This window comes from Grampus griseus (assembly GCF_964374135.1).
Source record: "Grampus griseus genome assembly, chromosome: 6".
Taxonomy (NCBI): domain Eukaryota; kingdom Metazoa; phylum Chordata; class Mammalia; order Artiodactyla; family Delphinidae; genus Grampus; species Grampus griseus.
In genome coordinates this window covers 102351682-102640039 of record NC_139000.1, presented here as the reverse complement: position 1 = coordinate 102640039, position 288358 = coordinate 102351682, and the positions used below count along the sequence as shown (strand labels likewise).

At 43.7% G+C, this 288358-nt stretch overlaps 1 protein-coding gene across 1 annotated transcript; it reads left to right on the top strand.

Annotated features, from left to right (window-relative positions):
• The first annotated feature begins 62174 nt into the window (after nucleotides 1-62174).
• Nucleotides 62175-256467, top strand: EBF2 (EBF transcription factor 2). The gene is made up of 16 exons (XM_082655718.1): nucleotides 62175-62700; nucleotides 65133-65289; nucleotides 66344-66407; nucleotides 66680-66735; nucleotides 67254-67327; nucleotides 73416-73484; nucleotides 197555-197636; nucleotides 212878-212995; nucleotides 214519-214649; nucleotides 215574-215700; nucleotides 235445-235533; nucleotides 237088-237153; nucleotides 237237-237414; nucleotides 239756-239941; nucleotides 247907-248074; nucleotides 253595-256467. The coding sequence occupies exons 1-16, from the start codon at nucleotides 62570-62572 to the stop codon at nucleotides 253624-253626; spliced, it is 1728 nt and encodes a 575-aa protein (XP_082511844.1). The 5' UTR covers nucleotides 62175-62569; the 3' UTR covers nucleotides 253627-256467.
• The last annotated feature ends 31891 nt before the right edge of the window (nucleotides 256468-288358 follow it).

The window sequence follows — 288358 nt, the reverse complement described above, 5'->3', positions numbered from 1 at the left end:
TCTATATTGCCTATTATAGTCACGATATCACTGGCCCGTGGATAAAGATGGTCCCCTCTGCTGCTCCCTCAGTGAAACAGGGAGCATAACTCCTGCTCTGTGAGTCTTCCGGAGCCTCAAACTGGTTCATGGGTGTGAAGTTATTTCAATAGTTTGAAAGAAAGAACAAGTCTTGCTACTTTTTAAAGGACCTGCTGAAGAACTTTGGACACTGTGCTCTCAAGAAGAATGACTTTTCTAGAGACTCACTCAGAGGACTTACCAGCAGGTGCATGAACCCCTTGTTGAGGGCACTGGGGTTTGGGGTGAGAGGACCTGGATTCAAGACCCGGTTCTGCCATATTCCAGGCACGTGACTTGGGCCTCACACTTCCTCATCTGTAGAATGGGAATAACAATAACGTCTCTTACAAAGGCCTGTTGTGAAGATCAAATGAGGTGAGTGAAAGTGTAAAGAAAAAAAAAGGCATTTGCCATAATTATTATTATAATTATTAATATCTATGTTATATATATTATTTATATCTATATAAATTATAGATATTATAATTATTATATCTATGTACCTAATGATTACAAAGGTATTCATTAGGTACATAGATATAATAATTATTATATCTAATAATTAGATATAATTATTAGATTATTATATCTAATAATTATTATATATGATTATATATATATATATGATTTTATTAATTACAATGGAGCATGGGCTAGGGTTAAAAGGGCACGGAATTGCTTCCCTGGTGGTGCAGTGGTTGAGAGTCCGCCTGCCGATGCAGGGGACGCGGGTTCGGCCCCGGTCCGGGAAGATCCCACATGCCGCGGAGCGGCTGGGCCCGTGAGCCATGGCCGCTGAGCCTGCGCGTCTGGAGCCTGTGCTCCGCAACGGGAGAGGCCACAACAGTGAGAGGCCCGCGTACCGCAAAAACAAGCAAACAAACAAGCAAGAAAGGGCACGGAAGACTGGCCTTGCACGCAAAGGTCTTGCGCACAGACAGAAAACTGTGGCCGCCGGTGCTCACTGATAGGCGAGCCCCACCCAGTAAGCGCTGGGGTTGGGGGGGCGACAGGGAGAAGGTTGAAGTTAAGGGTTCACATCAGTTCCTCCGTGGGGGAGGAACTGACATCAGAGGGCTCTTCAGGCTCCCTGTAAAGGGGTGGTAGGGGTAACAATAGAGACATTCAGTCCTGCCTCTCTGCCCCAGATCCCAAACTAGATCTAGGGGCGGAGCCTCCGCAGGCAAACACGCCAGCTTCGAGTCCGGGAAAGAAGTCGGCTCCATAAGCAGCTGTCAATCAACCACAGTCATCCCAGCTCTAGGGTCTCCAAGCATCTTGGGAGAAGGCGCTGCTTCCCAAGTCTTTACACCCTTGAGATGGTATCACGCATCAGGGGAGGGGGGTGGGCTCAGACCACCTCCGTCACTCAGATCCCGCGGTGGGAGAAATCCGGGAGAAGAGGGCTCTGGCGATGTGGTCCTCCGCCCGGCGGAAAAGTGGGGGGCCCTCTGCGTGGCCGAAGTCCGAGCCAACGGCAGGGAGGGGAGATGGAGTTTGGCAGCAACCGCCCTTGGTGGTCTGCCCGGGGAGACTCAGAACGAGCAGATTTGGGTCTCTGCGACAGCACCCCAGCCTTGCTTCAATGGCCCTTGACTTCCCTAGCTTCTTGCCACACAGCCTGAGCTTGTTTTTCTCGCCTGTAATAAAGAGGTTGTTAAAACGACATGAAAAATCTAGTCTCGAACTTGCTAATTATTCAATAAATAGTAGCTGTCATCGGCGTGGTCACAGTCAGCAGCACTGCCGCATCATCCGTGGGTGGCTGAGTCAGACCCGCCGGACCCCGGGCGGGACCTCGACTCTTTCCAGGCGCTTTCGCTCCCCGGCCTGGGAAGGAGCTGCAAACGTCCTGCTGCCCAGGCAACGAGGAGCCCGCGCGCAGAACCGGGAGCAGACCTTGCACGCATCCTTCTTCCCCTCGCTCCTCACGCTCCAGGTTGGTGCATCAAACACCTGGATTTCTACTGGCTTCCATGCGATCGTTCTAGTGCCCACGAGGACCGCAGGCGCTGGCTGAACTCCAACCCAGACAACCTACCTGGCTCTTACTCCCCGCATCTCAGTGGTTCTATTGGGACCACAGAGGGGCTATTGTGATGTGGTGGGAGCATTTTTATTGCAACAAAAATGGCATTTAGTGAGGTTGCCAGTGATGGCAGACACCCTGCAAAGTGTGGAACAGTCCTGAATAACAAAGAACTGTGTGGCATGACTTTCAGATGTCCCTCGGGACATCCATGTAAGTGAAAGACCATTTATTATTTTATCTGAGCTGGGATCTAACCCAGTTTATGTATAAACAAAACGCTTTTTTTTTGCAAGATTTTTAAAAAATTGTGGTAAAAAATACAGAACGTAAAATTTTACCATTTTAACCATCTTTAAGGGCACAATTAAGTGGCATTGAGTACATCTGCAATGTTGTGCAACGTCACTGCAATATAATTCCAAACCTTTTCATTAACCCAAACAGAAGCTCTCTACACATTAAGCAATATTTCCCTCTTTTCCCAGCCCTTAATAACCTCTAATCTACTTTCTGTCTCTGTGAATTTGTCTATTCTAGGGACCTCATATAGGTGGAATCATACAATATCTGTTCTTTTTTTCATCAAAAACTTTGCCAAGGGTTGTTCACCACATGGGAAAATTACTATCACTGGAGACTAGGCCATGCATAGTATCTGAATCATCAATAAAAGTTATATGCATCTGTCTGCGTTTGTAACATTGAACATGGCTGCAAGCATTTGACACTTTAATATGCTTTCTAGTGTGATTATGTCCAAACATTCATGTATTGAAATACATTTTATTTTATTTTATTTTGCATTCCTTTTTATTCCCAAGTTGAAGCATTATGGTTTTTTAAAAATTATGTATCGGTAGCTTAAATAAGCTGTTAATATCATTTTAGGTTGGTGACGGGGTCATTACAAAATATTTATTACTAAATGGGGCTTTGGGCCCAGTGGGGCTGAGAATCAGAGACTTATCCCCTACAGTTCCTGACAAATGACCAGGCATGAGGGAACGTATCCCCAGAAGTGAGGTGCTGTTGACCAACCTTGAATATGACCTGTGTTTACAACCTTACACAGCCAGCCCCACCCCTCAGATAGGAAATCCTCAAACCACTGAACCGATTGTCTCTTTGGTCACCACTGCCTGACTGTTGAGGTCTGACCAGTGCAGACCATAGGGATTTTTGCTCCTGTCCTCAGTGTTGGCCATTGTAATTACTGTTGTTCTTAGCCTTAATGATGGGCATAGGCAGCCTAAACAAATTGAGATCAGATTATTTCTCAGCAATTACCTAAAAGTGAAGCTGTATTTTCAGCATTCAACAAAATGATTGATTCCAGCACAAGTCCTGCGCATCTCATGTGTTGACTGAGAATCAGTATTGACGCTGCAAAGAACAAAACGCTTTATTTGGGGTCTTAAGAATTGCAATTTGTGGGAGTTTCCTGGTGGCTTAGTGTTTGGGATTCGGCGCTGTCACTGCTGTGGCCTGGGTTCGATCCTGGGGGGGAATCTCACAAGCTGTGCGGCAAGCCCAAAACTTTAAAAAGAGAAAAAAATAAAAGAATTGCAATTCAGGGGACACAGATTTGGGTAAAACTGAAAAAGTGTGCTGAGGAAGAGAAAGAGTCAGGGGCTTATAAAAGCAAAGCCTTGAGGCTGTACTCTGACAAAAGAAAGGAAATACAGTGGTTGCCCGTAAGGGATAGGATGCCATGAGCTCTTTTAGGGTAAGGGCCCAGTAAGTATCTCGAGTTTCTGGCAGATGTTCTGGATGTCTTCACTAGGACAATAAGTGGTCAAAAGGTCAGATTCCATCCAGATTGAGACGCGCATAAGTCACGTTTCCTCAGCAGCCTTCCAGCTCCATTTTAGAGGGCACTCTTAGCAATAGTGACTCCATTTTGATTTTCCTTCCACACATGAAAGGGAATTTGGGGTCACAATGTATTCATATTCTTGTGTCAGACTGACCTGCATCTGGTTGGGAGCATTCAGATATCAGATTTCGTTTCAATAAAATGGCCAGAAGTATTACAGATACTGTCTCCTAACCAACTGCCCCTTTATTATTCACACTTCCTTAGATCAGCCCCAAAGTCTTTCTTGAGAGTGTGTAATCTCACAAGATATTAAATGGGCTCAAATTTGGTTACTAAAATCAGTTATAAAAATTTATACTTTTATAAATATATATATATGTGTGTCTTCTGTTTTCGGGACAGAAGAATTTTCATCTGACTTGCCAGGCAATGCCTTAGACAAAAAGTTAAGAAATATATATATATATATATATATATATATATACTTATATATATTCTATTATTATAATGTATTTTATATATATATATATATATAAGATTTTTGGAAAAAAATCATAATTTAAAATGTCAGAAAAGTAAAGAGCTCAATGTCAGGACCCCATATGCCTGAAAGCTTGGCCAAGCCCCAAGGAGTCATTATACATATATAATGTGAAACAGCCTTGGAGTTTGTCTGCTGTTGCACTTCGAATGAAAAGGACATAATGTGACCCATGGAAGATGCAGTCCTTACATTTCCTCCCTATGCCAGTATTCCGTCGCTCAACTGCTTTCTAGCTCTGTGCATGGAGCTGATGCCAGCACAGATGAGTAAGATCTTTGGCCTCAAGGAGTCTGAAGTCTCACATGATGACTGACGAGCAAACAAAATATGGCAATGCAGTGCGATGGATGTTTCTCAGAACTGTGGACCCTGGAGTGGTCACACTGACTCAGAAAATGAGGTCTGGGGAATTCTCTGGCGGTCCAGTGGTTAGGACTCTGTGTTTTCATTGCCAAGGGCCTGGGTTTGACCCCTGGTCAGGGAACTAAGATCCCCGTGGGCAAAAAAAAAAAAAAAAAAAAAGAAAGAAAGAAAGAAAGAAAAGGTGGTCTGGGAAGGCTACTGGGAGCAGAGGGCATAGGGCAGTTCACACACACACACACACACACACCGTCAAACTACTCAAGTTCTTTAGTGAGTGCCTGGTTGAAATGCCCCATTAGGCCCCCTCTGTGTCATAATCATTAAAGAGATGGTTTGAGGCAGAGAATTGTCAAGGCCTGAGCCCCTGTTGTGAACAGACCTAAGCCAATTTGGCTGCCTGCAATTACGAGGTCTTTTTGTAGATATTGGAATCCTCAAAAGTCTAGAGACTGTCATACAGACTGAAGTAAGTCAGAAAGAGAAAAACAAATATCGTATATTAACGCATATATGTGGAACCTAGAAAAATGGTACAGATGAACCAGTTTGCAGGGCAGAAATTGAGACACAGATGTAGAGAACAAACATATGGACACCAAGGGGGGAAAGCCACGGGGGGCGGTGGTGGTGCTGTGATGAATTGGGAGATTGGGGTTGACATGTATACACTGATGTGTATAAAATTGATGACTAATAAGAACCTGTTGTATAAAAAAATAAATTAAATTAAATTAAAAAATTTTTTTAAATAAATTTAGTAAATAGATTGAGAAAAAAAGAATTCCTCTCTCTCTCACTCTTTTTTTTTAAATTTATTTTTATAATGGGGTATAGCTGATTTTCAGTGCTGTGTTTCTTGCTGCTCTACATCCAGTTTATGCACTTACAGAGAGACATCAATAAATTCTAAAAAAAAAAAAAAAAGTTATAGGTAAGTTAGGGCTACCAATGTAATCCTTTTGTAGGAAACATACCAGCAGCAACAATATAAAATCTTCATTTGATACTGCCTTGACAACTGTTACAGATGGAATTGTGCCCCCTCCCATTCATAAGTTGAAGCCTTGACCCCCAATGTGACTGTGTTTAGAGATGGGGCCTTTATTTTTTTATTTTTATAAATTTATTAATTTATTCATTTTTGGCTGTGTTGGGTCTTTGTTGCTGCGCGCGGGCTTTCTCTAGTTGTGGTGAGCAGGGGCTACTCTTCATTGAGCTGCACGGGCTTCTCGTTGCGGTGGTTTCTCTTGTTGCGGAGCATGGGCTCTAGGCATGCGGGCTTCAGTGGCTGTGGCGCACGGGCTTAGTTGCTCCGCATGGGCTTAGTTGCTCCGCGGCATGTGGGATCTTCCCGGACCAGGGCTCAAACCTGTGTCCCCTGCATTGGCAGGCGGATTCTTAACCACTGTGCCACCAGCGAAGTCCCGATGGGACATTTAAATATGTGATTAAGTTAAAATGAAGTCATTAGGGTGGGCCCTAATCCAATAGGACTGGTGCTTTTATAAGAAGAGGAGGTTGAGACAGGCATAAGTGCACACAGAGGGAAGACCATGTGAGGACACAGGGAGAAGGTAACCATCTGCAAGCCAAGGAGAGAGGACCCAGGAAAGACCAACCCTGCTCACGTCTTAGACTTGCAGCCTCCAGAATCGTGAGAAAAGAAATGTGTGTTCTTTAAGCCATCCAGACTGGGGAATTTTGTTATGGCAGCCTGAGCAAACTAATACAACAGCTGAGTTCAAAGTGTTCTGCTAGGGTATCATATAATTTTTTTAAAAAGACTAAAAACGTTTACAAAAGATTTTAACTTAGCCAAGGTAATAGGAATAATATTTTGAAATATTAAACTGACACGTTTTTCATACCCCTGTAAATCATGTCTCCCCACGGCCTTCCACCATGGATGTTAATCTGTAAATGGCAGGACAGGTGAGGGTGGGTCGTGCCTGGAATAAAAAGGCCATTGATGAACTTTGACTTTCAAAAGCTGACTTTGTTGATTCCATATTGAAATTATAGTTTTGAAAGCCAGGCTTTATGGAGAGAGAAAATGTTTATTTTCTGAATTTTAAAAGCTCTCTTTATATTTGGGGGGTTAGAGCTGGCATTTTGACACATACGCCTTAGGTAGAGAACTTGGGTTATTTCATAAGGGAGATGCTGACCAGACAGGAAGTCAGGAGAGAAAATAATCAGACACTTGTGTCCTGGCTTCTTCCCCTGAAGCGGGACCACGTTCTACATGTCCAGGTGGCTTGGGAAATCTCAGAGCAGTGGCTTTGTTCCTCACTTTCCAGGTACAGATGAGGGAAATGTCAAGTCCCAGAGAACTGCTACCTCTAACATGATGCCATCCACGTGGTGAGTCAGAAAGGGCTGAGTGAAAGGTCTACACAGAGAGCACAGAGAAAGGTCCACCCTGCAAGGGCTTCTAGGCTCCTGTGTGGTAGAGAAGGGTCTAGATGGTCCTGTGTGCTCCTAGCGGAGGATGTAGAAGGTAGCTGAGTTGACAGCCATAGACAATATGTAATGCATGAGCATGGCTGAGTTCCAATAAAATGTTATTTATAGACATCAAAATCTGAAGTTTTCTCAAAATCTGACTTTTATATAATTGGCACATGTCACAAAATATCCATCTTCTTTTAGTTTCTTTCTCCCAGCCATCTAATATAAAAACTATTTTTAACCTACAGGTTGTACAAAAACAGTCAGTGGGCTGGATTTGGCCTGTAGTTTGCCAATCCCTGGGTTAATAAATAATGGCAAATACTTAATATACAAACAAATGCACTTTACTACATCCCTAATTTTTCAAAAATAAGATGGTTGTTTTTTTGGGGTGGGGAGGGGATGCAAAAATCTGTTATCACTTTGGTCTAAGCCAGGGTATTTGATTAAAAGAAATAAATCAGATGTTGTTGGATTCGTTTATTCTTTTTTCTTTAAAGTCGGTTTCTGCCAATAGTGATGTTAGAAAATGCTATTTTGATGAGGAAATAATGAGATCATTTGAGTTATCACTGACACATGATGTCCGTGAGAGCAATCTTTACCAGCTGCCAGGTCTGGAGGGTGTGAAAAGAGGAAAAAGGATTCGTTTCTTTAATGTTATTTAACTCCTTATGCCGCTGTTTGTAGCATGAACAGCACGTGTGCATGCATGTGTGTGTGCCTGTGTGTGTGTGCCTCTGTGTGTGTGTGTAAGAGAGAGAGAGAAAGAGAGATGGGAGAGGGAGAGAGGGAGGGAAGAAGAGGTGTGGGGGAGAGTAGGGGAGTCTTTCCTTTCCTACAGGCACTGATCCAATCTTTGCTTTGCATCAGTTCCTCACTGTGCAATCTGCCGACCACCATTAGTTATTACTCATGCTTGGCCTGTAGATGCCTCCACCAGAAGTAACACTGGCTGCTGGGGTCAGTCATTAGAGACAAGGTTGACAGTAATATAGCTCCAGAGTTCCAAGATATTACAGAGACAACAACTGGCGCCCATCCACCTGCAACCACCAGGAAGGGAGAGGGGAGCAGAGCAGATCAAGAAGGGACAGGAAAATGACACTGGCTAGGAGCGCTGACCCAGTTCTAACTTTCCTCTGAAATACAGTCATCCCTTGATATCTAAAACTCACTCTTTCCTGAAAATGTGTTGAATGACAATTTTTTAGAGAGTGGTAGCCTTATTTTTTTAAGTGGGAAAAATAATAATGCTTCCCTGGTCACCTAAAACCTCAACTACTTTTTTTCTGAAAAGAAAAAAAAACACAAAAAAACCCACCATGATACTCTTAAGCATAAAAACCCACTAAGAATTTTTGAAAACAAAATAAAGCATTTTAAAGCCTCAATTACATAACAGTTCATGAATTCATTATTAGGTCTCTATGTGGAACATATATTTACAATATCTCTGAGCCATATCAGTTACAATTATGTTTTCCCTCTACACCATGCAGTGGACATGTACAGCACTGTGAGTCTATAATGAAATAACAAGTCAACAGCATTAAAGTTACTGTCTACACTGGACCCAGATTGTTAGTGCCCCCAGGTGCCCTGGGGACCCTAACGTGGAAATCATGTAGGGCTTCATCCCTAGGCCAGGGTGGGGAAGAGGATAGCTCTCTATACCCTGTAACCTGGGCTCAGGGTTACTGAGTGTGCTCACAGGTCCAGGCATGTCAATTTCTTGCAGTAGAGTTCAGAGTTTGATAGTGGATTTTCGGTGACTATGTTTTCAAAAAGTAGCATATTTTCTGATTAGTGCAAGTTCCGACAAAGATATCTGTATCTTCATAGACACAGAAAAAGACCAAAACTTGCCAATCATCATCAGTTCATACTGATAATCAACCCAATATCTGAATTTGGAAAGAGGGTCTACTAAGATCAGGGCCGAGGGAATCATGTTGAAAGTAAATTGATGAGCAGGTTGCTCAGCCTGCTGCCAGCTTGAAATAAGGGCATGTGCCTCTTTAGTCCTCATCCTGGATCAAAAACTCAAGACTCGAACCAACCAGTGAATGGTGAAGCCATCTCTCTAAGGCTGTTCCTGGAAGTAGCCTGTTCCTGCAGCACAAGGACCATTCCAATCCCTTGATCTTCACCGGATATCACTACAGTTCAGAACACATCCATACCATGACTGCCACTCCCAGAGACGAACAGGAAAAGAGAGAGACAGACAGACAGAGACAGAGGAGACAGAGACAGAGAGACAGAGAGTTGATGCTGGGGAAGAACATGCCTTGCATCTTGGTGCATCCTAGAAAGAACAATCAATCAGTCCCCTCAAGGAAATACCATCGGCAAAGTGAGGGACAGGAAGTCCTGGAGGCAGGTCTCCAGGATTATATCCTTTCAGGTATTTCAACGGATAATTAAATCAAAGTAATAGGCAGTGGAGGTGGGTAAGGATTCCATTTAAGTCCAGCAAAGACAGAGTAGATGATGACTTCCAAGATAATAGAAATTGGGTCAGGAGCCATGTCCGTCATGCTAATATCCAGCTGATGGTCTGAGAAATCCTTGTTACGTGAAATAATAGATTTCCTTACGGTGTAAGTTGAATTGACTCAGGATTTTTGGTTAATTGCCATCAACGATAGCTTAAGATCAGGAAGGTAATCAGAGCAACATGAAAAGCTTCATTTGAAGCTGCAAAGGATAGAGCTGATACAGTGGATAAGCTAAATCAATGACATGAGAAACAAAATCTGAAAAGTTCTAGAGAAACAGAAAGAAAAAGACAAGTGTGAGGGATTATTAAGATAATCAAAATGGATGATAGAGTTTAGAGATCCAACCCACGGTTTACTAGGGCTCTTTAAGAAACAATAACTCAAACAGAAGCAATGATCAAGGATGAAATGGAGACAATCTTTTTGAAAAAAGCCATTGTGTGTACATAGAAAAGAATCATCATATTTCAAAGTGAGGCTCTGAAAACAGCATCTCACTTCCTGGAAAAATTTAGAATGACAAGGATAAAGAAAAATATCTTCTACATTAATTTGGGCTTCAAAACTGGTGTCCTAAAAGGGAACAAAACCAGACTGTCCACAGACTTTTCTTTTGCAAAAGTGAATGTCAGAAAAAACATAAAGTATCAGCAACTCTAGCATTCTTTTGAGAACTTCTTATGTAGTAAAGTTTGTTTGTGTGAGAAATTAACACAAAAACATTCTTTGCCATGTAGAGCTCACGAAATATATCCATGCATTCTTCTTGAGAAAAATTGCTTCATATCGCCAACTTAAAGGTAAACCAAAATTAAGAACTCAAGCATGGCTAAGTCATCCTAAAACAAACAAACGAAAGACCCCAAAAACACCAGGTAAAGAAACTTCTTGGTTTGCGCTCAGACTCAGGAATCTACATGGACTGCATGCTTTCAGGGGAATCTGCAGCCTGAGAATAAAACTCAGCATGCCAGGTCTTCACTCAGCTGCTCCTCCTCTGCTTCAAAAATTCTTTCCCAGGAAATGAGGTCCCTGCTTCCTATCTTCCTACCCATGGTTAACCTGTTGGGCTTTGTTATTATTGTTATGACTACTGAATAACCAATACTGATATATTCTAGCTAAGAAAGGCTTTATTTTACATATTTGGAACTCTGAGCTAAGATAATTAGGGGAAAAAATATTTTATTTTTATCCTCTAGGGAGGGCTGCATAGACTAAGATAATAGACATTTTCATAGTTTTGGAACTCAAGTCATGATTTCCTGCATCTAAAAAGCTTGTATTACAAGAGTTATTAATTTTTATTTTAATTAATTTGATTAATTTATTATAGTTAAAGACTTTTGAAGACTTTATTTATTTTTTTTTGAAGACTTTATTTTTTTAGAGCAGTTTTGGCTTCATAGTAAAATTGAGAAGATACAGAGATGTCCCGTAGACCCTCTGCCTCCACACACTCCCCCTCCCCCACCAGATGGTACTTTTGTTACAACCGATGGTACATTTGTAACAGCTGATGAACCTATGCTGACATATTATAATCACTCAGAGTCCACAGTTTACAGTAAAGTTCACTCTTGGTATTGCACATTCTGTGGGTTTGGACAAATGTATAATGACACATGTCCACATTATAGTATCATAAGAATAGTTTGTTTAATAATATGCATTTAAGTTTCCTCCATTTTTTTCATGGCTTGATAGCTAATTTCTTTTTAGCACTGAATAATATTCTGTTGTCTGGATGTACCATAGTTTCTTTACCCATTTACCTACTGAAGGACATCTTGATTGCTTCCAAGTTTAGACAGTTGTGAATAAAGCTGTGACAAACATTTGCCTGCAGGTTTTTGTGTGGACATGAGTTTTCAGCTCTTTTGGGTAAATACCAAGGAGCACAATTTCTGGATTGCATGGTAAGAGTATGTGCAGCTTTATAAGAAACTGCCAAACTGTCTTCCAAAGTGGCTGTACCATTTTGCATTCCTACCAGCAACAAATGAGAGTTCCTGTTGCTCCACATCCTCTCCAGCATTTGGTGTTGTCAGTGTTTTGGATGTTGGCCATTCTAATAGTTGTGCAATTGTATCTCACTGTTGTTCTAGTTTGCATTTCCCTATGGCATATGACGTGGAACATCTTTTCATATGCTTATTTGCCATCTGTATATCTTCAGTGGTGAAATGTCTGTTAAGGTCTTTGACCCATTTTTTTAATCAGGTTGTTTGTTTTCTTATTGTTGAGTTTTGAGAGTTCTTTGTATAGTTTGGATAACAACTATACAAAAAGTAGAAAAGTAGAAAAGTATAAAAGTCCTTTATCAGGTGTGTCTTTTGCAGTATTTTCTCCCAGTCTATGGCTTGTCTTTTCATTTTCTTGACATTGTCTTTTTTTTTTTAATACGCATTCTTATTTATTTATTTATTTATTTATATTTTTGGCTGTGTTGGGTCTTTGTTTCTGTGCTCGGGCTTTCTCTAGTTGTGGCGAGCAGGGGCTACTCTTTGTTGCGGTGTTCGAGCTTCTCATTGCGGTGTCTTCTCTTGTTGTGGAGCATGGGCTTTATGTACACAGGCTTCAGTAGTTGTGGCGCACGAACTCAGTAGTTGTGGCTCGTGGGCTCTAGAGTGCGGCTCAGTAGTTGTGGTGCGTGGGCTTAGTTGCTCCGCGGCATGTGCGATCTTCCTGGACCAGGGCTCGAACCCGTGTCCCCTGCATTGGCAGGCGATTCTTAACCCCTGCGCCACCAGGGAAGCCCCTTGACATTGTCTTTTGCAGAATGGAAAATTTTAATTCAGTCCAGCTTATTGCCTTTTTTCTTTCATGGTCATGTCTTTTGTGTCATATCCAGAGAGTCATCTCCAAATGCAAGGTCATTGAGATTTTCCCCTATCTTCTAGGAGTTTTATAATTTTGCATTTTATATTTCTGTGATCTATTGATATTTTTGAGTGAACTTTTGTGAAGGGTGTTATGTATCTAGATTCTTTTTTTTTTTTTGCATGTGGATGTCCAGTTATTCCAGCACCATTTGTTGAAAAGACTATCTTTGCTCCATTGTATTGCCTTTGCTTCTTTGTCAAAGATCAGTTAACCATATTTATGTGGATCTATTTCTGGACTATTCCATACCATTGATCTACTTGTCTATTCTTTTGCCAATCTAAATTATTTTTATTTTAGTTTTGATAAAGTAATATGCCACCTGGTGGTCATGACATATTCCCTTTCTTCTTAATATTGCTAACATATTAAGTGACCATACTATTATGGTATCATAGACTGCTGGAGTCCAGAGGCATAAAGTATTTATTTACTTCTCAGTGGAGTCCATTCTTCCCAGGCATCTAAATGCTCATTCTCCCTCCGTGTCCTCTGTTGTCTCCTGCAGTGTCCTCACTGACCCCTCTGCCATCTTCTCAGCACCCCAGCTCCCTTCTGGGGTAGAAGTGGAGGCAGCATCAGTCCCTCAACTTTAGTATGTTTCAGGAGGCACATCAAGCCTTTTAGATTCTTTAGCATGACCCGTCCTTGAGACAATGAACTTTTTCCTGCCAGTACTAACCTCTTTTCCCTGCAAACCTCAGATGTGTTGAGGCTGCCAGAGTCTTTGGCAAAGACTTGCTTCTAGGGCTTCCCTGGTGGCACAGTGGTTAAGAATCCACCTGCCAATGCAGGGGACATGGGTTTGAGCCCTGGTCCGGGAAGATCCCACATGACACGGAGCAACTAAGCCTGTGTGCCAGAACTACTGAGCCTGTGCTCTGGAGCCCACGAGCCACAACTACTGAGCCCACTAGCCACAACTACTGAAGTCCGCGCACCTAGAGCCCGTGTTCCGCAACAAGAGAAGCCACTGCAATGAGAAGCTCGCGCACTGCAACGAAGATTAGCCCCTGCTCGCCACAACTAGAGAAAGCCCGTGCGCAGCAACGAAGACCCAACACAGCCAAAGATAAATAAATAAATAAATTTATTAAAGAAAAAAAAAAAGAAGGAAGAGGCAAGGACCTGATGGGAAATTTTTTCCTGGTGGTGAAATTATGGAAACTTTTTTTTTCCCTTTGCCTTTTTGAATCTTTTCAATGTTTATGATGAAATAAAAATTATTAAAGAAATGTAACAAAGGAGCTTAGTTATCCATAGAAGAAATAGTCTATAAAGATGGATGAGGAGTTCTAGCGTCACCAGAGCCGACTTAACCAGATTCTGCCTCAGGAAAGCCTGTCAAGTCACCTGGGGGGAGGGGGCAGGGAAGATAAACTTCCATCTCAAACTTCGGTCCTGATGGAGGCTGCAGAGCTTCCACCAATGGCTCTGGTTTTTGACCTTGAGTGGACCCGCTGATTGAGGGCACAACGTCCCAGGGAAAGCAGAACCCCAGATGATGTGCCCAGCCAGCACCTCTGATACTACTCCCGATTCCCAAAAGTGACACTGCAAAGGGTGATTCCCAGCCCACTCTCCCCACCGTGACCCGACACTGGGCAGGCACTGTGTTCCCGCCTCTGTCATCATCAGGTGATGCAGACTTGGGGAGCTTCCAGAGGTGAGAGTAAGTGGGCATGTGATTTGAGAGTAAACAAGAAACCCAGATGTCCAGTGACCGAAGAAAGGATAAAGAACGCATGGTATATACATACAATGGGACATTATTCAGCCTTATAAAGGAAGGAAGTTCTGCTACAACATGGATGGACCTGGAAGACCTCTCTCTGCTTAGTTAGTGTCAGTGGCCAGACTTCTCACTTGGTGGCTCAGGGTTCTCAAGCAAGGGTCCCAAGAGACAAGAAGTGGAAGTTGCCAGTCTCTCGTGGCCTGGAAACTGGCCCAGCATCAATGCTGCCAGCTTCTATCGGTCCAGGCAGTCACGGAGCCCAGCCAGATCCAGAGGATTCAGCTGGATCCACAGATTCCACCTCTCAATGGGAACAGAGGCAAAGGATATGTGGCCTTCTTTAGTTGGCCCCTGTCCACAAAGCTCTTCCCCAGATGGCCACCTGCTTGCTTTTCATGACTCCGACCTCAACTCAAATGTCATTCATTCCCTGACTATGTGGGCAATCAGTGAGGCACAGTGGCCACCCCTCCCTCTCCTGCTGTCCGCCTGCCCTTTATCTTCTTTGATTGTCCTCATAGCTCTTATCACCATTTGAAATTAATTTGCATATTTCTCTTTCCCCCCTAAAATCTAAGCAGCATGCAAGCTGGGACCGTCTTGTTCACCATTTTCTCTCAGTGATTTGGCACACAGTAGGCACGCAAAAGTATCTGTTGAATGAATGAGTGGTTACAGAACTGGCAGAGGGATGGGTTGATCTGGACGTCTGGCCAGCGACACTTTCCACCGAGCACTGCAATGCCCTGGTGTTCAATTAAGACTAGCGTCCCCACCCCAGTGTCGCCCCCAGCAAGGGGTGGAGCCCTCACCTGCCACGGCTGTGAGCCCTGCCGAGGTCAAGGGGACAGCCACATCAAGGGGGACATGGAGCTGGCAGGAGCTGAGCTACAAAGTTTGGGAAGGTATTTCTCTACACCCCATACCACCAAGATCAAGTCCAAGCAATCAGTCTAGGTCAAAGTTAGGCAGGTAAGGGGAAGGGTGTTAGGGAGATGAACAGAGGAAGGTCTGAATGCAAAGGAACAGGGTATAATACTACTAATCTAAGAAATCATCTCTAATTTAAGAATTAATTGAACATATTGAAACAGCAGAGGCTATGCAGGCAGAAACCAGCCGCAAACCGCACGCTAAATGGGTCGGACACTGGTGCTGTTCGTGGTGCTGAGCACAAAGATCCCAGAGATTGGGCTGCTGACCCTCCTGCCCTCGACAAGGACCACTGAGTGCCCAGCAACTGCCCCCAGGAGGCGCCCCTGCTGCCCTTGCTTCTCTGCCTCTCTCACTCGTTTCGAAGTCTGGAATGGGTTCCTCCTATTGGCCAACTTGGGTCACGTGCCCACGCCTCGCGGCAAGGGAGTACTTGGTATTTTCAGCTGGACCTTTGCCTCTCCCCTTGACACATATGGTTGGAATTCCTGAAAGGAAAGCGTTTAGACTCTGTGCAATCACATCAATGGTGAAATGGCAGAGACAGTGTGAAGAAGCCACTGCAAAGCCTGGTCATTGTAAGAATTCCTTCCAGAACATTGGAAAGTGTACCAGGACCGTGACCACCCAAGCCTGGACTCCACGTTAGGATTTGGTGGAAGAGACCATTGGATAGAACAAAGCTGGCTATGGCTGACGGGGATGTCGGCAAGATTCCTCCTGGACACCAGCCCCTTGAAGGGGGGTTGGTGAACCCCAGAGAGCCCAGACAAAGGACCGTAGTGTGCTCAAAAAAGGTGCTGCCTGGACTTTTTTTTTTTTTTTTTTTTTTTTTTTTTGCGGTACGCGGGCCTCTCACTGTTGTGGCCTCTCCCGTTGCGGAGCACAGGCTCCAGACGCGCAGGCTCAGCGGCCACGGCTCACGGGCCCAGCCGCTCGGTGGTATGTGGGATCTTCCCGGACCGGGGCACGAACCCGCGTCCCCTGCATCGGCAGGCGGACTCTCAACCACTGCGCCACCAGGGAAGCCCCAGCTGCCTGGACTTTTCAAGTCTACAATTCCAGATCCCACTGGGGCTCTGGGAAGGATGAGACTTATATTAGTTATATTAGAGACTTATATTAGATCCCTTGCTTGCATGTTGAAGTCACCTGGAGAGCTTCACTGTATACTGATGCCTAGGTCCCACCCCAGAAATCCAGATTTCATAGGTCTGGAGTGATGTATTCACCATTTTAAAGTGAACAGTTCAGTGGTGTTTAGTACATTCATTATGCAACCATTACCTCTATTTTGTTGCAGAATATTTTTGTCATCTCAAAAGGAAACCCCGTACCCATCAAACATTCACTCCCTATTTTCCCCAACCCCCTTTCCCTGCCCCTGGGAATCACCAATCTTCTTTCAGTCTCTATGGAGTTACCTATTTTGGATATTTCATATAAATGCAATCATTCAATATGTGACATTTTGTGTCTGTTATCTTTCATGTAGCCTAATGTTTTTGAGATCCATCTGTGTTGTCCCAGGTATCAATACTTCATTCCTTTTTATGGCTGAATAATACTCCATCATATGACTATACCACATTTTGTTTATCCATTCGTCAGTTGATTGGCATTTAAAAATTTTTTTATTATAGTTGCTTTATGATGTTGTGTTAGTTTCTACTGTACAGCAAAGTGAACCAGCTATAAATATACATGTATCCCCTCTTTTTTGGATTTCCTTCCCATTTAGGTCACCACAGAGCACTGAGTAGAGTTCCCTGTGCTGTTCAGTAGGTTCTCATTAGTTATCTATTTTATACATAGTATCAATAGTGTATATATGTCAATCCCAATCTCCCACTTCCTCCCACCCCCTGCCTTCCCCCCATGGTATCCATACCTTTGTTCTCTATGTCTGTGTCTCTGTTTCTGCTTTGTAAATAAGGTCGTCTGTACCGACGTTTTCAGATTCCACATATATGCGTTAATATACGACATTTGTTTTTCTCTTTCTGACTTACTTCACTCTGTATGACAGTCTCTAGGTCCAAGTTGATGGGCATTTGGGTTGTTGCCACTTTTTGGCTATTGTGAATGATGCTGCTATGAACATTTGTGTACAAATTCTTTTTCTAGTATCTGTTTTCAAATCTTTTGGTCATATACCTAGGAGTGAAACTGCTAGGTCATATAGTAAATTTACCTTTAACTTTCTGAGGACCTGCCAAACTGTTTTTCTATAGCAGCTGTACTATATTACAATCCTAACAGCAATGTTCCACTTTCTCTACATCTTTACCAAAAGTTGTTATTTCCACCCCCTTTTAAATTATAGCATCTTAGTGGGTATAAATTGGTTTCTCCTGGTGCTTTTGATTTGCATTAGCCCTAATAACTAACACTGGTGAACATCTTTTCATGTTCTTTTTTTTTTTTTTTTCTTTTTATGTTCTTGTTGGCCATTTGTATATCCTGTTCATTCAAGTCCTACGTCCATTTTTTTAATTGAACGGCCTATTTTATTGTTGTTGTTGTTGTTGAGTTGTAAGAGTTCTTTATATATTCTAGATACTAGACCCTTCTCAGATATATGATTTAGCGAACATTTTCTCCCATTCCATAGGCGGTCTTTTCACTTTCTTTGATGTACAAAATGTTAAAATTTAAAGTCCAATTTATCTACTTTTTCTTTCATTGCCTTTGCTTTTGGTGCCATATCTAAGAATCCGTTGCCAAATCCAAGGTCTTGATGATTTACCCCTGTTTTCTTCTTCGGTTCCCCCCCGCCTTACATTTAGGTCTTTGATCCATTTTGAGTTAAGTTTTGTATATGCTGATGGGCAGGCATTGGAATTTTTTAAAGCATCTGTAATGATTCTAATGGCAGTCAAGTTTGAGAATCACTGCTCTAAATAGCTGAGGGGGAAGAACTGGAGGATACTTATCTATATATATTTGAAGAAGACCTGATAGAATTGGGCTGAAAAGGCAGGAGCTGGTACTCTCTGAACTGGTCATTTTGTTTTGGATAGAATCCAGTTTTATTACGCAAGCCTTGGGGAGATATTTTAAGAAGAGATATTTTAAGAAGTTGGAGAGATATTTTAAGAAGTTGGGGGGGCTTCCCTAGTGGCTCAGTGGTTAAGAATCCATCTGCCAATGCAGGGGACACGGCTTCAAGCCCTGGGCTGGGAAGATCCCACATGCGGCGGAGCAACTGAGCCCGTGTGCCACAACTACTGAGGCCCTGGCGCCTAGGGAGCGTGCTCCACAACGAGAGAAGCCACCACAATGAGAAGCCCGCGCACTGCAATGAAGACCCAATACAGCCAAAAATAAAAACAAATAAATAAATAAATTTATTAAATAATTTTTTGAAAAGTCAGGAGAACTCACTGCTCTCACTGTCACTGCCTAGGGGACTCCTCCGAGGGTAGTGGAGCTTCACTGGGTTGGTTTCAGAACTGAACCTGCAGAGGAGGGCAGTGGCTCCAGCTGTGGGGAGAGGCAGATGCTAGGGAGAAATAACACGTGTTCTGAAATGTGGTCTGGGGTTGGTTGGCAGGTAGACAATGGGCAACTAGCAAATCTTCCTATGCCTCTGTTTCCCAGTGGGAATATTGAACCTAGAACCCTGTTTCTGGCACTCAGGAGTGAGTTACCTGCTACCCAGCATGCTCAGGTATTGAATTGTTTTGTATTATCAGGTACCCTGCGTACGCTGATTGTGACTCACATGGAGTTACTAGCTTTTGAAGCATTAAAATAACATTTGAATACACATAATTTCATTGTTCTTTAATGATTCAGAAGGAACCATGGCATCTTACAGTGTCTTAAATCCTGTCTCCAAGCCTGTTAAGGGACCACGTGCTTCAGAATCACTTAGTGTGCTTGTTAAAAATGCAGATTTCTGGGCCCTAATCCAGACCAGTGAGTCTGAGTCGCTGGCATTTAGAGACCAGATATTTGGATTTTAAAACACACCGTCATGTTTAGAAGCGTAGCTCTTAGGTGCACTACTTGAGAACCACTGCTTTACTTCCATCAATATGAACATTAACATTTACTGTATGGAAGCTACAGAAAGTAGGAGATTGAGTCTAAACTCTTTTGGTTCTCTGACATATATTGGACATAATTTCCCTCAGTAAAAAGCTATTGTAAACTTTAACTTGTTATTTGCATATTTGCCTAAAAACAGGGAGTGTAAATTTCAATTATATAATATCCTAAAAAAGTACATAGTTATCTACCTGAAAATAAATTTATATATTTATTCTGAAAAGGTACCAAAATAGTTTTGCTGGAATGATTTAGTATCTTCAAGAGCTTTTCCTTCTTTCCTGTTTTTAGTAGAGTGATTTGTCCTCGTGGGATTCCATATATCTCTAATGTCAATAATAGGTATCATTTTATTCTCTCTCCGTTTTATTTTCTGGCACCTCCATGATAGGCAGCTTATTTCCCCACTAGGTGGCGCTCTCTAGCCAATGCACTAGGCGGAATTGCCATTAAGAGTGCCACGCGTCTGAAAAAATACAGCTCTATCAATTGCACTTATTTATTATTCTGAGGATTTTTTTAATCCTCAGAAGTGACTACGGAATTGGAAAGAATCTAGACTTCTTGATTGTTTTAAGGAAAACCATTTATTTGGATATAACCCTCGTGCTATCATAAATTCAATGAGGTCCAGAACAAAGATGCTGGAACATGGTGGCAAGACTGCAGAGGTGGAAGGGAGCTGGCAGTGACGATGCTCCGTTTCTTCAGGTACAGGTTATTGCTTGGGTAGGAGCCTCGACCGCATTGTAGAGACACTTCCACCAAACACAGACATGCGGTATAATGTACAATGTCCCAGATGCATGGGTAGCTCAGGCTTGATTCCGCTAAGAATCAAAACTTGAATGCCCAGTCCGGTGGGTGGTGTATGACAGCAGGGATTCTAGATATCAGGCAACCATGCGGCTTCAGCTAGAGAAATACATGTGCATTCATGATATTAACTGCCACCTCCCCACCCCCAAGGGCTGGGGAAGACAAGAAATAGTGAGCTTTGGCACCCAGGGGAATTTGATAGCTAACAGAGGCAATGGGAACACAGCCAACCAGGCTACGTTCAGTGCAGGATACGGGCCCTGGGGGCAAACGAGGTGAAAGGCATGGGAGCTGGGAATTGAGGCAGAGACTCAGGCAAATGGGCCAAGCAGATGTCATGTTTCAGAATCGCCGTGGGTCACAGTATCCATCATCATACTTTTCTTTACAGGATCTCCTAGCCAGAAACCCGGGGACACATTGCACTCAATGGCTGGGTATACCCCTTGCAAGCAGTAGTGCTAGGTGCTTAGGAAAGGATTACTCTGAAAGAGAACATCAACAAATCAAGGCTTCACAGGGTTGCAAAATGCCATCCTGAATTGTGCCCAAACCAATATGGCTTTAGGAAAGGGAGATTTTTAAAGTTTAAGAGAGCTCCCTGGTCTCGTTTGACGTCTGTATATATATCTGAAATGAACACCCTCCAGCAAGGGAGTCAGGGAAATGTAGTTTTCAGCATTCTGGTCTCTGGTACAGGAGGGCACGGAGGAGGTGATATCCATGCTGGGTGAGTGAGGGCTCCATGTCTGCCCCATTTAGACATCTTTGCCTGATCTACTCATAATATGCTCTGGTTCTTTGATTAATATCATTCAGCCTTTGCCATATTTGTTGTAAATTAATTTCCCAGTTTGCTACTTGCCTTTTAGGGTTTTTGAAAAGTCGAACATTGAGTTTTCTTACTGGAATTTTTTTTTTTTTGCGGTACGCGGGCCTCTCACTGTTGTGGCCTCTCCTGTTGTGGAGCACAGGATCCGGACGCGCAGGCTCAGCGGCCATGGCTTACGGGCCCAGCCGCTCCGCGGCATGTGGGATCTTCCCGGACTGGGGCATGAACCCGTGTCCCCTGCATTGGCAGGCAGACTCTCAACCACTGTGCCACCAGGGAAGCCCCTGGAATTTTTTTACTTATTTTTATGCAGAACGTCCCTTCCCACTCAGAAATCAGATACAGACAGTTCCCGACTTACGATGGTTCAACTTAGGATTTTTTGCCTTTACGATGGTGCAAAAGTGATACGTATTCAGTAGAAACCGAACTTCAAATTTTGACTTTTCATCTTTTTTCAGGCTAGTGACATGCAGTACAGTACTCTTTTTTTCTTTTTAATTTAAAAAAATTAATTTTTAGTGACGTATAGTTGCTTTACCAGTACTCTCTTCTGATGCTGGGCAGTGGCAGCGAGCTGAGGCTCCCAGTCAGCCACGTGATCAGAAGGGCCAGCAACTGATACACTTACAACCATTCTGTACCCAGACAAACATTATGTTTTGCACTTTCAGTATAAAATTCAATACATTACATGAGATAGTCAGCACTTTATTATAAAATAGGCCTTGGGTTAGATCATTTTGCCCAACTGTAGGCTAAAGTAAGTGTTCTGAGTGGGTTTAAGGTAGGCTGGGCTAAGCTGTGATGTTTGGTAAGTTAGGGGTATTAAATGCATTTTTGACCTATGATGTTTTCAACTGACAATGGGTTTATCAGGACATAAGCCCATCATAAGTTGAGGAAGATCTGTATTCATTTATATCTTTTTTCTTTCCTCCCTGTCTCCCTCCCTTCTCCTCCCACCTCTCTCATTTTAAAACCTTTAACTCTTTAATTCTTCTAGAATTGGTTTTGGTTCATGATATGAGAAAATAATTTATATTTACATTCCTTTCACTAACCAAACATCTTAGTGACTTCTACTGAATAACTGAAATTCTTAAAACGTGAAGCGTTTTTCCAAGGACGGCAGATTCTGGGTTTCTAGCCCGTGGCTCTTGGCAACTGGTGCTCTCAGATTAAACAGAGCATTCAGAGGTTAGTTTCAGTATTTCAAAAGCCCTATGAGAAATCAGTTTATCCTTTAGAAAAATAGTTTACCCATGATAAAACTCAAACATTAACTATGTTTTCACTTTTTTTTTTGGCCGCACTGCACGGTTTGCAGGATCTCAGTTTGCGGCCAGGGATTGAACCTGGGCCACGGCAGTGAAAACCTGGAATCCCAACCACTAGGCCACCAGGGAACTCCCTGTTTTCACTTTTGATTCGAATTTTATCAACTCAATTCAGTATAACTGAGCAAACATTTACGGAGCACCTGCTGTGTACCAGGTTCTATGCAAGGCCTTGGATGCCTCATGGCAGTGACGTGTGTTGTCTCATGGAAAGACAAATAGAAAATAACCAATAATTGAAGTTGTATGAATAGATGCTTCCAAAGCGTGAGGTCTATGGAGGAAAATAATAACGTGAGAAAATGTTACAACGTTTCTTAACGTCATGGATCGTGTCTATTTATTTTTGTATACCCAGCACCCAGCCCAGTGCCTGACACCTGGCAAGCACTCCAGTGATTGATTGAATAATGTTGAATTGAAAAGAAATTCCAGATGCTGAAAAGACCATGAACCACAGCACTACATACTCCCTTTCTCTAGTTTGTAGTTTTTAAGCCCTTTTGGGAAGCAGTGAATCACAATGTTGTATATTGGAGCATATTTTTATAGAGACAAATTTTTTTTAATCAAACTCTGAGAAGATTCTATAACTGCCCCCTTCCAATTAAGAGACGTTGTTCTTACCAAAATATACTCTTGTGAATAGGATTTTGAAAAAAAAATCCTTATTTTATTCATGAAATCATTCCTTAAGACCTAGATTTCAGGGAGGCAGTGGGTATATTTTTTAAAGAGGGAAATAAATATCACTCGGTTGCTTGAGGACCTTGAAAAAGTGCTTCTCCCTTCCCAAGTGCTTCGGAGGTTCTGGGTACAAAAAGAAGCCCAGATGGAGGATAAGTGCTAATAAAATGCGCCAAATTGATTGACCAGCTGGAAGCATCACCTACTCTCCTGTGTTCCGAGTGACTTAACCGTACGCTGTATTAACTGCCCTGTAGGCTGGATGTGTCCAGGAAACTTCCCTCCGAGGTCACACACCTCCGTGAGAACAGTCCCGGCAGTGACCCAGCTGCTGCAGTGGATGCTTGAGTCTCTGGAAAAGATCAAGCGAGGTACACATCAGGCCTGACTTGAAAAGTCGACCGCATCACAATGCTGCAGCCCATCACGCTGCATTACTAATCTGTACACACACACACACACACACACACACACACACACACACAGGCTTGCCTGGTGACTGCTGTATCAGGACCCATGGGGACCTCCTATGAAAAACAAACAAATAGAAAATCCAGGAATCAGAACTCATAATCGAAGTTTTGAGGAAAGGCAAGTCAAGTAATCTATGATATGCAGCTGCATCTTCGAAATAAAGAGAAGAAATACCGGAATAGGTTTTTCCTGTTAAAATCAGTTTTTACCCCAAAGGCCTAGGGAAACTTTGAGAGACTGAACAAGCCATCTGGCGTTCAGTGCGGGGCTAGACTCAGTACTGAAGAGAATGTGGGGAAAGTCCACTAGATGGCGCCCCAGTCCAGGCAAATCGTCCCCGGATTTGGGGAAGGAGTCCGAGTTCGATATTAATGGCAATATCCTGGAGGCACATTAACACAAGGCCTATTGATTCTTTACCTAGATAATGCAGTTTCTACTAGAAATACCTTCTCTCTGCCACCCCACACTCAGCCTTTTTTTTTTTTTTTAACGGGGAGCCAAAAAGAAATAGTGATGTTCCGTCATTTACTTAACTGTGTTCCTAAAAAGATGTGTGTAAACTCATTAATTGCATTACACACGTAGGGAAATGATTCTTAAATTATTGGCAGTGGTTCCCACTATTGGCAGTACATTAGCTGTGTACTAGAAAAGCCTGGATTTGGAGTTGGAAGACTCAGTTTGGGGACCTGGATCTTCCAGAGGTGTGACATTCACCAGAGCAGGGGGTCTCAGTGTCCTCACTGAGGGTGACAACACTTACCTTACTAGTTATTAAAAAACCAAGAGTGACAACAAAGAATTCCTTTATTCGCTGGTAATGCAGGATGAAATATATACTGGTGAATCCAGACGTGGAATTATTTTAAAATATTCTGAGGGAAAGAAAGGGGAAGAGATGAAATACTAGCAAAGTTTTGAAGAAAAGCGAGGGTTCATTATGTTATTGGGCCTACTCTTGTGTATGTTGAAACTGTTCCGTAATAAAGGATTAAAACAAAGTCTTCCAGTACAAGGCTGGTATAAGGATGCAGTGAGAGGCTATAAGTGCAAACAATTGTAAATTGCTGGTTATCTTTTCAAGACTTCCATGTCTAGAAATGAGGGGTTTGGAGCAGCTGAACCATAAAGCTCCTTTCACCATCCATTTTTATGAATGTCTAAAGCCAGACTAGCTTGTAAGTGGTGCACATCTGGGAACAGATGTCTCGTCTGTCAGGCCTCAGTGCTCCTAGGAGAGGACTTCCTTCGCCACCCCATCTAAACCCTGGCCCTATGACCTCACTCTCATTCTTTATTTTTTTTAAAATTTATATTTATTTATTCATTTTTTTGGCTGAACCACACGGCATGTGGGATCTTAGTTCCCCGACCAGGGATTGAACCCATGCCCCCTGCAGTGGAAGCGTGGAGTCCTAACCACTGGACTGCCAGGGAAGTCCCCCTCTCATTCTTTTTTTTTTCTTTTTTAAATTTTATTTACTTATTTTTGTCTGTGTTGGGTCTTCGTTGCTGCATGCAGCCTTTCTCTAGTTGCAGTGAGTGGGGGCTACTCTTCTTTGCGGTGAGTGGGCTTCTCATTGCAGTAGCTTCTCTTATTGTGGAGCACGGGCTCTAGGCGCACAAGCTTCAGTAGTTGCGGCACGTGGGCTCAGTAGTTGTGGCTCACAGGCTCTAGAGCACAGGCTCAGTAGTTGTGGCACACAAGCTTAGTTGCTCCACAGCATGTGGGATCAACCTGGGCCAGGGATCGAACCCATGTCCCCTGCATTAGCAGGCAGATTCTTAACCACTGCGCCACTGGGGAAGCCCCCCTCTCATTCTTATATTTATTTATTTTCATAGTGCTTATCAGCACCAGTGTTTTGGGCTGACTGTCCCTCCAACCCCACTCCAATTCGTATGTTGAAGCCCCAACCCCTCAATGTGACCATATTTGGAGATAGGGCCTTTGCAGAAGTACTTAAGGTTAAATGAGATCATACGAGAGGGGCCCTAATCCAATAGGACCAATGGACTGATGTCCTTATAAAAAGAGGAAGAGACACCAGGGATGTGTGTGCACAGAGGAAAGGCCATGTAAGGACAGAGCCAGAAGGTGGCCGTCTGCAAGCAAAGAAGAGAGGCCTCAGGAGAAGCCAAACCTGCCAACACCTTGATATTGGACTTCCAGCCTCCAGAACTGTGAGAAAATAAATTTCTGTTGCTTAATCCACACAGTCTGTGGTATTTTGTTTCAGCAGCCTTAGCAGACTCATATAACCAGAAATAACCTTTCTTGTTTATTTTGACATTTCTAATCTGACTCCCCAACCAGGATGTAAATTGCGTGGGACTGTGCCTGGCACACTATAGAGCACCAAGAAGCATGCTAAATGCACACGAGAATGAACTTTTAAATACATCAAAGGAACTCACTCTATACTTATTTACTTCGTAGAGAAAAGTCTCTTTGACAAGTTAGACTTGTCCCCCAGAACGGAATTTTTAAAATGTAGAATAGAAAGTTTTAAATCAGAAGGCATGTGCAGTGGAGGAGGGGCGGAGTCACTAAAATACGTTGCTAGCCATCATCCTCTATCAGACACTCCTTGGTCATGAGCACCTCGGGCCTCTTAAAAAGTTTAGCCAGGCTTTAAGGAACCAGAGTGTTCTTTATCCGAGGATGATAGCAGGTTGCAGAAACACACCCTAGCCATGATCAAACCCTCCTATCCTGTTTGTTCTGACCTACTCTATCATTTCCCAAGAATTTATATCATCATCAGAATAAAAAATACACAAACAAGATAATCTTGTTCACATGATACTGCCCAGATATTGGAGGAGGGAGTTCCCTTAGACTCCAGAAGGGTCTCCTCCAAAGAAAACGACCATTAATCAGAAACATGTGTCATTGTCATAAAATAAAATAATGCTTAGTGTGTTATTGATTTATTTATGTCTGCACCCTGTTTCTTTCTTTCTTTTTTTTTTTTTTTGCGGTACGCAGGACTCTCACTGTTGTGGCCTCTCCCGTTGCGGAGCACAGGCTCCGGACGCACAGGCTCAGCAGCCATGGCTCACAGGCCCAGCCGCTCCGCGGCATGTGGGATCTTCCCAGACCGGAGCACGAACCCATGTCCCCTGCATCGGCAGGCAGACTCTCAACCACTACGCCACCAGGGAAGCCCCTGCACCCTGTTTCTTTAAAATAAACTTTTAATTTTGCATTCATTTGAGATTTACAGTAAAGCTGCAAAGACAGTAGAGAGTTTCCATATACCCCTCACCCAGCTTCCCCTAATGTTGCCATCTACGTGATGGTATGTGAGCAGACAAGAGTGGAAGGGTTCAATAGTTGGCAGGAAATGAGTTAAAGAACTACCAGTGTCAGTGGGAGCAAAGGCAGGCACCGGGGTGCTGGCTTTTCTTCACCTGTACTTGGCAGCAGGAAAGCAGATGAAGTGAATCGGCCTGGGCTTCCCTGGGTTGGAAGTCATCGAAAAAGGAGGCGTGAGTGAGTTCACGGTATGAGAGATGCTTTAGAAGCTACAAGAAGGAGGACGGCACGTTCACGGTGGTGAAGAGACGAGAGGCCGCGTGTCTGTGCTGCACCACCTGCAGCATGTGTATCCGCAGCATCACTGGATGGTATTCTCCATCCCAGGCTCTGACATGGCAAAGAGGTGCAGGACGCCAGCACGTCTGACCCTCGGACCCTGGCCGTGGCAGGAACAGCGTGGTCGTGGGGGTGAACTTGGGGGAGGATGACAGGGGAAGGTGGCAGATGCAGGGCTGAGACAAGAGGACGGTCTACAGAACGCAGGTGAGCCACCCTTCTGGGGGAATCTCAGAACAATTTGGGTCTCAGATGGTCTGGAATTCCCAGTGAGGTTGAACACCGAGAACACAGTCTTTAAAGATTCCTTTCGCAACTATTTTTCCTGCCATGCTGGTGGGCCTGAGAAATACAGTTGTAACTACTTTGTAGAACTGGTGTAAGAACTTAATGTGATAATACAGGTAAAGCATTCGAGGGGTATCTGGTGGGTGCTCTAATGAACATCAGTTCCCCTTGCCCAAGCACTCAGCGTCATGCTAGGTCTTGCAGAGAAACAAAACACTTGGGCTCTGCTTGCAAGGAGCTTACATTGTCGTTGGGAAGAGAAAGCAAAGGTTTGACACACGGGCCTGCCCCCCACCGCAATCCCTACCCTACCCACCCATGGCAGGGAAAGCTGTGTCGTATTCAACTGTCCAACTGTATAAACAGCCCCTGTGGACACAGTTATATCACAGTCATATACCAAACCAGGGAAGACGAAGACATGGAAGTGGACACAACAGGAATTCAGTGGAGAGGATGAAAAGAACTCTAATTCTCAACGGCTTTAGAAGAGATTCCATTTGAGATGGGCCTTGAAATAGGAAGGTGGGATGTAGAAAACTAAAGCATGTGATGGTGTGTGTTCCCGGCTGGAAAAATAGAATTGGTCCAGAAACAGTTGGTTTCAATGCATCTGGAATGTATTTAATAATCATAGTGATAATAATACTAACGATACTGACGATAGACATGTCCTGAGCGTTTCCAGGGTATCAGACATTGTGTATAATCTCACCTCGTAGCAATCTTAGGGGGTAAATCATTAGGATTCTTTTGGCTGCAAGTCAGAGAAAGCTGACTCAAATCAGCTGAAAAATAAGGCATTTTCCTGGCTCATGTAACTGGATATTTGGAAGTAGGGTGGGTTGTGGGCAGGGTTTCATCACAGCTCTGGTTTCATTTCTCATTTCTCAGTGCACCTCCCAGGACTGCCCTCACCATGCATCAGCTTCAATCTCCCTCCTGACTGCATCTTACTTCCTCTACAATCCTGGGGAAGAGTGGGGGGGGGGGATCCATGGCTTTCTCCCAGAAGCCAAGAAGCTTCTTTTCTAGAAGCCGCAGCAACTTTTTCCATGTCTTGTTGGTATCAGTCTTGGCTCTTCTTAATTAGTCGCTGGCAGTGGTGATGGAACCAGTACTAGCTTAGAGCAGTAGTCCTCACACTAGCTACATCAGAATCCCCGGGATGGCTTGTTAAAACAGAATGCTGGGCTCCACCCCCAGAATGCCTGACGCTGCACATCTGGGATGGCATTCCTAACAGATTCCCAGGTGATGCTCTTGCTGGTGGTCCTGTAACTATACCTGAGACCTGCTGAGTCAGACTCATCTCCTGGGATAGAGATGGTAAGAAGTCAATCAAAATGCCTTCCACGGACCATCACCATCTCCGTGGTACATACAAGGAAACTGAGGCTGAGAGATTTCAAGCATCCAACATCACATTCCCAGAAGGTGGCTGGGCTGGATTCAAACAAAAGCAGTCTGACGAGAAAACCCGTGTGCTTCACCACAAAGCAGGAGGCTGTTCTGACTGTAGAAGACTGCAGCAGAAGGGCACAAGAGGGGCCAGACAGGCTGTAATTATGTTCTGGAGGTTCTTAAAAGCCAGACAAAGGAGCTTAACTTGAAACTGTGGGCACTAGGGAGCCATCATAAGTTCTTGAGGGAGAGTGTTTCATGAGATTGGTCTGGAGGTAAAGCTTTTATTGTTTATGCAATTCAATGAATAGCTCTGTTGAAAGTTGTTTTTTGTTCCCGAATTACATGAAAGTTGATTTTATTCCCTATTTTATTTAAAGTCAGTGGAGATCTCACTCAAAAGTGAAAAGTTTCTCCTCCGTAGGAGTTCAGATTCTCAATCACAAGCAACAGAATCTGGCTCTGACTGCTTTAAGCAGAAAGGGAACTTCCTAGAAAGCATATCAGGCAGCTCACAGAATCACAGGGAGGACAGGAGGACCAGAGTCTGAGGCTAAGCTGTCAGGAACCATGTCCCAAACCATGCTGTGGAAACTGGAAACCTCCATCGCCGAGCTGAGCGACGGGTACCGCTGTGTGCTTCATGCTGTGCTCTGGGCCAGGAGCACAGACTCGCTCAAGTGGCCTCTGCTGATAGCCACACTCCCTCTTCCTCTCCAGGAACATGGTGTGGCTGTTCTTGCCGTGCTGCCACCAGCACCAAAGGAAGAGGGTACCCCTATGTCCCCGGCGCCTGCCTCACCTGCTCCAGACCCAGAGTCCAGGGGCCGAGCATCCATTGGCCAAGTCCCATGCCTGGCCCAGCAGCAAGGGAGGCCAGGAGTGGAGGGAGGAGGACCTCTGCGGCTTCCACTGGGGAAACCAAACTGTCTCCCATTCAGACTCCCAAGAAGGTGTTATGGGCTGAATTGTGTCCCCCCTGCCACCAATTCCTATGTTGAAGCTCTAACCCCCAGAACCTCAGAGTGTGATTGTTTTTGCAGACAGAACCTTTAGAGAGATGACTAAGTTAAATGAGGCTGTTGGGATGGGCCCTAGTCCAGTCTGACCAGTGTCCTTATGAGAAGAGAAAACTTGGATACAGAGAGACACCAGGTACATGTGCACGGGGGGACGACCATGTGAGGACACAGAAGGTGGCCATCTACAAACCAAGGAGAGAGGCCTCTGGTGAAACCAACCCTGTCAACACCTTAATCTTAGACTTCCAGCCTCCAGAACCGTGAGACAATAAATGTCTGTGGTTTAAGCTACTGCGGCCTATGATATTTCGTTTCGGCAGGCTGAGCCAACTAACACAGAGAGAAGGGCCTGACAGGGAAAGGGACAAAATGCTGGGGAACTAAAGCGGATGACAGACGTGCCCTGTGCTCATCCCGCCCCAACCTGCCTGAGGCTGGTGGGTGTCACTCACAAGAGCGGGTAAAGATTTTGTGGAGAAAAGGGAACCCTCCTACACTGTAGTTGGGAATGTAAATTGGTGCAGCCACTATGCAGAACAGTATGGAGGTCCCTGAAAAATCTAAAACTAGAGTTGCCATATGATCCAGCAATCCCACTCCTGGGCATATATCCAGAGAAAACTATAATTCAAAAGGATACATGCACCCCAATGTTCATAGCAGCACTGTTTACAACAGCCAAGACATGGAATCAACCTAAATGTCCATCGACAGATGAATGGCTAAAGAAGATGTGGTATATATATATATACAATGGAGTATTACTCAGCCATAAAAAAGAATGAAATGATGCCATTTGCAGCAACATGGATGGACCTAGAGATTATCATACTAAGTGAAGTAAGCCAGACAGAGAAAGACAAATATCATATGATATTGCTTATATGTGGAATCTAAAAAAAGTGATACCAATGAACTTATGGACAAAGTAGAAATAGATCCACAGACCTAGAAAACAAATTTATGTTTACCAAAGGGGGAAGAGGGGGGAGTAAATTAGGAGTTTGGGATTAACATATGCACACGACTAGATATAAAATAGATAACCAACAAGGACCTACTGTATAGCACAGGGAACTCTACTCAATATTTTGTGATGACCTATGAGGGAAAAGAATCTGAAAAAGAATATACATATATATATGACTGAATCACTTTGCTGCACACCTGAAACTAACACAACATTGTAAATCAACTATACTTCAATTAAAAAAAAAACAGTGGGTAGGGCTTCCCTGGTGGCACACTGGTTGAGAGTCCGCCTGCCGATGCAGGGGACACGGGTTCGTGCCCCGGTCCAGGAAGATCCCACATGCTGCGGAGCGGCTGGGCCTGTGAGCCATGGCCGCTGAGCCTGCGCATCCGGAGCCTGTGCTCCGCAACGGGAGAGGCCACAACAGTGAGAGGCCCGTGTACCGCAAAAGAAAAAAAAAGAGTGGGTAAAGATTTGCTGAAGGGGGGATCTTTGGGAAGAAAGCCCAGGAAGATGAGGACAGAGTTTCACGTAGGAGGACACGGAAGGCTCCCTGCAGATGACCTTTCCATCCACATTGAGGAGCTGGGGCGTCCGGGGTCTGTATATTCTCGGGAACCTCCAACACCAGCAGGACCAAGTTGGATCTGTCAAACCTGCGAGCCTCTGGCAGCCGGAATTCACAAGCTCAGTAGCGCACACCAAGCGTCTGGGCTCCGTCCCAGGACGCACCGTTACCAGCACGTGGGCTGATCTGCCCTCTGTAAAGCTCCTTGGGAGAGCCAGGCATAAACACATGCTTTGGCCCAGGGGACCTACTTTCTGCGCTGAGGTTTGTGGCCTTTGGTTTTCGTGTTTTCCCAGTTTGCACGTCTGTCATCTCCTCCTTGCCTTCTTCTTTCATTTCCTTTTTACAAGTGGGTACCGGGCTCTTGTTTATGTCCAGCCTCATGCTAAGTGCTGGGGGGGTTGAAGGAGAGGCAGAGGGCAGCCTATGCCACCGCCCCCACCCCTCGCTGTGAAGGCCAGTGATGCAGCGGTGAGATGTGAGCGTTTCAGTCTCAGAAGAAAAATCAAGACAGACTATAATCCAGTTGCTTTCTGCTCTGCCTTTGGGATCTAGCTGATGGCGCCAGAATGTCCTGTAGCTATTGAAGTTCTTTAGAAGCTGTAGCCTAGCTACATTTAGGCGACTGGAATACATTACCCAGCTAGCGGAACAAAGGGAAGGTGGGAGCTGGGGGTGGGTGGTGAGGCAGTGTCACGCAGCAATGAAGATTTTGGACGCTACCCCTGCGTCCATCTCTGAAGGTCCTGAGGTCTGCGTTCCAGGACCTTCAGCTTGAACTCCCTAGAATCCTGCATCACAAATCCTTGTGTCTTAGCCCAATAAACAGTCTGGGGCTGATGGTCCTACTTCTGCCCCAACATGCTGTGTGACCTTGAGTGAAGCATTTGCCCTCTCTGGGTCTGTTTCCCTCTCTGTAAAATGGGGTTAATGGCATTGACCTATCCCAGAGAGTTTGCACAAGAGGCATCGCTAATAAAGCTTGTCATGAAAGTCTTTCTTTCTCCAAGGTTTAGGGGTCTAGAAAGGAGAGGGTCTGGAGGCTGTGGATGCAGCCCAGGGAAGGCAGGGGCTGCTTGCAGAGTGGAGGTTGGCTCTACGGGTGACACAACAGAGAACGGAGTCCTCTGACGTCAGCCGGCCCAGAGGCCCCGCGTGGAGGGGCCAGGCAGCTCCGGCCTTTGAGGTCTGGCCCTCGCCGTCGACCTGCTCAGGCCATCTGCAGCAACTCACAGAAGTGACATCAGCTTCTTACACTTTGTCAAGTTCAAGAGTCTTTCCAACAGCGCTCAGATGGAAGTTGCACGCAAGTCACAAAATAAAGTCAAACTTGGCTGGGAGTTTGTTTTTGTACAGAGAACAATGGTCAGAGAAAGAGTGCTGTGTTCTGCCCTGTTTAGATGGAGAGGACCGCAGCTCCCCTGGAGGGCTGGCCTGTCCCAGAACTGTGTGTGCACGTGTAAGTGCATGCATGTGTATATATATGTGTGTGGGTGTGTTGTATATGTGTGGTGTCTGTGTACTGGTGTGTGCATGGACACATGCCCGTGTGCCCTTGTGTCTGTGTGTACATGCACGTATGTGTAGATGTATGTGCACGTGTGCATTGTATTGCACATGCATGTACACGGATGTGTGTATGCCTATATGCACAGCTTCCAGCACATGTGTACACACGTGCGCTCACATGCATGCGAGCATGTATGAATGTGCACGGGCATGCGTGCATGTGCCTGTGTATGTGTGCACACGTGTGTGTATGTATACATGGATGAGTTTATGTGTACAGGTGTGCATATACATTACGCACATGCATACAGGTGTTAACACATAGCCATATATGTGCACGTGCACTTGGGCATCGCCGGAGGGCACGTCCATGTTCACATGCTTTATGCCTTAACAAGGTTGTGTCCAAGTCAAACGAGCTACCATGCTCGTGTCCAGCAGACGTGTCGCCAATGTTGAGGGCTGGCGGTGGGCGATAGCATGTGTGCCCTGGGGTAGAGGTGAAGGGGGGCTGTCATATGTGGGTCAGAGCCCTGTGGTCATTTCCCTGGAAGGTTACTGAGCCAGACTTTGCATGCTCATAAGCCAAAAATTGTCCAAGTCACGCAGTTTTTTTATGCTTAAAATCTCAGAGATGCGGACTTCCCTGGTGGCATAGTGGTTAAGACTCTGCTTGCCAGTGCAGGGGACATGGGTTCGAGCCCTGGTCCGGGAAGAACCCACATGCCGCGGATCCCACTAAGCCCGTGCGCCACAACTACTGAGACTGCGTGCTGCAACTACTGAAGCCTGCACGCCTAGAGCCCGTGCTCTGCAACAAGAGAAGCCACCACACTGAGAAGCCTGTGCACCGCAACGAAGGGTAGCTCCCGCTGACCACAACTAGAGAAAAGCCCGTGCATAGCAATGAAGACCCAACCCAGCCCCCCCCGCAAAAAAGAGAGAATAAAACAAGAAAAAAATAAATAAAATGGGGATGCTTAAGGAATTCCCCGGGGATCCAGTGGTTAGGACTCCGTGCTTTCACTGCTGAAGGCCCGGGTTCAATCCCTGGTCGGGGAGCTATGATCCCACAAGCCGCACAGCGTGGCCAAAAAATAAAATAAAATAAAATGGGGATGCTCATAGTAATGGCCTCTTAGGATTGCTATAAAAATTAAATGAGATATTGTCAAGCTTTCCAGCCTGTGTACTGTGCCAGTGTACAGTTTGCTGTGAGATACTGAAGCCCCCCAGGGGAGCAGAGGGTCTCCCATTAGGTCATGAGCAGTGCCAGAGGGCTGGCAATATAATGATGTGTCCCAGCATGCAAAGAAAATGAAGGGTCTCCTGTTAAAAAATTATTAGGGTCCCGGCATCTCCACCAAAAACAAAAATTATTAAGAATTTCAAGATGGTGATAGCAGAGCATTAAATCAAGTGTGCAGTCCTTCAAGCACATGGCCCTGGGTGGTGGCACTGGCTGCCTGGTCTCAAAGCTGGTCCTGCCTGTAGGTATTGAGCATGATGAGTGACACTGAGCATAAGTGACACGAGCACCTGCTCCACTGCAATGTGCCGAGGATAGTCACATGATCCGAACCCCCTGAGATCCAAATCGATGGCAGCAGACATCCACTGAATGCTCCTCCCCCCACCACTGGCAAGGGGCCCTCAGGGCCGTGGTGGTGCTCCAATGAGATGATGGAGAGGTGGCTTGGCGGGGGACACAGGTACTCCTGGTGTGCCCAGCTTCACGTGAGGGCCGGAATCTCAGTCTTTACCAAAATGAGATGCTTCTGGATCTCCGTGGCTGATGTGTCCCTATTCAGCACCATCTAAACAGAGTGATTGCACTCACAAGGCACGTACCGCCTACAAATTCAAATCTCATCAGGATTTTGAAATATTTGCTATTGAAAACGTTTGACTGGGTTCAAAGTATGTCAATGTTATATATGTCAATGAACTATAGATTCTTTAAATATCATTTCAACTGTTGTACATTTTTGAATGGTTGGGAAAAGGGTTGAACATCTTTGTGACGTATTTGTGTGAACAAAATTTCTCTTCAATGGTGAACATCAAGAATTCAAGAGATCACCTTTAAAAAGTTTGGGTCAGGAATTGTGCATAGCCATTTCAAGCATAGATATTAAAAAATACGGTCAGTCCTGGTGGGCTGAGCCCTGCTTCTGCTGGACTTCTTTGGGCTGGGCTGTTTCATCATCTTGTGTCCTAAAAACAAACAAAACGTTTTCTTAGATGGTTTTGAAAATTATTCAATAAACAACTTAATACTCTAAAAAAAAAAAAATACGGTCAGGGAAACAGGCTCAAATTTCTCATGACACATTTGGAAGTTGGATACAAAATCAACACTTAATTTCTGGCCTTCTACTTTGCATTTTATCTTTTATCTTAATTATAAAATGTAAATTGAGTGTAATGGATTGTTTCAGATGGTCTGCTGGAGGGGTGTAGCTTATCCCGGTGTACCCCCCCCCCCCGATTGCCATATCTGCACAATCATTTTCTTTGAGTGCCACGTTGTGTAACTGTTCGGAAACACCAGGCATCACATGTTAAGAGCTTCCTGGCACATAGCGAGCAGTCCATAATATTAGTTACGTCGTTAATGTATTATTGTCATCATCCTTATACAGATACCAAGGGTAAAGCTCTGAGCTAGTTATCAAACATTGTGAGTGGGAAGCATGCTTCTGTTATAAACTACCTGATGACTCTAAATGAGTCCGTTTATCTTTTTAATGTCTGCTTAAATGCAGATAATATTACCTGCGCATCCTGCCCGATGTGCAACGTTATGAGCCTCAGATGAGAAACAACATCCAAAATTGCTGAAAACTAGGAACTGTTTTGCTGGTCCTGTTATTTTTCTTCTTCTAACTCCGTGCTCTCCCGCCACAAGCGGCTATTTAAATGTAAATTAATTAAAATGAAACATCATTGAAAATCCAGTTTCTCAGCCATGCTAGCAACACTTCCACCTGTGGCTGGTGGCTCCCATGTTGGACCACACCGCTAAACTACTCGTTACCCCGTAATGCAAATGCTCACCCTCTTTCTTCTGCTTCTTGTCCCACATGTGGATCAGGTAGGGAAGATTTTAAGTTTTTTAAAATAGATTAAAATAAACTTAAACTTTTAAAACTTAAAATAAGATTTTAGGTTTTTTAAATAGAGTTCTAATCCATAACAGGTATAAAATATTAAAAATGCTGAGCTCTGCTCTCTTTGGTGTGGGAAGATACCATTTCTAATGGGATATGGACCTTGATGGTTTGCTTGACCTCTCTGCAGGCTCTTGCCCAGACCCTTGGGCATTTTCAGATGGCTGGAAGGGTTGGGGTGTCATAGGAAATAATGAAGGGAGGCTTCCCAGGTGGCGCAGTGGTTGAGAGTCCGCCTGCCGATGCAGGGGACGCAGGTTCGTGCCCCGGTCCGGGAAGATCCCACATGCCGCGGAGCGGCTGGGCCCATGAGCCATGGCCGCTGAGCCTGTGCATCCGGAGCCTGTGCTCCGCAACGGGAGAGGCCACAACAGTGAGAGGCCCGCGTACCGCAAAGAAATCATGAAGGGAAAGAAAGCTAACAGGTGCAACATGGGTTAAATCCACATGTCTTTGAGAGTGTGTTATGCTTACCATCCTGACTGCCACTGTGATCTTTATCAAGTGTAATCATCAAACTTTTAATCAATTAATTTTTAAATTATTATTTTTGTATTACATGTTTTTCTCCCAGTTTTGAGATATAATTGACATACAGCACTGAATAAGTTTAAGGTATAATGATCTGATTTACGTATATCGTGAAAGTGATTATCGCGATAAGTTTAGTGAACTGTCCATCATCTCATACAGGTACCAAATTAAAGAAACAGACACATTTTTTTTTCTTGTGATGAGGACTCTTCGGATTTACCCTCTTAACAGCTTTAATGTATAACGTACAACAGTGATAATTATATTTATCATGCTGCACATTACATCCTTAGTACTTATTTATCTTATAACTGGAAGTTCGTATCTTTCGACTGCCTCCATCTGATCCCCCCCGCCGCCCCCTCGAACTTTTCATTTAAATCACTACGGAGGACCTTCTGATTCTTTCATACTTGTTAAATAAACCTCGAGAGGCAGCAGCCTGAAACCATGGCCACAGCCACCCCATTACCCACACCTATGACGGGGCATCTGTTGCTCAAACCATAGGGGAGGACGGGTTTGCTGAAGGTTCTGAACGCAGTGTGGTTGGCCGGTGAATTTCAGGAGTCTGCTGGAGCCATTACTGTGGCTATAAGGACATGTTGGTGAAAAATATAGGACTAGTACTGCGTAGTGTTTCAATTGTGGTTAAACTACTACATCCATGCCACTTCTCGATTTCATCTAGGACGTAAAATTGTGAGCCAGGGTTTATTTGCGTGGCTGCCATCAGGGGAATCTTCTCTCTGATCCTTTCTGGACGAAAAGAGTATTTCTTTTGGCTGTTGGTGATTATTTAGTCAAGTCAGCTGGGGTACTTTGAGGAAATGTTGGCTTTCTTCGTTACCTTTGGAAAAGGCTCAAAATAGATTGGTATACTCTGTGAACTCCCATTGACCACATTTTCCTTTTATTTACAAAGAGGAGTTGCAAGGACAAAACTGATTCAGTGCAGTTAACCACGTAACTAACATCATGGCGTGAGCAATATTTGTTATAGACAGAGATCCTACATGTAAGGCTTTTAAAGGCTTATAAATGTTGAGAAATAAAAAACTGAATTGGGTATATCTTTTCTTTTTCTTTTCCATTATAGTTTATCACAGGATATTGAATACAGTTCCCTGTGCTATACAGTAGGACCTTGTTGTTTATCCATCCCATACACAATAGTTTGCATCTGCTAATCCCAAACTCCCAATCCCAAGTATACTTGGGTATATCTTTTAGACACCAAATATACCTTTAGTGAATAACCGGTTTAGAAAACCCACCAATTGTCCTCTTACCTTCCTATCTGACATCTGTCAGGAAAGGATAGACATTTTAACATAAACCCCGGCAGCCACCGTTTCCTAACACATTTCTGACCCATTGTTGGTCTATAGAATTCCTGCTCTTAAAAAAAGTCCAACTTTCTAAGCCTTGTTCTGCTAGTTGCTTGGCTTTGACATACCCAGTTTTTCATTTGCTAAAAGGGAATAGTCCTCCTTCCTGTTACTTATAGGGATGTTGTAAAGTCAAATATGGGAATAATAGATGAGAAGTCGCTCTGAAAACATTAGAAGATGCAACACAAATACAACTTGAGTTTGTTCTCAGTTTTCTGGGCTTTGTACTATCACCCATTCTGCTTAGCCATTTAACAAATAGAAACCTAAGAAGGGGTTCGTTCTGCTCCTTGAACAGGGCTATGCACTTTACATGGGAAAAAATTGGGAGAAGGTGGAAAGGGAAGTCGCTGAGGTGGAGCAGGGTGTCTTTGCCATCCTCCCAGATGAAGGGCTCCCAGTGGGTCTCACCTTCATAGAACCACTGCCTCCAAATGTCACTGACTCAAAGCTCCTGCCGGGGCAGCAGAAGGATGTGGCGTGTGTGCAGACTCCACTCTGCAGGGCTGTCTGAGGACCTGGTTCTCCAAGCTTCAGGGCTCCTTGAGACAGATCAGTTTCTCCCTCCCAACCAGTTCTACTGTCTTTGCTCCTTCACAGGTTTTGGTTCTGAGAGCAACTCCCCAATAGAACTCTTGCTCATGAATCTTAGAGTCTCATGGTCTGTTACTCTGAGAACCCAGCCCATAACAGTTGGCAGTGGGAGCGGTCCCAGGAAGCAGTCCTTGAAAAATCACCAGCTGGCAGGCTGGCAGTGAGGGCCACAGCACTGGGGGCAGGTGAGTATGGAGAGGCACTGTCATGTTGCAGTTGTGCACTTGCTAAAACTTTTACTGGTAACGAAATATAAGAAAATGGTGGGAGAAAATGATAGTGGTGGGAGAAAATGATAGTGGTGGGTGAAATAACTCAGGCCTTTGAGATGAGCCAGTGTCTTATTCTGCTCAGGCTGCTATCACACAGTACCATAGGGTGGGTGACTTAAACAGCAGACATTTATTTATCACAGCTCTGGAGGCTGGAATGTCCAAGATCAAGGTGCTGGCAAATTCGTTTCTTGGTGGGCCCTGTTCCTGGTGTGCAGATGGCTGCCTTTTGCTGTGTCCTCAACACGGCAGAGGAGAGTACTCCTGGGTCTCTTCTTACAAGGGCACTAATCCCATCATGGGGGCTCTACCCTCATGACCTCATCTAAACCCAAGTACTTCCCAAAGGCCTCATCCTCAAATACCATCATGCTGGGGGAGGGGGAGGGAGGGGGTTAGGGCTTCAATGTATAAATTTAGGGGGGAGGGACACAGACATTCAGTCCAATAACAACCAGGGTAATAGTAATTATAAGTTTTACAAAATTGGATCACTATTGCTGGGTGCAATGGATGCCTCACCGTGTGGAATCCAGAGGCCTCCCTGGCAGCATGTAAAGAGACACTCATATTCTGTAGATCAAAGACAGAAAAGACCAAGGAACAGCCTGGCACTGAATTATGAGTTCCATAGCTCCAGATGTCAAGGGTCCTGATCAGGAAGAATGGGACCCTGAGAGATTGGATGGTGCCATCTACACTTGAACGTCTGAATTCCCAGAGGCCCTTGAACATCCTGAGCCTAGAGAAGCAGCCACTCCTTCCTGTTAAAGGCTGGCACCTTCCATCTGCCTGAAGACAATGCACAGGTCTCAATCCTTCCAGGAAGCATACACCCCTCTCAGGACCTAACCCCACCTCCGCTTCCAGCCATCAGGCCAATAAGTAAGGTCAGGTCCCAACATAACCCGGTCGGGGAAGTGCTGGGCCCGCTAAGAGAGGAACTGGACTGTGCCCCGAAGGAGCTGCAGGACCCGGGTACCATGTGCTAGCAAGAGCCAGGAGAGTTTATATGAGGATGGGTTCTGAGGACACTGGATCAAGGTGGGTGGGACACAAAGTAGGGTAGAGTTTGTGGATTTGAAGGCACACAGCAGTATTTAGTACCTTGGCAAGGACCCAGGGACCCTGGGACTCTGGGATCATGGGAGATACCACTAACACACTTAGGATGGTTTGGGGCAGTTGTGGAAGACAGAATCAAAAGCTTCAGTGAAGAGGGCATGCCACGTAAGGCTGGAAAACTCACCAGCCCACCATGTGCCCCAGGAGGACCTGGAAAGCATGCTGTTCATCAAAGCAATGAGAAATGAGCTGGCTGAGCTGGCGAGAGGGGTGTCAGCATCACTGAGACTTTCTACTGGTCAGGGAAAATGGCAGGAGTTGCTGTTAGGTGACTGGGCTTCCGTAGCAATGGGGAGGAAAAGATCCTTCAGTAGTAGAGGCCAACTGGGGCACTTAGCCATCAGAGGTACATGGAAGCAAAATCACAGTGGCAGCCAGGGGACCCGACCCGGGGGGAACGACAGAGATAACGAAGAGAACATGGAGTTATGTCAATGAGGGCCAAAGGGGGCCCCTGCATATTGCCACCAAGTTGTTCACTTCTTCATAACATGCTGAGACCAATAGCTCAAAAGCCCACGAGAGTCAAGCTCAAATTTTTAAATTTAAAGCATCCAATTGCTTTAAATATAGCCCCAATAGATTTTTAGCTACTTAGAGCCTGCTTGGCATGCCCTGCAAAACATATGTACCCCACATCTGCTAGCCATAGAGAAGACGAATCCTGGGGCTATACAACACTGGGGGCCACAGCTGCCCTTTGGAGCTCTCCTGACCCAGAGACTCCCTGCCGTGCTACTGAGTGACGTCCCCCAGACACCTAAGCCCCCTCTGGTTCCCTTCTCCCCTGTGAGTTCTCTTGCCTTCCTCCCCTCAGGATGGTGTCCCCCGGCTCTGGAAGGTCTCCTGCTGTGAGGGGCACACACCCACCCCACCCCACCCCCGCCTATCCAAGCACTGCCAACTTGGGTATCACTCAGTCTGTAGAATAAATAGGAAGCAAGGAAGGGTGGTCAGGAGGTTGAGGGCAGCCATCCGGATAAAGGTCATGATCCCATGTCCCGTTTCCAGACCTGAGCAGTTTTCAGACCTGGAACTCCTGAATGAAGTAGAGGAAGGGAACTCAGAAGAATGGGCCCTACCACACCGTGGCAAGTCTGTAATCATTGCCAATGTCCTTCTCCAAAGGGATCTAGGGCCATTTATTTCAGTATTTGTTCCCTGGGGAAAGGTGACAATTCAGACATTAGGGAGGATTGTTGGACACATATTCCAAGTTGACATTGATACCTGGGCACCCAAAGTGTCATCATGCCCCCACCCTGTTAGAGAGAGGGCATAAGGGAGCCTGGTAATGTATGGAGCTCTGTCCTGGGTCGTTGGACCCATTGGAGTGGGAATGAAGAATGAAGATCTCTGTTACAGGCTAACACACACCAGACAGCATCTACCAGGAAGGAGGTACTTAACAACCAAGCAAACATAATGACTCAGTCAGTTGTCATCAGCCAACCTCTGACACTACAATGCTGAGACAAGGATCACACGAACAGCACAGCCATGGTGGCAGAAATGCAGGGGCCCAACTATATGAGGGTCCACTCACAAAGCCTGACCACTGCCACTGCCCAATGTCCAGCCTGCCAGCAATAGACCAATGCTGAGCCTCTGGATAGACACCTACCACTTGGTGTAAAGTGACCTGTGATTCATCTTGACTAAGATGGACACGTAATTGGGATGTGGGTTTGCCTTTCCTGCTTGTAGTGCTGAAGCCAACACAACTCTGTTTACACAGTATTGCTCCACCAACATGGGATCCTGCGAAACAACCCATCAGACCAGGGGACCCACTTTCTAACGAGGGAGGGGGCGCAGTGGGCACATGAGCAGGGGACCAATTGGCCCAGTCATATATTTCACCACCCAGAAACTGCCGCCCTGATAGAATAATTGATGTGTCAGCTTCCAGATGATATCTTATGAAGATGGGGTACCACTTTCCAGGATTTAGCATACTCCCTTAACGGATGCTATTATGTGGTACTGTGTTCCCAATAGACAGAACCCAGAAGGCTGAGAAACATGGTAGGGAAGTAGAAGTAGCCCCGTTTTCTTCATTCTTGGTGACCCACTTAGGGAACTTAGGCTTCTTTTCCTTGACACTGTAAGTGCCTAGAGGTCCTGGTCTCCAGAAGGGGAATACTTTCACCACAGAACTTTAAACTTTAAGCTGTGGCTATTGCTTGGCCATTTGGGGCTCCTTGTGCTAAGAGACCAGCAGCCGAATAAAGGGGTCACCATCCTGCCTGTGGTAGTTGACCCTGATCACTGGCAGAAGGGGGATTGCTGTTACACAAGGGGAGCAGGGAGGGATGTGTTTGGCTCACAAGTGATCCAATGGGGGAATCTCTTGGTACCCAATTCTGATGGCAAACGGAAACATCCAACAGCCACAGCCTGAGAGAGGTATGGTCACTGGAGACTCAAACTTCTCATGGATGAGGGTTTAAGTCACCCTGACCAGCTGGAAGTGCTATTTGAGAGCAAGGGGAATCTAGAATTGGGTAGTAGAGGAAGATGATGAGTATCAGCTGTGGCTGTGGGTCCAGCTGCAGCTTGTTTGACTGAATCCCCTCTGAACTTCCCAGATGGGGGTGAACTTACTCTCTGAAGGAGGCGATTGAGTAGCACCAGGGGTAGACAGCAGTGGCCACCGTAGTGAGCTACCCAGACCCTGCTTTAGGCCCTAGCACACCCTAGCAGTTGGGCATGTTGGCTGGTGAAGAGCCACAGCTACATCCCTGGGAGGGAATTGACCTTTATGCAAGAAAGCTGTCTCTCCCAAGGTCATACCACCTTCCCATGGTTAGCATATATCCCTTAACCAGATGACGCTGGAGTAAAAAGGCACAGGTTCCTTGCCTTGATCTGGGATATCTCTGAAGGGCCATCTCAGCTTCAAAGTTCCCTGTGGCTCATCAAGGTTAACTTCTCCCTCTGCCCAATCTTACTTCTCTCACTCCCCCTCATTCACTGTTGACAAGAGCATTCTTCAATCACTTTCCTACATCCCAGTCTCCATCTCAAAGTTGGTTTCCCAGCACATTATTTTCTCTCTCATTCTTCTACCCTTCTCTTTTTCCTCTTTCTTTCTCCTCTTTCTTCCCCATTTCTGCTATGCGTAGAGTGACCATATATCCCTGTTTGCTGGGAAGAGTCTTATTTTACTCCTGGTAATCTGGTGACTCATCTGGTCAGTGTCCCCTTTAATTCTCAAAAGGGTCCTGATTTAGACTGTACGTTATATGATCAGAATTCACTGAATTCATCTCTTCTTCATCATACACATATTCTTTACACTTATATTTTACTAGGTGCTGGGAATATAGACATGAGTAAGAGATTCCAGTCCTCTGAGCCCAGCCTCCAAATTCCTATTGAAATTGCCAAAAGAATATTGTAATAAAAAGACACATTATAGCTGGAAACCAGAGAAAGGTGTCATTCTCATATTATAAACTTCAAGGAATTTCTCCAAGACATATTACAGGTGAGACCGGATTGAGGGAAGGGTCTGCCACGACAGGTGTTTCCTATGCATTCCTTTCACTCATTTTCTTCAGATGAAAAATTACCCGGGGACGGTAGAAGTCACCCCACCAGTGTGCCCTAAATCAGAGCAGCAGGGGACTGGAGGTGACATGGGGGACCTCCCAATTCTATCTGTGCCCCAGAGCCATGCACTGGGCATAGCAAGATTCTCAGGGGAGGGGACCTCTTCAGCACTCATAACAGTCATCTGTTTGGGGCTGTATCCTAAACATGGTGTGGGCACCTCAGGAGGGCAGAGGGGCCCCTAAATTAAAGGTCGCTGCCCCAGTTAACATGGTTCATCATAACAAACATGAAAACAAAACTCTCAGACATAAGAATGAGGTTATTTACTACAGCGGCCTCCAGCTACAGCTGCCTTCCTATTCTCCATAGACCACTGGAGCTTAAATTGAGAAAAGTAAAAATGTACAATTGTTCTAAGAGTTTCTCTTCTTTCTTCACTGAGTCCTGGAGGAGCTGAACAAAGTCCACACAAGACACCATCTCGACTCCTGTTATCTGAAAGCATAACAAAAATAGCTGAAATGTATCATTATGACATCTTACAGGTGGGAAAACTGAAGCTCAGAAATGTGAGGCAGCTTGCCTAGGTCCTTAACTCGACACCCCTTTGTCGGAAGAGCAGTCACTGGCTACGTAAGGCCTTCAGACATTTAAAGAGAATGTGTAGTTAAAGAGAGAGGGAAAGAAGAGAGAGAGAGAAATCTGATGAACCAGTGTAGAATCACTGGAGAAATGACACTTTTAAATGACTGTCATCCACAATGAGAGTAGAGAATGTACTGGAAGCTAACACTTAATGTCAACATTGTGTGAAATGATTCTAAACAACCCTTGGGGATTATTATCAAACAGGACTGTAATAGAGGCAGTGATATCACTGCAAAAATGATAATATTCACATATAATTTCCAGAAAAATTACTCAAAGAAATACTTTGGTCAACTGGGAAATGTACCTAAATGAAGAGTTGAAGACTGTATCAGCTGTTCTCCTTGTGCAGGGGCCATGCTAATTTTCTCTGTATCATTGCAATTTTAGTATATGTGCTGCCAAAGCGAACACTGTACCAACTGTCGTTAAAGCAACTTTTCTGAAAAAAATTATTACAAGTTATTTAAGTAGTTATTACAAGTAGCAAAGTTGTATACCAAATTTGCCACGAGGGGATAGCGTCCTGAGCTAGTCACTTCAAAGGCTTTTCTCTTGGCAGGAAAACTGATAGAAAATGGACGGTGGTATAATAATAATAATAATGGTGGTGCCAGTTAATATTATCAGATTCCTCTCAAGACGCACAACTTCTCAGAAGGTGCTCATGATCTCAGTAAAGGCTATCCAAAAGTTGCTCAAGAATGCTAATTATTTCCCAGAAGGAATTGTAATTACATCACATTCATAAAAGAAGTTCTGTCCCAAACCTGATTTGGGACAATTTTCTTTCTTACCATGTTACAATGTAACCATCACATTTTTGTGGCTCACTTAAGGGAGAAAACAAAATCTAGACCACATTGCAAGTTAAACTCAAGAGAGATTATAGAATGGAGGCACGGACTGAGAAAATACAAGAAATGTTTAACAAAGATCTAGAAGAACTAAAGAACAAACAAACAGAGATGAACAACACAATAACTGAAATGAAAAATACACTAGAAGGAATCAATAACAGAATAACTGAGGCAGAAGAACGAATAAGTGAGCTGGAAGACAAAATGGTGGAAATAACTGCTGAGGAGCAGAATAAAGAAAAAAGAATGAAAAGAATTGAAGACAATCTCAGAGACCTCTGGAACAACACTAAATGCACCAACATTTGAATTATACGGGTCCCAGAAGAAGAAGAAAAAAGAAAGGGTCTGAGAAAATATTTGAAGAGATTATAGTCAAAAACTTCTCTAACATGGGAAAGGAAATAGTCACCCAAATCCAGGAAGCACAGAGAGTCGCATACAGGATAAACCCTAGGAAAAACACACCAAGACACATATTAATCAAACTAACAAAAATTAAATTCAAAGAAAAAATATTAAAAGCAGCAAGGGAAAAACAAAAAATAACATGCAAAGGAATCCCCATAAGGTTACCAGCTGATTTTTCAGCAGAAACTCTGCAGGCCAGGAAGGAGTGGCAGGATATACTTAAAATGGTGAAAGAGAAAAACCTAAAACCAAGATTACTCTACCTAGCAAGCATCTCATTCAGATTTGACGGAGAAATGAAAAGCTTTACAGACAAGCAAAAGCTAAGAGAATTCAGCACCACCAAACCAGCTTTACAACAAATGCTAAAGAAAATTCTCTAGGTGGAAACACAAGAGAAGAAAAGGACCCACAAAAACAAACCCAAAGCAATTAAGAAAATGGTAAGAGGAACATACATATCGATAATAATCTTGAATGTAAATGGATTAAATGGCCCAACCAAAAGACACAGACTGGCTGAATGGATACAAAAACAAGACCCATATATATGCTGTCTACAAGAGACCCACTTCAGACCTAGGGACACATACAGACTGAAAGTGAAGGGATGGAAAAAGATACTCCATGCAAATGGAAATCAAAAGAAAGCCGGAGTAGCAATACTTCTATCAGATATAATAGACCTTAAAGACTGTTACAAGAGATAAGGAAAGACACTACATAATGATCAAGGGATCAATCCAAGAAGAAGATATAACAATTATAAATATTTATGCATGCAACATAGGAGCACCTCAATACATAAGGCAAATTGCTAACGACCATGAAAGGAGATATCAACAGTAACACAATAATAGTAGGGGATTTTAACACCCCACTTGCACCAATGGACAGATCATCCAAACAGAAAATTTATAAGGAAACACAAGCTTTAAATGACACAATAGACCAGATAGATTTAATTGATATTTATAGGACATTCCACCCAAAAGTGGCAGAATGTATTTTCTTCTCAAGTGCACATGGAACAATCTCCAGGATAGATCACATCTTGGGTCACAAACCAAGCCTCGGAAAATTTAAGTCGTATCAAACATCTTTTCTGACCACATCACTATGAGATTGGAAATCAATTACAGGAAAAAAACTGTATAAAACACAAATACATCGAGGCTAAACAGTGTGCTACTAAATAACCAAGAGATCACTGAAGAAATCAAAGAATAAATAAAAAAATACATTGAAACAAATGACAATGAAAACACGACAACTCAAAACCTATGGGATGCAGCAAAAACAGTTTTAGAGGGAAGTTTATAGCAATTCAATCTCACCTCACAAAACAAGAAAAATCTCAAATAAACAATCTAACCCTACACTTAAAACAACTAGAGAAAGAAGAACAAAGAAAACCTGAAGTCCGTAGAAGGAAAGAAATCATAAAGATCAGAGCAGATATAAATGAAATAGAAATGAAGAAAACAATAGCAAAGATCAATAAAACTAAAAGCTGGTTCTTTGAGAAGATGAACAAAATTGATAAACCCTTAGCCAGACTCATCAAGAAAAAAAGGCAGAGGATGCAAATCAATAAACTTAGAAATGAAAAAGGAGAAATCACAACTGACACCGCAGAAATACAAATGATTAAAAGAGACTACTACAGGGCTCCCCTGGTGGCGCAGTGGTTGAGAGTCCGCCTGCCGATGCAGGGGACACGGGTTCGTGCCCCGGTCCGGGAAGATCCCACATGCCGCGGAGCGGCTGGGCCCGTGAGCCATGGCTGCTGAGCCTGCGCGTCCGGAGCCTGTGCTCCGCAACGGGAGAGGCCACAACAGTGAGAGGCCCGCATACCGCAAAAAAAAAAAACAAAACAAAACAAAAAAGAGACTACTACAAACAACTATATGCCAATAAAATGGACAACCACAAAGAAATGAACAAATTCTCGGAAAGGTACAATTTTCCAAGACTGAACCAGGAAGAATTAGAAAATATAAACAGACCTATCACAAGTAATGAAATTGAAACTATAATTTAAAATCTTCCAACAAACAGAAGTCCAGGACAAGATGGCTTCACAGGTGAATTCTATCAAACATTTAGAGAATAGCTAACATCGATCTTTCTCAAACTCTTCCAAAAAATTGCGGAGGGAGAAACACTCCCAAATTCATTCTATGAAGTGACCATCACCCTGATACCAAAACTAGAAAAAGATATCACAAAAAAAGAAAATTATAGACCAATATCACTGATGAACAAAGATGCAAAAATCCTCAACAAAATACTAGCAAACAGAATCCAACAACACATTAAAAGGATCATACACCATGATCAAGTAGGATTTATCCCAGGGATGCAAGGATTCTTCAATATATGCAAATCAATCAATGTGATACACCACATTAACCAATTAAGAAATAAAAATCATATGATCATCTCAATAGATGCAGAAAAAGCTTTTGACAATATTCAACACCCATTTATGATAAAAACTCTCCAGAAAATGGGCATAGAGGGAACCTACCTCAACATAATAAAGGCCATATATGACAAACCTACAGCAAACATCATACTCAATGGTGAAAAACTGAAAGCATTTCCACTAAGATCAGGAACAAGACAAGGATGTCCACTCTCACCACTCTTATTCAACATAGTTTTGGAAATCCTAGCCACAGCAATCAGAGAAGAAAAAGAAATACAAATTGGAAAAGATGAAGTAAAACTGTCACTGTTTGAAGATGACATGATACTATACATAGAAAATCCTAAAGATGCCAGAAAACTACTAGAACTAATCAATGAATTTGGTAAGTTTACAGGATACAAAATTAATGCACAGAAGTCTCTGGCATTTGTATACAGCAACAACAAACTATCAGAAAGAGAAATTAAGGAAACAACCCCATTTACCATTACAACAAAAAGAATAAAATACCTAGGAATAAACCTGCCTAAGGAGGCAAAAGACTTGTACTCAGAAAACTATAAAACACTGATGAAAGAAATCAAAGATGACATAAACAGATGGAGAAATATATCATGTTCTTGGATTGGAAGAATCAATATTGTGAAAATGACTACCCCAAAGCAATCTACAGATTCAATGCAATCCCTATCAAAGTACCAATGGCATTCTTCACAGAATTAGAACAAAAATTTTTACAATTTGTATGGAAACACAAAAGACCCCGAATAGCCACAGCAATCTTGAGAAAGAAAAATGGAGTTGGAGGAATCATGCTCCCCAACTTTAAACTATACCACAAAGCTACAGTAATCAAGACAATATGGTACTGGCACAAAAACATAAATATAGATCAATGGTACAGGAGAGAATGCCTAGAGATAAACCCAGGCACATATGGTCACTAATTTACAACAAAGGATGAACGAACATACAATGGAGAAAAGACAGTCTCTTCAATAAGTGGTGCTGGGAAAACTGGACAGCTACATGTAAAAGAATGAAATTAGAACACTACTTAACACCATACACAAAATAAACTCCAAATGGATTAAAGACCTAAATGTAAAATCAGACACTATAAAACTCTTAGAGGGAAACATAGGAAAAACACTCTTAGACATAAACCACAGCAAGATCTTTTTTGACCCACCTCCTAGAGTAATGGAAATAATAACAAAAATAAACAAATGGGACTTAAAAGCTTTTGCACAGCAAAGGAAACCATAAATAAGACACAAAGACAGCCTTCAGAATGGGAGAAAATATTTGCAAATGAAACAACAGAGAAAGGATTAATCTCCAAAATATACAAACAGCTCTTGGAGCTCAATATAAACAAAAAACAAACGATCCAGTTAAAAAATGGGCGGAAGACCTAAATAGACATTTAACCAAGGAAGACATACAGATGGCCAAGATGCACATGAAAAGGTGCTCAACATCACTCATTATTAGAGAAATTCCAATCAAAACTACAATGAGGTATCACCTCACACCAGTTAGAATGGGCATCATCAGAAAATCTACAAACAACAAATGCTGGAGAGGGTGTGGAGAAAAGGGAACCCTCTTGCACGGTTGGTGGGAATGTAAATTGATACAGCCCCTATGGAGAACAGTATGGAGCTTCCTTAAAAAACTAAAAATAGAACTACCATATGACCCAGCAATCCCACTACTGGGCATATACCCTGAAAAAGCATAATTCAAAAAGAGACATGTACCACATTGTTCATGGCAGCATTATTTACAATAGCCAAGACTTGGAACCAACCTAAATGTCCATTGACAGATGAATGGATAAAGAAGGTGTGGCATATATATACAATGGAATATTACTCAGCCATAAAAAGAAACGAAATTGACTTATTTGTAGTGAGGTGGATGGACCTAGAGATTGTCAGACAGAATGAAGTAAGTCAGAAAGAGAAAAACAAATATCGTATGCTAACACATGTATATGGAATCTAAAAAAAAAAAATGGTACTGATGAACCTAGTGGCAGGGCAGGAATAAAGATGTAGACATAGAGAATGGACTTGAGGACACAGGGTGGGAGGGGGAAGCTGGGGTGAAGTGAGAGTAGCATCGACATATATACACTACTGAATGTAAAACAGTTAGCTAGTGGGAAGCAGCAGCATAGCACAGGGAGATCAGCTCGGTGCTTTGCGATGACCTAGAGGGATGGGATAGGGAGGATGGGAGGGAGGCTCAAGAGGGAGGGGATATGGGGACATATGTATGCATATGGCTGATTCACTTTGGTGTACAACAGAAACTAACACAGTATTGTGAAGCAATCATACTCCAATAAAGATCTATTAAAAAAAAAGATAATGCATACAAAAAAACATTGTGCAATAATAAAAGATTTGTTAAAGGTACAGAGCAAAACAATATGTATATTATAAGCTCATTATTTTAAAGTAAACTATTATGTTTACATACAAAAAGGTATGGAGAACAAACTATTATGTATATAATACATGTTTGTTTTTTTTTAAAAAGAGAGATTAAAACACATGAATAGGAAAGCTAAAACTCTAATCAAAAGTGTAGTGGTATTTCTTTGTGATCTCAAGGTACAGAAGGACCTTAAATAAGACCCCAAAGCACAAAATGGATAGATTTGACTCTATAAAAATGAAGCATTTCTATTCAAAAAAGGACAATAGTGACAATAAGGACAAATGACAGATTCAGAAATAATATTTGTAACATCTAAAACTGACGATGGATTAACATCTCAACAAACAAGGTACTCCTGTAAATCATCAACATTAACAGTAGCAGCAGCAAGAAGTATTAGCAACAACAATCACCAAGGCTGAGAATCCAGTGGGAAAATGAGCAACTGGAGGGGGCCCAGATGGTTGAAAAGTATCTGAGGAGATGCTCACCACCACCAGCAATCAAAGAAATGCATATTAAAACAACAGTGAGATGTAACTTTATGTCCATCAGACTGGCCAAAATTAGAAAATCAGATAATACCAAGTTTTTGGTGTGCCGTTGATGTAAGCTGGGATAGTCATGAGGAATAAAAACAAACCAGAATACAAAATTCAAATATGCAAGTGGAAATGAGAAAAAAATTATTTCAGATATAGAAAATGAAAATTATCAGAAAACTAGGTACAGCTCTATGGTTATACATTTTAAAATACAAATGATTTTTTATTTTCTATGAAAATTAAAATTACTCAAATATATTAACTGAGAGAAACTTGAATAAATTAATAACCATCAAATAAATTATATAACTTATCAAAAGCTCCATGCCTTATGGGCAAGTACTGTTAGTTTAGAAATATATAGATTCTATGCTATTTAAAGTAATACTGAACATAAGAAAGAACAGAGATTATTTTTACGTAGCTGAGTTTTACAAAACCTGACATGCAAGAACTTTAAACTGTTCCAAACATCATAAGCAGAAGGGGAATTAATACAGGACATTTTGGAGCTTGCAAAATCACTGGAAGATTTGGAGAGGCAGACTCTAAGCAGGGCCTTAAGAATGTCTCACAGAACCCCAAAGCAGTTAACCTCCAGGACAGGAAGGCATAGGAAGTGGGAATAAATGATGGGTGTCAAGCAATCAAATACATCACACACAGGCAAAGATAAAATTAACAAGGAAAAAAATTGCAGATCAACTGCTATCTTCCCTATTGGAATATAAATTCCACAAGGGTGTGGACTTGGCATTCCTTACCATGGTGTCTCCAGCAAGGCGAGTGTTTGATAAATTTGTAATGAATGAATAAATGATTGACCCTGTTGGGTTTATTATAGAAATACAAGGACAAGCCAACATTAGTAAATGTATTAATATAAGTAGTCACAATAATAGAAAGAAGAGAAAAGTTTTATGATAGTCCTACAAAGTGCTAAAAAGGTATTTGATATAGTTCAACATATATTTGTGATTGAAACTCTTAGTAACCTAAAAGAAATACTTATTTTATAATATATGACACAATACTTAATTTAATAATGACATATTACAAAAATACCTGTAATAGTCAGGTACAAGACAAGGTTTCTCTCCAATACTTCTACCATTTGCCATTGTATTTGAGGACCTAGCCAATGCAACAAGACAAGTAAAATAAATCAGGTATATTTACCAGAAGGAAAGAGACCATGAATAGGTGATATAATTGTCTATTTGGAAAGTCTACTGAATCAGTTAAAAAACTAAACAACTTATAAGGAGTAAGTAAGATGACTGATTGCATAATAAATAAACAACTTCCTTAGATTTCAACACTAATCAGTTAGGAATTACAAATATATAAATATCTGTATTCAAAGATTACCTAGGAATAATTTGAACAAATTTTTTGCTAGACCTATATGAAGAATACTATCAAGTTGCACTGTAGGACATAAAGAAAAACAATAAACTGAGGAGCATGTGGTTTTCCTATTTTCTAAATATCTCATACATTTCCAGTTTCAGTTTAAAAATCTCAATGTTTATTAAAAAATATAGTGACATTTCACATTTTAGGGGAACTGATAGATTATGTAATAAGTGCTATTGGTACAACTAACAATTTGGTGACAGAATTTTGATTTCCACCTCATAACATAACCAAAATAAATTCCAGATGGCATGTAGTTGATATATAAATAGCAAAGATGTTTTGAATAAAATAATGAGTGAATTAAATATTTAAATGTATCTATAACTAAACTTCTATTTAAATTAGTCTTCTAAGACTTTGGTGCTTACTGTTGAAAGTGGAACCAAGACCACAACAAACAAATCTACTTACTGAGGGAAAAAATTTTAATGCAAAAAGAAATCATAAGGAAATATGTTAATATTTAAGTTATTTTAGAATGGGGAAGGATTACCTGAGAATGACACAAAAGGAGGATATTATAATGGAAAAGATGGGTGGATTTAACTACATATGATTTAAAGACACTTTTTTATGGTGGGCTCTATTGATTGCCTAATCCCACTGCCATTTTCAATCCCCAGCTCTGAGGCCTATCACATAGAGGATGGAAAAGTGGGTATTTGCTTTTTCAGCTACCTATCTGACTATGGATATCCATTAACTTAATTATAGCAAAGGAGACATAAGGGATGTTTCAGGAAAAGCTTTTACTTAGTTATACAAAGGGACAGAATCTTCTGGTACCTCTGTTCCTCTTGTTTCCTGCCTTGAATTTGTGCTATGGTGTCTGCAGCTACATCAACAATCTCACCACCATGAGACACTGATGAACCTAGAGGCAGGGCAGGAATAGAGATGCAGATGAAGAGAATGGCCTTGTGGACACAGAGGGGGATGGGGAGGGTGGGACAAATTGAGAGAGTAGCGTTGACATATATACACTACCATGTGTAAAATAGATAGCTAGTGGGAAGCTGCTGTATAACACAGGGAGATCAGCTCAGTGCTTTGTGACCACCTAGAGGGGTGGGAAGGGGAGGGTGAGAGGGAGGCTCAAGAGGGAGGGGATATAGGTATACCTACAGCGGATTCACTTTGTTGTATGGCAGAAACTAACACAACATTGTAAAGCAATTATAATCCAATCAAGATGTAAAAAAACAAAAAACTCAGCATGCAAAGGACAAAGGGATGAAGAGCAAAAGAACCAGGTAGTTAATGGCATTAGTGAGTGGTACCCCTAACTTGGGGCCATCTACCCCCAGACTTCTTGTTATGTCAGATAATTAAGTGTCTTTATCATTTAAACCACTGTTATTTTGTTACTTAGAGATTAAAAAATTTTAAATACATCTATATCTGCCACCAAAAACTTACCATAAATAAAATGAAGGGCAAACAAAGATTGGGGAAATATTTGTAACATATATGATAAATTAAAACGTAATATCCTAATAAAATAAGAACTTGCAACTCCCCCAAAATGTACAATGGCCAAAAAAAAAAACAAAACAAAAAGAAGAAGAATGAAAAACAATTTCTCCTTACTGGAAATTCATAAAATACAAATAAATTTCAAATAAAAATATCAGGGCTTCCCTGGTGGCGCAGTGGTTACGAATCAGCCTGCCAATGCAGTGGACACCAGTTCAAGCGCTGGTCTGGGAAGATCCCACATGCTGCGGAGCAACTAAGCCCAGGCACCACAACTATTAACGCTGAGCTCTAGAGCCTGCAAGCCAAAACTACTGAGCTCACACGTCACAACTACTGAAGCCTGTGTGCCTAGAGCCTGTGCTCTGCAACAAGAGAGGTCACCGCAATGAGAATCGTGCACACCTCAGTGAAGAGTAGGCCCCGCTCGCCGCAACTAGAGAAAGCCCGCGTGCAGCAACGAAGACCCAACACAGCCAAAAATAAATAAATTAAATTAATTAATTAAAAAAAATTTAAATATCAAAAGACATTTCCAATCCAACAAATTGACAAAATTTTAAAACAAGAAAATAACTTCCAAGATTGAGGAAAATTGAGGGTGGGGGCAGGGAGAGAGTAAATATTGTCTTTCCAGAGGACAATTTATCAATCTGTAACAAGGCTTAAGAAAAATGCATAGCCCTTGATTTTGCAAGTTTACTTCTAAGACTTTATCTCAAGGAAGGAATTATAGTATGTGAAAAGCAACAACTACAAAGATGTTCATCACAGTGTTATTTATAATGGTGAAAAATTAGAAATAACTTAAATATTCAACAATAGCAATTGGTTAAACAATTTATAGTGTCTCTTTTCTGGATAATGAAATAGAATGCCAATATTAAACGTTACTGTAGGAAAATATTCAGTGGTATGGAAAAATATGCTATGTTAAGTGAACAGAAAAGTTACAAATCAGCATATAGAAATAAGCAAGAAAGGTTGAGAGAAAACCCACTCAAATATTAACAACCGTTTTTTGTTAGTGTCATTAGGGGTGGTTATGTCTTCTGTTGTTGTTTTGTTTGTTTCCATACATATTTTTCTGCATTGAACATGCAGTGCTTTTGCCTAAAAGTTGCAATTAAAAAGGGGCTTCTAGGAGGCTTTAGTCCTATGGAATATAAAATTTCGGAACCTCTCTCTTTCCCCGGGCCCCCAGCCTCCTTTTCTGCCACCTCCAGGCTCACTGCGTCTGGTTTCTTTCGCCCCTTGGTTTCCCTGCCCAGCTTCGCGGAACGCCGATTCTGGAAAGCGCTGCTCCGGGAGTTCAGCTCTGCGGACACGGAGACCGCACGCAGTGCCTGGAGAGCCGCGTGCCCCGCGGAGGGCGCAGCGCGGGGAGGAGCTCCCGGTTCCCCTGTGACCCACCAATCAACTGGTGCTTGCCGCATCAACGGGAGGACCTTTCCAGAACGCCTCGCGAGTTTCTTCAATTCTCTGGGGGTTTCCGCGATCCCAGCACGCCTGCCCACCTGCAGCGGCTCCAGAGCCAACCGCGCTCGCATTCTGGGTGCGATCAGTCCACTGCGGCGGGAAAAGGCAGCGCTGGGCCCCCATCGCAGACTCCTAGGAAGTCCCAGACCCTCCCCGGGAAAGCACCTCCATCGGGTGCCTTCCATGCCCTCTGTGGGCACCAAATAGGTTCCAAAGCACTTGCCTAGAGAAATTCCATGTTAAAAAAAAAAAAAAAATACTGAGCTCACACTGCGGGAACCAGCCCTTGCAGGCCAAGGAGCTAAGACAAGCAAGTCAGAATTCCTGCTCAAGGAGCTCACAGGCGGGGTGGCGTGGGGTGGGGTGGTGGGAGGAAACCATCCCCATAGGGGACTCACAGGACCTAGTGACGTACAATAAGCCACCATCATCAACACCAAGCTCATTTTACAGAAGCAGATGGTGAAGGGAAACCGGCGTTTATTGTACACCTACTACGTGCCAGATATTTTCATCGAAGCTGTCTTCTTGTCCATAAGGCAAGTGAAGCCCTGGGGGAATAAATATCCCCATTTTACCAATCAGGAAACTGTGGCTCAAAGGAATAACACCCCCATTTTACCCATTAGGAAACTGAGGCTCCGACAAGTCAGATCAAATGCCCAAGACCTCATCAGTAAATGAGTGGCTCTAACCTGGGTCTGAGGACACCAAAGCCGGAAGGGTTTCTACTTCACTCTGCCTCGCCCTGTAGGAACCACGGGTGCGCTCCAACTTGCCCGGCGTCAGAGCTGCAGAAAGTGCGGCAGTTGTGTTTTACGGCCTTTAGTCCAGCGCCTCCTATAGGGCGCGACCGGCATTGCCCAAAATACTGTTCGAAGCGCTTCCGGGCCCTCGAGACTGTTCCCGCGCGGGACACCTCAAGCACCGCGACCCCTGCCTGGTCTCCTCCGAGAAGCCAGAGTAAGTGGAATTTCTGTCGCCCCTTCGAGAGTGGGACGGAGCCACACAGCCCGGCGTGCTAGCTGTTTTCCCAGCTGGTTCTGAGGTTTCCTGACCCTGGACCCTCCCACCCTGAAAAGCTTGTCCGGCTCCCTGGAGGTGCGGAGGTGGGTTCCCATCAGCCAGAAATGGAATTTCTAGGCCTTGGGCCGTGTTTGAGGAGATCCCAGAGCTAGAAGTCCAGTTTACACCGTTAAGGACAACGTGTAAGCATGCCTTTTACTCAAGTGCCTTTTCCCGATTTTCTCTCTTGTCGCCAAGGTGTGTGGTGTGCGTCGAGAGGTGACGGTGGAGTCTGTGTGCTGGAGGAGGAGGTAGCCTGGTGCCCAATGGAATGATATTCTAGCTGGTGCTATATCTGTAGCTGTACCCACTCCCGCCTCCCCCCACATAATCCAGGAGGGGGAGTTGGGAAGGCAAGTGTATTATGGAGAAGAAAGTTGGATCTGGAAGCCAAGACTGTTTCTGGGGCTTGGAGGAAGAGGCAACCTGTGCAAGGGAGGGTGGGACCCTATTGTCACCCCTCCCCTAGCCAAGGAGGGTGTCCTTGGGGTGGGGGGCACGATGCCCCTGCGCGCAGAGCGCGGGGCCGCGGAGCGCGCGTGTACGTGCGTGTACGTGCGAAATGTGGCGCCGCCGGCCGCGGCGGAGTGTACGCTCGGCAAAAATGTGAATAATCAACACATCGTTCACACCTCCGCAGCGAGCGGGGAGGGAGCTGGCGGGTCTCGAGGGCTTTCCCTTGCCGGCTGGCCGGGCGGGGGGGGGCGGCGACCACTAGGAAAAGAGGGGGGCACTTCGGAGGAGCTCCTCAGTTATCTTCCCCTCAACTGAGCCGAGAAACCGAAAAACGGCGGGGAGGAGTCACATGGAACTTTTTCTGTTTAAAGGCCTTAAATTGCTCGCCATTGTGTTGCCTTGGAAGTGGGACACCGGCAGGGGTCTTTGTTCCCTACTTATCAACTGAGATGCTACTTGTCATGTCCCATCCTCATTTCATTCAACTGTAAAATGGGGGCAAATAGGTCTCAGTTCAAGTGTGGCTGTCAAGTTTAAGGGTGAGAAAGTGCGTGGCACTGCCTGGATCCCAGGCAGTGTTGGGTAAACGTCCTGCCTCCGTTCGTTTGTGCCTTCCTCTCAGCCCTATTCTGCGTGGACACTTGCTCGATTGGGCCTCTTAGTGAGGGTCAATTCGCCCCTGGATCGCTGCGCCTTAACACCGCGGTGACGGAGATGCCACCGCCTTGGTGTGCAGCTTCCTGGAAGGGACTGCAACCGGCCGGTTTACCCCAGCACAGCCCAAACCCGGGGCTTGACGAGCACGCCACCCAACGCACCCAGGAAATCAGGTCCCCAGGTGCGCGTGGAGGCCGCACCAACACTGCTCTCCCTACGGATCACCTGTCCCCCAACACACACACACACCGCGGGCTCTGCTCCGATGTCCACGCTCCGAACGCCCAAACGCGGCCGCCGCTCCAAACGTTTGTTCTCTTGACCTTCCCGCATCTCTGCCTCGGCTCCCTCGCTCTCTCGGCATTCCCGGAACAAGGAAATGGGAGGGATGGGTATTTCTGAGGGGGGAGAGGGAGCGGGAGAGAAAAGAAGAGGAAGAAAAAGAGGAGAGAGAGGAGGAAGAGATATTCTGGAGTTGTCGGTTGTTAGGATAGAACCAACTCTGGCTCCCTCAGTCCATTTTGACCGGCCTGGGTGGCACATCGTGGGTCTAGAAAGTGTTTTTCGACGCCTCCGTATTTCTGTAGCTCTTCAGTATGTAAAATCCCCTTCAGTATGTAAAAGCAAATCAGGAAGAGGATCTAAATTCTTACTAAATTGTCCTAAAAGGGCTCTGTTCGGTATGGATGGTGGAGTCCTTGTGAAATATTTGTAGTACATTTGTGGATACCGTAGTTTCTCCGCCCCCCTCCACCGTCCCCGGAAATTCTCATTTATGGAGCATTCAAGTCCAATTTCAGTAAGACATTTGGAATGGAGTTAGTGGCTTTGGATATTTCACTGATGTAAAGTTGAAATTTGAAGTGGGAGGGAGGAGAGTTGGATATTTAAAAAGATTATTTCACGAAGCACTGTGAGCTAAATATTCGTCAGGGTTCTGAGATGGTGACAAAACTGTTTCTACTCGGACAAATAAAAATCAAAGGTGCCAACTAAAACAAACAAATTTGAAAATTCACGTCCGATGAGACTGCTACTTACTTCATTTATCAAACCCAGACCGACTGTCCCTGTGGATCTCATTCCCTGGGTACTAGTCAGGCTCTGTCCGTCGGGTTGCTTAGACCCAGGCGCCGCGTGTGTGTCTGGGGCTGGGGGTGGAGGTCGGGCTGTGGGAGGGAAGCGTTCTCACACCTCCGATTTCACCTCAGGGCCATGCTGGACGAGAACTAGGCCCAGAGAGCAATTTTCTAAGAAAAAGCTCGAACCTCTGACCCGGAGGAGAGACGCGGCGCCCAGGAGACTGGACCGAGAGACTGGGGAAAGGGGCCTTACAGCCAATCGGGAGGAAATTGAACATAGCGCACCGAGATGCAGATGTGAAACATGAACGGGGGAAAATACCCGGGGGTTCATTGGGAAGAGCGAACAAAGGAGGGGACCGGGTAAAAGACGGAATAACACCACCCCTGCCTCGGTTTTATGTAACTAGATGGTCAGGAAGCATTTTAATAATGTTCATCTCGGATTTTCTCGACCCCGGCCAGGGGCGGAACGAAGCTGGCGGGCCGGAGCCCGGGAGGCGCGCGCGGGCGCCTCACCCCCGCCGGGCCGGGCTTTCCCCGGGCCGCAGCTGCGCCTGTCGGGCCCCCGTGCGGCTCAGGGCGGGTTTTGTGTGGCGTGTTCGAAAAGGTTTGTTGGGGGGTCGCTGGAGGCGAGAGAGAGGCGAGAGACTCTCCAGGCGCAGCCACCGCCGCTCACTCCGTCGCTAAACCGCGTTCCTCCAAGGCGCGCGTGGCTGACTGTGCGCCCACCCCTCCCGAATACCCACACGAAGCTAATTAAACCCAACTCGGGGGGCAGAGACGCTCCCTGCTCTGCCAAGGCCGAAGCGCCGCCTTGCGGGGCCCAAGGCTGCTCCCCCATTCCTGGCCCCCTCCACCGCCCTCCCGGTGCTAGCCAGGGAACTCCGTCCCAGCCTGGAGGGAACTTCGGCGTCCGCGGCTCGAAGCCCACAGGGCCCGCGGCATCTTGGCGGCCGTTCGCCCCGATCGCCCAGTGCGGTAGTCGAGCCAGCGAGAAGCAGTGCGGCTCCCCGCTACACCCAGGTCATAGTTACGGGGCCACGGTGTTTTAAACTGCCACCCGACAGAGCACCACGGCCTCTGAACTCCTCTCTGGGAGGTGGGGTGCGGTGGGTCTGGTCTAGGGCGGGCAGCAGGGACCCGGGAGAAAGAACCCATTCATTCGCTTCCTGAGGGGCATAAGTTTGGGTAGCAGCTGTTGCGGGAGAGGAGAGTCAGTGTCCTCGACCCCGGGTCTGCCCTTTAACCCCAGCCAACACGGGCCCGAGGGGAAGACGGTCCGGGCCAGGCCCGGGCCCACGGCTGCCTCGCGGCCCCTCGGGGCTGCGCCCCGTACCTCTCCTGGTACGAGATGCTGCAGGTCAGAGGCCCCCTGAAAAACAAAAATCGTCGGGCTCCTCGACACGTCTTGAGGGGTTCACGGGCTGTTCAACACTCTCCACCAAGGAGCCCATTGGCTCCGCCGGGCACAGCCCGAGGATGAGGATGGGGGTAGGTGGTTACTTGAGGTTCAGAGAGATTTACAAAGAGAGTGGGGCCGGGGTAGAAGGCTCCGGGCGGTTAGTTTTTGCAGGGACTGAAATTACCGGTAAAATCTGCATACAATAGAGAATTGCCTAGCTGAAACAAGGTAGTAAGTTTCATCCTACCAATTTTTCTCCCACCCTCCTTCTTCCTTCTTTGGACAACTATTTTACTTGGCTTTTACAACAGTCGCGTTCCATATTCTTATGCCCAGTTGCCCTTATGGCTCCCTCTGCCCCTCTTGTCCAATGAGGCCAATCCAGAGCCCTGGAGTCGGGGTGCCACAGTCTACACAACCCAGAGGCGGGGACTTCACGGTCTCTACGCCCTCTACCCCCACCATCAACCTCCCCAATCCCAGGATCCGGGTTTGTGTAAAGAGGGTCAGGGCACCCTCTCCTCCTCCCCATCGGTTTTCAAGAGAATCTCCGCAGTAAAGACATGCGCTTCCTGAGCGCTATCCGTCCCCGCAGTCAGGTCGCGGTTTGCCCCAGGGGTAGAGTGTAGGCGCGGATCCGTCCCTTTCTCAGGAGGGCGGCATTTCTGAAAGTGCGAGCTTCCTGTCCGCCCAGGCAAACGAGTTGCAAGGCGCTGTGTCCTCTAGCGGCAAATTCTCGCAGTTCATTTGTGAGCGCTCACCTACACACCTATGGGATCTGGTCGGGAGTCAATTCACACTCAAATTTGAGTCCTAAGTGGGGGGGAAGTCTCCTCAATGAAATCCAGGCTTTCGCCAAGGCCCTCTCGGTAATGAGGCCGGGAGGCTCGGGCACAGTCGCTCGAACTGCGGAACAGCTGATTTGTCTCCTCCACGGCAGATGGTCTTTGAGCACAGATTTGCATTCATTGTCTTCAAATCTGTTTTCGCGCTGGTGTTCTAGATTTCAGTAGCAGATCTATGCGCAGATCAGAATACAAAAGGAGAAGCAAGAAAATAACACCCAGCCAGGAGGAGTTTTAATAGGCACTGCGAGCTGCCCGGCGTAGTTAAAAAGCCGCCTAGAGTTTCAGCTGTTTAGCGGAGCTGCAGCCGTCTCCCGGCCATCATCAGCCCGCGGCCAGCACCGCGGCGACCGCGCGCCTTGGGCAAAGTTTCCGCGACTCCCCCGCTGCCTCCCAGCAGCTCCTCTGCTGGCTCCCCCGGGTTTCGGGAACTGGGCGGGGGGTAGGGGTACTGGGGACAGGAGGGGGCTCCCGGGACAAGGCAGGGCAGCTCTAGCACTCAGCCTGCCACGATCTGTCAGCAACCTCTCATCTGCACGGGTGCAACTCCCGCTCGCGTCCGCCCGGGCGTATTTTCCTTAGCTCTTTGACCGTTTCCCCCGACACTCTGTTTATTTGAATAGCACTTGAGCCTTGTTCGTCCCCACCCCCGCCTTCATTCATATATCCTTGTCTCTCAACTTGTAAACCGCACACAAAACCTGAGTGTCACCAAGTAACTCCAGGAGACTTGGGAGAGCCGTCCAGGGAAACTGGGCTGCTCTCGGGAACGTTTGCACCAAACATAAGTACATGCGGTCACACTCCGCTTCTTCACAAACCTGCACGCAGAACCCAAGCCCCGGGAATGAATACGCCTCCCGCAGGCTACAAAAATCTGCATTTAGAGGCAGGATCCATGGAAGCCTCCCGCTCCCGCGACCAGACTGAGCCGGCGCGTACCAGCCGGCAGGGCCGGGCTACCCCGCTTCAGTGCAGGATTTGCAGGCCCTCATCTCACGCACGCACATGGGGTTCGGGCTAGGACCCAGGGCCCGCAGCTTTCTGTCCCCTTTCACCTCCCGGACTCCAGGCAACGCCGAGCGGGGCGCGCGCCGCCAGAGGACGTTGGCCGGGCCTGCCCAGCGCCGGCCAATCCCGAGCGCCCATGCAAATGAGGCTCCTTATCGGGCCGCGGCTCCGCCTTCCGCGGCCCGGGCCGTAGTAACCCATTCATGGGGCGGGCGAGCGGCTGTAGCCCGGCTCCGCAGCGCTCGCAGCCACCGCCTCCTCTCGGCTCCGGGTCTTCCCCTTCCTTTCACAACTGATCCTGTTGGGGATTTTTTTTTTTTTTTCTAAATTGGAGCGGTGGGGAGGAGCGGGGGGGGGGGTGGGGGACCAGGAGGAAGGGGAGAGATTAGGCAGCCATCAATCTCCTCCTGTTTCTCCCAGAACAGGTGATGCTTCAAAATTGTGATCACTTTCTTGAGGCAGCGCTGCCACTGGAAGGATGCGAGAGACCTAGGGCGGAGGGCCTGAGGCGGCAGATCTGAACTTGAGGAGGATATAACCCAAACTTTAACTACATCAGTCCGCACCTCACGCGTGGAAGCAAAGGACGGGTTATCTTTTTAAATTTTTTTTTCACCAGAGAGACTCAAACTTCGGCACTTGATCCCTTTTCCTGGATTGCTTTGGAGGAGACGGTTTGGTGACAACGTTGGGAACAGTGAGGACAGCGTTGTAACTCATTTTTAAAGCGACAGTAGATCAGACTTTTTAAATGTTTGGGATCCAAGATACTTTAGGAAGAGGACCAGCTCTGAAAGAGAAATCGCTGGGCGCCGAGATGGATTCGGTCAGGTCCTGGGTGCGGAATGTCGGCGTGGTGGACGCCAATGTCGCTGCGCAGAGGTAACGAGACGGCTGCACAATGATTATGCTCGCAATCTCTCGCTTGTTCGCTCCCTCTCTCTCACTGTCTTTCTCTGTGTGTGTGTGTGTCACCCCCCTCGCTGCTCGCGCTCGCTCTCTCTCCCCCGCATCTGTCGCCCTGGCCCCGCGCGCTAGGGCTCGCCCTCCGGCAGGCAGATCGCTGCAGTTAGGGGAATACTTATCCCGCAGCCAATACTCGAGTTTCTGAACTGCCTGTATGCCCCACTCCTTCCCCACAGACTACTCTTTGGGAGGAAAAATAACAAAGTAGTATCTGATGCCTCTTAGCTCAGCCCCTAGTTCTGCGAGGCGGGCCCAGCCAGGAGCAGAGCGTGAGGACCGGAGCCGGCAGCGGCGGCCGCTGGAGGAGAGCCGGCTTCCCGGCGACTCCCGGGTTTCGCCCAGCTGCTTACGAGCGCCTCTCCTCCCGCATCTTGCCGGCCGATTCTTGGAGGCCGAGAGCCCAAGGCCAGATGGTGGCTAGAGGAGCAGGAGAGGCCGGAGCGCCTGCCTGGGAAGGCAGAGCGGCCGGGTGCCCTGGGAGGAGGGCAGGCTGGAGGGTACGGGTGCAGAGAGAAAACAGTGGACTAGATGCACAGGGGCGGGGCTGAGGGTAGAGAAGAGACTAAAGAGAAAAGACGAAGGAGTAACAGTAGAAAGAGTCACGGAAGAAAGGAGACGCACCGCAAACGCAGGGATCACAAGCCTCTAGTTTTGCTGGTCCCTGAAGTTGACTTTGTTTGTGAGCATTCTCCTGCTGACGTAGTAAACGCCTTGTCTAGGCTGCCACCCCATGAAGACATTCCGCTTCCCCTCCCTCACCACCACTATTGCGCTGAGGTTTGTGATCTCCACGACCTTGTCTGCGAGAGACAGCCCCCTTACCCCCAAGATTTCTACCCAGCGCTGACGCCTCTCTATCCACTCTCCTGGCCATGCCCCTCGCAGTCCCGACATCACGCAGAGAAATTACTCCTTTCCAGGCCAGGACTCTAGGTGTCCCGGGTAGAGCGAACCGGGCCGCCACCCTTGGAGGAGAGGAAGCAAAAGTCGCATCGCTCAGGAGACCGGGGCAGGCGGCGGCTCCCTCCCTCCTGCCCGAGCCCGGGGGGCGCCAGTGTCCTTCAGCAGATGGCACGCCGTGGCGGCGGCTTTCCGCGGCCGTCTGGGGACTCGCTGGGCTGCAGGCTGAGGGAAACCAGGCAGCGCCGCAGACCGGTCTCCACGGCGCAGTTCCCTAGCCGAGCTCCTGAAAGACACCTCCCCTACTTTCCTCCTTTCCCAGATCAAGTAATTGTTAAAGTTGGAACAGGCTGTCCGTTGGGGGAGTCTAGTCAAAATTTTACACCCTTCAAAAGAGGGAGAGTGCTCGCGTCCTGGGGCAGGACGCCCCGCGACCCCAGCGCCCCGGAGCAGCTCCGTCCATCTGCTTGCTCGCCTGGACCCCGAGTCTCCCGTTAAATGTGATCTGGCGGCCAGTTTGTTCCCGGCCGCGACAGGTCGGCAGGGAGGTGTGTGCACATACTCAACACGCTTCAGGGCGCCTGCCGGGTCCTCCAACACGGCTTTCGCGGTCAGCGCGTTTGTCCGGCGCCGCCCAGAGATGCGGCTAGAGCGGGGAGACTCTCGGCCCCAGGCGAGGACGCGCTCTGCCTCAACTTTTCGGCTTCTAGGGCAGGGGTCCTCAGTATTATGTCGCCCGCGGTGGTCCTCGATCACTAGTACTGGTCGAGGGGGATTCTGCCCTGCCACTGTCTTCCGAAAAGAGCGAGGGAAGCAGGAGGTGAGGCCTCTCCCTGTAGGACCGAGACTTGGCCTCTGGGCTTCCCATCCGCCCCCAGGGGGTTCTCTCCCACCGCCTCTCCGAGATAGCTTGGGGGGTGGTGCGTTGTGGGCAGTAGTGCCAGGACAGGTCACTCCAATGAAGATGAAGGAAAAGGGTCATTTGTTCAAAAATAACGAGGCGCTTAGTCCCCTACCCCTCGGGCCCAGCTCCGAATCCTGACCCGGTCGGCGGCGGGAAGAGGAAGAAGATTGGGGCAGCACAACGACAAGACTTGGGCCGCCGTCTCGGGGGAACCCTCCGGGCTTCGGCCTGCAGTCGCGATTCCTTGGTCTCCACTAAAGGCCGGACATTGAGCTACTGGGCATGAGATGCCCGGAGGCTGGAACGGCTGGCGGTGGCAAAGTCCAGAGTCGTGGGCCCTGCTACCCGACCCCCGTGGCCACTGTGACTCCTCTAAGGAGTCCCTGCTTCTTAATCCTAATAGAAAAAAGTGCCCGAGGGGTTCAGAAGCCTGGACCGGGACATGGACCCTTGACCCTCTGAGATGTTGCGTGGGCGCGTTGGTAACTTCGTGTCTTTCTCTCCTTCCCCGTGTCTGGTGTCCCCCGTGTCTCTTCGTGCGCAGCGGAGTAGCCCTGTCCCGGGCCCACTTTGAGAAACAGCCTCCTTCCAACTTGAGGAAATCCAACTTCTTTCACTTCGTCCTGGCGCTCTACGACAGGCAGGGGCAGCCAGTGGAGATAGAGCGCACCGCCTTCGTAGACTTTGTGGAGAACGACAAAGTAAGCGGAGGTCCCCCTCTTCCCCTCGCGGCCTAATAACTACCTCCTTGCAAAGCACTAAAGATCCCATCTGTCACTCCCGACACTTTTCCACTCACATCAGCAGGGATGATAAATCGAGGCTTCTCACCCCTAGCCCTTAAATCAGTCGATTTCCCCGCAGCTTCTCCCGCCGGCAACTCTCCGCCCGCACCTCCCGCTGCAGCAGCGCTTGTGGCTCTGCGCACCCGGCTTCTGGATCATTAGCAGAGCCTGGGCACGGACTGACGGCGGAGCAAAGTCCTTCCAACTAGAGCATAGTTTAAACGTATACTCAAAGCCACCAGTGCCCTTCTCCGGGTTATTTATTATTATTATTATTTTGCACCTGCCAGCGCGGCAGGGTGGGTTACATAGGTACAAGGTTGAAACCCATAGCCCAGCCTTGCCCCTCCACCCCCAGCCTTCTCTTCCACTCTGGTTCCCAAGGCAGTGCCTGCCCCTGCCCAGGCCCCGGTATGGGCGCTGGATTTTATCTCAAACGAAGGTGATGTGGGAGGAAAGGAAAGTCTCTTGCTCTCTGGGCCTCCGTCTCTTCAGCTGCACCGTTCAAGCTTTGGAGCCGGCTCTGCCCAAGGTTCTTCTTGAACCCGGACCTGGGTCCCTGAGCTAGCGGCTCCAAGGCTGCGGTCCTGGTGGGACAGGGCCAAATGCTGCTCTTCCAAGTGACAGGTCCCTTCACCTTTCTGCAGGACAGGCAGAACCCGACAGGTTGGGTGGAGCCTGTTTAAAGGCAGCCTGGACATAGTGTCCGGTGGCCCCAGCTCCGGAGTCGCGCTTCTGAGGGCATTTTGAAGGGGGAGGGACAGACGGTGGAGAGGGTCAAGTGACCGCCAGCCTTGGAAAGTTTTGGAGCTTGGACAGCGGCAGATGCTCCTGCCCTTTGACCCAGACCTGGGCAGGGGGCTGTTCAAAGCTGCCCGGTGACTGGGAGAAAGGCAGTGGGAAGTGGGTTAGGGAAGCCGCCTCTCTCTCCTTTTCGGGGTCTGGAAAGCAAGGGACTCTGTCTTTTCAGGAACAAGGCAACGAGAAGACCAACAATGGCACCCACTACAAGTTACAGCTCCTCTACAGCAACGGTGAGCGCCCTGAGTGCCCGCGGCGCCCGCTTCTTCCTCTTTTCAAGGAAGGCAGTTGACCTTGTCGCGGTCACCGGCAGGCGGGCTCCAGGCCTGGGGAGAGCAGGGCTGCGGGAGGCTCGCTCAGGGCCGGGGGCGGGGGCGGGCGGGTGGTGTTTGCCCCCAGGACGGCTCCGCCTGCGCTTGGGCCCGGGCCCCACGGCGGGACAGGTTTGGGATGCCCGGGCGGGGCTCCGCGGCCCTCACCTCGCGCCCTCCTGCCTCCCCGGCAGGTGTCCGCACGGAGCAGGACCTGTACGTAAGGCTCATCGACTCGGTCACCAAGCAGGTGAGCCCGGCTGTCCCCTCTTCTCGCGGGGGTGGGGGGTGGGGCCCTCCGTCCTGCCCCCTCCCCCCTCTGGCCTGTCTCTGACCTCCCCCTACCCTCCGCGATTTCCTGGGTCAGTCTTCACAGCCCCTCCACAGAAACCCACACTTTGTCTGCTCTGGAAAAATAAATGTTCCCTCTCACTCCCCAATTGTCCTGTCTTTCTGGCTGGGGAGACTCTGGAGATGGGAGTAGGTGAGCAAAGGGATGAAGAGGGGAAACAATTATTGGGAGATTCAGTCCCCCCCCCCCAAATATTCCCTTTTGCAAGAAATAAGTCCTCACCAGGGCAAACTTTTCTCTTACTATTTCGCTCGAGTTAACCAGGCCACAGCTCAGGTTCTGTGCTGCCAGCGGGCGCTCCCGAGGAAGTAGAGGGCAGAGAGAGGAAACCTGATTTTGTGCTTGCTCTTAAGTCCCCTTTTCTTTGTCCCTCCACTCCCTCGTATCTCCCCACCCTGCCCCCGCCTCCTTCGCAGCCCATAGCTTACGAGGGACAAAATAAGAATCCGGAAATGTGCCGAGTTCTCCTGACACACGAAGTGATGTGCAGGTAAGAGCCGTGTTTTCCTGCAGGCTTTGCCGGAGCGCGGGGCAGGTGAGCTGCGCCCGGCGCGCTGGCTCACATGCGTCTCGGGCGCTGACCTTCGCGAGCGCTGGCGCGCGGAGCGGGCGGCCTCGCTCGGGCTTGCCTCCTTAAAAGACAGATTCTAAGAGCAAATCGGTTGGGAGTCGAACAGGAAACCCAGAACCGCTCAGGATTCCACCCCCAGGCGTCTCAGGAGTTTCCTGTGCTCCGTGGAAGGTCCGCTGTCCAGCGGTCGGCGGCAGCGCGGGGAGGGGCTGGGCAGCCGCGGGTCAAGTTTGGGATCGGGGGCTTTCCCTGAGTCGGTCGCGGTCCTAGGCCCGCCGGTCCGACCCGCTAGGGGTAGATGCACAGGAGGGGCCACTTGTGGAGTTACCAAGTCAAGGTCCTGGAACGACTGGCAGTCTGGGCGGGCGACCACCGCAGGGGATGGAACGGCCCGCTTTGGGGGCGCTACCCCTTGCCCCCCAGCTGAGGCACCTGTCTGTGCCGCAGAAGCGTTTTCTTCCTCCAGGGAAGTTGCTTTTCCTAGATTTCCCGAGCCACGGGAGTTTCTTAGGTCAGGAGGAACTACCGGCTAGAAAGACCAGTCGGGTTCACCACCTGTGGATGGGAGGAAGTGGGGGAGAGGACCCCAACCGGGGAGGTACGAGGTCTGGAGCAACAGCTGGATTCTGAGGGCCAAGTTGTGAAAGGTGCAGTCTAAGTCGAATTCCTGCACCTTTTCCCATCTTCTCTTCTGAGACCCATCCATTTCGAGTCCTTTCTTCTGCTGGAGCAGAAGAAAATTAAAAAAAAAAAATTAACCCGTACATTTATTCATTCTTTCAATAAATGTTTATTGAGTGTCTGATACGTGCTGGTTATGGGGGAATCCCACAGCAAAGGAGAAAAGCTATAGAAAGGAAACTCTGGGAAGAGGTGGTTATTTTATTATAAAAATTTAAATGCTATTCCATGCACGTTTTTCTTCCTCCAAAATCTCTGATTGGAGAGAAAGCCTCAATTCTTCCTTACTCCACTGTTGCTTCAGTGAATGTCTTCCAACTCCAGACTTTGGGTAATTGCAGGCAGTCTGATTTAGTTTGGACTGTTTTATGGGCAGCTCCCGGCAGCCCCGTCTCCCTCCTCATGCAGTCAGGAAGAAACCATAACAATCAGACATGTTTGTTTTGGTTTTGACCAAGTATTAGAAAAACAAACTTTGCCAACTGCAAAGTTCAACTCTGCCAGTGGCCTCAGCTGAGGGGACTCGAGGCTTCCTCTCCTGAGTAGCTGGGTGAGGTGTGGGACAATGGGGTAAGCAAATGGCTACACCGTTATCCCAGGGCCCCTTGATAAGTACATTCAGAAAGAAAATACAATTCCAAGATGAACTTGCATGTAGTACCTAGGTTAAATAGAACACTTTTATTTGGTTGGCTAAGTGAAAGGCAGGTTTGTTTTTTTTAATTCTTCTTTCTACTTTTAAATGTCTTTGTTTGGAGAGATTATCTTCTTAAAAGAAAAGAAAACAAAACCTAAATCTGGCCCATTGTCTGACGAATTATACCTATCACTTTAAATAATACTTGCATGCCCTATCCAGCTGTAGTTAAGGCTGACATTTTTATTTTTTAAGCCCAATCAAATCCTCCTCATTTTATGCTGTTTAAGTAGCAGCATCAATTTTTAAAGCCTCTAGTTTAGTCTGCATTAGTAATACAATATAAAAATTTAATGTACTGTAACTTTTCTGCATTTGAGATGTGGGAAGACGCTCTGCTATTTTCTTCCCAAACTAGAATTTAAAACAAATATTAACTGTGGGTAAATAAATGATCCATGGGATGGGTACTGTGTCTGTAGTGTGTGTGTATGTGTGTGTGTGTGTGTGTGTGTGTGTATGTGTTTTGGGGGATGAGCTGGGGTGATGCAAGTATTGGATGCATCTAAAAGGGAAGTTCCCATTCAATCTGTCAGTCAGAGCTGGTTGACTTTTTTCAGGGAAAAAAGTTCCTTCTCTCACATTTTAAGAGTCAGTTATCACAGTCAGTGATTAAGGGATGAATCAGATGCTCTGTTTCTCAGTGGGTATTGCACACACTTAGTTTCATTTGCAAGGTGTTCTTGGGCATACCTGGGAATTTTCCTGAATGGTTTTGTGTTCTGTAATCTTTAGTAAAAAAAAAAAAAAAAGCTCATAAACTGGTGTTTAGCTTTTAGGCGGCAACAAAATAAATCTCTTTTAGGTATAACTTTTCTCTCCTTTCCCCAATGGTCTCCTCTCCCCTCTTCCCTGCTTTAGTTCATTTTGCCGTTTATTAGCAAGGAGAAGTCTAGTTGTTATGTCGCTGCCAGCCACCCCTGTGCCCTCAATGCTCAGAGGGTTAAAAGATATTATAATTTGAACAGAAGTCGTCTCAAGGCCTACAGCTGGCTAATAACAGAGTTGTATTGAGCGCGAGCAAACCCCACAGCTGTGACTTTTCGCCACAAGGCGCAGGCTAGACGGGGCCCTAATCAGATGGGCCAGCCGGGCAGTGAGGCCAGTGTCTTTATCGGCCAGATGGTGTGAATTTAGACACTTTTGTTATGCAATCGCAGGGAGGAGTTGGGGAGAAGAAAACAAAACAAAAGCCACCATGCTGTGTGCTTATTTGAGTTTGAAATTAGAGACAGATTTTTGAAAGTTGAGGGTTGAATTTTAAAAACGATTTTCGAGGGGAAAGGGCACACTGGCTGGTCTCGAGCAGGAGTTTGGCTGACTGGACACCCTGTGTCCAGGGCTGGGGCTTTTTTCCTTTGCATATCCCCCATCTTGATCCCTTTCTGAAAAGTGCAGGTAAGATTCAGGATTGGGAGAAAATTTCTCATATTTCCCACCTCCCATCCCCAACTGGCTTGCTTTTTTTCTCTTTCCCTCTCCAAAGACCCCCACGAGGAGACAGGGAGGGTGGAAGAGGCCTGTAAGCAAACTGAGAGTATTTCAGGTAAAAGGTTCTCCAAATAAGGACCAGAATAAAATATGTCAAACCAAGCCAAACGAAGAGCTTTCATTTTCATTCATTAGGGAAAAAAGAGTACTTCTGAGCCTCCCCGTGGTAGTTAGGGACACAACCTTAACCTAGTGCCAAATTCAGTTGCCTCTTCTCTTTCTTTGTTTCCCATCTTTTCCTATTTTTTTCGTCTTGTTCAGGTTTTAAAAATACTTTCAGACTTGGAGAATGGCTTGATAGAAAATAACCCTAAAAAGCCTTTTCACGAAAGTAGCTGAACCTGAAGTTGGTCACTCAGGCTTTGTCTCTATAGCAAAGGAAGGGCGATTTGAGCTTATTATCTGAGTAATTCAGGGACCCGGTTCTTCATGTCACCTCCCCACATCCTGATCCCAGAGCGATTGTTTGGGGAATGTGGGTTCATGAATGTCTTCTACTCTCCATTTCCCTTTGCTTATGTTACTATTGCTGGCTTGAGGACGGAATGTCATTTAAGAAATGAAATAAAGAATAACTAGGACATCTTGATGAGACCTTTCTTTTTAAAATAGAAAGAAAGAAAGAAAAAAAGAATTAGCTTTGGCTAACCAAGAGAAATTTTACGAAGAGCTCAGATGGGGTGAATACAGTCCACTCCTATAATTTTTATTCCTTCACTATTATAGTCCGACAGCCAAGTGTCTGCTACATCTTTTCTGGGTGTGAAAGTTAGAGATTATACTTAAATATGTTACTGTTCGAAAATGGAAGATTGGGTCCTAAAGTTTCTCTGCATTTTTCTTGGAGTATCATTTCCTTCCCTGAGTTGATTCCCCACATTGTATTACACTGGCACCAGGCTTACATTTTTATCTGTTTTTCTTTTCCTCCAGAGAAAGTCCCCATGGAAAGCAGCTGAATTCAGCTGAGCAATTTTGCAAACTTACTCGGCCTCCTTAGAATCATTCCTTCTCAAGCTAAATAGATTGCCACATCCTGAGAGTGCTCTCTTGTAATTAAATTGTACTTAGAATCGCACACAGATTTGGGTTAGGTTGACATGCTGGTGATGTCAAAGAGGAGTCTAGTTAGAAGGTCTTCAGATAACTAGCATGTATAGGGCTTTTTGAAATTGTCTTGCTAAGAAGAAAGGTTTGCCTGAGTTGCAAAGGTATTATTCTGCTGACTTAAGCAATAGAAACAGGAGAGCGGGGAGACAGGGATGGTGGCGGCAGGAGCAACGGGTGGGGTAGGGAGTTGGGAAGAGAGACAAAGGTTCTGGGAGAGCAGCCCGTCAGAATTTTTATTGGTGTTAATCTTGAGATGAAAATTTTAAAAGTTAAGACCTAATATAATTTCAAACGCAAACTTATTTCCGCGTCCCAGTGGCGAACTCTGGTATTTAAAAAACTTGAGACAATTTTTCTTTTACTTCTTACTAACTTGATTGAATGTCTTACAACCTCATTGTGCCCATTGGCTGAAAGGTTTTTTTAGCATCTCTCAAGGATTTTTAACTTTTTGAGAATGGTAGAATCGTTCACTGAATAATCCACACATCCCTGCATGAGAGAGATGGACTTAAAATTTTTAAAAAATATCTGTCTGTTTGTTGGTAATTCTGTAGAGGATCAGAGAGGGCAAGTGCACTGCGCAGAACCAGAGAGCAAGTCTAAGACTGGGATGGTGTTAGGCCTTTGGGTCCCTGCTGTCACAGTGACTTTGTCTTTTCCCTAATCTCTCACCACTTTGGAATCGAAGGATGCTCAGGGAATCTCATAACCTGTGCCCTTCTCAAACCTAAAAGAGACTCTGGAGATAATCTAGTCCAACACTTTAATTTTATAGATAAGCAAGGCAAATCCCAGCGGGGCGAAAGAGATTTGACTAAATCCATGCAACTGGTTAGTGACAAAGTTGGGTTAGACGCCAGAGCCCCGATTCCCACTTTACCGGTCCTTCTATCGTGCTGCATCGATCTTAAACTATACAGAAACTATCACGGGAAGGGCAACACTTACATAAATTTGGTTATTGCTAACATTTATGACACATATTCTCCAACTGGTGTGGATGATAATGCTTTTCTTATAAGCCATGTCAAGGCTACATCCTTCACCAGCTCCTATTCATGGTGGACCACATGTTTGGATGAGCCGAGAGGTATTTAGAAGTCTTGTGGTCCTGACAAGCAGCAGACAGGCAACACAGGGATGTGATTTTCCAGTGCTTCCAGCCACCCAGCCTCCCTTGCCCTTTTCATATTTGTTCTCTTTAGGTCCTACGGAGCCCTTCCCATCTGTTGTATTTGCTCTAGGGCCCCCTCTTTCTCTCTTCCTCTCAGATGATTCCGTAAGCATTTCGCGGGTATCTACCTGAAACCCAGCACTTTGCCAGTGGAAGTCTTGGGACGCAGAGTTTGCAGGATGGGGCTTCTGTGCCGAGTCCCATTTCTGTTCTGGACTTGTTGAAAATTATTGGAGATATCACTTTACATCTCTCTGCCTCATTTTTTCCCCTATTTGACAAGGCACACCATAGTTCCTGTCTTCTTTCTTCATCTTTAGAAAATAATGGAAATGAATGAATGAATAAATGGTTACAAAGTACACTGAGTTCTCTGAAGAAAGATATTATATAACTAAGGTTTATAGTAATCCAGGCAGCTACTTGGGGTCTTTTTCATACATTTTCCTCTCCCCTGTTCCTTCAAGTATTTGTTAAGACACAAAGATCTAAAAATATATGATAAGAAATACAATAATAAAATCATTCATCACGGAGCTGGAGGTGACGTTCTGGATCTTAAAATCCAATTGTCCATCATTCAAATTATAAATATAGCTCTCAGAAAAGTTGTGATTTTCTGAGAATGATCCAGTTTATAAGTCGTAGAGGCAGAATTTGAATGAAGAGTCTGGGTTTCAAGTTTAGCGTTGCTTTCGAACATGGCCATACATTCATGCTTAAGCAGCTGATAGTTGAGCAGTTCCCTAGGACGTACCCGTTTTTGTGAATGTTCTTACATTGTATGCTCATTGTGTTTTCTTGATTTTAACGCATTTCTCTTACTCTTTTGGCCCCTCCCCAATCTACAGTCGATGTTGCGAAAAGAAAAGTTGTGGCAACCGAAATGAGACTCCTTCAGACCCTGTCATCATCGACAGGTAGGGGGAAAAAGTGATTTAAAAAAAACTGTTTCTGGTTTCTTTCCTTTAGAATCTCAACTCTGAGTGTGGATCACTGGGCTTTGCCGTAAGGTTGGTTTCATTTTATCTTCAAGGCTTGGAGCTGGTCCAACATGTGTTTTCTTGTTTTGGTTGGCCTTTCTTGGAAGAAGTCAGAACCTTCCTTTTTGAACATATGTCTCTAAATCTATGATGGGATTATTTTCCAGGTGCACTGACTTAAGCCTAATAAGACGTGTGTGGATGGTAAAAGATGGTAAAGGATGACATCTCTCCCATCTGGCAGGATAGGGTCTCAATCAGTTTCCTAGAAGAGGCAGTATATCCCAAGTTACGCAGTAACTTTCTTATCATTCTCCGTGATTGTGCTGTTGGGCTTGAAGACTGTCAAATTAGATTATGGTTTAGAGGATGATGACAAGCTCTCTGTTGCACTGAGGGAGATTCCTTTCTACCATAGAGGGTTGCATTCTGGGTTCTATGTTTTGTTCAGAGTGGGAAAGATTCTTTGGGACAAGATGCTAATTCATTGAAATGTGATTTCGGCATCCTCAGCTGTATGTTTTTGTGATTGGAAACAGAACTTACAAACCAATGAAGGAATACCAATTTAACTTCCAGCAATCATGTAATTTTTAAGAAATCCCATATTCCCACCCCTAATTTTTTTCTCTTTCGTTAAAAAACAGAATAATTCCCTCTTGCTTCTTTCTCTGGGTTTTTGTGTTTCTAGACAGGTCCTGAAATGGATTGGAGAGACCACAGTCTCCAAAGTTGTTATTCCAATATTCCAATGAATTCTCAGTTGGGAGAATGGAACCTCTGGCATTCTTCCCAGAAAGCCAGCTTGCTTTCTTCGTGGAAAGTATAGCATAACCCTAGGAATGAAGAGGCTGGAATTCTGATCCTGTCCTAGCTTCTGACCTTGGACAAAGCACTCAACATCTCTGTTCAATAGTATCATGAAGGGTATACCTGGAGGGTATGGCCTGTTGCTGTAGGTTTCAGAAGGTAGCTAAAATATCCATGGCAGTTTTGCAGTATTCTCGGAGATCTTTGCAGGATGATGATAGACAAATAGAGAATGTTTGCTGGATGTATATGCTGCCGGTCTTAGGGGGTTCAGGTGACATCAATTTAGGGAGCTCTGGAATTTTTTTAGTTTTTCTGAAAGCGCACAGAAGCTTAAAATTAATGAGTTGTAAGAACTCTTGGGGGCCAGCTGTCTTTCTCACTTGATCGGTGAAAACACTGAACTCGGGAACAGTGACACGACTTGCCCGCGGTTGCCCAGCTGGTTGGAGCAGAGTTGGCCCTAGAACACAGCTGTCCTTACTTCTGGCCTGTGATCCTCTCACTGCCACAAACTTTTCCTCCCAGCACTCTCTGTCCCAATTTATGTGATCACACTTGACATGATTTCCCAACTTCCTAGGATGCACTTGGATCCCCTGGGGAATATGGAGCCCATGAGGGCAGCCTAGACACGGAGGCCGTCCTTTCCACCGTGTCCACTGAGCTCACTAATCTTCATCTAGTCTTTTTTTTTTTTTAAACTCACTTTAGCTCCTCTTTCAAGAGGGTACTCTAACCTCATGGTTGTTACATCTTTTCCTGTAATCAACAACCCATAAACCAGCTGTAGAAATGTTTACAAACCCGTAAATGCTCACCTGCACCTCACATCTCATAAGCACACATCCTGAAGGCTCTGCACCTAGTAGCAGTTCTTTCTCTCAGAAACTATGTAGAACCTGAACTCGGGGAGAGAGCCGAACATGCTATACGTAATACACACGTTCATGTACGTAGGTTTTCGGCATCTATGGAGAGGAAAGATTCTCAGGTTGTGTACCTTCATTGTTTGTGCTAGAATGCTTTAAATTCTTCTGGGAAGGTGGAAATTGTATTTTAGCTGCGTCTTAAGGAGCTTTATGTGACCGTGGCATTTATTTTTACTAGCCTGTGCACCATAAAACAGCCCAGCGATGTCTCTGCATCACTTGAAATATGTGTTACTTCCGAAATGTTGTGCATCTGCACATGGAAACATACATACCAAAGGGTGCTATAAATTGACCCGGATCAAATTTTTAGAGAACTCATCTTATTATAAACAGATGCGTTGGTTCGGCTTCCTCGTTGTAGGGATCTTGTTTGAAGACACTGCTTGTTTCTTCACCGGAATCTTGCTTCTTGCTCCTGTCTTTTGGGCATTCCTTTGCCTTCTTCCCTTCATGTGTGGAAGGGAAAGGGGATTGAAGGCAGGGTTCCATTTGCCGGAGGTGGGATGGGTGTGTTGTGTCCTCCAGGGCTTGAGCGGTGCCTCTGGTCCCTGGGTTCAACACCTGCCGGCTTAGAGATGTTGAGATGACCCATGAGCACCAAACGGGTGCTAAGTAGTCTGTTTTGGATTTCCTCTGAGTAAATATGTAACTCTCTTCTTTGCCCTTGTTCCTATAACGCCAACTAATTATCTCCTCCCCCTACTCGCTCCATCTAACCAGATGCAGTTAATTTACACTGTCTCTCTTTGAGTTTTCTCACGCAATAGGCATGTTCCACTCTGGCTCCAGGGAAGCCTGTTTATTCCCTTGGAATTGTGTATGTCCGGGGGAGGGGAAGGGGCGGATCAAAAGTGGTTCCCAAATATTCACCGCCAGGGATCCCTCTTATTTTTTCCTTTGGTGAGCCAGGTTCTGCAAGATTTTGCCTGCCAAGCTGCAATTAACAAGTAATAATCCAGCTGTAATTTCATTTTTATTAACTGAAGACGTACAACAGAATGGGAAGGAAAAAAATCTCATTCCAGAAATGCCCTTGATCTCGGGACTTCCCTGGCGGTCAGGATGGTTAAGGCTCTGCGCTTCCACTGCAGGGGGCAGGGGTTCGATCCCTGGTCGGGGAACTGAACTAAGATCCCACACGCCACACGCCGCAGCCAAAAAAGAGAGAAATAATTGAAAACTAAAAAAAAAGAAATGCCCTTGACCTCATCAATGACCAGTCAGAGTTTCTGATCTGGGCCAGAACCACCAGTGTTACCACACTAACTTGACGGACTGCCAGCTTAAACACGAAACAACTTGACTTTTCATTTAGCCCACGTGGCCATGTCTTGGGCAGACATTCCATCGCCAATAGGCTGTTTGAAATATGAAAAAGAGCTTTCACAACCTCGTGGACCCTTAATTGAAAATCACTGGATTGTACAATAGGGCGTCCCATCAGAGACTGAGTTCTCCATTTCCTAAGACTTAGCCCCAGACTGGGAATATTTTTTCCCCGTCTAAATGACTCCCTGCCTTAATCTCTCTAGAAACATAAATTTAACTTTTATTTTCAATTGTCTTTTCGGCATGCTTTTGTGAATTCTTGGGCAGCCACACCCCTCTCCAAAAACCCAGGCCAACACACAGCCCAGCAGGACTTGCTGCTGAATCAGGGGCCTCCAGCAGAGCCTTCCTTCTGTGCAGAAATGCGCGCCCAGAGCGGCAGTAGGGTTTATTCATCTTGAGTGTAAAAATTCAAAGTTCCTACCTGAAGAAAACTCAACAAAACAGAACAGAACAAAAGCAACAATGAAAACATAATCCATACCGAGGTCTTCAGCCTACACCTTGTGCATAAAGACCTCTGTGTGGTAAATAAAAATAAAAGGGCTCGGGGCTTCCCTGGTGGCGCAGTGGTTGAGAGTCCGCCTGCTGATGCAGGGGACGCGGGTTCGTGCCCCGGTCCGGGAGAATCCCACATGCCGCGGAGCGGCTGGGCCCGTGAGCCATGGCCGCTGGGCCTGCGCGTCCGGAGCCTGTGCTCCGCAACGGGAGAGGCCACAGCAGTGAGAGGCCCGCGTACCGAAAAAAAAAATAAATAAAAATAAAAGGGCTCAAACGGATTTACGTTGGTGGTTTCAGAAGGAAGCCCTAATTCAACCTTGTTTTTCATGGGCTGTGCTTTCTTTAGACTCTCTTTTCTCTCTGAAACTTCTTCTGAACAGCTACCGCATCTCTGGGCTCAGGAGACTTTGGTGGCCCGTGGGAAGAGGATTTTAGGGACAATCTCACAGACTTGGGAGAAGGAAAACGAGTCTTCACCGTTCCTGTTCTTGCAGCCCCATGAAAAGTCAGATGGGAGGAGGGGACAAGAGTTCTTTCTGAATCTTTGTAGGCTGTCCCTGCCCATGTGCACACGAGGATGATATTTTCTGTCAAAGGGCAGTTCCAACCTGTTTCTCACATGCAAAATATCCCAGACTTTTGTCTTCGGATCCTGGACTCCTATATTTATGAGCTCAGCTTCCAGAAGGACTGTTTTAAGTTTCTGTAATTTTTATTTTATTTTTCAAGAAGCCAAACAAGCATCAGAATGATCTTCATTCAGAAGGTTTACACAGAAATACCTGGTATTTATTTGCCCATGAGGCGTTTTCCTGATATTATCTCCCTTTTAAAAACAAATTTTTTTTCAATTGTGGTAATATATATATAACATAAATTGACTATCTTAAACATTTTTAAGCGTGCAGTTTAGAGGTATTAAGTACATTCACCTTGCTGTGCAACCATCACCAGCATCTGTTTACAGAACTCTTTTCATCCTCCCATATGGAAACTCTCTCCCCATCTCCCCCTCCCCCCAGTTCCTGGCAACCACCATGCTATTGATACTTTCTCTATGAATTTGACTCCTGTAGGTACCTCATATGATACTGTATTTGTCCTTCTTTGACTGGTTTATTTCACAGCATGATATCCTTAAGTTTCCTTAATGTTGCAACATGTATCAAGATTTCCTTCATTTTTAAGGCAGAATAATATTCCATTGTCTGGTTGTACTACATTTTGTTCTGTTTGTCTGTCAATGGACACATGGGTTGCTTCAACCTTTTGGCTACTGTGAAAAATATTGCCATGAATATGGATGTACAAATATCTCTGCGAGTCTCTGTTTTTAATTCTTTTGGGTATACAGCCAGAAGTGGAACTGCTGGATCACATGGTAGTTCAGAGAACCATCATGCCATGTCCATAGCAGTGATGCCATTTTACATTCCCACCAGCAGTGCGCAAAGGTTCCATTTTCGCCACATCCCAAATTACTTGTTATTTTCTTGTTTAGTTTAGTGGGTTTTTTTTTTTTATAGTTGCCATCCCAATGAGTATGAGTTTTTTCTTTTTTTAGTGAAGCTTTCTCCTGCTACCATCTTGGAAGGCATCCTCACCTGCTGCTTTCCCCCACTCTGGTCCAGGCTTCTCGTTTGCCCTCCCCCTGCCATCTGGCACATCCTCTTCCTGCTTCTCTCTGCCTCACCAGCTACCTTGTTCTACCAGAGAAGTGTTTGGTTCCTCTTTTGTCTGGACCACACTTCCTATTCCTCTCTCCGTGTATCGCTTAACTCCAGAAAGTGTTATTGGTGGAATGGGAGCTTTCAGAGAATAACTGTGGGTAGTGAAGCCCTTATGGACCTTCCGTGCATGCTAGAGGGTGTGACATTAATCCTGAACACCAGAGTTTTTCTTTTGCTTAATTTATCAAATGAACTCCGTATTGATCTCTTCTTGATTTGTGGTATAGATTCTGCTTTTAACCCCACTGTCCCTTTCAGCATAGAAGCAGTATTTGGATAGTAGTGAACTGTAGGTCAGATTTATGTCCACAAAGCCCAGTGGATTCTTACCATCCTAGGCCACTCAGGCTGGTTTTCGGTTGTGACCACTCCCTCCCTCTCCCTAGAAATGGACAAATCAGATATATCAGTAGTGACTCCTCCTGAACGAAGAATTCTGTCTCTGAGAAGGATGGATAAGAACAATACTCAACATTTATCTAACATTTAACTGGCACTTATGGTATGCTGGGCACAGTGCTAAGCAATTTGTGCTCACTAACTAATCTTCAACAGTTGAGAAAAGTCTTAATTTTACAGAGGAAGAAATGAGTCTTAAGGAGGTAGTTCACAAAGCCAGCTTCCGTGGTGAAATTGGAGTGTCGTCAGCGGGTGGAAGTTATGGAGAAAAAGGGTTTGGTGTAATAGAAGGAGAAGCTTCCCAGAATCTAGAGCTGTTGAGGAACAGGAAAACCTGGTGAGCATGGTTTGAAGACCTCCTGATGGGAACACTAGAGAGAGGATCGGTTCTCTGGGAAGTGGTGGGCATCGCCGGCCTCTGAAGTATCATTTAACTGTGAGATTGTGCAAGTCACGTGCAACGGTGTGACAGGTTTGACGGAATATCGGTCCCCAGAGAGACAACATGATGTAGCAGGAATGGCCCTGAACTAGGATCAGGACACCTACTTCTGACCCCAGATCGTTCACTAACTAGCTGTCTAATGTCATGGAGGTCATGAGCCGCCTCTCTGAGCCTCAGTTTCCCTATCTGTAAAATGAAGTGCTTTGGATTAATGGGTGAGCTTTACATTACCTTCCAGCTCTAGATTCTCTGCTTGTAGCAGAGGCCCGGGTTTGGGTGTCAGGCATGCTCATTCATCATCCTTGCTCACCAATAATTTACAGGAGCTATTCACATGTGCCTTCTCTGCACAGACTACTGGGCATAGGGGAGCCCAGTGCTGGGAAGAGTCTACAAAATCCTGGCCTTGGGCTTTTTTTTTTTTTTTTTAGTGAAAATTCCATTCCCTTGGAGAGGTTTAGATGTTCTCACTAAAAAAACTCAGATTATTTAACCAAAGTGAAAACATCATTCTTTCATGTTCTCCTTCCTTCGTTTTCTAGTAAAACCTTTGCTTGTTTCTTGGCCATGTGGGGGGAGATACAGGTAGGAGAAGGGACTCTTCTAATTTCTGGTGCAGAAGAATGTCCCTTGGGGTTGAGACTTCATTGGATGACAACCTGAGGCAAGTGGGAAACAAGAAACAAAATTCCCTTTGAGAAAATCATTCTCCTCCTCCTAATTAAAGAACTGAAAAGTTGTGATCTTCATTTCTGTAATTGGTTTAATTTTTAAGAATTATACTGTCTCCACTAGACTGACCAATCTTCCTAGACTTCAGAACTTTAGCATTTGACACAAGCTAGCCTAGTTGTCTATACATGGATTCACTCCGTCATTCATTCATTGAGTAATTTTTTCTGTTGTTCAGTTATTAAGCTAATATTCGTGAATCCCTGGCACTGAGAGGCCATCAGGGAATACCACAGGCATGGTTCTGCGCTCAAGGAGCTGACAGTTTAAATAATCACACAGAGAAAAATACATTTGCAAACTGTGAAAGTGCTTTGAAGACTAGGTGAGTGAATGGTAGACAGGTTTCAACTTTCTAGTCCCATCATTTCTTTCTCTAAGAATCAACATGGAATCAAAATGTTTGTCCCATCAAACAGACCTCGAATATGCCCCCCGTCTCCCTCTGCACACATCAGTCCAGCCTGGAATCCCCACCGCCAACTCTCTGCCAATATAAATCTGATTCCCTTTTCAAGACCTTGTTTAGATTCTACCATTTGAAACAAATCAATTCTTGTAGCCAAAGTCTTTTCATTGACACTGTCACATATACTCGCTCTCGTTAGGATGTATGGGTATTGTTATCTTTTTCCCTATGTGGGCTTGCCTTACATTTCCAACTGTATTGTAATTCTTGGATGTCAGACAACGTATGTCACTTAGGTCTTGACTCTAATATCATTAGCTCTGTGATGGTGTTAATAGTACTACCTCTTCCATTGAGTTGTTGTGTTAAATCATTAACGTGTGTATGGTGCCCCTACAGTGCATGACAGAATAGATGCTGTTAAAAAAGTCATAGCAATTATTCGCCTGTGTCTCTCAGTGTCTAACCAGTGGCTTGGATACCACAGACACTCAGTAAATATTAGTTGGCAGATTAATCTCTGACTGCCAAGCATCAGAGAGTTTGGATGACAGAGTCTTTTGCCAGTTTATACAGGACCTTTCTTGTAAGTACCTGTATTTGACAACTGCTTAGCAATCTTACCCCCCAGGGGCAGAGTGGTACAAAACAATGCCAGGAAGAGAGCGCTAGGGTTGTAAGGCAGAATGAATCATTCAGGAAATATTTATCTAGGGTCTGTCATGTCATGGATGTTGCAAGGTGCTCTTAGGGATAATAAGATTGAGTAGACACAAAGCTCTCCCATCAGAAGCTTACAGTTCAAATGGAAAAAACAGAAGATGTGCAGAAATAACTGTGATGGAATGCAGAGTGTGAAAAGTGCCACAAAAGATGTAGAGATAAAAACTCTGGAAGAACTGAAAGTGGGAAGATGAATTTCATCTAGGCAGCGGTGTATGTGGTGAGAGCTGTAACGTGGACATAGGCAGGTGAGGTCAAAGGGCATTCGAGGAGAAGGAAAGCATGCAGGAAAAGGCATGTGGAAGGGAAAGAATTCCTTAAATCTGCTGGTTATTTTAGAGGTGCACGGATATGTGTAAAGGGGGACAGTAGGAGAGGTTGGAAAGATTCTTTGGGCCCAGATTTCCGAAGGCTTTATATGCCTTTACAAAAGTGTGTTGACATTGTTGTGTTAGCAGTGGGAAGATATCAAAGGATTCTGAGTAGTACAATGAGATGAATGTAGGGTAACCTATTCGGAAGACGTTACGATAGTTCACAAATGCGTTTCTTTTCGTGGCTCTTTGGGAATATATGGGTTTACCTGCCAAAGCTTGGGCATTATTTCCATCACCCTATACCATCAGGGATTGGGAAGATGGGCACAGGCTTCAAATTTTGTGAAATAAAATGTTTCGGTTTCTGATTTTGTTTCCTTCAACTTCTTCTGGACATGTGAGCCTTCTTCCACCAGCAGCAGCTGGGAATCAGTTTTTTCCTTGCCAGATACCAGTCACGGAGGTGAAAGGCCCATTTTCTCACCTCTCCACACCCCACTTCCCCTCCCCCAATATACCCACCACTCCAAAGCTTCTGCTGGTGTTGCCACTCGTCCCCATGAGTATGCGTCCTTTGTTCACTGGAAAGCTCAGATCCTTTGCAAAGAACTGCTGTTGCACCATCTGGCAATCTGTGAATTTTTCAGTAGCCTGGATGTTTGTGAGAAAGCAGAAACTCGGAGGCCAGACCTGAACCATCTATAAGTAATTCTTTAGAAAAGAGGGAGAAAGACCAAAACCAGTTCACCTTTACTAGCATCCTCTCATTCAAAGTACTTGTGCAGCTCCCCTGGATCAATGCCCATTGAAAGTCAGAGGGCCAGCTGGATGTAGGGGGTTGTTCAGGACAGATAATGGTCCACTTCAACTTCCAGCTTCTTCCTCATAAAATTGTGTGATGTTGATTAAATGGCAGGTTTGCCAGGAAGTAGATGAGTCCAGAAGTGGAAGAAAAGTACTCTGAAATGGTGCTGTGCTGGAAGTAAGAAATAGATATTTGTCTATAAGAAAGGTATCTGTTTCCAAAGTTGTCTATCTGGCTTTCAGGGGATCAAAGGCCCCGGAACCTAGGAAAGATAAGACTACATGCTTACCCAGAGAGAACTTTCTAGAACTTCCAGTTCTTTTCTCTCCCTTTCTGTTTGAGCAAACAGGGCTGGATAAGTTCTTCTGGGTCTATTTTTGACCCAGCCAAGAGGCTACCAGACCAAATGGCTGGAAAATAGGACACATATCCCAAGGAGCTGACAAGGTCGTTATCCGCAGATGATATGCAGATTTAAGGATTACCCACTAGGGCTTGACTAGATTATCTATTGACTGAAATCTTGTAAAAGTTGTTCCTTTTGTGACTCTGTTCTGTGCTGCACAGTGACCTAGAGTTGCATTGGAGGAGGTATTTGATCAGAAAGGAAAGGTGTTGAGTGACAAGATGCCCAAAGCATGTTAGGCAGCCAAGACCCAAGTCTATAGGGAGTCAGCATCTCATCAGTCTGGACCAGGTAATTAATTAAATGATTGTCCTCCAGAAAAGTTCTGCTCTAATCTTAACCTTTCAGCCCCCTCAAGACCACCAAGGAGCCAGAGCTGGTGAGAAACACTGCAGCTGCTCCCGTGTAACAGGAGCTTTCGAGAAGGAAGTAAGGGAGAAATTCCTAGTCCCACTGAAATAATGGCAGGAATGGAAGACTTTGGAGGGGTGGAACCATTGGATTCAGGCCAACACTTTGGGGTTAACACCTCCATTTTTTTTTAAGGCCCATAAGATGATGGGACTTTTAAAAAAAGAGAACTTGCAAAATGGTGGAACGCTTAGGGTCACTGCCCCTCTGAATGCTGTTATATGTAGCCCCTTCAATAAAACCTCTGAGATGGGTCGCCATGGAGACCAAGAATGAGCCTATTTTTTTGTTGTTGGCTTTGGGTCCAATTTGCACGATTGCACAGGATATTTTCATGATTGATTTAAAGCTAAGCACATGACTCATTATGGCTAGGTACTGGCTCTGTCATCCCATTTCAGATGAGAAAACCCACTTGAAGAGCAACTACTCCAGGGGCTGTGTAACAAGCAGGTCAAAGACTCAGTTGGGATTAGAGACAGGATCTCTAGCTCCCAAGACAAAGCTGGGATGGTCTATGAAAGCTGAGGGAGCGGGCAGGAAAAGCTATGGCATTCACGTCGATACACTGCTGCCGTCCTGCAAAGCTTCTAACCAGACTGAGCTTCGGAGGACTCATCCCCTTCCAAGTCAGGGGTCAGACTGATGGCATTTTAGTTGACTTCAGTAGTCAGTTTGTACGGAGCCAGTTTCTTCTGTGCAAAAGGTTTTTTCTTACTCCAGAAGAGGTGAGGTTGTACGGAGGACATAGATTCATGACCCGTGGGTCGAGTGTTTGAAGTGACTATTATTCCTGTCGTACGATAATGACTGTAGAATAATCTCAGACCTGGGTTTGACTACCCTTTTGCCATTCATGCATTCACCCATTCACTCATTCCTCCCTCTCACTGAATCTGGAGTTGCCAGATTTAGCGCATAAAAATATAAAATGCCCAGTTAAATTTAAATATCAGATAAACACGAATGAGTTTTCTTTTTAGTATACATAAGTCCCAGTTAAATTTGAATTTCAGAAGAACAACAAATACTGAGAAGTATGAGCCTTTCTCATGCAATATACTTACACTGAAAAAGTATTCGTCGTTTGTCTGAAATTCAAAATCACTTGGGCGTCCTGTATCTTATCCGGCAACGCTGCCTGAATCCCAGTTTCTTATCTGAAGAATAGGGAAGGCAGGGCTGCCTTACGGTGCTGGGAAGGGGAGAGAGATGCGTGAAGGAGCTCGGAGCCCCAACTGGCCCCAGGGCCAACCAGCACGTGTATGGTCCCTCCTGGTAGTGTGTTTTCTGTCTCCACCTGGGGCTTATCACCTTTGCCCCACATGTCCGTGTGGAAGTTGATTCACACTTAGGAGATTCAGTTTGGAGGCTGAGAGGTGAGCAGGAAGCTTTACTGGGAACCAGCAGCATTTTGGGGGCCCCTTGTCGTTGCCAGTTTCTCCCCCGCAGCCCCGTGTTCTGTCTCTTCTCTCTCTTTTGTCACCTCTCAGTGCCTTGGGCTCATGTCCCATCTAGTCCCTGTTTTATGGACTTGTCGCCTCCCCGGCATTGCTTTTGCTTCGAGTCCACCGTCCAGTGTCTCCTGTTCACTCTCTGCCTTTCCTGAAAGCCTTTGTTCGGTCTTTCCCCGAGTCTCTGTCTTCAATGCTTCACACATGTGGGATTGTTTAGGCTCAAGTGATAAATTGCATGAAGTTAAAGGTAAAAGGGAAGCTCCTCTCTCCCGACTTGGTCTGGGCTGACGTTTGAACAAGAGCCAGACTTTCCTTCGGTTTAACGCGAGCGGTCCACTTGGTGCTTGCCCAAGTCAGCGTAGACTGGCTCATGCATTTTATCATCCAGATGTTGAGTCGCAAGATGAAGTATAACCATCATGTAGACATCTATCTGTGTAATTTAGTGAACTTAAAAAAAAAATCTAACTTTGAAAATTTGATGTCATGTCGAGTCAGCCTGTGTAGAAAAAGGGGCAGCAGATTTAAAAATTCCTCTTCTGCTTCTCTCGCGCCCCACCCTTGTCCCCGTCTACCTCTTTCACCTTTGTTCACGTTCTTTTTCCTTTCTGCCTTCACCTTTAGGGTCTCCCTTGCTTTCTCCCCGCCTGCCTTGCGCTTTTTTTTTTTTTTTTTTTTGTGGCTGAGCCGCGCCGCTTGTGGGATCTTATTTCCCCGACCGGGGATCAAACCCGAGCCCTCAGCAGTGAAAGCGTGGAGTCCTAACCACTGGACCGCCAGGGAAGTCCCTGCGTTGCTTTCTAGTGGTGGGTCTGAACTTGATTCCAACGCAGGTGGTCAGAACGATTGCCGTGAGCAACTTGTCCCTAATACCTTTCTTTCTGATCCTTCCTTCCCCCTTTTCCTTCCCTGATGAAGAGTGAAATGCTGGTTTTACTGTAGGTGTTCCGTTTATAACTGTGGCTTGGTGGTTTTCACTTCGAGTGGAGTCCACTGAGCTTGTAAATTGTGTTGGATCAGTGAGCCCATAATGAGACTTCCAAACCCAAACCGTGCCAGTCTGCTGGGATTTTATTGTTCGTAAAGCTCCTTCCCTGGGGAGGGATAGAGTCATTAGGTGTGCACTGTGTTTAATATTTGGTCATGACAGGAAGCAATAATTTTCTATTTTTACGGTGGCTTCTGAGTTTTTAAAGCAATTGTCTAATTCCCATCACTGCGACTGGAAGCAAATAAACCAGACATTGACATAAGCCCATCCTGTGTATGGTTTGGGTTGGGGCCCATCTCCTTTAGCATCTTTCTCCTCCCTCTGCCTGAACTTCTGACCCCTGATGGCCGCCACCACCTACACATGGGCGTGACTCACGTGGAGCCCAGCGCCCCCGCCCCAGCTCTTCCTTGTCAGGTAGAAACATTCTTTCGCTAAAGAGGAAGTGGAGCTGTGGGCTTCTCTTTGAGAAGCCCTGCCCTGTCCTTTAAAACACTCCCCTCTTTAGATGAGAAAAGTGCTTGAAATTTTAGATGAGAAAAGTGCTTGAAAATTTTCAAAACTGGCTCTTCGCTGAGAACGTTCTCCTCCTTTCTTAACCCCGATCAGGTAGGTGGTTTGAGTGTGACGCCTATTCTGAGAATTTCCAACCTAATGCAGCACCAAGGAAGCCCCAAGTCAAGGTGTAAGGTCTTCTTGCTTGGTGAGCGTGGGGATGCTTTAGCTTAGAAACTTCTACCACAGAGCCCAGGTTCTGCAGTAAACCTAAGTACTGGCAGACTAGAGCAGAGAGAGCAAGTCGGTGAGTTTGCATGATTTCTATCCCTTGGGACAGTCCGACCTGTGATACTGGACTACTAGGTGGGAATTTCCAAGGGCATGGGCTCAGCTGCTCCCCAGCTGCTCTATAGTTAAGGCATCCACAGAGGCCTTAACTAGTCGTTACCCCATAGGTCATGGGGCCAATGGCCCACTGACTTTTGGATGGTAGCCTATCCTGACAGCAGGATTCTGTGATGTCAAGCGTTGAGCAGAAGGCCAGTTGTTTTGAGACCCATTCCATCTGTAGACTATCTTGATCTCTTCAGCATTTTTTTTTCCCCTAGTAGGAAACTAAAAACGAGGCGTCAGTGACATGCTTCTTGGGGAAGTCACAGCCTACCATTTTTTCGAGTTTTACAGAGCTTAGCGGGAACCAGCTGGGCAAAACTGTGTCAGAAAAAAAAAAAATTGTCATGTTGGATCTGACCTGCAAAACTGTGGAACTAGCTCTCAGCTGTTACTCAGATGTGATGACCTTGAGAAAAACTTCTGAAAGCTCCCTGGCATCTGAAGCCTAAACTTGTCGCACATTAGAGAGTTCAGGCGAGGTTCGGAAACCTTGGCCTAAAGGCAGACAACCCGACCCAGGGAGTAAATGAAAGAATCTCCTTTCCAAACTGAAAATTTTGCCCACCTCTCCTCTGAACTATTATGCCTGCAAAGGGGGAGGATGCCTAATACCTTCCCAGAATTCTGGAGTTCTAAACTGCGCCCCCCTCCGCCACTTTGTTTTTTAACCATGGAGCCCACTGATGGTCCAGGGAATCCTGTGGGTCTATAATACCGTTGGGGCTTATTGTCTACATTTAAAATGGAAGGAACTGCTAAATTTAGGTTGGGGGCAGTGAAAATAAAGATCTAATGTTTACCCATCCAAGTTCATGGACCTCTTCCACCTCTAGACGCGTGGGAAGTACCGCCAATGGCACTGTCTGTCCTTTCTTTTATCTCATCTCCACCCTCTCCGTTCTCTTTCTTGCCTCTTCACTTTCACCTCACCCTTGTTCTTTCCTCATTTTCTCTTTTTCCTCTCCTCTCATTTTGTGTCTGTCGTTTTTCTGTCCCTCCTTCCTCTCCTCTCTTGTATCCCTCCCTAAGTTACCGAGGACTTTGGCGGGAGCTGGCTGCCAGCGTGTTTGTCGGTAACTTCGTCTTAGCCGGTCTGTTGCTCTCAATGGCCCATTTATTTGCTCCTGTGAAGAAGAAGAAGAAAATAACAAAAAAACTTTTCCAACCTATGAGTTCCGTTGTCTCCCTAGGGATCCTTGTTTGAATCTTTGCTGTAAGATTTTTTTTTTTTTTTCCCTATGAAGTACCAAAGAAATAATTGCCTTATCGTTAACAAACAGAACCTGGCTCTTATCACCCCATACCCCAGAGCCTTTGGTGCAAAAGTTGGGCCGTGCCAAGTGCATGCATTAACCTGATACGCGAAACCCCTTTTCAAAGCTAGTCCTTGGAGGACGCTCATTGAGGGCGTTTTTGTCGGGAGGTGGCACGGTGAAAGCACTTCTTACAGTACTGGGTGCCAAAAGAGATTGGCTGGCGTTTACACCTCTGTTACAACAGAAAAGAGTGTATTTTTCTGGGAGGAACATTTTCAGATTGTTCTAATTGTCACTGGCACCGAGCAATCCTTGGAACTTGCGTCTTGCGGGGGGCCTCACTGGAGTTTTAAAGCATCCCTTGGCACAGAGACTTTTTGGTTCTGTGGTTGAGCTTGTAGCCTGTAAAACGCAAACGGATCATAAAAGCCCCAGGCCTGGCTGCCCACCTCGCCCTGTGAGAGGATGTGGCATAACCTAGAACCCCGGCTGCACTGACAGTGTGGATTCCGAGTTTGTTTTTGGAGCCGTGGAGATCTCCCATGAGAGCTCATTTGCATCTCCTAACAGTCTCTTAGCTTCGACCTGTTCATGCTCTGTTTTATAGAGAGTGGAGATCTTCCTTTGGAACCTGGATAAATGGTGGTATCTTCTTCTCCCTTCAATCCATGGTATCATTTTCAGAAAAGCTGAATGTGAAGCTGGCCTCTTTCTGTTCCAATCCAGCATGGGAGCGATATAACTTCGAGTGTCTTTTGGATCTTTAGACAAGGCAGAAGCGCAAGGGACCTGGGGAAATGCTCACTTTGGGGTCAACTCGAATTGCCATCCTTTAAAAGAAAAGTTTTCTCTATTGTGTCTTCTTTGTTCAAATAAAATAAATAAATAAGAAAACTGCACAACAAAACACCAAAAAGATATACGATGTTGCATCGACATCATATACTGACAGCAAGTCTCAAAAGATCCTTGGGGAAGCTTTTGTTTGGGGTGGGAGAAATCTTTCTCTTAAGTGTTTCCCAGCATTCTTTCAAGACATCTGGTTCTCTCATTTACTCTGCCTTCTGTGCTTTTTTTTTTTTTAAGATAACTCTACTACTGTCATTATTTTTATTATTTTTACCCATTTAACTAAATGTGCTGAATGGTGATCCCACATGACAGCTTGTCTCAAACTTGTTTGACCTTCAGAAGTGACGACCTTAACCAATTTTTACTGGCAACTGTCGTGACTTTATTACTCAGGAGACAGTTTATTTTTGTTCCTTAAAGAGAGAGTGAACAAGAGAGAGTGAGCTTTTCCTAAGATCAAAGACAAGGAAAGAGTGAGGAGGTTATACCCACCCATCTCTGTGCTGGAGCACAATTTTTCTCTTTCCTATCCTGTTTTATTATTATTCTCAGTGTCCTTATAAAAGCATAAATAAACAAGGTGGAATCTCACCCATGCCTCCTGCACCCACATTTCCTTCTTAAAGCATTTGGGAATCTCCTCTGTTTGCATTTGGAAATTGGGTTGCTGAAGTTGAAGCATTGTCTGAGGTAACCATCATATGATTTTCTTTTGACCAATATAAGTAGAGGCCAAATCGATTAAATACAAAGAAAAATAAAATGAAACAAAGTGAAACAAAATAAAAGGAAGCAAACTGGGTTGATCAGTTCTCTGCTCGGACTTGAGTAGACATAGGTCTGAGTGAGAAGAGTTAACTTTGCTGCCACCCGTCCCCCGCTGCCCTTAGCCTATATCACCAAAACCAAATCTACGTAGGCAGAATGGTAAAGAGGTCCCCAAGTGGAATGAGCACAGTAAATGAATTGCTCTTATCCTGGGGACAGGGTAGCGTGAGAAATACCAGAATAGAGCAGGACCGGCTCCTTCACCCGCCCAGCGCCAAAGAGCGTATGTAGGTTTCTGGCATCATAAATCTCAAAGGCCTGCAAACCACTGTGAGAAAAGAACATTTACGCCGTAGCATCCTACCTGGAAATGGAACAATTCCCTTCTAGGTTATTTATGGCAGTCGATTGGGGAAAATATTAGGGCTTTGAAGTAGAGCATTCCTTCTGGTGGGAAGAAAAAGGCTTCTTGAGGTAGTAGAGCCATGGAGGCCATCGTGGTGTTGGGAAGGGGTCTTATCAAGTCCCCTATAGCTTAGGAGCTGCTGTCTGCTATCACCAGCATCCATCTATAGTCACTGCCCCCAGGGCTTCCTCTTCCTCGAAGGACTCAGCATGCAGGTGCCATTGGTCCAGCCTTTGCCACACATCAGGAAATTTCAGGACAGTTGTGCAAGGGCTTGACCAAGGCCCCAGGAGTTTGTGAAGAAACCTCCACTGACACACTGGGCTAGGGTGGAAATCTCCTTTATAGATGCAGTTTAAAATTTGGATTACTAGAGCATCAGTACGTACCACTGGTAATAAGAATGAGCGGCTTCGGGAATTCCCTGGCGGTTTCACTGCCGAGTGCCTGGGTTCCATCCCTGGTCGGGGAACTAAGATCCCACAAGGCTGTGCTGCACAGCCAAAAAAAAAAAAAAAAGTTCTTTAAGAGGATAGATCTCAGGTTAAGTGTTTCTTACCACAGTAAAAAACTAAAAAAAAAAAAAGAATGAGTAGCTTCTAGCAATTGGAGCCTCTGATGTGTTCTCCATGTTGTCACCCCACCCCACTGCCATGGCTCTCATACTGTCTCAACTGAAGGAAGTCAAGCCATGCTATTGACTCAGCTGATTAATCAAGCACTTGGTCAGCCCACAAACGTGTAGTGAGTCCTTAGTAGCACTCAGCACTGTGGTTATGCCATGGGGAAATAGGAGGACTTCTGGTCCAAGGTGGAAGGGCACAGGCTTGTAGCTGGGGAAAGGTGAGCATTTATACATTCCTGATTCTCTCAGCTTATGCACGCACCAAAGAACTCCTAAAATACGCTGGGTATCTCCAGGGCTCAAACTTAGCAGTGGGTTCTAGAAGTCACGTTGATATTGTTGCTATATTATTATTATTTTTTCTTCTGTGGTCACTCTTATTTTCTTGGTCTACCCATCACGGGACAGAGGTCACAGCCCCGTGACCTTTTCCTAGTGGAATGGACCTCTGAAGAAATCACATGGCCAAGTTTGTATCAGGGGTCCACATTTGTTTCCTCCACTCTTTTAATCAGAATGCTCATTTAATTCTATTCCAGCACCTGTTCAGCAATTAACACCCTACGATTTGCATCTTACCCTGACATTTGCTATCTTTCCAATTAGTTTTTATATCAGTATAATTAGGCAGGGTTATTACAGTGCATCAAGCAGGGTCATGGTTATTCCCAAGCCTTTAAGCGCTTTCCCAGATTTGTTTAGGGAAGCCACTAAGGGCAAATGGTTGATTAGGATCGCTGTTTTTCTTCTTCATTCAGATCAGGAGAAAACTGTTTCCCCATGTGGCTCATGAAAGATCAGGGAAAGACGTCAACCTATAAGAATTAGTATTATGTAGTTCATGACTTTCGGGTGAATTTACAGAGGATTATAAGTAAGGTACGTAAGGTGGATGTATTGTGGCCGTTTTCTGTGCGGGGGGCCAAGGCAAGACCGTCACTTCACTTGCTTTGGCTTATCCGTGGCAGGGACAAAAGGAAAGTGAAGGGAAACTGAAACCTTCCAAGTCAGCTTTTTAGTCCGGTGGGGGTCTGGCGAAGAGAGGGGAGGGGGGCTGTTTTCTTCCTAATGGCACAAGGGGATAAAGAAAAGCAGTTTCGGAGTTCAGCCAGTATCTATACTAAACTTAAGCTTGGTGTTGTAATTTTTAACCCACGTTGGGAGTATCTGATGAACCAAAACCCCCAAATTTCTACTGAAAAAAAAGTCATTTTAGAAGGCGAGGCTTTGCTGGATCCATTAGCGTGTCTGTCTATTGTATCCTTGACACTTGGAACATTGCCTAGATACTGTCTACAGGTGATCTATAAGTTTTCCATAATATGGGTTGGAGGAAATTATTACCTGTCATTAAATGGAATGTCCAGAATAGGAACTAATCTGTGATAAGTTCAGATTTAAAGTATATGCCATCTCATAATATATGAGCATATTCTATATTATTATATTATAATGTATATATAGCATTTCTTCACATATGCCTAGGTCAGAGTCACAGAGTGTTCTCATAAGTGTATATATATAGGTCATACATGAATGTTTAGGTCAAATTCCATTACACCCAATACTAAAGTCCTGGAATTTGGAGAGTTGATCATGGCTGGAAACCAATGAGGACTTTGAAATCTCCTGAAAGGGTTTAGATTTTGGTGGGCCTGGACTTGTTTGTAATGGTATCTGACTCCCCTGCTGAATTGGTAGGATGACACAGCAATATCCAGATGCCGAGTCTGATACAGTTGTTGGAGAAACAATACCATGATTGATGGGGGATGTAATAATGCCAGGTTCCTCTGGGAGAGAATTTTACACTGTCTGATTTCATATCGACAAGGTTTTCTTTTACCTGTGATACAGAATTGTACGGAGTCATCTTGTTGTGGCTTGCCTTGGTTTTTTAATAGCGGGTAGAAATGTGATGTAAAGTCCTGTGTGTCAGAAAACCAGGGAATCTGACTTGTTGTAACCAGAGCACATCTATTTATAATTTCGGGGGGGGGCGTCTAGAATTTAAAAATTCCAAGTACTGAATGGAGATCCCTGAATTTTTTTGCCTTAAGAAGGAAAAAGGAGCAAGTAGCATGGGTGGGAGCTGGCGGAGTGGGTAGATGATGATTACTCTCCGGGAGAGAGTCGTGTGTGACATGATAGACGCTGCCTCTCGCCATCTTGATAGTTCTTCCTCAAAATGTTGACACAGAGTAGGCGCTCCGCAAATATTGCTTAAAGGAATGAGGGAACCTACTGTTAGGACAGCAGGAACCAAATGGTGCAAGTTCAGTGGGAAAAGCAGAGTGTGGGAAATCGCAATCTGGCCTCTGGAAGAAAAATAGGGAGGAATACAGCTGTTTTACCATTGGCTGTGATTGGAATGATAAAAACGGATGGAGAAATTGCTGTCATCAGTTAATTCACATCTACTTTTTAACTGGAACTGTAGGTTTCAGGGTGAAGTTTTTGCTCAGCTGTCCTTTGGGTCGTGGCTTAAATGTCATCTCAGTGGACACTTCCTTCCCAATCCTGCAGTTCCTGGCCCTCTCTCCTGTTTGATTTTTCTCACTGCACTTTTTACCAATTAACATGCTATATATTTTGCTCATTTGTTTGTCCATATTGCCCTCCCTGACTCCCACTACTAAGTCATAGAAAGGCAGAGGTTTTTGTCTTTCTGTTTAGTGGTTTATCCCTAACATCTGGAATAATGCCTAACACACAGTTGGTATCATGACTATTCATTTCAGGAGTAATCAACAGAAGACCTGCATCTTGGAAAACTTTGCTTAATCTTTCACAGAGAAGGTCAGAGGTATTGGGGTCGCTTTGAGTATATACACCACATACTAAGCAAGAGACAGGGCCACTTCCTTTTACCTGGGTGCCTCACTTGTAGTACCTGTTTGAAATCTGCAAATACTACAAGTAGGGAAAATGTCTCAAAGGCAGAATATATGTATCCAAGTCCAGAATAAAAACTGTCACTATGTCCATTAGTGGAAAAGTTCAGAACCTCATCTGCCCATGTGGGTTCACACTTCATCTTCGTCTGAATTGATTTCATCTCAGAAGGCAAACAGAAATGAAAGGGCCTGTTGAATATACTAGATACATACTTCACACTTTTGGAAGAGAACAAGAGGGAGAATGAGAGCAAGGGGACAAACTTAGTATGCAGGAATCGCTTAGGTGATTCTCAATTTGGGATTAAGGCACATTTCTCAGTCTATTGCAAGTTATTTATTTTTTATTGCATTTTTCTTTGTGTAGTGTTCCTACAGACCATTATTTTTATATGAATAGAAATACACTTATCCTAATGTTTCCTATACTAGTAAGTAGGATATGAAATTTACATACATGCCCTTACGTAAAACTGGCAGAGGCCACCTTCCCTAGAGAGTCCCTTTGACACATCTTCCCTGTGGCTTCCTTCCCTCCTTCCCCTGTGCCCCACCCTACACACACACCCTCTTTGACTTTAAAAACAAAAATAAAATCTCGTTCCTTTAACCAAGACCTACGACACAAGAACTCTAGGAAAATGATATGCCTGCAAAGAAGTGGGAGAAGTAGAAAAATAAACAGGGCATCATTTTTTCTTCTCTGTCTTGGAATGGGAGCAGATGGATTTGGCTCCCCGAGGTGATGAGGTTTCTTTCCTCGCTTCAGTTTTCTGAGCCTTTACTTCTTTCAAGGCTCCCTTTGTAAGTTACCACAGTGAGGTGGGAAAAGGTTACCAGCTCTGGAGAGGGAGCTCCGAGAGGGGGCGCTTGCCTAGGTATCAGTTTTCTATTGATGTTATGCCCCTTTTGGCTACGCAAGTGTCCCAGAAATTTGATAACACGTTGGTTAAAAAAAAAAAAGTCCAAATAAATGTTACACTCCCCTGAGAATACTGACAGGATGGCAAAACACACCTGGGAGGGTGCTGCAGAGTAGTAGCTATTTGTGGACTTGACTCTGCAAAGATGCAGTGAGGGTTCTTGGGCAGAGTCCTTTCTGTTGATGGTGCCATCCCATGGTCACTTCTGTGTCGTTGATTAAAGACCTTCTGGGATGTGGATTCCTGGGAGTTCTGAGGATATGTAGGCAGGAAACACTTCAGAAGACCTTCTGGGATGTGGATTGCTGTTTGGACTGAGGTGTGTCTGCCTTTGGCATCGTGCATGGGGACAAAATCAGACTGAGAGAGTATCTGGTCATTATTATTTATCCATCGGCAAACTTTAAGAGTTGAGGTGGGCAGAAAGAGAAGTGACCTGAAGACCTGGGTTTATTGGGAATACAGTGGGTGAGGACAGCATTTAGAGCCATTCAAAATGGAATTTAAAATGAGAAAACAAGGAGCTTGCTCGCAGCCCAGAAAATAAGCAAGGAAAATATTTCTTCTACCGTTCCTCCTCCTCTCTCTCTTCTCCTCCTCTTACCAGAACAAGTTGGTTGTTTCAGAAACACAACCTAAAGAGAAGACACTGTAGCGTGTGTGAGAGCGAGATTAGCAAAATAATCAATATAAACAATATCACCAACGGTATGCAATTTCCTTGGGAACAACCCCTGGTTACCAGGATGCAATTTCAGTTGCTTTAATAAATGTAGTTTGCCTTTATCCCTAAATAGCTCAGCTGATCAACTGCTGAGTACTTGTTTAGGGTGGGCAGCGGTGGGGAGAGGGTTAGTAACTTTTGCTACAAATTTGAAGGTGAAGCCTACCTTGGAGACATATATGCGTGTGTGTGTATATATATTTTATATACACACACATGCACATATATATACCTACATAAATACATATATACATGCACACACAGATGCATGAAACAAAGTCAACGTACTTATTTTATGCAGGTAGTACAACGTTACGGACTTGCTTAGTGTGGGCAGGTAAGTGTCTACACATCAGTGCCTCTGAGCTCTGCATCCTGGGAAGGCATGTTGAGGAGGGACCGTGAGAAACAGCACCCTCAGAGTCTGATGCCTCAGGGAATATTCCCCCCCCCCCCCCGGCGTCTCGCCCTTCCTGCGAGCAGGCATTCCGAGATGTCATAAATAAATAAATAACATTTGCCGTTGTTTAGAAATCAATTAATTTGTAAGTTGAAAGGTCAGGCAAAATATTTCGCGATTTCCGAGGCAGCGCTCAAGCTGCAGCGGGCGCCCGAGCAGTAGCTGTCAGGATGGGGCGCCCAGCTCAGCGCTCAGCTGCTCCGCGCCCAGAATTTTCTGCTGGGGGGACGGGTGACCGCTTGATTAGTCGCTACTGGGTTTTGTTCAAGGGAGAGCTCTGCATGGTTGCATTTTAACACCTTCTCCACGAAGCAGGAGGCCAGCACAGGGTGCTAAATTCCTGTCTGTGGCTGTCTGTGAAATAAATCTGTGTGTTGTGCCGTTCCAAGCTGTCAGCAGTGGTTCACCCTGATGGGCCCCTGAAAGGAGTTTCCTTTCTGTCTGTGGAGCAGTGAGCAGCCACTAGGGAGCTGTCTTTAGCTCAGATTTCAGAGTTAGCTCATTAGACCAATAACAGCAGACACTCTCTTCAACATATTCACAAAGTTGTATTATGAGAAGGGGAAAAATCGCCCGGGCCACCAGACAAGGCTAATATTCGGTTTCCCCTGCCTCCTGGAGCAGGCGAGATGGGAGATGGAAGGGCTCCGTCACCTTGGGCACCCCCTCCCCACCGCCACGGCCGTGCAGGTTCCCCCCTCTGCCGCCCCCCCTCCCCCCACGCCACCTTGCCTTTCTGATGTGTGCCCTATCTCCGTGACAAGTTTATTTATCAAAGTTTCTTCCCTTCCTGGCTGGGTAGCATCTCTCATCCATTTTCTTGTTCCTTCTTAACAGGAGTCTCAGGCATTGGTATCTGAAGTGGAGGGCGGCCAGGGAAATGATTATTCCATGTTCTGGCTTCTCTGGCTCGTTCTTCCAGTGCATGTTTTTCCTCTTGGCTCTAGGATGTCAGCAATCTCCTCAGATATTTATGTGAGATTCATGACACGAAGCCAGGAACGACATTTCTGAGTGGGGTGTTTCCCTGCAAAACAGTTTTGGCCCTATCCTCTCCTGAGCTGTTCAACTCTTCTCCAATAAACATTCCAGGATGGCTATACCTCTGTGCCCCGCCTGTTATTGGCACACAGTTGCTAGGCTCTGTGAGATACCACACGGAGGCCGTTTGCAAAGACGCTCGGAAGCCTTTAATTTGGGGGCAGTATTTCTTAGAGAGTCACAGCTGGAGGACCCGAAACCCAGTCAACATCCAGCTGCCAGGCTTTTGCCGTATTTGTGTTTCAGTAAACGATCTCCTCCTTGTGGATGATTATTTCTGTGTTAAGCGCTTTAAAATAATTGGAAAAGTAGAATTCGTTTTTGGATGATGGATACTGAGTCCATGCTTGCTTTACTACTCCTGCAGTTATTTATCATTATGATGTGCGATCTGATTTGTGTCTGGTAATGCTCGTTTTACGGTTACACGTAGATCTGCCTTCAGAATTCCCTGGTGCCGCGCTCGTGTAGAACACGCTGAATATGTTCATACTTGGCTTTAGCACAAAGGCGATTCTCTTCTTTCCGAAAAATAAAAATCTTGGGTGAAGTATGTTCAGCCATTGTCAAGTAACTCAAGGGAAGGCAAAGAAAGAACAAAATAACTTTTTTCTTCTTTGAGGACAAATTCAAACTCCCACTTCATGTGCTGTTGTGTTTTTTTTTTTTTTTTTCCTTTTCACTCATGGATAACTTAAAAATGGCTCAACTTGAAATTTTCCATGTGTCCAGGAAAGCTCCTGGGAGTTCTGAGGATATGTAGGCAGGAAACACTTCAGAATATATAAGCAATCCAAAATTTGTTTTTAGTTTGAGCATGCTGAATAGAATATCACAAACTCTGCAGCTTAACTACCTTTGCCTGCAATTTTACACACACACTGTGTGTTGTTTTTATTTTTGTTTTAGTTTAGTTTTGTCTTTGAGAGGTTGATAAATGGGCTTGAGAGTAGTTTGTTTATTCTGGGATGGACAGTTAACTATGTATTTCTATATAGAGTAGCTTTTTTTTTTTTTCCTGTTCATTTCTAAGGGAACAGATGCCTGGGATATGAAAAGCAAAGGTGATAAAATGCTGCTAATTTAATTTCAGCATTAGAATTTCAGGCAAAAGGAAAAAATAAAATGTGAAGCGTAATTCTTATCCTCACTGCACTTTTTTTTTTTTAGTTTCTCTTTTTTTTTTTTGGCTGCACTGCGTGGCTTGTGGGATCTTAGTTCCCCGACCAGGGATCGAACCCACACCCTCAGCAATGAAAGCACCGACTCCTAACCACTGGACCACCAGGAAATATCCCTCACTGCACTTTTCTATAGAGGATTCCCTTCCCCCCCCAACTCTCCATTAATTACAGTTATCTCAGTGAGTATTTGGGTGGTTAACTGAGTAGATTGACGCACTGCATATCTTGGGCACCACCCCAGTCTGTCTCTCTGTGGCACCAGCAAGGTGCCTTTTTGGTCTTGAACAGTGGCTTAAACATCAATTTAATGGGCCTGGAATATGACCCCACTGGGTCCTCCTCAACCAAGGCTTCTCAGGGTGATAAAGGCAGAGCGTGTTTTGCTGTGTTATTGGTCAGATGCAGAATAGGAAGCGTGTGGAGGGAAGTGCGGTAAACGAAGGAGAAAATGTGTGAATACAGCCGTCGTGCACATTGTGGTTTTCCGTATTCTTCCTGAGGACAGGGCCTTAGAAAAGCGTCCCTGCCTCTAGCCGTATGCTGTAAATACCGCTTTATAAAAATAGACCCACACCCGTGTTTCACTCAAGTCCATCTTGTACGCAATTTGTGAAAACGAATATTGACCTCGAAGATGTCCCAGGCCCTGCTGGTCATGATGATTGCATTGGAATTGGGGACACGGTCTCCCAAGTGGATTCAAATATTAGCCCAAATGTAGGACATTTAAAACTATTTCACTTGGAAACTATGCAGCAATATCTTTCTTTTTTCAGGGAAAAACACTGAGATATCTGGTAAAATTATTTTTAAGTGAAACCTGTAATGTGATACTTTTCAAGTTATACCAGGCTGGGCTGAGGTGTGGAATTGGGAGCTCCTTCTCCGTGGTGTGTGTGTGTGTGTGTGTGTGTGTGTGTGTGTGTGTGTGTGTGTGCGCGCGCATGCAAAAAGTTGCGAGCATGTGGGAAAGTGATGGTTCTTTAGGGGGTCAAGATCTGAGTCTGATCCAGGAATCCGGGACAATCCCAGTCTTGCAGCCCAGCCTCTGCTCTATGGTTTGGAGGCCCAGTGTGAGCCTGGGACCTCCATGCTGGGATTTAAAAAGTCTTAATGTCTTCTCCATACTCTCAGCATGACCTTTCCTGGCAGCCTCCACTTGCGCTTTTGTTTTCTAAAAGGGACTAATTTGGTATTTATTTCTTTGACTATCTGTTTTGTTGTTTGTTTTTACAAATTGACCCTGGATTAGATGATCTTCGATAAACAGCTCAAGTGAAGTACAGGAGAACAAATAGTAAATGACAATATTGGCAGGAAAACATGATGGGGCAAATTGCATCTCGAGCTTCCCAAAGGGAACTGATACCAAAGTGCCAACCTCTCTCCCTGTTCACCAAGTCATTTAAAACATGGTAATGTGAAATGATCAGATCAGTGAAATGATCAGATCACAATGAAGCCATCTTCATTGAAGAAACGTGGTTCAAGAGAGCAAGGATAAACGACAGTTCTCTAACTTATACTTCATGTCTCATGGAGAATATTTCTTAAAGCTTCTGTATGTTAACTCGATCAATTTCTTTGCTTTTACTATGGCTTCCTTGAAAGGCCTGCTCCTTCAGTAACAGAAAAAAATTTATTTAGCCTTTCTGGTGAGAAAGACTACGCTCTCGTCTTGGGCCACATGAAGGTGACAACATGAAGATGGTCAGAGGAGTGCTTTCTGATGGTAATTACATCAGATTGTGGGCTGCAAAGTATGTGCTGAGTGGGTACTGCTGTGTTCATATTGCTGAGTCCCACGACCTCTAAAGGGAAAAAGAAATTACTCTGGTTCTGAAGAGACACAACTCAGAAGTTAAAATACTATTTCCAGTCTCTTAGAAGCAGAGGGACGAGGCCTTGGCGGGATGCCATGTCCTACTAAAGCCAACATCAGCCTTGCTTGGGGCTTCTGAGTTTTGTTCTGAGAACACCCCTCCTGGGCACTGGCAAAGAGATGGTGTCAAGAAAAGGTAAGTAACCGGGCAATGTAGTTTTCTCACCAGGAAGTATATTCAAGATTGTTGATTTAAAAATAGAATCATTGGGGATCACATAACAGAAAGAAAAACCCTCTATCCATGAAGATGTTCACTACGTCATTTATTATCTAGAATTGCAAGGACCTGGGCAACCTAACTTGTTTCACAAAGAGGAGAATGACTAAGCAGAGGATGACACAGCAGTTTGATGCACTAGTATATAGCCACTGCAAAGAATTATCTGTCTAGCCATGTGGGAAAATGTTCGGTGAAAAATATAGAATGTATATTGTAGGTACCCTGGTGCTCTGTAAAATATGCCTGCAGAAATCAAGGAAAGTAAAAGAGTCAGTGGTTAAGGTGGTGTGATGATGGCTCTGGATCTGTTTTTTATGTTCTGCTTTGATTCTCCTTCCTGATATAATTAAAACACTCCTAAGAAGGGTCGCCTAGACCAGCCCTTTGAAGACTTGACTCAGAGTATGTTTTAACTTTTTGTTCCCACTCGGGACTCATCTAGGTTCAAGGATGCTTAGCTGTTTGTAAAAATGGGTTTTTATCCTGCAGGAAGGACTTTTTTCCCTTGTGCTGAGGAAGAATCAGGATGCCAATGGAGACACGCTACATGGAGGCCCTGACCATTTTAAAGTGGCAAATTAAGTTGTGGCTACTTTGGGGAAGACTCATGCTTTGATGTCACTGCTTATCCAATGGTCCTGTTCCTAGTAACTTTTAAACTCTTCCCGTTAAAAACACACGTAGGATGCTGTCTCTCATAATAAAGTTGTTGCTGTAGACATCAATATAGAAAACACCTCTTACAAAAAATAGCCCAGCTGTTGTCTAAGTAACTCCTTAGCAACAGTCTGTAGGCTTTTCATGACCTGGTAGAAAACATGATAGATAAGGAAACCCTGCACTTTAATTTGATTTTTGCCATTAAGGTTGTGTTTCTGGGCAGATGGGTCTTCCTCTCTGTGCCTCAGTTATTTTCCTCGTGCCTCTTGTCTGCCTTGCAAGAATACCAGCAGCCCCATGGGATGGTTGTGTATGATCCCGTTGTTCTATAGGTAAATGAGGAAATTAAAGACAATTTCGTTTTCCTCTCTATAACCGGGCTCTATATTCTGGTTGAGGTGGGCTCAGTTTGAGCTATGACAGCTCTCAGCCCTGGTTATGAAGATCCCATTTGGAAAGTTGAGGGGCTCAAGTGCCTTTTAGGGGACAGTTGTGCTTAAAAAAAATGATGGTTTTTATTTTGGTGGAGTAGTTTTTATAGCTAGCATTATATAAAGGACCACTTTGTTTTTAGCTCTAAAGAGTTGAAGTAATTTGCACTTGGAGTACAATTTGGAAGTTAGGTATCGATACAAATCATGAAAAAAAATTCTACCTTATTCATTTTTCTTGCAATAATTTTACCAAAAGTATGCTGGTTTAGAGACATTGGGGTTAAAAAAAAAGCCATGCGTAAAGGATTTATAAATATCAAAGCCAATAGTAACAACAAACTCCACATGTTGGTTTTTTTTATCTTGAGTAGTTTTAATCCCCCCTCCCCCCCCCACATGTCCCTATTGTCCTAATGCCTTTGAACATGGAGAAAATATTAATTCAACAATTAAATGCCACCTAGAAGCAAAAGTCCTCTGCACAGTGGAAGGAAAACACCTTATGAGATGGCAAACAAAGAGGAGGGAGTTGCAGAGACAAAGAGCTCCAGTACAAACTGGTCCTGGTCCCCTGAGAGTTCAAACTCTTGCTGGCAAGAGAGAACACTTTGGTTAATCCCTAATTGTTCTCTTGGTGCTTTGCCAGAGAGATGATTTTTTCAGGAGGAGATATAAGGGTTCAGATCAGAGGTTTCAAGAATTTGGTGGTGGGAGGGCCAATGTTTGCCTTCTCAGGACAGGGCTGGAAGCAAGCTGTCCATCACCTTCTCCTAGGGGGTCATGTCTGGGGTAGAGGCCAGGGAATCACTCACGCACCTGTACTGATGGCCCAGGGCCCTAAGACTTGCTTGTTATCCACCTGCAGGCTTCTCGCAGTGAGAGTTACCTCTCTGAACACCACCTACTGTTGCTTCTAAGAGGGCTTCAGATTTCAACCTGGGCTTGCCCAGGGTCAGGAAGAGGTCCCCGACGCCCCTGCCTACACCACTGTGCACCTCATAGAAATGACCCCAGCAGGCTTCATCCTCCTGAGGCTGGATCTGATTCTGGAAGGTCAAGTGCAGGAGATTGACCTCCCTGCTGCTTTAACCACATACAGTTGGCCCTCCAGGCCCTCCATATCTGCAGGTTCCACCAAACACAGAGCAAAACTCTCCAAAGAAAAAAATTCTAGAAAGTTCCAAAAAGCCAAACTTGAATTTGTGGCACACCAGCGACTATTTACATAGCGTTCACATTGTATTTACAACGATTTACATAGCATTTACATTGTATTAGGTATTACAGGTAATCTAGAGGTGCGCTGTAGGTTGTATGCAGATGCTACGCCATTTTATAGAAGGCACTTGAGCCTATGGGGATTTTGGTATCTGTGGCGGTCCTGGAAGCAATCCCCCTTGGATACTGGGGGATGACCGTACAAGTACTAATTGTAAATGACATTCATCGCCCTCTTTGGGGGAAAGGATTGGGAGTAGAAGGAAAAGACAGAGCTATCAGGGAAATTGTGAAAATTCTCACCCACAGAAAATCCATTGGCAGCAGTGATTGAATAGGGGTGGGGAAGAAGAGGTAGCAGGACTTTCAGCGCCTTTCTAGAAGAGCCTGGAAGTTTCTGGCCACTTCTGAGCCCGTTTGCCCACAGTCTCAGTGCCTGAGGATAAGCCATACCACTTCTGTATCGATTGCTCAGCACTCCAAACCTCCCAGCTCCATTTTTCTTCAAAGTTCTGAGAGACTCCCAGAGTGGGTGTAAAGGAAAAACCCAGAAGAGTCTTCTTTTTTTTTTTTTTTGCATCACGCGGGCCTCTCACTGTTGCGGCTTCTCCCGTTGCGGAGCACAGGCTCCGGATGCGCAGGCTCAGCGGCCATGGCTCACGGGCCCAGCCGCTCCGCGGCATGTGGGATCTTCCCGGACCGGGGCATGAACCCATGTCCCCTGCACCGGCAGGCGGACTCCCAACCACTGCGCCACCAGGGAAGCCCCAGGAGTCTTTTGCATACAGACTAGGATCAGATTTCTACCTCCCCCCAAAACAATCGGGCATTTCCTTTGTTCTCTGGGCAAAATGAGGCTGGACCCAGGAAGAGACCCTCCCCAGATGAAAGCTGTCTAGGGAACTGTCCCGGGCAGGGCTTCTTCTAGCCACCTGCTCTCCTGCCCAAGGCTGGCCCTCCTGTCGGCTTCAAGATGGAATCCAGAACCACAAGCAGCCACCCTCCAACTTTAGAAGATTCCACACCCAGGGGGAGAGGTGGAGCCAGGAAGAATTGGGCCCATTATTACCCTCATGATTTATTTCTCACTCAGCGCTCCAAAGTCTGCAAGGGAAAGAAGTATAATTCCCTCTGCATTTCAATCCTGCAGTATTTACTCCAAGCTGGAGCCTCTGCCCGCTAATGTGCCCTCTGAGGAGCCCCACTGGCTTTGAGGCAAGTGCCCTGGGGAAATAGAGCACAGAAGGGAGAAGGAGGCAGAGGAGGGCTCAGACCCGGGCCTTCGCCAGAGAACTCGGGCTGTTATAATTTACACACCTTGCCTAATGCACAGCACATGTCTCGGCTACAAAAGGCGTTGGGTAGACGGGCCCTGTCTGCCTCGCAGTGGGCCTGCTGGGAGCGTGTCAGCAATACTCTTAACGATGACAAAGTAGTTCATCAATAATTTTTTCCCTAACACCCTTATCCAAGAGCCAAGCAACAAAATAAAATCCATCTCCCATCAAGCCCACCCCCCGCCCCCAGCAGACTTCTTGACGTGGCCTCAGGCAAGGAGGCCATAGGCTTGGAAGTGGGGTCCCAGCCAGCTTTCACGCAAGGAGGACCTGAATCCCTAATTTCCTTTTCCTGATCACCTCTCTCACCTCATCTGTGCTAAAGTTGGGTGGTACCGAGGTTCTTCTGGCTATTAATCCTTGGGAAGGGAAGCTCTCTTCTTTTTCATAGTCATGTAGTGAGTTCAGTTTATTTCAGGTCACTTTTATCTGTCATCCTTCCTATTTCTGGGGCCCTTATGTGAACAGCTCCATTAGGATCTGGAGGCTGTGTGGGGAACAGGGATGGGGGAGGGAAACCAGGTAGAGATGTTCTTTTTAAAAATTTAAACAAGTTTACTGTCTTTTGTACACATTCCGTGTGTAATGGAGAAAGATTATTTGAAAGTACAGATACTGTAAGAGAAAAAAAAGTCCACAGGTGAGGACTGACCACTAATAACCTTGGGTAAATATGCTTTCAGATATCTAGTCAGATCTCTTTCCATCAACCTGTTTTCCTTCTTCCCTCCTTCCTCCCTCTTTTCTTCTCAATATATGAACATTTGTTGAAAGGTAGGAGCCAGTGTTAGAAGACCGTGACCTATGTCTCCCTTCCCTTCCCTTCTGGTCTTGGGTGAACAGCTTGGCAGGATTTCCCTTTGAGAGGCAACAAGCCATTGTCAGGCACAGTGCCTGGCACTCTGTACGCACTTAGTGCTCATTGAGTTGCATTTTAGTACAATTTTTTAGGTGCCCAAATTGCCATATGGTTGCTTTGCATGCCAGAAATCATATGCTAAAGAAAGCATTAAATCTGAAATTTATGTTAGCGGTCAGGGGCCCTCCCTGAGGTGGGTCTCACTTTGACTCCCGCCTGCCCGCTCTTATTTGAATTCACTGCTCACTTCGCACGGTGGCATGACCATCGGCGGCCTATCCATAATACATGGATTTTTCTTTATTTATTGGATTAGCTCCTCCGCTGGCATTTTTATGGTATGTTGCGCCTGTTGATTGTTGTTGGCTAAAGAACAAACGCCTGGCTGATGTCCACGGGGACGAACAATTTGCACATTTATTTTATCCTTTTGTTGATATTTCAGTTCCAAAAGCTCAAGGTTAGTTTGCTTAACTAATGCGTTATCCCCTGATCCCAGGTGTTTCCATATGACAGTGTTGTCTGAGCTTGACTCCCTGGTGTGACATTCAAGCCTGCTAGAATGTACACATCCTGATGAAATACTAACAATTCCACTTATTAGGGATTACGGAACCAAGGTACAGCCAGTTGATTCAAGGAACACGTGAATAGTGCATTTATTTATGTGTCAACAGAGGCTAGTTATTGAATTGGACTGTCTGATTTTTCTCATGCGATATGGCCTCAGCACTGGTGAGCATTGCTGGTGGTGCCGGTTTGCAGGCTGGGAAGGCTGACACAATAGCGACCACAACTCTCCATCTTCCCCAAGGCTTGGCACTCGATGCAAAATATGTCTGTGCTTCATAAATGCCACTTGATATCGATGACGGTGGCATAGGTAGCATTTGTGTTGCTTTGTCAACGGGGCGAGCCAAAAATGTGAAGCCTGGTGGCAAGTTATACACACCACCCCTTGTTTCTTTCCCTTGATGACGTAAAGCCGAACAGAAGACTGGGCCCATATCAACGCCTCAGTGGTAGCGTGATGGGGGGTAAGGACTCAAAAAATGCCAGGCTCTCACTTGGCTGTAATTTAGGAGGCTCCAGGACTCCAAAAATATACTGGGACAATACCATTGTGATTTCTGCAATCTTCATGGTTCTGGTTATGAGTTTCTGGCTACTCAGGAGTTTTTGGCCAGGGTGGACAGGCCCTCTGCTATTGCTGAAAGTTTTGAGGTCACGAGCACAGGGGGAATGTCCGCTTCGAAGACTTTGTTTAGACGTCTTTGCCCAAATAGAGAAGGGTTTGAGCTGCACAGTGGGGGATGGAGAAATTTGGTGGGAGGTGGGAAGTGACAAAAAGGGTGAGAGAACTGAGAATTGCTGAAGAATGGGATGGTCCATAAACTAGACAGAGAAGAACTGGGTGAAAAGACTGAACATGACAAGTAGGAGGAGGGGAGAGAGAGCAGGAACTCTCACGGAAGAGAAAATGCAAGCTCACGGGAGAAGGTTTGGGAAATGAGAGGCAAAGAACCAAAAAGGAGAGATGAACTCTAGAGTGAGAACACGAGAGAAAGCAGAAGATGCGGGGAGAAATGAAAGAGGAAATTAAAAACCCAGTTGGAGAGAGACCAAGACTGCAGAGGGAAGAGGAAGAAAGGGATGGAAAATGAATCTAGAAAAAAAAAAATTGGGAGTCCTCTTTGAGGGAGATAAATAGGGCATTAGTCAGATGAGACTAATGCATTTGTTAGCCGACTCCAGAAAGAGAGGGCTGAGAAATACAAATACATCTCTAATGAGTTTTTTTTTTAATAATTTTATTTATTTTGGGCTGCATTGGGTCTTTGTTGCTGCACACAGGCTTTCTCTACTTGAGGTGAGCGGGGTCTACTCTTCGTTGCAGTGCACGGGCTTCTCATTGTGGTGGCTTCTCTTGTTGCGGAGCACGGACTCTAGGTGCACGGGCTTCAGTAGTTGTGGCACATGGGCTCAGTAGTTGTGGCTCGTGGGCTCTAGAGCACAGGCTCAGTAGCAGTGGCTCACGGGCTTAGTTGCTCCGCCGCATGTGAGATCTTCCAGGACCAGGGCTTGAACTCGTGTCCCCTGCATTGGCAGGCGGACTCCTAACCACTGCGCCACCAGGAAAACCCTCTAATGAATTTTTAAACCTATTATTTATTTGTATTTTTACTGGCACCAGAACCAGGGGAATGCAGATACCAAGTCATCACGGAAAGGTGTTTTGGGCAGAAGAAGAGAGACAAAAGTGATGGTTGGAATAGATTGTTTTTCATTTTCCATTTCAGAGACAATTTAATAACGATTTGGCTTTGACGCTTTTATTTGTTTTGCTTTCTCTTCTCAAGGGCCTATTGGACCCCTGTCTATTTTGCTTGCTCGTTAGCATCGTTTGTTTACATCTAAGAGGGAACCTAATCTTTGACTTGAGTAACATCAACCTCATTTTCTCCAGGAGACCGAGTTTCTTTCTTTCTTCTCCAGCTCTTCTACAAGAAATTGGCTGCATATCAATCTTTCCTTTTCTTGAAAAGTGTTTTCTTCCCCTTCTGGTTACTCAGTGGTGCTGAGCGGACCCGCTATTTGTTTATGCAAAGAGATGGTGGTGACGAGTGTATTTCCTGTATTGTGAAATCGGAACTCATCTGTACTCTTGTAACGAGATATCAATCTTTTGTGTAATGCCAGGTACTGCGCTTAATTGCCCTCTTGTAATGCGTTATCCCTGAGATGATAATTTGAGTTATTTCTTTGTTAACCTTTACACAGCCAATAACAAATTAAACATCATTATCTGAGTTTAAAATAGGCTGTAAATCTCGAAGCCCTGGTAATACTCAGACACTTACAACCAGGGAGTCATAAAATGACATTAAATGACACTCTGAAACACAACCCAGAAAGTACTATGAATAAATGGGAAGAAAGCAGAACGTCACCAAGAGGAGTTTATGTGGGATGATCCCTCTGTATTAGGATGCAGAAATTCTTCAAATTACGGCAATTATGCTCTGACGTGACCGATTAAAATATACTTTTTTTTTTTTTTTTTTTTTGCCGTACGCGGGACTCTCACTGTCATGGCCTCTCCCGTTGCGGAGCACAGGCTCCGGACGCGCAGGCTCAGCGGCCATGGCTCACGGGCCCAGCCGCTCCGCGGCATGTGGGATCTTCCCGGACCGGGATTCGAACCCGTGTCTCCTGCATCGGCAGGCGGACTCCCAACCACTGCGCCACCAGGGAAGCCCAAAATATACTTTCTTCGTCTTTCTTCATGTTGCCTATGTCTCCTTCAAGACTGGACAATTCCTTCTTCGTGTATTGCTTGAAACAGTGCAAGGAAGCTTGAGTTCTGCTTCTGCTGTGGACTCAGCCTCACTCACTTCCCTGAACCTCCCATTTGGTCCCTGAATCCTCTCTTTTTTCTGCTACTGTTTGACATTGGCAGTCATATCTCCCTCATGACACTGTGAGGCTCTGGCAAGTAGAATTAGGTCTCGCCTGATTTTGCATGGTAGGTGTCCTGTGGTCTTCCAGATGGAAGTTTCTAGCTTATGTCCAGTATTGCCAGTGATGGTGATGGAGGATGAGGAAGGTGAGGAAAGGATGGGGAAGACAGTATAAATACGTGTGCCCAGGGAGCTGCTTTTGGAACTGGTATTGCTGTTCTTCCTTTTAGATTTGTTTGTAAACTAGATCCATGGAATCACCGCACATTCAAACCGAAGCTTATATGTCAGCTGAGGGCCAGAGAGAGAGAAGCAGTCTTCTCCAAAATAGTTTTAAAACTGTGGTTAGTGGTAAAACAGGATTACCTCAAGCTTCTGTCCCCCAGTTTGAATGCTCTTTCTACTATGCTGTAGGTTTCATGGAGATGGTTACAATTGGTCTGTTAAATTAAAATAATTTTTTAAAAAGTTTATTGAGGGGCTTCCCTGGTGGCGCAGCGGTTGAGAGTCCGCCTGCTGATGCAGGGGACGCAGATTTGTGCCCCGGTCCGGGAGGATCCCACATGCCGCGGAGCGGCTGGGCCCATGAGCCATGGCCGCTGAGCCTGTGCGTCCGGAGCCTGTGCGCCGCAACGGGAGAGGCCACAGCAGTGAGAGGCCCGTGTACCGCAAAAAAAAAAAAAAAAGTTTATTGAAGTATAGTTGATTTACAATGTTGTGTTAACTTCTGCTGTATACCAAAGTGACTCAGTTATACATATATATATTCTTTTTCATATTCTTTTCCATTATGGTTTATCACAGGATATTGAATATAGTTCCCTATGCTATATGGTAGGACTTTGTTGTTTATCCATCTTATATATACTAGTTTGCATCTGCTTATCCCAAATTCCCAATCCTTCCCTCCTGCACCCTCCTTCCCTCTTGGCAACAACAAGTCTGTTCTCGATATCTGTGAGTCTGTTTCGTAGATAAGTTTGTGTCGTATTTTAGATTCCACATATAAGTGATATCATATGGTATTTATCTTTCTCTTTCTGGCTTACTTCGCTTAGTATCATAATCTCTAGGTCCATCCATGTTGCTGCAAATGGCATTATTTCATTTTTAAAAAAATGTCTGAGTAGTATTCCATTTATTTGTAAACAATACTATTCTTTTTAAAAATTTTATTTATTTATTTATTGGCTATGTTGGGTCTTAGTTGTGGCATGCGGGATCTTTCGTTGTGGTGCGTGGGCTTCTCTCTAGTTGTGGTGCACAGGCTCAGTAGTTGTGGCACGTGGGCTCAGTAGTTGCAGCATGCGGGCTTAGTTGCCTCTCAGCATGTGGGATCTTAGTTCCCCAACCAGGGATCAAACCCTTGTCCCCTGCATTGGAAGGCAGATTCTTAATCACTGGACCACCCAGGGAAGTCCCCTCCAGTTTAATATATGTACCACATCTTCTTTAGCCATTCATTGTCGTTGGACAGTTAGGTTGTTTCCATGTCTTGGCTTTTGTAAATAGTGCTGCTATGAACATAGGGGTGCATGTGTCTTTTCGAATTATAGTTTTGCCTACATATATGCCCAGGAGTGGGATTGCTGGATCATATGGCAACTCTATTTTTAGTTTTTTGAGGAAGCTCCATATTGTTTTCCATAATTGCTGCACCAATTTACATTCCCACCAACAGCATAAGAGGGTTCCCATTTTTCCACACCCCCTCCAACATTTATTATTTGTAGACTTTTTAATGATGGCCATTCTGACTGGTGTGAGGTGATGCCTCATTGTAGTTTTGATTTGTATTTCTCTAATCACTAGCTGTTGAGCATCTTTTCATGTGCCTCTTGGCCATCTGTATGTCTTCTTTGGAGAAATGTCTATTTCGGTCTTCTGCCCATTTTTTGATTGGGTTGTTTGTTTGTTCATTTTTGGCTGCATCGGGTCTTCTTTGCAGTGCGCGGGCTTTCTCTACTTGCAGTGAGCGGGGGCTACTCTTCATTGCAGTGCACGGGCTTCTCATTGTGGTGGCTTCTCTTGTTGTGGAGCACAGGCTCTAGGAGCATGGGCTTCAGGAGTTGCAGCACGTGGGCTCAGTAGTTGTGGCTCGCGGGATCTAGAGCGCAGGCTCAGTAGTTGTGGCGCACGGGCTTAGTTGCTCCGTGACATGAGGGATCTTCCTGGACTAGGGACTGAACCCGTGTCCCCTGCACTGGCAGGCGGATTCTTAACCACTGTGCCAGCAGGGAAGTCCCTGTTTTTTTGTTATTGAGTTGTATGAGCTCTTTGTATATTTTGGAAATTAACCCTTTTTTTGGGGGGGTGGGTACGTGGGCCTCTCACTGTTGTGGCCTCTCCCGTTGCCGAGCACAGGCTCCGGACGCGCAGGCTCAGCAACCATGGCTCACGGGCCCAGGCGCTCCGTGGCATGTGGGATCCTCCCAGACCGGGGCACGAACCCGTGACCCCTGCATCGGCAGGCGGACTCTCAACCACTGCGCCACCAGGGAAGCCGAATTAAGCCCTTTTTGGTCACATCATTTGCAAATATTTTCTCCTAGTCCATTAAATAATTTTTTAAACCACATGAAAAATGGTGATAATCAGAGAGAATGTAGCTGTGAGACCTGCTGATCTCAGAGGAATGAAACCACAGCATGAAATGGGATGTATTTTAGCATGGGATGGACAGGAGGGAGTGAGCTGTAGGTGCCCTCTCCAGGATCTCACGGAGACCCACCTCCACCCCCTCCATTGTGAACACAAAATCTTTGCTCACGTGATACCTTCTGAAAACAGTTTTATAACAATCATTGGTCAGTGTACCTTTTCGACTTCTTCTTGAAGAAGTTTTATCCTGAAATTCAGCATTTTCCTATAACTCGTGGATTTAGTCAACATTTTTCATACTCATTAACAAGTAGTTCTCATAGTATTCTACAGTTTTAAAAATCTCCACTTCATCTGTGTTTAAATCCCTGATCTTCCTTGTTTCTGATGAAGTAGGTGCATTTATGTCTCTTTGCCTCTCACTCCCTCACCCTCTCTTCCTATTCTCCTTGGCAGAAGTTCGTCTAAGTTATACTTAGATTATTTATTTAAATTTATTTGTCAGTTCTACTTGATTGGGTCTGCTTTTATCTCTGGTAAGTCCATCTTTTTCCTTTGTGGGGTTATTTAACTTTCAAGTTTCCTTGATTGAAATTTTAGCTTATTTATTTTTAGTTTTTCTTTTCTTTTTCACCAAAAAAAAAAAAAAAAAAAAGCATTTGGGGCCATGCATTTTTCTCTATGTACAGTTTTGGATGTGAGCTGCCATGCTTTCTTTTTTTCCCTTGTCATTCATTTATAAGTACTCAAACTGCATTTTTGATTTCTAAGTGAATTATTTTTGTTAACATCAAAGAGGTTACCTTGAATTATTGCATTTTGATTAGAGAATGTACTTTGGACCATTTCTACTTCTAGGGACCTAAAAAAAACTTTATTAATGTTATTCACATCTTCTCCAACCTTGTTTATTTTTTAGTCTATTTTATCTGCCGAAGAGTAAAAGGGCTATGTTAAAATCGCTAGCTATAATGATCATTCTGCAAAGTTATTCTTGGCATTCTAATATTTAAAGATTTATATATTTTGATATAGTGCATTGACATTCATGATTACTATGTATTATTATCAATATAAATGTTAACTTTTTATTATTATAAACATATGTTTTTATTCAGTTTAGAACGTTTTGCTTTTAACTTTACTTTGCCTACTGTTAATTTTGTGACCTCTCCCTTGTTTTTGCTTACCTTTGCCTCATAATCCTTTGCAAGTCCTTTTATTTCTCATCTTTGAGTGTTCTTTTTCTTAAACAGTTTTATTGAAGTAGAGTTGACATACTATAAAATTCTTCCATTTTCAGTGTTTAATTTATCATTTTAATAATGGAACATCAGAACATTCTTTTAAATAGCATGCAGCTGGATATATTTTTCATTCAATGTGAATATCTCATTCAGTCCCTTAAAAAATTTTTTTTAAGTTGAAGTATGTTTGATGTACAATATTATATAAGTTACAGGTGTACAACATAGTCATTCACAATTTTTAACTGTTATACTCCATTTATAGTTATTATAAAATATTGGCTATATTCCCTGTGTTATACAATATATCCTTGTAGCTTATTTTATACATAGTTTTTACCTCTTAATTACCTACCCCTATATTGCCCCTCCCCCCTTCCCTCTCCCCAGCGGTAACCACTAGTTTGTTCTCTGTATCTGTGAGTTTGTTTCTTTTTTTTATGTTCACTACTTTATTGTATTTGTAGATTCCACATATAAGTGATATATACAGTATTTGTCTTTCTCTATCTGGCTTATTTCACTTAGCATAGTAATACCCTCCAAGTCCATCCATGTTGTTGCAAATGGCAAAACATCATTCTTTTTTTTATGGCTGAGTAGTATTCCATTGTGTGTGTGTGTGTGTGTGTGTGTGTGTATAAAATACCACATCTTCTTTATCCATTCATCTGGATGAAGCCTTAGGTTGCTTCCATGTCTTGGCAATTGTAAATAATGCTGCCATGAACATTGGGGTGCATATATCTTTTCATTATTCAATACCCCTTTAATAGGAGAGTTTAAGTTATTTACATTTATTTTTTTTAATTAAAATTTTTTTTTATTTTATATTGGAGTATAGTTGATTAACAATGTTGTGTTAGTTTCAGGTGTAGCAAAGTGATTCAGTTACTGTTATAGCTGATAATTTTGGCCATAATCTGTCATCTTGTTCCTTTTCTATTTCCTTGCTCTTTCCTTTGTCTGTTCTCTTTTTGTACATAGAACTTGTTTTCTTTGCTTTTAATCTTGAATATTTCTGAATAAATGTATCTTTTAAAATTTTACTATTGGTTAAATTCTTTTCAAAAACCTTCTTAGCCTATATTTTTCTTACTATCAGCCATGAGTGAAATGCATCTTTCTATTTAATACAAGTAATTTAGCACAATTTTGCCTTTACATCATCCCTTTCATCCTCTTTCTCCTTATGCTATTTCTTAGTCTTTTAAAATGATAAATTTGGCTTTTATAACCAGATTAATGTAATTATATAAAAATTTTAAATTACATAGCTTCCCTTTGAATAACTATTTTTAGCACTTATATTTAAGTTTTGTAGCAATATTTGTATAGATTATTAGGCTCACCTCTATTTTAATTGATCTCAGCGTTTCCACTCATTCCTTCATATTATAATATCTACACTTTTGAACTTTTAATTTTGCTTCAGTTTTCAGAAGTTGGATTACGTCCTCAATAATCTTCTCATGAAGGGTGCATAGGTGCTATATGTTTTGACACTTTGCATATCTAAGAGTCTTTTTCTAAGGTTTTCACTTTTAAAATATTGGCTGTAAAACTCTTGGGCCATACCCTTTTCCACTTAAAACTACTTAGACATTGCTTAGTGATTCTAGCATTTAATGTTGAAATGGGAAAGTCGGGTAATGCCTTGATTTTCATTGATTATTCCTGGAACACATAATGAGCTTTCAAAATCTACATATATTTCTTCAACTCAGAAAAAACATTCCTCTATTATGTTTTTTAATGCTTCGTCCATTGCATTTCTTTGTCCTTTCCCTCTGTTTTCTGGGAGAGCACCTCAAGCTTGTGGTCCACATCGTGGTTTCAGTTTTCTCCTTGGCTGCTGTATGAAGAATGGACTGGAAGGCAGTTGGGGATGGAAGCAGTTGGGAGAGCAATTAATGTGGCTCTTCTGACTCAGATCACAGAGGTGGCAGTAGAGTTAGAAAGAAGCAAATGAATTTGAGATACATTTTAGAAGGAAATGTCCATGTTGTTGTCAGCTTTCTTTTGTTTTGTTGCCTCTCTGGCTCTTGTAGTAAGAAGATAGCAGAGATGACATAGGGATCTGTTAGCTGGAGGCCATTTGGAACCAGAGGTTGGCTCACAGACTCTTGATGTGCCTATGTGGCAAATTTATAGGGAAGAGGAGTCCTAATTGTTGAGCATCTATGAAAGCCTTTAAAATTTATATAGTAATGCCTTAATTGAGCCTCTTACCCTAGAGTGGTTGACAGTGCAGATGGAGACAATAAAACTAAGACGCTGGGTCATTCAATGACTTGCTTGAAGTCACCACTTTGCGGTCGAATCATGACCTCATGTTCTGTTTTTTAATGCCATGGACTTTCTACTTAGCTAGTATATTCATGGCCTTGGGGATCTGAAGAGACTCTGGAATTGTCACTGGGGTGGGGTGAGGGGCAGTGAGAGGTAGTGGGTCAACTCAGCACCCAGGACCTGGCCCCCATGCTGCCGCAATGACCAGAGCATCGCCCCTTTTGCCTATCATATTCTTGTAATTTATAAGCATGAAATTGTTATCTAGAGAAATTCTGTTGCTAAACAATCGAGTTTGGAAAGCATTTCAGGATACCCTGTCACCTCTAGTCTTTGGGCTTGATGGGTCAGTGACTTTAATACAAAAGATGCTCAAATCCTCTCCACACTCTTAATCTAGATTCTGACCAAGTGTATCCCCACATGGCAGTGGTACGGCAGCTATGAGACCGGTTGTACAAGTCACAGTTCAGCTTCACTGAGCTGGGTGGTTTGGAAAAGACCCGGGCTTCGTTTACCACCAGTCTGTACGCTGTCTTTCTCCATTCTTGCCTGTTTCTCTCACCTCATCTGCCCTTCGTTTCTTACTACATACGTGGCCCCCTTTCTTCTTATTTTTTTCTTCCCTTTCTTGTATATTTTCCTCCCATGATTTCTGTTGGTATTTTCTGGCATCCTCCAACTTGACTTCCTTCCACTTTTCCTTTCCCAGACTTCTCTTCATAACCTTCCTCTCCCATCCTTTTCTTTTCCAAGCCTTTCCTTCACTTTCCTTCCTAGTCTGTCTTTTCTCCCTGTCCTGCTATTTTCCATTTTATTATAAAAATATTAAAATACACAGTGTTGAAAGGATGTTACACTGATACCTCTATACTCACCATCCAGAGTTCATTATTATTATTATTATTATTATTATTATTATTATTATTTTTTGCGGTACGCGGGCCTCTCACTGCTGTGGCCTCTCCCGTTGCGGAAGCACAGGCTCCAGACGCGCAGGCTCAGCGGCCATGGCTCACGGGCCCAGCCGCTCAGCGGCATGTGGGATCTTCCCGGACCGGGGCACGAACCCGCGTCCCCTGCATCGGCAGGCGGACTCTCAACGACTGCGCCACCAGGGAAGCCCCAGAGTTCATTATTAAACATTTTGTAAAACTTGCCTTATCACATATTTGTTTATCTCTCTATCCATCCAGCAATCTGTATATTTTTGGATGATCTCAAAGTAAATTTGAGGTTATCAGTCAACAGTAGATTCTTTCCAAGTACTTCAATAAGCCTATCCCTAACTAGAATTCAGTATTTTTATACTGTTCCTGTTTTTCTCTTAAGGGAAAATGTACACAAAATAAACTCCACAAATCTTAAGTGTACCATTGGATGAGTTTTGACAGATGAGTACACCTGGGTAATCCAAAGCCCTCTTAAGACAGAGAACCTTCCAATCACCTCAGACGGTTCCTTGATGTCCCTTCTCAGTCAATTCTTGTTCCCACTCCTCCCTTGAGAGTCAGCTTCTGGTGCGATAATTTACCACTATGGGCGAGCCTATTCTAGAACTTCATACAAAAATGTACTGATTTCTGGAAGGCTTCTCTCACTCAGCAAAATATTTCTAAGATTTGTCCAGCTATCAATAGTTGTTCCTTCTTTATTGCCAAGTAGTAGTCCATTGTACGAAGACACCACTAGTCTGTTTTGCCCTTTTCCTCCTGATGGTCAGTGCTCACCATCATAAATAAAGCTGTTATGAATCCTCCCTTTTGTTTTTGCTGCCTTCCCGCCCGGTTACCTCCTCCCCCCTTTTGGGTTCCAGAGTACATTCAGGATGTGTGGGCACAATGGAGAGAATAATTCCTGTCTCATGGGGTTATGGGAGGACGAAGTGAGATAATGTGTAAAAATCTCTGAGATCTGTCCCAGGCACACCGTAGACACTCAGTAAGTGCTAGTTATGATTATACAGGGTAGCCACAAAGGCTTCTCTTTGAAAGACTTTTTACGATTCGATTTCTACATCATTTTCTAGCTCTACTACTTTGCCAACTTATGTCACCTCTATCTGCTTTCATTTATCTCTCTAACATCTTTCCCTTTCCCCATGAGTTACCTAAGGATAAAAATATAAACCTTCCCAGTATTATAGAAAGGGGATGATGAAGAAAAACGATGGCAAAAGAGTTTGCAGGAGAAATAGCGTCTACTTTTTTTTTTTTTTTTCTCTTCACACTACTCGAGTTTTGTAAGAAATTGCTCCGAGATCCTTGGATGAGGAAACCTTATTCAAAAGCCAAGAGCTACAGTTTGAGGGATATCCTTTTCCCAGACCCATTAGCTGCCATTCAGCTAGGACTTAGTTTCCACTGGAGCATAAAGAAGTTTATTTTACCGTTTTAATTTCGTGCTGCTTTATTCACCCTGTTTGTGCTAACCCAAATTTGGCAGCCACGCTGTACTCCAAGTGCTAATTTAAGTGACATATTTCCGTTCTGCCTGGGAAGAGTACACAGAAGAGCTGAAAGACGTGTGTTTATAATTATAAGATACCCAGTCGGCTCAAACAACATCTCATAGCATATGGGAACTATGTGGGCTAGTTAGCAGAAGTTTATGCTGAAGCCTGATGCTGTTTGGCTGAGTTTTGTAAACTCAGAGTTGTTAAGCTGTGTCTAATAAAACATGGGTTGAGTCAATTTAATATTTCCAGGCGAGTCTACTGATGTGGTAGAGACAGCCCTTTCCCTTTTCTTGGCTTAAAAATGCAGAATATTTGAATTCAGTTCTGGGGATGGCAGATCTTGTTGAGGTAAGAACGACTGGCTATTTTTTTCTGAGGACCTGGACAGGAGGGCTTGCCCCCGAGCTGACTGAATTGAGCTTTTTCTTTTTCATTACAGGTTGACATGGAGGAGGGTTCTCAGATTACTCTCAACGTCGTATACCTTAAGCTTTCTGTTTAAAACTGTATATGACCTTGTAAAGTTTCTACTTATAGACCTTTTTGTTATCAATCTCATAATGCATATTTATTTTATCTTTCCCTTGATTGTATTATTTTTTTCCCTTTAAAAAAAATTGCAGTATAGCTGATTTACAATGTGGTGTTAGTTTCTGGTGTACAGCAAAGTGATTCAATGCATATTTAAACAGGATCTTTTTTTTTTTTGCGGTACGCGGGCCTCTCACTGTTGCGGCCTCTCCCGTTGCGGAGCACAGGCTCCGGACGCGCAGGCTCAGCGGCCATGGCTCACGGGCCCAGACGCTCCGCGGCACGTGGGATCTTCCCGGACCGGGGCACGAACCCGTGTCCCCTGCATCGGCAGGCGGACTCTCCACCACTGTGCCACCAGGGAAGCCCTAAACAGGATCTTTTAACCTCAGAGGAAAGATGTGCTGTTGTAGGAATGGGTCTAATGATTATACATGTATAGATGTGTGTGTGTGTGTGAGTGTGAGTGTGGGGACACCCGGAGCACTGTGCTTTATGTACGCATGTGTATCAGGATACTTATTTCCACAATGTGACTGATTATGTAAAACTGGTTTGGGTGAGATGTTATGTATACCTACTGTGTGCAGAGGAATGGAGATCTTGCTTCTTGACCTTCCGCTTCCTTTTCTATCTGCATTGGGGGCTGGGAAGAGGAGATGACAGGAGAGAGTCCTCGGGGGCTAAATTCCCAGGCTAATCCTAATGCAGCTTCAGGCTCTAGCAGTTGACCCCTAGGCCAAGTGAACTGGCAGAGAGGGAAACCATTAACCCTCAGTGGAAGGCTTCCTGGAAAGTGCGCCCCAGCTGATCACGTGGACTTACTGGTAAGCACAGGAACTGGGCAACCCACGCGCCCTTTTATCCTGAAGCCAAGTCAACTGAGCTTGTGGAAAGGAGCCTCTCAGGCCCTTCTTCTCGTTATTTATATGGAACACACCTGGTCTTTCTGTTGCAGACTGGACCAGAAATACAGGGAGGGTTCTCTGCAAACACCTGCATTGTCATATGTCGGAATCACTTTTACTTCCAAGTGCCTCAGAGATGCGGGGCTGAGTGGCATAGTGCCTGTGCTCTCTGAAACCCCCTGGTCAGATGGATATTTCTTTAAAGAATCAGTTTCGTATGCCAAATAATGTGCTTTGCAAATCGCGTTGTTTTTTCATCTTCCTGAGTGGATCAGATGAGGTCTCGCTCTTCCACGAACTTGCTACAACATCGATATTTAGAACCCAGATTTGAATGTGCTGTGAGCCAAACGGGGCTCCTCATGTCACTTGGGAGGCAGTGAAATGTGCTTGAAGGTGGCGCTGGCCCAGGCGTGTTTTTAAAATTAATTTTTATTAGAGTATAGTTGCTTTACAATGTTGTGTTAGTTTCTGCCGTGTGGCAAAGTGAATCAGGTATACGTATATCCCCTCTTTTGTAGATTTCCTTCCCATTTAGGTCACCACAGAGCACTGAGTAGAGTTCCCTGTGCTGTACAGTAGGTTCTCATTAGTTATCTATTTTATACATAGTAGTGTATATATGTCAGTCCCAACCTCCCAGTTCATCCCACCCCCCTTCCCCCTTTGGTATCCATAAGTTTGTTCTCTACGTCTGTGTCTCTATTTCGGCTCTGCAAATAAGTTCATCTCTACCATTTTTCTAGATTGCATAGGCATCGTTTTCTCTGCCGACATCCCCAGCTGAGGGCAGCCCCTTCCTGCCACGCCACCACCCATACCTAACAAGTCACACTCCTTTGTTCCTATTCTGTCTGTAGAGCATCTTCACAGACATTATTTCTCTTACACCCGACGCCAGCCCCCTGGGGTGGCTGCCGTTATCACTATTCTATAGAAAACTGAGGCTCGAATTGGCTAAGGGATTTGCGTGATGTCATCAGAGATTCCCCAGCAAGTGACAGAGCATGGTTGTCTGCATCTAAGTCCAGTGTTGCTTTCTTTTCATCCCACCTGTCTCTCATAGTCGGGTCTCACCCGTTAATTTAATATAATTGGATCATATGATACTGTTATTTTAGTTTTCCTGGATTGGTCTTGCTTTGCAGAACCAGCGTGGTTTCTTGGAAAGAGCTGTGGATTTGGAGTTTGAAGAACTGAGTTGAAGTTCTTGCTTTTTCACTCTTTAGTTATGCGATTTGGGACAAATCAATTTTGAGTCTCCATTTCCTCATCTGCAAAATGGGGATGGTAGTAGATGTCGTGTGAGGCATGGGGGATGATGTTTGAGAAAGCGTTCTGTAAAACAGGGGCTATTTTGCAAAATACAAAATGTTATTATTCTAATTCTCTCTCCAACTAGATTGTACATTCCTTGCTGGACTATGTCACATTACTTTTCTATTTCTAGAACTTAGCGTAGTGCCAGCTACATAGAAGTTACTCAGTATATATAAGCTGATTGATTCATTGATTGAAAGCTGAGATCATGCTTTCCATTCTTTTGTTTCTTTTCCCCACTGCGTTATATGTCTCCATTCAAATGGCGACACCCAAGAGATAATTTTTGCCAGATTGAAAAATGTTTCTTAATCATATATATGTCAACATTCATGTGTGTGTACAGGGGCTTTTAAAATTCATTTACATGTGTGCATGTATGATCAGGTAGAATATGTCTGCACATGTGTGGGGAGTTCACCATTAGTGGCGGGGGAGCGGGGAGGTGGTCACTAACAGCTGATGCACAGAGGCTAATGGAGCTTTTGCAAGATCGAAGCTTGTCTGCTGGTCTCTGGTTGTTGAGGCTCTGAGGGCACCTCTTTGATGTGTCCAGGGCTCTCCGAGTGTGGCAAAGGCCCCAGGGTGGCAGTGTGTGTCCCCACCCCCTATTTTCCCACCTACCCACACGCCCAACCTTCCATCCAATGGCTGACGAAATGGATCTACAGACAAGAAGTACCAGGCTGGGAGGGGCAGGCAGTGCTAGGTAGTAGGAACAACCCTTGAACACGACTGAGTTGTTCATGGAATGTACCTGTGAAAGAAGTCAGTGAACTGTAAGGTTCCCTGTAGAGTGAAAACCCTAGTAAGTTGGTGTCCTCAAGAGATTTTTTTAATTATTATTTTTTGGGTATTACTATAACATATATTTAAGTGGTTGATGATGTGTCTGTAGACACCCAGCTACTACCTGGATCCAAAGTTAGTGCTTGGAACCCCCTGGGAGGAGGGGCTTCTAGGAGTGTAGCAGAAGCTTTCTGGAGGGGCATTAAATGGGTATGGGATTCTTGTGAAGTTTGGTTTAGGGAAGAGTCGTCTGATGTAGAAGCACTGAACTTAGGGGTCAGGAGATCTGGGCTTTGGTTTGGCTGTGTTATCTGGATAGAATTGAACCTTTGTGAGACTCCGTTGGCTCAGCTGAAGAACTGAAGCAATGATCCTCATACACGATAGTTGAATGGCTCAGACGGGACACCAGGCATAAAAGTTCTTAGAAAACTCTGAAGTGTAGTGCAAATAAAAGGTGGTTTGATTGTTGGTTTTTGAAGGCTTGAATGACCTGTGGAGACAGCTGTGGTGGAGTGATTAAGAGAAGGACTCTTGGGACTGAAAGTGGGATGAACTCCCAGCTTTACTAACTGCCGACTGTATGACCTTGGGCAAGCTACTGAACCTCTCCGTGCCTCAGTTTCCTCATCTGTAAAGTGGGGGCAAATAATACACACAGTTGAATACACAATTAAGGTCTCAATGTTTTATTTAATATAAAGGACTTATATATGAGGTACATATACATATCATCTTATATAATTTAGATTATTATCCAGTGAATGTGACCACATCATTGATTTCTCTCTCCTTGCCCCCTTCCCACCTCTTTAGCCTTCTCCTCTTCTACTTTAATGAGAAAGATGAAAATTATTATGGATTTTTAAAAATTTGGGGGTGAAGTCTAGAGCAGGGGTTTTTGGGTTGAGGGTCCAAGAGAAGGGCCACAGAGCTGGTGGGGGTGAGGACAGGATGGCCAGGCAAGGGCCTGGGCTCCCCATTCTGGCTTTGTCAGAGCCTTTATCCACATTGGGCTTCTCTGTAAAATTTTATTTGACAGAAGAGTTCAGCTGCTTGAAATAGTTTGAGACCCACTGGCTTAGAGTCAACACAGACTCAGCTCCTGTCTCAGGAACTTGCTCCATCCGTGTCTATTCCAGATCACGGAGCAGTGTTGGTGATGCTGATGAACCGCAAAGTCACGTGCCTGCCAAAACCAAAAACGCTAGCTTTCAAAAAATTTGTTTTTATTGATGTGCCCCCTTAAGAAAGTAGCCTACTGATCCTACTTAAAAGGATCAAACAGTAAAGGTTGAAATAAAAATTAACTCTCAGATAACCAGAAGACTGCCCCCTTAACTGAGATTTTCACACAGGTAAGCATCAAAGAATAGGTATTGAGAAATGACAAAGTTTGGCACCATGGGGGATGTGACAAAAAGGGAGGCGCTGTCCCTGTCTTTGGGGAGTTTAGAATCTAGTTAGGGTAATAATTTGGGGGCACTTAACACTGATTAACGAGTGATATGATTTCACATTCAACAGTGCTCGTTGAAGTACTGTAGCCCAGAGAAGAGCGAGGTCAGTGTAGACTGCAGTAATAGAGGAAGGCTTCACGAAGGAACTGGGAGTTGAAATACATGTGGGATTTAAATAGGTGGAGGGCATTGCAGGTGGGGGGCTGCAGAACGACCGAGGCAAAGGAGCTGGATCCAGCCTGGTACGTATGAGCTGGTACGTACCAAGAGGATGCTTGAAAGCTTCAGAGACAACTGCCACACTGAAACATAAGCTTCAGGAGGGCAAGAACCATGGTGTTTTACACTCCAGTCTGTGTACCCAGCAGCCAGTAGTTGCTTAGCAAATACATGTTGTATAAATGAATGCATATCTTAGGGCTAGGCAACATCACTGTTAAGCTCATGAAACTTTGCCAACACCTCACTTTGTTTTTCAATAGCGAGAGTCCCATGACTTCCTTTCCCCCTTAACTGCTCTCCCGCTGGACCAAGAATAGCCTTTCCGTGAATGTCAGGGACTTGAGAATGACCTTTAGTGTATACCTTTACAGAGGAGGAAACCAAAACCCAGAGAGGTTAAGTGACTTACCCAGGGTCACACAGCTAGTTAGTGGTAGCACTACAGCGTCATCTTCTGTTCAGAAATTTGGCTTCTCCAGTGAGTGCCTGGCTTTCTCCTTAGGGCCACGTTGACTCAGGAAACTTTTCCAGTCCCCTGGACCACGTATCCTGCCTTGCTCTCCAGGGGCCTACCTCCTGGGTTTACTGAGAGAGTAGGCTGAAATTTTATGTGTATATCATGCGTGAACAAATCTGCGGTGGCACCATATATCTTATATGCAGCCACTGGGTATTTCAGAGAAGATGGTGGCTAAATTCCCAGCCAATTTAAAGGGTACGTCTCATACAGTGGTGGCAGAAAAGAGGGGGCCTGCCACGTGGAGCCCCGGGGCATACCGAGAACTCATTGGCGGCCTGAATTGTACTGGTGAATTCCCATCTTGGTAACTTTCCTCTCCATGGCAGCCCATGCTTTGCTCAGTTCTGTTTTATCGCTTTTCAAATATCAAACAGTTCTCCCCCTTAAGAGCAGAATCGACTGTCCCTGAGATCTGAAGGCAGAAGAAAGATACCTTTTCCTTTGCTTATTGTAGAGGCGTGGGGTTTTTTTGTTTTGTTTTGTCTTGGCAGAAGTCTCTTTTTTTGAGATGTTTCTCAGTTTCAGGGAGTGGGTGGATAATCTTTGAGAACACCCAGGACGGGTAGCTACAGATCTGAGCTTTGCAGATCTCATTCTGTAAAAATCTGACGGCCTCTACCCAAAGAAAGAACCCTGGGCTGTTCCCAAAATCTAGGCATCAAGGAACACTGGGCAAATGTCATCGCCTGGAAACTGGGCGTGTGGGGTGCTGGGTGTTCTGAGGTGCTAGCAGGCTTGATGGAGCACATTGAGTTTTCCCAGGCTCTGTGCCTTGCTTGCTTGTAAATGTAAGCAAACCTGGATTTTGGAGTCTGTTTACATACGCTTTTAATTATATGGCTAATGCAACTGTGTGTGAATCTGACACTCAAATTTAGTCGGCCAAGACTGTTCCAGCGAAACAGACCCTTTTTTTTTTTTTTTTTTGCGCTGCTCTGTGAAATGCTCTAGCTGTTACAGTCTTCATAAATTTGAAGACCTAGCTCCTCCTCGATTTCACATTCCAGAAATATTTTTGGGGGGGATTCCAGTTTACATCCAAGTACCTACATAAACCCACAAAGTAAACCCACACCTTTTGGTTAGCCCCACACCTCTCCTTGACCCTGGTACCCATTACCACGAGCTCTCAGAGGAGAGAACCCAGCATACGGCAGCGTGGCAAACGTGGAGGGGAAAAGAAATCCACCATTGAAAAGAGTGCTTCGATTTTACTCTGTATTTTTAAAGCAATCATTGAGCAGTTATCCTAAGGTATCTTTTAAACAACACCCCACCGACGTGGAAGGATAAAGTTCACAAAGCAAAGTTTTTGGTTTTAAATTGACATTGATACCAAGGGGGGAAATCCTTTGTTATGTCTCCAGCCCTTGGGTCTCAGCTGATCCAGATGCACCAGTGGGCACACCCAGAGAGCTTTCATAATTCATAAACCCAGAGGCCCCTGATGAACGGGGACTACACACAGCCAAGAGCCGAGCATGGAGCTCGGGAAGCTGGGGCTGAGGGGGTGATCTTGGAGACTGGAACTTGGGAGTCCTGACGTCTCCTTGCTTCCAGCTACTTAGGTAGTGCTGGGAACCCAAAGCCCAGTCCCCGAAAGAGGTGCCGGTGAGCAGCCAGGGGAGTGAAAGACATCTTCCCATGGGGGGCAGCACTGAGCTTGGATCTGGGGACATGTGTTTGATCAGTTTTCTTTTCAGTTATAAAATGAAATAGCAAAGCAAAATAAAAGTCTGGAAAATAGAGGGAAAAAAAATCGCTCTAAGTCTCCGCACTTGAGCATAATGATTTTCACTCTTGTGTGTTCCCTTCAGTCTTCTTTATGGGTGTATTTTTATGCCTGTTAGAGTGCAAGTGATTTTGTATTCTGTTATTTCAACTTTCGCATTGAGTGAAAAGCATTTTCCAGGCTCTGATATATTCTTTGTGCTTTTTCTAATGAGTAGATACTCTTCCACTGAGCAGATGAATGTGACGTAATATACTTAACCATTTCAGTGTTATTTTTGAGATCTAGAAGTTCTAAATTTTTTACTTCCAAAAATGCTGGGATGAACATATTCGTGCCTGTAGAGAAGATGAGGGTGTGAGTCCTTGTTCTGCTACGTATTAGCTGGGTGATTTGTAGAGAGCCGTTGAACTACTTTGAGTCTCATTTTTTCACCATAGAATCAAGATTATTAGACCTATCTTACCTATAAATATAAACCTTATAAATAGAAATGTATAAATGTAACATATTAATAATATATAAATATAATATATGGACATATACCAATACATTTATATACAATGTTTATATACATTATAATAACATAATAATATGGTATAATATAAACACAAAAAATTAGGTGCGTATGTCACCCTTGTATGTTTCTGTTGAATTTAAGGACCTGTTCCATATTCTGAAAACTGAAATAAGTTAAACCAATGTTGACTAAAAAAAAAAAGGAACAGGGTCTTCCCTGGTGGCGCAGTGGTTGAGAATCTGCCTGCCAATGCAGGGGACACGGATTCGAGCCCTGGTCCGGGAGGATCCCACATGCCACGGAGCAACTGGGCCCGTGAGCCACAACTGCTCACAACTGCTGAGTCTGTGCATCTGGAGCCTGTGCTCCACAACAAGAGAGGCCGCGATAGTGAGAGGCCCGCACACCGCGATGAAGAGTGGCCCCCACTTGCCGCAACTAGAGAAAGCTCTCACATAGAAACGAAGACCCAACACAGTCAAAAATAAATATAAATAAATAAATACATTTAAAAACAAAACAAAACAAATCTAGAATTTGTAATTGGGCAACCTTCCCTTTAAAAAAAAAAAAAAGAAGAAGGAACAGAACACTTTTTCCCTCCATAGAGGTGGAGGTGAAAGGAGAGTGGCTGGTGAAATCTGACAGCACTAAGGGGTTACCATTCTCAAAAGGTTAGGAGCCACCGAACGGGCCTCTTGATGGTCTTGGAGGGCAGTGTAAACACAGATCAGCGAAATCCACACACAATCCCCCAGCCTCCTTCTAGGTGGCAGTTTCAGGCTCCTCCCCCACGGAGCCTGGCACTAAAACTCTTCTCCTGGCACTGATCTGAGTTTCACCTTGTACTTCTCATACCTACTTTTTGGTGGAGGGTCAGAGGCACTGCGGAAGGGGCCAGGAGTGAGAAGGATGGAGAGGATAAGGGTGAAGTTGTGGAGTCACCAGCTAACTGGGCGGGGGCTTTTGCTACGGAGTCCAGCTGAAGAGGGCTCAGGCTCGCAGCCGCCCAGCCCTTGTTCTGGGAACGGGGAGAAAGTACAGCTCAGTGTGGGTGTTCTGGGCAGTTTTCTCGCCACTTACCATTTAGCAGATGTCTGAAGGACTAGCTCATGGAGTTGGCAGTAGAGTTCAGAGAGTGTAGAGGATGAAGAAGGGCTTTAACTGTTTTTGAAGCATAAACGGGAACTTCAGCCCAGGTCTCTGAGAGCAGGAGCTAAAAATGCCCATCCGAATCCCAACTCTAATTGGGTCAGCTTGATATATTAATATGAGGGGCTGGAACTCCTGGGACCTCCCTCTGGGACCAGTGCAGCCAAGTGCTTTTTATTTATTTATTTTCCAAACTTAGTCCAGGAGCACCGTGAGACTACCTGAAAGTGTTCTGGTCCGTAGAAAACCGTATGAACCAATTGTGAGACTCCTAACTTGCATTTAGTTGCGAGATGATTTTGAACATCTAGATCCTTTGATTTAAGGAAAGGAGTACTGGGTACCTATTCTGTATACTGTGTATTGAATGGGTAACTGTGCACATTTTTAAACCAGGAGGATGCAGATAGGTGCTCTGTGGACACACTTGGTTGTGCTTTTCTCCCCACTTCCGTTGCCCTGTACATTTCATTTTGGAACCCAGACTCTTCGTTTTGCTTTGCAACAATCGACATGGATGACAGAGCATAGACTGGGCATCCGTGACGGTGTGAGGTGTGGGAGGGTGGCATGGGGGCTGGGAGCTCCTGCTGGCTAGGAGATAGAAATAGGGAGATGGCCAAATGCATGTGCAGAGGGAGTGGGGCAGGACAGCCGAGCACTGAGGCCACGTGTGTGGCTGCTCACAGGATGGTGGCAGCCGGAAGTGAGGGTCAGCAGTGGGTATGAGGCAGAAGGCTTGGGGGCATCATAGGGAGAGGGGAGGGCTTTGCCATGGGCAAGAGATGGAATGAGCAAGAAAGGCTCTTGGAGTTTCAGGCAGAAGATGAGCCATTCCGGGGGCTGGGAGCCCCAAAGAGTTGATATATAAATGAAGTTCTCCACTCTGGGACATTCTCCCACTTAGCTGGACAAATCCTCCCAAGGACAAATCGCAGTTAACAAGGGGGTCCACAGATCGTCCCCCACGCAATGCCGTGGTTGCAGTTTTCTTGTGGTCCCCAAGGCACCCTTCCTCCCACATCTTTCCTCCAAGACATTTGGCATCTTTTTTTTTTTTTTTTTTTTTTTAGTGGTGGCCTCCCAGTGTCATTAAGCAGGTCAAAGGTCATTGGTCTAGAAATTGACCCACTTGACCCATTTCCTTTCTGCGCTGGACCTTGAGTCTGGACCCTGCTCCCCCGGGGACCACGTGGAGGGCTTGAAGCCGCGTCTTCAGTCCTTTCTTCCCATGAGGTGTATAATTCGATATTTATTACCTCTCTCCCCAACAAGGTCTATGGTGCCACGGGGATCCATTCGGTAAAGAATGCTGATCCCCTTTATGAATTTTTGATGGTGGAGGAGGAGTGTTTGAGGCCACTAGGGGACCTTGTGAAATGGAAATGTTTTTTCTTTTTGATCTCTCTCTCTCTCACTCTCTCTCTCACTCTCTTTCTTTTCTTAATTTAAAGACGCACATACCAGTGTGGCAATGCCCGAACTTCCCTGAATGTAAGTGTGTATTATCTTTGTAAGAAAGCAGAATCACAGCTCTTTAAAGCCAAAACCCCAAACACCCCCTTACATATCTATCAACTCTGTTCATAAGAACCGTGGAAACTTGATTCAGGAAAAGAGATGTGCAGGCCAGAAAAACAAAAATTAAAAATAAAACAAAGCAACAAACAAGATTCACTCTGGAGTGGGAGAGGATAAATGATGTCCCACCCACCACCCCACCCCTGGCCCCGTTGTTCCTTTTTTGGTGGTCTGAGGGGGTAGGACTCCAGGGACGGGGAGAGTCAGGATCTGTATTTCATTGCTGAGAATTTGACAGCTACAGTGCAAAGCAATACAGTCCTGCTTTTTATTAGCCTGTGTGAGTCCAGCACAGAATGAAGGGTTTTTTTTCCCCCTTTTCATTTTTCAGAGGTAGAAGTTTTTGCCAAACTATGAGATGATTTAACCACAATTTCCTTCCTGAATTTTTTTTTTCCAGAGGGGGAGGGGTTGCTTGGGTGGGTGTTATTGTTTAATAAGATTTAAACAGGGTCTCTATTTTGTGGCCGGAACAGCCTTTCATGCCCTTTATCTGTACTGGGATTTCAGCTGGGTTTTTATTTTGGTGACATATGGCCCATCGTATAATAAAAAGAGACGAACCATTCAGATTTAATTTAAGCAGCTAAGGACGTCAGAAGGGCTGCGAGGGGAGCCTCTACCTGAGCTTTCATTTGTTTAAAAAAAAAAAATTGTGCAGAGAAGTTGAGAAGGTGACTTTTGGAATTAGTTTGGTTTGGAGGCATTAAGTCCCAGATCAAGAGAGAAGGTCAATTTGAAAGTTTGGGATATATGCCAGCTTTGCTCGCTCTTTTATTGGAGAATTGCCTGTGGGGCCTTTCAAAGTATCTGCCCTTCAGGGGTTCTGCTTTCCACCTGCTTCCCCCTTGAACAGGGAAATGGGCTTTTAAAAATATTACGCAGCATGCCACAGCCGTCTCCGGATCCAAATGCTGTGTGGCATGACACAAAGTGACTCGGGGGCCGGGGGCAGGGCCTGGGTCTGCAGCTGGCACATGGAGCCTGTCCGGCGCGGGGACTGCTCCTTCCCGAGCACGCATTTCCCTCCGAGGACACAGCCCACCTGGCCTCCAAACGCCCCTGACAGCTTTCCCCAAATCATTTACTCTCATTTCACTCCACTGTCGTGGAGGAGATGCCTTCTGCATCTGTGGGATAGACGGCAAGTCACCGGTCATGGTTCTGTGGGATATGGGTGTGAAAATGACAGAGTGAGCGGAGGATTGTACCATGCCGCGGGAGACTCACCATGGCTCTCTCGGTGGATCCTTCATGGGTGTGTGTGTGTGTGTGTGTGTGTGTGTGTGTGTGTGTGTACAACCCCACAAAGACAGGTTCAGGCCTGATATTCTGAGAACCCTCCGCGGCGCAAGAAGATCAAAGGTGCCACAAGGTTTGAGCAGCCTGTTCTCCAGCCAGAAGCCACCGCAAGTTGTAGAGTGAAATCCCCCCTGGCATCAGACCTGTTATTTGCGCTCAGTGTCTAACAAGCGTCCTCGGCATCATCTTCTAAAAGCTTTCATTACGACATGAATTGTGCCCACCGTGCACCGAATCGCCCCTTTGTGCTGCTTCTAATTAACTGTAATGACAGCATTCGATGCCACTCCATGTGCAGAAGGGAGGTGCCTTGGTTGTGTGTCTTTGGGCAAAACACTGCCAAGGGGCAGGGGGAGTTCAAGTTCATAGGTGCCCTCCGGTTCTGAACCTGCAGTGTACCTTTCCCTTTGACCCATTTGGGCCTCAGGGGGCTGCTGCCCTCTTTCCTTCAGCTGCAAGCTACAGCCCGGCTCGGACCATTGCTGCGATGCCCTTTACCGCCATCACAGAATGACCCGAATGACCATCCAGGCCACTCTCCAGACAGCTGCCAATAGCATTTTTGATTTATTTGCAGCAACTTGGAGATCCCTGCTAACAGCCATCTTGATGGGAAACAGCACTGTAATTGCTTAGGGAGAAAGGCAGGCGTTTAGCAGTCATAAAAGAAAAGCTGCCTTCCACCAGACCAAATGCCGCCGCTCCCCTTGCATGTGGCCGTCTCGTTTTCCTCATGCAAGCCCCCCAAGGCGGGTCGGGGGCTACCCTGACTTCTTAAATCCTCTCCCTTCTGAACCTGGGGGTTTGAGTGATTCTTTTCCACTCCTCCTGGGGGAGGCTGAGTGTGTGGGGTGGCGGTTACAGTATTCAATGCATGTTTTCTGGAGCTTCCAGTGTGATGAGAGTCCAGTGACAGGAGCTCCTGACGGGCTCTGGGGCTGCCCAGCAGCCTGTGACCACAGTTGATCAGCTGGGGGCTCCTGGTGCTTTCTCTCTACCTCTTCAAAGTGACAACGGGGTTAAGACAAAACAAAACAGGACAGGAAAGCCCACACCAAACCCAAAACCTAGCTGGAGGGGAAAATTTAAAAAAAAAAAAAAAAGATCCTAATTTTTTTCCCTAATTCGGGCATCACAGAGGTAGCATCCTCCCCACATGGCCTCCATTATCTTTAATCTCTGTCCACGGTCTTCATCTCACCTAATATTTCTGTAACCTGAAAAATGTCTTTGACGTGTGTCATGGAAGAAACTGTCAGCCAATAGCGTTTGTACTTCTGCACTTTGGGTAAAGAAATAAAAACAGACTCAGATCGAAGTACCCTGTTCGTGCCAGAGGTCGGGAAGGACCGTCACTCCTTTGCGTGGGAACAAAGGCACAAGCAGCTTGGTGGAATTAGGTGCTCTCTCTATGCCCCTGACCTCCTTTCTGTTTCCTTCTCTTCCCTCGCCCTTCTACTTTCCTTCTTCTGCCGTGGTCCGAACATAGCTGGGGGCTAGAGAGAGAATTGAAGGCTTGTGGACCTGGCAAATCAATCATCACTCATACTGCATTGATTGAGTACCCTTCCTCATGCTCGGGTGCCGTGCCAGACAGTGTACAAAATCACATGCCCCGCCCCTTTTAACTGGGGGGAGGAAGCTTGTGTTGGATTGCGGAATTAGCCAGGCTGGGATGCCAGGGCTCCATCCAGGAGTCAGTGAGATAGCCTCGTGGAAGGCCTTGGCATAGGTGATGTGTATAAGAATGATAGATCTGAGCCCGCACCCTCCCCTTTGCTGTCACCTCCGAGCGCCTCTCCCTCGCGCTGAGATGCCTGATGGTCAGAGATCGGTGCCAGGGAGTCAGGGCAGGCTCTGGGTTTGGAAATGCCTCTTTGCTGTATTCCCTAATCAGATCTCAGGCAGATAACAGCTCAGACCTGGGAACATGAGATTTTAATGTGAAATGAATAAGTACCCTGAGACTGAAGCTTGTCACTGCAGAGCATCTGGAATCACTTACAGCTGGGTAAATTCACTGGGAGCTGCAACTCAAGTGAACATGGGGTTTAAAAGGAGGCACACAGCGCGTTCCTTTTAATGTCTAAACAATCTGATGTTGACAAGCCTTTCACATTAACCCCAAAGTGGCAAAGTTTAAACCCTTTATTATCTGGTTTGGCCTGGCAAATCATTTAGAGGCTTACGAGTCCATATTTACAGGGAAAGGCCAACCTTCCTTTCTTTTTTTCTCTTTTTGTTTTTTTCAAAGCAAGCACCACTAATATATGCACAGTTATGTTTACTTGGAAGGCTTAAGAGACCTTCAGCATGAAGTGGGACTCAAGCTAGGGAAAGTAAGTTGATTTTTTGGTCTTTTTCAGGAAGCCCCTAATCTCTTTTTAGAATACAAAAGGCATGAACATTCCAAACCCTGGAAACTATATCAGGTTAACAAATAAGTAGAGAAGAAATACAGGAAATCATTTCCAAATATTATTAGTCTTCAGTAGAAATATATTGTATCTTGGCAACTAACTCTAACTCTGTGTCATTTTCCTAAGGTTTTGCCCAGAACATTACGAATTATTCTAAAGATGGAGAATGGTAGTTTGCGTTCTGTAGGGGACTACAAAATATTATGAAAGTTAGAAAGCTTAACAGTTGAGCATTGCTTAATAACCATCTATGGGACCTGTTGCCAAATTGGCAAAATTTTAGGGATCTCCATTGTAACATGTGGAAAAACATGGAAAAAAAGCTGCAAGTGGTTTTTGAGAACTAGATTTAATAATAATTTAATAATTTTAACCACATGCTTTAAAAGCAATGAAGACATTTTAATTCATCTTTATAAAAAAGCATGATGCAACAGAGTTGCATTTTTAATTTTCATCTGAGGAGAGTTTTAATGTAATCAAATTTACTATTATTTTATTTGCAAGAAGACCCAAACCTTAGAACATGGTAACTCTGACTCATTCTGTGGAAGGAATCTCTGGATAATTTTGGCATTGGTTTGAATCCTATCAAAGAAGTTCATAAAGATTAACATTGCAGCATAATTTTGACCACAGCTGTTCATCCTTTAGATGTAATTTTAACTTTCCTTTGGCAGCTGTGCAAAGTCAGATCTGAAATCACCAGTCATCAGCTCTCCCTAAACAGAATTTTCAGATTCTGTGATGACTTTCCACCTATTAATCCTCTTCGGTAATTGTGTACACAATGCCAGTTTTCACAACTCAGGATAAGTTTGAGTTACTGTAGAAGTGAAAAGAAAACTTTTTTTTTTTCTTTAAATGATGATTGGAAATATAAACACTCATTTAACCTAATCCTGCAGTTTTGGGTTAGGCAAGAAAAAGATGAAAGAATCTTAGAATCTTGTTTATATAAGAACTTTATATAACACACACAAAATATATGTCTTGTTTACATAAAAATATAGAGCACAATTTAAAAAATGAAATAAAAGGCAGACCGTGTATTTCAGATATTTCGTTTAATAAAGTCAGTGTGTATGATCATCATATTAATAATCTGCAGAGCATATTACTTAACTTATGAATGCTTGGATGTCTCCTATAACCCTGTCACATTATTTAACTAGTAAAAAATTTGCATCTGAATTTTATCATAACGAAGCAGTGGGAAAGGTATCTGATATTGCTTCCATGTTTGCCTACGTTACATTGTGTGCCTGTGGCCTGTTTTCCTGGGACCTCACTGATTCTGTACTGACTCTACTTCAGTGAGAATGAAACCTCTAAGGCCCTCTCAGTTTTGCATGATGTAAACTGCTGTAAGTTTTGAAACATGTATCATTTCTTTCATTTTCCCCTGTAGTCCCTGCTCTCAGAGTTGAGCAGAAGATGTGAATTTCAGTTCAGTGGTAATAGAAGCTTCTGAGACCATGACGTAAAGTTTCATTTTATTTTTTCTAACCTGGGCACATGGTGTTTAAGGAACAGTACTTAGAGCTGAGTCTGGGACTGCTGTCACTGCGTCATGTCTCTGATTCATCTTTTTGCCTTGTGTGTCTGGTAGAAAACAACAACAGAAAGGTAACGCTTCCTTGAGAAATGTATGTCAGCTCGTAACGAGAGGGGCGGAGCGCCCAGTAGCGGGATTGTTCTGGACGAACTCTCAGGGTTCTTCGGGGAATACTGGTGCCTTGACCCTGCTGGCCCTCAAAGTGCTGAGTGTGGAAAATGGGAAGTCTCCCTGGACCTCAAAAGGCACAAGATGTCAGAAAAATGCAGTTCTTGGAAAACTGTATTTTTTGGCTGGGGTGGGAGCAGAGAGTGGAGGGGCGGAGGGGGAGAGTGGGAGCTCATAATGTTTTACACTTCAAGTCCTACTTACTTTACTGTTCATATATTTGTGTACTGTCAGATACATATTTTTAAAATATTAATGAAACTGCATATTTAAAGATGCTTGGTTGAATAGCAAATTTTTAACTCAGTTGTTTGTTTAGTTCCCACGACATTCAAAGTTCAAACTAAGATCTTACTCAGTTTCTGGCTCTCGTCACTAGTTATTCTCCAAATCAGAGACCTTCCCAAACCGGCATAAGGGTGGAGGTTTTCACTTTGATAACTAGGATATTTCTCCAGCAATGTTCTCAGCTTGTATTAAGTATAATTGGATGCACTAGGCTTTGATCAAATTTCTTATGTACTCTTGTTTTCTGGTGATCGTCAGGCCTGCAGAATGAAGTCACTGGTTGCTCAAACCACGAGTCGGGTGCTAGACAGTCAGTGGGAGGTGATGGCCAGAGCGCTTGGCGAGGAGTCCGGGGACCGGGTCCTGGCCTCGGTCCTGCCCACTCCATCTGGGAACTGTGCCAGTTTACCTGGGTGTTCAGTGAGCTCACCCGTAAAATCAGGGCTGGAAAACATGATCTCACCTGCCTCTCCCCACTGTTAAGTTCTTATCTTTAGCAAGAATTTAGAATCTCTCAAATAGTGTCCATTTGGAAACTGTAATCAATAGACAGAGATATGGCGCTCAGACCTCGCCCTCTTTGGAAAGGAACAGATTCCTGTGCATTTCCTAATGCAGCTGAGAAACTTCGACAAGCTTCAGGGGGTAAAACAATCTAACTGTGTGGACAGATGTGAGGATGAAAATGGAGGGATTTGAGAGTGTTTTTTTTTTTTTAAAGTCTGCTTGAATGGAAATAGAGCTCCCTCCCTTTTTTTTTTTAAAGTTAAACTGGTTTCATCAATGATTTTACACACTGTTGGAAATACCACCTTCTCCTAAGTAAATTTTCAAAGGGAGGTCAAAACACTGCTTAACAGAAACGGGTTGCTGTGCAGTCAAGCCAGTCAAATGTGGTAAAAAAAACAAGGTTCAGCCCGTAAATATGGTCTAAATTAGAACAGCGTCAGAAGCACTGAAATCGCATAAATTATATTCTGTTTAGAGGACTGAAGTCGGGCAGGGGAAAGAAAGGTACTTAACGAAAAAGAATGGAATCAGCATTTAAAACTCCCTAAATACCTCTTTTAATGTTTACCTTTTTTTTTTTTTCTTTCCTTTTTGAGTCTGCCCAAGTTCATATTTACCTGAGAGACCCATTGGCACCGAAGGACGGCCTGGGTCTCACAGGTAAATAACAGACACTCTGCAGACCGCCTACTTGTGTTCCACACTCTGGAAACGGCAGGCCTCTGGGTAGATGGTGTGCTTTGGAAACTCAAAGAAAAAAGGAACGTGAAGACGTGTCTTCGAGTTAGAGCGCAGGGCGGAGCCCAGCAGAGGAGAGGAAAGCAGAAGCTCCCACCCTTGGAGCTGGGCGTCGGGGGGCAGATTTTTTTTTTTTTTTTTTTTTTTTGCGGTACGCGGGCCTCTCACCGTTGTGGCCTCTCCCGTTGCGGAGCACAGGCTCCAGACGCGCAGGCTCAGCGGCCATGGCTCACGGGCCCAGCTGCTCTGTGGCATGTGGGATCTTCCCGGACCGGGGCACGAACCCGTGTCCCCTGCATCGGCAGGCGGACTCTCAACCACTGCGCCACCAGGGAAGCCCCGGGGGGCAGATTTTGAAGCACAAGCCAAGCTCAGACATGATTTATGAAAAAGGTGATTTAACAAACAACACCCAAACGGCATTCTATTGTATATTGGATCCGTTTATTTTATTTATTTATTTATTTTTGTGGTACGCGGGCCTCTCACTGTTGTGGCCTCTCCCGTTGCGGAGCACAGGCTCCGGACGCGCAGGCTCAGCGGCCATGGCTCATGGGCCCAGCCGCTCCGCGGCATGTGGGATCTTCCCGGACTGGGACACAAGCCCACGTCCCCTGCATCGGCAGGCGGACTCTCAACCACTGCGCCACCAGGGACGCCCTGGATCCGTTTATTTTTATGGGAACATCCTCTCCCAGTCATTGTTTAAAACTCGCACACCTTATAGATCCTGTGATTCTGCACATCCCCGGCACACTCGGAGCCCTGCCACGCCACGCATCCTGCTGGTGGCCGCCCAGGTGGTGCAGCAGAAGGCTGGCCCTCGGTGCTGGATCCACGTCCTCCCTCGTGTGACCTTGAGCCTTGAGCAAATCACTTTTCTGCCCTGGCCTTCTTTTGGTCCATCTGTAAAATGCGGGGTGAGTTGCAGGGGTGGGTGGGGACAGAGGCAGTTTCCATAGTTTCTTTAATCTTTTCCAGCTCTGACATCCTAGGAAGTAATCCGTGAAATTCTGTGTCCAGATTGAAAATCTTATGCACCCATTAGAAATGTTCCTGAGCTGCCTGCCTGGGTTCCAAAGTTTTATTCCACTCATGACAGATGTGGGCATCTGACCCTCCCAGGCTTTGCTCCCCCGACCCTGCAAATATCACCTAATCACCCCCAAAGGAATTCACTGTTTATTGGGGAAAGTCAAGTCGGGGTGCGGTGTGTGTGCGTGGGAGCTCTTTTGACCTCAGACTGATGGAGAGCGACTGTCCCTCGCTCCAGCCTTGGTCGTGGGTGGACCAAGGGTGTATTTTTCGGCTTGTCTGCAGGCCCCGTGAAGGAAGGGCCCTGAGACCCATGACTCTCCCCACTTCATTTGTGCAGCCAAGGTTTTTCCTTTGCACTCCCTTGTGTTCCCTTCCGAGGGAACAGCCGCTGCGTCCTCGCTGTTCAGTATCCTTGGCCCCTGTCAGCTGCAGCCACTCGGCCACCCCCTTGCAGAGCGCTAACCTTTTGATTTAACTTTATTTGCCACAGCAGGACTATCACCGAAAAGGGAACAATATGCCCTCGCCATCTGGCCCTGGCTGCCCGAGGCTCCCTGAACAGCCGAGGGCCCTTGGAGGGGCCCGCTGTGAGCAGTGACTGTGTTCCCACCAGCCTCGCTAGACGGGTGCCCTGTTTTTGTTTTTTTGCAAATCAACCTTTTAGAATCCACATACAGGCTACAGCCAGTGACTCAGAAGACCATAAATAATACAGCAGGCTTTGCTCAAGGAAAAAAACAAAGCAAAACAAAACCACAAAACCAAAAGAGGTGTGTATCTACATTATACTTAGCCGGTACCAAGTCGAAGATAAAGCTTGGTGTTTTTTTTTTCCCTGTGACCCTTAAGCAAGTGTGACAGGCATTAACCTATCAATATTAGTGAGTGATTTAAAATACCAACCAACATTGGCCTGCAATAATTTCTGTTGTAAATGACTCCTCCTGGGCCCCACCTACCACTAATTCAGGGCTCATAAATCAGAACCCAGAGCGAGTTGCTCTTCACTCTCTCTTGCCCTGGGCGATTCTTGAAGTCTCTTTTCTAGTGGGGATCTGGAATCCATTCACGTCGCATTTCCCTCCTTCTCCTGCTGCCATCTTCTCATGGGGCCTTAGAAGGGAGCTCATGTCTGCAAAATGAGGCAGAACCCCGTGCCCCAGCGCTGCCTTGTTCTGGTGACAGGAGGCATCCGGCTTCCTTTTTCATCACTCTTTCTGGACACATGGCCCAGGAGTCAAGCTGGCTTCTAGTGGAGGGGGTTCTTTCTAGATCCTTCCACATTAGCCAGCAGCACGGAAGGTCCACACCAAGGTGGAGCTTTTAGTTTAGGTGAGGACAGTGAAAGGTGAAGGTGTGGAATCTGATGAGAGGTGGGGGGAGCCACAGAGGTGGTCAGGAGATACAGGGAAACAATTTGCGATAGAAAGTTCTGGATGAGTACCAACACAAGTACCAACCTGGCCTGAACCAGCAGGCCTCAGTTCTGCAGCCTGCGTGCGTAACTTGTGACCCCCATTCTGGCCCACAGAGGCAGCTCGGGTCCACACATGCAACCACATAAAATACCCACTTCAAGCAAGGTAATTTCGTTAGAGTTAAAAGATTTATTAGGGGAGCCTGAAGAGTGGGGAGGAGGTGTCGGGGAGGGACCGAGACCCATCTGGTTTGTTGTGGGTCTTTTTTTATTAGAAGGGAGAAAAAAAAAATCGCTCTGTGGGTTCATATGTCTAAGGAGAGCTCAATTAAAGTTATTTGCTGGAGCTTAAAATATGCCCGCACCTGCTTCAGCGCCAGGCTCGGAGACCCACACGTGCTCCCAGAGGCGGAGCAGATGAAGGCTCCTGTCGGGCGGGATGGAAGTGCCGGCAGAGCATTTCACTCACGCGTTGGCACCAGCTCAGGATGGGAAAGTCAGAGACCAACCAACAGCTTCCTGCTTTCTATCTGGAATCCGGGACCCTTGGCCTGTCCTGTCCAGGGATCCAAAGGGCTCTTCTCTTTCGAAAGCAGACCAGAAAGGATGGAACCACAAGAGGGAGTGATGTAAATGGGACAGCATCCCCTTACCCATGTCACTCACCTCTTGTGCGGCCACGTCATTCTTGATAATGGGAAGAGAATAAAATCTGTTTCAAAGGCCTGTTGTGAGAATAATAAATAAAATGGCTCACATTCGTTGAGCATTTGCTACATATTAGGCACTGGGCTAAGCCTGTTTTACACGTCACCCCATTGGATTTTTACTGCAACCTTAAGAAATAGGTAATGACGTCATCCACGTTTTATAGGTGAGGAAAGTGGTGCCAGGAGAGCTGAAATTCCTGCCCATGGTTACTCAGCAACCCAGATTTGTCTGACTCTGAAGCCTGAGCTTTTAACTAACCTGCTTCGAATGAGATTCATGGGTGAGAGAGACCTTCCAAGTAATATGGCGGTGACATACATTTACTATGTCCTGAGATGTTCTCGGGTTCTCATTTAAAATGTCCTTTGCCCTTTACAGTCTCAGTTTAGAAAGTGTCTTCCCAGGATGGTTGCTCCACACATGTTTATACTGTATTTCCTGCCAGCCATAAAAGAGACCCAGGCCCGGTGGGACTCAGAGGGGTCCTTAGGCTCAGCCCCTGCCCCTCAGAAGTACGGGGAGACCACCAGGGACAAGAGTCTCAACTGTCTTCCATTTTCTGAAACAGGTGATTGGTTTCAGAGCCTCCTTCCTAGCTCACACTGTTTGATGTATTTTTTTAAATCTCTGATTCCTAGGCTGCCCATCAGAAACGGAGCCAGTTCTAGACACCAGGGAAGCCATTCAAATATGGAATAGGGAGGAATTTGTCAACTTTCAGGGGTGGATTTTTTTGTTAATCAGACTTGAACCTACATCTTCTTAGACAATTCTTTATTCTCCAAGATTTGACTTTGGGATGTCTTCAGAGAAGGAGTCTCTGATACAGGGAGAATCCAGGGACCAGTGACCATAATCTCCATTGGAAAAGGATTTTTTGATCATGTGATTCACTGACATTCTTAAGTAGCTCTCAGGCACCCTGTCTCACTAAATAGCCCACCAGTGTCCAGAAAAATTACCACCTGCAGCCTATATATATATTTAAAAGCTTTTGTCCTGATTTTTTCAGTTAAGCTGCATATTGTGAGTACATAAGTATGTGCGTACATCCTGTGAGTACGTGCAGTGTGTGCCAGGCACTGTGAGAGGTGTTATACCTAGCTACCTCATTTTAGCTTCACAATTACACTCCTATGTGGGAGGTCCTATTATGACCCGTATTTTACATATGAGTATATAAGACTTAGATTAAGAAATCGGCCCAAGTTAGTAAGTAGGGAAGCAGGACTCAAACCCAGGCAGTCTGAGGCCAGAGCTGCAATCTGAACTCTTTGCTGCCTCTCATGGAAAGTGGGTAATGATCCATTAAATGTATCCACCCACCCCCAACACACATACGCATACATCCCGATTCTCTACCCAAGAAAGAGCTCTATTTTTCTGTTTTCACTTTCAAGACTTAACAACAGATTCCCAAGCTCTTACCTCTAGCCTCTGTCCTTAGCCATGATTTAATAAACATCTACTACCTTTTCCTTTCCAGCCTCCACCCAAAGTCAGCTCCCACCCAGTAACAAGCTGGGTGCACCATTCATTAGAGGTTTGATTTCCCAAATATATAGACTCATCTGCATTTTCCTGCATCATCACTGAAGATGAATTCGTTGATTAGCCTCCCCACCATCTATTGAAGCTAAATCCACTGCAGCTTATCCATGATCACTTCTCCCATAGGCTGTTGATATTGACTTAAGAAATTATATATATTCTGGTACGGTGTCAGGGCAGGTCATCTACTGCCAGACCACGGAAAAAGATCTCTGGCCAACCATGTGCCAAGAAGGGTGCCAGGCTCTTTGTAGCACCATCTTGGTCTGGAAAACTCCTTTTTATCTTCTCATGCACTGCAGCACGCTGATGTCTAGGTTTGCCTTGTTTTATCAAGGCTCTCGTCACCCAAAAGGCAAGAAGGTTGAAGCCGCAGGAAGGAGTGTAGTACGCTGGGTCTTTTCTCAGGCACACAGGGAGGAGATGGGCCAAGGCAACTTCTCATCAGGATGCTGAGAAAGAACTCTGGTTTTTTCACAAAGACAGTTCTGAAACCTCCACCTCATACTTTATGTAACGGAATACAGCCCTCCTGTAGTTTGCAGCAAAACTCTCAGACTGCAGTTACCTTCTTGGAACTACTGTTCCCTTTCTTTTTGCCTAGACTGATGCTCTGTTGTTTGGTAAATGGGCGGGTGAGGGCAAAGTCCAGGAAGTGATTCCCTCGGGGTCCCAGAGTCTCCTAGAAACAGGCTTGGGTTGGAAAGAGAGCGGAGGGAAAACAGTGCCTACGCTGCAGTGCTGCGCTTTGCTTTCTCCATCTGCTTGGGGCCAGGGGCAGTTGTCAGTCCCTTACATCAAATACGCCTGTGCTTGTCTTGCCAGGCGTCTCATCAAACTCTCCAGAAGTCATGTGCCCCCCTTCCCACATTAGAAAGATGTGGCTGTTCCTCAGGCCTCAGGCTTTGAGCAAAAGCCCTCTTTTCCTTTGAGAAGGAGCCAGCCCAACCTGCAGTATGCTGGAATAGGTACCCACACCTGGGTTGCTAGGAGTTCCCCACCCTTATTTCCCTTCGGCTCCCCTTTCCTTGCACTGTTTCAACCTCCTCCCCAAAGGATCAGTTAGGGAAACACCTCCTCCGCAGTTAGTCACTCTTCAATGAGTCGTGCTGTGTCAGCTGCAGTCAGTGTAGCTGAGGGCAGGAAACACTTGGCTAAAGCCCTGCCAACGGCAGTCTCACAGCCATGCTGCTCTTGGTCAGGGACAGACCTCTGGGTTTCCCTCTCATTTGATCCGATGTTTGCCATTCAAGTAAATGTCCTCCCATCTGCCAGCTGCATAGCTGGGACAATGGGTGGAAGAGGTGACTTTAGAGCCCTACAATGAGTTTGTGGGTGGGATGGGGAAGGAGGTGGGTCCCCTTCGGCAGGGGACTTTTAATGAACACTGTAGCCTTATAGCAGTCATCTGTCCTATGTTTTTAGTTATAATGGTAAGACTCAAACTACCGACAGTTTGAGTTGGTACCATCTCTGATGTCTGTCATCTCCTGCTAAAAGTTGACGAATAGGATTTCTCCCCAGGTGCAGGCTCAGCTTCGAGGCATTCATTTTTCAGTCCATATATTATTTTTGGCAACTGAGGAAAATAAATAGAACTCTTGGTCTCCGAAGGCATTAGCATTTCCACGCAACCTGGGGCGGGACTCAGCATTGCCTTTGCTGAGGAGTGATATGAGATGGAAGGCACACAGGCTCTGCATAGACGCAAAGCAATGGACGACAAGGTCTGTTAGTGCGTGCTTTTAATGTTGCTGAACAAAGTATGTTACACTAAATCTTTATAGACTGAATACGTACTTTGAGTTCCAACAAAGTAAACCAAAGTAAACATGGCTCTTATGGGAAATAAAATTCCATGTGGTTAGGGGCAGGGCTGTGATTAATTCAGTGACAATGAAAAGACCATGGAAATATAGTAAGGTTATTGACTGTCTGTGAAACAATGTAATATCTGCCCCCCCTCCACACACATATATATTTTACATATATTTTACATATATATATATATACAAAATTTAATTCCAAATGATGGGTGATAGGAGAGGAACCGGTGTTTCTCATTTTTAATTATAAATTAATGTACTGATGCTCTAGGTATCATATCTCAATCAATTATTAATACTGACCACTGACCTCACTACAGAAATCAGTAAGAAAAACAGAGTGAGAAAAGGCAGCATCGTAGAGCTAAGGACCAAGTTTCTGTAAGAGTCCGTGTGTGTGTGTGTGTGTGTGTGTGTGTGTGTGTGGACAACTCGGTCTACCTTTACAACCATTATCTACTGAACTGGAGATTTCTCAGAGCTCTCTTGGACTGCAGCCTTGCCCAAAGTGCATGCTTTCCTAATGTGCATTTTAACGTTAAATGATTTTTAATATTCTACATATGGTTTCATGGTTTCCAGTCTCTTCTCTGGGAATGAACAAGGCTGTGGTATTATGATGAATAGTGGATTGTGTCCAGGACACCCACTTACTTCCCTGCATATCAAACATGTGCTGCTCCCATTAAACACGGGCCTGTCTCTGGAGATTACAGTTGTCCTATCTAATCCAGTCCTGTTTTGTTCCCTCAACCCAATTGAGAAGGATACATTGTTCTCATACATTCTTCTTTTAATTAAATGCAGTAGATATGTCACGTCCATGAAATAATCCAGGTCTGTTTTCACATCTGCGGACATTTTCTCCTCCTTTACTTCCATTTGGCTTCTTGGAAAGAAAACCAAATTTAAATGTATACTTGGATTAATTGATGGGTGGTATGCAATTTGCCAGGACAGTTTAGATAGGATCTTACTTTTTTTTGTTCCTAATTGCAACAAAATGTTCTCTGTCACTGCTCTTTGCAGACACTCACCAAAGCCCACATCATCCATGTCCAGCGATTGGTTTGAACACAATATTCTCATTCAAGTTGGTTCATCCAAGTTCACTTCTACCTTCACAGGTGCTGGGGTTTACAAGAGAACTTTGGGGTGTGGAGGTCTGCCTGTGTGTGCTTTAAGTTTTAATTGCTGGGAGTGATTTGCTAATTGATCCTATTGATACAAAGTACTGTCAGGACTTTTCCATGTACATAGCACTTGCTTCATGGTCAGCAGGGAAACCTGATATCTCGTAAAATTCTCCATTCAATTATAATTTTAAAATACTGGAGTAAACTCCTAGCAATTCACAAGAGGCTAAACTAGAGCCCCATTAGAAGGGTACTACAAGTAAACATTATTAATTACAAAAAAATTGCCTAAATTAGATTTTTTTCACACCTGCTTCTTGCTTAATTAGCTAGCAATCCACATATTCCATTCAGTTGAACTCTTACTATTTATTCAAGCATACTTGACATTAACATACTGTTTGATGTTTGATATCCTCAGTTTTAATTTAACCACATGACAACAAATGGTGTTTATGAAATACCAGTGAGCTGGAAAAATACCCTGTATTGGAGACGCACATGGGACTGAAGAGAGGATTTTTCTCTAGGAAGAGCTTGAAGGCCATAAGAAAATTAGAGTCTAAGTTTCTTTAATTTTCCTGTTTTCATTCGTATTCTCTACCCTACCCCTTAAGGGAGCTTTGGAAGATCCTAAAAGACAGCACGAGGCTGTGTATGTTGCAAAATATCCTTGATAACATTAACGAGAGAAGAAGTACTGTCTACATGTTGGTACTTGGGGAGGATCTTACAGAACTGCCCTCGTATTAAATGGCCACACTCTGACCATTCTTTAGGGATTTAGGAAGACTGTAGGGACATGAAGATCTTACAGGTAAACTGGGCTGTCTGGTGTCAGGGAGAGTCATTTCCCTAAGTCTTGGCTAAGCCAAGGTGACCAGGTGATTTCTCCCATGGGGGGACGTGGAACTAAGCATTTCCCCCCCATACTGTTCTTACACCTGAGAGTCCAAAGTCATGCCCTTCAGAGTTATATAAACAACAGGAATGGGTTAGACAAGTTCAACATCGACCTGACAACAAAGACCTTGGACTAGTTATTCCGAGTCTCCCACATCTAATTGGATTTAATCCTTGAACTTCTCCCCTGCTCCTCCAAAGAGCCGTGTGACGGAGTCCTGGTTGTGATTCCTGTCAGCCACTTTGTAACACGAGTGCCTTGCAATCTAGTGATGAAACGCAACAAAAAACTCCCGGGGCCAAGAGACAAAAGAGAAAATCGTCTCCATAATGTATCGATTCTGACTAATGACATCACTTATTGTAGGGGATTCGGATTGATAGCCCCTGGCCTGTCTCCAGTGAGACACCATTTTACATCTGACTCTGATCAAACTGTCTGTAAATCATTTTTAACTTGGGTTCTGTAGATGTTGTGTTCACACCATGGAACTAGGGCTTGGGCTTGACATCATTATTCTTCATGGGGCTGTCTTTGTTTAAGAGGCACTTAAAAGTTTTTGGCTGCTGGAGAATAGAGAAGCTTGTTAGCCGAGGAAAACATGTTGATGTCACACACTTGCAGATTTCTTTCTTGGGGTCAGGCTGTGTGGATCCCAGAAAGTATGTGGTATTTCCCGTGATGGATGGTGGCTTTGGGCTCGGATATGTCTGGATAACAGAAGTGGATCCAAAGGGGTTGCCGTCTCTTGGGACCGGCATGTTTACATCGGGGCCAATACTTCTCGCTTCTGGAGGGGAATGTTATCCTGGGACTAACTTGATATCCGAGGCAGACCTCTTTGAAACTGGGTACCAGGAAACCAGGTGCATCAGAGGGTACCACCCCCGACACCCTGTCCTCATATTGCTCATAATCCTCAAGAAAGTGGGTCTTGGATAGGATTTGGAATCAAAAATTCGACCATCCTCTCGTTTCTTTGTTTTACCCTTCATGTGTGGGGATATACTAACTCACAATACATGTTTGAACGGTGCAGGAGACAAATAGGATTTGTATTTGGTATTCAAGATGCACATCCCTCCCCACCCTCGTTTATTATTTGTGTTTAGATATGACTATTCCTTATGCCCAGGTCAGCTGGGAAATGGGTGGAAGTATTTTTTTGGCTGTGCTGCACGGCATACGTGATCTTAGTTCCCCGACCAGGGATCGAACCCGTGCCCCCTGCAGTGGAAGCCAGGGAATTTCCTGGAAGGACATTTTAGAATTATGTAAAATATGGTTGGCTTATAAATTTTCTAAAGACAGTTTGGATAGACTGTAATCCACAGAAAGATAACAAAAAGTGAGCTTTTAACTTGATAGGAATAATGACGAATGTGTTTTCCATCTCGGGGAGAACACACACTACCATTTGGTTTACCCATTCTCAACTGTGGGCTCCCCTGGTGCGCGGAGCCCTTCCAAAAAGATTCATTCTCTTCCGTTCAGAATTTAGAGCAGTTTAGGAAAACCAGCAAAATGAGGAAGAGTCTCCATGTTGTTGTTTACTCAAAATGTCCCATAAATAACAAATTATAAAATTCATTTAAATTACTGCAGGGGAGTTGAATTCCTGTCTTTTAAGTTTGCATTTTAAACTTTCTCTTTTGGAAAACTTCAAACACACATAAAAGTGGAGAGAATAATATAGTGAATTTTCATGTATCCTATCACCCAAGCTCTTTTCAACTTTCTTTTTGAATTCTAATTGTAACTTTCTGCTATTTCTCTTTTTCATCTGTACAACACAACATAGTATACATTTTTTGCCTCTTTTCCCACCATGTGCCATGCATATAATGAAATGAGTCTTTGGGTTTTTATATTGATTGATATAGATATTTATGAAGACACATATAACATTTAAAAAACATATGTGGTTATATATACACATATATATTTCTATTCCAATAGAATTATCCTCATCCACAGTTTTAAGAGTCTAAAGTTGAGGAATTGAAAGAGGTGGAGAAAGATACCTTTAAGTGGATTTAATTAATTACATATTATATTCTGGCTTTCTGAAGAATCTACCAGTGATTCTTCACTGGTATAAAGAATCCTGACCAACCCAACAACTCCAGCTCTCAGGAGATCTTTTTTTTTTTTTTTTGCGGTGCGCGGACCTCTCACCGCTGTGGCCTCTCCCTTTGCGGAGCACAGGCTCCGGATGCGCAGGCTCAGCGGCCATGGCTCACGGGCCCAGCCGCTCCGCGGCATGCGGGATCTTCCCGGACCGGGGCACGAACCTGTGTCCCCTGCGTCGGCAGGCGGACTCTCAGCCACTGTGCCACCAGGGAAGCCCCTCAGGAGATCTTTTGATGATGCTTTTGGGAAAGAACAGTGTCGAAGAGTAAAGGCTCTTGAATATGCAAAATATTTTCAGAGGACCATTTCTTCTTTTACGGAGTCATCTAGTGTGAGAAACATCTACAGGTATCCTCCAGCAAAGCAGAAAATTTACAGTAAATTGAACCTTCCCAGTGGGGTTCATCTTGACTGTTATTGTGACAAATGATAGCCCCACAAATTTTAATCCCTCGTTCATTTATTGCACCAGTGTAATCTGATGACTATTTATTCTGGCCATCTATTTGTTTATTTGTATGTGAAGTTTGTTTTCGGAGGCAGTAATTTTGCTTTGGAAAATGGGCATTACTGCCTACTTTACAAGCTAGCTTTAGGGACCCTATGCCAAGCTGGGTGAAGAGAGCCACAGGTGGCCCGGGGTGTGGGATTGGTCCTTCCAGTTGGACTCCCACCTCTTTTAAAGTAGGCTGTCCATCTGATGACAGACTTTCCTTCACTCAGGAACTCAGATGAGGTCATGATACTGAGTATTCCTCCATCATGGAGCAAGGGCTGAATCTGCCCGTCATGGGCTGGAGGAACCTAGTAAGGGTGGATGGTCATAATCTTTGAGTTGCCAGTGACGTTCCGATCCTCCTACCGTAGATGCTTGAAGATCATTGCTTCAGGGTAACAGATGGGTTCAAGGGTAGCCCTGCCGGAAACCAGGAAACACAAGTAGGCTGGGATTTGGATCACTCATGTTTACTCTGCCTTAGACTTGCCCTTGGGTGCAGCCCTGAACTATTGGTTTCTTATCTGCAGAATGGAGTTTTATCACCTAATTATTGTTCCTGTTCTTGAGATGGACTGACCAGACACACAAATAATTTTTAAAAATCGGAGAAATGCTTTCAGGTCTTTGGTGTTATTTAAGTTATACTATTTGAGGGACTGTTGGCCTGGGTTGGATCGGGAAGATAACCCAACTCTGCTCTACTGGAAAAATGACTTTGCTCTTAAAATGTGAATGAAGTAAATCGACAAAAAGTTATGTTTTGGAGACACATCTACACCATAAAACTGTGTAAGAAGGCGCCTTCCCTTTGCCCTCCTGAGAAGCGATATTATTGCTGTGCACGCTAGGGAAAGAAAGTGTCTGAGAACATTTCAGACTTTGTGGGATGGAACGTTCTCCTCTTGGACACAACATGTTTTAACTGCAACTTCAGAGAAGGAATGCAGCATAGGAGAACCTGGTATCAGGAGACCAGAGGCCAGATGGACAAAGAAACCTGGGTGTAGCGGGATTTCAGGGAGGCTGCTCTGCCATTTAGGGGCTGCAGTGGGAACAGACGGGAGGAGAGATGATCAGGAGTGCTTGTGACGACGGACGATTTTCTTTCCTCACTTTTTTTTTTTTTGCGGTACGCGGGCCTCTCACTGTTGCAGCCTCTCCCGTTGCGGAGCACAGGCTCAGCGGCCATGGCTTACGGGCCCAGCCGCTCCGCGGCATGTGGGATCTTCCCGGACCGGGGCACGAACCCGCGTCCCCTGCATCGGCAGGCGGACTCTCAACCACTGCGCCACCAGGGAAGCCCTCTTTCCTCACTTCTTGATGACATTTGCTTCTGAGGCGTCTGTCTTTTAACACTTCTATTTTGGATGCCATGTTTTAGACGGGGCTGCAGAGATGTAAATCTAGGTAATGAAACCCAGAGGGAGAGGAAGGGGGCAGAAGCTGCAGACAGAGATATTTGGAGTGATGGTGAAATGGCTGTGATGTGGAGGACCAAGCTGGCAGCTGAGCTCTGGGTTTAGGAAGAAAAAATTAAAAACAAACAAACAAAACCCCTCCCCAAACAACAGATTAGGATCAGTCCCTCTGTGGGAAGAAAAATGTTGGTTACCTTTTCATGCCACAAGTCATTTGCTTGTAAGAACATATTTTAAGAATGAGTCGGCCCCTCCCCCCGCCCCCGCCCCCACCCCTCAAGCCCCGGAGGCCAGAAAACCAACCCTACGTTGCTTCCCTCTTTGCAGAACAATCTTGCTTTAATTTTTAATTGATTTTTATTGGAGTATAGTTGCTTTACAATGTTGTGTTAGTTTCTGCTGTGAGCAAAGTTCATCAGCCACACGTCTACGTATATCCATTCTTTTTTAGGTTTCCTTCCCATTTCGGTCACCACAGAGCACTGAGTAGAGTGCCCTGTACTGTACAGTAGGTTCTCATTAGTTATCTATTTTATACGTAGTAGTGTGTATATGTCAGTCCCAACCTCCCAGTTCATCCCACCCCGCCTTCCCCCCTTGCTAACCGCAAGTCTGTTCCCTACATCTGTGACTCTGTTTCTTTGCAGAACAATCTTAACAAATCTAAGACCCCCTTGAGCCCAAGAACTCCTGAGTGGTCCTTCCTCCACCTCTCTGTAAAGCTCGGCCTCAGCTTATCCTCCCACAGTGCCTTTCTCCTTGCCCTTTTGCTGCCCTGAGTTGATGAGGCTCCCAAGGACCCAGTCCTCAGAGCAGTTGAGCAGGGCCTGAGGTTGATCCTGCCACTGAGAGCAGGGTAAACAAAGCATCCAGGCTCGATTTTCTTTTCTTTTTCCTCTCGAAAAAGAGATGGAAAGAGGCTACTTCAGATTCTACTGAAGTCATAATAAAACCAGACCCACTGGGTCACCATAGGCGGGGGGAAAAGTTCTCTTGGGCCTTAGTGTACACACTCAGGGAGTGAAACAAAGAAAAGGAAAGGAGCAGTCCTGTTGGCAACTGTTGTTAGGTAGTATAAACAATGGTCAGTCACTGGCATGGAGCGCAGGCTCAGATTCCAATAGCACTCGATGGGGAGCCTTCCTTAAAAAATTAGAAGAAGCTGGGCTGGAGCTGGTCCATGCTGGGAATGGCAGAAGAAGCAAAAACAAGAGTAAATGAATGGAAATTAAGCAGCAGGAAATGGGGATTTGGCACAAAGTTGGAATTTGAAACTGCAGAGAGGTGTCAGTGATAAGGTTGTATAGAGTTTCTGGCCAAAAAAAAAAAAAAAAAGAGAGAGAAAGAGAGAGAGAGAGAGAGAAGGAATGCAGATGTGTTCATTGAATAAAGTGCAGATGGGGAAGGGCTAGGAAGGAAAAAAATATGCCCAGGAAATCATAGTGAGTAGAGGTACATTTCTGTTTCGCAAAGTTTTAAAAATTATTCTCCCCGCATGTCTGGTTGAAATTACAGGTTGATTCAGATTGTTCCAATCTACGGGAGAGATTAAGGCAGCGTTTATTTACTTTTACCTTTTCCTGCTCTGGACCGACTGGGCTGTTTCTGTCGGGAGGCTCCCGGTGGGGCTGGGCAGGCTGAATCCAGGTGTGAGTTGCTCTTTGGGGTCCACTCAGGAACTCCATCCATCAGTTGCTCTTTAGTTAGAAATGAGTGGGACATCTCCGGAGAGCTCGGATCACTGTGCGGGTTAGTTGTCTGTCTGGGGAGCTCACAGGAGGTCTGACCCTCTCTAGCAGTCACCCTCTCGGTTGGCTGTGGCGGGGAGGCTGAGCATTTTGGTTCTGCCCACCCCCCATCTCACCCCCATCTGGAGGTGCTAGGTTGAACCTCTTTGTCTGAGTTACAGGACAGTCCTTGAGTTTAAACATTGTCTTATTTGGCTTAACGAACAGGAAGGTTGACATTGGCCATTGGCCTCTGTACTGTACCCTCTCTCTTTCTTGTCCATCCTTGGGCAGAAGTAAATAATGTGAAGGACCCAGTCAAATACTAGATCCGTAGACAGTGGGGCTGGGAGGCAGTGGGCGTGGTGGAGGCAACCTGCGGGGGAGTGGAAACGTCTTCGATTCTGAACTAGGAAGGGGACACGGGCCAAAGTCACTTTGCCACCCTTAAATGTCAATTTCTCATTTTCCCAACAGGACTAACTGTAACTACCCAATGTATTTTAGAGCATTTGTTTGTTTGGTGAGAGGCTTGTGAGGAAGTACGTATGAAAGGGTCTTGCAGAATATCCTGTGTTTTCTTATGCAAAGTACCACCATCTTCATCATCTGCGGGCGGAAAGGTCTGCTCTTAGAGGTGACATCGCCGTTTTAGCAAAGAGGTAAGGTGTCACGAGGCAGAAGACAGTCTGGACACAAACATCCCACAGTCATCTTTCTTTCAAAGAGTGAAAGTGAATGCTTTTTGATGTGCCCTGTGGCCCCTCTGGTTTGTGTTTTAAGAGCAGTAGAAGATGTAGCAATAAATGTGGTCCTGGCCAAGATTTCCCATCTATCAATATGGATATTGGCAAATGCACAGCAGTGGGTAATATATCAATCTGGACTTCCCGCTTTCTTCCACTTGATGAGCAGTGTTTCCTTGGGGATATGCACAAATGTCATGTGTTTTATATCAATGCTGTTGACATAATAGTCTGGATTACATTCAATTCTGACTGTGTGTCATCTTGGGAAAGAATACTGTTTAAATGTTAGCATTTAAAAGTGAAAATTGGGTAAGAATTGTAGTGTGGGTGACCATGAAAACTTCCTTGTCTCAGCAGTGCCACCTGCCCCCCGTAGGGCTCCATCCTTGCCTTTCCAACTTCCTCTGATGTTCCCGGATCAGAAGTAATGGTCTCTCTTCCCCATCCATCTGCAGACCTACCTGTACATCCTACCATCTTGTACCTTGCTTTTGGGGAGGAGAAAATGTACATCAAGATTTCAATTTCTTATCTATTCTCACTTATCTGTACAGAAGGTAGCACTTAACTGTAGCCAAAAGGAGACCTTTTAAAGGGCTGTAACCTGGATGGGAACAGTTAGGTGAAAGTGGCCTTGAACAGGCCTTGTGAATGCATTTCTGAGAGTATAAACAGTCGACTCTCCCAAGAGCTATCCTTTTTCCTTCCTTCATTTCCTTTATTTCTTCTCCTTTTAAAAACATCAATAGACTACCTAAAAATATAGAAAATGTATTAAAAATAACAATATTTAAAAATATTTTTATAAAAATCCATTTTCATTTTTATATATGTTCCTAAACACATGAATGTATGTATTTTACGGGTTGGCAAGTATTTATTAAATCTCTATTATGCCCTTAACTTTTTAAGACCCCCTCCCCCCAATGCTTAGCATCTCATAATATAAATAATAATCCTACCCGTCAAATGTCTCTGGAACTTTTTCCTCCTCTCTATTCCCATGGCCTCCACCCTCATTTAGCCCCTTATCTCTCACCATGGCAAATATAGTGGTGTCACAGCTGGTTTCCTGTCTCCAGGCGCTTCTTCTGCCCCAGAATTTGTAACTTCCTAGAGCTCAAACTTGATGGCATCTGCACTTCTGCCTAAGGACCCGGCAGCAGCTTCTGGTACCTGCAGGGGAAGACCATGCATCAGTCCTTGGTCTCCAGCTCGGCCAGGCTAGAATGGAGCCGAGGCTTTCTGATCTCAGTGATGCACGTGGTTTCTCCACTCTGCTGCAGCCTCAAGTTGTTCTCGAGGATGTGCACTCGGACCCCCTTACCTCTGATCCTCCCAGCGTAGGGCAGTTCTTAGGGCACCTAGTTTACAGCTGTATCACAAGCTGCCACGCTGTGTCTGCATCCTCAGAGCGGAGACCCCAGGTCCCAAAGCCTGCACAGCCGTCACCGTGATGAACAAATTAGGCACAGCTTCTACCTTTGCAGAGGCAGCAATCCATATGGGGAAGACAGACATGGTATAATTAAAAGTGCAATGAATATCAGTATCATTTAGAACTGCAGGATGCTATGACAGCAAATAACCAGGGGACCCAAACCCGTGTAGGGAGCGGGAAAAGCTTCCTGTTGGGAGAGATGGGGACAGGAGGCCTGAAGATGTGTGGGAGCTCCCCAGCAGGAGAGGTGGGTGAAGCTGGCGGTGGGCGGGGACGAGAAGGGAGATTTGAGTAGGTCCTTGAACGGGGTGGGTGACATCTGGATGAGCAGAGAGGAAGAGGCAGCTGAAACCATGTATATATGTATATATTTCCAGTTGACTCCCTCGATGAAGGCTGTGGATCTGTTTTCTTTAGTGCCTCTGAGCACGGGGCATTTGTGAGAACCAAGACCCATTGGTTGCCCTTGGCTCTTGGGCTCCTTCTCCCTGGACCTGTGCTATCTCTGCACCTGGCAGAGAGCGACTGGGTGAAACAGGAACACTGCCTTCTTGGCCTGGGCGCTCAGGTGGGGCAGCCAAGATGCTGCTGGAAAGTTCCAGACCCAGGTGGCTGTGTTTCACAGCAGGCAACCACCTAAGGCGGCCCTCTGGGACACCAGGGATGCTACAATGGAGGCTCCAGGAAAGCAGTTTGGATTCCCATGTAGCCTGATATCACTCTTCCTCTGCCTGAACTATTTTGAGACACTCCTGCCATCCTTCTCTCTCCCACACATACCCTTAATATGACTAGAATATAGCTAGTTCGAGCTAACATATGTTCTTATAATTATGTTGCTAGCATGATAGATTATTTATTCTCAATTTTTTTTTTGAGTCCCAGCTCTGGGTACCAAGACTTAAGGAGGCTGTTTAAATAAAGAGATACGAACACACCTTGACAGCAGCTTATGAAAAAAAAAAAAAAAAGGAAAAACCCCAGCCTTTAAGAGGTCTCAAATCTGCATCCCATCTGTTTAATATGTAACCTAATGTGCTACTGTGAAGCTCACTTTCCCACCGGGAAGCAGGTGAAGGGAGAGTCAGAGGCTGTGTCTGCTCAGCTGTCAATCCCTGACTGAAGAGAACAGGAGCCTTGGTGCATCCAGCCCTGTGGGGCTGTGTCCCCCTGCCCAGGGACCCTCATTCACCTGGAGGAGTGCTCACTGAGGTGGGGTTTGGGGCAATAAGCACTGGCGTTGGAGGGGCCTCTGCAGTCCTTGGGGTCAGGCTTCTTCTATTTCTGATGGTAAATCTGAAGCCCAAAGCAATGTCTTGCTGGTGGTGCTACAGACCCAGTGGAGGGCAGCTCCCAGATCACTTGCTCTGACTTTGAATTCAGTGCCTTTTCTGCTCCATGGCAGGATGCCGAAAGCCAATGGAAATGGGTTCTCCTAGCCAGTCTAGAAAGCAAGCAGAAGCCAGGAGTCAGCTACCCTGGTCTGCTTCCTATGACTTGTCTAGGGAAGGGAAGATGTCTCTTCTCTCCTGACTAAATTTTAGTAATCCGATTAAATCCAATTCGTGCCTGTATTAGTACCTTAAGGAAAACTATGTGTTCATTCATTCCTTCGATCATTCCTTCGATGAAGGTCTATTATGTATATACAGAAGATGTAATAATCCAGTAGAATTCCTGCCCTCCAAAGCTTTCCGATACGGTGGATGGACAACCAAGTGAACAAGTCATTATGGTCCAGTTATTACGGTAAAGAAATACCACAGTGGTGTGTGCCAGGCAGTGAAGTGCGCTAAGTCCCGTGGAGACAGAGCAGGGGACCATACCCTAGGCTGTGTTAGAGCTGGGGGGTGTCTGGGAAGGCGGCACTGAGCTTCAGGTTCGTGATCTGCAGCTCAATTAGGTGGGCTCTGTGAAGTTTGTTTGCTTGTTTGTTTTCCCGTCTGAACATCTTTTTTTTTTTTTTAACATCTTTATTGGAGTATAATTGCTTTACAATGGTGTGTTAGTTTCTGCTTTATAACAAAGTGAATCAGCTATACATATGCATATATCCCCATATCCCCTCCCTCTTGCATCTCCCTCCCTCCCACCCTCCCTATCCCACCCCTCTAGGTTGTCACAAACCACCGAGCTGATCTCCCTGTGCCATGTGGCTGCTTCCCACTAGCTGTCTATTTCACGTTTGGTAGTGTATATAAGTCCATGCCACTCTCTCACCCTCCCAGCTTACCCTTTCCCCTCCCCGTGTCCTCAAGTCCATTCTCTATGTCTGCGTCTTTATTCCTGTCCTGCCCCTAGCTGTCTGAACATCTTGAATAAGGTGTGAGGCTGTCCTGCGGAGGATGCAAGAGAAGCAGTAAGACAGATCCCAGCCCTCCAGGGGCTTACAGCCTAATTGGGAAAAGAACTTCATACTCAACACAACAAATAGGAAAAATTCCAAAGCATTCTGTAGGTCAGAGCTGTGTTATATGACATACATAATAAATACTAAAAAAAAAAAAAATCAGAAAAGGAAAAGAACAGAATGAGTTGGAGTAGGCAAAAAGAGCGGTGGGGGAGAGATGGACATTCATTTGGGTTTTAACTGAAGTGTAGGATTTGCCCAGATGAAGGGCAGGTTAGGAAGGATACTCTAGGCATGGGAGTTGGGGAAAATTAACAAAGTCTGCAAGGAGTGAACCTGGCATATTGGGGAAGAGTCAAAAGGCTGAAATGATTTGTAATAGTTCTTAACTTAACGATTGCCCAGGTGGTTTGTAAATTCCAACATGGACTGGGTGAGCATATGCCCCAGGTAGCCCCAGACGGTTCTGGTTTACATGCCTGTTTTCCTGGTGTAATTATTAACAGAGCCCCCTTTGATCACTCTTCGAAGTGTTCCCATTAAAAATGACTAAACAAAAGTATCATTTTTGACGAACCCTGAACGTTAATCTCGACCTTGCCTTTTTGTCTTAGGGTGCATGCTTGAAGCCATTGTTCCTTTCTGTGCCTTTGATGACCCAGGAAACGCCTGGTACTTTCATTTCTTCCTAAGAACCTATGGAGCCCAAAGAAATCTTCAACCTCATTCTCCCTGTAGTAGAACATAGCAGTACATCCTTAGAAGCTGCAGAGAGGCAAAAACTCACTCCTTTCTGCTCCAGCAAAGTGTGTGTGTGTCCTCTCTCCTCCCAAGTGAATTTTCAGGCTTTCAAAGATCTGTCTTTGTCTAAAAGGGTTGGAGAACTGAGTTGGATGACTTGGAAAGTGTTTAAAAATTCTTTGGACAGAGGCATCATAGAAATACCAGGTGGCCATTGAGAAGTGAGGGGGTGGATTCCATCCAGTGGTGCCGCCATTTATCATGTTCAATTGGATGGATTCTGGAGCAGAGAATAAAGAGCTGTCCGTCGTGGGATTTGATCTTACTCTCACAGCTGGTAATCCCAGCCTGCATGGGCCTGGGCTCCAGCTCACGTAACCGCTACTCAGGCCCTCTCCCAGCCAGCAGGGAAGAGTCTAGCTGCTGGCACTGTCAATCCAACACCTTTTTATGAGTACTAAATTTGCAAAAATAATAAATGAAAATGAGGTTGTGTGCCATTTCAGCATGTGTTCTATATAATGAAATAAGATGGTGATATCAAATTACTGGCTAATTTAATTGACTGGAAAAATCAATTTCTAAAAATGACAAATAATTTCCAAATCAGATAAATTAGGGGAGCAACATCTATTTTTGGTTTTCATTTGGGGAGAAAGATATACAGCATGCTCAGAGAGATTTTTTTTCTTTTGAAAATCTGTAAAAACGACTTTGTTCTAGGTTGGGGTATCAGCTCAGGGTAGGGGTGGTGGGAGGAAGAAAACACTCTTTTACTTTCATTTCATTTATGAGTTGCACTTATTTTTATTCTGATTCTTTATATCTGTTTGTGTTAAAATTGTGGAGGGTTGGCCTCCTTTGTTAACTGGCCTGTGATTTATGCATTTCTGATACAATCTGGAGCACCAAGGCATTAAAAAGATTGCCCGAAAGTTGCCCAAACCCTAAGATTGTGTTTCTATGCCTGAGGTGGATGATGAACAATTCCGGTGACATCTTTGAGCCTGGGTCAACAGTTTAACAGACTTTAACCCATTCCTCCCCTAAGAAGACCCAATCTTTTTGTTATTCATTTAGCTGTAATAACTCTTACTCCCAAGCATTGATACTAAGATGTAGCAATGGAGAAGGTGTCTTTTAAATAAATTTAGTTATTTATTTTTGGTTGGGTCTTCGTTGCTACGTGCTGCGAGCTTTCTCTAGTTGCGGTGAGCGGGGGCTACTCTTTGTCGTGGTGTGTCGGCTTCTCGTTGCGGTGGCTTCTCTTGTTGCGGATCACGGGCTCTAGTCACGCGGGCTTCAGTAGTAGTGGCTCGCGGGCTCTAGAGCACAGGCTTCAGTAGTTGTACCGCACGGGCTCAGTTGCTCCACGGCATGCGGGATCTTCCCGGACCAGGGCTCGAACCCGTATCCCCTGCATTGGCAGGCAGATTCTTAACCACTGCACCACCAGGGAAGTCCCTGATAAGGTGTTCTTAATGGTGACTTTTGTCCCTCTTTGACCAAATGAGATGAGATGTTCAGGGCAGTGGTCAAAGGTGGCTTGACTACCTGCCTCAGCCCTCAGGAGCCTTCTGGAACCCAGGAGCATGCAGAGTCTGAGGACCCACGTGTTGCAGATGCATCTTTACGCAAAGACTCTGCATGAGCTTTCCAGCCTCTCATTGTAATTGAGAAATGAGACCAATTGTATTGTAATACATTTCTATTATTCTTTTTAATAAAAGTGTGCAAATATGATATAGGGTGGGTATTGGTGATGGCAGCCATCTTGTTTTAGCAAACTGTGGAGAGCCCATTGTATGAGCTTAATGGAAGAGAGGTCTTTGCAAAAGTAGAGGAACCTAGCTTTCCACTATTCATCAGTAATAAAAGGGGAAAACAGCCAGCTTAGTGGGGTGGCTCATTTCAGGTGCTCTGATAAAGGAGGCCGCCCTTTATCAAAGTTGGTCATCAGACGCTATTCGTTAATACATTTCTAGACTGAGAAGCCATGCCCTGTTGTCTTCCTCAAGTAAAGGTTCAGATTTGCTTGGCCTTTTGCCCATTGGTACAGTTTTTATTTCAAAAGGTGGTGAGGTTAATAGTTCTAGAAATAATGATTTAGCCCTTCACTGATTTTAAAACATGTCACCAAAAATGTCATCCTGTGTGGTACTGATGCATGCCCCTAGGCCAGCTCTAGGCAAAACTGTGAAGTAGGCCAGATTTATTTTCGACTTCCCTGACTGCTTCCGGATGTGGTCACTTTCCATCCTTTTCAGGACCATCTCCCTTTTCTCCTTTTCCAACACTCCCAAGCTCCCCTTCCCCTACTTCCCGTAATACCCTTTTAATGTCCTTGATTTTTTTTCTTTTCTGCTAATGAAGGAATGATCCAGAAACCTCACTCACGCCTTAACCTGAGTACTAGTGACTTCTTTTATTACCCTTGTTAGAGTACTTGCATCTTATAAGGACATGAAGAAGGTCACCTTTAAACCCACGGAAGAGATCTCTGATAGCCAACTTTCGGCATTAGCAGGAGGAATATTTTATCAGGAAGTAGCTCTTACAATATTTTTATTTAGCCCAATGAGTATGGTTCCAAACTATGTGAGGATCCTTGTTAAACAGAAAGAGATAAAAGGAAATCATCAGATTCCCAACATGCTTATGGGAGTAATTTTAACAACCAGTAATTGAGAAATGGGGAAGGCAGCATAATATAGTTAACTGTACGGCATGCTGGAACCAGATTGTCTGGCTTGAATGGCAGCTCCACTTCTTTCTAGCTGTGTGACCATGGGAAAGTTACTTGAGCTCTCTGTGCCTCTGTTTTCTCATCTATGAAGTAGGAACAATCATGGTAATGTCCCCCACCTGGGTGGTTGTGAGGATTAAATCAGTTCATGTATAGATAGTGTTGGAAGGTACTGGGCATGTTGTAAGCCCTCAATATATGGTAACGATGACGATGTTGACGATGATGATAATGATGACTGAAAACTTTTGAAAGTAGAAGGTATATCTGTGCAAGAAAGTATATCTGTGCAAGACCTATTTTTTAATTAGCCATGATATCTGGTGTGCGTTAGGATTCCGAGATCCCTTGCAGTAACCCGCCAGCTGCCCAGGAGTCTGCAACCACAGCTGGAGTCTGGGTTAAGGCACACCCTGGTTGGCCTCCTTTTGCAGAGGTAAGAAGAGGCTGAAGCAGTGAGCACCAATGCAGGATTAGATTTTGGAACTTCCCGAGTTCCCAGACTCGGGAGTTCCGTGAGATGCGTTCATCTTTCAGTTAAGGCTCTGTTTATTTCCCTTGTGTTCAGGGCTCAAGGAGGGAACTACTATTTCCTTCACTTTATGAGTCATGGTTCTGTTCTGTCATTTTGGGAAGGGCCTTAGGCCCTCAACAGTATTACCGCTGTACAATTATCTAGAGTGCAGGCACACAGCAAAGAGCATTTCCCTTTTAATGTAGTTATAAATGTCGCTTCAGTTTGAGATTTAGGAGTGCGATCAGGAGCTTCGTTTCCTAGTCAAACAGGGTATAATTAGAGTGGGACTCTGGGCCCATCCCTCACAAGACATTGTAACTGGGGAAGGTAAAGCAACGTGCTGGTTTGCTTCCTCCGGATCAGAGGGGTATCCGGAAAAGGAGCGACTTTTCACCAGTCGTCTTCTAGGCTGTTCTGTGCGGTTGCTTGTTCAAAGTCATAGAATTGGCTTGTTTACCCAGAGTAACAGTGCCTGCTCTCCAGAGAAATAACACGTTAAGAGTTCTCACTCGTCCACAGAACCCCTGAGCTGGGGTGAGTGTGTGTGGCGGGAGAGACACTGCACTCGTTGTCATTTTGGTTTCTTCAAGACAAGGGCAAGGAGAAATCGAATCACTGAGAGAACCAGTTCCCTTAGGATTAACCTCTAGTCAGATTCTACCTCCAAAGTAGAGGAGGCTTGTAGAATGACTATGAATGAATGAAAGAATGAATGAATGCTTGGCCAGCTAAGCTCTTTGGAAGAACTTTCTGGCATCATTCATACCCTTAAGAGATATTTCTCATGCATCTTCCGTGGAACAGACTTTCTGCTCTATAGGTTGTGTTGGGTGTCACAGTCTCTGTTCTCCAGAGGGTCTTAGTTCAGCTAGAGGAAAAGACAAGGAAGCCAAAAATGACCGAAGAACGTGTGTTTATCAAAGGTCTGTACCAAATTTAGAGGAAAGGCACCCACTACTGCCTTGGAAAAAAGCAGAATCATGGATAATTTCCCAGAGTGGGTGATGCCCAGACTGGGTGAGGAGTGAAGCAGGGTTACTAGGGGAGGGAAGGAGGGAACAGAATCCAGGAAGAAGGAACAACAGCATGTGCAAAAGAGAAGGCGTATGTGCAAAACTTCCAGCAGGGCTCACGGTGAGGCTGGGGAGGGTGGGATCTGTCAGTTATCAAGGCATTCTTAGGCCGAGTATGGACTCTGGTCTAAATGCAGTGGTGGTGTTGGGGGTGGTTGGAGAAGAATTAAAAAACTTGGGGTGTGTGTGATCTGATTGATTTGCCTTTGACTAGAGGTGGAGTGTGGAGCCAGGACTGCGCATGGGGGAGAGAGACCGGAGGCTGGGCAACCAGCTAGGGGACTATTGGCTAATTTAAGCAAGAAGTGATGGAGGCTTGAACGAAGGCATAGCAGTAGGTACAGAGAGTAGGGGACAATCTTGAAAGCTACTGGTAGATGCAAAAGCAGCAGGATTTGATTGGATGTGAAAGTGAGTCAGAGGGAGAAGCCTGGGCTGCCGTCTGTGTTTCTAGCTTGGTTGACAGATTGGATATAGAGGTGGGTGTCGACCTGAGGATGGTTTGGGAGTAGTTCCTGGTTTAGGTTATGGAGATGGGGTGGGTGGAGGGCACAGAAGGGTGAAAATGATACCAACTCTGTAGAAACCAGAAGAATAAATCTTTCCCATGAATGGCTATGGTCCCCCTCTCCACCATCCAGATGACTGTCTGGAAAACTGGGAGGTCTTTGGTACTTTTCCATTTTCCTTTCATTCACTTTTCTCTTAGCAGGCATATTTGTATATGATATAAGATACCATGCTAGGCCTTGGAGAATAAGGTACAGGCCCCATTCCCAAGGTGTTTACATACTGGTCTCGTTCGTATACGCTCTCTTTGGCCTGTCCTCCATCCGACGCTCACATTCGCTGTGTCTCACTCCCGGAAAGGGAATTTGTCCTTAGTTAGCTATTGCCTCATTCCAAATACACTGCTGATAAAGGCTTAGGAGATTTGGCCGTTCTAAATGGGTACACTTTGATAGGAGATTCTGGAAGTTGAAGAACTCCTTATCAGAAATGATTTAATCTCATGGTGGCATTTCCCCATCATACCAGACAGTGGAAGAGAAGCTTTCGGTCTGTGAGGACTTCCTGGTGCCTCGGCAGGCAAACCACAAAGACGACGGCTGCTCTGCTTTCCCCTTGGACCAACCTTCCAGTTCCAACCCCTTGTTCATTCTGAGACCACACTTCGGCATTCTTTATTAATAGTAAAAAGCTCTCCTGCATCTGGTATGAAAGAAAGATCATTTTAGGAGGTTTAGGAGTCCTGAATTCTTAGATAACACCAGGAATATAAATTCCCTTTCCCCCAGTCAATTTAGTTACCCTCCAGCAGCATTAAAAATTTAACAGAGCTGGAATCAGAACCACCTTCCTTCCAACTCTCTGTATTTTTTCCCCCTATAATCTCAGTTATAGACCCATTATTCAGCGGCCCTCAAAGGAATGCATTATCAGAAACGAACTCCACTGGCTTTCACTGTACCCCTGAAGCTAAACACAGCTTAAGTTGAAAAAAGACATAAAGTAGGGGAAGAAAGAAATAGTCGATTCTTTATAAATTATACCACTCTCCCCATATCTTGAGTTTTGGGACAGGAGACCCTCAGAATTAGGTGAATCTGGGCAGATTCTCTTTGTTCCTCTAACCAGGGGATGCAAGAAGATTCATTCAGGCCAAGAGCTTGAACAAAATGAGAATAAAATGCAGGAAAAGCACAGAAGAGGGTGGCAGGGTTCCCTTAGTCTAGCTGGCCCTGAAGTTAGCAACACACAGCATTATAGAGGGGAAGAAATGTTAGAAATTCCCTGGTCTGGACCACCACGTAAATATAGACTGAGGGAGTTATGGCCCCAAAGAAACTCATGTGAAATAAGACATAGAAAGTTATTGGGTTCAGCTTTGAGGCCACGGCAGAAGAACACTGATAAACTGGGCCTGTGACAAAGAGAGAATTAGAATCACGCAGGCCCTGAAACTGGGTCATGGACTCATGGTCCAGGTCATGAGTCTGGAGAAGCTTGGAACAGAAGAGTCTGGGGCAGGAGGAGAGGGGGCAACAAAGCAATCTTCACATGTTTGAAGGATTATCACATGGAATAAGGACATGTATCAAACCCTTGGGTCTTAAAATCGAATCCAATATTTTGTTTTGCATTTGAGACACCTGAAGCCCAAAGAGTTAAACAACTTTCTTAAGAGCAGGCCTGAAGACCTGCATCCTTTCCTACCAAACAGAGGCCTCGAGTCAGAATACCTCTAAGGCCCCGACTCCTTAGCTGGATATGCCACTGCGCTTAATCATTGAGTCTCCATCTATAGTTTCTGAAGGCCAACCATGTACAAAGTTCTGTGCCAGATGCTAAGGGGGATTCAAACAGCATGCTTGGACCTCTGCCTGCAAAAATTCCTAGTCTCATCAGGGGACAGAAGACTGACACCCATGGGGAATGCCCTAGCCAAGCAGGCAACACTAGAGGTCTAAAGAGAGATGGGGTCGTAGGTGTACTTAGGAGTTTAGAGATGAGAAAGATGACTTCATCTGAGTTACAAAGTTGTCTATAAACATTAGGTTGTTAAGTTTCTTGCTAGTTCTGTCATTTACATCTTTTCCTCATGTTAGCTGTGGCTTGTTGGAGAGCTGGAACCCTGCTTATGCTTTTCTCTTATCCCCACAGAGTACCCAATAGAAGCCAAACAAATAATAGTGATTAACATAACTTGAATAAAAAATTTTAAGGAGATGAATTTTTTATGGAGATGTCCTCTTTCTTAAGCTCATGTGTTCAGACAAGTGTTTTCCAAGGGCGAACGAGAGCCTGTTTGGGGTGTGGCTGGGGGCCACGAGTCTGGAGCACAGTGGGGCCCCGTTCTCCTCCAGGATTTTTCTTCCTCTGGCTGAAAGCTGATAAGGACATTTGTGATCCGTCAGGATATCAAGACAGTCATGGGAATTCTCTGGTTTCTTACTCCGCTCTAGTTCCAACAAAGAATGGGGGAGGAAGAGAAGAACGTTCTAGATCAAAATAGGCCTCTTTCATAGTGTTTTGGTGTTTTGGCTGGGAATTATACTGGGAAGACTGCATTTTTCTGGGACTGTCCAGCTTTCCAGCTCAACCCAGAGGGTCCTGTTTTAATAGGTGGAGGGTTATCACCTAATCTACGAGCCAGGTGTCCAGGACTAATGCAGTCGCCATCTAGTTTTTTGAAGGCAACCAGGTACAAGATGCTGCACTAGCAAGATGGGAAACAGGAAGGAACAGAGAGCCAGGAGTTGGGAAAACTCACTTTTAAATAAGATGTTTCCACCAGGTGGCCTCTGGAGTCTAGTTTAACAATTTTATTCCATAGAAGAAACAAATATTTGGCTATTAGTCCAATTCAGCCCCTACCCAGTTGAGACAAGGTGCTCAAGCTTGAAGAGAAAAGAACCCTGTGAAGTTCCTCGTGAAGATCAACTCTAGTTTTCAGACAAGTTTCATGGAGAAAATTCCCGTGCTCGAGGAACTTACCCCTCCCCTGAGGTAGAACGCATACAGTGCACCACGTACACATCTACAAAACGTCCTCCAACCCATTTGCGCCAAGTCCACAAAGCAACCTTGACCAATAGAAGAGCATATACAGTAGTCATTAAGTTCTGTGGCCCCAAAAGGAAGCAACCCCTAGGCTGGAGGTGGTAGGCGGGGCAGGGACAGAGGGGCGGTCCAGCTTTCACAGCCGCTCTGGGCCTCAAATCCCCAACCTCCTCATTTAATTATCGAGGAAAGGAGATATGTGTAGAATCTCCAATTTAGGCTTAGGTCAAGTTAGAGAAGGCTTTCAGTTTCCAGCTACAGAGCGACTTTGCCATATATGTATCTCTGCAGGCGCCTGGGCAGGGGGCTTGGGCTTTGACTCTGCTCTGGGTGACCCTAGACAGCAGTTAATCTCTCTGGAGCCTCTCTAAAAGGGGGGCTAAGCCCCACAGGAATGGTGTGTCAGTTTACTAATGACTGTAAAAGGCTTCGGAAACCCCCAAGTACTGGAGGAATGCTGCTCCCAGCAAAGAAAAACAGTGTATTTCCAGGACACTGCAGCCTAAAGACTTTCTCTTTGCTGGGTGGAGGAATTTGCAGCTTCTCTCAATCCTGAACCAGACTTAGGTGGACCAATTTTCAGACCATTCGAGGATCCAGGAACTTCTGGGTAACAAAGAGCTCGCCCCTGGAAGGGGGAGAAGAATTCAGATCAGGGATTTTGGGGAGCATTGAGAATACAAGAAAGAAAGGAAAGGGAGGAGACAGTTCTAAAATCCTTCTACCATGTCAGAGCTGCTGCCCAAATCCCAGGGCGCTGGAAAGGCAGTTGCTGTCATTAATGAATATATTGATAAATATATTAATCCAACAGACATTTATGGAGGTTAATATATGTATACATCTTACATAATATTCATTATATATGACATATGTTCTATATAATATTTATTTATATATATAATACATCTACATATTTTTTTCTCATATCAAGTACTAGGACACAGTAAATCCCTCAGAAGAATCCTCAACATTTCCCATGATTGAAGTGAGTGCACACCGACAGATACACCATGCTAGCCATTCGTAGTGTCAGATTGTATCATGTACATACACCCGAGTGAGGGCCCAGAGTGACTGCAAAGCAGTGAATCCACAAACAGACACTCTTCCAGGACCTGGTGGTCACCCCCTGGGCCCATGCAGAAGGCTTTTTAGTTATCTGTTTTCCAGCATGAAAATGTTCTTTGTTACCAGTTTTCAAAGCTGCATAATATGAATGCCTCCAGAAAAATATCCTGCAAATGAACCAAACGTAAATTATACATCTTAAAAAGGTTCAAGAAATTGAATGCTTGACAACATAATAGGATTTATACCCAGTCCGTCCATTTCCAGATTCCCTGGAAACACCCCCTTTCCTTGGAGGCCTCATTTACTCCACAAATTGAGGACTGACATGGAGCAATATTAGACTGAGGGTGACTGAATTGTACATTCTTCACAAAAAAGGCGCCTGATTTTTGGCTACCATCTAACCACACTTCCATCCTCTAAGACACACACCAAAGTCAGCTGGGAAATGGTTATATTAGAATACAGGTTGCTGGAGGTGGCTTTTACATGTTTAGTTTTCAGACTGGCAACTATGCTTGAGGCTCATTCTGTGTCCCCTGGTGGGGTTCATTGTTCCTCCTGAGTTTCCATCCTGGGCCCACCTCTGTCCTGCGTCCCGACACATCATCTCACAATTTGCTCTCCAGCGTCCATCTCTTCCACTGGATCACGAGTTCCCTGAGGGCAGGAACATGCTTTTCTCTTTCTAGCCTCCAGCACAGTACTTAGCAAATAATCAATAAATATTTGTTGAATGAACAAGTCATCCATAATTTAGCCATGATGTGGCCTAAAATGGACTAAAACCCCAGGCCATCTTATGATTGGACATGGTTCACTTTGGAGACTCTCACAACATTTTAACAAGTTGATTGCAGTGTTGCAAAAAATAGTTTGGTGACAGTGGGAAGTTTAGTAAAGAAGGGGAGGAAGAGAGCAGGGCCAGTAGGCGATGCGGACATGGGTCTGGCCCTTCTGACAACAGCCAGTGGTCCAGGTCTGTAGCTGGATCCTTCTGGTCAACCTGGGTGTCTGTAATGCTTCTGCATGGCATAAGGCAGAGACTAAGGGGTCATATGGTGGAGGAGTCATGGTTTCTGAGGCCCCTTCCTTTCCCAGGTTCCTTTGCTTCTTCTGTAGTGCTCTTGTCCCACCCCCGCCACCCAAAAAATGTCAGATGGGAAAGGTGAACATCAAGTATGGGGAGCAGCAGTGACATCGGGGACACCAGTGGTCATCCAGCTCAGTAGCAGTGGAAGCATGGGGGTGGGGAGGCCCCAGGACCAGAAAGGAGTGGCCTCTACCCCTACTATTACTGCCACCTCACTCTTCACACCCTTGAGGTTTGGTGTCACACCCTATTAACTCACCAATGAAATAATGCTTGGAAAAACGATTTTAGAACTAGAGTGCTGTACAAAGTATCATTATAATTGTTATGAAATCTTGCCAGAGTGAAATCTTTCCTTTAGGATGCAGTTGCTTGGCACATGGGAAAAATAATCCCCACTGTCAGCCTCGCAAGTAATTGGCAAACATTTACTAGTCTACCATGTGCAGGAGAAGGGGGAGGCGACGGTGGTTGGGGGGTCTCTCTCTACGTACACGTGTTCCACATGCCTTCCCTCAAGAGGCACATGGAAAAACGCAATGGATGAAATCATTCTTGCACTCACCTGGTTTAAATCATCACTTGCCTGGTTGAGGGGGCGGGGGCCTATTTTAGTGTCTTTGAGAAATCAAGGTTTTCATTTCGGAGGGCTCACTAAATGATGACTTCTGCAAGCCTCAGTTTTCTTTTTTTGGAAAACAAAAGAATGGAGAGAAATGACCATAGAGTTTCCTTTCCACCCCTGGTAATTGATGAGTCTCTGCAGCTGATAATACTCACGCGTATCTGCGTGGGTGCTGCAGGAATAAGGAGACTCAGAGATCTTGGAAAGAAGAGTGCCCAGGAGACAAGGGAGCAGCTCAGGGATGGCACCTGGAGTCCCAGCCCTGACTCTTCCACTTGCTGACTGCCCAGACTTACGCAAGTCACGTAAAATGTACAGTTGGTAGGTCCCACCTCAGAAGGTTGCTGTGAGGCTCAATAGAGGTATATGAAAAACTAGTTCACAAAATACTCTTCAGACATGTCATTGCTAACCCTGACTCTGCCACCAGCTTCAGAGGAATGTAGGGGCTGCCCCAAGTTTCCCCGCCCCCCAAGGTCTTCTCCAGTTCTAATAGTCTATTCTTCTGTGACTATATTTCCAAGTATTTTGTGAAGCACCCTATTGACCAGCTGTGCATCTGAAATCATCAAAGATACACATATTTTGATTCGAAGGGGCTTAGGTGTCATCTAGTCCAAACCTGCTAAGTCACACAGCAGTTCTCTTTACAGCATCCTTGACAATGGGTCAGTTATCATGATGGGGAAATCTTGCCCAACCTGGGAGCCCATTTTGATTTTGAGCTGTGTTAAACTTTCTCAAGTTTTTCTCATATTGAGCCAGATCTGCTCCTTGGTAGATCCTACCCACTAGTCCTGCTTTCCATCTTCCTGGAAACCTAATTGATCTGAAGTTATTCATACTAATTCTATCTCAAACTCTTCTCTTGTCTAGCTTAATAATCTTCTCTCTGCTTCCCAGATAAAGGACAAAGTGACTTGTCCCTGGTCACATCCCTGGGACATGTCAGAGGATGATGAGAACTTGTTGCCGGGGGTGTTCATCACTGCTGCTTACCCTCCCTGAGCCACAGAGAAATGGTCTTGCAACTGATGTAGGGAAGCCCCTGTGTCATTTTCCCAACAAACCACAATCCATTCCTTTGTTTTGGATTCCTTGGTTTAGCTAAATGTTTTCATTACATTAATTGCAAAAGATTTTTCTGGTCAACCAAGACAAACTCAATAACACACACACACAGGGAATCAACATATAACCAAAGTGATGCATCAGAAAACTGGAGAAAGCTGTCCCACGTTAATGTTTTTACATTAAACTTGAAAGACTATTAGGAAAATAGATAACACAGAGACACAGAAGAAAGATCGCTTAGTTTTCAAGTACTGCTCTCAACTTGAGTGGGTCCAGTGACATAAAATAAAGGAACTAGGGAAAAAAGATCACAGAACTGAAAACTGAGGAGTATTTGAGCTTTGTTTTGTTGGAATATGGACTATCACGCTTGGTCCCTCATTTTTTAATTTTTAGATATTTGTCTTAGGAGTGAACTCACCACGACAGGATGCACAGTAGTTATGTTTTGTGTGGAACAGCAGAAAAAAGGCTGAGAATAAAGGTAGGGGCGTCGTGCCAGTCCCTAAACTGCCATGGAGGGGTTGTCTGGTCCCTAAGAAGCTCGGCAGGAATGGAGTAGTCGTGACTTATTGATAGCAACAGTCAGCTTTTTCTCTTAGAGGTTTCGAGGTACCCTCAAAGGAGCCATGGAGATCACTGGGGACTCACTGCCTTCTTGCAATACCAACTGTATTTTGCAGATAAGGAAACTGAGGCCCAGGCAATTGTCGTGACTCAGGTAATATCACGCAGAGAAGTATGTAGAGCCAGGACTGGAGGTCTGGCCCTTGATTCTGAGCTCAGTGCTCTCCCCGGTGCATGACTGAGCAGAGTAGATGACTTAATTCTTACTGTCCAGAAGATGGACACCCTGAAAACAATTGCCCCTTCCATCTTTCAGAAAGCAGGAAGAGTTATGCCTTTCGTTCAGCCACAAAGACAGTCGTATCGTTAGTTCCTTTATCAGAGCTCTAAGTCACAATTGCTTCGGATGAATTTCTCATACTTAGAGTTAGTATCTTACAAGGTTACTATATTTATCTTTCTATGTTTGCTGGAAATGAAGGAAAAATGTTAACAGCTGTACAACTAGAGGAAAAAAGGAAAGAAAGAAAAAGGAGAGAGAGAGGAAGGAAGGAAGGAAAAGAACAAACTAGGCTTTTTTTTTTCAAAGTAAGGGAGGAAACATTAACACAAAAGAACACTCTTACTAAGAGTAGGTGGAGAAAGGCATCTGAAAAATAATACCTCAAGATGCATTGAAACATTTTAGGGAATTAGGGAATTCTGATCTCCTGAAAAAAAAAAAGAAAATTAATATTAAAGACAAGCTGTGAGTTTCCATCTGGCCTTGCCGCTTTCGACTAACGCTTCCATGACGGAATTCATCTGTCCATCAACTGTCAAAAATTCTCCTGTCAGTAAATCCCACGATACCCTAGCAAGCCCACCCCGCTCAAAATATTCCATGCCACAAACTATTCCGAATTCTGAATTCTTTTTTTCAGATCTCTGTTCCATAAGACATAAAAGTTGTTGCTTCCTGGCACCCCTTTTTTCTCTCCCTTTCCCCCAAATCTCTCTCACGCTCAACCTCTAGTGGCGGGGGGGAATGAAGGAACTTGTGTGGAAAATTTAGGGAGCCCTCAGTCATTTGGAGATTGTGTTCCCACCCAGATCCTTCTGAGCTTTTGCACTAGAGTCTGACAACAGCCCACATCTGTTTTAAAACACTGAGTGGTTGTGAAGTGTGAACTCCCCACTGTTTAATGTAACTACATGACTATTTAATGTACACTGTGGTAGAGCAGCTCAGAATGCCAAACTGTTGTGACATGCCTGAAGGACATATATAAACATAATATACTGTAGGTTATTGTGACAAAAAACATCTATGCCACAAACAGGGGGATCTGTTTGTCCACCAGGACCACTGCATGAGAAAGGAAAAATGTTCGTGCCATTCTTTCCCCTACCCCATCCCCACGTCAACTGTGAAATCGATACGGGACTAATGAATCGATAATCCAGAATGGGCATAACGTGCCCGATTTAAATAGTTTCAGAATTTCAAAACCACTTATCTTTTAAATGAATCTGAATCTATAATGCAGAAGGAATGCGGAGAGAGAGGACCGAGAGGAACTGCTGAAGATTTTGGCCTCTTCCTAGAGACTTCGTGAACCTTTATGTTATGTGTTAGGGCACATTGGGTCACATTTTGGTGGTACTTTTGGTGGATCTGGGGGCCATCATTTTCTGCAGGTGTCATAGATGGAAAAACCATCTACAGCTGCTGCTAGCATTAATGAACGAAATAAGAGGGAAGACATTATGGCTTTGCAAATATATTTCATTTTTAATATGTTTCTCCCAAAGGTGAATTCTTGTACCTTCCGACATCTCATTAATCAATTGATCAGAATCTGTTATTTTACATCTCATTGCTACAATTCTAATTAACCTTTGCTAGTTAAATACTCACCCAAAATCAACTCCAATCGTAACCCCCTTTCCCTTTAACCCAAGCATTTCAATAAAAGCTTTTCTTTTTCTCAGTCTTTAACTAGGACTTAAATGGAAACGATCTAGACTGTGTAGTATCTATTGCTCTTTAGGGGGTTTTGCAAACCTAGAATAAAATCTTTAGGTCTGAAAAACATATGAAGATTATGCTGTGAGTAGGCTTCCAGAGGGTGGACTCGGCTATTCTTGTGTGTACTTTTAGGAAAGTATTATTCTCTTTTTAATTCAAAGTTGCTGTTTCTCAGAAAATAACTATTTCCATGGAAAACAAAACAAAGCAGCCCGAAACAACAACCAAAAATATCCCTTTGTAAATGATACCGAGAAAGAGAAAGGGAGATTTGTTTTGAAAATAAATTTCAAACTGCTATTATTGTTGGTATTTAAGTTATGCTACTTTAATACAGACCAAGATTCTTCATCTATTATTTCTAGATTGAAAACACCCAGGCCAAGTCCCGTAATTAGGAAAACTTGCTCCTGCCTCCGACTAGTGCGTTTCGGGCTTCCCGTTACTGTATCCCGTGGTCCGCGTGATTTTTCCTGATAACTTAGCAGTCACCGAGGGAATAAATCTGAGAAGGCCTTTAAAACAAAATTGTGAACCCTTTCCTGTTTGCCTTAGACCTGCAGCCTCAGTCCAGGCTGCAGATGGACTGTCCCAGGCACGGAGGACTTTTCTTATATTGAGGACTTTAAAGGGACGGTGTAGGGAAAGCAGCTCGAGAGAGGGGCCGAGGACGGAGAAATCCAGCAACACAGCAGCGAGGGGAAAAACCACTTTTGTAGAGCTGACAAACGGGGAGTGTGGGGATAAGGTCTTCCGAAGCCAATCGTCCCTTAACAATTCGGTGAATTAGTTGGTTTTTGCTTGGACACGCTCCCCTGTCGTCTTCTTCCCCACTCATCTGCCGCCTTTCATCACAGTGAAGAGCCCCATTACCGAGGAACACCTCACATTAGCTCCTAATGCGGGTAAGTTTCTGGTTACACGGCTGCAGATGCTGTGTAATGTTACCACCCTTCCACAGCCAGCGGACTTTTGACGGGCTTTTATTTTAATTTCCTTTATCCCGCTGGTTGCAACTTTGGAGACAGACCGCAACCCTTGCCACGCAAACAGGGTTAGTGCCTCTTTAAGGAATATTTAAATTGCATTTCCTACTGTCAGTTAAGTCTCATCAATCATGTTTTTAATTAAAAAGAAGGACATCTACATCCCACTTTCGACTCAAAGTGCATAATGAAATCCTGGATTGGGGTAGCGCTGGAGAGTTTCCGCGTTGCTCAATGCATTCGGTGGAGAGGCAGGCAGGGGAGGTCAGGAACACTGGTGCATATGCAAGTGGCAAACAAATAACGCTCCTGATAGGGCCGGGTGACATGTGTCAACCCTTGTCATCGAGAAACAAGAAAGGCAATGTGCCCAGACAAAGGGTAGGGTGGAATCTCTACACGCTGGCAGAACCTGACCCACGCGTGAGGCTTTGTGTAGCAGATGCCTCTCTCATTGTTCTGTGCCTCCCTCCCCAGTACCCCTGACAACAGCCATTGCCGCTGGCATTCCACCCTGACATCTGTTCAGCTTTATTGATGCGGCCCTGGAGGAATTCCCAGTGTAAACAGGGAATTCTCTAAGGGAACCCCATGTTGTAAAGGGATGAGCTGCATAATGCAAAGATTTAACCACTATTTAAAGGTGTGACACTTGATTGAAAGTGACTTGATTTTTTACCCCCTTTCCAATCCTACCTCCCTCTCCACACTTAACTGTATTTGGCACACACGGACTGCAGCAACGCCCCCTCCCCCACCCCATCGCTTTGTTGTCCTGATGCTGCAGAACCCATTAGAAAGGATGAAGGATGTGTGTGTGGGGGGGTGGCGCTGGGTACCATCATCCAAAAAAGCCACTTAAAAAAAATTCTGGGTTACAGTCAATTGAGTCTAGTTGTCGCGTTGGGAGCCTGCCCACTGCCCACCCACACTCCTGGCGAGAAGCAGCTTGAGAGTGGCTTGGTCCTGTGACTGAAACTAATGGGGTGGGCTTTGTGCTCCTTGCTAGAAGCAACTGTGGCCGTTTACAGTCCCTGGGCGGAGCCTAGTCAGCCCAGTCCTGGCAGTGCTGGAACTGAGGGGATTTGCCTTTGGAATTTTATGTTTTTGGCAATGGTGCCGTAGGATGTTAATACACGGTTTTTTAAAAGCAGACCTGTTAAGAAACACAATGCATCCATCTTCGCCCCAGCAGATGTACACGCAGTCTAAGGCCAGCTCTGCAATGCTGCAGCCTGGCTCAACTTCCTGGCTGATATTCAAGTACAGGGGGTGTCTTGAGAGCTCAAGTACTCACATTTTGTGGCTGAGGTTAAATATGCAGAGATCCGTCAACGGGGCCTAGGCAGCATGGCTGCGTCTGGTTAGGAGTGAACTTTACTTGTGATAACGCGCGGACGGAGTGTGTTCCGTGAGGCCGTGGGTTGGATCTGGATTTTTCTGAGTCCACGTGGCAACCCCCCCCACTCCCCTCCAGTCGACTGGTGGATAGACAAACCCTGAAAATTGCAATGACCCCCGCCTGCACGGCTTCAAAACAAACGAGGGTCTGTGTTATCACAGTAAGGGCAAAAGAAAACGACAAAATTACCAGAGTATGAGGTCCAAAGTCAGAAAAGGAAATCCATTTCTGTAAGGGCCTAAAGTGGTTGCTGACCTGTGTTTTCAGAGAAGAGATATCAAAAAGAGGGTTACTGTGTGTGTGTGTGTGCGTGCGTGTGTGTGAAATTAACCGTAATCAGCAGGCTGGCTCTTTACCTAGAGTTTTAGGACTTGCTTTCAGCTGGTCCTTTTCCTTCCCTAGATCATATGTGGCTTTTTAGTCAAGGAACCAACTTGCTATTTGGGAATATGTTTGTGCCCGCTGCTATAGATTGAATTTTTATTTAAAACAACAATAGAAACCCTCTAGAGATTTTTTTTAATTCTAAAAATAATTTGTGTATTTTCTTCTGACTGAAACAATACATGCTAACTTGAGAAAATTTAGAAAATATGGACCAGCAAAAGAGAATTAAATGAAAACTACCCATTAATTAGCCCACCACTCAGGAAGAACCATTAATCTTCTTGGTTACCCCTCTTCCAGTCTTGTCTCTGTTTGTGTAGTTAAAAAAGAGTGAATATCCTGTTTTTTCTTTTGTAGTCTTTTTTTTCACTTATTAGACTATCTTCCCATATCATTAAATATTCTACAACAGATTTTACATAATTATGTAGTATTCTTTTGTATATCATAGTCAGTTATTCATTTCAGGACAAACGTGGTTTCTGCACTTATATTTATTATAAACAATGCTGCAGGGAACAACTTTTGTAGGTAAAGCTTTAGGTGTATCCGTGACTCTTTCTCTGGGACAAACCCTTGAAAAAGAATTGCTGGGTCAAAGGCTGTATGCATTTTTAAGATTTTTGATCCATATTGCCATATAGCTAGAAAGATTGGACCAACTTGTACCCCCACCAGTAGTGGATCAGAGCACCCCAAAATGCAAGTCTTCTGGGCATATTCGTGTGTGTCCGCAAAATGTAGAACTATGTGTGGTGAAGTTACAGTCCCTTTTCCATAGATTCATGGCAGCATTTCTAATTAATATGTCCATTCCCAAATCTCCTCCCATCTGGCTGAAAAATAATAAGTACAAACAGCTAAGTGTTGATAGAAGGTCAGAATCTGGCAAAGTTCAACTTTCCTTCCTGTCCACTTTAAAGTGAAAAATAAGTTAACTTTGACATTGTTACCAGTCACAGATTTAAAGTGAACTGTAAATAAAATTCAGGCCCTGTTCCGAAAAGGACCCCTTAACACCCAGCACCTCCACCCAGGCCTGTTGGAAGGTGGCAGGTGAGAACAACACAGCTCACAGCTATGCGGTGAATGCGCTTTCATTAGAACGTGGCTATTGATGGGCTGCCCCTTTAAGCACCGTTTTCCTTCACTGACTCTGAACATACCTTTTGGGATTCAAAATAATTTTGCAACAGTGGATACAGACCTTCTTTATGTGTTATTGGTCTGGGAACAGCAACAGATTAAAAAAAATATTACCAGGTCAAATAACAGCTGTTATTATTAAGTTCAGCTTTTATTATCAATTTGCCAGTAGAATCTGGCAGTAAAAAAAAAAAGTCTGCATCTGAGCTTTTTACTAATCAGTACTCTCATTTTGCTAATATTCTAACGACTGTCAATTTACTTCAGTGCTGCCATTTGCAGAATTTTCCAATTAGCAGCAAACCTGTTCCACCTTCTCCTGTAATTATGGGGGACTCAGTTCAGATCAGCTGCGGCCAGACAGCATATGATGTAGTTGCCAAAATCTGTGCAATGTTGTTTTTAACCTTTGCATGTGCTGGCACAGTTTTAACATCTCTGTTTGTAGGCAGGAGGCTCCCACAGTAGTGGCATGTGTCAAAATATCAAAATTATTTTTAATAAACACACAACAAGGATGAAAACACAAATATGGACGTATTTGGTTTCCGGATCAATTGAACGTCTGTTCCAGATTTGGTAGCATTTCCCCTTCTCTACCCACTCCTTTTTTTTTTTAAAACAAGAGTCTTTCGAAAAGAACAATTGAGGGTTGCTGAACTGAACCAATTTCTCCCTGTTTCCGTTGTCAGTAAAACAACAGTTATTAGAAAAACCCACATTTCAGAATGGAGGGGACCCCAGCAATCATGTGGGCTAACCCTCTCATGTTTAGAAATGAGGAAAGCTAAGGCTCAGAGTGGAGAAGAGACTTACCCAAGGTCACACAGCTAGTTACGTGCAGAGCTGGGTCTAGAACCCAGGTCTTTTGCTTGCAGTCCAAGGTTCCTTCCTCTACAGCATTCATTTTCCCCCTTTTCTTGATGGCTTCTAAATGTGGCAGGAGACAGAACAGGAAAGCCTCACCCGGATCCCTCGTTTCATAGAACGCCTTGCTAGCAACATCAAAACCAATCAAACTCTCTGAAAAGCTGCCTCAACAGCTGACATTGCAGTAAGAACAATAGTGAGGCAATAACTATTATTGCTACATGAAAAAAATATATTTAATAATAAGCTCATTGATTTTTAACAGCATCTCTGTGTTGCCTAATTGATGGGAAGTTGTATGTTTGTGTAGCCGATGGGGGTTATGAATTAAATATGGCCGTCTTTCCTTGAGGGATGTATGTCAATGCAAGAAAGACGGAAGATCTACATTTCCCCCAAGCAAAACAGTGCCCTCGTAACAGGAGCAGGGAAGACTGAAGTGCGAACAAAAATAAAAACCATCCATCACTGTTTATTAAGTGCTGCTACTTGAAGGTAAAAGGGATATTGAACTGTTTTTAAATTGGAAGGAATGTAGCTGGACAAAATATTGATGGTAATATTAGCTGGGTGACAAATTTTGTTCTTTTGTCCACATTCATCAAAGGAGCAATTTGGAGTAAATTATTTTCTCTATGCCCATACACCGATTTTCCTTCCCTTTTTATTTTTTAAGCACACATGTTTATTAAGGAACGTGGTGTAGGAGGGATGATACCTTCTCGTTCAAGCTCTTCAAACCTTGTGTATGAGTCAAAGGGTCCACAGTTGCTTCAGACCAGGCCAGGCATGGGTCTCCAAGGTGCTTATATAAAATTTAATATGGGCTTAAAAATTGAGGCAGACTGAGTCTGTTCCCACAATTTAAAAGAAAAGGGGTGGGTCAGATTTGATTTCATTTTTAGCTGTGGTTTTCAAGTGGAAGTTCTGAAGCATTTATTTATTTTTCCAAATTTATAGTGTACCCCTTCAGTCCAATGTTCACTGGCTGCTGTCCAATGAAAACATCCAAGTTTCTATGGCAAAACGGGCTGAGGCAGGGAAATGAAAATTGAAAATGTCGGCTGACAATGGGGAGAATTTCAATAAAAATTTAGTTTGAAGTTTCCTTCGCTTCAACGCTATTCAACTTCAAGTCGTTTTTGTTTGCATGAGGTCACGGAAGTGCTGAGGTGTTTCACAACAACCTTACCAGGCAGGCTAGCATACTCAGAAATGGATGGACCCAATCAAAGCCCTAGTGTTTTCAGAAACGCCTACTGTGTGTCCAGAGCTGGTCCAGGGTGTTGGCGTCTCTGTCTTCTCCAATTAGATTCTGGGAATCCAGGTCCTTCCAACTTCAAATGTGCCTTTAGCCAAAATGACATTCTCATTTCTTCTGACGAATCTCATCGTCTCCACCAAAGTGCAGTTCATTGAACAACAGAAAGTGATTTGTTTGTAAGTAAATTTATAAACTTAAAAACCCCTTGGACTGGGCTGCTGTAAAGCCAAGTGGATTTTCTTGGATGTCGCTTGACTTACAGAGCTGTCCCACTTCTCAGCTCAATGAGGGATGTTTTAAGGAAGCTGGCCAGAGTTAATCAGTCAGTCAGTCAATCAACAAGATTTCAATGAGTCCCTTCCAGGCAGGGAGTCGTGGTAACATTGATGTAGCACTTCATGGTTCCCAGCACACTTCTGCATAGATTGTCTTACTTGCTTCTTATAGGTGGACATTAGTGAGGCTCAGAGCAGTTCAGTGACTTCCCTAAAGTCACACAGCTGTGAAGTAATGGGCTGTAAACCAGCTCTCCCAGAACTTTTCTTCTATACTACTTGGGACAACTCAAGTCAGCAGTACAGTCGAGAAGTATACATGATCTTGGATGAGCCTTGGGGATGTGAGCTGAGTAAAACCAAAAGCCTGTGTGTGCCTGTCTCAGCATGTGTCACATTCAAGCATTTCAGAAGTAATTGAAAATAATTCTAGTTTTCTTCTAGGCATCTTTCAAGGAGCAGTAAAGTAAGTGAGGGGAATGCAATTCATAAGATTTTTGCATTGTTATTTTGTTCTCCATTCCTTCTCCCTTCCTCGGCTGCCACAAAATCTGTATCCCCTCTCCTCATTCTCATCCTTAAGTTCTCACCCTCTCACTTTTTCCCCTTCTCTCTCCCTGTCTGTCTCTTGCAAACCTTAGCCCTTTCTAACACGATTCCACATCACTCGTCTTCCCACTGGTTATCTGCATCTGGTTAAAGGCCTGCAACTTAGTGATAGGGTAGGGGGGCGGGGGTGGAGAAAGGAGTTGTAAAGGCTCCCCCAGCACCAGTACGATCTTCCTTATGCATGTGTGCATGTATGCCAAGGAGGGGGCAACCCTGTGGACCGAAGGATCAAGGTTTATAAAGGAGATGACCTTTGTGTGTGCCCCGAAAGATGGGTAGAACTTAGGTTTCAAAAGCAGAAAATAAAAAGGTACCCGACAGAAGGGAATGAAGGAACAAAGGGAATAAATTTTAAAACAGAAACGTTCTCTGCCTTCAAAACACAATGATCACACAATAAACAGCCTTATTGAGTGTCTGCTCTCAATAAACATCGAATTCAGTGCTTTAAATCACCCGATAAAAATGCTTCAGAGGAAAAAAGAAATTGCAGTGATCACTTCTCCCCCTCATGGGAGTTGGATGAGTGCCGTGGTTAAACACGTCAACTCTGGAGCCAGAATTCCTGGGCTCGTATCCCTTCTACATCGTCCAATAGCTGTGTGACCTCGTGCAAGTGCCTTACCTCCTTACATCTCAGTTTCCCCATCTGTGTAAAAGGAGGATGTGAGTGATACTCATCTCACAAGCATTCAGTGCATTCATACGTTACAATGAAAGCAACGCATGAATATAATACAGTTAATGCATTGTGAGCACGCAAATGAATTCATACAAGCGGATCGTTGGTCAGCGCCCAGTAAGCATTAGGTAGTTGTATTATTTGCAGTAGGACTCTGCACAGTTCTTTTTGAACTGATCACAATAATAACAACAACTACCACTTATGGAGTGTTGATATGGAGGCATCTCAATAAGAACCCTGTAGGGTAGGGGCCTCCCACGTAGAAGGTTCATCTTGGAAGGTAGGGAATATTTCCTGCTCAGTTTGTAGCTTTGCCAAGTCTGATCCACTTCTTGGTGGAAAAGGGATATCCTCTGGTTCATTTCCACCCTCCGTCTCCATGGTGGAATAGATTTCCATCTCCATGGACTGGAACAAATGAAAGGTTTCTGTGGGTTTCTTGCTCTCTTTTGCAGTCAACACATGTTAAGACTTGAGCTCATAAAGACCAGGTTTCTAAGAGGTTCTTCTCTTCCTGAAGCACATGGAAATTCGGCATGTGCATCGTAAATGCCAAACAGCCCCAAGAAAGCAGGGTAAATGTTTTAGGAATCCATGCTAGCTGTGCCTTCCCCCCGCCCCACCCCCACCCCCCCGACTGAATTCACCCTAAAGAAAAACATTTAATCTACCGGATCCTCAGCCGTTTCTTTTCCCTACTAATTAGGGGAAACCCATTTTGACCGTTTCTGAAAGCTTGGCCACAGTTGTGTGGAGGAAAAGGGACAAGCCTTGTTTCCGTATACAATGGACCTGATTCCTTGTATTTCTATTTTCTCTGAATGGAGTAAGTACATTTCCTGAGGCCATACAGGCCAGGTTTTATTCCTGACAAGATTTTCTTATTAGTTATGTAACCCTTCTGGAGACGTAGGGAATTTCTCAGAGAAGAAAAAAAAAACCAACCCACAATACTTGACACACTTTAATTATAGCTGGACCATAATAATAACAAGATCATGTAAACTCCGTTTCAGAGTTAAGTTCCAACTGAGATGTAAAAATAAGTGTTGTAAGGCCATGGCAGCACAAATCATGGGGATGTTCCCTCTTCTCCCCCATCCCATCTTCTAACACTCAGAAGGAAGGTTAAATGTCCACCAAGAACAGGACAGCTCACCCAGGAGTTATCCACCCAGGCGAAGAAGTGGCCGCTATTTGGTACTGCCAGGCTCTTGTGTCTTTAAGCGTCTATGATGGAAGTTCTCTCTGGAGAGGAACCAATAGGAGATTATATGTGTGTGTGTGTGTGTGTGTGTGTACATATATATAATCCTTTAAATAAATAATATATATAATTCAACAAATTATATATATATATAAAATGCCTTAAAATAAATAAATTAAGTGTATATATTAATTTATTTATTTTAAGGAATTGGCTCATGCAGTTGGGTTGGCAAGTCCAAAACCCATAGGGCAGCCTGGCAGCCTAGAGACTCAGGCAGGAATTGATGCTGGAATCTTGGGGCAGAATTTCTGGGAAACGTCCATCTTAGCCCTTTAGAGGCCGCCAACCAATTGGATGAGACCCACCCCCATTATGAGGATCGTCTTCTTTACTGAAAGTCGACTGATTATAGATGTGAAGCACATTCACAAAATACCCTCACAGTAACACCTGGGTTAGTGTTTGATTGAATAACTGGGTACTCTAGCCCAGCCAAGTTGACATTCAAAACTCACCATCAAAGTCCTGAAACCCTCTTCTGTTTCCTGAATCCTGGGACTTCAAAACCCTCTTGCTGGTCCCAAGAGATCAAAGGGACTTTCTTCCTGATCCCAAGAGATTACCTGAACTGTTGGAGAGCCTCTTCTCATACCTTTCAGGTAGTTTAGCGAATTTAGATTGCTTCAAAGGTGATGCATAGAACTTTCTAGGGTACCTCTCAAGTCTTGCTGCGAAATAATAAACTATTGCCTGGGTTGAAGGTGATAAAATCTCATAGGAAATGTGGACAGGACTCGGGCCTCTGGGAGTTGGCCTTCACTTCTTTACTAAGTAAAACATGTGGGAGGGATCAATGAGCCTCATGGAAGCCGGGACCCACGCAGATTTTCTGACGAAATGAAAACCCTCAGTAGGGTGCACTCTGAATCAGAGAAGGTGATGCTGGAGAAAAAGTCCAAGTCGAGGGATAAAGACTGAGAGGCTCAGCTCACAGAGGCAGGAGTCCTCTCCACCTCTCCAGACTATTTCCTAAGAGACTTGATCACCATCCAATCCAAGCAGTCGTGTATTATTTCTTAGCGAGACTTGGGAAGAACATTAGAAAGACAGGAAAGGTGGGGGTGGGAGGAGAAAGTTCATGGGCCAGACAGGATGTTTCCTAAGTACCTTCCTTTTGCAACGGCATCTCCAGTGGGTGAGCCAGGCTGCCTTTGATTCAGTACCAGAGAATTCACAGAAACCCTTCATTTCTCAACCAGGCCACCACAGGGAGAGGACGACAGGGTCCTCTTCACACGTTGTGGTGTGGTCTGTCGGTACCTGGGGACAGGGAGCCCTCACCTGGTGGTCCTGCCTCACAGCAGAGGGCCTGACACCTCTTCACTCCTCTGAGCTGACTGCACGTCTGAGTCCAGACTCCTGAGAACTCCTGTTGGGTTAGGGAGGGTTGAGGAACAGTTTGCAGCCATGTAAACTGGGTAAGTAAGAGAACCATTATGATCAACAATGCACACACTCACACATACTCAAACACACACACACACACACACACCCCAACAGAGAGTAGAGCCTGGAAGAAACTGGCTGATACTTTGCAGAAATCAGTTGCACTTCAGAAACATTTCTAATCAGTGTCTGTGAATTTCAAACCCAAATATAGAGATAATCATGCTTGACTTTTCAATGCATTCCCCACATAGGTTATAAGGGCTTTAAAAAAAAATCTTCTTTTGTATCATGGAAATGAAAAGCTGAGTTCTCTCTCCCTTTCCCCAGATGGCCTATGAAGGGATTTGGGGCCCCAAGGCCCATCGTGACTCAGAGGCAGCTGCTCAGACCCAAGGCTCCCGCAGACCTCCAAAGGAGACTTGAGCAGAGGTTTGGCGGCCCCGATGAGCTATTCTGTGTTTCTGGCAGTCCACACACACACACACACACACAGACACACACAGGCACACACACACATACACACTTCAAAAGGCAACTGATGAAGTGTTGTCACAAGGACTAGCTGGAGTAATGTCATGGTGGGTCAAGGGCGAGTGGCTGCACCTGGGGATTAGAGACAAATGACAACGTGCACAGGGTACCTTCTGCAAGGTCCCAAGTGCTCTGCCAGCACTGCACATGTCCACATGACACCCTGTACCAGGGCCCAGAGTCCTTGGTGGAGCCCAGGCCCTGACAATCCCCCAGCTTCCACCCTCACCAGTCACTCTGCTGACCTTCCTTGGCTCCTTTTATACACCCCTGCTCTCCTGCAAAGCCCATTCTTTTCCAGTTAAGCCTGAGAGAGATTCTGAAATTCACAGGTGGTTTAGGGATAAAATTTGTCATAACTTTTCACAATCGAGAGCGTTACAAGGAGAAGAGCTATGTCCGAATTTCCAAAAAACGGAAATATTCTCGGGCTGAGGTGAAAATGCTACCAGCTCTCCACGTGACGGGGCCCCGTTTGGTCCTGTAATCACAACAGGAAAATGCCGGCATTACAGGGCTGCTGGAGAGCTATGAAAACAGGACTGGTTTTTGAAACCACTGTTAAGATTGTCCCCCCAAGGGCAAAGCAGGTGTTTCCAGAGCACCTCAGAAACAGGTCTGGGAAGAGCCTCAGCCCCGCATTGAAGGGCAAGTTCCTTATTTTCCATGCACCTGGTATCTGACCGAGCTCCAGTGGGCACCGTTGTAGTGGATACAGGTGCTTTAAATGTCACCTTGCTTTTCTGACATCCAGCCTGTATGTTAAAGGAGTCGGATAGCTGGATACATAATGTCTTGTGCCAAACTCTATATTGCAAGAGTCAGAATTCATGCTTAGACGTCTGACTATCGAACCACGCAACTTCAGGATTAGTCATGCTAATGAAAACCATTTGGCCCTGTTTTCTCTGTGAACAAAGCTGTCTGCGTTGGTTCATTGAATCGAGCATCTATCTAGCAATTATTGATATTAAATTGATTTCGTGTTTCGAAAGATGTGTCAGACACCAAACACAGAACTCCCAGTTTATTTTACAGCTGAACACAGAACACGAATTCCTTCCCGAAGTCATCGGCTCTGGGTTTAACCCCTAAAGTGTAAGCGTTGATCCCTTCTTCACGTGGCGACTTAATTACTAGACGTCGTGCCCTCCTTCCGTGTAATTTATTCTCAGGAAATAAACGGAACACTTTGGGGGGAGGGCGCCTGCGTGGGATCGTTTTTTTTACTGAGGAGAAGGACAGTTTGCTAAATGTGTTCTGGTTCTTCACCAGAAGACCGATGCTATGGTAGGAACGATATCGCTGTTTTACAGGGAAGTTCTAAAAGGTGTTTTAAGTTGTTTCCCAAAGCACCTCAGTAATTCTCGCAGCATCTCTCAGAGGTATTGCCCAATTTAACAGGGAAGACGTGAGGGAACATGTACAAGGGGCGAGATAGGCAAGTGAAACACAGAGAGGTGAAAATATTGTCGGCAGTACAGACAGTGATTGAACATGTTCTCCTCCCTCTTCTGTTTTATCCTGTAGGTCAGACTGCATCCTATGTTACGTGATCGGTATTAACATAAACATGGGGGATTAATTTCATAGATCACATGGAACGGAGATGACATCTTCACTTTTCAGTGAGTCATCTCATTTGGAGAAGGGTGAAGCCCAGGTTAAAAGAGTTAAGAACAAAATTGGTCCACGAACTACTTTATCTCTTGTTTTATTTTTTGGTGTTGTTTTTCTAAATTGTAATATAAAAGTCAATCTGCCTAGTTTTGTTCACCAAAAAAGGCATTATTATAATCTTGGCCAGCCCCAAGATAGAATATATTCCTAACAAAATCATAGAAGATTAGGACAAACTGTGAAGGACCATGAGTTAGACTTCACTGGGCCTTTCATTCTGACTTATATGGGACTTGAACTAAAAATGCCCCCCTCACCTCCAACTCAAGACCTTAGATAACAAAGCAGAGAGATGGGAACACATTTTGATCAGCTCAAAACCTGTATTATTAAAAAAATATTTGAAGCAGGCGTGTCACACCAGGAGTGGTGAAATCTCCTTTTCTTTTCGTTTTTCTTTTTCTTAAAAAATAAAGAACTTTAGACGCGGATTAGATGCCTAGCTGTTTGTTCAGTGTGGCTTTGCTGTAATCACCTTGGCAAGCTGAGGGCTGGTGAAAGAAATGGGCCTGATTTCTCTGGTTCTGCTGTATTTCAAGGCAGGATTCTAACGGGAGGGGTGGAGGACTTTTAACTTCAATTCAGGTCAAATGAACAGCCAATACATTCCGACTCATGCATGGGACAAGATGACTTCCCTGGGATTGTGCTGGGCCAGAGGCTTTCCTGGGCCGTTTCTGGGGGTGGCCGTCCTGACCATGGGTTCGACAGGCAGAAGCTGGCATTGGGTTGCTGGTGTCCGAGTCAGCCACTACTGGGCTGCAGGAGCTGCCTTTCTCCCAGCCTGGCCGCGCGACCTTCTGTGCATCTTCCCCAGGGAGCTGTGGCCATCGCTTTCCCATGCTCCTGGACCCAGTCCTGTGCTCGCTGAGAAAGCCGAACAGGCTCTGTGGCCTCTGAGTGAAGGTCTGAGATGTTTTACTTCCAGGTCAGCTGTTTGACTCCCCGGTCAGCTGTTTGACTCCCCAGAGGAAGTCTTTTATTTTTTTTTTTTTCCGTTAATGGCTGTGTTCCGTTGTCCACTGAGTGGGGAGAGACCATGAACCCAACTCCAACGTCTAGGGCAGGGAAGGCTCATTTGGGTAAAACCCAGTCTCAGGTTTTTGCAGATTATCTGATACTGAGCATGTTGTTTTTCCAGGTCTTTCTTTCCCCTCACGATCTTAAAATTTTAGTCATTTATTTAATTCTCTGCCTCATCCTGAAAAGAACTTGCGGTGGTTCTTTTGGCTTATGAGAACTTCTTTCAAAGGCATTTTGGAGGGAGAGAAAGCCAATAGCACTGAGAGTTGCAACTGAGTTTTAGGGACTAGATGCAACGTTTATCTTTTTCTGTGCTACCCTGTCTCGTGTGCGCATGTGTGTGCGTGTTGACGCAATAACGCTATCTGTTCTGGCAGAGGAAATGAGCAGTTGAACTATTTTAAAGTTTAGGATCTTTGTAGATATCAAATATCCTCACAGTCGGTTTCTCAGGAACAGTTTTCTTTATTAGAGTCATCCTGATTATATGGTCTCTAGTGAATACACTATGTACTGCAGCAGGCTTTAAGAACAGATCTCATTTAATGAAGGGTAGGAATAAGTATCAAAGATCAACTTCAATCTTTAGAAATGGTCTGGACTTGTACAACACCAAGTAACATAAAACCAGGTTTAAAAAAAAGATAAAGTCTCATCAGTTGTGACTTCTTTGGACAGCTGGAGTTTGGCGAGGCTCAGTCGAGGACTTTTGAACCCTGAAAATGAACTCAGGGTCTTGTTTTAAGCAAACTGGGGCTGACTTAGGGGCGTCACATGAATCTGCCCCATTCACATCTAGCCTCCTTTTGAACCTGGGGTGAGAAATCCCAATAGCTCAAATGGGGCTTTATGCCTAGCCTCCATTTTTGAAATAAAGTGGTTCAGTTTCATGTCTTGTTTTGGTAATCCAGCGTACTGATCCTATGGTATGGAAGAGAAAGGTTAGAAATGTGGGATGGCCCAGGAAAAGTGCCCGGGGACCGCTTCTGTTCCCCGTGGAGAGGCTGGGGTCTAGATGGTTTCTGGCTCCATCATGAGACTTTTCGCCAGAGCCTTAGTTTTTTGAAAGAGAAAATGAAAGGAGAGATTCTGGTTCTCTACTCATGGGCAGAATGAAAACCGACTAGTTAGTGGTCTTTCTGAGATGACCAGAGTTAATACAAAATGCAATTGTATTCCAGACAATGAAGAAAAGGGGAACAAGTAAAAATCTCTTAAAGGCAGCTAAAAGAAAGGTTTCATTTTTTGGTACTAAGATTTGGAAACCTCCAAAAAGTTAGTCACATCCCACAGAGTGAATAGAGGACTTAGAATCAACAAAGTTTGAATGAAAAAAAAATGGAAATTTTTTTTCTGATTCCTGGAACCTCACGTAGATTATATAGGGCTTGGGTTGAGATTAGACGAATGTAATCATAGTCTGCTCAACTAACAACACTCTGGAATATTATTAGCTTTATCTGAATGTCTTTTGTATCAAATTCTTGACCTGATTTTTGTCCCAGTTTCTCTTTTCTGTCAACTAGGTTTAGTTCTTCCTTTAAGGAAAAAAAAGTTAAAAAAATTCTAATGAAAGCCGGCTGACTCCACTATGAGTAATATAAGGAAATCTGTTTTGGTAAGGGAGCGACAGAATATTTAAATACTTGGTTTTATATTTTTATGTGGGTTTGGCAAATGCAGTCTGAAAGTGGCTAATATGATATCCAACCTGTTGTTAATAGCCAATGATAATTCCATATGTACCACCTGCTACCTGTCAGGTTACACGTTCTTTCTTTTTCCCTTTTTTTGGCATGAAGGTTACATTAGCTGTGAATGTGGGTCTTCATGGCTGGAGTGGAGGCGAGCCGTCATACTCTTCAGATGAAATGGAGCTTTGATGTAATTCTCATCTTGGTTTCTTTTCTGCAGTCACCCTTTCTTCCCAACTCAACTCTCCCCTGACCCTGCTGTAAACTTTGATGAAGCCCTTAAAAACCATAACACACCATCCTGAATTTGGAAACTGGGAAGAGAGAGAAGAGAAAGGGAAAGAGAGAGAATGAATCACAAGCACAAACTAGAATCATGTTCGTGGAGGAAAATCCTCCTGCCAAAAAAATTAATTTAGAGAAATTTCCTGGAATATATCTGTGAGGGGAAAAACCCACCAGCTGGAGATGTGGGTCTGTGAGCTAATTGTTTTACACCTTTGTGTTTAAATGCCCCTAAGTAATTTCTCTTTCCCCCTAAGAACTTGTCAGGAATTTCTCAAAAGCTAACTATACGTGGATCACAATTGTTTCCCCTTTGCTCTCTCCCACTGGTACATAGTTATAAATTGACTGGGCAAAGCTGAAGAAAATACCCCCCAAACGCCAAAACCAAACCACCTGCCTGTCAATACAGGGATTTTGACCGGGGGACCTGTCTGCCTCTTTCTACCTCTAAGATGCTCCCCAGAGAGTCGGTAGGAGGCTCGGTCCAACACATGACGGTAGGAAGTGGGGAGACCCTTCCTTTCACTCTGAGTTTAACCATTAAACACTTTTTGGCTTTAGAAAAATAGACCCGCACACATTCCCAACTACCGAGCAACCAGATTTCCTCTTATAACCCCTCACAATGGGGTATGGGGAGTCTGAAAGACAAGCACAATACATTAAAATGATTTTTCTTGAAAAGTGAAGAGATTATTAAAGATTTCCACTGCCATTTGTATATTTTTTGGAAAGGAAATAATTTTAGCCTCTTATTAATATTATTATTCCAGCTGTTGTTATGTTCCTTCTGAGTAACTCAGAAAGGCACAGAAAGCTCCCTTTCTTTTAGGCTTTTAAAAATCTTCCTGAACCATTTAATCTCTTCAGATGGGGACCAACGGCAAAGGCTATGGTTTGGATCAGAAGAACGGTCCAAATGTCTTATGTGTCCAAACTATCCAAGTAATAACATTGCTTCGCTCAGAAAAATTGCAGCAGCTTTTTCCAGGTGCTTTCAAAATATTCTTCTCACTCTGGTTAGTCATTGCACTAGCCCCAGGAGGTAGCTGTTCTGGGTCCTCCTTCCGGATAAGGAGGAGGGGAGTCTAATAAATGCATCTCAGGGCAGAAGCAGAAGCAGCCCCTCCATTTAGCCCCCGGCATCTGCTCCTGGATGTGGCCACGGGCCTCTGAGGGATCAGTGCACTTTTAAACTTTCTTCTCAAGTCTCAAGCTAGCTTATGTCTTAGCTTTGTCAAAAAAAAAAAAAAAAAAAGCAAAGAAATGTTGGCTGGCTAGTAAGGAAGAAGATACACTTGGTTTGGTAATGAACCTGGGAAAATTGTTTCCCATTCTTTTTTTTTAAACATCTTTATCGGAGTATAATTGCTTTACACTGGTGTGTTAGTTTCGGATTTATAACAAAGTGAATCAGCTATACATATACATATATCCCCATATCTCCTCCCTCTTGCGTCTCCCTCCCACCCTCTCTATCCCACCCCTCTAGGTGGTCACAAAGCACCGAGCTGATCTCCCTGTGCTATCCAGCTGCTTCCCACTAGCTATCTATTTTACATTTGGTAGTGTATATATGTCCATGCCACTCTCTCACTTTATCCCAGCTTACCCTTCCCCCTCCCCATGTCCTCAAGTCCATTCTCTATGTCTGCGTCTTTATTCCTGTCCTGCCCCTAGGTTCTTCAGAACCTTTTTCTTTTTTTTTAGATTCCATATATATGTGTTAGCATACAGTATTTATTTTTCTCTTTCTGACTTACTTCACTCTGTATGACAGACTCTAGGTCCGTCCACCTCACTACAAATAACTCAATTTCGTTTCTTTTTATGGCTGAGTAATATTCCATTGTATATATGTGCCACATCTTCTTTATCCATTCATCTGTTGATGGACACTTACGTTGCTTCTGTGTCCTGGCTATTGTAAACAGAGCTGCAATGAACATTGTGGTACATGACTCTTTTTGAATTATGTTTTTCTCAGGGTACGTGCCCAGTAGTGGGATTGCTGGGTCATATGGTAGTTCTGTTTTTAGGTTTTTAAGGAACCTCCGTACTGTTCTCCATAGTGGCTGTATCAATTTACATTCCCACCAACAGTGGAAGAGGGTTCCCTTTTCTCCACACCCTCTCCAGGACTTATTGTTTGTAGATTTTTTGATGATGGCCATTCTGACTGGTGTGAGGTGATACCTCATTGTAGTTTTGATTTGCATTTCTCTAATGATTAGTGATGTTGAGCATCCTTTCATGTGTTTGTTGGCAATCTGTATATCTTCTTTGGAGAAATGTGTATTTAGATCTTCTGACCATTTTTGGATTGGGTTGTTTGTTTTTTTGATATTGAGCTGTATGAGCTGCTTGTAAATTTTGGAGATTAATCCTTTGTCAGTTGCTTCATTTGCAAATATTTTCTCCCATTCTAAGGGTTGTCTTTTCATCTTGTTTATGGTTTCCTTTGCTGTGCAAAAGCTTTTACGTTTCATTAGGTCCCATTTGTTTCTTTTTGTTTTTATTTCCATTTCTCTAGGAGGTGGGTCAAAAAGGATCTTGCTGTGATTTATGTCATAGAGTATTCTGTCTATGTTTTCCTCGAAGAGTTTTATAGTGTCTGGCCTTATATTTAGGTCTTTAATCCATTTTGAGTTTATTTTTGTGTATGGTGTTAGGCAGTGTTCTAATTTCATTCTTTTACATGTAGCTGCCCAGTTTTCCCAGCACCACTTACTGAAGAGGCTGTCTTTTCTCCATAGTATATTCTTGCCTCCTTTATCAAAAATAAGGTGACCATATGTGTGTGGGTTTATCTCTGGGCTTTCCATCCTGTTTCATTGATCTATATTTCTGTTTTTTGTGCCAGTACCATACTGTCTTGATTACTGTAGCTTTGTTGTATAGTCTGAAGTCCGGGAGCCTGATTCCTCCGGCTCCATTTTTCTTTCTCAAGATTGCTTTGGCTATTCGGGGTCTTTTGTGTTTCCATACAAATTGTGAAATTTTTTGTTCTAGTTCTGTGAAAAATGCCCTTGGTAGTTTGATAGGGATTGCACTGATTCTGTAGATTGCTTTGGGTAGTAAAGTCACTTTCACAGTATTGATTCTTCCAATCCAAGAACATGGTATATCTCTCCATCTGTTTGTATCACCTTTAATTTCTGTCATCAGTGTCTTATAGTTTTCTGCATACAGGTCTTTTGTCTCCTTAGGTCGGTTTATTCCTAGATATTTTATTCTTTTTTTTGCAATGGTAAATGGGAGTGTTTCCTTAACTTCTCTTTCACATTTTTCATCATTAGTGTATATTGTTTCCCATTCTTCAGAAGACGTTTCTATTGTGTATAGAGTCACTATAAAAAATGAAATTGCAATGATAGAAAGCCAAGCTCATTTCAGGTGGCTCCATCCTTTTGGCCTCACAATCTTTTGGCCGCTGATATTAGTGAATTCGCTGAGTGGAAGGGCCGAGGACCTCTCTGTTTTCTCTAAAATTCGATTTCTCTTTGAAGATTTAATAACTTCCCTGCCAGAACACACATTTCCCACTTTGTCTTTCTAGAATCTCAATTTATGTGGCTATCTATTAAGCATATCTTGGCCTTCTAGATTCCCACCTTGCTTCGAATTTTCTTGCTTGCTTCGAATGGTCATCTACCCATACCTTGAGCTCTCCTGATCCTGGTTTATTTTAGGGGTCAAAATTAAGCTTCATGCTTGGTTGTAAAACTGTATGGTCTCACGTTTTCAAGTGCACAGATGCCTACATTTCTTTGAGACTCTACTCTTCAGCATTAAAGAAGGACCCTTCATTGTAATCATTACCAAATGGATACAGTACTAATGGAACTTAATTGTTTCCACTAGATGGATCTCGGGTGTGTTTGGCAGCCAAAATGAAAATGATTCCAAATACCATCAAAGGGGCTTATAAGCACCCAGCATGCACAGAGTGTTTTGATATACAGTGGAGTGTTAATATCATTATCTCTCCTAATACAACATACGGTTACTTTAATCCTCTCCCGCCTCTGTGATCTTGGAAGAGCCGATGGATAGAAGGCAAAGAATAAAACACTATATACAAGGAGACAAAGGGAGAATTAGTCCCCATCCTCTGAATGTGATTTTTTTTGATTGTTTGAATGTTGGCTTCAAATGTGTACCTTTATCAGTACTGACTTCTGCATCTTCCACGCTAGTTTGAGTTTGTATGCGACATCAAACATACCTTTTCACACATGTTCTTTCCAGATTTTTTTTAACACTTACTTAGCAGTTTATAGAAGGAAGTGAATGATCTCCTCAAGCTGCTTACAAATTAAAAAAAAATCTGTGCTTATTAATTATGCAGGATTAGTCTAATTATAATTCAGCAAATTAATTAGCGACAGAAGGTGTTCTGAAACATTGGAGTACATTTGCATGTTAAATGGAGAGGCTAGTCTGTAATATATGTAAATTTATGCATGGCTTCATAGTTTAATTTAAAAATTTGCAGCTGCATATGGTATGGGAGCAGGTGAAAAGTCAGTTTTAGTTTAATGATGCTAACAAACATTAGATGGTGTCCTGTCTTAGCAAGAGAATGCACTCATATCTGCTAATCTATAATTCTGTCATCAGAATATAATATTACATAGATGCTCACACTCAAGGTCATTAGTGAATGGACCCATAGGTGCAATAGGTATAAAGCTGGAAACTGCAGAGCGAAGGCGAGAATAGGAGGAACCCCAACTCTGAGCTTGGTCTGCTACATTATCCAATATCGCATATGGAGTCAGTTGGCCTTGGTTTCGGGAAAGTAACGCTCCAGCCTGTGTAAAGAGGGGCATCTTTTTGTCTGACTGGTATCTATTCTGTCAGGTGTAAAATAGTTGTCCAACCCTGATTCCCTTTCCAAATATTCACATTTGCACTTCATTTCAATTTCCTAGAGCCGTGGGAAAGTTATTACCGAGTTATGAATTAATGGTAGGGTAGAGAGTTTTACACATTGGCCTCAACCATCTGGCAAAACAGTAAAACCAGCAGACCAGGCAGCAGCAAAGGGCTCTTGGTGTAATTGGTGTTCACTGCTCAGCCTAGCATAGATGAGCTTCACGGGGAGGGCAGAAAGGCAGGAGGGGGAGGGGAAGGCTGCAGAAGGGGAGAAGGGGCACTAAGGAAATAGGATAGTAAGGACCCATTAAGCTGATGGCTGGCTAATAACTTCATTTCTCTCCTTCACCCGAGTAGTCATGGAATCAGAAAGGGAAAGAGATTCGTAAACTAATTCTGAAGTCTAACTGCAAGATGTTTTCTGAAGTCAGTCTGTAGCATGTTCAGTTTTGCTCAGTCTTTTTTCTTTCTTGGTGAGAAGGGAGAGGAAAGGATAGGGCAAAGAAGAGGATTCATGTTAAAAACAACAACAAAAAGAGGAAAAGATGGAACTGTGCGCGTTGCAAAGAGCCCTCCAAAGACATTTTATGAGAACAATTGGAATTACAAACATGCTCTTAGTGTTGTGTTTCATTCCAATTCAAGCCCAAAGAGTTCAATTATTATTTTCCTTAGTGGTGTCAGATTTTCATCTGAGTGCAAAAACAAGGACTTTTCCTTAGAGAATTTTTTCCCTACAAGCTTCCTGGTGCCAAGTGATGGAATTCAGGAGAGTGAAGACATGTCTGAATACAGAAGAAAAAAAAAAATCCCAACATATAACACCAGGTCCTCAGAAACTGTAGTGTGGCGCTAGTCAGAAATAAGTGGAGAATCAAAGTAGCCCCTGTTTTTGCACCTCGGTGGCTGTTTACAGTCAATGCCTTGCCACTTGAGCTTGGGAGACCCTCACTTCGGAAGAAATCATGAAATGACTTGGAAATGAAATCTGGGGCTATGGAATCAGAATTACACAGCGGGGGAAGTCGCTCCCTTCTGGTACCTAAATGAGCACAGCAGATCCCACTCAGGAGTTGGTGTTTGGTAACGAAGGGTCTATTGCCAAACTGAAATGCCACTTCCAGGAGCTTGTAATTGGAGTAAATGCTGAACAGAAAATGATTCGGTGGGGCCCACTGCCAGTTAGCGGGTGTACGAGGCTCTGAATTCTTTTGCCTGACCATAGTTTACTGGCAACCGTGATGAGGAGTTTTGACCTACCATCTTTTTGTTGTTGTTGTGCTTCTCCTACAATCTGTTGTAATGGATTAATTACATGGTTTTTTTCTTTCCTTTTTTTTTTTTTTTTAAAGTACCTCTCCCTAAAAATTAAGGGAAGTTCGTCAAGTGGAGTATATACCAGTACTGGAGAGATAAACAGTGCAGAGAGAACCAGGTTTGAATTTGTGGCAAGTCCCCTCTGGTATAGTTTTGTTTGGAAAATGGGCCATTTTAAAGTGTGGTGGGGGGAGAAGGGTCAATTCGGGGGAGGGGGGCATAGCGAGTGGTGACATTACGAGGCATTTACCCAAAGACTTTGCATGGATAACTAATCCTCACTACTGGCCTACGAGGTCATGTTACAGAGGATGACACTGAAGGTCCCTGTTGAAATATTAAGCAACAACAACAACAATAATAATAACTACAAAAGCCTTGACATCATCTGGAAATGGCTTGATAGGGACACCACCCAGTGAGGTGTCACATGGACTGAAATTATCTGCCTTCAAGGGAATTCGCTTGCTGGTCTATTTAAAAATCTCCAGTGTAGCAGACTCCCCTCCATCCCCTGGGTAATGCTTTCAAATTTTAGCTTTGGTGACTTATTCTCAAAAAAATTTTCCAAGACTTAATTCAACTTCTTATTGTTACACTTTTGACTTCCAGCTTTTTTTCCCTCCATAGTCTTGATGGACGAATGACCTTGCATCTTCCTCATCCACTCAAGCAACGTCTTACACTCTTCTTGTAGAGACTACAGCCATGTGGGCCATGCCCTCTTGAGACCATGTGGGTTCTTGAGGTGTCTTGTTTTCCAAGTATCTGATAGACTTGCTTATCTTCCTCTGCAGAATCCAATACAGCCACAGAACTTCTAGAGAACACAGTCCCTGATAGGAATGATAGACATTGTTGTTGGTTTGCTTGTTTTGTCTTATAACATGAGGAGTGACCCCATTCTTATTTACAGAGAGTAAGATGTAGACAGCGACATGATCCCCTGTGTACATCCATGAGGCACTCACTGGTCTCCTGAAAAAAAGAGCTGCTTGGCAACATGTTCCATCTTTTCCTTCAGAAGAAACTTGGCCAAGCTCCCACCTTAACAATGTTTTCCTGAGTCAGACAAACCTGAGGTCCACTCTGGGCTCTTCCACTTACTAGCTGTTTGACTTTGGGCAAGTAATCTAACCTTTATGAATCTTGATCATCTCCTCTGTAAAATGGAGATGTTATTTCTCCTACTCTCAGAGTTGGGGCGATTAAATGAAACCATACATGGCTAATAATATGAAGTCAATGAATAAGGGCTATTTATTTATTATTATCATAATCATTATCATAATTAGACTGAGCCAAGGGGAGTTAGAGGGATTGAATGTAATCAGAAGTAAGAAAATATATTCCTTAAAAATTTTCTGTAAACTTAAATCTTTCAGATCTGAAATGGGCTTTCATTGGAATCATGCAGGTGAATAAGCTCCTGTGGTAATACAACCCTTTAGGAATGTCTGTAGAGAGGAAAGATGCTGTACTTACTCTGTTTGTGTACTTATATTTACATTTTAAGGAGTCATTTAAATAAGTGGATTGCATGGAAAATCAGCTTATAAAAATGAGTATTTGATTTAAGCTTAAATAAACCAGTCAGTCAAAACGTTTAAATTATCTCCTCTTTCCATGGATCTTCTTGGGTCTTTGTACCAACTGCCATCGTACCAAGCAGATTGCAGGTAGCAAGCATTCTCAGATGTCCCATTGTCACGGTTTTTTTGGGGGGGTGTAGCAAGAGCCAACTCGAAGTTTGACCTCCCACAGTCTCTTCTTTTTTGTGGACTTGAGTGAGAGTCTTCACAAGGCCTTAAGAGCTTCAGGGCCCTTTCTAATCTCAGCAATTCACAGATTGATCAAGGGCACGTCATCTTCTGGCCAAGGCCGGGGCCCACTGCTGTCCTTCTTCTTATTTGGGCTGTCTGAATTTGGATTCTGTTGGTGGCTTTGGGGGGAGGAAAACATGTTCCCTCTATGGTCAGAAGGTTCAAAGAGGATGTTACAGTTAAGACCTAGATTAAAGCTAGAACATTATCTTTGTGTTTTACACTGGTCTCAAGTGGAAACCGATCACTTAGGGGTTTTCCTACCATCTCAAGCAGAGTGAGCTGCCATGAAGGCTATTCTTAAGAGTAAGAAAATGGCCCCATGGATGTGACCATCCAACACGGCTTCTCCCTCTGCCCGTAAAGACTGTAAGCTTGAAAGAATCCTGGGAGAAGAGAGGTAACTGCCCATTTTTTTCAAATATGATTTTATGATTCAGCCCATCCCAACATTTGGTAGTTCTCACAAATGATATGAGAGAGTGTTCTAAGAGAAAGGATTATTTTCTTTTCAGAAGTATGCACGAACAGTGGAAGGCAATTAGATTTTAATTTATTGGACTCTGGAAAAGGAGGTTTAGCAGTTAATCCAGATGAAATGTGTCTTCCTCAAAAATCAATAGACATAGACCTTTAAGCACCTACATGGTTTATCAACTCTATATATGGCTCAGCCTTTAGTGATCCAACCTGCATATATGGCCGTTGTGGCAGAAAGAGAACCAGATACAGCATCCCCGTTCCTGGCCCTTGGAGAGTGTGGGGATGTTCCCATCTCCATGGTGTATAAGATGTGGCCATGTCATCACAGAAGCTGTTTCCAGGGTAGATGGAAGTAGAATTTTTTTTAAGGGAATAAGGAATGAAATTTCAAAGTGAAAGGTACTTTACATGTTATTTTGCATAGAGTAAGGCTCTGCATAATGGTAGTTGTTACTAGTGCCAAGTTCACATTCTTTTGATATACACTCCTATCTAATTTTTTTCTTGAAAGAAGACTTTGTGCCTTCCACAGTGCTTTCCAAAAGATTTTTTGTATTATAATTTTTTAGAAGGCGCTAGATCTTGGGCTTCTAATTGTAGGTCAATTGAATGGCTTCTTCCACAATTCTGGAGAAATAGTATGCTGTGTTTTGTACTAGATCATTGGCTATAATCTCGAAGTCTGGCATGAATATAAAGTAGTTACCCTTCCTGTGATTTAGAGATTCCCCACTGACCCCACCACTGGACCTGAACTCTGCACCCTACTTGTACATCTAGTTTGAGTCTCAGTTTTTATTTGGGGTGGGCTCAGGACATGTCTAGAGCCACCTAGGAGCTTTTGTGTTCTTGAACAATGCCGAGTGTTCTAATATTCCAGAGATTAGGAGGAGAAGAGATTTCTTGGGTACTAGGTAATCCTCTGGGATCTTATTCAGACCCGTATTCAGGGGTCTCCAGGCTCATCTCAGAAACTGAAGAAGCATTTTTCAAATAGTTTGGTTGTGTGCTCCATGAGGGCAAGATTTTGTCCATCTTGTTTGTCATTCTGCTGATCCTTTACTGCACATACTCCACACTTAATAATCGGCCAAATGAGCACATGAATGAATTCATCAGGGGGTTTCAGTGGTAAGGATTTACTTCCACGCCAACTATCTTTGACCTCATGTTTTCCTTTTGGGATACTCCAGTCCTCTCTCTCCCTCGCCAAGAAACCAGAATCCTTCATGGGTTTTTGGGGGTTGTTTTTGATTTTTTTCAGACTATGTTTTCTGAAGTTTCTTTTTAAGCAGTTATATTGAGATATAGTGTACATACTATAAAGTTCACCCATTCACAGCGTATCATTCAATGGCTTTTACTATACCGAGAGAGTTGTGCAACCATCACGACAGTGTAATTGGTGCAGGAAACACAGAACGCCCGGTGGAATTTGCTGCCAGAAAGACCCAGGTTCAAATCCTCGTTTCTGCCGCTGACAAGTGGTGTGATCTTGGGCCAAATTTCTTAAATTCTTGGCGCCTTTGTTTTTCCTAGCTGTGAGAGGGTTCGTCACTCGTACAGTTGTGAGAAATAAATGAGGCGTTGGATATCAAGCACATAGCTCAGAGTGTGGCATGGAGCTGACCTTTGGCAAACCTTCTTTCCCGCACTCGGTGACCCCTGTACCCTTCAGCTTCTGGACCACACAGGATGGGAAGCAGGGACAGAGATGGCTCTGATCTGTGATATTCCTGAGCTACCTTCTCCTGCTGCTGAAGCACAGAGAAAGGATCCTAAGAGAGTGGTGCCTCTCGCTCAACAACCGGCCCATCAACCTCTGGGTCCCACCAGCTCTGGCCAAGGCATCAGCCAAGATGCCCCACTTTCCACCCATCAGCTGTCCTCGCTTATTCTTCGATCGGGGGGTTTGTTCTCTCTTTCAGAAACCCCCGCACACACCCCCACTTGGACTTCAATAAGTCACAGACTTTTGTTTCCAGTGGTTTCTTCTTCCAATGTCCCCATTTCTGGAGGGTTGCCAACTCTACACACTTTTCTTTGCAATCATAGAATAATAAGGTTGGAAGAAACCCTAGAGATAATCCAGTTAAACCTTCCTTTTAACAGTCAAAGAAACTGAGGCCTAGAGGAGCAAAGTAACTTGGTTAGTTGGCAGCAGGTCAAGACTAGTACGCTGTCAGCATTTAATAGATATCAGCGCAGTGAAGGACTGCCTTTGGGTCTGTTCTGTTGCCTCACTTGACCCAGGAACCAGAGTGAAAGCTGAGGGCTTGAATTCAGATTTGGACCCCACTCTCTATTCCTCTTTCTCTAATAAAACAAGGATATACCTGGCGCCGTTAGCATTCACTCTTAAGGGATGAGATCAGAAGCCTTGTAGAGTGTACCATGCTAAGTGGTTAGAATATTTCTGGAATCAACACTGTTCGGAGAAAGTGAAAATTACAACTTCCATCCTGATGAGTCTCTGCATATTTGGGCTGAACCTTGTAATTCATTTTGGTTTCCCGTTGCTGAGTGGAGAGAGCTGACATTTTCCAGGCTTCAGAGGGATCTAGACCCAGGAGATTTATTCCCTGCTAGTTACCCTATGGCTAATGGATGGGATGGTTAGTAGAGGGTTCTGTACCAAGCCCCTGAGCATAGAGGGTGGAGGGGCTGAAGGGGAGGAAAGTGGGAGACATCAGTAAAAGGAAGAGAAAAAAAATGGAGATGTCAGTAGGCCCCGGAATTCCTTTAAATTGATTTCTAGGTCCACATCTAAAATACGCAGGTCATAATTTCTGGTGCTAGCCATTTAGAAGTAGCTATGCCTTCTTTTAGAAAGTACTATACAATGCAAGAGAATTTTCTTTCTCTCTCCCCCTCCTCCCTCCCTCCTCCACCCCTCGCTTCTCCTTTGTGAACAGGATGTTATAGTGTGCAGGGGGCTGGGTAGGTTCCAAACTCAGACCCCAGGCCCGCAAAAGAGTCAACACTGGGTGTTTTCTAGCCAAAGAACTGTTAAGGGTCGTAATTTAAAATGAATAAAGCCTTTCAGCGGGCCCCTTCTTCCCCTAAATCAATTTGATTTTATGTAAACATTTATCTCCTTTGCACTTTCATACCATTCATATAATAATGCCTTCATGAACATTAATGTTTTCAACAGGTACATTTTCGAGAAGGTGAGGGGGGTGGGTAGGTGAGGGGAAGTATAACACACAGAATGCTTTCTAAGGAGTCTAGTTGTGCTAAAACTTGCCCCAAACCAAGGAATTTGTGAGAAAAAGAAAATTTGGTTTTAGTAGGGGAAAAGATGTAAATCACTCATGGGGGAGGGGCGGGTGTTGGAGGGCAAAGGTGGTGTGAGGGCAGGGGTTATTGTTTGGAAAGAGACCCAAGTGAGGAAAAGGCCAGTTTTAAGTCTTTTGTGAGAGCATCTCCAGGCATTTTAAGTTGCTGTAGGTGACCCCGCTAGGAAGGCACAAGTGAAAGAATGCTTTGCCTTAAGAAAGAAAATGTTTGAATTTTGACCAATCTGTTCTTAAATACAAGCAGCTCTCCTTTCTAACGCGCTCCGGCTGCTGTGGACTGACGCCCCCCTGCACTTTCGAAAGCAGGGGCAGCCTGTGAATGCGAACACCGCATAAAGCAGCAAGGAGTGCTTCTGCCTTGTTGTTCTCTGCCTGGTACCTCGGATAAAGGCCCTGGACACCTTCGTGGCCCAGGAAGCAATGCTTAGCCCCCACCCCCACCCCCCAGTAAGGATGCAAAGAGAGAAGTGAAAAGCAGATGCTATAAAATTATGAAAAGAAGCATTTAGCTATTCTTTCCAAATTCACACCCAACCTTATTTATAGATAGGGGTCAGGAACACTTGGCCAAATATTTTTAGCAAATCTAGAGAAAATGCTCTGAAAGGGCAATTCCTCTTCTCTCCTCTTTCATCATTTACTGTTTATCTCCCCATCAGGTTTTCTTTTTTTAAGTGCTAAATACAATTAATTGGCGTGCTCTCTAATTCTTTCGTGTGATTGTTAAAGAAATAAAAATAAACAGAAGGGCACCACGACGGCCTCTCACCAACCGTTGCTTTAAAATAGAATTTTTGGAAGCATTGTTGATTTCTACTTATTTTTGTTGGTAAATCCTGGGGAAGAAATGTATATCTTTTCCTTTAAAGTTCTAATTCAAGGCGTGGATGGTAGAGTTCTGAAGGGACTTTGGGACTGCGGTAAAATTTCGTTGTCATAGTAACAGAAAGGGAAATAGGCCTTGCTCACCTGGGACTTTAACGCTGCAAAAGCTGGATTTTTTTTTTTTTTTTAAGGAAAAGGACTCTGCAAGTGAAATAAATGAAAAACTTATTGTATTTCGAAACAACATTCCAAACATTAAATAGGTAAATGGCTGAAAAGACCACTTCTGCCATTTTTCTTGGTTTCTGTACTCATCTGATCAAAGAAGCCCAATTTTAAAAGTGCACAAAAAAGGTTATCTAGGAGAATATTGGCTTAAAAATATGTCTTACAAGTGATAACCTCAGACCATTATTCTGTGCCTTTGTATATTTCTGGATAATCTATAGAGGGTCTGAAAGGACATTCGCACTTGTTATTAATCATAAAACCCCCAGCATATACCTGCACAGACTGACTGTCTTTGGACAGTAACATTATTTTCTGATTTTATATCCACCAGTTGAAAATGTCAGGCCCCCTTTGTGTGTGAGGGTTTACGTGTGAGGCATGTGTGCGTGAAGATGTGTGTGGCCAGCGGAAAGCCACATACGTGACGAACCCTGGGATTCTGGGCTCAGTCATGCCACTTTTAACCCTCTGGAGCAAGCTAATTTTGTACAGCAGGAGTCACTGCTGCTTGTGAAGCCTTTTTTTCTTCTTTTTTCTCTCTCTGTCTCTGTCTCTCTTTTTTGGAGAGAGCATGCCCTAGCCACTCGGGGGCGGGTGTACAAACCAGAGCCCAGCTTGTGAGCCACTTCGCAGCCCTCAACAGTGATGGAGCCGACTTGGGACCAAAAACATCCAAATTTGCGAACTGCAGTGGGTCAGCTACGTTCCTTCACAGGCAGGGCTGGCTGAAATTCCCCAGACCTGAAATCCAATCACTTTCCAATCCAATCTAATATAATGCATATATATTCTCTCCTAAAACATGTTTACTTAAAAAGGTAACACCTTGCTTTCTCTTCACAGATTCTTTTTAAAATTTTTCCTCAAGTGCAATCAGAATTGTTTGAAAACAGCAGGAAACCCAAGGGACATGAGAAGGTTTCAGGTAAGGGGCCTGCCGTTCTTTCCTGGTAAATAAGTCATCCTGTTTTCTTTCTCCTTAGCACTCTTTTTTTTCTTTTCCTTTCTTTTTTTTTTTCCCCCCCTTAGAAAACATTATTCACGGATGCCGCTAACAACAAAAAAGATAACTGTAAATGACCGCCCTCTTCAGATAGGACTGAGGGTTTCTTCATTTTGTAGTGTTTAAGGCCTTCTGCCTGCATTGCCAGGGCCCCAGGGGAGGGGCACCAACCCAGGCTGGAGATTTGATTTTAAGCCCTCAGGCTGCCCTTCGCACACACAGCTGCCCACAAGCAGGAACAGCGTTCTTGATACTCGGCCACCTTGGGATTTTTCAAAGCAGCTTCTCTGTGCTTTCTGCAAGCAACAGCCTCTTCCTTTCCTTTGCCACCAATTAACTATTCAGTGGTCTCTCTCCGAGTGTCTGGGAGAGCAGCAGACCAAGCAGCCGTGGTCACTTTAAGATCTCAGCATGACAACAAGACCCACGGGACAGTAACCCAGCTGCCTGGGTTAAATCTGCCACCGGTTTCATCACCCCTGCCACTGATGTACTGGGGATACAAGCTAATAAAAACCCAGAGCGAGGCAAAGTGTGTCAGGTTGGAGATGCGAGGAAAGCAGCCCCTCTTGGCCCCCTTCCTTCATCTTTGAAGGACCCACATTTAATCCACCAAATGGCTTTCCTGCCACTCACGCCCCATTGCAATACCTCCCGCTCCTTTCCCCATAGAAAAATGGAAAACATGTTAAACAATATTATTCAGACTTGAGATTTAAAAAAAAAAAAATCCTGGCAGCAACGTGAGAGATGGAGATTATTAGCCTCACGTTTCAGGTGGGGAAAGTGAGGCTCTGGGAGTTGAAGTAACTCGCCTCTAATCACGGGAAGGAGGTGGTGCAACCCCGAGCCAGGAGGATGTGTCGGATCCAACTCTTTCCACCGGACCCTGGGTTTGCACCGTGTGCAGCTGCTAGGGTTACGCCTTGCTGTTGCCTTTTTCTAAATTCTGAATAATTTCTGAACAAGGGGCCGCACACATTCATCTTACACTGGGTCCCACAAATGATGTAGCTGCTCCTGCCTTTTGCTCAAAGAGCTTCTGTGGTTTAGCAGCAGAGTCATGAAAGAGTTAATAGGAGAGATGGGTACATGCAAGGCCAGTGAGCACGACCTTGAAAAACAAAAATTCCTGTCATGTTTTTTCACCGCATCATGGGTATCAAACTATCTTGCTGTGACCGGGACATTTTTTTTTTGTTTGCTGTGTAGCGCTAATACGAGCCTCGCCTGAACAAGTTAAACCACAGCTCTCCATCCTGCAGACTCTTCCCCTGCTGCATGATAAGAAGACGAATAGAAATGAAATGATTTTCTTGGGGGCGGGGGTCAAGCAGGAACATTGTGCATAGTGGAAGCTTATGGTACTCAGTGTTCCAAACAGAAACATAAATAATTTCAGTCCAAAAACAGAGTGAAATTCAAAAGAATTCCAAAGTGCCCAGATGACCAAAGCTTAGCGTTCACGTCTGGAAGAAACAAGAGGCAGGGAAAGAAGCTAGCAGTTTAGATTCCTATCCCCCCTTATTCTCTATCATCCCTTCCAAAGAGTTTTAAATTTGAGAAGACACTTCTAGGAGGCTTTAAATAGAATGCCTTGTCATTTTATTTATTTTATTTTATTTATCCCAAATTTTAGAAATGTATTCACTTATCAGATGCACGTAATATTTCCTCTACTTCTCCGGTTATTTACTAAGTGAAATTTTTAATGTGCCTGAATTTTTTAACAGGGTTAGAATAAATATTGTTCATTTCAAAATACGAGGAATTCTCATCCTGTGTGAATGTACTTGACTTTTGCAAAGACGAGGGAAAAGATTTTTTTTTTTAAGTTTGTGGATTCTAGGACTGTCTTATTTCTGGGGTAGGGCTAAAGTCAACTGGAAAAAATTTTTTTGCATTTTTTTATTGAGATAAAATTCATATATTCATCATTTAGACCATTTTAAAGTGTGTGATCCAGTGACTTTCAGTATATTCACAGTGTTGTGCAACAATTACCACATCATTCCAGAACATTTCTGTCATCCCAGAAAGAAACCCCATACTTCCCAATTCCCTTTTCTGTCCACCCACTGACAACCACTAATCTACTTTCCGTCTCTACAGATATGTCTATTCTGGACATTTCCTGTAAATGGAATGATACAACATGTGGCCTTTTGTGTCTGGCTTCTTTCACTTAGCATAATGTTTTCAAGGTCCATCCATATTGTAGCATGTGTCAGTATTTCTTTTTTTTTATGGCTGAATAATATTCCATTGTAAGAATATACCACATTTTGTTTATCTGTACATCAGTTGATGGACATTTGGGTTGTTTCTACTTTCTGGCTTTTATAAATCATGCTGTTATGAACATTTATGTACAAGTTATTTTGTGAACATGTTTTTGATATCTTGAGTATATACCTAAGAGTAGAATTTCTGGGTCGTATGGTAACTCCAGATTTAACTTTTTGAGGAACTGCCAAGCTATTTTCCACAGTGGCTGCACCATTTTACATCCCCATCACTAATGTGTGAGGGTCCCAATTTCTCCATATCTTTTCCACTACTTGTTATTTCCTGTTTAAAAAGAAAAAATCCTAGCCATCCCGTAAGTGTGAAGTGGTATCTCATTATGGCTTTGATTTGTCTTTCCCTAATGAATAATGATTTGAGCATCTTTTCATGTACTTTTTGGCCATTTGTGGATCTTCTCTGGAGAAATCTCTATTCAAATCTTTTGCCTATTCTCAAATTGGTTTACTTTTTTATTGTTGAGTTGTAAGAGGTCTTTATATATTCGGAATACTAGGCTCTTATCAGATAAGTGATTTGCAAATATTTTTCTCATTCTATCACTGGCTTTTCACTTTCTTCACAGTATCCTTTGATTCACAAAAGAATTGACAATTTTTATACCGTACTCAGATTCTATGACAAGTATAGCCTTCCATGAAAGATCTTTTACGTGGAGAAAGGCTTGACTATGTGCTGTAATGGTCAAGTGAAAAGTTTGGATCAAGTTCAAAGTATGAAACAAAACCAGAGATGGTAGATAATCATGAGAGTGATCTAAAGGAATGGGATAGGGAGGGTGGGAGGGAGGGAGACGCAAGAGGGAAGAGATATGGGAACATATGTATATGTGTAACTGATTCACTTTGTTATAAAGCAGAAACTAACACACCATTGTAAAGCAATTATACCCCAATAAAGATGTTAAAAAAATAAAATAAATAAAGGAATGGTAGCTTAGGAATTCCTAGAATATACGTATATATCATTCAGAATGACAAATGAGATAATTTTAAACCATATGGACAAATAACTTCGATTCTCTACTTTTGTTATATGATCAAACGTAGATTTAATCTGAAGTTTTTTGATTTGTTTTGTTTTGTTTTTGTGTGGAGATTTGATCTGAGCAGGATAAAAATACAAAATATTTCTAACCAAATCATGAATCCAGCCAAACTCTCTCTCCTCTCTCACCCCTTCTCTTTCCACTATCCCCCAAACATCGGTGGAACCTAAATTCTTTTTCCAGAAATGATCAAATGAGAATAAAACCATTATATCAAACTTATTTTCCAATCTGAACCAAACCTCTCTTTCATTCAGTTCAAGTCCTAAGTAACATGGGCATATAAAATATTTATCGAAATGCAAGGGTTTTAACCCTTTTTGCGGGGGGGCTCAGACCCCTTTGAGAATTTGGTATGAGCTGTAGTTTTGTCCCAGTAAAAGGCTACATTTCAACAAAGTTTTGCTTAAAATTTCAGGGGTTCCAAGACCTCTTAAGATGTCTCTGAGAATTCCACGGACCCTTGATCTAAAGAGATGAAATTCATCTAACACCCAATGGGCTCCCTCCATGTAACTTAACCCTTACGATGGGGACCTGTCCACTTAGGACTCATCCTGGTGGTCTTCCCGTTCTCTTGGCTGTAAAGACCACCTGCTCCGGGATCCACATCCTCAGACCTCCCCCTTCTCTGGAGCTGCAGACACCCAGCTCTGCCTCCCTCCTGGGCATCTTCCCCTGGATGACTAGTGAGCACACGCTCACAGCAGAACTCAGTGCTTCCTCCCTGATCTGTACCTTCCTGCTAAGTATCTGTAAAATCCACTTCTCTCTCCTGAAAAACTGCGATAGGCCCTTGCCTCTCCTCCTTCCTTGTCTAACGCATCCTCAGCACGGCTGCCAAAGTGATCTTTTAGAACATGTCCCTCCTCTGCTTCAAGTAGGTTATAAATATCTCCTGTCCATGGACAAAAGCTCAGATTTTAGAAGGCATGGCTGAGAAGTAGCTTCGTACCAGGCAGGGCTTCTGCCATGCGCCCCTCCTGACGCTTCCATACATTCCCCCACCCACCAGGCACACCTCACTGATTTCTATTCCACGGAATATCACCTGGAACCTTCTCACATGTTCGCCCCTCTGCCTGGGAACCCTTCACTCCTCACCAGGCTGTGACTTCTGCTCGTGCTTCAAGCCTACACCTGAGTGTCACCTCTTTAGTGAGGCATTTTCTGGCAGACCTGTTGGCCAACATACTTCTCTACAGGCTTCTACTCTGCCATTGCTCACATTGTCTTCCAATTATTATTTGTCTAATAGCCTGTGTGCTACTTGAGGATAATCTGTATGTTTTATTTATTTTTGTATTTCTCCCCAATGCCAGTCACTCTGTGGAGCTCAAAAAATTCATTATTAAATGAAGTTTTTAAATGAATTTATTTATTTATTTATGGCTGCGTGGGTCTTCGTTGCTGCATGCGGGCTTTCTCTAGTTGCAGAGAGCAGGGGCTACTCTTTGTTGCGGTGCGCGGGCTTCCCATTGCGGTGGCTTCTCTTGTTGCAGAGCACGGGCTCTAGGTGCGCGGGCTTCAGTAGTTGCGGCGCATGGGCTCCGTAGTTGTGGCTCGCGGGCTCTAGAGCGCATGCTCAGTAGTTGTGGCTCGCGGGCTTAGTTGCTCCGCGGCATGTGGGATCTTCCCAGACCAGGGCTCCAACCCGTGTCCCCTGCATTGACAGGTGGATTCTTAACCACTGTGCCACCAGGGAAGCCCTATTAAATGAATTTTTAAGAGAAAGAAAGGAAAAAGATAGGAAGGAAGGAAGAAAGGGAGGGAGGGAGGGAGAAAGGGAGGAAGGAAAATAAGAAAAGGGCCCCCAAAGTATCTGAATCCATGGACCATTAAGGAAGAAAATCACTTCTGCCCTCCTTGAAATGGAACAATTAGTTGAAACACGCAGATTAACAGCGCGGTGAAGGCAAGGAAAAGAAATTTATGTATAGTTTAAGCTGACAGGCCTGTTAAGACATAACGTACCCCGTTCTTCATTTCTCTGCATCGTGGGTGGAGAGCAGACAGTTGGAAAATCCAGGAGAAAATCAAGCCACTTTCTTGGAAGAGTCAGGCATGTTGTCATTACCCACATTCAAATCCTGAAACACAGCAGAAGTTGACAACAATCAGGGCTTTTGTTGCCAGTTCACTCTCATAGACAGGCTGGCTGGGTCTGCTCCAAGTCAGAGTGAAAACACAGATGCCCTCATTCATTGATTCATTCACCCACCAATACTATCGAGGAAATTCTGTGAGCCAAGCACTATCCTAGGTGCTGCAGATATATCAGCAAGCAAAACAGAGAACATTCCTCACCCTTGTGGGACTTACATCCTAGCGGGGAGACAAGGAAAGTGAGATAAATGAGTGATTTACGTAGCTTAGCTCTGCTTCTCTGAGGTCTTCAAGTGAACTGACTGGAAGCACAGGGGCCCTAGTGCCAGTTGTCCTTGTATTGCCTGCTGGGACTCAGCGGTGTGGCCAAGTCCAGATGGTATGGGAGCCCAGTGCTACCTGCCATCGTAATAATAGCAAGTGTGGATGCTCTTCCCAATAGCTTTCAGAGTTTTCCACAGCATCAGCTATAATAGGACACGTGTCAGCAGATCACGTACTTGAGACTGGGAAGCTTAGAGGCCTTACCAATTCCCCCACCCCGCCCTGCCTCAAAAGGACTCTGTTTTAAACAGACCTGACCACTGTAGAAGACTGCAGTATTTCCCATCCCATGGGCGGCACCGACTGCTACATTACTCTTTCTGGAGTTGGTAGCAGGTGCCTTGAATCTCCAACCCTAGAATCATTTTAAATGAATTCCTTCATTCTAACGTGTAGCTTTCTTGTTATTGGGATAAAGATTCTTCCTAGCATTTGCTGAACTTTTCTGAGTGACTCTCGGGTGTCTCAAGTTCACCCCTAATGATTCCCTTTTTAGATGAGGTCCACCAAAGCCATCATTTTGTTATATAGCTATGTCAGGGAGAGAATAGAGATACAGCAACAGTTCTTGCCATCCTTTGCTTCAAAAGATAAGAATTCAAGAGGTGTGGAGGGGTGCATACATTCTTTCAGGTGAAAGAAAAGTCATTTCCAGGGTCAGGTTGGGAGAGACATCAGTGCCGAATTGATTCCTGTTTGATTATAGGGATCTGTGTACAAGCCCAGGAGGGGCCTGCTAGAAGGGCTTTCTGAGGGGGTCCCGGAGGAGGTGAGGGAGGGGTTGGTGCTTTGCAAGGACACGCCTAGTAGGTCTCGCAGACCTCTGAGGAAGAAAGCAGACATGCACGGTGGTGGGAAGACACCAAGATCTCCTCCATCAGAATGGAGAAATGAAGTGAGGTGTGTGAGGACGGACTGACGTCATCAGGGTAGTTGGATAATGTGGGAGGCCTACAGCCTGTTACTGCAACGTGCTGGATGCAACCACTGCACAAAAACAACGGAGAAGTTCACGTGGCCGGCAGGGCCCCTAGTCCACACAGCTGGGTGGCGGCCATTCGTCTATTTGACTAAATGATGTGAGAGCAAAGGGCAGGGCTACTCATGCCTTGGAACACGGCCAGGCTCCATCCAACAAACCCGTATGACTTCTTAAACCCCAGCTCTTATATGAAACGTTTTAATGGCATCACCATCTATTTTCCTTAAATAAAAAAAAAAAATGGTGACTATTTCTCTCACACCCGTGAAGAGGGAAACGAGAGTTTAAATTAACTCCAAATGGTAAAGATTTAATACAGTTCCAGCTGCCTGCAGGTTTCTTCAGTTCAAGTCTCTCAGTTCAAGAGCCACCCCAGGTGCTCTGTGATCTCACCCACCGTGTGAAGGTTGCCGGGCTCCTGAGCCCCACTTTTAAAGCACAGAATGAAAAGCACGTGACTCATGGCGTCTCTGATCCACAGGTGGGTCCATTATCTGGTGATAGCACAAAGCAGCAAGTCCAAGTTAAGAAATAGTAATTACCTACTTGGAGTCAGAAGAAAACCTCTGAGGGTCTGAGGGTCTTTTGCCCAGTCTAATGCTTTAAGCTTGGGAAAAGCTTTCTGTGGGTAACTTCAAGCTCTTGCCTGTTGGACAGTATACCCTTCTGCCCACTCCCATCACCCCCTTCTTTTGGCATCTCACATGGGGACAAGAATCGGGGTTTAAGAATTTTGACCAACTCACACAGGAACTGTGTTTTGAATTATTTGTGGGAGAAAAGGAGAAACACAAAAGCAGGTAGTTGCCTATATAACCCTTGGGAAAGGATGTGTCAGATTTCAGTTAGGTGGAAGCAAACCCTAAATGCTCCAACATTTTAAGAGACTCCAATTTGGGCACTAAAACCTACCCTTGAACATTTTCCAGGACCATCAGATGCAGAACTTCCTGGAAGGCAAAGCTTTCTTAGTTTCACAATAACAGTGCATAGATTCTTAAGCTGCTTACAGGGCCTACGTGCTCCTGGGTTTTGATGCATGACAGGGGATTCACGAGGTCCCTAGGGACAGAGTTTGGTGGAAGAGAATGGCCCAGCCAGATCAAGAACGGCATCGAATGTGTTAAGGCTCCGCTGTGAGCCTCAAAATGTTTGCTAGTGAAATACTGCCCTGGGCCATAACCATCCCTCTTGGCATACGTTTCAGATGGGACAAGCATTGCCCTCAGTGGAATAAAACGATGTAGGGTAGATGTAGCAAGCATCACTGGCCTTTGAGATGAAGAGAAATTTGGTTGTAAAGCAGGTTAATGACCTTTGGGCTTCCTGATGACCTAAAAGGCAGGATAAAAAAATTGCCACTTGATTTCTGTACATAGTCAACTAGTTTTTGAAAAACAAGCCCTAAAAGGTGTCCAGCCTAAGCCAAACTTGCCAAAATATGCCAGCAGACATGCCCTTTGGCATACGGCTCCACTTACGCCAGTTAGAATTTTTTTTTTTATTGCCAGAATAATCATTTTGGTACCCTTGAGTTGTGTAAGAAAAGTTTTTCAACTCTTCAAGGCCCTATCTCAAATCTCATTTCCTTGATGAAACTGTTTGTTACTGCCTTCAGTTTGGGTTAATTTTCTTACCTTTGGACTCCTAGAGGAGACAGTGGCCACATAATTCAGCCCTCAATCGTGTATTACCACATAGTAATATCTCCTGATTATGTGTAGTGTTTGTTCTGCTTTATCAGTTGCATGGTAAACACCTTGAGGTAGTGACGGTGTTTTCTGTAGGCTTCCATTGCCTGTGGCATGGTGCCTGGAAGATCACAAAATAACTCTGACTCCCTGAAACACAGCGCTGTCTGGTGACTTACGAATGTATCTTCTTGGGACTTATGTCATTAATGCCACAGCCCCCTCCCTTGCTGTGAGCAACTCCAGAACGCCCCACATCTGTCTCAGCAGCAATCAACTTTGCGTTCTCTCGTTTGCTACTTGATACTCAAGTGAACAGAAAATGTAACCTTGGGGAATATGAAACACCAGCGATTGCTAAGAATGCTGGGAATTCCTTAAAAAAAAAAAAAAGATGACAAAATCCATACTTACGGGGTAGGTAGGTGTTTAAAGGTAATTTTGGAGACTCTGAAGTCTAGTAACAAAGAAAAATCTGGGCTTTCAATCTGGCTTGAACATGTAATGTGTGCCAAGAATGAAGAGGTAGGGAGAAACAATTTGCAGTAGCCAATTTGCTTGTTCTTTGCCTGGGTTGAATTACGGAGGCTTAGGCTAATTGTTTCATCAGATTCCCCTTGTCGAATGTGAGAACTCGCCAGTGTTGAAAAACATCAATGGAGTATTTCTTCTCACGATATGGACTCCAAACCTGATTGCCCACCACAACCAGAAGTCTGTCTTGATTTTCTCTGTCCCTTTAGTGGTCTCTGTGTTTCTTTCCTCCTTCCACAGGTGGAAAATAAAATCCCACATAATAGTTACGCTTTGGGAAAGCTGAAATAACATATATAGCAACTGAACAGTTATAAGGGAAAAGCACATCATGAATTTAATTCCATTTCCAGATGTAAAATGTCATAAAGAATTGTTTTCCATACTTGGCAAAATAACAGGGATTTTCGAGGCCATTTTATTTAGCGTGGTGTACGCATGTTTGTAAGTAGGTATCGGAGTCTTCCACGTCGAGCGGGCTGTAAATGCTACCTATTGTAAATTTACTGAGATTAAACTACCAAACGCCCCATCTTCAGTTAGAAGGTACGTGATCCTCATTGAAATGGAGGGGAAATGTGTCTGACGGATGGTAGAACTGGGTGTGTTTTCAAAGCAACAACGCTGATCCGTACAGGGAGGTTTCCAACCAACGTGATTATTCTCTAGCAAGTACAGACACTGGGATTCTCGCCTGTTTCAAAGAGCAGATGATTTAGTCATTCCACACCCTTTGCATTCTGACTTCTCTTTTCCTTTTACCCTCCTGTATGAGGCTTAGGGTCTTTGTAGGAACACCTGGGTATGAGCTGAGAAAGCCTGGCTGGCAGTAGTATCCAAGCTGGTCATTCCTCGGATTCAACTAAGTCATACAGCTAGAGCTTTGAGAAGGATGGATTTTTTTTTTTTTTAAGTGTGATGTTGCAAAGAGCCATAGACATTTTGGAGACAGGCGTAAAAATAACCCAATGGTGGGAATAAATCAGGGTGGTAGAAGTCCTCCTGCCACAGGCTGTCATTCTGATGCCAAAGAAACAGCTCCTCTATTGGAAAATTAGTTGTACAGGCAGATTAACGGATGTGTCCACCGAAAGGGTAACTCCCACTGTGGCCTTTTATAGGCAGGAAAGAGCTCTTTACAACTCAGCTCCTGCTTTGTATAAATTATTAGAGTGGGGGACATGGGAGTGCTTTTGGGTAATGAGAAGGAAAATATAATTTGAGGAAGCCAATCCGTTTTCTTGAGTACCTTGAGCAGACTGCTCACACAGTTGTAGCTTTTGTTCTTAAAACTTTCTTGTAGTTTTCAAGGGGACATACAAACTTTTTACTCACGTTTCTACTTCTGTATAATCAGCTAAAACTGCCGTTTAATTGGATTGATTCAAAAGGGAACCTACGCTGTCACGCACCAATCGGTCTGCATTTATTGATCTGGCCTCACCAAAAATTAGAGATCACGCTAAACAAAATGAGGAATGGCAAAACGTGAAAAACTACTTTCGCTTACAAAAATGCAAGCAATTTCAGCAGATCCTTACTTCTCCTTTCTTGACACCTTGAATGAAAGCTACCTTGTCATAAGTGATATTTGCGTGAATATGATTGGTTGTTGCGTTTGCGTTGAGTTGAAGCGTACCAGTTGAGGAGAGCTCTAGTCTACGATGGCTTAGTTTTCAGATCCGCAGACCCTCCTACTGGAGCTTTGAGCTGAAATACAGATACACCAACTTTGAGAAACAAATGAAAGCTGTCACCAGTGTCAACAGCAAAAGCTGGGGGTCCATCCCACACAAATTATGGACATCTGTATTCCTAACTGGCATCCTTTCGGGCAGTGCCAAGAGAATCTGACAGCTGTATAAAAGACTAGGTATCAGGTTTAGGTGATAGGAGACACTGGTGAGACCGAGAAGTCCTTTTGGATGGGATACTCAGCATATGTTTATTATAATACTCGAGATTTTTAGTTTCAGGTACCTCAAACTAAAATACAAATGGTATTTTGTCAATACTAAATTCGCTACTTCTAAAACAGATCAGTTTCTGATCTTAGGAGAACAAGCGGTATTGATGAGTCTGTGATCAGAAGATCGTTGGCAAAGATGCCTACAAATAGTTAACAAGGTAATGGTAAGAAATGTTGACCTTGATTTGTTTAGCTAAGATGTAAAGATTTTTGAAGGTCAAAGGTGTCCTTGTGTAGTGTTTTGGAGTCTAACTGTGTCTGACCCTCTAACATTAAGCTGCTGTGGCCTGCAGTTTTGAAGAGTGAAGCAAACCAGGGGGAAAGAGAGAAGGGGGAGAGAACAGGAAATGGAGTGAGGTGTTTCAGGAAGTTGTCAGGGACTGACTGATTGATTCCAGATGGAAAAGGTCAGCCTTCGTGACCCAGGAAATACTCACTGGGGGAAAGAAGTTGGCTTGTGGAAGGGGAAGGCCTGGGAGGGAGACGATGCTGGAATGCACAGTCTACTTCCTTCAGTCTTCAAACATTCAGAAACTTTAACTTCTCTGAATAGAATAATATCAGTGTTGTCATCGTTCATCAGAAAACAGTGAAGGAACTTAAATTCGAAGCTTTGAATGTACCAAATGTATCTTCACCTCCATAATGTAGTTCACTCTTCCAGAAGGAGAGTGCGTGTATGGAAAAGTCAATATTTGTGTGTGTCTCCATGTATAAGAAAAACAACCATTCCTAAAAAAAAAGAACCACCACCAAACATGTCTGGTTTCACGTGGTGGAGTTTCAAATCCTTTACATTTTATAAATTCAGTTAAATTGGCAGGCTCTCTTAGATCCCTCAAAATCTAAGATATTTGGAATATTAAAAACGGGAACTTGCCTCATATCTATATATATACAGGCACACGCACATACATTTGGACATAATTTAAAATCTTGTAATAAATTTTGCAGACACTGAAATAATTCAGGTTAATTCCCTTGCTGTCATGAGAGGCCAGCGCTAGCCAGCAAGAGATTAAAATTTATTTCCATTGTTAATAGAAAATAATGAAGTGCATCTGAACCATCGGGGTATGTCATTCGGGAAATGTTCTCTTTGGAACCAAGTCTCACTCCACCCAAATGGAGAATGATGAAATCAGCTGGCTCAAGAAAGCCCCATATTTTGTGGCAGGAATGCACGAGGAGCGTTCAAGTACAGTATAACAAGGAGCTTGTGGAATGAATTAACGTGGTCTCGGAGAGAACGCTCTTCATATCCACATAATCTTCACACAGGTTGAGGTTCCCCTCCTTGCGCCTAGCACAGCTCGTTAGCAGTTAAAGCCTGAAGCACCCTCTCGTTTTCGGTTTTTTCCAGGGATGACAGCTATGTCTTTTTTTTTTTTTTTTTTTTAACTTGTGTGTTGAAGGACGGGAACAGTGTTCCTGATCAAGGGAACAGCAAGTATTAAGCTGAGGAGTGGATGTGGTATTTTATGCATATAAACTAAGGCATACTCTTTCTTTGGTCTTACCTGAATAATGTGATGAAATCAGCATCCTTCCAGTTACAAAGCCAAAGACTAAGAGCGATTTTGGAGCCTACCTTCTTTGCCACCCCTGCATCTTAACAGCTACGTCTTTGAAAATCCATTCACGCACACAATTTATAAAAGTGATCTGATTCCTCTTTCTTTTACTCCTCTTTGTCCTATTATTTTCTGCGGGTAAGCAGAAACAGAGGTGATTGCTTTCAGCCTTCGTGTCCATCTTAACCCCAGGACTAGGAGACTCAGCCCCTCTCTCCCTTTGACTGTGATTCCATCCTGTGCTCTGCTGAAGGGCCCTGATAAGAGCTTGTGCCTCGTGCCCTTGCAGGGAGTGATGGATGTCTCTGTCTTACGGTTGCCACCGCAGGATAGGAACTATCTGGAAGGCCTTTCCCCAGACTCTTACCATGTTAACATGGACACAATTGAAAACAGACCTGGAGCTAGACAGGCTGCATCCCTGACTTGTGAGCAATTACACTGATACAATTTTCTGAATGACAACGGAGTTTCCTTTAAGTTCATTCTGGCGTCACAGCGAGGCAGGGGCACCGAATCGGTAGTGCCTTCACAGGTGAGGAGCTGAAGTGTGGGAGAGACACTAGCCAACCAGGAACACATTGTTCTGTGGGCTTAGGATCTCCAGGGCCTGACATAATAATACCCAATACATACCAGGAGCTCAGTGAATGCTTTTGAGTTGATAACTGCAGCCATTTATGTCCATGTAAAAATTCCTGTGTGCCACTGTTATGGCATGGTACCAGGCTAGGTGAAATACTTTGTGGACTCATGATTTTAGGGGTTCTCCCAAACCCTTATTATATTACAATATATATAAAAATTCTTTTTAGAGATATCATCTGAAATCCTATTTGAGGTTAAAAAGATTCAGGAGAGTGTTGCCTTGGCAAGGGGTAGAGGGTAGGGTGGACCGAAAAGGGGCACCAGATAACTTTCTGGGGAGATAGAAATGTTCTGTATTGTGATATGGTGTGGACTACCTAGTTGTATCCGTTTGTCAAAATTGTGCAGCTAGGATTTGTACATTTCAATGCGTGTAAATTTCACTCTAACAAAAGGGGGTTCATTATATTTATTTTGTTTACTTGAAATAATTCATAGTAAAAAAAAACTTTAAATGCTGTCTAGTGAATCTTCTTTCATGTTAAGAGGTAAGGCAGGGTCAAGGTTTGTCCCCACTTTGTTTAATAAGTAAGGAAGGGATGGCAGAAAAATTCCAAGTAGAGTATCAGTGAATTTAATTTGGGAGTGGACAGGAAGAGCCATTTTTAGACACAGCTCTTCACTATGTATCTATTCAATGCCTTTCCTCGGGTCTATACATATACATGAATATGTATGTAACAAGTTCCTTTCTCAAAAAAAAAAAAATGCCATGTGTAACTAACAAGTAGACTGGTATCTAGGATGACTCACCTTCCTGGGTCAGTAAGTAGGTGGTGGCTATGCCCAAGTCAATGCGTTTCTGCTGTGCTTTCCCACGGTTCCGCCTGATGGCCACCTCTTTGAACTTCTCCTGCACCCTGATCTGCAGCACACACACAGCAGCCAATCTGACCTCATTCTGTGTGCTACTTGTTTTGCTTGTTTGCCATGTTTCTCCAACCTGAAAGTAAGCTCTTTGAGGGTAGGGACTGTGCCTTGTAACTTTTGTGGTTACCGAGCCCCTGAGTCCCCCTTGCTGAAGCCTCCCCTCCAGAGCTTAGACTATGGGAGGGGCTCAATGAGTAATATCCTCTGTCCTATCGACTGGCCAAACAAGGCAGGGGCGAGGCAACTACGATGGGAACTCATCCATAAATGCTTTACATTTATTTTCTCATTTTATCCTTATTTTATCTCATTCAGTCCTCAAGATAGGCATTGTTGTGTATGTTTTACAGATAAGAAAAGTGGACATCCGAAAAGGTTAAGTATAATTCGTCAGAGGTTCTAAGTTAGGAAGTAGCAGGCATGGAATTTGAGTTCCGTTTTGTTGGACTTTACATCATGCCCTTCCACTACTCCACACCCATCACTTCCCTTTCGTCTGGTTAGATACTAAATGTCCTACATTTTCAACACTGAATTCCGAAACCTTACCTTCTCACCCAAGGTCTGAGCATCTCCGCCGCTGCTCTCCAGCATGGGGGACACCAGGTACATCAGGACATCAGGCAGCATGTCCATACCCCAGCGTTACTTTGGCACACGTCAGATGTTCAAGAACCCAGTCCCGAGAAATGAGAAATGACCTCCCAGCTGGTGTTTCCGTCTTAGCTTCCTGACCACACACAATCTGCTCCTTGACTGCAGTCCGAAGGGTCACCTGGGAATGATCGTCCAAGTCCTTTGATAGAGATGAGGTTCCTAGAACCAGCCAGTCAGATTGCCATCTTCCACACTTCATCACCTGGGCATAGTTGGAGCACAAATACGTGACAGCACATGGGCGAAAGGCGGCCTCTTTTTCCATGATGCTCTGCTATTGTTACAGGAAAAGGCTAACCCGTTGAGATGCCAGGAGCATGGCTCATCCCAAAGTTCTGGTCCGTCTCTTGTTAGCCATACGGAAGTCTGGCAAAAGAGTTTTGCAACTTTTACGACTTTCTGAGAGATTAACTCAACCCCCCCCCGCCCCCGCTTTATCCTTGAAATCTGCAGGTCGTGTTGTCAACAACGGTGAACGTGGATGGACACGTGCTGGCTGTTTCCGACAACATGTTTGTTCATAACAACTCAAAGCACGGGCGGAGAGCGAGAAGGCTGGACCCATCGGAAGGTAGGGCTCTCTGCTGTCCAGGCTGAGCCTAGCAGACAAATGATGTTCTCCACAAATTTCCTTGTTTGAATTTCAAATTGATGTCTCTGAGTAGGAGTGGAGAAAGTACACAAGACCATGTGGATTTAAAAATGAAGCTGTAAACAGTGACTTCTGCCTGCTTTCATGTAAGCCCCACACATCTCCCAGCCAATGTTCAGGCCCCCGTGCCTCACCGGCTCTTTCATTCAGTTCAGTGGGGTTTTCTTTTTTCTTTTTTTTTCTTTTTTTGCTAGAGGGGCATTTCAGGCAAATGTAGGCCTATGACATCTTAGTTAAACAGGAACATTACCGTGCCAGACGTGTATGAATAAGTGTCAGATGTGCCCTTAAACAGATTGTGGGCAAAACAAAACAATGTGCAGAATGAAACTGACACTAATTGATTTTTGTTTGCTTGGACAAGAAGAAATCATGGTCTGCTCTGGGTAGTTTTCCAAGTGCGTTCAAGTAATTAGAAATACTGCTAACTGTTAAACTTCAAGTTGTCCAAGAAAATAAAGTATATCGAGGAAGATAACTGACAAACCTAAGTAAATCCCATCTACATTCTTTTTTCCCCACTCCTCAACTCATTAGTGTACAACTCAACTCTTGTAATATAGAATGAATGGCTAAATGGGGCTCCTATTTTAGTGTGATGTCTTGCTGTATACTGCCCACCAGACCCCACCCCATCTTGGCCCTTAAAATGTGTCTTGTATCGTTTCAAACAGGAATTAATGAACTGAAAGAAAATGATTGAATCACTAAAGAATTTGGAGTGGTGTTAATTCTCCCACAGTGGGCACTGAAAGGGGAGAAGAAAATCCCAGGGTTCAGAACTAGGAACCCATCCAGTTTCTTTTGACTGATTGGATGTGATTGACTAGCTGTTCAAAGGGGGTTCATGTTTTTGGAGTCCTGCCAAAGTTCTCCTCCACCTTTGACCCTGTCAACTTTGGAAATGGAGTGATGGATTGACTTTAGTTATGGCCTGAAAACCATATTGGGTTCCTGTTGGGATGTAAAGTCCAGAGGCCTTGAACATATGGAAGAAGGAGGGAAAACCCTTCCTACAAAGTTAGGAAAGTGATTAGAAATTGTCTCTTGATAGAGATGAAAAAAACCTTCAACTCTGATAGATTTTGCTTTCTCCTTCTCTCTCTAGCACATTAACAGACCTTGTAGATCTTAACATCTCAGGACAGAGGAGGTGGGGAGAGAAAAGGGATTTACCCATTTGTAGTGTGATCAACTTATAAAAAGATGGTGAAAACAACAGAATTTTAAAAGCACCTTTTGCACAGTTAGCCATTTTCATATGTAGTGGTCAACTCATTAGGCTTTAATGACCTGGTGAAAACCAACAACCAGTTAGGGAATGATGGCAAGTCAGCAAAGCTCAACTTAAACTTCTGAGATGACCAAGAGCACCCAGCCCCCAAACTCCAAACTTCAACCACCAAAGGGCAAACCTGATTCCTTCTTTCCTATCTTCTTAGCTACTCCATGCATCAAAGCCATTAGCCCGAGTGAAGGCTGGACCACCGGAGGAGCCATGGTCATCATCATTGGGGACAACTTCTTTGATGGCCTCCAAGTGGTGTTTGGGACTATGCTTGTATGGAGTGAGGTAGGCAAAGGCAACTCGCTTCCCTGATTTTCTTTGCCCCAAAGATTGTTTTGATCTGGGGAAACTAGTAATTCTGCAATGCCAGCAACATGAACACACACTATTGAGTACCTATGATAAGTGGGGCACCAGGATTAAAAGACATGGAAGCCACAATTTACTGCAGGCATGGATCCCTTAAAAAGATAAATATTCACTGCAGTACTGTTTATAATTGAGAAAAATTAGAAACTGGCTAGATACCAGCTAATAGGAGAATGGTTCAATGATGAAGTGTCATCATTTATTTAAAACTTTTATTTGAAATATTTTTAATGATACAGGAAAAGGGAACACATGCTATAATGCTCAGCGAAAGAAAACCAGGACAACAGTATCTATGGATGTAAGATCTAATTATATAACACACAACCATAGAAAAGTACTGGAAACATGCCAAAGATTAATAACGGTTGTCTCTGGGTTATGCAATGTTAACATTTTTCTCTTTATTTTTCTGTAATTTCCAATTTTTCTACTGCGATAATGAGAAAAACAGCAAAACAGGTTACCAAAAGATATGTAACAGTGCTAAGTTTGTAATGGAAATTGCCAAATCAATTTGTGAGGTCATGGCAGTGTAGGAATGAGGGAAGGGAATGATGACAGGGATGGGGGTTGGGGGGGCACAGGAGGTGAGAGGCACTTGAGCTGGGCTGATAGGAAGGGAAGCGTACACAGGTTGGGTTGAAAGGAAATTCCAGGGTGAGAGAGAGAAACACATGAGACACAGGGACAGGGCATTCAAAGCATCTGGGGTGTCATGAGTGCACCAGTTTGCCCTGGATGGGGATGGGGGTAGCAGCAGGAGATGCTCCTGTGCTCAGTATCTCTATGATAACTTGTATAATAGGTATTTTATTTCTCTGCCTGTTCATTCCTCAGCTAATAACTCCTCATGCCATCAGAGTGCAGACTCCTCCTCGGCACATTCCTGGAGTCGTAGAAGTGACATTATCTTATAAATCCAAACAGTTCTGCAAAGGAGCTCCAGGAAGGTTCATTTACACAGGTGGGTGAGAAAATGATGCCAAGGGAGACTGGCTCCTGGTTCACCTTTGCTCTAGTTCCTGCTCTTTACACTTTATAATCATTCTAACTCTTCTAGGTCTTTCTACTGGTGTGGAAAGTGTGGACTGGGTGACAGGCATTGAACGGGGACGTGTGAACCTGATTCTAAATTTGTATTTTATGTAAGCAATTTCTGCAGTCTGGGAGACGGTCATGGCATCTCATTTCAGGAGTCCATCCTTATGAATTTAATTCAGCTGGAACCATGCTAGAATAGATTTTTATCCAGGCAAATCAGATTAAAAAATTCAACAAAGTTGCTGGCTATAACTAAATTTTCTTGAAAAGGATTCAAGAAAGTTGCCTAATGATGCTGCAGAGTGATTCAAATTATTTAAAAATTTTTTAAAAGTAGAAATTATCTAATTGGTTCAATATTTGTTGAATGCCTACATTGTATCTACTACTTTTTTCCAGGTTAAAGGGACAACGACATAGAAAACATGGTCCCTATTTGGAAATTTAGGAACTATTGGAAGAGGCAATGGTATATTGCACAGAACAGCAGGAGAATTAGAGTGTTTAAAAATGTTTAGTATTTCCAGTGAATGGAATACGAGTTTCAGGAAGAGTGACTTTCATGTGGACTAGAGTAGTGGGATGAGGTTTCAAGGAGATGAAATTGAAGCCCATTTTTAAGGATGGGGAGGATTTGGATAGGTAAAGAGAAAAAGGAAGAGAGTTTCAACTATGGGACTCTTACGTGCAAAGGTGCAAAGGGTGACATGTGCCTGTATCTGGAGGAGAGAAGGCTGGTTCAACAGCTGTGGGGATCCATTTAGGTAGAACTTATACCAGAACTTAGCTGAGATGAGCTAGGCATGGCAGGGAAGGAAACCATAAAACAGCTCAAAAGTTCTGTATGGTGCCTAAAACAGGGTCACGTGATATCAAACAAGGTCACGTGATGAAAAGCCTGGGGAATAGACGTCCAAAAAAAGCCTGCGGAAGTGATGTAAAGCAGGGTCACATGAAGTAAAGCCTGGGGAACTGATGTAAAGTTCACGTTCATGGAGACAGAGAGTCGAATGGTGGTAACCAGAGCTGGGGGGATGGGGGCAATCGTTTAACGGGCACAGAGTTTTAGCTCTGCGAGATGCAGAAGTTCTGGAGGTTGGCTGCACGACAAAGTGAATGTACTTCACACTACTGACCTGCACATTTTCAAGTGGGCTAAAAGGGTAAATTTTGTTACGTGTATTTTACCGCAGTTTTAAAAAATGAAAAAAAGGCCTTGTACGGGAGCTAGGACTTAATCTGGCAAGATCTAAGATGACATTGAAGGTTCCTATGTGAGGGAGACTAACTCAAAGCTGTTATCTTAGGAAAAACGAGTGCTGTTGATTTATAAAGACTGAGTTAGTCAGGGGAACAGCAGAGGGCAGGGAGATCAACTAGAATATTGTTGTTTTGAAGAGAAGATAAGGGGAAAGAAAGAAATATAGAAATCAAGAAACTATATCAGACATATTATGAATTTCTAATAATATTATTTTATAGTGTATTCTTTCTCATTTGGACTTAACCTCCTGTTCTTGTTTAAGCGTAAATGTCGGGTTAGGTATCAGTTAGGAGTAGGTGGAAGAGGGTGATTTTTAGGTATATATTTAACATTTTGCCTTTGAGGTTTTCTCTCTGTGATAGGCACATCTTGGTTGGGTTACCTTTTTTTGTGGATCTATGGAAGACTCTATTGCAGTTGCAATAAAATATTTACTATTCTAGCTCCAAAGGGATATTGTTTTTGAGTCATTTAAATGAGCATTTATTACATGCCTACCATGGGCTGGCACAGCTCTGGGCTCTGGGATATAGAAGCGGGCAAGATAAAGCCCCCCATCTTAATAAAGCTTGCATTCTAGAGGGGGAGACAGACAACAAGAACATACATGATGTAATTTCAGATAGTGACAAGGACAGGATAGAGAATGAGGGAGGGTCTCTCTGAGGAAGGGGCATTGACCAGAGACATGTATCGCAGGTGTGGAAATCTGTCTGCCTCCGTCCTTATCTTTTTGACCTCCTGCCCTCTCCATTCACATTTCCTCTGTCCCTGGACCTCCTTGGGGCTGGGTTTTCTGTTTGGTTCACCAGTGTTAGCTAGAATAGCACCTGGCAGTCAATGAATTGGGGGTAAATGTCTCAGGTAGAGAACAGATGACAGCCTGAGAGATGGGGATAAGGCTGATTTTTAAAAAAAGGAGCCCACGTAACAGTAAAAATAATAGATGTTTTGTTACATGTAAATCCAGAAATTTTAGAGATAATGAGACATCGAAGAGCATCTGACTCCCTCTGTTGCAGGTGAGAAAACTGAGACCCAGGGAGAAATGACTTGCCCATTGAATTCAATGTGGAGTCAGAACAAGGACTCAGGGCTCTGGCCATCCTGTCTGGTGACTTCTGTTTAGCAATGCAGTGTCGGCAAATAGTTCTGTTTTCCTGATGTGCTGAGACATCGTTGACTTATTCCTGAAGCAAATATCAGTTGAACGTGCCCATTCTGCTCAGCCCTGTGCTCTGTGCTGGGGACGCTGCAGACCAGTCAGGCCAGGGGGCACCTTCCTTCCTCAACGTTATGATATAGTGAAATAAACGTGAACTGCTCATGCTTTGGGGTCAGACTGGCTGGACGCACAGCTTGGCTGGCCTCTACATAGCTTTAAATCTTGCAGGAGTGACTTAACCTCTTAGTTTCCCCATCTAGAAAATGGGCTACCTACCTTCCAGACCTGTGATGATGACTAACTAATACAGTGCATGGCAACAGTGGTGTGCTGGTAAAGGTTTAACAGCCAGCTCTCCAGGGAAAAGGGGCAGGGGAGCATTGGTTTGTAGCATTTGCTGATTTCCATGGTGCAGGTACTCTCACCATGGCTGATTTCAAGCTACCAGTATGACATCAGCTAGCTCACAGCATTCCTGAAAATTTAACAGCCTGGTCTCATGAGCTGGTACACACCAGGTCTAGAGCACCTCTGCACGTAAAGCATTTGAAATAGAGAGCAACTGTATCTTATTATTCAAAAGGTGTATATTATTAATATTATTATTGCTATTACTGTTATCATCACGGAGGCTGACTTGAACAAGGAATTACAAATGTGACGAGTTGTGTAGGATGCTGGGGATATATGTCAGAGGAATCTTAAAATGATAGGGAAGGTTAAGGACAGTTCAAACACATGAAACAGTATGTGTGTGCAAAGGCCCTGTGGTAGGAAAGAACATGGGATATGTTTGATGGCAACCATGAACAGGGAAGAAAGAATGTTAAAGAGAGGTTGGGTTCAAGCTGGAAGAGAGGGTTGAGCCTGCTTGTTTGGCTCTATCCCAAGTGCCATGGGGAGCTGTTGGAATAGTTAAAGCTGGGAGTGCCATGATCAGATTTGCCTTTTAAAAGAGTATTCTGACTGCAGCAGTGAGAATGGCTTGGAAGCTAGGGAGGTCGGTTGGAGGCCAGTGTGGTGGCCCCGGCCAGAAATGATGGCAGCTTGGACTAGAGTGCTGGTGGTGGGGACAGGCAGAAGTGGATGAAATTTAGGAGGTAACATTGACGGGACTTGATGATTGATTGGATGGGGTGAAGGTTGGGGAAGGAAGGGGAGGGGACGACTCTCGGGTTTCAGGTTTGAAAAATTGGGTGGGTATAGCTTAGAAAAGTGATTTTTAAAAAGGTATAAAGTGCTAAGGGAGTTCAGAGGAAGGACAAAATACTTCCAGCTGGCGGTGAGGTGGGAAGATTTAATATTGTAAAGATGTCGATGAATGAATAAATTTAACACAGTGCCAATCAATGTACCAACAAAATGTTTGGGGAAACTTTACAAAAGTTCACCTGTAAAAGTAAAAGTGCTAAAGCAGGACCCCGCATTTTGAAAAATGAGAGGGCCTTGCCCTACGAGACTTGAAAACCTATTTTAAGTTTCAGTAATTAGAAGAATATGGGGTTTTGCAGGAACATATAGAAATGTCATGCAACAGAAGAGAACACTTAAAAATAAACAGTTTTTGTACACACGAATAGTATAAATACAGAAGTATTTGTTTGGGTGAGGAGACATCTCAAGTCAATGTGGAAAATATGGCATGTTTAACAAACGGTGTTGGGCCAACTAGTTAAGCATTAAAAAAAAAAGGTTAGATATCTAATTTCATATCATAAACTGAAACATATTTGAATTAAATATTTTTAATTAAAAATGTAGGCATTTCAAAAAATTATTATAATTGAGCCTTGCTTAGCTTGATCCTAAAGACAGAAACCACCAAGCATAAATATGTGATTACATAAAAAGAAAATTTTTGCATGTCTAAGTTTCCCTCATTAAATCAAAAGGAAAAGGACAAACTGGGAACGTATTTGTTACATATGACATATTATCTTACATATAAAAAGATTCATTCATTTGTTCAGCAAACTTCATTTTATGCCTACTCTTGATCAGCCATTATGTTATACATTGTGGATAACCAGGTGAAGATTAGATATCTCATAAATTAAGTAGAACCCCCCCCCCAAATTAAAAGCTAGCAAGGTACTGGGGGGGAAGGGAGGGTGGGATGAACTGGGAGATTGGGATTGACATATGTACACTACTATGTATAAAATAGGTAACTAATGAGAACCTACCGTATAGCACAGGGAACACTTCTCAGTGCTCTGTGGTGACCTAAATGGGAAGGAAATCCAAAAAAGAGGGGATACATGTATACGTATAGCTGATTCACTTTGCTGTACAGCAGAAACTAACACAACGTTGTGAAGCAACTATACGCCAATAAAGATTAATTTTAAAAAGCTAGCAAGGGGGCTTTCCTGGTGGCGCAGTGGTTGAGAGTCCGCCTGCCGATGCAGGGGACACGGGTTCCTGCCCCGGTCCGGGAAGATCCCACATGTCGCGGAGCGGCTGGGCCCGTGAGCCATGGCCGCTGAGCCTGCGCGTCCGGAGCCTGTGCTCCGCAACGGAGAGGCCACAACAGTGAGAGGTGCGCGTACCGCTAAAAAAAAAAAAAAAAAAAAGCTAGCAAGGAATATCAGGAGTTAATTCAGGAAGGAATATAATCAAGCAATAAACATGTTTTAAAAAATCCCAACCACATTAATAATCAAATAAAAGCAAATTAAGGCAACTACTGGAAGGTAGATGGCTCCAGGAGAGTACCCTAATGCTACTAGCCTTAAAAAAGTGTATGTACCCTTTAACCCAACAATTCTACTTTTAGGAATGTATACTTGGGAAGTAATTGAGTTTGCCTGAAGGTTGTTTATTGGAGCACTGTTTATAATCGTGAAAAATTAAAAGCATTCTTAGTATCCATTAGGGAACTCATTAAATAAATAACAAAACACCCTTACACTGAAATACATTTTAGATATTAAAAGTAATGCTGTGGATGGACATTTAATTACATGAAAGATGTTGGTGATTTTTTTTTTAAAAAAGCTTAAAAACTATATGTACAGTATGGTCCAATTATATATATATATATATATATATATATATATATGAAAAAGAGTAGTTGCATTAAAAAACCCAAGGTATGAAAGCCTGCATACCAAGGTGTTAACAATGGTGGCTTTTGGATGTTGATATTATTATTTAATTTTTTTCATTTTCTTTACTTATATTTATTATTTTCTAACAAAATGAAGTAATTTTAAACTAAAAATTAAATGAAGAAAATATATCAGAAATTAGCATCACACGTTTAAATACTGAAACAGCACACATCGGCAATCTTGATTCTTTAGGTTCAAAGAAAGTATTTCCAGCTGAAGCAGTGAAACTTCATCCTTCTCGCCTTTGAGAAGGAAGGACCTTGGGAGGCAGTTAGGGGTGAGAAGAGTAGGGATGCAGGAGTATACGCTTTCACAGTCAGAGAAGAAAACAGAAATACAAACACGGTCCAGGATAGCTCATGAGCCTGGTCACTCTCCCTAAACACTTCCACTTTGAGGTTCCTGGGCCAAATGCGACTCGGGTTGGTGGAGACAAGCAGCTGATGTTATCCAAAGAGGGGACCAGGCACCACAGGAAATGGATGGGTGGTCTCTCTTCTGGTCCACTCAACTAGCAGCCACGAACATGTAAAGCTAATTTACAACCCATTGGGAATCTTAGACCAACAGCTGGAAAGGCAGTGGCTTCCCCTGGTGACTGAAGATGGGGCTGGGGCCTCCTTCAGGGAGCCTGCAGGATCGTGGTGGCCTTCTCCCTGCGAGGCGTTCCAGCCAGCCTGGCCTCGGAGCCACACGTTGTGAGCCCCTTGGGAATCAACTCCTCCAGTCCCAACCAGTGCTACTACAGGAAGATGCTTCAGAGACCACTGAAGGCTGAGACACAACACTCAGCTCCGTGGTGAGGTGGAAAATATCACATTGATTCCAGAGGAAAGGGAAACCCTGAACCTAGAGGGTTTTAGTGGGGACGGAGTGAGATTCCGGGATGGGATGGAATCTAATAGGAGGGGCAGCGGACTCAGCCACAGGACCTGCTTTTGGATGTGGGCTGTGTCACCCATGTCTTGTTTGTCCTTTTTTCAAGTCACCTAACCTCTCTGAGCCTCATTTTCTTCATCTGTAAAGCTCTGGTGCTAATTATACTGTGACCCATAGATGTTTCCCGAATTTGGCCGAGGATAAGAATCATGCTGGGCCCCGCTCCAGACGTATCGAATTGTACTCTTCTGGGAGGGTCTGAGAATCTGTGTTTTAAACAAAGAAATGAGTTTGGGAAACCTGAGTCCTGCTCATCAGGCTGCTGCAGTGACTTCCTGGCTTGTAACGTATTCGACAACATGGGGCAGTTCTTTTGAGACTGAGTCATTACACCACAGACACAATAGTATTTACTCTTAGGTGGAATCTTCTAGAAAGAGACTCAAAAAGCAGGAGGTAGGAAGGCAGCCTCCAGAAAACCTCCCCTCCCTCAGCCGCCACCCCACCACACACATCTTATGGTTCCTGGTCCAACTGTTGATGGTTCCTGTGTCCAAGGAGGCACCACCACAATAAACCCAAGCCCGTTAGATGGAACTCACCTGGTATAATTAGACAAAATGCAGTAATCAGCTTCCCACAGTTGTTGCTGCCAAGTACAGCACAAACAACACCAGGGCTCTGAAAAACAACACCAGGGCTCTGAAAAGCAACACGTCTTCACACATGTGACTCTGCAGGTCTGTTTTCCTCTGACCACGATTTGCTAAAGTGCAGCCTGCTGCTGCAGAGTCAAGAGATCCACCCCAGAATCTAGCTCATCAGGAAAGGTCCCATTGCCTCTGTCTGGTCTGAGACCTAGAGATGGTACCAGCCGAGGCTTGGTGGGGAAGAGATCTCCTACACCCCTTGCAGACTTTTCTACAAAAAACTGGCAGTGCAGAAATATAATCCTGGTAGGGGCACCCAATGGGACCGTGGTTACTGGTTGTTCAGTGTACTTCTTGTCTGTCTTGAGGATGCAGGGAGAGAAAGTCTGGAACAAGGCATTTGGGGGTAGAATTTCCACCGTCTACAATTGTAATACCTGTACCATCCACAGAAACCAGTGAAAAATCATGATGCGTGAGTGGAATGGCAGGTCACTGAGGGTATGGGGGTAGATGGGCACAGCTTTTCAGTATCTTCCTATGACCTTTTGCAGAGTCTGAGTTTCACATTTGATTGCTGGTTAAGTTCGGACAGAACTTATAAGAAAAAGAAAATGATGCTAGTACTTCGGTGATCACGTCTGTCGTCTGTTGAGCACGTAGGGCCAGGCTCTGTCTTTTGAGCTCATATAATCACCACCTTTTCCCGTGTTAACGGTTCCATTCGTAGCTCAGCTTTATAGATGAGAATCCTGCTGCCTAAGGTCACCAAGCTAGGTCCAAACATAGCAGTCTTATCCCAAAGTCGTGCTCTTAACCACTGAACTGTGCTACTTACCAAGAGTGTATAGCTTCTTCGAAGAAATGACGCTAAGGCCATCATTTGGCTTCATCCGCAGTTTTACCTGGCAAATGCCAGTGGCCTTGGCTCTCTGGCCGTTACTCTGAGGAAGTGCACGGGAGACAGGCCTGGCCAGTGAGCGTGGAGGGGGCTCAGAGGATGCCTTACCCGTGCCCTGGTGTTCCAGATTGCTAAATGGATATTTCTATTTCAGCGTGATACGTAGGCTTAGAGCCCATGAAGCGCTTTGAATTCCCTAGAAGTCATAGAAATTATCCTCTTCATGAATAACTGAAATTGCAGAAGGCCAAAAAAGTATGAACGCCACCTGGTTATTAAACTTGAGACAACTTAGCATTGGAATGGAAGTCAGGGACACAGGGTTTAGAGGCCTGAATTTGAGTCTGAACTTGCCAGCAAATCCCCTAACTATTCTTCACCTTAGTTTTCTAACCTAAAAAATAGGTAGATACCTGTCTTACTGGGAGGATGAAATTACGTAGACATGCAAATGTATTTTGTATAGGAATATACAAACATGAGCAAAATTTACTGTTCCAAGTGTTTGGCTGTGGGATACAGAGCTCCTGGGATGAGTTCTTGGTAGCTTCCTTCCTCACTGCTGTTTGATCAAGGGCGGACTTTTTTTTGCATGCCTTCTCTTCTGTAAAAGGTGGCTTCTTCTTTAAAGACCCACCATATCATGCTTTTCGTATCTGGGTCGAGATTAGAAATCAGGGTTTTTAGGTGACAGAGAAGGCCAAGGCAGCCCGAGAGCATGGGTGCTGTTTGCAAGTGGGTTGAAGGGGAAACGGGTTTTCAAAGGAGAGGCCGACAGGGCCCAGCTGGCCCAGGTGCAGGCTCAGGAGCTGCTTCCCAAGGTGTGCACTGAACTTAGAAGCTGACAAAACCCCCTGGCTATGGAGAAACAAGTAGAAGCCAAAGGATCCACGTCAACTCCTTCCCAGAACAATTCTTACGTTTTACTTTTTTTTTTTTTAACATCTTTATTGGAGTATAATTGCTTTACAACGGTGTGTTAGTTTCTGCTGTATAACAAAGTGAATCAGCTATATGTATACATATATCCCCATATCCCCTCCCTCTTGTGTCTCCCTCCCACCCTCCCTATCCCACCCCTCTAGGTGGTCACAAAGCACCGAGCTGATCTCCCTGTGCTCTGCGGCTGCGTCCCACTAGCTGTCTACTTTACATTTGGTAGCGTATATATGCACATGCCACTCTCTCACTTCGTCCCAGCTTCCCCTTCCCCCTCCCCGTGTCCTCAAGTCCTTTAGCACAAACAAATGCATTTGATTTCCCTGTTCATTATTTGGGCGAAAGCATTAATCGACAAGAAAATGGCCCAAACCTGGCAGCAGTTGGGAGGAGAAATGGGAGGCCTAGATGTTTCCACAGCCCTGCCGCCCACACCATACCCTGCATGGCTTCCTCCCCGAGGCTGGGCACGGGCCGTGGGGTCCTGCTTCCACTGAGCCACGCTGCACAGGTGTGCACGCTGGATGGCGACTGTTAATAGCGCACTCACTTCACATTTCTTCTTTTTTTTCTTATAGCATTATCCTGAAAAAAACCTCATTTAAGAAATGAATCTGATTTTTAGTTAAAAATACCCAATTCGGATATCATAAAGGGGCCCAAGTACCAGTTGTTCCTGGTTTGCACTAGAAACAGGTTGCATGAAGAGCCCTCCTGGTAGCCTGTAGCTTTACTGAAGTTAAAACTCCCACTGCCTGTAAAATTCAGATCCATCATTCAGCTGAGTCTGAGGAATGATGTCTCCGTTGGAGACCCCAGAATAGGGGGCTGTTGTTTCACTAGAGACATCACAGCCTCTTAATGGCCTGGTAGTCTCAGCTATAATATTCTAAATACACATTACAGAGAGCAGAGCATAGTCATAACTGCTCCGTGGTGGCATTTAGATTTACCCTTGAAATTTATTTTTAATTTTTACAGTTGTCTCCTTAACCATGTATATTACTCCCTTCTTCAAACAATCTGTCTTGCTGCAGTTTTTCTTGAAACCAAAGCGTAATTAAATATTAAATTAATATTTCATTTAAAATTAAATATCAAAGGCTTCCATCTAATCTTTCTCTTGTGCACTGCTATTTCTCACCTTGTGTTCTCATTCCTGTATCCACAAAGGCAGGTACCACCTCTTAATAATGTGTTCCTCTTTTTTTTTTTTTTTACATTGGTGACACTGAACCTCTGCTACATTGAAACAAATGGATGTAGGGAGAGATTTCAGTGTAGCAAAGGTTAAAGACAACTTAATTCAACAGCCCATGGCCTCAACTCCACCCATCTCCACTTCTCAAGGAAGAATTTCATGGCACCAATTAAGTAATAGTCTTAGAATCATATAATGCAAGAGCTTACAAGGGGTCTTAGAGGCCATTTAGCCCAACCTTTTGTTTTTGCAGAGACATAAACCAAAGTCCACCTGCCCTTGAAGGTGGTGTGACTGGTCAGAGTTAGGAATTAAGGCATCCCAGGAAAAGGCCAGCTTTATCTCCACCACACCATCAGATGCTATGAAACTATTTAACTTGGGAGCATTATAATGCCAATGGAACATAGCCTTGAATCTTGGACACCTGAGGAGTATGGCAGAAGATAGATGAATAGATGAGAAAATTGGAAGGATTGGGAGAGAAAGAGAGGAACGAAAATCATAGCACAAAGAAGGCAGGCCTCACAGGGATCAATACGTTAATATCAAAGCACTTTGAAGTCATAGACACTGAGGGAGGAGCAGAATGGAGACATCCTAAAGGTGGCATGAGGGCAGGAGCTAGTCTGTGTGCATGCAGATTCCTCCCCAGGCAAACAAGGCTGTTTTACTCCTTCCTGTCCCGTCAATAGAGAGTAACTGTCTGACCAGAGCCGTACGGAGAGGTGTTCCTCATGCATGTTTTCTCCTCAGCCTGCACATCAAAGTCCATCTTTTGATCTGGCAGTCGCGTTACATAGATTTTAGTTTTCTTGAGCAGGATTCTTTTTCCATTGCTTTCTTTATTCCTGGAGAAGGTTGGAATTTAGAGTTAGGACTGGAGAGATCCTCGAGTTCTGTGGCCTGAACCCCTTAGTGGCCCGTGGTCTCTGTGATAGAAGTGAAGATGCTTTGCTGCAGATAAATGCACGTAGCTGCAGACACACAACTAGGCTCGGACTTCTAGACTTTTGTCGGCCTCTTGATGGCCATCCATAGACTCTGCAGTGTCCTAGGCTCCAACTGAAGACTTACTAGTGAGGAATGCTGCAACCCAGGCCAACATCCCAGAGTGGCAGCCTGACAGAACACTCAGATCTCCCTCACCCCATCATCTTCTTGGTCTCCTCTCCAATTTCTGTAAAGGAACTCAGTCGGCCCTTGATATTGCCACCTTTGCGATAAGTACTTCTGTTGGTCAATGGCAGAAATGACCACCTACCTACAAAGTCAACACTGTCTTTGTTGAGGTTTGACCAGAACTCTAACCAAGAGTCCCCTTTCCATGTTAGCCAGTGTTCCCTCTATTTCTGGGAAACAGAAGTAGAGGCATAAGCTGGGGTAAGCATTATATTCTCTCTGTGACTCCTCTTAAGGAAAAACAATCATGTAGAATTTATCCATCTCACCAACGCTTTGGGAAAATTAATACTGAGCAACAGCCAGCTTTTTTTTTTAAATGAGTGGCTCCCAGTAGATATTTTTAGTTAAATACTATTTACTTATAAAAGGAACCCTTCACACATTGCTTATAGTTTATATCTAGTCGTTGGGTCCGAGATACGTAAGTAACCTCATATATTATCCCTGCAATCAAAATAAGAAATGACACGTGAGATCCAAGCTCTCAGGAGAAATATTATGAAATCTCAAGGTATTGATGAAAGTTTTTCCAAGGCTGATCCAAAGGGGATTTAGATTCTGTGGCAGTTGAAATGTGTATTATTAAACTCCTTAAGCAAACCCGAATGACTCCCAGTGGAGGATTAAGACATTCTATGTATAGCAAAGGCGAAATTCTCATGTCTGAGTTTTCTCTATTGAATTCCCCCTTGATTAGCTTCTGTAATATTTAACTTCATGCCATGCCATAATTATTTAATAAAAGGTAAATATAAGTTATATTTCAGTGGGGATGTGACCTTTTACCTTCATGTTATGTTACTAAAGAAAGACATAGATAAATAGAGCCTATACATTGAAGCATATTTTTAATTTACTGTGTCTTCGCCTTACCAGCATTTCTCTATGTCCCTGTCAGCCAAGGGGTTGGCAGGACTTCACACCATCCCCGCACTCCACGTGGTAGCAGAGGCTGTAAATTCACACTGATGACGGCAGCTCATGATCTGGTTGGCCCTGAGAGACAGTCTTGGTGCTGGTCTCGGGCACCTCATTAGCTAATTGAGGTTTACTTGGCTCACACCAGGCCTGAAAGGTCAGAGAACACCCAGGGAGAGGGGAGGGGGCAAGTTGGGACTCAAGGTGAGGCCGAACAACGGGTCGGATGCGACGTGAGTTTGGAGCCAGAGTAAAAGTTGTCCAATGCAATCCTGATGTTTTGAAGGCTGAACCCTTGAGGGACTGACTGATTTTTCCTCTTACAGTTTGGTGTTGAGTAAACGGTTTGGACTTTATGATTTTTACTTCACAATAGCACTTAAGTGGCATGGTGTGTGTGTGTGTGTGTGTGTGTGCGCGCACAGGCACATCCGTGTGATAATTCCCTGTCCATATAGATATACATGACGGTGTGTGTGTCACTGTCTTTCTCATCTTGGCTACACACAGAACCCATCCACAGGTTATGCCTGCGAAGTTTGGCCGGAGCCTCCAGAAAACACTCAACATGAGAAATAGATGAGTATGTCTGTTTTGCTTATTCAGTTTAAAACGTGAATTGCTAACCCAGTGTGGTCAGGAGAGTCTGCTATTTCTGACTTAGGTGGGGAGCGAGGAGGGGAGGGAAGACAAGATGAACCAGACGTCACCCTTGTGTCCTGGGGGTTTTCATCTAACAGGGACAACGGTGGGTACCACTGTGTGATAAAGTCTGTGAGAGAGAAAGCCTTATGTGTGCCGATTAGAGCCCAGCTTTAGCAGATTCCTTTGTGAGCAGCAGTAAGGACCCAGGAATAAGGAGGTTAGTGGCGGCTAAGGGTGGACCGCTAGAGCTCTAATGAGAGGGAGCGAGAACCTGTTACCCATGCAGATGGAAGAGAAGGGCCAAGGACAGTCATGGAGACAGCGGGGACCTTGGGGAGGGTGGCTAGATTCTCTGCCTTATGGGATATTCCCGTACTTTTTGCTCAGCACAGTGTGAGTATACCCATATTTAAAATTTCCATTTTCTGGGCTTCCCTGGTGGCGCGGTGGTTGGGAGTCCGCCTGCCGATGCAGGGGACGCGGGTTCGTGCCCCGGTCCGGGAAGATCCCACATGCCGCGGAGCGGCTGGGCCCGTGAGCCATGGCCGCTGAGCCTGCGCGTCCGGAGCCTGTGCTCCGCAACGGGAGAGGCCACAACAGTGAGAGGCCCGCGTTACAGCAAAAAAAAAAAAAAACAAAAAACAAAAAACAAAATTTCCGTTTTCTCCATGTAAGAAAATCAGCATCTTAGGTAATGAAATGGTGCATATTTGAGAAAAGATGAGGCTATGATTGATTTAGACCATTTTTTCACTAAGTCTGCTCACCCCGCAGCACTGGGACGCTGTTTGTGTTTGCTGATTGATACCAAATGGGGCTTCTCTCACCCTCAGTGTTCTGGGCAGGACTGCACTCTCTGATCTGTCCTTTGCTAGAAGCTGCAGAGGGAGCCTGGGGAGGGGTGGAAGGGGGTGCAGGGAGTAGGTGAGTGGAAGCAGAGGGTAGCATGGCCACTTTCAACACTCTGCCATTGGCCAACTCCAGTCCAGTAGCGAAGGACAGAGGGGTAGCCTTTGGCCCGGGGGCTGCTGGCATATCTAGCGGGGACTTGGAATGACATCTCTGGTTCTACAGCAGAAAAGGTGAAGAGCACAGGCCTTGAAATTATAGAATCCAGGGTACAGATCTCACCTTTACTGCCTGGAGGTGCATTTAAAATGGGGATAAAATCCATGTCTTAGGGTTGTAATGAGGATTGAATGAGCTAATATATGTAAAAGGCATTAGCATAATGCCTGTAACATAGTAAAACCTTCATTCTAAGAGAGATCGTAACAGTTTTCATTATTGAGTATTACAGTCACTAAAAATCCTACTATTAAAGAAAAAGTCTTCAGAAATTGCTGACATTATAGTGCTAAGTGGAGAAAAAAAAAACAGTTTACGGAATGATTCCAATTATACACACAGCTATTCTTACATGTGTTTCTGGGTAAGATGGTAATCTGAGTACAAGTGTTTAATCGGCCCCCATCCCCAGGATATATTGGAGAATATTTTCAAGAAAACATAAAAATAAGGGAAATCTGGTATTCATGCGTGAAGCTAGGCTGGTCTCATCAATATGCCAGAAATTTTGTGCCATTGTGCTGATGTGTGCAGATGGGGTTGTGTTGGAGGATGTGTGACATTCCGCTCGTGGGAAAAGAAGAGCTGGGCCAGGAAATAATGGGGGAAACCCTGACAAAACCTCCCAGATCCCTCCCCCAGTGAGAACAAGCGACACAGCAGAAACTAGATCTTGAATGGAAAGAGTACACTCAACAATTCCATGTCCAGAGAAGTTGTCATTAATATGTGAGGAAAACAGAAAGACAGTCTCTTATTTCAAGGGCCCCGACAGAATTCAGTTCTTATTCCTACTGAGGTAAACTGACTGCTGGAGAACTGATCAGTGAGGAAGGCAAGAAAGGAAAAGTTATGGTACCACAGGACCACTGGTCAGAAGAAAAAGCGATTAAACATATAGTATCTGAATTATTGTTAATATGATGACAAAGCTTAACAGAAACATGAAAGTTAATGTCTTAAAGGGACAGATCATAGAAAATCTAATAATAGGAATATTAGCTGAAGAGGATGAACCATCAACAAAAATGTAGAAGTACAGAGAATGAGGTGGGGAAATTAAGGGTAAGCAACAGTTTTTTTTTATATGTGGAGGGGCTCCATAGACTCAATTAGGAAAAATAAAATACTTTTATAGAAAGCCAGAGGGACTATTTTAAATTAAAATAGGATGTGCATCTTCCTAATCACTAGAGAAAAACATATACATTAAAAACCTATTAGACATACAAGGAACATGTGGAAGGATAAATTTATAGCAGCAATTATGTATAAAAGATGTTAAATAATATGATCAAAAAGATACATTAAATAATACATTGAAAGCATTTCCCGTGGAACACAGACAAGACTAATATGAATTCACAAAAAACTTAATACATTTCAAAAGGCAGATATTCTGCCGGCCACCTTTTTGAATCCAGTGCAATTAATTAGAATAAATAATTAAGAGTTTAATACTCAATCACCTAGAAATTTTAGGATATTCTCTTTGGAACTAAAGGAAGACAAAATTAGAAACAGGACTATTCAGAATGTTGTAACAAAGTTGGTGCGGGGTGAGGGACTGTGTGGAGAGTCATAAATAGAAGAGTAGAAATTTTAAACAAATACTCTATTAGATTCTATGCTAAAACATTTAAAATCTTAATGAAATGCATGATTTCTTGATGGCTCATGGCCATTCAGTGTGAGTAACATGAATACTACTGGGGTAGTAGTTGGGGTATCTTGAAAGGGAGGAATCTATGGGTCATCCAGGTGGACATTTCCAGCCAATACTTGGATAAATAAGGCTGAATCTTGGGCAAGCTATCTGAACTGGAAGTAAAGATTTGTCATAGTATGTGGCCTGACATGGGAATCCTGGGGGCACTAATGAGGTTGCTGAGGAAGAATGTATAGGCAAGCAGAAGACTGCCTTGGCAACAAGAAGCATCAGACGGACAGAGGAAGCTGAGCAGTCCTCAAAGTAGGTTGCGATTGCCTGAGTGGAGCGGCAGGGGTGAAACAGGGCAGTGTGCATTCAGGAAAACCAGTGAGGGCTTCCCTGGTGGCGCAGTGGTTGGGAGTCCGCCTGCCGATGCAGGGGACACGGGTTCGTGGCCCGGTCCGGGAAGATCCCACATGCCGCGGAGCGGCTGGGCCCGTGAGCCATGGGCGCTGAGCCTGCGCTCCGCTGCGGGAGGGGCCACAACAGTGAGAGGCCCGCGTACCGCAAAAAAAAAAAAAAGAAAGCCAATGAGTTGAAGTATTTCCAGCAGGAGAGTTTTTCCAGTGTCAAATGCTAACTTGAGTTTAAGGTAAGAATGGAAAATTTCCTCTTGGTTTGGCTAAGATGTTATTGGTGACTTTGACAAGAGCAGTTTCACAGGGGTTCTTTCAAACTTTGAGTCAAGAGATAATATCCATGCAATATAAGTTTTATAGTGCATAGGATAAAATATAGAAAGCTTCTCAATTTATTTTTTCAAAGCTGGTATAAAATAAAATTTCAGAAGCCAACAACACCATGCACACTGTCCCAGTTACTAACATGGGCACACAAATCCCCAGCAACAATAATAGTAACAGACGCGTGTTGAGGGCTTAAATTGTGCCAGGCGCTATTCTCAGTAATGTAATTGATTTCATCCTCCCACCAGCAATCATAAGAAAACAGTAACAAATTGTATTCAGAAGTATACTAAGCAAATTATATACCACATCCATGAGTCAAGGATTAATTGTGAAATATTGAGAAATCTACTCTAAAATACAATTTAAATTGGTCCAGGGAGAAAATTCATATGACTGTAATTTCCTAAAATTCTAAGAAGTCCTGATAAAAGCCCTTATCAAAACATGATAACTAGGGCTTCCCTGGTGGCACAGTGGTTGAGAGTCTGCCTGCCAATGCAGGGGACACGGGTTCGTGCCCCAGTCCGGGAAGATCCCACATGCCGCGGAGCGGCTGGGCCCGTGAGCCATGGCCGCTGAGCCTGAGCGTCCGGAACCACAACAGTGAGAGGCCCGCGTACCGCAAACAACAACAACAACAACAACAACAAAAACATGATAACTAATATCTATCTCAAATAGCCAACATCACATTTGGTGCTGAAGTGTTAGTGTCATTCCCACTTTAAAGGAAAAAAAGTCATCCTCTTTTCAGACACTTTTTGGGAAGTTTTAGCCAATACAAGAATGGGCTTCAGAGAACTAAACAGAATTAATATACTTATCAAAAGGAGACAAAATGATCATCACATATAGATGCTCTGAATGTACAAACCTAAGAATGAACAGAAAAAATAAGTACATCTGTCAGGGGTTTCGTTACAAAATAAGAGACAACTACTATTGGTTAAGATCTTTTACCTGCAAAGAACTGTGCTGGGGGCATGCTATACATTGTTTCGTTTAATTTTGACAGCAAACCCATGAGATGGATTTTAAATAGACGTTCACAGACGTTAATGGCGGAGCTGGAATTTAAACCCAAGATCTACTTGACTCTAAAGCTGATTCTCTTAATGACTATAGTATATACCACCACACATTCCCCTCACACACACTGCCTGTGCAGACACATAACAACCAAAGTGTTTCTAGGTGCTAGTAAAACTCTTAGAAAATATGATGAGGGAGTAATCATATTCACAATAAAATCAACAAAAAGTGAAATACATAGCAAAAAATGAAAACCAAAAATCTTATTACCTGTATGATGAACAGTACACATTTTACTGGTGGACCTAAAGAATTCGTATATGTATGTATAAGCAACACCCCCCCCCATGTGTGTGTGTGTGTGTGTGTGTGTGTGTGTGAATGTGTGAATGTGTACTTGCCAGATCTTGCAGTTGGGATGGTCTTTCTACCTGTAATACCTAAGGACAGATTTGGACATAATGTTGTAACATGGTGACAGAGTGTTAAAAGTATTAATATGTGAAGTGTTTTTACAAGTAAAAAAAAAGGCCTAATTCTCAATAGAAAAGAGTGCAGAAAGTATTATAAGCAGTTCATAAAAGAAAAAATTAAAATGATCAGCAAGTATAAGAAAAAAATGTCAGCCTCACTGATGAATAAAGAAATGTAAGTTAAAATGACCACATGCCTTGCTGGAGGGAGTATAAATTTATATGTTCTTCTGAGGAGTGGTTTGACAGTATGTGTGAAAGGCCTTAAATATAAATCATAATTTTTTCTCTGGTAATTCTAATTCTTAGAATTTTCCAATCGAAAGAATTAAAGTTATGCACAAAGGATAATTTTTGCTCTGATTATTATAATAGTGAGAAATTAGGACCACGTTAAATGCCAAACATTAGGAAGCCATTTAAATAAATTATAGACCATGTCATGGAAAAATATGCAGGAATTTTAAATAATGTTATAAAAGAATATTTAATGACCTGGGGGAAAATTTGATATATTTTTAAATGGATAAAAAGTAGGTTATGGAATGGTGTGAATAGTATGCTCTGAATAATTTTAAGTATGTGTGTGTCTTTAAATCTTGGAGGATATAAGCAAAAATGTCAACCCAGATCATCTCTAAAATGGTGAGATTATGGATGATTTTATCTTTGCTTCTATATCTAAAAATTTAAATAATTTCTTTAAATAAAAGGTGTTGCTTTGAGAGTTCAAATAAAAGAAAAAATATTTATAAAACATATACGCAAAAAGTAAGATTGGGCTTCCCTGGTGGCGCAGTGGTTGAGAGTCCGCCTGCCGATGCAGGGGACGCGGGTTCGTGCCCCGGTCCGGGAAGATCCCACATGCCGCGGAGCGGCTGGGCCCGTGAGCCATGGCCGCTGAGCCTACGCGTCCGGAGCCTGTGCTCCACAACAGGAGAGGCCACGACAGTGAGAGGCCCGCGTACCGGAAAAAAAAAAAAGTAAGATTAAAAAGGAAATACACCCTCCTGTGTTTACTGCTGCCTAATGGGAGTGCAGGTGATTATTATTTTACCCTTTATATCTTTTTTCTTTACTTTGATCGTGTATTAATTTTAAAACCATAAAATATAAGCAACAAAATTTTAAAAAGTAAAGGGGGAGAGGAAAGAAGGATAAAGGAATCAACCCCCAAAACTCTTTAGCACAGTAGAAATGCCAAAATAGGTCCTTCATTCATTCATTCCCTCACTCATTCGTTTTACAATTGCTGACACGAAGTGCCTATTATGTGCCAGGCTCTGTCTCCAACAATGAGAACACAGTGGCAAAACAGAATAAGTGTGAATTCTGCTCCTATGGAACTTGGCAGTATCTGGTGAAGCCTGACATGAAGTGAATGTATGTGTAACAAAACATAATTGAAAATTCTGAAAGTCTATTATGCATAAGAAGAGAGTTTTATGAGAATAAACTCACAGAAGGTTTATATATGTATGAACGTAAATATTTAAGAGCATGATTAAGAAAAAGTGATGTTTAGGAGAAGAATTACTAGATGATGAAGGTATACTGGGGAAGGAGGCAAAGAGGGAAGAAGGGAAAAGCATGTAAAGGTACTTTATCGTCTTCCGAAGAAACTGGGATGGGATATGGTTGATTGTGTAATGTTTCTGATTATTTGGGAGTGAGCAGAGAATGATAAGTGTGTGTACTTAAGGCAGAAATGATAAAATAATTATAATAATCCTGAAATTTGGAGACCTTTCTATTACCCATGGCAGACTTAATTAGAAGCTTTGCTTTACGGCCAGTTTATATACTCAAAAAGAAGACTTTTGTTTTTCAGCATTAAATGAACCCACCATAGACTATGGCTTTCAGAGACTGCAGAAAGTCATCCCAAGGCATCCTGGAGATCCTGAGAGATTAGCTAAGGTAAAATGCTTTGGAAAATGACACGTGAAAACCTTCTTGGAGAATTTCAGCAAACTTAGATAAATCTAGCGACTTAAGTCTCTTTAAAATTAAATTAGGCATTGAAATTTGGCTAAGCTGGAGATACAAGATGCACATAAAATATCTACTAACTGTGAACTATGTTATGGTCAATCTCTGAGGAAATATGAAATCTGAAAAGTTGGGCCTATGAAACAAACACACTACAATTATTCAGCTTATAAAACATTGCCAACTTTATGAAAATAAATAATTATATAATTGCTTAAAAGTATAAGTTCCCATTCCTTTGTATTTAAACGTAATTTTGTTTACCCGTAATTACAGGGACATAGTAATCCACAATCAAGTATTCACTGAAGGCCTAGTACGTACACAGATATTTAAGGAAGTGAAAAACACATCCATATATAATTTCTATGAAATGTATCTGTTTCAAATGAACTTGCTCACAAAAATTATATAGTGAATCTGGCCCATTATTTTAGCTTTCTTTATTTAAAAATATGTCAGGGCTTCCCTGGTGGCGCAGTGCTTGAGAGTCCGCCTGCCAATGCAGGGGACACGGGTTTGTACCCCGGTCCGGGAAGATCCCACATGCCGCAGAGAGGCTGGGCCCGTGAGCTGTGGCCGCTGAGCCTGCGCGTCCGGAGCCTGTGCTCCGCAATGGGAGAGCCCACAACAGTGAGAGGCCCGCGTACCGCAAAAAAAAAAAAAAAAAAAAAGTCAATTTATTAGGTATTAATTAATGAGAAATTACGAAATTTTAACATTTTATTTACATTTTAAGTACATACATTATAAAATGCCATGTTCTCTTTTCTGTAGTGTGAGTGAAATTCAAGTACAGCAGTTGCTTCTGCATAGCACCTTTGTTTTCCTCTTGGAAAAATCCCCAGCCCCACCATTAAATTAGATGATATCTAGAAAGTAGGTTAATAGCAATTTAAAAGGCTGTTAAAAACAGAAGGTGGAAAAGACAAAATGAGAGGAAAGGGATTACTGATTACTAATTCTCTCTGGTTAAAGTGAACAGGGGGAAATATTACTGAAAGAATTCATCTTTATTAGAGTAAAATTTTGCAGAAGGCATTGCCAGGATAATTTCAGTACTCTGGACAACTCCTTGGCAGGCAGCTAAGCTCAGGTCAATCAATCATTTTGAGACTATTTGGTTAATTAGAATACCAGATTTTTTTAATGGAATGGTCTGTAAGTAGTTTTTAATGGAACTCCCATGACGTTATTAATTTTAGCCAACTTTACCCTTAATTTGGTTGTGTTTTGTTTTGGTAGCCAAGCTATTTGTGGAGCCCTTTTATCGAGAAGTATTTCACATAGATATGCATTTATAGGGGGATTCATACGTGTGATCATATTCTACCTGTCAAACCAAATATAGGACCTCTTGGCTAGTTACTTACACTTTAGGGGGATGCCTGGACTTTCGATTTTTATACGTAATTTTCCTTTGTGTTGGCCATTTTGGGTTTTACCTTTGCTTATATCCCACCCTTTCTTTTCTTTTTCTAGGAAATGCTGTTGAAAAGAGCTGCAGATCTGGTGGAGGCGCTCTATGGGACACCACACAATAACCAGGTTAGGTGCTCCCATTTTGCACTCTCTTGAGTTCAACTCCTATTGCTCGATAAAAACATTCACCTCAACCTGCCACTTTGTAGGACATCATTTTGAAGCGTGCCGCAGATATTGCTGAAGCCCTGTACAGTGTCCCCAGGAATCCCAGCCAGATCCCAGCTCTCTCCAGCTCTCCAGCTCACAGTGGCATGATGGGCATCAATTCTTATGGCAGCCAGCTTGGGGTCAGCATCTCAGAGTCAACACAGGGAAATAATCAAGGTACTACCTTTCTCAGAGTCAAAAGGCAAACATCTTATACATTTAAAAGGCTGGTTCTGCTGGAGTGGAAGGAGTTAAAGCTTGATTCTTATAAGAGTGTGTCCCAGGGCTTCCCTGGTGGCGCAGTGGTTGAGAGTCCACCTGCCATCGCAGGGGACGCGGGTTCGTGCCCCGGTCTGGGAAGATCCCACATGCCGCGGAGCGGCTGGGCCGGTGAGCCATGGCCGCTGAGCCTGCGCGTCCGGAGCCTGTGCTCCGCAATGGGAGAGGCCACAGCAGTGAGAGGCCTGCGTACTGCAAAAACAAACAAAAAAGAGTGTGTCCCAGATAAGCAATGCAGTCATTGGATTATCTCAACATTAGGTGTATTGTTAGACTTTGAGCTCTTTAGGTACCTGGCAGAATCCTTTAACTGGAAACATTTAAGTATTGTGAATTTAGAAGAGTTTAGGCTTACTAAAACTAGATTTACGGGTATTGTTTGAATAAAATCTACACTTCTGCTATTGTGGTCATCAAACTGAATAATGGAAAGGAGCTGAGTTATTGCTATTCTTGTTAATTACACCCAAATTCCTAGTGCCAAGGGTGAATGGCTTAGTTTGGTAACTTCTATTTGTGTATTATCTCATATATATATATATATGCAAATGTATACAAATATATAAATACAGCAACACAGTTAACAGTGCTTCTACACGTAAAGCATATTGAGTAAAGGTTTTTGTCATTGAGGTTGATTTTATTAAGGTGCTAAATTTATCATAAATCATGTTTTAAAAGGAGTAAATGTTTCTGCTGATGTACCTCACCTTGGGATAGTTTTATTTCTAATTCTATCATCCATTGCAAGGGAATTCCTCAGTCTCATGCTCAGGGTGAGTTCTTCTTACAGAAAGATGGGTGGGACATATTATTACCTTTTTTTTTTTTCCCCTAAATTTGGGTCATTTCTTAAATAGCTTTAGAGACAGTTATCCTATGTGGTTATTTCAGGATAGATTAGGTGAGGTCTCTGTGCTGGGGTTTCAGAAGTGTGGGGAGGACTCATCCCACTCTGGACTGGATCTCCGTGCATTCAATTGCGGATGCTTCCGAGTCTTTGGTCAAAGAACAGCCCATTTATTTATTTTTTTAACTTATTTTTTTAAATTGAAGTGTAGTTGATTTACAATGTGGCATTAATTTCTGCTGTACAGAAAAATGACTCAGTTATACACATAGGTACATTCTTTTTTATATTCTTTTCCATTATGGTTTATCCCAGGGGATTGGATATAGTTCCATGTGCTATACAGTAGGACCTTGTTGTTTATCCATTCTAAATGTAACAGTTTGAGTCTATTAGCCCCCAAACTCCCAACCATCCCTTCCCCTACTTCCCCTCCACCTTGGTAACCACAAGTCTGTTCTCTGTGTCTGTGTCTCTTTCTGTTTCCCAGATTGGTTCATTTGTGTCATATTTTAGATTCCACATATAAGTGATATCATATGGTATTTGTCTTTCTCTTTCCAACTTACTTCACTTAGTATGATAAGCTCTGGTGTTATCCATGTTGCTGCAAAGGGCATTATTTCAAAAGAACAGCCCATTTAGATGAACTTATCAATGCATTTTAAACGAAAATGTTCCCCACCCCACCCAGCAGGGCATGGTAACAACTTCAGACTTCTATAGCTGTGATCTTCAGAGTGCTAGTGCCTCTTGAAATGTTATCAGGATGCCTTTTCCCCATCACACCCAGAAAAGATGCTATGTTATGTTAAATTTGGGAAACACTAGGTTAGCAAAGTTAAACCGGTTTATTCATTCTCCAGGCCCTTCATATACGAATCTTCAATACGCTACGGTACGCACCATCTGCCAAGCTTTATTTGACCACAGAACGCTTTTCTCAGTGATACCCATCAGTATCTCAGAGGGCTCTAGCGTTACATGAAGTAGGATTTGGGAGATGTCACTGCCGTTAGTCATTCACTCCTTGGTGTGAGTTGGAGATGCTGACTGCCAATGGGAAAGAGGAGGAAGGGGGGAATTACAGGGATATGGTTTTGTGCGAGATGGGAAAGAGACAGGAAGGTATAAAAAGTCTGAAGACAAACTGCAGACTTTTCCACTACAGCCCACAGTCAACTTGGAATTCTATAGACTGGGGGCCATGTGACCTATGCTGCCATATTGTGTGTGTGTGTGTGTGTGTGTGTGTGTGTGTGTGTGTGTGTGTGTGTGTGTGTGTGTGTGTGTGTGTGTGTGTGTGTGTGTGTGTGTGTGTGTGTGTGTGTGTGTGTGTGTGTGTGTGTGTGTGTGTTCATTTATCTGCGCTTTCTCTCTGTTGTCCAGGATACATCCGCAACACAAGCAGCATCTCTCCGCGGGGCTACTCTTCCAGCTCTACCCCTCAGCAGTCTAACTACAGCACCTCCAGTAACAGTATGAACGGCTACAGCAATGTCCCTATGGCCAACCTGGGTGTCCCAGGATCTCCAGGATTTCTAAACGGCTCCCCCACAGGCTCCCCTTATGGAAGTAAGTGCCCTGTCCATCCCTCCAGCTCTCCCTGTCTCTCTGTCCCTGGGTTTTACTCTTCAGCCTTTCGAGGGAGGGTAGCATTCCAGCATCTTACTGACTCACGGAGGAGTGGTCCTTCCTGCCTTTTGTACTTTTCCTTTAGTGGACTTGGGCTCATCTGGTTACTCAAAGCTTTTCAAGGGAGAGAAAAGGAGTGAAACGATTCCCTTTTTACAGGGAAACAATAGATGTGGCTTGTGTAGACGAGAGCAAGGAATTAAGAGTCCAACTCAGTTAACATTCTGTACACTCTTCATTAGGCACTTTCAGATGTAGTGTTTCATTTACTCTTCACAAGAATTCTCTGAGGTCAGTATAGGCAAGGAAGTTTAGGTGTCCAGCAGTTAACTGACTTGTGCAAGATCAGACAGCTAGAGTGGAGAAGGACAAGAATCTGGACACAGAGTTGATGACTCCAGGTTATTCTGTGTAACACACCATCATCTCCCTTTTCACTTTGTTACATGGCTCTCCCCTCCCTTATGTACCTCCAGAGAGACGGAACGTGACTGCCGGTGACAGTGTAATATATGGGGACAGAGGCTCTTAGTCCTAATCTGTGGGCTAGCAGCAAGCTAGACGTTCTAGGAAGTTACGAAAACTCATTCAGGTGGCTTTGGGGGCTAAGCTGGGACCTTGCACAGTGAGGCCAGGAGCCTTAGAGAAGATGAGGCTACTTAGGGAATATTTCAGGCTGGGGGAGAAGCCACCGTGGAGAGTCTGAGTGAGTGAGCGGAGTGTCCTTGAAATGCTGTACCTTGCTGCAAGGCTCTGCTGCCCAGAGCGGTTCCCTCGTGCCAGGAACAAGGGGGAGTCAAGGCCATTTCTACCGCAGCTCGGGAAGTGGTGCCAAGGGTCTGGAGGCCACCGCTCTCAGCCTTTGGGCCTGTGGTTCCCTGGGGACACACATCCAGGAGTTACTTCTGGGTTATCTGTTCAATTCATTACACTCAACACTCATACTAAGTGTGGTGAAGGTATAGTAGCCAAGCAGCAGAGGTTGGTTCTCCCAGGACAAATCTCGTTGCTGCAAAGACATGCGTTCTTCATGGTGTCCTGTCAGATGGCCAATTAGATCAATGAGATCAGAGGGACCAAGGAAAACAAACTGTTGCTTGCTTTATTTATTTATTTATTTACTTACTTACTTGTTTTTAACCTTCTCTTGTTCCAAAAATGTTCTGGGGGAATATTAATAGTCAGATGGGCAGCATGAAAGTGTAAAATAGAGACTATAAGAAACATAAAAGAAAAAAATGTGTATCAGAAAATGGGATGAATCCAAGGGTTACAATGGATGCCGTCTGGTCTATTCAAGGGAGTCATTAATTTGGTTCGGAGGCTTACAAGATGGTAAAGCAAAGAGACAAACAAACACTATTTGTTATAAAATTTTATGTCCACACATTATTAGTAGTAGCAATAGTAGCAGCCGCTCAACAGAAACCTGATTTTTCTGTGGCTGAGACCTTGGCGAGATTTCTCCCATGCATCCTTGTGGAGAGGGTACCCTATGTGCAGAAGGGACCACATCTTCAATAGCCCCTGCAAGTGATACAAGGACAAAAGAGCCATTGTGTAAATAATGTCACATGATAACAGTCACAACAGTAAGAGTAATTTACAGCCACATTCTACCTTACAGCTTAAAAAGCATGTTCACACATAGAGTCCAATCAGATCCTCACAACCATATAATATGGATATAATAATCATAATAATTTATTATGTATATAATTTACATGTTTATATATTTATTAATATAATTTATTATACTAGTATCATCATCATTTTCCCTTCTAAGATATGAAGGGTTATTAAATGACTTACTCAAGGGTTCATTGCCAATAAACAGTAAAAATGTGGCTAGATCATATGTCATCAGATTCAGGATATCATGTTTTTAAATTATTCAGTAATATTAAAAATATTTCATGTCTTTATAACACATTATTAGGCTGAGCCGTATGAAACCACCTCTTCTTTATTTCCAAAATGTGTAATTTCATATGTTCAATCATACATACGTGGTTGAACCATGTGAAATTCTCATTTTTGTAGATCAAAAATGGTTAATATAACAATATAGTGTTTAGTGTGGTGATGGGTGAGGGAGAGTGAAAAAAAAGACAGGAAGGAGTGGGTGGGGTGTGGGTGGAGAGACAGAGAGAAAGAGAGAGACAGAGAGAGAGTGAATGGATGAATGAAATTGCCCATCTGGTGTGGATGGCTTGATGTTTCTTACTAGATAATTCATTCGGTAGAAAGGGACCCTTCCCACTCCAGCAAGTGACAACTTCCTTCCACTACCCTTTCTTGATCAGTCAATCCCACTGCCATAAGAAAAACAGTAACACCCTGTCTTCAAGTCACCCATTAAAACAAGAGAGCATGCACAAAATAGAAAGAGGAAGGTGCCCTGCCCAGAGGGAGTGGGAAACACAGCAGAGAATGTCCTCTTGTTTCCTACTGGGTCTGTGAGACCCCTTGCACCTTCCTTTTCTGAGGAACGGTCTGAAGGAATTGCAGACTGGGACTGGAATTCCAAACAGTGCATTCATTACAATAAAAATCCCCTACTGCAAAAATACTGAATACCCTATGGAGTTCATTACAATAGCACGTGACCTGTATTTCTACCCAGCTAAGTCTCAAATTCTCTGGGAAATACAAAAAAATTGTTTTAAATAAAAAAAATTAAAAAGCTCAGGGGGATACCATTTCGTCAGTTCAGTTGCTTGTGTCTGAAAACAAACACCCTTCTCTGATTTTTCATTTTATTTTTTAAACTAGTCTGATGTGGCTGGGCCATGCCACGGAGCAATCACTTGCCAGAGACGTTAAAAAGAAATAAAGTCAAACCTCTCAGTCGAGTTGACTTGCATGACGGCCAACGCAGAGTATCAAAAACCTGCATCTTTACTGTTTTTGCTCTCACACCACTTCAAAAATGGCCAAACAGATGTTTTTTCAATTCCACATACAAACTTCACTTCCTGGCGGTAGCAGTATGTGCCAAGTTCCAGCTCAGTGCAAGTTTTTATGGCTGAATTCTAAACCCCTGACAATAGGAGGTTATAATGAAACGCTGACAGACCCCTTAGCGCCAACAAATGCAATGGCTCGATGCAAAGGAGGATGTGTGCCTGGTGAGTTCCAGCTGGGACGGTGCAAGCCAATCAATCCTTAGAAGAAGAAAAGTGGTTTTTCCTTAACTCCCCATGTTCACAGAGATTTCTGGGCTAGAAGTGCTTGCCTTTACTTTGGCCTCTATCCACAGAGAGAGGTGTCCAGAGAAATTTTCAATTTCAAGTATGTGTGATCCACTTTCCTAAAACAGTACACGCTGGTGTCCCCAAAGATGTTCTACTCAGCAAGCCTGCAACACCCAAGGGACCACTTCTTCCAAAGTAGACTAGCCACCAAGCACATGCAAAGTTTGGAACAGGATCCATGCAGACAGAATCCTTCATCCCCGGCCTCAGGGATTCCTACTTGAGTTATATAGTCTTAGAGTCTGTCCCAGGCCTCAATATTCTCATGTTTTCAAAAATAAATATCAAGACATTTTCTGTTGTAGAGTGTTAAATGATTATGGTAGAACATGTGGAAATAGTTTTTAAAAGAAAGTCCACTCCCATCGTAAAAAAACACCTTGTTAATATTTTGGTGTATTTCTATTGTCTTTTTCTTCAGAAAGGAAAAAAAAAAAATCCTATGACAATTGTAACATTCTCACTGTAGGCGCATTGAAAAGCACGCCTATGTAAAAAAGACAAGAAAAATGACACTGTTTCTATGCAGAGATAACCACGGTTAACTTTTAAAGTATAGCCTTGCAGTTATGGATAGATACATCCTGAAAATTACAGCGTCTGCTCTGATGCACAGCTGATGGGTTTCAGCCATAAGATCAATGAAGAAGAGAGCAGAAGAAAGATGGCAAAATTCTCAGTCACAGATACGAAGCTAGGCGCCATAAAAATCCATCAGTGCAGGCCTGTGTCCTAAGAACGGAGAACAGACATGAGGAGTGGCGTTTGCATTGCAAAGTTAACTACAGTCAACGAGCTTCTCCCAGGAATCTGTGAAAGAACCGGTTAACAGACAACCTTGTTTACAGGCAGTTAAGCCTTAGATCAAAGAGGCACATTAACGTCCAGGAAAGCTATTATGCCTATTGCTCAGGATTATATTCTTTTTTCCCAAAGAAGCAGAGATTTTCCGTTTGTTTCTTTTAACAGCTTTTGCTGCTTTCTGCTACATCAAAAGTAATACACGGTCATTGTAGGAAATATTGAAAATACAGACAAGTGAGAGAAAGAAATGTAAGAATCTTCACAATTCTGTCAGCCAGATATCGTCATTAAAAATTTGGATGTGTATCACATCCTTCTAGACTTTTTCTTTGTGTATTTTTAAAAAACTAAAAGTGGGCTCATTGTCTGTGTTATTATGTAATCTGCTTTACTCATCTGAGGAGGTGTATCTTTCCATGCCATTAAATATTCTTCTCCAATATTAGTTTTAATGTTTGCATAGTGGTCCATTTTATGGACCTAATATAGTTTACCCTATTGCTGGTCACTTCACTTATTTCCCAGTTTTTCAAGACTATAAAAACGCCCTTGGATTTTTTTTTTTTTTGCACATTTATGATTATCTCCTTGGGATTAATTTCTAGAAATTAAATTACCGGGTTAAAAATATGCACATTTTCAAATACTTTGATACATATTATTGAAGTCCCTCCACAGAGGCTAGTACTCCCCTTAGAAAAGGAATAGTATCTGTTTCCCCGCCCTCTTAAGTTTTTCTTAATCTTTATCAATTTGGCAAGTGGAAAATAACATCTCATTACTGTTTTAATTTACATATGATTACTAATCGGTTTGACCATTTATAGGTCTATAAAGGCCTTTTGGTCATTTTCAGTTTTCCTTCTGTGACATTCCTTTTCACTTCCCTTGCCCATTTTTCTAGTGGGATGTTCTCTGATTAATTTATAAAAACTTATTAGCTACTGAGAATCTGAATATATCTAAATAATTATGACAGATATTTTTCCTAATTTGTCATTTGCCTTTTCTGTATGTGTTATAGAAATATTTTTGTCATGTCTTACGATGTTCTGTTTAGGTTTGGGGGTTGAAAGGATTAGGTAAATTACATAACTTCCTAATTTTTCTACTAGCTCCTTCATAATTTTGCTTTTACAAATAACTGTTTAATCCACTTAGATTTACTTTCGTGTTTAACACGAGGAAGCACTCTAAATTTTGTCTCCAAATGGCTAGCGTATTGTTCCCATGTGTTTATTTCCCCACTAATTTGAAATGTCACCTTTATTAAGTTCTAATTCTCATGTATACTCAGGTCTGTTTCTGGACTCTATTTTCGCCAAGGATTTGTCTGCCTGTTTCTATGCTAGTATAACACTGATTTCATTTGTGTAGGCTTATCATAAGTTTTAATATCTGTTAAGACAAACGCCTCCTTAAAAAAATTTTTTTTAACAAAACTTTCTGGCTCTAACAGTGTGGTTGCTGTTTTAAATAGATAAATATAGAAGTTATGTTTGTTGACACACACAGATTAAAATTTCCTTTAGGCTTTTTATTATAGCCGCATTAAATTTTAAATTTGGATGTAATTTGACATTTTACAAAAATTCTGTTAAAAACATTTTAAATGGGCATGTTACAGCTCTGTGCTTATTCAGCTCTGTAACAATTCTTTTACACCACCTGGTGAAGCCTGAAGTGACTCCTTTCCCATTGAGAGGTGGTGGCCATGCTAACGAGCATGCTTTTAGATCTGTTACTAAAAAAGAAGTATTTGTAGAAGTGAGTCATATGCTGAATATACATGGAATTGAGTGTGTGTGTGTGTGTCTAATTCACATTATAATAACCCTCCTCTATCATGGTGTATGAGGGGAGATTCTGCTATTGCAGACTCAGAAACCAAGGTGCCATTTTGGTGCTCGCATGGATCACACAGTATGGCAGAGATTTCATGGTGGGCAGAATCAGGGGCTCCTGATTCTCAGCGTTCCTTTGGCCTCTGATTCTGTGCCTTACAGAAAGAGGAGAGGACTCACCCACCCACCCTGCTCACACACACACATTTCACTGACGCTAAAACCAAGGCTAGAAGAGGAGATTGACTTGGAACTATGAATAAGATCCATTCTCAGTGCTTAAACCTGTATCCTCTCCCACAGCAATAGTGAATTAGCCAGATTTCTTCTTCATTTGCATCTTCAAGTATTACATGAGATTCTTTAAGGATTTTTTTCCTCCTTTCCAATTTTTTCTCTTTTTTATTGACATATAGTTGAATTACAGTGTTGTGTTAATTACTGCTGTGTAGCAAAGTGACTCCGTTATACATATATATACATTCTTTTTCATATTCTTTTCCATTATGGTTTATCACGGGATATTGAATGTAGTTCCCTGTGCTACACAGTAGGACCTTGTTTATTCATTCTCTATATATCGATACCACCATTTTTTTCTTTTGATTCATATTACTTGTGGAAAGACCTAGATGTATTTGGATGCTTCCTTCTGCACTGCCCTTTAAATCAGGACCACTTCAGGATAAGAAGTTTTTAGATAAAGCTCTTTTTTTTTTGAAGTCTTTGGTTTGTCGTACGGCTGTAAAAGACATCATATTGGAGGTACGCTGTATGATTGCTTTATATAGGCAATTTGTGAACACAGCCCAAAGTCTATCTTTATATGGAGAGGGGGGAAATGGGGATGGAGTCTTCCACAGGATATCAGAACACTGGACCTTCAATTCACCTCGTACTTGGTCTTTGAACCATAACTCGCACTCATGTTCTCACTTTCAGATTTACTTTGTGGAGTATCTGGACCACTGATGATATGAAGTAGAGGTCAGCACTCTTAGCCTTTGTCACGGCCTTTGCCATTACATTGCAGTAATTCTTTTACCAAGTCATGTGACTTGGACAGTTCAGAATTCTGGACATTATGCTAAAATGAGCCCCTGAAACTTGACCTCATACTATAAAATGCTATCTCGAACAATTCTACCCTTGTGAACTCAAGTTTACCCCTTTCTCGAGCAAGTTGAACCTAGGAGGAGATTATCTTCTTGTATGATGTGACTTGGTGGAGTGTCTGACATTAAGACATGGGGCCCTTCGTTGTGTAAATTGCCTTTGTTTTTCCTGGAAATCCACAACACTTAGTTTTTGGCTTCCTTTAAGTCAGTTTAATGTTAATATTGGTATTTTTTCCTACACATCACATCAGAGGAGGCTGACTTGCAGCTTTATTTCCCAGGAGCTCTGAAAGTAGAGGAAGAAGGAGGTAATCTCTTAAATGTTAATAAACTTTTACATTTAATGAGGAAGTGGCCCATAGAGATGGTGCACTCAGAGAAGATGCCAACCCGACAGATCAAGCCTCCGGTGCCCTGAGAATTGCCAGGGAAGCACATGGCTCCCAGACAGGACTACTTTTTAGGGTAAAAAAAGAGGTTTCTGATTTTTCGTAGACTGGATAATTTTTCAGTTGTTGGTCTTAGGCTTCTCTTGTCGAGCTTCTACTTGTGGATTAAGACCTATCACAATTTCATCTCCTGCTGACACTTTCCTGACTCTTCCAGGCAGAAAAGCACTCTGCCCGCTGTATCTCAGCGTCGTGGACACTCCTCCAACAGGACAATGACCCTCTTAGGTTTTTTTATTTGTTTATTCCTCCCACGGGACAGGGCAGGGACCTTGTCACATTCAACTTCTTTTTGAATCCCTGGAATCAGGAACAATGCCTGGAATAAATTCGTAATTTCTCAAGCAATGTGTAGAGGTTGTATGTACTGAAGAGAGAACTTAACTCCTAGATCTTTCTCTTTCTAAAAAAGGATTGTGCATTTGCTTTCCAGTCATGTCATCAAGTCCCACTGTTGGATCTTCCAGCACGTCCTCCATCCTCCCATTTTCCTCTTCAGTTTTTCCTGCTGTCAAACAGAAGAGTGCCTTCGCCCCCGTCATCAGGCCCCAAGGCTCCCCTTCACCTGCTTGCTCCAGTGGCAATGGAAATGGATTCAGAGGTAAGCAAAGTAGCACCGTGGGTATCGGCATGATACGTGTGCCACAGGGTCCGCAAAGTAAGAGCAAACAGCTCAGCATCCTTCTGTATCTCTAGTCATTCACCTACAAGGAGATGCTTTGGTGTTTTCAACATGAGACCCGAATGACTTGTACAGCTGGGCTAGCTCTCTATCCAAGAGCAAGATGGGGGAATAACAGAGAAGTCGGACAACTCTGCAAGGACACAAATTAACTGTGGTGGGGTCACATACACCCTCTAGGAGCATCGGACTCCCCAGACCTCTGCTTTTCACAAGGCCATGTCACTATTTCCCAGAAGGTGCCTGGCCAACCACAGCAGATGCTACATGGTGACTACTGCTTACCGAATCAGCTTGCCATCTGCAGTGCATTCCCAGTCCCATGGCACGAATGGACAAGATCCGTCAGGAGCCACGAGCAAGTTCTGAGAATTCTGGTTACATGCTGGTCAAATTGATAGCAGGTGCCTGATCAGGGGTGGGGTAGGGAAGAAAGAAAAAAAAGACATACTGGATCTAAGAACAAACATTAATATCCCCCGTCAAACCCATTTTTGAGCAATGTCCTAAAATATAATATGACATGACATAGCACGAATGTGATGAGTACATGAGAATCTAATCATCTCATTGTGAATGGGAGGCAGCTGATGGCAAAAGAGCAAATTGGAAACTGCTGAACGCCAGGGAGCTTAACGACCCACATTATTTTTAGGCAGCTCCCTGCGTCTTGACATGAAAACATTCACGACAAGCAGTGTTGGATAGAACCAAAGAGGGCAGAGGTTTGGTTTGGTTAACCCCTCGTGGATCAAAGCCTCTGAGGTCAGCCGAGCCTCGAATGGGCTGTGCTGTCCCTGGAATGGCATCTGCCTAGTGGCTTTATGATTGTGCAGGGGTTCCCGAGCCCCTGGGGACACCCGTGAGGGTGCACTCGCCCGTTGTGGCCAAGCACAGCTCTGGGAGGTACGTCAGCTTCCTGACACATCCTACCATTAGAGCGATGGTACCTCCTTGAAGTCAAGTGACTTGACAGACAAACTGTGAAATAAGAGTTGAAAGCCCAGCCCTCAGAAGAGCCCCTAAAAATTCTTTTGCTTCTAACTAGACAAAGCAGCTGGGTCTACATGCCGCCCAGCATGGGAATAGTTGGAAACATCTGTATATTTGAATGAAAAAAATATATATATATGTATTTGCTTTTTATCCAGATGTCAGATCCAGAGAGAAACAGGCTCAGCCTGTAGCTGAGCGTCTCCACCTGCCGCACCTCCCAACAAAGGCCAGTGGTTTCTAGCCTGTCATTAGGGGACACGCTCAGAACTTTTCCCACGATGGCTTCACCTCCAGACTGGGATAGAAAACAATTGCTGAATTTTTGCTGCACATTCCCCTCCCCTATCTCCCCTTCAGCAGTATGACTCCCCTTTCCAAGTACTGTGGTTTCAGTCATGTCCCTTAAACCTGGCAGGGTTGCAGCAACATGGATGGACCTATAGATTGTCATACTGAGTGAAGTAAGTCAGAAAGAGAAAGACAAATATTGTATGATATGGCTTACATGTGGAATCTAAAGAACGGGTACAAAGGAACTCGTACCTATCTACAAAACAGAAATAGAGTCACAGATGTAGAAAACAAACTTATGGTTACCAGCGGGTAAGGGGAGGAGGGACAGATTGGGGGATTGGGATTGACATATACACACTCCTATATATAAAACAGATAACTAATAAGGACCTACTGTAGAGCCCAGGGAACTCTACTCAATACTCTGTAATGGCCTATATGGGAAAAGAACCTCAAAAAGAGTGTATACATGTATATGTATAACTGATTCACTCTGCTGTACAGCAGAAACTAACACAGCATTGTAAATCAGCTAAACTCCAAGAAAAATTTTTTAAAAACCTGGCGGGGGCCACACAGGTTTCGTTGGGGAAATGCAGAGTGAGAGGCCCAACAGAGACTAAGGGCAAAGGGCAAGCGCAGGTGCAGGAGGAGAACAGGAGGGGTACAGCCCTTCCTTCATTCCAGGCAACTCCTGCAAATATTTTCAGCTTCACTTGGAGGAAGAAAAGTGCAACTTGACTGCCACTTGCCGCCCCTCCCCCAGCCCCTCTCTCACACAGGGACTGAGTCAGGGGAGCAGAGCTGGTTGACTCAGACCCTTCTGGGTCTGTGCTGTCCAGGGAGACCCATCTGTGGGGCCTGTCCAGCTTGCAGCCCTCAGGGAGGCCAGGACAAAGCTTTCACTGGCAGCCATGGCGTGGAATCCCCACCCTGCTAGTGGCTGCAGGCCCAAGGGCCCCTGTGGTGTCACCTGGTCAGGGTGCAGTTGTCCCAAAGAGCTGGGACGGTCTGTGTGGTCACAGCAAGGTTTCCTGGTGGAGGCAGCAGCAGCTGAAATAGCCAGAAGACCCCCTCTAGGGTCCTCAGCCATGCGAGCTTCTGGCACTACCAGTGACAGAGTGTCTGAGCAGCACATTCTTAACTGTGTGTGCAGGAGTGACAACTGAGTTGGTTACACACGGACACAGGTCCTGGGCTCTAGTTCATTTCTATAGAATCACTGAGAAGTCCTGAGCCTCTTTGAGGTCCTACAACTCCTCCGAATTGCCCTGGTGATTTTAACCTTGAGGAGAAGGATGGGGGCCGGGATGGAGGAGGAAACGGTGGAGGGGAAGCAGACAGCAACACTTAAATTCGGAGCTGGAGACTGAAAAACAAAGAACTATGAAAATACAAAGTAGTGTGTGGAGAAATAGGAGAGAATTCCGAGGGGAACCACAAAGGCTACCAGCTGTGGGAAGAACACGGAACTTGACTTCAACAGACCCTGCAGGCTGTACCAGGGCATCCCTACCAGTCACTGTCATCAGAGAGCCTCAGTCTCCTAGCCTGTTAAACAGGAGAACTGATGGCTCTATCCCAAGGTGGTTGAGAAGCAACGTGTGCGAAGAAGTAGGAAAGGTGAAGGACATTTCATACATGGAGCTGACGGGATGCCTTCCAGAAGCCTTCACTCTGGTTCTTCCTCATCTTGGACCAGTGACTCAGCAGTTCAAGGTCCAGCACCACCAGGTGTCCCGTTGGTGCAGAGAGGGAGAGAGCCACGCTGACCTTGAATACGCTGCCTGCAATCACTGAATGAAGGGATCCGGGGGTGACGGGGGCTGAGTGGCAGGACGCTCCATCTCTTTAGGGACAGTGGGAGGGTGTAAATGTGGCCCGAGGCGGAGGGTGATCACAGGCTGAGAGGGAGTTTCTTTCCGCTTGCTCTAAGCTGAGGTGGTTTTAGTCACCCGCAGAGGGACTGTGCAGCCAGCACTCTCCGAGACTCGCTGACTGTGCCTTGATCCCACGTGCAAGATGCTGAACCAAGTGCCTTCTAGGAATTATCTCGTTCCAGCCTCTCGTGTGACCCAAAGGCGAAGGTCATACTGGTATCACCATTTTTAGTTAAGGAGCTTGCCCAGGGCCACACAGCCAGTGACTGATGACTTGAACTCAGACATTTTGACCCCAGAGCCTGCACTCCGACAGCCCGCTGTCTCTCTGGGGACAGAAGTAGTATAGGTCTTCTCTTCACCGTTCGCCCGTACCACCTTTCCACCTGGACCGAAGAGGGATTATTACATTCCCATGAAATGTCAAAGGTAAAAAGAAATTGGACAAAGTGCAGTTAAGGATTCTCCCAAATAACTGCTGCTTTCTGTCTGTTGGCTACGGTTTCTACAAGCAAAAAGTCAGGGTCACCACGGAGCAGAGTGCAGCCCACGCAGTGCCTGGTGTGAGACCAGGGAGAAGGAAAATCCATGAAATCTGTTCTTCAGTCGTGCAGTGGATCTTGTTCTCGGAGAGGCTCTGCCCTTTTAATAAGCTCCTTAGATAACTCTCTGAGGACGCAGGAAAAGGAAGGGGCTGATGAGTCTGAAGTGTAATAGACAAGTTAAAGTTGAAAACGTGAGCCCGAAACCTACTGCTGGGGAGCTATACGTGCAGTGTTCATTTTCCCCACCTTCTACCTCATTTATCAGGCATTCACAGTTGATGAGTATAGATCGTCGAGATAATAGTATACACTGTGCCAGATTCGTTTTCCAGCTCCCTCCAGGAAAAAAAAAAAAAAGAATAAAATAAAATACCTCCTACACTCTGGGATAATTACCAGGGTTGCTGTATCTCCAAATCATTGGGGAGTGTCCAGAATTGAACTGCCTTTATTGAAAAGTTACATCGATTCAATATATAGTAATACAGGCAAAAATAATTAAGGGTTTGCTCGCCACTGTGTAAGACCTTAATCTGGATCTCACAAACATTCAATAAAGGCTGTATGGTCAGGGAAATAGATGGCTGACAATTTTGCCTGAGAAGACTGGCTGGCAAGGAGAGAAAAGGGAAGAGGAGAGGGATGGGGGAAGGGAGGGGTGGGGGAGAGAGGAGGGAAGGAGGGAGGGAGAGAGAGAGAGACGTGTTGGAAGAAGCAGGAAGAATTTTGTCCATTTGCTTATCAGGTTAGTGAACACCGTTCAGCAAAATGCTTCTATGATGTTTGATAAGCCCTTTAGATGAGGCTTAGACAATAAAACTCAAAGGATCAAATTCTAGATGCAGTGTGAAGTCTGGACACAAGGAAACTATTCTGCCAGTTTCCAAGAATGTGAAAATTTGATGGGTTCATCACCCGAAAGCCAAGGCCAGAGGGTTGCGTTTTGCTGTGTGTTTTCCACATTGTGCTGATGCTGCTTTATTTCTCATATCGAGGGGAAACCTTGGACCTGATGCCACCCAGACAGGCATTTGCAGTATCCTCTTGACAGAGGGGCGCTGGACACTGCGCTTGGATTGGGGGTGAAGAGTAGAGATTGGGGTGACTCCCAAATTAGGAACTCAATTAAGTCTTTTGTTCTAGTGGATCAGCATCCCTTAGTGAATGGACATCACGTACAGCTGTGAGCCCCAAAGGAAGATGAGCTAGTTAGGAAAAAAAAAAAACTCATCCAATTTCAGCTAGGATGGATAGAAACCTAGGATGGATAGAAAGTCCGATTTGTTATAAACGATGCCTAGTAAGTAACTCAATAGGCTTGGCACCTGGTATATATTTTCCTCTTCCAACCATATAATCTAGAAATTATTTTAGTCTAAGAGTGAAAAATATATTAGACATATATTACAATTTAGTTTACACGTTTATGTCTCTTATGTCATGTATACAACCTGTTAATGTAAAGCAAAACATAATTTCTGGCCTCCCAAGCAAAACTTCAACAAGCTTTGTTTATGTTTCAGTGATTCAGTAAGGCTCTGGTGCCTCTCATTGGCTGTCTGCTAGACCAGACCTGGAGAAAATGGGTTCCCATATCCGCTGAGGGCACCATCTCCCTGGATGGTACCAGACTGTCCATCCCAGGCCCCGCCCCTCTCTCTGGTTTCTAGCCCTTAATGTAAAGAATCTCTAAGTCTCATGCCTGTGCCACTCTTCCCTTGCAGCCATGACCGGACTTGTCGTGCCCCCAATGTAAAGAAGAGGAAGAACTGCTTTCTTATAGCACAAAACTGCTTACTCTGATGGACCAATAATGAAGAAAGCACTAGGAGCTCTCTGGGGAAAGTTGTGCCCCAGGTGAACATGATGGACAGATCTGGGTTTGCAAGGAGCTGCCTCTTACCTGGTCTCACGTTTCTTGTGTAGCTCTGATGGTAACTACACAAACTGATCCTCTTGGGAACAAGGACAAAAGATGTCATTGACGTAGTCAGTGCTAAGAGCAGAAATGCAATTCTTTGTTATGAACATTATGAGAACCACCTTCCTATGTTTGTAAAATATTTAAGAAAAAAAATTGGCAAACGATTCATGCTTAATATTTTGGATACTATTTGTTTTTCTTTGTAGGAAAAAAAAGTTGAAAGTTTCTATTTTCTATGAAGCCTTTCAGATACCAATTTAGTTTATGCAGAAAAAAAAATTGAACAAAACAGGGTACCAGCATGGAAGACTTTCTTAAAATGAAACCTGAATTGAATGATGAAATGTTGTTGTATGTGTGTTTGCTTATAGTTTAATCTCTTTAAAAAACAAACAAACAAAAAAAACAAAAAAAGGGAAAAATTTTAAAATGTTTTACAATTATTTAAATAAATAAACGTGTAACTTATTGTAAGTAGAGGTAGAAATTAAGACCTTTTTGGAAGAGAGAGGAATTTCTCTTCCTGATGTAAAATGGAAGTGATGCAAACATGTAGTAACAAGTTTAAAAGGTGTGTGATTATTACTGCAGTTACTTACTAGACTCTTATCCCCCATCCCGCATCCCCCTCTTTTTCCATCATTTTACTGACCCACAGGCAAGAACATGTATCTTATATAGAACCACCCGATGCAGAAACGATGCAAGTCCATGCACGTACACAAATACTCAAACCCATCAATCCACTCCCAGCTCCGTCTGCTTTCTAAATAGTCTACATGTCCCTTTAGGTATTCACTCTTTGTGAATACATAATTTTTAAAATTTATATTAGCGTTCAACATTCTCCCTTGAGCAGTGCAGAGAATTCCCATGTTTTAGTGTGTCCCCGGCTTTGCATCCCAGGGAAAGACGGGTCTCACCTTAAAGACAGCCAAAGCCATGTGACTTTCCCAAACAAGTGGCCTCTGTGGAATCGCCCTTTCAGAGTCCCCCCTCCCTCCTCTTTGGTTACGTGGTTCAGCACAGAGATTTAAGCCCCACAGAACTTCAGAAACTGGATTTGAAGACGGTGACTCTGTTTCTTGGACTCTTCATCGTCAATCTTAGGATGTTCACATCCTTTCTTCACGCTGCAGATCTCCCCTTTCATGGCATTAAACTCACTTGAAAAAAATATGTATTCAACTTGACACCGTTTCCGGGCACGAATGTGATGGGGTGCAGAAGAGGCATGTTAAAAGCCCTAATCTCTCTTCTGATCTTCAAAGAAATGGAAACCTAGATTCTTAGCAGGGTCAGAGAGTAGGGGCACCTGTGTTCCAAGCAACGTACTTCCTCAGGCCTGCGACAGGCACTCGTAAGTTCTGGGACTAGCTCTTGGCAGGAGAAACCTTGCAGGAACTGCTAACACGGAGTAAAGTCTTGAGAGCCTGTGTGATCCTGGCGATGTATCCAGAATTATCTGGATTGCCAACAAGGATGTCATTTTTGTCCAGACCAGGGTTCTCCTTGCTGACTCATTGGCACCACAGTATAGTCTATATACAGACTTCAGTTTGGGCTTCTTGGTTGGGGTTCTATTAGAAATTGATGCAGCTCTGCTGGAAAAACATGTTTAGTGCATCTGAGCCGATTTTGGACAACTTCATAAATTCAGCCTCCCTTCCATTTGCTCACACCTGTTCAACCCCCAATGGTCTTATTTGCCTTTAATCTATTCTAGAACTACCCAATATGACCCAAATATTATTTCTACGCACATGATAATCCAAGGGTTTGGAAACCTGGCATACTCGTAATTCCTGCTGACCGTCCCTGTCCCTCCTAGTCAGGGCTTAAAGCACCAAAAAAAAAAACAGGGAAACACACAAGAGAACTTTCCCCAGTGAAAAATCTGATGGGAGAGGAAGAGTGTGGATGACAAACATCACCATCCAAAAGTGAAAGCAGAACAAAATTAAGCATGTTTAGACCTGGATTTGAGCCAATCCAACATAAGGAAATGTTTTTTTTTAAGTAGCATCGCTTTTAGAATCTGTGAAGTTTGCTCTTGCATGAAGATGAGTGCAGTACTGTCTTCAAAATGATTGTAGAATTTCTTGGTAGCTTTACACCCAAAAATGTGTGTAACTAAATACCAGACATCCTTGACCATTCAGCTAGAACCTCAGCAGTGACAGATCTATTTAAGTGTACAAATGTGTGTAAGGATGATTTTTAGTGTACTAATAAATTAAAAACAAAGCTACTCTGTCCTCTTTAGTCATTGCTGTTAAATCATTCCGGTCCCAGGCTATTTTTGTGCCACTTGGAATAAGTATTTCTATAGGTAACTACAAATTCTATCCTATCTTTGTAAAAGGAGCTGTGTTAAGATTTTTCACTTAAAGGGACAATTTACTTCATTATTTATCTCATTTTTTGTTATATCATCGTATTTTCCCCCAGCTTTTCTTTGCACATTTCAATATGCATGGTTTAAAAACCATCCCCTTCTCTACCTTTTGTACAGTAAGGTCTCATTTTCAAACTGTATAGTTTCATTTTATCGTTTTGCTTTGTCAGTTATATACAGTATAAAGTTGCTATGCACAGAGCTTTTTGTAAAGACAGCTTTTTTGTTTACTGTTTTTAATGGTCTTACTTATGAAAGAATATCTTGTTTGTAAAATGAATATGTCTACTTCAGTTTTAAACTTTAAATTATCCTAACAAAAAATAAAATTTTTGTACTGTAAAAATAATTGGAACTTGGCCTTTTTTAAAAAAAATTATTTATTTTATTTACTTTATTTTTGGCTGCACTGTTGCTGCACACGGACTTTCTCTAGTTGCGGCGAGCGGGGCTACTCTTCGTTGTGGTGCGCGGGCTTCAGTAGTTGTGGCTCACAGGCTCTAGAGCGCAGGCTCAGTAGTTGTGGCGCACGGGCTTGGTTGCTCCGCGGCATGTGGGATCTTCCCAGACAAGGGCTCGAACCCGTGTCCCCTGCATTGGCAGGCGGATTCTTAACCACTGCGCCACCAGGGAAGCCCGGGCTTTTTTTTTTTTTTTTTTTGAAGTGGAAAAAATTTGAGTTTGGGACTTATTCTTAAGTTTGGGGATTTTCTCATAGCTGCGAGTCCCCGAATTCTGGTTGAGGAAATCTTACTATTATCTTTTGCTTACATGGAAAGTGTTCCGAGGTGCTTACCTGGAAGAGGAAATTCGTATTACTTTGGGCCATTTTTCTGTATGTATTTATTTATGTATCCATCTGGTCAAATCCCTTCATAAAAACTCAATGATCCTACATCCAGTGTTGGACTTTTTGGGGTAGGTGGGTAGTCTACTTAGATTTGAAACTGCAAAATTGAACAAATGTTAAAGGCTGATCCATCAGACACTGAGGCTGGACACAGACGTGATGCTTATTTTTAGATCATAGGAAGAGAACAAGACACATGCCTCTGGAAGGAAATAATTTATAGAAAATAGCTCATACAGGAAGACGTAAGTGCTGTAGGAGCTCAGAGAAGATGGCGGCCACAGAGAGCTGGAGTGCTCAGAGAAGGTTCCATGCAGGAGGCAGGGCTTGATGGGGCCTTCAAAGGATGGTAGAAATGTTGCAGTAGAGGTTGGCAGTGAGCACTGCAGAGGGGAAGGCCATCATGAAAAAGGCAAGTAAAGGGAAATTCACAAAGCACCTTTAGGAGAATGTGATTCTGAGCACGACTTTTCCACCAGACTATTCACAAGCACACTCATAATAGGACTATCTGATTTCTTTTACAAGGGTATAGAGATCTGCAAGGAACACATAAATTGTGCTCCTTGCATAAGTGGGTGAGACGCTATTTCTAAGCACTATTCTGAGAAAGCCGCTGTGGTTTTGCTTTTTTCCGTGTTGACCGGCTCTCTGCGTAGACTGTGCCTCCCCTGGGTCTTTGCCTGGTGCCTTCTCAGCCTTCAGGCCACAGTTTAAGTAGCTTCTACTCAGGGAGGACTTTGCTGACCTCCGATCGTGCAGATTTCCCACCTAGTCTCTTTAGCTGGCCTCTGTTTGTGTCCTTGTAATTTGTATTCATTTGTGGTCCACTTTCACTTGAAGGCTCATAAGAACAGGGCCCTTATCTGTCACAATCCTGGATGTGGAGCTCAGAGCCCGGTGCCTGAGATGCCTCACGAATACTTGTTAAATGAGCAAAAGAGAGACTGAATTCTGATCCCTAGAGGCAGCCCTGCCTTGGCATGTGGGAGAGGTAGCTGATCTGTCACAAATGATAGGAAACAGTATCACTTTGAGAATCCACTCTTTAGGGACTATCTTGTCAGTCAGCTAATCCAAAAAAAATGATGGAGTGTGTCTATAATATAAAGTGACTGGTTGTTTAATAAACATAGGAAACTCAAAATGAGAAGGAAGTGAGGAATAAGAAAAGATCTATGGCTGGTATCCTGTTGGGTAGGTCACTTTGTCCCTTGGCCCTGGAGCTTCTGTGGCTTCTCCTGATGCTCAGATATCATTCCAGAACCAGAAATGGGGTCCTTTGGGGGAATGTACATTCCATTCCTATTCCAGATATGCCACTTGACTTGTCCACCGCAGACCTGAATCTCAAAGAGCTTATGGTGCCTTCACTGAACTGCAAGAAGTTCAGAGTGGCTGTAGGGCACTGAATGTGAGACTGTGAGGAGATCGAAAACTTTAAGAGCTAGGTGGGGACTAGGTCCTAAAGGACCTTGTTCATCAAGCCAGAGAGTTTAGTCTTCATCCATAGGACTATGCTGTAGGTAATGGAAAACTATTAAAAGAACTTGAGTCAAGGAGTGACACGATCCACTTTATGCCATAGAAAAATTACAGTGTGGATTATGGATTGGAGCAAGTGGATATTGGAGGCGAGGAGACCAATTAGGCTAGGGATAAAAGACAGCTGACAAGGACCAGTGTGCTGGACCATCGCTACGACTGGTGTCATTCTGGCTGGTCAGTGTCTGTGCCATGCCAGTTGATAAATGGTTTAAAATTACTCTGCAGTTAGGAGACTGGCCATAATCCAGACAAGAGAGAGTCATACCTGAACTAAGGCTGCGCAACAGAGATGGAAAGTAGAGGAAAGGTTTGAAAGAAAGCTTTGCAGTTTGACAGGACTTTATAACTGGTTAGATGTGACAGTGAAGGAGATGGGGTGACTAGGATAACTCCCAGTTTGCTAGTTAGGCTATTGGATTTTGCGGTAACATTAGCTGAAGTAGGGAATAAAGAGAGAAACCTGTTGCAGGGAATTGAAAGATATGATGATTTTAAATTGGGGCATATCTGTTGCAGTTCCTCCTTTTCTTTCATGGTTACTTGATGATTGCTTTCTACAGTTTATTCAGGAAGGACTCAGGAGAATTATACTCCCTGGTTCATACATACAAAAACAAATGGCTACTCTATTTCTATTTGATTGGCTGTTTAGTTGGGTATAAAATTTTCCTCAGTTACACTCTCTTTCTTTGAGGACTTCATAGGAGTTTATAAAAACTCTCTTCTAGTGTTGAGTGTTTCTGTGATGATGTCTGAAGCATGCCTCTTTTTCTTTTTTTTTATGCGTCTTTTTCTCATTCTCTTCTTTTATTGCTCTCATATAAGCAAGGCAATCCTATAATTTGTTTTCTAAGTCAGGACACTTTTGAGAGTGAAAAGGCCACAATAATTATGCCTGGAAAACAGAAGTAAACTGGCACTTGGTCACTCTACTTATAAATGACTTCGTATTTTTGTCTGCTTGCACAAAGGAGTCTTTCTTTGTATTTGAAGTCCAGTAACTTTATTGGGATGTGTCTTAGTGTTGATTGTTCTGTTTAATTTTTTCCCCCCTGGGGTGCAGCATTCCCTCTCAATGTGTAGATTCAAGTCTTCTTTCATTTCTGGAAGTTTTTCTTTAAATACAATATTAAAATATTTTCTCTGTTCCTTTTATTTTCGCTGTTCTTACTAGAGACACGAATTATGCGTTTGCTGGATCTCCAGGGTCCCCCATTCATCTCTATCACATTCTCTCCAGCCACTCTTGACTCTGAGGTCATTTGTATGCTTGCTTTTCTCGCTCTTGTCCTCCTCTGTATCCCTTCTCATGTGGCCTTAATTTCTCAGATAGTTTTATTTCTCTCTTTCACTTTTTCATAAGCTGTGCCACCTTATATCCTAGCGTTTTCTATTGTGTTGCTTATTTTCTTTGAGCTATTGCATCTCTGCTCTGAGCTATTGTTTTATAGAGAAATTATTTTGTTATTTTATTATTATTATCATCATAAAGAACTTGATCAGAATTACCATCTGCTCCATGAAAATTGATTTTTTTCAGGTAAGTGTCTTTACCTATCATTTGTTTACTTTTTCTTTTTTCCCTTCATGGTCTACGTATATAAATCATATTTAGATACCTCTTTGAGAATATTCATCTTTGTTTGAGGTGAGTTTTTCCTGGATCAGCTATTTGCCAGAAGTTTGAGAGCAGAGGGTCTAGGACCATGTACCAGGCCAGCAGGAATTCTTATTTCAGAGACGTGCATGTGTTTGTATACAAGAATAGTGGCAGGGTGGGGGGTGGGGTGGGGAGACTTCTTTTAGCTTTTACTTCTTCTTGGGCAAAATAAATCAGCATTTCCACAATTGCTCACAATACATACTTCTCTTCCTCATCAACTGGCTGCTTCTTACACATCTGGCTTGTTTGGGCAATTCCCTCATCAGTCTTGCCTTCTGTGCTTCCTGCCTCTGTCAAACGGGGTCCAGAGATATGTCCACGGCCAGATTCTGTTTGTTCCAATTTTTTCAACAAGAGACTGTTGGTTTTGACCCTTAGGATAGCCACATTTATCCCACCAGCTTTGTCTGACATTAGCATCTGAAGCATCCTTTCTCAGTCTCTACCCATTCCTGTTTGACTTTCACTGCCATTGCCATCCCTTCCTCATTAATTGTGTTTTGGGGTAACCAATTTTCCTAGTTTCATCAAAGATGAAATTCATGCCTCTCCTTCTCCTTTCCTTGTTTTCTTTTGAGTGATTCTGAGTGGGAATTGATGGAAAAGGTCTTATGATAGCATTTTCATCTGATGTCTTCATATTCTCTGCCTTGCATCTTGGTAATTCACGAAAAAGGGATTGCTGCACAGGGCTATGAACGCCTTCATTCTACCACCATTCTGCCTTTGACCTTGGAGATCACCCTTGATAACCAGCTCTTGGGGCCCAGCTCACTGGCTACATTCTTCACTTTCTCCATTGGACTCCGCCAAACACAAATAATAAGATACATGTAATTCCCCAAACGACTACTAAAATGATTGTCCAGCTGAAATTTGTCACAATGAATAAAACACAAAAAGGGACCCATAGCTTGACTCTTGGAAATATGATGAAATGGCACACACTCTGTCATGCCATCAGTGCTCTTGGTTATTCCCCCAAAGATGATCCCACTTTAAATAGTAAAACTCTATTTTCCATAAATCATATGCATAGAAGGCAGTATGATAAAATGGGAATGGCTAGAATTCAGAGATCTTGATTCAAATTCAAATTCTACTATTCTTATCTATGTAATCTTGAGTAAATCACTACATTGTCTTATTCTTTTCAAATGTAAACCAAGAACAACTATACATCTATATGTATATGTGTGTATGTATAAACACATGGATATCACATGTATATTATACACACACCCATATATACACATAGAGTTGTTCTTTTCCTTGTTTTGCATTTGAGAAGACTGAGATCCAGTGCAGCAATTTATTCAAGATCACATAACTAAGGACGTACACAGCTAAGGATCGATATCATTATGTATGTATATATGTATCGTTGTTATTATGATTAAAAGAAAACATGTATGTACATTAAAGGATGTAAGCTCCACGAGTGATAATTTTCTGGTTTTGGTCTGTTTACTACTCTATTCCCAGCACTTCAAATAGTACTGAGCAGGCAGCCCTCAATAAAAAATTAACAATTAAATGAATATGTAAAATGCCTACATGTGGTAGAGAGGCTCAGTGAATCCAAAACCGCAGCTTCAGCATGGGCTTTCGAGTTCTACAGACTCAGGTTTGCATCCTAGCTCTCCCATTTGCCAGTAAAAGGATGGAATATGCACCGGAATATCAGCACTCTCTGGTTCATCACCTTTGAAAGAGCCAAACTATCGTGCCTGGTCCTGCCTTGGAATCACTTAACATCTTCCTCTCACACGGTTCCAGCTGCTTCTCAGACAGGAGCTAAGAAGGGAAGCAGTGAGAGCACAAGGCTCACTCCAGTCTGTTTTGGGGATAAAAGAGTGAAGAGCAATGAGACCATTATTTGGTCATGGATACTCTTTGAGCCAACAGTAAAAATTAGGGTAGAACAATAGGCCCCATGCCCGGGAAATAGTTCTCCAGCACTCTGCATCCTTGGGAGTGGTATACCCAAGAGAAGCCGCAGTCCCAGTTCTTTTTAAGTGATAATAAAAAAAAGAGTAAAGGATGTGTGTCCCAGTCACCAGTCTATGTTCTCTTCCATTAAAAGTTAAGAAGAACTTTTTATCATAGACCAGAACATCTGGTGTGTCATGAATCTGACTTTTGAAGACAAAGCAAGCATTGTTTTCGATTCCAGATTTTCGCAAGTCCAAGAGTTTGAACCCATGAAAAATTGCTTTTAAGACGGGAATGAGACCAGAATGACTTATAATATCAAATCCAAATATCTACCATTTCTGCACTGAGCAAGGGCAGAAGAGTTGCATAAAGCTTTTAGGGCCTCAAAGATTGTGACTACATAAATTTGAAATATTAGTCATCAAATATTAATAACACTTGTTGTTAGCAATAATAATGATAATGACTAATACAGTGAAAATGCTAAACTTCCATTCTAGACACTGTGGAGTGGCAAAAAGAGTGAGAGCACTGGAAATGAGCAGACCTGAGTTCAAATCCCACTTCCATCCCTTACTGTAACTGTATAACTACCAGAAAATTACCTTACGGAGCTACAGCTTCTTCCTCTGTAAAAATAGTGATAAGAAGACCTTTACGCCAAGATTATTTTCCCGCCAAGGCTGAGGTTTAAATTAAAAAAATGAATATAAAAGTGTCAGCTCTATACATTTTTGCTTCTTTCTCCTTAGCCTGGGGTAGAAATTAACATGTGTTTATCTGGAACACCACCATCGCTCTTTCTGTACAACTCCTCCCTGGCAGCCCTGAAAGTGGGATTATTAATTAGTCAGTGTTTGTGAAACACTTAGAAGATGAAAGTGCTGGGTGTGGAACGGCACCGTTTACATCACAATACATGAGCTGGCTGCTCCTTCAAGTGGATCTACTTACAGTGTAAGTGAGTCCTAACAAATGTGCTCCCTCATTCAAAAATCAATGTGGAAGTCTTTGGAAAAAGACGTGTGTCTGCCTGCCATGCTACAGCCAGTTCTGTGCAGTTGGCAGGCATTTCTGGAGATGCAATATTATAGATGATCCTCGAATAGCCTGGGTGATGAGAAACCAACGAAAAGAGGTCAAAAGTTTATTTAATTGAAATTTACAAATCACTCTATGTTCCCTTTAGTGACAATTTTTACCAACAAGAAGGATATCTGAGCCATTTTGGTTTCACATCGTTTCTTAGCCCTTGCAGATCTTGGAAAATAGGAATGGAAAAAGAAACTCAATTCTACATGAATAAAAGAAGTACTCCTCAAACTAGGATTTATAAATCCCTGGGGGAGGAGTGTGATGGCCTATGGGACGAGGCGGGAGTTGCAGATCTCTAAAACTAATCTCTACTATTTGGTTCATGTCTGCTTCTGGTCACAAGGAAAGAATTCAGCTGAACAGCATCACCCATTACTGGGAATTAATGGAGTTAATATTCCATTTATGGATTTCACAATGTTGGTTGTTTTTACTTTATGAATTATTTTTATTTAAAACAGCGTCTACAAATTTAATCTTAAATTTTAGTTTAGCATAAGAAATATAATATTAGATCTTACAGTTCTGTGTAAATTTTAATACAATTATCATATAAGTCATTTAAGAAACACTGTGACCTTTTAAAGATTTTCTTCTAAATACATTATTTGACTTTGAAAAGTACCGTACTATAGCAACAAGAAAGAGGAGGGAAGGGTTTGGTAAACTACAAATTGGGTCATCATTCCTTGAATAATCAAGACTTGGCTGAATGTTAATTCCTGTTTTCTGCAACTCAGCATTGATAACAGAAATCTCCATGTATTATTCCAGTATTTCATTTTTGCTTCTGAATTATGTTCATATCCACAAATCCCAGCCAAGGACCTATTGAATAATTGTCCCCACATGTAACATTTTCCTGGTGATGTTTTCCTTTCTTTGGTTCTATGAAATATAGAAATGTGTTTCTAATTATTAGCAGAACCACCTGGTAACTGCACTGTATCCTCTCAATAATATGATTCATTTAGCATATAGTTTGGTAGAACTCAGAGGCATCTTTGACACCACCCACGAAAAATTAGTTCCCAAAGTGACCTCACATAGCACAGGCTCACCTATAACCAAAGCGATCATATTCTGTAAGCCAAAAATCAGTATGCATGACTTGACAGCTATAAATGTGTCTAAAGCTGGGTTGTCCTGGAAAATCCAGGACGTACAGAGTTCTAAGGCATAAGCCACAAAATCACCTACTAAGTGATGCCCTGGTGCTTTCATTGTCTTACTTTTGATAACTTAAAGCAACTGGTTCTTGTCTCCATAGTCTTTATGTTATGTGTGGGCTGAGACCCAAGGATACATCACTTTCTGGAGTTGAATGAGTGTGCAAGAGGTGAGAACAGAAACTGAACCAGCTCTTCTGGGAAACTTACCCTGGCTTTGCAGGAAAACCAAAAAGAAATTTCATCCTGTATAATAAGCCGCCTAAAAATCGACCCTTTCTGCAGGCTTCACAGGGTAGGCATATTGAGTAGAGAAAATGGTGTGCCTGGAAGCCTGGGGAAATGTTCATGTATGAGGCTAGATTTCTATTCTATGTTGAATCATACTGTACTCACTAAGGGTCCCAAGTTTGAGAGCCTACGCTAATTTGCATGGTGTATAGTTTCCAGTCTAGTTACCCTCTCTTTCCTTTTTAATTGTTTGACTGTTCTGTTTTGTTTAAGTTGGAATGTCAGGAAGCAGAAGAAGAGATAAAGCAAAGAGAGGACATGATATGTATTTGATCTTTTTTTTTTTAAGTGGAGGTATAATTGACACATAACATTATGTGAGTTTCAGGTGTACAGCAGAATGATTCAATATTTATATATATTGTGAAATGACCACCACAACCGTAAGTTTAGTTAACATCCATCACCTACATAGTTATGAAAATTTCTTTTTCTTGTGATGGGAACTTTTAAGATTTCCTCTCTCAGCAACTTTCAAATATGTAATAGGATATGGATTTGATCTTAAAACAAAGAACAGAAGAATTTTCTAGCATGGCGGTGTATAATGGCAAGGAACTGAGCACCACGCTGAAGAAAAGTTCAGCTCAGTAAATTCTCAGAGGTCTTAGGCACAAGTAAGAGAAGAGAAACAGGAAGTAACACCCGAATTCTGTCCTGTAGGACATATTTTGATGTGGGAGTGAAGAGGGGGCTGTTCCTTTGTGAGAACATAGGAGATGAGACTGACGGCATCCATTCCTGGGCAATGACAGCAGAACATGGAGCTTCACCTTGGCATTCCTCAGAGTGACAAAGGAGAAGGAGCCTGAGGCAGAGGCTGCAGCTGGAGGAGGCAAGGAAGAAGCAAGGAGATGCAAAGCCTTAGGCAAAAGGTTCCAGGTCCCTCCTGTAAGCACTGGTCCTTGCTGTCTAATAGAGGACTCTGTTGGTAACAGAAAGTCCAGAGGGAATCAGTCTGGGAAGGATGCTTTCTCCAACGCGCTCTAAACTAGTTTTCTAAAAGCCAAGAATTTCAACAGTTGTAACAAAGAAAGCTAGGTAAATATGCTAGTGCCCTTTTATGGTGGCCTTTTCGGGTGTGCGTGGAAAAATACCAGGTGAAGTTATATTCTCAGGTTCTAATCAAGCTTCCTGCCCTCAGGACCTTCACAAGGTATTTCTTTATCCTGACAAAGTCCAGTCATGTGCATGTGATGCTATATCGGGCTCTTTAAAGAACACAGAGCAGGCAATGTCTAATGGAGGCCGCTGGCCTGCAATGGGAGGACACAGAATCAGAAGGCCTCTTCAAATCTCAGTGTGTCTGTTGATTCATTGTGTCAGCTCTTGGTCTCTATGAGACTCCATTCTCTGTTCTGCCAAATGGGCTGAACCCTAATTACCTCGTGAGGTTGTGGTGAGAATCAAGCATGACGACTCCCGTGAATGCTCCCAGCACAGAGCAGAAGTCCATACCCATCCGTGGGATTCAGTGCTCTTGACTGTGAATCAAGGAATTGGCCCTCATTAGAGAGTGACTGTCTTACAATTCTAATATATTGATAAGTCATAGATAATCAGTAGGCAATTATGGAAAAGCCTTGCTAAACTTCGTTAGGTCAGAAGATCTGAAGAATTAGACTAGAGGTAGCTTTGGTCCCTTTTCCACTGATGACCTTGATGACAAAAAAGAGACATAGAAAGATAAATCCAAGGGAGAAAGTGTTGAAGACCCTGGGTGATGGAACTGTTCTAAAATTAGGTTTGAGGATGGAGCAGAACTTTAGTAAATAAAGAGACTAAAACTAGTGAGTTGTACCCTGTGATGGTTAGTTTTGAGTGTCAACTTGTGGGTGAAAATATCTATTTATTGAATCAAACACTAGTCTACTGTTGCTGTGAAGGTATTCTGTAAATGTGGTTAACACCTACAGTCAGTTGATCTGAAGTAAAGAGGATTACCCTCGATAATGTGAGTGGACCTCACGCAATCAGTTGAAAGGCCTGAAGAGCAAGAACAGGGTTTCAGGAAAAGAAATTCTGCTTTAAGACTGTCACATTGACTTCTGCCTGTTTCCAGGCTACTGGTCTACCCTACAGATTTCAGACTGGCCAGTCCCACAATTACATGAGCCAATTTCTTAAAACAAATTTCTCTCTCTGACATATATGTATATATTCTTTTTCTCTGGAGAACCCTAACACTGCACTTAAAACCAGCGAATTTCACTGTACGTAAATTATATCTCAATAAATTGTTTTTCTTTTAAAATGACGTTCTTTAATGATCCCCTTTTTATAAAATTCTAGAAACTGAAAACTCACCTAACAGTGACAGCAAGCAGATCAGAAGATTATAAAGGACACAGGAGAACTTTGGAGGGGGCTGGGTGGATTCACTTGCTTGATTAGTGACGGTTTCATGGGGGTTTGCATATGTCAAAACTTTCAAAGACTTTGCTTTCCTTTGTCTTGTTCTTTTTTTTCTTTTAAATTGGGGTATAGTTGCTTTACAATGTTGTGTTAGTTTCTACTGTACACCAGCATTCATTCCGGTGCTGTATAGTTAGTTTCCCTGTGCTATACAGCAGGTTCTCATTAGTTATCTACTTTATACATATTAGTGTATACATGTCAATCCCGATCTCCCAATTCATCCCACCCCCCTTCCCCTACCTTGGTGTCCATACGTTTGTTCTCTATGTCTGTGTCTCTATTTCTGCCTAGCAAACAGGTTCCTCTGTACCATTTTTCTAGATTCCACATGTATGTGTTAGCGTACGGTATTTGTTCTTCTCTTTCTGACTTACTTCACTCTGTATGACAGTCTCTAGGTCTATCCACTTCTCTGCAAATGACCCAATTTCATTCCTTTTTATGGCTGAGTAATATTCCATTGTATATAGGTACCACATCTTCTTTATCCATTTGTCTGTCAATGGGTATTTAGGTTGCTTCCATGACCTGACTGTTGTAAATAGTGCTGCAATGAACATTGTGGTACATGTCTCTTTTTGAATTATGGTTTTCTCAGGGTATATGCCCAGTAGTGGGATTGCTGGGTCATATGGTAATTCTACTTTTAGTTTTTAAGGAACCTTCATACTGTTCTCCATATCAAGTTACATTCCTACCACCAGTGCAAGAGGGTTCCCATTTCTCCACACCCTCTCCAGCATCTACTGTTTGTAGATTTTTTGATGATGGCCATTCTGACCACTGTGAGGTGATACCTCATTTTAGTTTTGATTTGCATTTCTCTAATAATTAGTGATGTGGAGCCGCTTTTCATGTGCCTCTTGGCCATCTGTATGTCTTCTTTGGAGAAATGTCTGTTTAGGTCTTCTGCCCATTTTTGGATTGGGTTGTTTGTTTTTTTTGATATTGAGCTGCATGAGCTGCTTGTAAATTTTGGAGATTAACCCTTTGTCTGGGATTCATTTGCAAATATTTTCTCCCATTCTGAGGGTTGTCTTTTCATCTTGTTTATGGTTTCCTTGGCTGTGCAAAAGCTTTCAAGTTTCATTAGGTCCCACTTGTTTATTTTTGTTTTTATTTCCATTACTCTAGGAGATGGGTCAAAAAAGATCTTGCTGTGACTTATGTCAAAGAGTGTTCTTCCTATGTTTTCCTCGAAGAGTTTTTTAGAAAGACTATGCTTTACATACGGGCAGTTTACTGTATGTCAATTATGCCTTCGCAAAGTGGTTTTAAAAGAGAGACAAAAAGACACAAAGATAAATCCAAGAGAAAAAAAAGTCTAAGGCTTACAGCAGAGGTGGTCTACGTTGCCTCTTTTGTTTAGCTTCCTCCTGCCCCCACCTTGGCGGCCTCCGGCTGTACAAAGAACACAGGGGGTGACAAGGAACACCCTACCCCCACCCTCGAGGATTCTAGAAGCATCCCATTCCTCTTCCAATTCAGGTGAAGATGACAGCCAAGATCTGCTCCTTGGACACATGGTGAGCCCATCCATGATTGGAGATAAAATACAAAAACTGTAAAAGTTCCGTCTGTTTTGATCGGAAAGAATGTTGACAACATGTCCTGGTGTCCTTGCTTTTGTCCACTAGGGAATAAATTTTTATCTTGGAACCCATGGTTTGTCCAAAAGGAGTGGACAACAGAGCGTCCATTCCCTTCACTATAGCACAAGCACAACTGGTCAGAGGACGCAGAGCTTCCAGAATCAACGGAGATGTAAAACTACAGGGTTGAGGAAACAGAAAGAGCTGTTTCCTTCTCCCTGAAAGGAATAAGCAACAAGCATTCTGATCAGCACATGGGAGTGGACCAACCTTCTGCTCAGACAGACCCTTGAGCAAGTATGCTGGCAGAGGATGAAGAAGAGCATCGGGTATATCCCAGGATAGACAAGACGGAACAGTGAACACAGTAACCCAGGAAAAGAAATCTGGTCACGATCAGCACAGACGACCACCCCGCCCCCCGCCCCCCCCCACTCAGCCAACCTTATGTACACTTGCTAATCATTTTGGCGAAGAGGAAGTAGGACTTAATAGGACTTAAGACCAGAAGCTGCAATAAGATATTTATAGCCATTGCCTATGAATCTGCTCAACTGTGTGGTTTTGACCATTCTCAGCTACACCTTTTTTGTCTACATGATGCCTGGAGTTTAAAACCACTCAGTGTGTCTTTGTAGATACTACAGAACTATTCCAAGCAAGATTCTGCTGCACAGAGTAAGCTGAGCAAGCTCCCAGGACAGCCTGGTGCTCTTTGGGCGGGTCCCCGTCAAAGCCCGTTCCTCCATCAGAGATACCCGGCAACTCGAGTACTACGCTCCTGGAATTCACAAGCCTGGGGATTATCTGAGCCTTCAGCCTAGCTGGGGGTGGTTTAACCTCCAGGCCCGGAGAAGCGCGTTGAGTGTATGTGCGTAAAAGGGACAGCAGGGAAAGCAGGAAACAGAGAATGCCAGGGCAATAGGACAGAGAGGCCGCAGAGACACAAAATAAACTGTCAAAAAGACTGAGATTCTGCGCTTCCCTGGTGGCGCAGTGGTTGGGAGTCCGCCTGCCGATGCAGGGGACACGGGTTCGTGCCCCGGCCCGGAAGGATCCCACGTGCCGCGGAGCGGCTGGGCCCGTGAGCCATGGCCGCTGAGCCTGCGCGTCCGGAGCCTGTGCTCCGCAACGGGAGAGGCCACAGCGGTGAGAGGCCCGCGTACCGCAAAAAAAAAAAAAAGACTGAGATTCATGTTCAAGTTACTTTGTTCATAAGCATTTTTTTAAATATTTTAACTTTTTATAAGAAGCATGGATTTCATATATATAATGTATATAATTTTCAGCTCTTCCCCCCCTTTTTAATGTGATAAAATATAGATAACATAAACTTTACCATTTTAACCATTTTTAAATGTACGATTCACTGGCATTAAGTATATTCACAATATTGTGCAACCATCACCACCCTCCATTTCCAGAACTTTGTCATCATTTCAAACAGAAACTCTATATCCATTAAACAAAAATTTCCTAGTTCTTGAGCATTTTGATGGTAGAAAAATTACGTGGTCACTCTGAGCACATTTTATCAACTGTAAAATGGGCCCAAACAACTAGCTCTTGGGCTTGTTGAAAGGATTTAAATGAGATGAGATGAAAATACATGTGAAAGTGATTTATAAACCGGGAGGCAAGTACCAATGTGCTGGGGACGCACAGGTGAAATGACGCTCCACATTTCCCGGAGGACCTCACTATCCACGAAGGGGCAGATTTATAGACACACAACTCCAGCATGGTCTGTTAGGTAGGAGAGCATGAACCATGGGCTGTGGGAACTGGCCAGGAAGGTCCAGCTCTGTCTAAGGAAAGGTATCACAGTGAGAACTGCTCCTGTTTTTGAGACTCACGGGCCTGTTTGAATTCATTAAAAGGCAATAGGTTTCAGAAATTTTTAAGTTTCCACTTTAAGAAATCAGTACAAGGTTCTATATCTAGTGTCTAATACTCCCACCAAGCCTGAAATCGACTATTGCATCCCACATTTTAGAAGTGACTTAACTGAGGCTGAGAAAAGTTAGGGACCCTCGCCAGAAGTCTGACAGCCAGGCAGAGCCAGAATCCAACCCTGCCTCTAATTCCCCTGATTTCCCATCTGAATTTTAAGATAATATAAGCAAGATGTCATTTTTTTTGAATTTAAAAATCTTTTAAAATAAGATTATTGTTTCCCTGTACAAGATTCAAGCTGGGCCTTGGAAACAAAGAAGGAATTGGGAGAACTTGGAAAGGTTGGGGAAGGACATGGCCAAAATGGACAAAAGATTGGGAGAGAAACAAGAAAACTTTTCCTGACAGGGAAAAAAATTAAAGAATTTGTTCACGAGATGGTAAGTTCTAATGAGACCAGGAACTGTATCTTATAACTTCACTCAGTGGCCTCCTCCTGTCCCGCTGAGGTTCCCAGTTGGGAACGTAGTATTTTCTGGTTGATCTATTGATCATTTCAGTCTGAAAAAGGACAAGCCAAGGGGGTGGAATTCATTACAACCACCAAGAACCATGTGTAAAAGAATCAGAGGGGAGTGGTAATGAAAAGAGGGTTTATGCTCCGTGACAGCAGAACAAGAAAGTTCTACAATGCTTTTGAAAAATAACTATCTTTTTCCATCTGAAATAGGTGTGAGACACTTGAACACACCAGCCAAGGATGTAAAACTTCTTGCTTTGCAGACCTCGAAAAGATGTTCAATTGCCCAAGTTTTGAATGAATTGTAGTCGTGGGGTGACCTCTCCATGTGACTCACAGTCTGAATAAAGAAGGATGCCCCTGACTTCTCCCATAAGAAAAGGCTAATTCCAACATGACTCTGCAGGCTAACATGGCTTCTTCACCCATGGTCTTGCCAACACCCAGAGAATGCCAGCAACATTGGCTCAGCCTCCAGGAAGATCGGGAAGAGATTTTTCAATATCTTTTGAGGCTTTGCAGGAGAGCAAATGTCAAGCCTATAATAGATGCTTTCTGACCCTCCTCACACTGCATCTGGCTCTCCTAAGTATTGGTCCTATTACGTTTTTAAGAATAGCTCTGAAGTAATTTGTGTGAACTGTCTACAGGATAAAAAAAAACCCACCTGAATAAATTCTACTTGTTCCTATCAGCCAGAGACCAAGAACTGCAGCAGCAGTTTCCTTGAAGCTAATTTTCAGCATTAGGGTTTATCAGAACCTAAATTCCATTCTAATAAACGATGAAACAGCAGCCACTCTTTCAGCCACTTATTTGGGCAACCAGGGACTTGGCAGACGAGTTAAAAATTTCCATTGGTGACAACACACAGCTGTTGAGGTGCAAAGATCTGAGACTCTAATCAGACCAGGTTATATAAGTAGCACTGTCTCATTATCTCTGCTTGGGGGATAGGGTTCCCCGGGCAGCTGGAGCTATACGGGGTGTCGACAGAATAGCTAATGGGAAGTTGACACAGAGATATCAACTTAAACGAGAGGAAGTGGGTAACCTATGCCCCTTTCCAACCTTGAAGAAGAACACAGAGTGTTCACAACTCTTCCTGCATAAGGCTGTGACCATATCAAATATCACCTCTTTTCTGTATTTACGAGAAATGACATCCAGCACCTCCTGTTGGCATACATTCATCCTTCTCTACATCCCGCCGCCCCTACTGCAGGAACTTCATATTTTTCCCAACATTTGGAGGAAAGTTGTGATGTCCATTAAGCAAGAAATGCTCAGAGTGGGAAATTGTCTTGAGCGCCTAGCACAGTCAGTAGGTGGTGACTCTTCACTCTTAATATACTACAGTGAGCAGTGCCCTTTTAAATTCTGAGTTGCAGAATAGGGGATGGTTATCTGAGACCTAATGAAAGTAACAATGATCACTGGCTAAAGTACATAACGATTAGCAATTTACAAAATATTTTCACATCCATTATCTACTTAGACTTTCCATTCGAGATTGGCTGGAAGAGGTGCTTATTACTCACCCTTTAAAGGTGACGTTTTGGGGGGGCTCTATAGAGTAAACAAATAATACTCCTGTTCTTGCCCAAGTTCAGAACCTAGGGGAGCCAGGCAAGTGAAGAGGAAAACGTCAGCTTTGTTACTGATAGAAGGTATCTGGCAGCGTGACTGAGACATGCGGTGAGTCTGTTAATATTCCCAGAGGCACACACACAACGCACGCCAGGATAGACCTTGAGGCAGCCCATTCAAGCACAGGTTTGAGTCTTCACAGCAGACTCACTTACTAAGAATCCAGGGTGAGGGGGAACAGCACGCATCTCTCGTGCTTACTGGCTTTTGGAAGACGTGCCCCATCCCACTGAGAAGCATCTACAGACAGCTGCCACTTAGTGATCAGGGAACCCCCTCCTCTTCTGGGGGACAAGTGGGGGACAAGGGGTCAGGAGAGCCAGTAGTGTTACCCATGGAAACATCAGGAGAGGAGGGGGAGCGATTTCTCCTAATGCACCCCACTCCTTTGTTCTCCTAGCGCACTGGGTGTAACCATCAACATGACGGTCATCCCAGGGGAGTCTGTTTTTCCTGAGGGAACTTTTTCTCTTAGCAATGCTGCTCCCACTTGGGGAGCTCAGCCCCCCAACCTCAGCCACAGCGCCTTCAGCGAATCCTTCTGGGATCGCACATGGACAGTTTAGAATGTGCCCTCAGAAGACTGAATGGATGCAAAGAATACATTAATTTAACTAAGTACAAATTCACTCTGTTTTCCTCCCCCTGCCCCAGACCAAAACTGTTCAGCCACATTCTCTAATATAATGCTTTTCAGAGGTTTGACAATAGGGTTAAATAACAATATAAAGATAGTCAATTATATAAACAAGCAACATAGAGGGGACCGAGTTTTAATATAAACTCCCTCCCATTCGGAAATTCCAAGGAAGATACTGAAATCCAAAAATTAAATAATCCTCGTCTAAGGCAAGTCCAAAGAAGTTTCAGTCCAAAACAATTAAAGTCCAAAATTAAATTTCCTCAACTTGTGGAGCTAAAAGTCCAAGAAATTAAATTTTTAGTTTTTCCTGTGATTTGATATGCAAAGAAATTCATGTCCAGATTTCATTTTCCAATTTCCAGTCCTGCCCAGTCTCAACCAGAGGGTCTTGGCCTTTAGCAGCTGCAGACCAGGCTGCCTTCCATGGGAATGGGTGTGGCTCCTTCATATCCTCTCAGGAGCCCCATGTTCAAGGAGTTAACAGAACACATAAGATGGAACCACAAGAAATCTCCAGTCACCAGAGAACTTATCTGAGCACAATTATCTAGTGTTTAGTGTGACCAGAGGCCCAGTAATATTTGGGGGAAAGGAGAAAATCTGTGGGTTAAGCCACAATTTGGGTCCTGAAATCTAAAATCATGGTCAGTGCTTATGTGCTTAAAGAAACTCAGAACCAAACAGGGGTGAATTTTGGAATGTGTGAACAAGCCACGTGAATCCAGCTAGATTTTGAATTCCTCCATGGTTCCCTCCCCTCAGTGCCAAAAGAGATCAAAGCAACACAAGGTCATCTGGAACCTCCGATCCAGCCCTGCTTTACCTATGCCTAGCACGAGACCCCTTCGGGCTCTGCAGATCATGCACTGTCTACATGATTTAAACTTTTCGCCTGCACACTTGACTGTGAGCCATGGTCAAAGCTGCAAGCACAGTGCTGCCTGCCAGGGCCTGACACTTGTCAATGCCCTGCTGCAGCCGCCACACGTGAAACTGGGCTTCACTGAGACCCCAGCAGCCTGCTCGTGCAAGTCTGGCAGCTAGAGTCTGCGAAAGTCCACTTTTACTTGAAACGGTATAAAAATATCCATTTTCCCATGGACAAAGCCGCCAGGAGTGGGCTGACCACATCAATTTATTGTTTAAACTAGGACAGTTTTGAGAGTGAAAAGCAAGAGATGAATAAATACTATGAGAAAAAAGCATTAACTGTCCCAGGCAAATTGTGATGCATGGTTACTTGAGCCATGAGGTCCAATGTCACGCAAGGTGGAAAGCCCTATTTCTCCAGGGAAGCCCCTCCATGTAGGAACGTGAGGAGGGGGGAATAGTAGTCTCCCCCAAAGGAAACTAAGGCTCAGAGAGTTAAGGGATTTGCTTGGAGTTAACATGCTTAGAAGTAACACAACCAGAAATGCATCCAGGTCTTCTGGTTGCAAAGTCATGGTTCTTCCAATATATCCCAATGCCTCATACCCCTTTGGTTCTGCCAACTTCCTGCCAGTCACATCTCTCTTGCAATTTGCAAACCTCTCCTCCCCTATTTGCCTTCTGCTCTGAAAAAATAATGATTTTTTTCCTAGTACATGGGTAATAATGTTCACTGTAGAAAATTTGGAAGTAGTTGGAAAGCATAAAGAAAAAAACCCAGTTGTCATTTTGCTGTTGAGAAATAAGCCCTGTTACAATTTTCTCCAAATTTGTTTTCTCTCTGTGTGTGTACTGTGTGCATGTGTAATATTTTTGAGGTATTCCCAGTTTTTCTGTTCTTTCTTCCCACTATACTTCCCTTTTCCTTCTCTCCCTACTTCAAGCAGATAGAAGGCAACGTGCTCATTGCCTCAGGGGAGAAACGAGACAGGGCAAAACGCAGAAAATAAGGACAAGCTGGTTTCCAAAAGCCCAAGCCCATCAAGGATAGTATTCTAGTCACCTCTGAGGCAAATAACAATTTTTCTCTCCTATCCAATATTTATAGTTCATATTTCTTTTTGTTGACGTACTGTTGACTAAGAGTTCCAGAAAATATTAAAAAGTCGTGATGATACCAAGCTCACATGTCTAGGTCTGACTTTAATATCCAGGTTTCCTCATTAAAATGATATTGGCCAATTTGACATAAATATTCTTTATCTGGTTAAGGAAGTCTTCTATTCTTTGTTGCTAAGAAATTTCTTTTTAAATTTTGTTTTAATAAAAATCAAGAATGATATTGAAAATTATCAAACGCATTTTGGGCATCTAGTAAGATAATCATGTGACTCCTTTGATTTATAAAGATGATGAATTATATCAATAGATCTCCTATCATTAAACCATTTTTGCATTCTACATTCTGCTGTGTTCATTTAAATAAGCCGCTGGATTTGATTTGTAGTCAAAAGTTGGTTTATATATTTTTTACATTTATATTTTTAGCAGTACCAAGCTTGTGTTCTTGAGTAATATGTAGAATCATAAAATAAACTGGAATACTTTCATTATTTTTTAGCTTACATAACAGGAAAGAATTATTTTTCTTGAAAAAAAATTAAAAATTGCCTCATAAAAACTTCTGGGCTTGGAGCTTTTGTTGGAGATAATTCTCTGACAGCTTTTTCTCTGTTATTCATAATTATTGATTAATTAAGGATTTTTACTTCATCTTGTGTCAGTTTTATTACTTTACATTTTTCTACATGAATGACCATTACATTAAGAATTTCAAATTGATTAGCATAGAATTATGCATAATTCCTACTTTTTTGTGGCCTATTTTTTTGGGGGGGTTAAACTTTTAGTAATTTGGTACTTTATTATTTTTTTCAAAGAACCAATTCTTGCATTTATTACTAATTCTCCATTAAACTTTCAAAGTTTACTTTTATCATTTTTTTTCTTATCTCTTTCCTTTGGGGGAATAGTGTGGTGATGTGTTTTCTTTTTTAACTTCAGTGAAGTTTATTTACCTTTTTATTTATTAGAAATACAATTTAATGTTATTTAAATTCTCTCTGAATACAGATTTGACTCCAACCCACTGTTTTTAAATTGTCATTTTTCTCATCTGTGGAATCATAATAACTATTGTCTTCATCTATTGAACCTACTTCTCCCAGTTTTAGCAGCAGCCTAGGTGAGGCACCATTAGCTCCCACTGTGAGAGGTCCTGGAACAACCGTGGTTGGACTTTCCTGAGATTTCTTTGCCCATATTGCCGTTCAATTCTTTGTGTTACATCAGGATCCTTTCAGTACATCTTTCTATTTTGCTTAATGTGATCAGTTTTGTTTCTTGGTTTTTTGCTTAACCATGGAGCTGACAATATTCTTAATTTTGGTTTTGCATTTTTTTTTTTTTTTTTTTTTCTTGCGGTACACAGGCCTCTCACTGTTGTGGCCTCTCCTGTTGTGGAGCACAGGCTCCGGATGCGCAGGCTCAGCGGCCATGGCTCACGGGCCCAGCCGCTCCGTGGCAGTGGGATCTTCCTGGACCGGGGCATGAACCCGTGTCCCCTTCATCAGCAGGCGGACTCTCAACCACTGTGCCACCAGGGAAGCCCGGTTTTGCATTTTTGACCCAAGTATTATTTCATGTGTACTTTTCTAATTTCTAAGCAATGGGGATTTTTTACTACATAACCTAGTCATTAATTTCTATTTTTCTTATTTATTTAAATTGAAATATAATTGACATACAATATTATGCTAGTTTCAGATGTACTACATAGTGATCTGACATTTGTATACATTATGAAATGATCACCACAGTAAGTCCAGTAACCATCTGTCCCCATACAAAGTTATTAAAATATTATTAACCATATTTCATATGCTGTACATCACTGTGGCTTATTTATTTTATAACTGGAGGTTTGTATCTCTTAATCCCCTTCACTTATTTTGCTCCCTTTCCCCTCTGGCAATCACCCATTTGTTCTCTGTATCTATGACTCTGTGTCTGTTTGCTTTGTTTGTTCATTTGTTTTTTTTTAGGTTCCGCATATAAGTGAGATCATATGGTATATGTCTCTCTCTGTCTGATTTACTTCACTTAGCATAATACCCTCTAGATCCACCCATCTTGGGATTGCTTGATCACATGGTAGTTCTACTTTTAGTTTTTTTAAGAAACCTCCATACTGTTCTCCACAGTGACTGTACCAATTTACATTCCCACCGACAGTGTATGAGGGTTCCCTTTTTTCTACATCCTCACCAACAATTTGTTATTTGTGTTCTTTTTGATAATACCCATTCTTACCAATGTGAGGTGACATCTCACTGTGGTTTTGATTTGCATTTCCCTGATGATTAGTGATGTTAAACATCTTTTCATGTGCTTGCTGGCCATCTGTATGTCCTCTTTGGAAAAATGTTCAGTGCTTCTGCCCATTTTTTAATTGGGTTGTATGGTTTTTTGATGTTAAGTTGTATGAGCTGTTTATATATATTGGGTATTAATCCCTTAACGGTCATAACATTTGCAAATATTTTCTCCCTTTCAGTAGGCTGTCTTTTCATTTTGTTGATGGTTTCCTTTACTGTGCAAAGCTTTTAAGTTTAATTAGGTCCCTTGTTTATTTTTGCTTTTATTTCCTTTGCTTTAGGAGACAGATCCAAAAAAATATTAAGGGAAAATCTAGAGAAGCCTTTACTCCAGAGGTAATTTCGTCCTCCCATTAAGACATGACCTTTCTGGGGTCTCCTGAATGCCTAAGTGTTCAGCGATGTCTCTCCACTTTGGCTGGCTGGAACTTGGACATCTCTCAGTTCTTGGGGAACTCTGACAATTGTTCAGGTTTACAGTTCCCATCAGTAGATTCTGTATGGCCTCGTGGAATTGCATCCTATATATGTATGGCTTACTATTCAGTATCAGACTCTAGGAGGCTCTTATGCAGACTTCTGGACATCTCTTTCTCTCTCTCTCTCTCCCCCCACCCCCTTCCTATTGCTTCTTTGTCTCCAGCAGTTTGCCCCACAAACTTCAATCTGTTTCCTCAACTCAGCAAGATTGCCGTGCCCTGCTTGGGTTCCTCCTCCCTGTGCTGAGGTCCAGAAAGTGCCTCCAGGCAGGAAGCCACAGCAACTGTAGGGTTCACTACTCTTCTTTTCTTTCTCTCACTGTCACAGTTCTGCTCTGCTTGCTTCTAATGTTTGAAAGGAGTTATTTCATATGTTGTGTCCAGTTTTCTTGTTGTTTAAGGAAGGAGGGATTAACCTGGTACTAGTTATCCATCGGGACTGAAACTTTTTAGAACTTTTAATTTTGATTTTCAATCTGCAATTATATATATACATTTTTTCTTGTTATTTAAAAAATTCCAGCCTAACATTTTAGTCGGTTTCTTTTTCCTCTAACGTATTTATATATTGCTTCATTGACTCCAAGTTTTCGTGAAGTTTTAAGATTATAATGAAGATGTATAAAATTTGTTTTTCTTTTGAAAAACCTTTTTTCAAAACCATATGCGGTTTCTCCGACTCTTGGGCTCTCCACGCTTTATCTATACATTCACAGAAAATCCATGTGGTCATTTTCTATTTACTCATTCATGAGCAGGAAGGGATCCTTCCTAGTCTGTGTCTGCTGGGTAGAAGTGTGCATAGAGCATCTTTACTAATCTTCAGTATCTGTCTGGATGCTATCATTGTTCCTTTCCAGGTATTCACCTGGAATACCATTTCACGGTATTTTGCCATCTTTTGCTTAGTGTCAGTCTATTGGTCAGAGAGCAGATGTCTTGGTTACCATACATGAGAAGAATAGTTTTCCCTGCATAAGCTAATGTATTTGTAGTTCTTACCTTCTATGAAACAATGCATAAAACACTGCAAGCCTCACGTTACATTTCTTCTATGGGTTAAAGTTCAGTCTGTCTTTATTTTATTGAATTATTTTTAAGTTAATATGTGGTTTTTTTTTTTCTTGAAGAGGTAGTATCTTAACATGGTTTAAAATTCAAGATAGTCAAAAGGTACAGTGAAAAATTTCCCTCAGACAACTGTCTCATAGTCACCCAATTTCCTTCTTTGAAGGATACCAATATTACTAATTTCTTGTGTATTTTCCCAGAGGTAGTCTATCTATCTATTTATCTATCTGTAATTTCTCTTTTTCTCTCTCTTTCTATATATTATATATATATATATATATATATATAAAATCACACATATATATATAATCACATACATATATATATATATATATATATATATATATATATATAAAAAATCCCCCGCCGAAATTTTCTACAAACAGTAACACATGCTACACAATGTTTTGGACCTTGTGGGTTTTTAAAAAATATATAATTATACAGTTTGAAGATTACCATAACACACAAAGAGAAGCTTATTTTTAATCACTGTATCATATTCCATTTTTAATGCAAATATTTTATTTGACCATTTCCCTATTCTTGACATTGACATTTTTATTTTTTGCTATTATTAATAATGTAATTAATATTTAATAAATTTGTTGTTTTGCACATATGTGAGAATATTTGTAGTATGTCTGAAGGATAAATTCCCAGAAGTGGGTGAATGAACATATGCTTTTGTAATTGCCAGATTACCTCCTATAGAGAGAAAGCCCGATTGCTCTAGTTTGCCAAGGGCATTGCCTCAATGTAGTTATTAGTAATAATACCTCTTGCTCTTAAGTATTGGGTTTAGATGATAAATGACACGGTTCCCCCATCTGTAGAGGTTGTGTCAATTTATACTCTTACCCCAAGCCTGGCTTTTAGTACCTGCTTCTATGTTGACATCGCTCACATCTGTATTTTCTCTTTTGAGGTTCAGAGAGATGCCAACTTGGATATTTCACAGAAAGCTCAATTCACCATGTCGAAAATAAACTTTTGAATCCCCCCCAAAACTATCCTCCAATCCAAGTTTTTCACATCAGCAAATGGCAATAACATGCACTCATTTGTTCAAGCCAGAAAGCTGGGCTCCATACTTGATGCTTCCATTTTCTTCATTAGCTGAATAACCATAAGCAAGTCACTAGCCTCAATTTCCTCACTAGCAAAGCTAGGATCACATTACCTGCCTCATAGTGGCGCTGTGGTGATTAGATGAGGTACCTTAGGGGAAAGGGAGAGGCCACAACAGTGAGAGGCCCTCGTACTGCAAAAACAAAACAAAACAAAAAAAACAAGTGACGTTTCGGGCTTCCCTGGTGGCGCAGTGGTTGAGAATCTGCCTGCTAATGCAGGGGACACGGGTTCGAGCCCTGGTCTGGGAAGATCCCACATGCCACGGAGCAACTGGGCCCATGAGCCACAACTACTGAGCCTGAGCATCTGGAGCCTGTGCTCTGCAACAAGAGAGGCTGCGATAGTGAGAGTCCCGCGCACCGCGATGAAGAGTGGCCCCTGCTTGCCACAACTAGAGAAAGCCCTCGCACAGAAACGAAGACCCAACACAGCAAAAATAAATAAATAAATTAATAGACTCCTACCCCCGACATCTTCTTAAAAAAAAAAAAAAAAAAGAAGTGACGTCTCGGGGAAGGAACCCACAAACCTCCTTTGTCTTCCCTAAGGACTTGACCTATAGACAACAAGCAGGCTGCCTATTGCCCACTGTACTCTCTCAGTTTCTGTTCACGACTTATTCCCCAAACTATGGAAATGGAAAATGTGTGGACGATGTGAACCGGAAGGGCTGCCGCCGCTGACGCAGAATCCCCACCAAGCCTCCTGCCCTCACCATGGCAATAAGCTACTTCCTCCCTCCTCTCCCTCACCTCCACCAGGTGAAAGGGAGCCCTGAGCCGGCAGCTTGACGTGACTGAGAACAGGCATCTTCAGCCAGCCCTTCAGGATGGGCAGCACTGAATGGCCAAAGAGGGAGAACTGGCAGGGGTCAAAGGTCTTGCCGGCTCTTCCTGCTGTTCTCTTCACCTTCCCCTGAGATCCAGCTAGATTCTGGGGCGCTGTCCTCGTGACCCCTGTGGCTCGAGTCTACTCACTTGTAAAAGAGGGAGAATGAACTGCCCTCTGACTTCCCTCTTCTGCCAGGTGGGATGCCCAAGAGAAAAGGGGCGCACTGAGTTCTCAGAGTACCCCCATTCTACATGGATGACTAATTAAGATGGAGGTATGTACCTCTCCAGAAGTTAAAACGCATGTTCTGACCAAAGTTTTTATTCCAGGGAATTTATTTTTGAGAAAAGTCCAACAGAGGCTTAGTCATCAAATGACAGTTAAGAATTTAACAGATCACTTCTGTTGTAAAGAATAAAATTACGTGAAAATCCAGGCCGTCTTGGAAAACATACACCATATGGTCACCATAGGTATAGGTGACGAGCTACCCAAGAAAGCATGTTATAGGCTTGCCAATTTGCCACCTAATTTTAATCAAACACTTGGGTGAGTTGAAGAGGAAAGCCTTTCCTGTGTAACGGTCATAATAACAACAAGCAATACCTTGGGTAGCCCTCTGAAATTTTCAAAGTGCTTTCGCATAAATTATTTCATTTGATCCAATCCATATGTGTAAGAACGGTTGCACATACCAAGGCAGAAATGTCAGGACCGATAAAGTTCAAATTCTCTCCTACACAACTTGCTGGCCCAGACAGGCCCTGTTTTTCTCATGTGCGTGTTCTCAGTAAACAGAGGAGGGTGACCCAGGGCCGTGGGGGTGGGGGTAGGGGTGGGTGAAAGATCAGGGGGACAATCCCCCTCACACCGTCTGGGGAACTTCTCCAGTTTCAGGTCGCCAGGCTGGTTTCCCAGGATCGAGCATCGACTGCTCTCTCCTTGCTTTACCCGTTGCCTCAGCTCTCTAGAAAGCTGTGGTCAGGCCAACGGCCAGGACGCCATGAAGTTGTATAGGGACGTGGTGTTATTTCTTGGAGGTTGGAACTAAACCAGGAGAGCATCCAGGGGCCAGCCTGGATCAGGTAGGGAAGCAGAAATAAAGCACAGAAATAAATAACAGACTAGTGGGATCCATTGAGGGAGAGAACCAGAGTCACCACTAGAGAAACACAATGGGCTTCAGGCTTGGGAGGCGGGAGCACGGCTGCTTTATACAGAAAGTAGGCGAGAAATTTGAAGGGTGAGGGGAAATAATTTGGGAGTGAGTCTGGACCAAGTTTAGGGAACTGAGGGAGCCATTCTAATGTGTCCTAGCTGAGTAGGGCATGACGGGCTGGCACGCTTATAAGCATAGGGCTTGGGGGGGGATACAACACAGTCCAAACCTGGTTAGGTGTACAATTTTTAGATGGTGCAATTTGGAGGTCTATCCCCCAGGTTAATAGATTTAGGCATTATCAGGGTTGGAAAGACCTTACAGACATCTTGTCTCCTCCTCTCCAGGGCTGCAAACACCCTGTCCATGTCTGTACTATCTAAATGTATATCTCTAAGCAAGACTTCTCTCCTGAATGCCAGACCGATGTGTTGACATTTGACAGGATGGCTTGAAGTCTCCAAGGCAATTCAGATTTACATGCCGAAAAGGAATTCTTAGCTCTGCCGCTCTCACCTGGTCCTGCTCTCCTTTTTTTTCTTTAATTTTAGTAATTGTAATTTCTAGAAACTGAAAGTCATCTTTGATGCCTCTCTTTCTCTGCCTCCAGAAAATTACTCATCACCAAGCCATGTCAATGTTACCTCAAAACACGTCTGGAGCCTGTCTTCCTCTTTTCATTTTCCCTTCCAGGCACCAAGACAAATCACTGTCATCCCTCCCATCTGTCTACTCCTATGAACTCTTGAGAACATTGCTGCTTCTACTCTGACTCCTTCCTATCTATCTCCCACAGATCAGCTTGGGTGAGTTTTTTCAAGTGTAAATAAGATCATATCTCTTTCCCTCTTAAAACCTTCAGTGGCTTCCCATTGCATTTAGGATCAAATCCAAAATCCTTAACGTTGCTTACAAAGCACTGGAAATCTGTTAGTTTCCCCCATCTCCAGCTTCATCTTGTGTCATGTTCTCCTTCACTCCACAAGCTCCGCCTTGACAGGCTTACTTATGATTCTCAAATACCACAAGCTTTTTCTACCTCAGGGCCTTTGCACACATGATTTCCTCCAGTGTCTTAAAAACAATGTTCCCGCTCATCACCTGGTGAACTCCAACTTATACTTCATCAGCAAAATTGCCGCTTCCTCAGAGAAGCCTTCACTAAACCTCACAATCTAAATTATACCCCTCTATCAATTAGGGTTCTTTGGTGCAAGCACAGAAACCAACAGGTTAATCTAGGAAGAAAGGAAACTAATTGCAACATGAGGTCATGCAGAGATTCAAAGGGAAAGCTGAAAAAATGGCTCCGGAAGGACAGGGACCAGGGCTCCAGGGCTCCAAGTGACAAGAACTGATAGTGGGTCTATCAGTTTATGGTGCTTTCATGGCAGGGAATCAGATCCTATCTTTCCTTGTCTGTGTGTCCCTTGCATGTGATGGACACATGGATGAGTTTACGGTCCAGGGAGAGAATCGGTCCAGGGAGAGAATCTGACTGGCATACCATGTGCACAAGCCTGCTAGGGATGGGGTGTGGCGGCAGGGAAACTTGACTGACAGCTCCACAATAACTACACACAGTGAAGGAGAGTAATTCCCTTATTCAGCAATAAGGGCACTCTTATCAGAAGGAGGAGGAATGGATACTGAATGCAGAATCAGTGACTGCTCCCATTACATGTCCCCATTGCTCTACAGGCTTTTCCTTTATAACGCTAGTCACCATTTGTAATTATCAACTGCAGCAGACACTGGGTAAGGGCTCATTTCTTCCTTGGAGGGTGTAGGAAAAATAATGCTACCCTGCCAGGCCTGTTCTCTAAAATCTCCCACAAGATCCTCAACTCTCTTTTCTGTCCACACAGCTGGGAACTGAGACATCCGGAATGATGGGGCCACACCACAGAAGAGACTGGACCCCTGAGTAACCCGTTGGAAAGAGCTGACCAGGATGTGAACAAGAAATACAATATTACTGTATTAAGTCTCTGAGACTTTGGGGATTGTTTGTTATAGCAGCTAACAAGCATTACCCTGACCATTACAGATTTATTTTAGTGTTTATTGCTTACCATCTGTCTCCTCTATGAGATTATAAACTTCACAAAGTCATGGATGAGGTCTGTAACTTCCCATTTAACATAATAACATTCAATAAATATTTGTTGAATAAGTGAATTAATTGTTTTTTTATCCAAACCTTTCTCTCTCTAATTATTTTGTAGAAAGAAAATGAGGCTCTGAGAGGTAAAAAGACTTGACCCACGTTATCTCTGCCTACATGATGGGCTAACCACTGGGCACTGGGTTCATGGGTAAGTCTCAGGTCATTTCTTCAAGTTGCTGTCACAAAACTCCCTAGAACTTGTTTCAGCACATCATGGACACATTAGAAATGTGATTGAAATCTAACAGCAGGTTACCTGTGACACTGAAATTGCTTCAGTCATTTCTTTGTCCTTAAAATGCCATATAATTGCTAATGTAATTAGTAATGTATACAGAGGGGGCTGGTGCAATTACTGAGTCCTGAGATCAAGTAATTAATGTTCTGTCAGCAAAACAACAACTGTTTCATTAACAACCGCTTGGATCTGGAAACAAGCATAATCAGATGCAGAAAGATCAACCTAAACATTATCAACTCAGCTGATTTTTTAGTCACTAAAATGTCAACCCCACAACAGTAAGCACAATGGAACTTTCAGACCATCTTTTTCCAGTTCGAACAAATATACAGTTGGATCGATAGATGGATGGATGGCTAGAGATAGACGATAATGATAGATAGAGAAAGAGATACTAAATTGACAAAACCAAATTGCCTCGTTTTTTTCATCCTCAAGAGCAGTAAGAGATTCATGCTTAAATACCACAGGAAACTGAATTCTGAAAGTCAGGAAGGATACATGGATTTTAACTTGGGCTATGCCTCTATGTTTTCCCATGGCACCCTTACAGAAAGCATTTAATCTGACTGGAAGGCAATTTTCTCATCTTGAAACATGGAGTAACTCTCGGAACTTCTGCACTGCAACGTGAAAAGTGAGGGCAAGATGTGAATACCTAAGGAAAGGTCTGTTTGAGTGCATTAGCTTGTGCTCGATGATCAAGAGTGCCCCCCCCACCCCCCGCAAATCTCCATGGTTTCCAAAAGCAAACCTATATCCTTGCCTGTGGGTTGGTGGGTCAGTACTTCAACAGCCCCGCTCCAGGCTGGGTTCAGGGCTGTCTCATGTCTTTCTATTTTAGGACCCAGTATGAAGGAACAGTAGGAAGCTGGAGCGTGTCCTTCTTATGGTAAAGGAGAGGCACACAGGACCCAGACCACAATAGCACACCTCTGTTCAGATGTGGAATTTTTGTATCTGGTCATATTTCCCTGGACAAACAAATCGTTATGTCTAAGCCCACCAATGGTGTGAGGACATCTACTTTTTTCATGAGAAATGGAAGAGGAGAGGGAATATTTGTTCAACAATAACAGCCAATGAGAAATCATTTTCCATTTCTCAGTTTGTATCATAAGTCATGAGTTCCCTGTTTTCAGGGAAAAGTGACCAACTGACCGTATCTGAGCAGAGGGGTGCTATTATGTTACTCATTTAAAAAACGTTAAAAAAAAAATTCCACCACAATTGTCTGGACAAGATGGGATGGTATTTGGAACAACAGAGCACTAAGCTAGGAGTCAACGGACCTCTGTCCTATTTCAGTTTTACTATTAGCTAATTATGACTTTCGGCAAATCACTTCATAACTCTGGGCCTCAGTTTCTTCACTATTAAAGTAAGAGGTCTTGACAAGGTGATGTTTAAAGTGTCTTTGAGCTCTAAAATCCTAATCTCTGGTGTCTTACCTTTTAGGGTAGATATCTGGCACTATTTGAGGTATAAAGCAACAGTCAACTAATACTTGTTTATTAGAGAACAGCTCAGTGGAAAGGATGCAGATGTAAAAGGGAGCCTGCTCTGCTGGAGAAATGTATATGTTACCAGCTGTCGCCACACCTACCCCGGCATCAGTTGGGAGAATCATAGTCTCATTAACTGTCATATAAGTAAAGCCCGGGCCTCTCGAGACAGAGTTGCCCATGCAGAAAGTGTATCACAGTGTATCAATCCAGAGCATCTGCCTTGGAGGCTTCTAACTCAGGACTCATCACTTGAAACTTCCTTTTCTCCTTCCATGGAATCATAACATGTAGATCAGAAGTTACAGAGACGTCTCAAGTGAGCTCAGTTTCAGAGTTCACTGAAGGACAGCGGTGAACTGGAGGACAGCAATGCTTTGGAGGACAGCATCCAAAGAAGATGTGGTCTGGAAGCACAGTCTATCTAAAATAAAACCTCAAGTTGCTGTCTGTGAGCATCTAAATACATCACATATAAACACGTGGATGAATTTTTTGCTAAATTTTGAGGGTATGTGTAGGATGGTCTGGTTTGAAATCTAAGCCATGTAAAGTTTGTGACATTTACTTTGTGAGGGGGGGGGCCTTTGGAGGCACCTCAAAGGGAGGGACAGCTGTCTTCCAGAGCATCTGAAACTGAGCTCACTTGAGACGTCTCTGTAACTTCTGATCTACATGTTATGATTCCATGGAAAGAGAAGAGGAAGTTTCAAGTAGTGAGTCCCGAGTTAGAAGCCTCCAAGGCAGATGCTCTGGATGGATACACTGTGAGCTATTTTCTGCATGGGCAACTCTATTTTGTGAGGCCCAGGTTTTGTTTATATGACAGTTAATGAGACTCTATGATTCTCCCAACTGATGCTGAGGTAGGTGGGGGCAATGGAGGGCATGCCATTGCATGGGAAGCTGGAGAACAAATGTTGTGTGCAAACTTAATAATAAAGCAATCCGCCCCCTCTCTCCTTCTCCCAAATAAAGAAATTAAAGTCCGGGGTTAACGCCTGAAAACATTTTGAAACATTCTTCACAACTACCTTAGAAAGCTGTAGCTCCATTACAGCAAGCTGCAAGTCCTTGGGAATCATGCACCCCTGTGTCAAATTTTCCTGTCAAAGAACTCCAACATGACTGGGGTGTTGAGAGTATGGTCTGAACACCTGTCGCTATACATGCTTATTTTGCAGCTATAATTTTAATTTTTACATATTGAAGTAAAATTTGCATTCATTTTTTAAAAGTATTAAAATCCATCCCCCAAACCACTCTGAATAAAACTGAGGCAACATAAGTGCTCTGCTTATCATGTCCTTATCATGTCCTAGCCTCACACACAATTTCATTGTGACTTGTCGTTTGACAAATCAGAATTTTTTTCAGAATTTCAGAATTAACTTTTGATTGGTATATTGAGGTTTACTGTACTTATTCTATAAAAGAATTGTGGGAGGTATAAAATGAGACAACTGACGTAAGCACAGCACCTGGCACTCTGAGGTGTAGCTGCTGTCATCCACACCGTCCCACTTTCCCACCTCCACGTCCACTGCTAGCCCTGCTACCCATCACAGTGTTGGTTTTCAAAGCTGGAGAACAGCTTTGTGCTCTCCAGCGTGGCTTGCGTTTCTGTATCTAGTGGAAGGTACCAGGATTGTTCCCCGGGAAAGTCTTGGAGATCTTTCGGAGCTTTCAGAGCAAATGAGAGGCTCTAGAATTCCATCTTCTCCCCAAACCAGCTCCTGCCCATAAAAACTCTTTCACCACATCTCCTCCTCTGTGCACCACTCCCTGAAAACCCCTCGGGAAATAACCACCCAGGTGCAAGATTATGTCTACAAGGTGGGAGATTGGGCCTTCTCCCATAAAGGAAGGTGGCTTCATCACCAAAGCCAACAGCAAAGGCAATCTTCACCGCTGAACTATTTTTACTCATACTTCTGACACCAAACGTGTCGCTTCCTTCCTGCCTGCCACCCCCCTTCCCCAACATCAACCAATT

Bases quoted from the DNA above. Each gene is read 5' to 3' on its own strand.
- EBF2 (XM_082655718.1), top strand. From the start codon at position 62,570: ATGTTTGGGATCCAAGATACTTTAGGAAGAGGACCAGCTCTGAAAGAG. The intron at 197,637-212,877 runs GTAAGGGGCCTG...TGAAATCTGCAG, and splicing joins GGGACATGAGAAGGTTTCAG to GTCGTGTTGTCAACAACGGT. The intron at 214,650-215,573 runs GTAGGCAAAGGC...TTCATTCCTCAG, and splicing joins CTATGCTTGTATGGAGTGAG to CTAATAACTCCTCATGCCAT.